Raw genomic sequence first — 288,358 nt, 5'->3', positions numbered from 1 at the left:
TCCCTGAGCCAATCTTGAACAGATGGTTGTTTATGATCTCACTGGTTTCTTGTGATGCCTCTTCTTATACGTGCCCATCAGATACACAAAAATGTGATTTGGTCACTAAAGGAAAACTCAAGTGATAAAAAAGGTATTCTAATCACTCCAACTAATTTAAGGACAGTAAGTTACTTGGCAATTTTTAAAGTGTTTATATATAATAAAAAATAATTTACAATCAATCTGAAGCCCTCTCAACAGTCTGATACTTTACAGGATGACAGAATTTAACTCACATTTGAAAGCGGTCAAAGTATGATTTTCAAATTTGTTATAAATCCTGGAATTCTGGTTTTTTATGGGTTATTTTATCAATTAAATTGTTTACATGGATGAATAGAATTCACATGTGTAAGTCTTTCTGCTAACCTACTACCTAATTTTGTCAGTTTGGGAAAAAAATATTATGCCACTTAAAGTGATATTGTTTGTGTTCAGGCATTTTCAACATACCAGGATTTCCCTCTACAGTCCAGAAAATTGTGGGCATATATAAAATCATTCATACAATTTTTGTGAGGGGAATTCTGCACACAAATGTTAACACAAGCAGAATTTTGCACAAAACCAACAGTATGAACATTCTGTGAGCACAGATGAAGAGGTCACACTTCGAATACTTTACACAGAAAATCTGTATCCAAGATTTTCATAGGCTCACAGTACATCCATGAACAGTTAAATGCAGAGTGGTAATACTAGGAATTGTAATTTAAAAGTGTATTGATGATCAAGTTTACCCATAGGAGGAGAAAAACATTTATAGCCCAGAGTCCAGTAACATGCCTAGACCACTCCCCACAGCTGGAATACTAATTATTATTCTTATGGCTGAAAGCAGGTAGAAAGGCTGTTTGGCCCTCCTCACTTGATTTTTTTTGCCGAAACATGCAGTTTTTCAAGATGGAAAGTTTGACAATAGTTAACTATTGCTATGTGAAATATAGCTGGTTAACTGGTGGAAAAAGTTCCCCACCTGAAAGGCTAGAAAACTCTACGCTTAACTTAGTTTCTGCTCAGCAGCATTTTGATGATCAAGCTTTGTCATACTAACAAATTGAGTATAAAAAGAGGAAGAAATTCGAGCTTCGTGGATACTTGAACACGTCTCAAGTTCCCCTACCGATGAAAGGCTGGCCACTGGACATCTCCACTCAAGTCGTCCTCAAGACGTGGGTAAATCTTAATCTGGAGTTAATTTGGGGTGCTTTACTAACCTGTTGAGGACATATGTAAGTGCTGGAGACTAAAAGTAGAAGCTTTGAATGAGAACACTTTTGCTTCCCTGCTTGCATCAACTATCAGCTGGATGGGCTGTGTCCTCATTGATTTACTTTCTACCACTGGCTAGCAAAGAATAAAGTTGCCAGGAGCTTTGGGTTCAGCAAAACCTCAGGTAACATACCCAAATACCATATCATAGCTGATGTAGCAAGTGAGAGAAACTTTATTGCTAGATAAGCACCATCCTGTCAGTGAATATAAATAAAAGGACAGTATCACTTAACCTCAAGCACTCAAATATGAGTCAGAAAAAAAAAGATTTTTAAAATCATAAATATTAGGTTCTTTTTATTTGCCTTCTTGGTCCACAATATCAAGCTATCTTCCGCAACCACAAAGGCTTACAACTTACATTTTGTAAAGGAAGATGAGGTTCTCTAGTAATCCCAACGTTCTAGGAATTTGGTGTTTTAAGAAAAAACACCAAATGTCAAGAGACTTGGGATGAAATTGCTAGAACTGGCAACACTCAAGAACTGAGTACGGAAAAATAAAAAGCAGAGAAAGTGAGCCAGAAAGAACACATGGCAAGGTCATCAGGAAGAAAAGAGGGGGCAAAAACAAAGTGAAAAGTAAACCAAATTTTAAAAGAAGGTTTTGAAATGGATCTGAAATTTAAGGAACAAATGACATGAGAGAAAACTGTGCCTGAGTCATGACTGCTGAGTTTGATCTTAATAGCATTATCCGAAGAAACAACATAACGGTTTTAGGCTTCAATTCAGCAAAGCACTTAATTATGTGTATAACTTTAAGCACAAGTAGTCTCACTGAAATCAAATCTTTTTTGTCTCATCATCATAGGCATTCATTTTTAATTATATTATTAAATATGGGCCAAAGCCTGGCACACACATTGCATTCTCCAATTAAAGAGGCAATGGATTTTTGCAACTGAGAAGGCAGGGACTGGCCAAAGAGAAACACACTTAAGTCACACACATTGCATGGAAGGTAAAAATGGATGTGGTTAGTAAGTCTATGAATTGTGTGGAACCACTGACCCACAAACACATATATATAGTGAAGTGGCAGCCCACAAACTCAGCAGTAGTAGCTATCTAGTACAAGCACATCAGCTGCTATTGGGTTGTAGCTGAGCACTCTGCTGCTCAGCTCCTGAACATAACCTGCCAACTTAGTTTTTATACTTCTTGCCAGAATTTCACTCCAGTTGTTCACATAATAGAGTAGCCTTACATAAATTTCTCTCTCCATTATAAAATACAATTATTTATCATTGCTTTTTGAATGCAACACACCATGTTCTTGTTGGCTGTGATTTAGGGGGCATAGCGTGTGAGGTAAACTAAATGGACCAGTTTCTCACTATATTTTTTTTTATATTGGTCTTAAGCCTGCTTCAAAAGCAGTTATGTGTGCAGACTCTAAATGTGCCTCCCAGGAGCTTGTTCTTGCCCATCTAGCCACTTAAGTTGTAATGATTCCAGGAAACTGTTTCAGTCAAGCCTTGACCACACCAGCCTTTCCTTTAAATTGTCCCTCCATTGTGTTGGGATGGTGGTGAGGACACTAGTTTAGGCATGCATCCGACGAAGTGGGTATTCACCCACGAAAGCTCATGCTCCAATACATCTGTTAGTCTATAAGGTGCCACAGGACTCTTTGCTGCTAGTTTAGACAAGACACTGTCATTTTTACCATGTCATCTAGATCTGGCCAGGCTGTACACTGAGGATTTCCCAAGGGTCTGAGCAGAAAGGAAACATTTTGAATTACCCTTTCGCCCACCATCAACCCAGCCCATGTATCTGTCATCCACAATGGGAATATTCATGCAGTCATGGATGCTTGGCTCCTTCCAATATCAATCAGGTACACTGAGGCTCAGGGATCTGCCATAGGACATGCATGCTTGGGACTGCATAGGAGATGCAAATAAACAGTGTGGCTTTCCAGCCTCTCTCTTCTTTCCCTTTCATAGAAGAACCACCTAACTTTGTGCAGGGCTTCTATCATTAGCGAATGGTCTGAGCCACATTTGGCTCCCCCTCTAGACTTCCAATCCCCAAAAGTTCCAGGTTGGCTGGATGCAAAGATTTGATTTGGGCTGTTATATATGTGGGCACCAGCTGCAGAACTGAGACCTGGATTAAGGTTCTATACAATTGAAAACTATAAGGAGTTGCCAAATCCATGGCTTTGGCTTGGCACCATCTCTGTTCATCATGTATTTCTTTTCCACACAGGGACTCGTTCTTTTCATACACAAGTTATTTACTATCCACCACAGCACAAGCCTGGTTTTGCTGAAAAAAATATCAAAGTCACTCAGAGCTTCTGAATTCTATTTGGTTTCAGTGTTCTCAGGTTGGTTATAAGTTTGGGTCATGATTCTTTCAATTCAGAATCTATACACAATATTACACAAAGATTCTCTTGGATATCACTCTTCAAGTCCTGTGAAGATTTCCTTCGCTATAAAGTAACAAAGCACTAGTCTATGGGAACCCAATAATTCCTTTGCTGTGTTAATGAATTCTAAGTGACCGCAGGGTCATTTTTCTGTGCCATGGCTAATTGCTGTAATTGTGCTCTTTCTTGTATTATTGATACCCAAACACTGCAGTGCTGTAATTCTAACACCACCTAAATTAGATCTTTATGGGTCATTGGTGAACCTTCTAAACTAAATATATTCAGTCAAAGATTGGAAGCTAAATAGAGAAACTCAAATTTTACTATCAGTTTTAAATTTGGAAATAGAATTATCATTTCATCAGAAGGCTGTTTCTGATATTAAAGTAACTCATTTCTTCTTGTTCTATTAAGATTAAAATGAGCCATCCCCCTCCCTTTTAATACTATTGATTGTTTTCTTTATAGCCTCTTCTGGCTGGCTATTTCTAATTCATTTCCTACAGTGAAAACTCTAACCGTTTTTTTCTCATTTTCTACAATTAGGTTTTCATTAACCCACACCAATTTAAACAATGCATTTCAGTTTCCCTATATGGAGATATAATGGTTCTCTTGGTGTGAAGTTGGATTGCTAAAGTGTCCAATTAGTTAATGATGATGAAGCTTCAGATATTATGCTTTCTGTTTGCATTCACTCACTTGAGTTTCAGAACCTCATAGAACCATAGGACTTGAAGGGATCTTGAGAGGTCATTTAGTCCAGTCTCCTGCTCTCATGGCAGGACAAAGTATTGTCTAGACCATCCCTAACAGGTGTTTGTCTAACCTGCTCTTAAAAATCTCCAGTGATGGAGATTCTACAACCTCCCTAGGCAATTTATTCCAGTGCTTAACTACCCTGACAGTTCAGAAGTTTTTCCAAATGTCCAACATAAACCACACTTGCTGCAATTTCAGTCCATTGCTTCTTGTCTGATCCTCTGAGGTTAAGGAGAACAATTTTTCTCCCTCTTCCTTGTAAAATTTTTTTATGTACATGAAAACTGTTATGTCCCCTCTCAGTCTTCTCTTCTCCAGACTAAACAGACCCATTTTTTTTCACTCTTTCCTCATAGGCCATATTTTCTAGACCTTTAATCATTTTTGTTGTTCGTCCCTGGACTTTCTCCAATTTCTCCACATCTTTCCTGAAATTGTGGCACCCAGAACTGTACACAATACTGCATTTCAGGCCTAATCATCATGGAGTAGAGCAGAAAAATTACTTTTCGTGCCTTGCTTATAACACTCCTACTAATACATGCCAGAATGAGGTTTACTTTTTTGTAACAGTGTTACACTGTTGACTCATATTAGCTTGTGATCCTCTATGACCCCCAGATCCCTTTCTGCAGTGCTCCTTCCTAGGCAATCATTTCCCATTTTGTATGCATGCTACTGATTATTCCTTCCTAAGTGGAGTACTTTGCATTTGTTCTTCTTTGAATTTCATCCTATTTTCTTTAGGCCATTTTTCCACTTTGTCCAGATCATTTTGAATTTTAACCCTATCCTCCAAAGCACTTGCAACCCCCTCAGCTTAGTATCGTCCGTGAACTTTATAAGCATACCCTCTATGCCATTATCTAAATCACTGATGAAGATATTGAACAGAACCAGACCAAGAAGTGATCCCTGAGGGTCCCCAGTTGATGTGTCCTGTGATGTGACTGTGAACCACTGATAACTACTCTCTGGGAGCAGTTTTCCAACCAGTAATGCACCCACCTTATAGTAGCTCCATCTAGGTGTATTTCCCTAGTTTATGAGGTCATGTGAGACACTATCAAAAGCTTTACTATAGCCAAGATTACCACATCTACTGCTTCCTCCCTATCTACAAGACTTGTCATCCTGTCAAAGAAAGCTATTAGGGGAATAGACCTATGCTGCTAACAGATTAGACCAATAATCCACCTAGACCAGTATCCTGTATCCTACCGTAGCTAGTTTCACTTGCTTCAGAGGAAAGTGTAACTTGCCCTAAAATTAAGGAAAAGGTGAGGAGAATTTATCTTCTAGAGATAGGTGTTCCACATACATTTAAGAGTGAGATGAAAAAAATGGCCTCATTCTCAGAAGACTATGGTCTGAAGTAGGGCTGGTCAAAAAAAAATTCCATCAAAATTGCTTTTTGCTGAAAATTTCAGCTTTTGAGTAATTGAAATATTGTACAAAAATGTCTGCTTTCTACAGCAAATTTAGTTTTTTCAGCCAAAATGTTTTGATTTTCAAGTTTTGGGCTGAAAATTTTCTTGGAAATTTGACAAACATGGTTTTTGTTTGTTTTTGTTGCTGTTACTAGTTGTTTCAGCCCCTCCACACACACCTTTTTGTTGAAAACTTTCACCAAAAAAAAAAATATATATATATATATATATTTTCTTCTACAAGCTCTAGCCTGAAGCCAAACCCCTGAAGTCAATGGCATTCTATCTAATTTGATGGGCTTTGGATTAGGCTCTTTGAATACTAGAAGCTAGTTCCTTTGCTGAATTACATCCCATGCAACACCTTTGACATCTGAAGGTTGCACATAACGGAAAATTCAGTCCTTGTTTTTAAATTAGTCTTATGATTTCTGTATGTATAACCCAGGTTCTAGAAAACATGATGAATGCTCAACGCTGTACATATAGAGTGTCAGCTGTGACTCCAAGGATCCTCAAGCTCATCACATTGAAATTGCTTTTTCTGGAAAGTTCAGATCGATTCCCCAAACCCTAATCTGAGTTGTAACAACAGTTTTCATCACTATTGGCTATGAGGATGTGATTAATAATTTTGATGCTAATATATCTAAATCTTACAAACAAGGTGTTAGCCAGGTTTAGATTGGATTTTAGTGATTTTAAATTTTGGTGATCTTCACAGAACATACATTTCATTAAACTGGAGACATGCCACAAGGCTCTAATCTTTACTCTTTATTTTTGGCTCTGTGGAGTGTATGCTGCCTTTTGAGTCCATGTCTTATGGGTTACACCTGGCTGGTTTTCCTAGCTGTACACCGTGGCAGTATAGTTATCTTTTCAATTTGTTTCTAGTCTTGAATCTTTTGCAAAGCTCTTCATTACGCCTGATGTTGGAAAGTCACCTCCATGACTCTACGGCATCTACTACAATAGTATCTAAAGTCACAATCCTGTAAACTGCTCCGGGCAGGCAGCCCAAGTCAGTGGGGCTTAATGCAGACAAAACACTGAAGTGAGGACTGGCACATAGATGGCTTTTTAAGCATCAGGCCACAACCTGTATTGAAGTTTAATAAAAGAGTGGGGTGGTACCCGCCCATCACCCATACTCTTCTATATCAGGCCTTTAATTGGTTCCCATTTACAGGGACTACAGGAAACCTACAGTATAACCCAGACTACTCCCTATGATTCAGCTGTCTCTGAGTTCCAGAACCCTCCCCTCACCAGGAGGACAGAGGGTACCACAGATGGGCCAAGGTCCCCATTCAAAGCTACAAGATCTCATCCTATCCAATGAGACCAAGGCCAATCACCAACATTCCAGGTTGTTGTTTTTTTAACAACTGGGAACCACAGGGCTGCCAGCAACTAGCTTGGTCATCCCCTCCTCTCCTGCCATCTGGTATCATGACTCCTGCCCATTCCATTCCCCCCACATTCTGTAGCCATATGTCAGTGCCTCCATCTGACAAATGTATGCCACCATCCCTGAAAAATTCAGGCTGATTGTAACAGATGTCTCTATGTTGCATCACAGAACCCTCTATCTCAAGGAATACCCTGGTGACTTCTCTATTCACTTTCTTCCTAGCTTTGTCCATGCAGGCTGGGTCTACAGCTCCCTGCCACACCCAGCTCGAGACTATGCTATTTCTGACTACAGTAACCAAACCTCTGGCCACGATTGCCTAATCAAACTAAACATCCCTCTGGAATCTGTTCCTTAAGTTGACTCCATTGCAGCCTGAGGTCATTCTCTCCACAGTGAATAATCAGGACATGAGGCAGGTCTGCACTGTTCATCAATGAGCGCAGAAATAGCATGAGATCCCACTGTGTGCCTCTTCTGCCAGACCACTGGATGCAAACAACTTCAGCCTTGAAGCCCTAGACGGATCAACCAACAAAGAGCAGTTTCATCAAATCAAGACCATAGTGCTGAATCATTAAGTCTTCAAATCCTTTTTCCTGAAAGGCTGCACTATTCACTAGGACCTGAAAAGACATGCAGGGATGAACAGATAACCAGCAAAGTAATAAAGCTGTGCAATGCCTCAAGTTATTATTGCCTTTGTCCAGAATAAATGTTTCATTTTTTGTTACGTGCAGTGATTATTTTTAAAAAATGCATTCCAAGCACTAGTACCCACTAAGACATTGGACTAGCCTTTCAAAACAGCTTTTTATCATCTTACAAAAATAGCAAGGATTAAATGTTGCTTGACTCTGGAGGATTTGGAAAATGTGTGTTACATGCAGACAGGTTTTTGTTATATCCAGATTGGATTAATGTAATTCTTTGTCTTCAGCTTTGCCAGCATCATGTTTACAGATACTGCAATAGGTCCAAAATGCAGCAGCAAAAAAGAAATCACCCACTTGTGGGACTGGGGCCTGTCAACCTCTTCTGAACTAGTTGAATTGTTTCCTGATTTTAGCCTGCATCAATTTGAAAATTGGCTCCAGCACCTACCATATAAAATTCTGACATGTTTGGGATTTGAATGTTGGGAAAGACTTTCCCAAACCTTGTAATCCTAGTCATTTTCTAAATTCAGTCAATATTGGACCTCTGGAAGTCACAAGGTATTAGATGAAATCCTTTGGCCCATGAGTATTATCTGCCATAAAGTTTATTCTTTGGCTTTGCAACTTATTCCTGACAATGTCAAATTTGCCCCACCTTTGAAGATATCATAATGATTCACTTTAATGGAGTTATGCTGATTTACACCAACTGAGAATCAGGCTCAAACTGTTGCATCCCAGATGACTAGAGGAGACAGAGCATTAATAAACTAAGGTGTAATGCTAATATAATGGAAAATACGAATAAGCAGACTCCTATCAGCTGTATTGATTAAACCTTCTCCAGCCAGATTTCTGCTTACTTTGGAATTTTAATTGGCTGTATGTCATTAAAATGCACTTACAACTTGAGTCTAATTCACAAGGGCCCTATGGTTTTAAATCTTAAGGCCTAATTGTCCATTGCCATGCATCTTGTGTAATTGTCTACACCAGTACAAATGGGGTGAAAACCACTACAATTCTGATTTACCAGTATTTTACACGTACTTAGCACTGGTGTAAATGTTAACACAAGGTGAAGGGCAAAATGGGAATTTGGTCCCTAATATCTGATTCTCCTCTCCTTTACATTGGTTTTATGCTAATGTGACCTATTGACTTCAGTGGTATTCCACTTGATATATATTGGTATTAAGTCAGAGCACCATCAGGTCTATTAGTCAGATACATGAAGGCTAAAATTTTCAAAGGTGCCTACATTCCAGGTTCAAAAGTAATGTAGGCATCTAAGTGGCATTGAAAGTTAATGGGGTTGGGGTGAAAAGATCATTCCTATCACTTTTTAATAGGACTAAGACATTGAAATAATTTAGGTGCTTTTGAAAAATTTTACCCTTAGGATTCTGTCCCCCATTGATTTTCAATAATTGTTAGCTACCTAAGTCATTTAGACTCTTGTGAAAATTTTCCCTAGAAGCTTATTTCCAGGAGATCTCTTCCTTTTCATATTTCAAGATTCTGGTTATCTGGCTTCCCTTCAAGATTTGTAATCTGAGATTGCTCCCACTAACATTTCTGTATATTAAATGGAAGGGGATTGATTTTGTACAGTCTGGTTACATTTTGGTATCGCATATATAAAATAATTTACATGGAAAGCTAAAGTATAAGAAAAACATTATTTAAATAGGAATGCTCTATTAATGAGGTTTCCCCTTCACTGGGGTGTGGCATAGAAGAGTGCCAGACTCACATAACTTTATGTATGTGTAGCTAGGGCTGAAGAGCAAGCAGTAAATGCTTCAATAGCAAGTGAACTTTTAAAAGCATATGAGCGGTTTGCAAAAGTGGATCCATGTAGCAATTACCTTGAAAGGAAATTTGCTTAAATAGATCTATTTTAATTGTACCACTACTAAAGATATCTCTGTTGAATCAATAGCAAGGTCTTCTTCCTCCCCTCCCCCGTAATGGATACAGCCTTAGTAACACTACAAATGCTATAGAAATATTCTAATAATTCACCAAGGGTCTAAAACCAGAGTAATTTTGTTTTAGTAGCATACTAATTTTGTCCAGCACCCACTAAGTTTTACTACGGCAGACAGAGTCTTTTCTCCCCTTATAATCAGTGTTGATTTTACATGAAATTCCCTTTAAATTCTGCTGTATGCAACATTCCAGCATTTTATTATTTATTTCTACAGCACCAAAACATGCTTTAGACAAGACAAGATCCCTGAGCCAAACAGCTTATATATTAATTTTAGACATGACTCACAGTAGAATGACAAACAGTGGTATAGGAAGGGATTTGGTAGAAACAGTTTAAAAGCCGCTGTGTTTCTCTAGAGAGGTGGCTGCATTATAGCTGTGTGCCCTGGGCGTAACCTGTAGATCAGAAAGATCCTCGAGATAAAAAGGTGATACATAAATGCAAGAGATTATTTTCCTGTGGCGTCATTTCCATGGGTCATACTTTCACCTTGCTTTCTGTAACCTCGTTTCTGGCCTCTCATATCACCCTCTTCCTGTCTGGCCAAATGCCATAAGAACGGCCAGACTGGATCAGACCAATGATCCATCTAGCCCAGTATCCTGTCTTCTGACAGTGGCCAATGCCAGGTACTTCAGAGGGAATGAACAGAACAGGCAATCACAGAGTGACTAATCCCATCATCCACACCCAGCTTTCAGGCAGTCAGAGGTTAATTCATTACCACATTCATCCTTCTCTTCCCTGACTTCCACCGTATCATCCCTCCTTTCTCTTAACGCAGAAAATGCAAGTTTGCCCTCCTCCCAAAGTATTGCCCAATATACCTCTCTGGTCTCATATCTGCCTTCTCCTGTTTCTGTTTTCCATGCTCTACCTAATCATTTGCCCTTACTTTTCCCTTCATCTCTCTTTCTGGGCTTTGCACCTTGTCTCAGGTTACCTTGTATGTCAGAAGCCATCTCCTTTTTTCAATCATCCTGATGCCAGTTCACCCCTCCTTCAAATCCCTCCTCAAAACTTGCTCCTTCAACCAGTCCTTCGTGCCCTTTTCTCAATAATGTTTGCAACAAGCTTTATTTGACCTGCTGCCCTCTGCCTTGCTTTGCATTTGCTCATCCAGTCTCTCTGATGGTGAAATCTTAGGTTAAGATATCTTTCCTGACCCAATGTTTGCAAAGCATCATTTAAATGGATTGTGTTACATAAATGATTTTTATTGACAATCTCTGCTGAGGCTCAACAAAAGCAAGTCTAGTCACTAATGAATATATAGCAGCCTGTTTCTCTTACTTGCTGAGTTAAAAGACAAGAATATTTTTTCTCCTTTTTTCATTGAATGTGAGTGCCTATCCCCTAGAACAGGCCAGTACCTCCCCAGGAGAGACTCATCTTATCTTTTAAGAAATGTCACTCAGCTGGCAGAATGCAGAGTTCCATCAACAAAGGCAGCTGGCTCCATCAATTGGCAAGAGAAGTTTATTCTTAAGTCTCTCCTCCTTCAAATTTCCATAGTTAATCAATGAAAAGAGAAAACTTACTTATGCATCCTCTGTAGACATGACTTAAGCTGCCTCTGAACTGCAGAATCTCTCAAAGCCATTACTCTTCAAAATACAAGCAGAATTCCTCTACTGTCATAATTGCCTTCTGAGGGTGGAGAATGGGTATAAACACAAAACATTTCATAGATTTTTTTTATTTTTATTTTTTTTATGATGATTGGAAAATCAAATGGAATCAAAGCTAACTCACCCAAACAAAAACCCTAGCGAAAAGAGAATGGTGGGTGTAAGGGGCAGCAGGAGAGATGGAGAAAAATGTGGGATTAGGGTGGTTTATTTTTAAATACTGTGTGTCCTGGCTTGGGAAATGCTGTTGGAAATGGCAATGTATCCACCTGGCAATACCGCGGTCAAATAGTTCTCCCGGTGTTTATCCCTATTATAAATGTCAGGGTGCAATGACATTCTGGTGGGCATGTATATAAGCTGGTGCAAAATGCCAAGCTGACAGCACTGGAGAGTAGAGTCTAAAGCCCCAGTTCTTAGTAGTGACTGAGGGGCACATGGAACAACTGGGGTCTGGGAGTAGGCAGGGATGTCTTAAAGCTCACCAAATTCTTTGCTGGCAATGAATAGGGCTGGTCTCCTGGCATAACTGCCTGAGGATTATTTTAAACTACACCAGTTGCCAGTTGCTGCCTGAGGTTTACTGTGTTGCCAGGAATACCCCCATGTCACTACAGGAAGAGTTAGTTGCATAAAAACCAGTACTTTGACTTTATGGTGATGGAGGATCCTGTACACTAAGGTGATTCTCTCATGTCCATCTAGGATTACTTCAAGGTCTTTTTTCATCAACAGAACCTTGCAAAGCTCTCCTAATTCAGCTCTGGATCAGGGTTCTTCAAGTTCAGCAAGGAAAAACAACAGAAAATCAGCAGCACTGCAAGGTTTTGCACATACTGTTTTACCCAGCAGGCTTCAATCCTCATCTGGGTGAGACTCCTTCAGAAATGAGAGGATAATCCACCCTTTCTGCTAAGATTGCCAGTAAAGGTTCCCAAAGTGTATGGTTACTTAGTAATTCTCTAATGTGACTCCCTTCCAGCTGTTTGCTTTGCAGCACATATTATGCACCTCACGATCTCATGAAAATATCTGAACTCACACACAGTAATAGCTGCATAAATATTCTGTGTCAATTAAGCCTTTAAACTATACTAGGTTAATTACTAGGAGAAGGTTCCTCCCCTTCCCCCCCCCCCGGGTAATCTAAGCATCTATTAAACTCTCTCTTTCTCTCTCTCTCTATATATATACATATATTTACAGTAACTCATGCAAATATGACGCTTTTGAGAAAATATATACTTGCTCCATTTCCCCCCAGTTTGTTTACTGTATGTCTGGAACCACTTTGGAATGAATCCATCCTTTTACTGGTGCTAGAGCCAGTGCAGAGACAGAGAGGAGACAGCTTGGGGCTGCAGCTTCAGGCTCCAGCTCAAGTAACCACAGCTCCCTGGGCTGCCCTATAAGCTCAGACCAGAGAGGAGAGTACACTGCTAAAGGATGGAGAAGCATGCAAGCTCCCTGTGAGAGCGAGCGAGCAAGTGTTTCCTTGCCTGCTTGAGCTTCCTCTGGGGAGGAATGAGTCACACAATGTAGGGCTGTGCTTAGAAAGCACTTGAGTCAGGTTGGAAGTTAATTGAACAACATTTCCTCAGTAATTAGGGATAGTTGCAAAGATTATTATTATTATTATTATTATTTTTTACAGTCTAAATGAACTAAATTATAGAAGTAATCTATTTTGGCAGCAATCTTTGCCTCATTCCTTTTTAAAATACTAGCTTCTATGGGAGTTGGGTGCCTAAATAACTGAGGATCTAGGACCTAGGTGCCTGAATTCCACTGAAATCATCCGGATTTTGGCATCTAGGTGTTTCAAAAACCCAACTGGGCACCTATTTGAATTGTTAGGTGCCTAAATAGCTTTAAAAATCTGCCCCTAAGACCACGATTCTCAAAGATAATTTGGTTCCTGCATTAATTTTAGTGATGTTAGGAGCCTAAATACCTTTAAGGATCTGGGCCTAAATGCTTAACTTTACACAGTGGAGTAATCCCTTCGACTTCAGCAGGACCATAAATCTTTGCAGAATCGGAACTCCAATCTGTAGAAGCCAGAGATCATTAACTTTCATGACATGCTACATAGCTCATCTTTTACCTTGATCCACAAGGTGTTGAAGTGGAGATTTCAGTAAAGGAGAGTCTCCTGCAGATTTAGTTAGTGGGGTTTGTTACATTGTTTTCAGTTATGTTACTGCCAAAGTAGTGCTATCTGTAGGCAACTGTTGGATTCTATTTATTTTATTATATGACAGGTATTTTTAAGAATTCTTCAAGTGGCCCCACCCAGTTTGGAATTGGCTCCTTTTTGTAGTATAAATATAAAGAAATAAAACTAATTAATTTGGGGTGGAAGGGACAATTATAGGCTGATCCCAAGAATAAAGTGGCAAGCTGAATGAACCAATGTAGCTCAAATTACTTAAGCAGAGCCTCAGCTGGTGTATTTCATTGTGAATTGAGCACTACATGGCTAAGTAGTTGATGCTATCTACAGTTCTAAAATGGTAATTGCGTGCAGAAAGCACGCAAACAAGAATGTGTATGTTACTGCAATTCTAAGCTTGGCTGAGAATAGAAGTGACCGCATTTGGGATAAAGGCTGTTTTCACTGAAATGTCCAACCCATCCAGAAACATGAAAGTGCCTAATACTCATTAGAAATCCTATTTCACTGAAATTTCCAACAATTTACCAACATTTACGATATTATGATGACTGAGATTCCTTAGGTCCCTATATTTAGAACAAGGAACTAAGTGCAGTTTCTTACCACCACAGGGCTGGTAACAATTGGTAAATGCTGGACTTCTAATTGTGACCAATATAGTGCTGAGTTTTATCATCTAAGGAAATATGAGCTCAGATTTCACATTTGGTCTCTGAGCTCGATGAAAGTAATGCTCTTAGCAGAGGCATCAGGAATCAAAGCCTGAGGCAGAGCCAGTCTCTAGGCAACCTAACAAGTGCAGTTGGCCTGTGAATGGCTGCCTGAGTGGCTACACCACCTGACTGGCAGGCAGTCTCAAGCCCAGTAGCAGTTGTAGTTCAATGGCTGTGCAAAGGTTTCACCCATGGCTGTAATAGTCTCTGCCTTACCTCACTCCGGGAAACTGGTCTCTAACTCCAGCTCTGTCCTCTGACTCTAGCTCTGTCCCTCGGCTCTGATTTCTGACTACCTACTCCTTCTCCAACCACTAGGCAGGACCACCCAATCCCAGTCTCTGACAAAAGGAAGGTAAAATGTGCATCTTTCATCAGCAACACCTGCCATTCAAGGGCAACATACTGAGAAGCTTTCTGTGACAGTGCTCAGTTCTGGAGGAGTAGAAAAGAAAATAAGGCATCATGAAAGCACAAGTTGACCCTAATGCCTTCTGCATCCCAGGCTGCAAAGGAAGTTGAATCACACAGAATAGAACCAACTGAGGATGTCAGAGAGTAGAAGAGCTGGTAGCAACCAGTATAAATACAATCCATTCCCAACATAGGTCAGTGAGTGTGTCTCTGCCTAACTTTGGGGGCCAGTTCCTCAGATGCTGTAAATCAACATAGCTCCACTGACCTCATAGAATCATAGGATTGGAAGGGATATCAAGAAATTATTTGGTCCAGTTGTTCTCAGCCAGGTGTATGCATTCCCATAGGGGTATGCAGAGGTATTCCAGGGGGTACATCAACTCATCTAGCTATTTGCCTAGTTTTACAACAGACTAAATGAAAAGTACTATCAAAGTCAGTACAAACTAAAATTGCATACAGACAATGACTTGTTTATACAGTTCTATATACTATAAACTGAAATTTAAATGCAATATTTATATTTAAATCTATTTATTTTATAGCGATATGGTAAAAATGAGAAAGTAAGCAATTTTTTTAGTAATAGTGTGCTGTGATACTTTTTAGTAATAGTGTGCTGTGGTACATGCATCTGACGAAGTGGGTATTCACCCACGAAATCTCATGCTCCAAAACGTCTGTTAGTCTATAAGGTGCCACAGGATTCTTTGCTGCTTTTACAGATCCAGACTAACACGGCTACCCCTCTGATATGTGATACTTTTGTATTTTTATGTCTGACTTTATTTGCAAGTCGTTTTAAGTGAGGTTTAACTTGGGGTACACAAGACAAAGAACAAAGAGGAATCCGGTGGCACCTTAAAGACTAACAGATTTATTTGGGCATAATCTTTCATAGGTTAAAAAATCCACTTCTTCAGATGCATGGAGTGAAAATTACAGATACAGGCATTAATATATATTGGCACATGAAAAGAAGGGAGTTACCTTACAGATGGAGAACCAGTGTTGAAGGCCAATTCAGTCAGGCTGGATGTGGTCCATTCCCAATAATTGATGAGGAGGTGTCAATACCAAGAGAGGGAAAACAGCTTTTGTAATGAGCCAGCCTCTCCTAGTCCCTATTCAAATTGATGGTGTTAAGTTTGCAAATGAATTGTAGCTCTGTAGTTTCTCTTTGAAGTCTGTTTTTGAAGTTGTTTTTGTTGAAGAATGGCTACTTTTAAATCTGTTATTGAATGTCCAGGGGGATTGAAATGTTCTTCTATTGGCTTTTGTATGTTACCATTCCTGATGTCTGATTTGTGTCCATTTATCCTTTTATGTAGAAACTGTTCAGTTTGGCCAACGTACATGGCAAAGGGGCATTGCTGGCACATGATGGTATATATCACATTAGTAGATGTGCAGGTGAATGAGCCTCTGATGATGTGGCTCGTGTGGTTGGGTCCTATGCTGGTGTCGCTAGAGTAGATATGGGCACAGAGAAGGCAACGGAGTTTGTTACAGGATTTGGTTCCTGGGTTAGTGTTTTTGTGGTGTGGTGTGTAACTGCTGGTGAGTATTTGCTTCAGGTTGGGGGGCTGTCTGTAAGCAAGTATTGGCTTGCCTCCCAAGGCCTGTGAGAGTGGAGGATCGTTTTCCAGGATAAGATGTAAATAGTTGATGATGTGCTGGAGAGGTTTTAGCTGGGGGCCATACATGATGGCCGGTGGTGTTCTGTTATTTTCCTTATTGGGCCTGTCCTGTAGTAGGTGACTTCTGGGTACATGTCTTGCTCTGTCAATCTGTTTCCTCACTTCCCCAGATGAGTACTGTAGTTTTAAGAATGCTTGATGGCGATCTTGTAGTTGTTTGCTCTAATCCCTCAGACAGAGACAAATGCGGCTGTATCTTAGGCCTTGGCTGTAGACAATGGATCACGTGATGTGTCCTGGATGGAAGCTGGAGACATATAGTTAAGTGTAGTGGTCAGTAGGTCTCCGGTATAGGGTGGTGTTTATGTGACCATCACTTATTTGCACTGTAGTGTCCAGGAAGTGGATCTCTTGTGTGGACTGGTCCAGGCTGAGGTTGATGGTGGGGTGGAAGCTGTTGAAATCCAAGTGAAATTCTTCAAGGACCTCCTTCCTGTGGGTCTATATGATGATGATGTCATCAATGTAGCATAAGTACAGGAGGGGCGCTAGGGGACAAGTTCTGAGGAAGAGTTGTTCTAAGTCAGCCATAAAAAATGGTGACATGCTGTGGGACCATGTGGATACCCATAGCAATGCCACTGACTTAAAGATACAAGTTGTCCCCAAATCTGAAATGGTTGTGAGTGAGGACAAAGTCACAAAGCTCGGCCACCAGGCGTGCAGTGGCCTCATCATGGATACTGTTCCTGACAGCTTGTAGTCCTTCCTGGTGGAATATTGATGTAAAGAGCTTCTACATCCATGGTGGCCAGGATGGTGTTTTCAGGAAGATCACCAATGAACTGTAGTTTCCTCAGGAAGTCAGTGGTGTCTCGAAGATAGCTAGGAGTGCTGGTAGCATAGGGTCTGAGGAGAGAGTCCAAATAGCCAAATAATCTTGCTGTAAGAGTGCCAATTCCTGAGATGATGGGGTGTCCAGGACTTCCAGGTTTATGGATCTTGGGTAGCAGATAGAATACCCCTGGTTGGGGGTCTAGGGGTGTGTCCGTGTAGATTTGTTCCCGTGCTGTAGCAGGGAGTTTCTTGAGCAGATGGTGTAGTTTCTTTTGGTACCCCTCAGTGGGATCGGAGGATAGTGGCCTGTAGAATGTGGTGAGAGAGAGTTGCCTGGCAGCCTCCTGTTCATAATCCGACCTGTTCATGATGACTACAGCACCTACTTTGTCATCCCCTTTGATTATAATTTCAGAGTTGTTTCTGAGGCTGTGGATGGCTTTGTGTTCTGTACAGCTGAGGTTATGGAGCATGTGATGCTGTTTGTTCAAAATTTTCAGTCTTCAAAGAAGACTCTTAAAAGGGGTACGGTAGTCTGGAAAGGTTGAGAACCACTGATCTAGTCCATCTTTCTCCTCTCGCTCCCCACCCTCTGTGCAGAGGCAGGACCAAGTATACCTAGACCACTCCAATAGAGCACATAGATCTGACCTGAAGAAGAGCTTTATGTAAGCTCAAAAGTTTGTCTCTTTCACAACAGAAGTTGGCCCAATGGAAGATATTACCTCACCCACCTTGTCTCTTCAGTAGAGCATGTCAATGTACACCAGTTTAGGATCTGTCCCATGGTATCTATGATAGTAAACATTTTTATAACAATTACAAATAAGGAACTGGACTGGGACTCAAGATATCCAAGTTCAATTTCCTGCTCGCCACAGACTTCCTGTGGGTTATTGGTCATTGAGGACCTGTTTTTTTTTAAGGTATTCAGACACTTTAAAGATGCAGACAGGAACCTTTGAAAATGCCAGCAGGTGCCTAGGTGCCTTCTTCAAATGGCACCTAACTTCTTTCATCTCTGTGCCTTGGCTCCCCATTGTACGATGAGGAAAATATTTTCTTTACAGAACTATTTTTGGGATAAATTCTGTAATGTTTGTGAGATGCTCAGATACCAAGGTGACGATTAATTTTAATCTTTAAAAACCATAAATGATTGGGTCAATTATTTTCCCTTTTGATACTCACTAGCAAAGTTGCCTGCACCTTTTCCTTCTAGACTTCCCTTCTTTCCCCACCTTTTCTTAAGGTATTTTTCCCCCATACAACCCTGCAATCACTAGTGCATCAGACCTTATTTTCTCGTGGTCCCATGGGAACTCCATTAAATGTGGAGCAGAATTTGGACACCATAATCGAAGATATGAATTCAAAATACTGTTTCCCTTAAACATCAGTGAAATAGAAAAGCAACAAAAAAAAGCACTTTACCAAAGAAGCTTCTAGGTGAAATGTCAGTGACATCCCATAAATGATCTAAAGAGCAACGATTTCCCCTAAGCTGCTAAATTCTATTTCAACATACTTCTTAATATTATGTCCCTAAGTTGTGCAGTATAAAATATACATAAACACATGCATTGAGACTGACTTGTGTAACCACTAAGTACAATGCACAGGAATTACATTAGGGCATTCCATTCAGAATATAACTCAGTACATCCCAGGAGGCCATAACCCCTTATTTATGCTTACTCAAGTTATTTTATTCTTGAAAGGGGGTTATAGACTATAAAAATAACATTTACTTTGTTCTGATGACACAAAGTAGTGCACTTGGTAACTAACAGGTGAATTATGAAAAAAATATGGATTAAAATCACAGGTGACTTGCATAGTAGTTCCAAGAGCTATGAGAAAAGAACCCCAAAATTTTTATAATCTTAGGCAATCACCTTCTGGGCAGATGGGAAGACAGTGTAGATTTGCTTCTTTTCTATATAGACCACACAGAGAAATGGTGAAGATGAGAAAGAGCTTGCTCTTATAATACCGAAGCAAGCCTTGTGGAAGTATTGCCCAAACAGATCTGTTACTTTGAGTGATCAGACTGTAAAAAAATATGATAGTACTTCACTGACAATCAGCCCAGTTCTAACCACTCACAGTTGAATGTTCAGGACTTCAAAATAAAATTATCCCTTCTCTTTTGTGTGCTTTGATTAGCCTTGAAATAGTAAACACTGCTGATGTTTACATTGTCATCACAGTATTGACACTCCATGGAGATGTACAATTCATAGACAATCAGGGTTGGAAGGGACCTCAGGAGGTCATCTAGTCCAACTCACTGCTCAAAGCAAGACCAATCTCCAGACAGATTTTTGCCCCAAATCCCTAAATGGTCCCCTCAAGGATTGAACTCACAATCTTGAGTTTAGCAGACCACTGCTCAAACCACTGAGTACTACACATAGGGGCAGTTGACTGTATTCAGAGCAATTGTTTCAGGCTGTCTGAAGACTTAGGCACACATCCCTGGATTGGTTTTCATTTTGAGAGTTTTCTCTGCAACCATGAAGACTACAGACTTCTTTTAAACTAAAAGCTGGGATTCTAGAGAAAAAATGGCAGTCTCCAGAAAATACACTAGTAACTGGCAGCTCTGTGCTAGAACAATTCAACTCTGACATGAGCACACTAAAAATTGGAGAGTTTTTGAAGCACTTTTTCGGGCTGTCCAGAATAGTAACATACTTTCTAGTATTTCAGCAATTTGAATAATCATTTTAAATGATTAGTAAAAGCTAACTAAACTGCACAGAAGTGATGATGCAGCCTTTTAATAAGAATGCAGACACCCAGGTTTCATAACTCAGTCAAGAAATGTGAGAGTTGAGCTTCCTGCACTAAATGACAGCCACATTCCCCTTTACATTATACAAAATTCAGTTTTCACCCCAAATCAATGTTACTATGGGAACCTTAGCTTTCAAATTTCCTCAGTTTTGAGTATTGAGATCCTTGTATTTCCTTGAGTTATGTACCAGGGGTACTTCAATATCATAGTCCAATAATAAATGACTTAATTTAACCTACATGACAATGGTAGAAAATAGCGATCAGTCTTATGGCACTGAAAATCTGTGGTGCTTGCATTTTTTCCCCTTTGGCAAAATAATTTGCTGAAATTAAGTCTATTAATGGTAGATGTGGGCAATACCCCCACAAAATTGTCCATAAACATTCACTCCATAAATTTTGGTTTGAATGGGTTCCTACCCCTTTTCTGTTCTCTCTTTGTTAATGTTCTGGTGAATAATTTTGTTGAGCAGAAACATTGGAGGGAACAGCACATTTTAAATGAGAGTAAATATTCATAGAAAAGAACTGGCTGACTTTTTCTCAACAACAATTTTTCTTGGGGGGTTGGGGAGCGGAATGACAAATTTTCACCATTCGCCAACCAGCTCTAATGGAAAGTGAACGTTGACCATGTAAGCATGACTATTAATGGCAGAAACCTGATTCAAAGAGCCATGCTTATCCACCCAGTAAATCAAAATAGTGTCTGCTTTACATGTCTAATTGAAACTAACCAACACACTTCACATTTCAAAACCCAATTATTGAATATTTGCCAAAAGCTGCCACTGAAGAATCCAGACAACAAGAGCTAGTCCAGATTTAGTGTTAACTTTGTTTTTAGATTCTATCCCTGTTCCAATATTTATGAAAACACTGACTTGTATTAGGTTGAAAAGTTTTCCCCAATTCCATCAAAAGCATTTTGTCTAACGGAAGGCGACAAGCAAGTGGTTTGCATAAAATCACATTACCCTGTGATTGTTTTGGACTTATTTAAAAAAAGAAATGGCTGAAAGCACTGTTAAAAAGAGTCTGCCCCTGTTTTCAGGGTAATGATTGCCATAGAACATAAAATATACAACAGAATATTAAGTTATCCCAGATTTATATGGCAGGCAATGTTGCTTCTAATTTTTTTCTGTGTGCAATGACTCAGCTGAAGTTTAAAACCTATGAGTGCAGAGAATCTCTCCCTCTCATTCCATCCTCCTATTACATCTTCTGCCTGATTCCACTTCCCCTCTGACTCATTCATTCCCTGTTCACAGACTCACTCTTTGTCCTCATTCATTCTGCACTCCACATTTGTTCTCCCCTTGTCGCCACCATTCACTTTCCCTCCTTTTGCCTTTTGTTCCAATCTCAAACACGGTCTTCCTCTCTTTTGCCTCATGCATGTGTGGCGTAGAGGTGAACCCTTCTCCCTGGCCTCCAGGAGCAGCAATGGCTGCTGCAGGAGTAGAGAGAGCACCAAAGGCCCTTCCTACCAGCCAGTAGTCTCTCATCTCCATGGCATAGCAGGCACTGGTTAGAGAGCTGCATCTTTAGTAGGTGGGTATAGTCATTCACGTGCATAGTTTAAGGGGAACTTGGATAGCAAGCACAATTCAAAGCCAATGTCAAGACATCAAGAATCACAGCAGTGGTATTGAGCAATAGGATAGGAAATGTAAACACAAGCTTATGCCCTTTTAAAAAAAATGTCCTTGGAAGTTTTCCACTTCTTAGCTCTTTTGCCCCTGTAAATCCACCATTAGGAAACTGAAGGTAAATTCCTGGGGAGGGGTGCAACTCCAACTACAGGAGCTTAATTATATTCCCAATGTCACCTCCTTTTCCTCAAAAGGCTCACTTGAAAAGCTCTTTTCTCATATGATAAGCAAAAGGTATGCTCAGAAAATGAAAACTCTTGTAAGCATACATGATGTAAGAGCAACTCATACTGCAAAGCAATGCCATTTACAGACCGGTTTATAGAAAGGAGATTATACATGTTCTGCTAGAAACTTTAAAATTTTCTTTCCCAGGGCGTGAGATTTACATTTGGCAAATTTATTTTGAGAGAGGTTACAAGTAAACTATAGGGAAACTGAGGCTGGTTCTTGTGAGGTGCCATGCCTTGAGACAGCTATCGCTTCGGTGGAGCAGGAGAATCAGGCAGGGAGAACTCTGCCTGCTACTGCTTTTCGTTCTTGCTGTCAGTGAAGGTAGCTGGATCGAGTGGCGAGAGTGGTTTTCAAATAGTGAGCTCTCCGTGTCAAGGAGCAGAGAATCGGGGGCCTGGTCTACACTACGCATTTATACCACATTTAGCAGCATTAAACTGATTTAGCCCTGCATGCATCCACACAATGAAGCCCTTTATATCGATATAAAGGGCTCTTAAAACCAATTTCTGTACTCCTCCCCAACGAGGGGAGTAGCGCTGAAATTGGTATTGCCATGTCGGATTAGGGTTAGTGTGGCCACAATTCGACGGTATTGGCCTCTGGGCGGTATCCCACAGTGCACCATTGTAACCACTCTGGAAAGTAATCTGACCTCGGATGCACTGGCCAGGTAGACAGGAAAAGCCCCGCGAACTTTTGAATTTCATTTCCTGTTTGCCCAGCGTGGAGCGCTGATCAGCATGGGTGGCCATGCAGTCCCAAATCCAAAAAGAACTCCAGCATGGACCGTATGGGAGATACTGGATCTGATTGGTGTATGGGGAGACAAATCTGTTCTATCAGAGCTCCGTTCCAGAAGATGAAATGCCAAAGCATTTGAAAAAATCTCCAGGCTATGACAGACAGAGGCCACAGCAGGGACTCAGCACAGTGCTGTGTGACAAGCGTAACGGAAAGCCAAAGAATCAAATGGACGCTTATGGAGGGAGGGAGGGGGGACTGAGGACTCCAGCTATCCCACAGTTCCTGCAGTCTCCGAAAAGTATTTGCATTCTTGGCTGAGCTCCCAATGCCTGAAGGGTCAAAAACATTGTCGCCAGTGGTTCAGGGAATATGTCGTCAATTTTCCCCTCCTCCTCCTCTCAAAGAAAAGGGAAAAAAATCATTTCTCGCCTCTTTTCAATGTCACCCTATGTCTACTGGATGCTGCTGGTAGATGGGATGCTGCAGTGCTAAACAGCAGCATCCTCTCCCCTCCCTTCCCCGGTGCCAGACAGTACGGTACAATATGACTGATAGCCGTCCTCGTCATCATCCTGTGAGTGCTCCTGGCTGGCCTCGGTGAAGTCGGCCGGGGGCGCCTGGGCAAAAATAGGAATGACTTCCGGTCATTTCCTTCTTTAAGCTTTGTGTCCTTGGAGATTCAGTCCTGGCAGATGGTGCAATAGGGCTGGTAACTGTCCTCATCATAGCAGCTGGAGGCTGAGCTCCTCTCCCCACTCCCCTTTCATGTCTAATGGAGATTCTGGACTATCATAGCAGCGGGAGGCTGTGCTCCTCTCCCCACCCCCCGCTTAATGAGTAATGGAGATGTCCTTCCTGGAATATAATAGCAGCTGGAGGCTGCCTCCCCCTCATTTTATCTCACTAAAAAGTCAGTGTTTCTTATTCCTGCATTCTTTATTACTTCATCACACAAATGGGGGGATAACTGCCACGGTAGCCCAGGAGGGGTATAGGAAGAGGGAAGCAATGGGTGGGGTTGTTGCAGGGACACCCCCTAGAATGGCATGCAACTCATCATTTCTGCGGGATATCTGGGGCTCTGACCTCGAGCGCCTGTGCTCTCTGGTTCTCTAGTAGACTTACTCCATATTCTAGGCAGGACTGACTCTATTTTTAGACAAAACATAAAGAAGGGAATGACCTGGGAAGTCATTCCCATTTTTGTCAATGCTCTCCCGGTCGACCTCAGCGAGGCCAGCCAGGAGCACCCATGACAGCAGCAGATGGTACAATATGACTGGTAACCATCATCGCCAATTTCCAAAGCAGCAGACGGTGCAATAGGGCTGGTAACTGTCTCTGCTACGTTGCAAAGGCAAATGAATGCTGCTCTGCAGCACTGCAGTACCGCGTCTGTCAGCAGCATCCAGTACACATACAGTGACAATGAAAAAAGCCCAAACGGACCCAATGGTTACCATGCTATGGTGTCTGCCAGGGCAATCCAGAGAAAAAGGGCGCGAAACGATTGTCTGCCTTTGCTTTCACGGAGGAAGGATTGAGTGACGACTTTACCCAGAATCACCCATGACACTTTTTGCTCCATCATGCATTGTGATCTCAACCCAGAATTCCAATGGGTGGGGGAGACTGCGGGAACTATGGGATAGCTATCCAAAGTGCAATGCTCTGGAAATCGACGCTAGCCTTGGTACATGGACGCACACCGCTGAACTAATGTGCTTAGTGTGGCCGTGTGCACTCGACTTTATACAATCTGTTTTAAAACACCAGTTCCTGTAAAATCGGAATAATCTTGTAGTGTAGACATACCCGGGGTCAGGGGCCATGGAGATATCATCCTGATGCAGAAATTGTTGCTGCTACCTGGGCTGCAGTGCTGCGGAGAATGAGCAGCAGCCTGCAGCGACTTTTGTTTAGTTTTAGCAGGAGCCACGGACCGTTTGTAGGAGCCCTATAGGGGTTCTGCGTCTGCTTCAGGGGTGACGGGCAGGCTCGGTACCGACGTTCTTGTTGGCACCGGGGTGGAATGCACTGCCGGCACCGGGTCCATTATTGCTGCCGACAGGACTAGTGCCAAGGAGAGCTTCCCGCAGTGGGAAGTCGGGTCCCTGCTATTCCATCCCATATGAGCCACAGTTGAGGTGCAGTCGGAGGCACCTGCTTGTGGCGCTGTCAGCACTGAGGGTAAAGATCTTGCAGGAGACCCTTTCCTTTTTGAAACACTCTGCGTGGAGATATTGGGGCTTCCTGCCTCTTCACCTGAGAGGATGAATCCACACTTCCAGTTGGTTCCAACCTAGCAGAGGAGTGTGAGGGAGAGGGTTTACTGCCCATCTCCACCGTCACCTGGAGTGAAGTACCTACAGGGACCGCACTCAAAAGAGAACCAGTGCTTGTAACACCATTAACTGGAACCCTGGTTCACGCTGGTGAAAGTGAGAGGAGAATCAGGTCATGAATTCAACAACAATAGATAAAAGAAGTGGAGGAAGGGAAGTAACAAACGTAATGCTCACTAAATGCTTTAATGAAATCTGTGTGGCTATTTATGGAGTCAGGTGCTATCAACATGAGTAAGGGTTGTAGAATGACCATACAGGTACCATTCACAGCACTGCCAACTGGAGTTCTCTCCAGGATATAAATTCTCCTGTGGCTTCATAATTTCCTTTCACCTCAGGGTCACTAGTTCAACTCTACCCTAGGTTGGTATTGTTGCTTCTTTGCTCAAACCGTAGCAGTTTCCAGTGCTTTGATACAAGTCTGTTTCCCACTAGAAGAGAATTAGGCCACACTGATTTTCTCTTAGATTGTACTTATTAATAAAATGTCTACCAGTCTAGTCTATCTTGAACAGAGATGGGGAAAACAGCAGAAATCCCAGCTAAGATATTTTGTTTAGCCCTACACCATAAAAGCAATTCCCAGCCCTTGGAGGGTGTGCTGCACTCACAAAACAGAGGATACCAGTGCACCCCCTGCACTCTCACCTAGGAAACCCTTAGGTCCAAAGCCACATGGCTCTCAGTACTGAGTATGGACTAGTTCAGGTGGGCCTAGACATAAACCTCCTCTTTGTCCAGCTTGTTTGAAACACAAATGATCTCTTCAGACAGGTTCAGCTATAATCAGTCTACACTGGAGCCAGCCAGTCTCCATTCAAAACCCAAACAAGCTTGTTAATGACAATCCAGGTGCCATTGCTGTAGTCAGTCCTTATGGGGCCCCTTAGGCAAAGCTCTCTGTTTATCACTTCCAATGGAGACATTCATCTTAAGAACTTATATACAGTATCAGTAATTCATAGCAGGCATTTTCTTCTGCAAATCCAAAAGAGGAAAGGTGATCCAAGGGTTAGGAAGCAATGTGGAACTCAGAAGACCTACATTCAATTCCCTGCTCTGCCAGAGACCTCCTTTCTGACCTGGGCAGCTGTGGCAGAGAGACTAAATACCTTGTCTAATTTGCGAAATGAAGATAATAGTATTCCCCAACCTCCCAGAGGCATGGGGAGGATAAACACATTAAAGGATGTAAGATGCTAGGATACTATAATAATGGGGGCCATATAAACATCTCATCTATACAGATTTGTCATCATCTTTGCCATAAAAAACCTGAAACTCATAATCTCTGATGTCTGCTTGACTTATCTGAAATAGATTGCTGCTCTGAGCCCATGACAGAGAGCTCTCCATTATCATTTAAAAAAAAAAATCCCTACACACATACCTCCTAACATCCTTTCTGGTGGTCTCAGCATGGAGGTTAGGACTCTTGATATTTATGCTGAAAAAAATGTATAGTGCTATTCTTCCCACTTAAGGACTTTTAAATTGACAGCAAGGACTCATTGTGTCAGCAAAGTTTCATTAAAACAATAGAAAAATGTTCTCATGGCAGGTATCTGTATGTCCTATTAGCAATATATGCAATTGAAAGGCTGACTTTGGCTGTCTGCTCCCTAACTGGGCCAGCTTTACAGCATCTTATATTTATTATGTCTGGCTCTCAAGAGCAAATTTACAAGGTTTGGAGAATATTAATGGGAAACAAAACCATTTTAATTGTGTCCCCACTTCTTTCCACTGATCTTTATGGAAATGGTATGAAAACAGCATTTACAGTGCTAGACAGCCCATTCTAGATGTAATTTAGCTTACAGAAGTGGAACGGATGATGATACCAGCAATGTGAGAAAGCTTTGAGTGTCTGGCTGGCAAGCAGTTGCTTAGGGAATAATTTTTTTCCGCTGATGGATAGGGGTCAAATTTCACCTCAGCAGCTCCAATGGTGCTTGGGGACCCATGAGTCCAGAGGACCCTAGCAGGAATTGCCACCATGCATGGGGAAAGTCAGGCTCCAGGCATGACTCTTCCCCTGTTTGTGATTAGCCCACAGGAGAGAAGCAGAGTGGAATTTGGAGGAGAGGAGAAAGAACAAGCTGTGGTGAGGAAAAAGTGCCAGGCCTTGTCTGCAATAAGCTCTTGCTGCCTGGGAGAATATAAAGTACCTGGCAGCTTTATTAAAGCTACTCACCTGTCTATCAGATGTCCTCCACTTCCTTTGGTGAAGCAATACATGGAGGAATGCAGTTACCTACTGGGGAGCAGCTAATGATGATGGAAGCTGCCTTTACCAACCATCAGCATGTGTGGGCAGAGGCTGCTAGACAGTGGTGCTGACGGAAGGGCAGTTACCAGGGAGCTGTGAGGCAACTGAAAGGAGAGCCTGAGCCACCTAAGACTAAAGAGTTGTAAAGAGAAGGGAAGAGCTGCCAAGATCTTAGGTAGGAGTTGTAAGGAATGTGGTCTGGGTTAGGTGAGGGGAACAAAAGGGGCAGACACTGAAGTAAATAAGGAGGCAGAATACTAGATTCCTAACTAGGGATTAAGTCTGTGAGAGGCACAGGGTGGGTTCACAAGGGTTCTTCATCTGAAGAAGTGCATTTTACCCAGGAAAGCTTATGCCCAAGTAAATCTTTAAGGTGCCACTGGACTCTTTGTTGTTTTTAAGGGTTCTCTTGGTCCTTTAATTTAGCTGTTCTTTATTTGAATCTCCACCCCATGTATCAAACAGCTCCCCAAATTCAAAGCAAAGCTCATCTGCTAGTTTGAATTCACATTATTCTTTTTCCAATACACCCTATTTTAACAACTTTTTGCAGCTGAAACCAAGTACACATTGACTGTATCTGGGGCCCTAACAAATTCACAGCCATGAAAAACGCATCACAGACCGTGAAATCTGGTCTCCCCCTGTGAAATCAAGTCTTTTGTGTGCTTTTACCCTATACTATACAGATTTCACAGGGGATACCAGAATTTCTCAAATTAGGGGTTCTGACCCAAAAGGGAGTTGCAGGTGGGTCTCAAGGTTATTTTAAAGGGGTCGCACTATTGCTAACCCTACTTCAATGCTGCCTTCAGAGCTGGGCAGCTGGAGAGTGGTGGCTGTTGGCCAGGTGCCCAGCTCTGAAGACAGCGTCCCCCCTACACACACACCCAGCAGCATAGAAGTAAGTGTGGCAATACCACCAGAGCTAGGTTCCTGGCCAGCAGGTACCACTCTCCAGGTGCCCAGCTCTGAAGGCAGCACCACCGCTGTGCAGAAGTAAGGGTGGCAGTACTGCAATCCCCCCATACACTTGTGACCCCCCACAACTTCTTTTTGGGGTCAGAATCCTGACAATTACAATACTGTGAAATTTAAATAGCTAAAATCATGAAGTTTATGATTTTGAAAATCCTATGACTGTGAAATTGACCAAAATGGACCATGAATTTTGTTGGGCCCTAACTATATCACAATGCACACATAGACTCGTGGAGGAAAAATATCTAATAGTATGGACTGAGTAGCATGTTGATGTTTATCCTGAGTCTATAACACAATCATTACAAGGTGTCCCTATAATATAGTGCAGCATTTTGTCCACTCTGTTACTACAGCAAGGTATCAGAAATCAAACAAACAAGATTTCAGAAGAAACCCTCAAACAATCAGTAATGAAAATTTTTTACCACTCAAGTGTAAACCAGGACATACTAAACAGAAAGAATAAACTGAGCTTGGATTTAACATGATGGAAGGCTGCTACTTTACATAGCATACAGAAGAGAACTGCCCTTAACTAGGAGGCATCTCTCTCAGTTTAGACAGTGATCTCACACAAACTCTCCACTTCTACACCACAATTTTGAGATTAAAAAAAGCTGACTCATGAGACTGCTCTAGAAATCTTGGTGCAAGTGAAAGCAACTCATCTCACATTATTAAAAGCTGCTTGCTCGGATTTATGTCCCTTATTATTGATTCCTTGGCTTGCCACCATTTTAAAGGTCACTGTCACACATCTGAGACTGAGGGTTGAGAACTAATGGAAGAAGTAAAAAAGGAGTACTCCGTGATGTGATTTTATGAATGTGAAACATGTAGTGTTTCCTAGGCTTTCTGCAAATCAGGTAGACGTTAGTGTACATGTACATCTGTTGTAATGCAGATGTCCTTGATTCCCTGCTGGCTTTTTAAGAAAGAGTCCTGCCCTGCAGATAATTCTGCTTTTCAGTTATCTGCCTTATAATTCTATCTTTACTTGCAGCATAATATTCAGCCTGTCAATGTCTCTGTGCGACGTATAACATTCCAAATAAGATAAAGTCATTGATAAGCATGGGAAACAAATTTGGACCTTAAGCTGAATAGAAGCTTTTTTATGTCTTGTAATTGTTCTCTTTAAAAAGCTCTTCCTGTTTAAGGAGGACTGTGATATCACGACATGCACTAATTGATGACCACGGTCCCATTAAAGACCAGATCTAGCAAACACCTTCTGAGGTCAATGGGATTACTCAACTGAGTAATGTGAGTCACATACATAAGTCCTAAAAACAACTTTTACATTTAGAATTTTAAGGAGAATCATGGAAACATTTCTACTGCTCGAGGTTGTTATCCATGCAAAATTTAAATCTGGGTCAGAGGTGAATGGACAGAGTTTGTAGATGCACTGAGTGAAACTAAAAAGGAAGAATGGAAAGTGAAGATGAACAATGTGCCTATGGGTGTAGATCAGGCACATGTTCTATATGCCACATTGCATGATCTTATACACCATGGTGTTAATTTTCCTGTAATGGCATACTGCCAGAATTTAATTTTTGCTCTTCATCACGCCTTTCATAACCAGTTCTAGTTATCTATTACTAATATGACCTACTGGGTCAGACCAAAGGTCCATCTAGCTCAGTATCCTGTCTTCCGACAGTGGCCAGTGCCAGGTGCCCCAGAGGGAATGAACAGAACAGGTAATCATCAAGTGATCCATCCCTTTAAAGTATACCTGGGGAAATGATGGGCATGATGTTCAGTGAAGCAGGAGGTTGCTTCAGACTAGTCAAGCTACAAGAGATGTTTTAGATATAGCTACAGGAAAAGGAACTGAAACTAAAAAGCAAAGCAAAGACCCCCCCCCCCACACACACACACAAAGCATAAAGATCTTAACTCAAAATGATAGTAGACTCATTAACAGGCACTTAACTGAACCTCCCTGTCTGGATCCCATCTTCTGCAGTTTCCATTCTTGCATAGTTTCCTGTGCCTAAAGATCCCATTTGCTAACCTGAAGCAACTGTGCTCTCTGCAAGGTTTGGGTAATCTGCTTCTGCCAGTTTGTAGTAGTCCAGCAACCACCAATTCTACTTTTTAATACAGGAGTCTTTAGGCATTTGCCTACTTGACTTTTTCCCATTTTTGTGAATCAGATGGGGAAAGAGAGAGAGCATGTGTACATTTGCACACCCTCTGCAGGAACTCACAGAAATAAATAAAAACAAAAGAATTTAATGGTTTTCATACTTCATTTATATCAGTCCTCCATACTGACTCTCTTTGCATTATTATTCTTGGCCACACCTCTTAACTTCACTCTTTCCATTTGCTCTAATTCATCACTATTTAATTCTGAAAGCATTTGAGCACAGTTAGACCCTTGGCCAAATTATAATTATGCAAACTTTTCTCATTTTACTCATGCTTTGGGGCCAATTCTCCATTGCACTCCCCTTTCAGTAGCCATTTATACCAATGAAAATCATAATAGTAGCATTTTACCTACTCTTTCCTCTGGTGCAAAACAACTCAGAATTGGGCCTATTAATTTAAATATTATGGGATCATGCAACATATTAATTAATGGGATTATTCACAAAAGGCACGTGGGATTTAGCCTTTTACACACACACACACACACACACACACACACACACACACACACACACACAGTAGATCATACACAAAGATTAGAGATCAAACAAGCACTATACAATAAGAGCTACCACAGTTTTTTCATGTTCCTTTGTCACTTTCTTCTGAATTCTGTTTTCATCTTCTCCTATAACTGTGCCAGTCTGCAGACATTCTAAATTACAATCACCTGTTCTTGTGTAATCATTTCTTTCAGTATTTCTTCCTTTCCTATGAAATCCATGTGTTTCTGACATCTGTTCCCCACCATTATCTTTTATGAACTCTCAGGCAAATAACCCATTCAGCGATGCTATCAATGTCAACCTGCTGTGTTAATATATTACTCTATATTTGTGGGGGTTAAAGGCCCCACAAATGCTGACCTTTATATTCTTATGACCTTGAACAATTTCTTCTGATTTCAGCTTCTTGTACATTCTGATGTTAGAAATGATAAGAAAAGCAAACATGAAGAACTAACTACACAGATAGTAGAACAACCCTACAAACATTACCCAATTTATCACCACTCCTGTGTGGTAGGGAAATACTATCCCCATGTTACAGGTGGGGAACCGAGGTACAAACAGAGTAAGGCCTAGACCCAGGCAAGTTAAACCTAATCTTGAGTGCTTTGCTGGACTGAGGTCTACTCGACTTTTCCAAGGTCAGAACAGGCAGTCTGTGACACAGCCCAGAACTGAACCCAGACATCTAAAGTCCCATGACAGTGCCTTAGCCACAAGAACAACTTTCCTCCACTTTCTAGACTTTATTCTTTGTAATTTGTTGAAGTCCAATCCTTGATGATACAGAGACTTCTTTAAGTCCCCTAAAGGTGAATTGGAGCTGAGAGCACTCAACCAAGAAGGGGACCATATTTACCTTACATACAAGATTTAAACAAAATGGGGGGAGTGAAAGGCATAAAATCTGTTACTAATTATGCTGGCATTAAGTAACTAGCTAGTTTCTGCAAAAGAGAGAAAGTTTGGAATATTATTGTAGGCAACTTTAAGAGTTAACAGAGAACCACCGCCACAGAACTACCACGATGCACATTTTACTCTCACTCACGCACACTTCATAAGAATTCAAGAAAATATTGAAAAGCCAGCAATAAAGGGGAAATTGCTACCTGTTTTTTTCATATTTCCCTGAATACTATAACAAATAACAGTCTACAGAAAACAGAGTACACAAAAGTAGATAATAAAACAATAGCCCAAATACATCACTGTGATACCTCTGTCAGCAGAGTTGATGAAAAGCTCATCCAAGCTCACTCAGGAGGGAAACCAAGATTACTAATTAACTTAAGAGCTCTCCCAAAATATTGCTTCATAATAAGAGCTTGTGTCATTTAGGGATACACTGGTGACCACTGAAATAAGAAATGACTGCCCATTTTTGCTGAACTTTCCCTGGTGATAGCCCTGGGAATAAATGATCCATAATCTATAACCACTTCATTTACAACTGTCAAGCTAATCAAAGCTAATTACAGAGAGTTTCTCTAACCACTTGTCTAATTGACTCAGAGCTGAAAAAGTGATTCCATAGAACTTACAACACTTTAATACTGTTGGGACAAATAAATTTTAAAGGTTAATTTTAGCTGTATTCTCTATAGCTTCTGTCCAAATTGGGGCCAGTTTAACAAGTCTTAGATTTCATTTTAAAAACACTGCAACTAAATGTTACTTATGGTGACCAGATGTCCCGATTTTATAGGGACAGTCATGATTTTGGGGGCTTTTTCTTATAGAGGCATCTATTACCCTCCCACACACCCCATCCCAATTTTTCACACTTGCTATCTGGTCACCCTAATGTTAATACTCAACTCATTACTATACTTCGCATACCTTTTAGCAGAGGATCTGAAACTGCTTTTTTAATATTGCTATTTATATAGCACCAGAAATGAGCATTGTACTATGAAAAGATGGGAAAATTTCATTTCCCCTTTTTTAAATATGGGGAAACTGAGCACAAAGCATCCTCCCCTCACCTCCCTGCCCAAGTTATCCCGCAAATCAGTAGATGATACAGGAATACAGCCCAGAGCTCCTGATTTCCAGCCTCCTGCTCTAACCATTGACCATGCTAATGCTAGTTATAAACATCTCAAGTAACATAGAAAGGTACCTCAGTTTCTGAGTGCCCAATATGAAACACTTGGATTTCCATTGGGTGAGTATTTAGCGCTTTCTCAAAATCAGGTCCTTCAAAGTATCTCAAGCTGAGAACCCAAAATCACTTCTCACCTTCAAAAATTCAGACCAAAATATTTATTATAGTTAATCGAACACAAATAAAGTATCATATAACTGTACCCTTTGAAATAACATCGCTGTAGCGTTTCAGTGAGCATATCACACTGCAATACTGAAGAGGTAGTTATATGTTTGAGAAAGAACCTTCCTCTCGTTCTTTGTGTAGTCTACTAAGATTGTACATTGTTCATGGCATGGACCATATCTCCCTCTGTGTCTTCAACAATGCTGATTACATTGCTTGTGCTGGACTACTAATGAATAATAAGAATAGGTATCTGACAAGAATCTTTTGAGTAGTTAAGTTAAAGAGCAGAAGCCTGAGTCTGTTTTGTGTTTAAGACGTACAGCACAGAAAGTGTGTGGGGCTGTGATGGAGTGGGGAATGTAGCTTTATTATGCCGGCTTTGTGTCTCCTACAGTCTGGACTCCTCTGAAGATGGGAATAGTCCTTGGCGTAATATATTTAGAACAACCCCAAGTGCTGATCTAACATTCTACATCCTTACCTAGGGTGCATCTGGTCTGCTCAGCGGTCACTCTCCCTCATTCACCCTCTGGCATACCCCTATTCCAGGAACTGCAAAAGGGAATGGTTTAGGGCTACATACTTCAGCCTTACGCCATAACTGTCCCCAGATCTACAATACTTGTAGAAGGATGAAGGATTTCCTATGTGAAGTTCAAGGGCATGTGTTACGTAGGAGGTTAGACTAGATGCTCATAATTGTCCCTCCTGGCCTTTAAAAAAAATCATTTATGTGTAACCCTTCTGCCCATCTGAGTTGGCAGTAACAAGGGCCGGGTTCAGTATCTAGGGGTTCCGTTTCAATAACACAATGCAAAACCGGCTCAAGTCCCCACCCAGTGACCTGGGACAATTACATACCACCCCCTGGGTGCCTCTAAGAGGCAACACTTCCCCTCTTGCAAGCACGGAGTCTAACTGTAGCAAAATCCTTTCAATAAAGGAAGGAAACAATGCGGCATTATGTTGGGGAAACATCACAAAAAGGATTCATAACATGGACATGAGCAAAAGATCCCCCCCAGTAAGTCTGGCAGTGTCCTTTTCCCCTCAGGATCTTAAGTCCAGCAACCCAAAAAAATCACCCAAAGTCCCAAAAGTCCAACAACCCAAAGTCTCTGTTCCTGGTCAGTGCAGCCCCCAGAATTCAAAAGTTTATCTGCAGAGTTTTACCTCCCAGCCTGGGTGGAAATCCCCCCCACCCCGCAGGGGTGTTAAGGGGCACCATATGTGACTGCCCCGCCTCTCCGTGAGGTTCTGCTGCAGCCTTCACCATGAGCCACTCCACCAGCTGCTCTGCTCCACCAGCCATCCCGTGAGCCGCTCCACCAGACGCTCCGCTCCACCAGCCATGCTGTGAGATGCCCCAGCTGTCCTGCAAACTGCACCACTCTGCCAGCTGCTTTGCTCCACCAGCTGCTCAGTCATATATCTTAGCCCCCCCCCACCACTATTTAACATAGAACTCAGTGATTTCAGCTCTTTAGTGAATTCAGCTTATAGTAGGGGGAGCCCCAGTGCTAGTACACCATTGGCCCAAAGTGAATTCAGCTCAGCAGCCTGTAACTAGCCTCCTAATAGAATCAAGATTAGCTATGATATTCCACAGTGGGGAGAGAGAGGAGGAGGTGCAATTGGTGTCTCAGGCCCTCAAAAGGGGCCCATGCCACCAGGTACAAATACCTGTCCCCAACCTCTCTCCATTCACTGGGTTTTGGAACCCATGTCCCTTGTCTAGCAAATGCTACTTAGTTGATGGCAAGTCCCTCCATCATAAAATGCCAAGTACAGTTCTACTGCCCTTGATTCAAATAATCTGTACACTAAAGATAATCAGGGTAACAACACTTTATTCTTCCTGCCCCAATAACGTAGAAATTGGGGATCCCACAGGAGTCAAAGTGACCATCTGGGCTGCTGTGGGCTCAGTTTAGGCGAGGTGGGTGTACCTATGCAAACAAGATCAGCCCCTGAAGTTCATTTCCACAACTCGCCACAATTCACCACCAGATGTCAGGGTAGAGCGCATCCTGACTCTGCTTACTTCTAAATGCGCTAATACATTCATCCTGTTTTCTTGTACAGAGGCACCTGCCAGCACTTTTTGCCTCTCTCTTCAGGAGCTGCTGATCCCTTTCAGTACAAAGATGTGTAGAGTTAAGGATGCATAAGGACAAGAATGTCACATAGAAATGGGGGAGGGGTCAAAAAACAGTTTAAAGTTGTCATTTCATCCTAAACTAGCCATTTTACCAACATTACAGAATGTTTATACTCATCTAATAGCAGAAAACATCTTCTAATAATCTCTCAGCAGGAACCCTGTTTTATTCCTAATCGCTATACGGTATTAAAAGACCAAATTTACTACAATTATCATTTGTTTATTTTTACAGAGCAAAAAATTCTCAGTGGTATCTATCTACCTTTTTTAAATGGAGTTAAAACGGGAAAACAAATGTCAGCTGTGGAGCATCACTGAATATGAGTTGTAGTTTAACTGTCACATTAAATCTTTTAATTAAAACTTGCACAACAAACTGCAGTATTAGTAGTTCCATAATCAGCTTCAGATTTTCTGCCTGCTTAACATCAGCCTCCTTCACTCTAGGGAAATACAGTCACCAAATATTATCCTATACTGATGATGATTTCATTAACCATCCCCTACATAGTTCTATAGTGTAAGTCTTAATTACCAAACCTTCATTTTCACCATTACTGAAAGATAACATGTTTCTGTTATAAAATAAATAGGTTAATTTCACTCTAGCCCGGTTTGTATGGCTCCTGATGGTTTTTATTATTAAGAACGGTACACAAAATGAATAAATAGAAAGAAAAAAAATGGGGAAACCCAAGAAATTAGAAAAGAATGACTACGAATCCAGTGGAAGAAAAGAATTCAATACTCTTGGTTAAAGGGCATGTATTTGGTCAGTGGTTTCAATGCATATATCAAAATACTGCACTTCTGTACACTAAAGATAATCTTTGCAATCAGTAACATTAACATCTTTTCGTCAGTTAAACCACAGTATTCCAGGCTTGAGCTATAAAAAAAACAAAAAAACCCCACAACCACAGTTACTGGAGTACCACCTGTCTAGATAGAAGATGAAATAAATATGGGCAGCTTTATTCATTTGATCAACATTTGCACCAGCTCTGGCTTATATGAAGCATATATTAATGCAGACATATAGAGAGCCAAAGAAATGGTTCAGATTCTTCACTGGCTTATATCCCATGCAGCCTCACAGAAGTTAGGATCACAGCACAAGTCTGAAGTCTATGTGATTGCAGTGTAACTCAGTGCAGAAACTGGGTCATCAGAAGTTACGGAGATATGTATTGTCTCTTCACAGTGAAAGGTGAGGCTAACTTCCAAGATACACTCAACCTGTCTTTCCATTTCAAGTTTTCCATTTTGGCCTCTCCCTAACTGTGCTCAGGGGTAGGGCTTTTTATTTGGTCCTAAAATTGCCACCTTCCAACAGAACAACATAAAGTTTCCAAACTCTGAACCAAATAACCATGAAGCATCCAAGTTAATAAATGTACACAGACACGTCAGTAAACTCCTCTCTAAAACAAGAGGATGCAAAACAAAGGAAATCTCCAGGGGGATAAAAAGCTTTGTTAAGAAGGTCTTAAGGTTGTAAATATGTCTGAATAACCTACACATCTCTCTAAAGGAATTAGAAGGATCAGTCTCATTGACTTTCATTCGGACTTGTGCTCCTCAATACCTCAGATGCCTTAGAAAATATCCTCTTTAAGTGATGATAAGTTTAATAAAACACAATGAAGTGAAATCCAGTAAGTGCAAGGTTAAAGTTACACACACAGAAAAAAATTCCTGTTGAAAGGATAGTATTATAGAGTTAAGGTACCCTGTCTCAGACAACCTTCACTCTCCCAGCTCCCCCTGCACCCTACAAACATGAAACCAGGCTCAGCCTTTATCTCCATACATCTTCATAATTTATACTGCACTCAACACACAAACGTATTTTCCACCCACTTCCTAAAAACGGCTGCCTGCTCTATCGGAGACCAGCCTCCACCTCTCATTCCACTGACAAGTCAGCAATGCTAAGTGCTTGCCTCACGGAAAAGGGCATGTGGGCTTCAGCTGCCACAGGAGAGGGAATCTAGACACTTTGGTTATCACAGAATCTATAAATAGATTCTCTATATAGTTATTAGTGCTGAGTCTCTGGCAGACATCTTGTGTGGTCATAGGTACATCACTGAATCTCTGTACCTCAGCCGCTGCATCATTGAAATAGGCATCCTAATAACAGTTACATAAGACATTACCTTTTGGATTGAGAGCTTAAATTAACTCACATTTGTAACATTTCAGAGCTTCAGAGGTAAGTTGCATAAAGTCAAGGCATTATTATTATTACATTCCATATATGGACAAAAGGGCTGTCCAGCTCCCATCCATAATATACTTTCCTCATACCAGGCTTTGGATGTTTCACAACTCTTTTGAACTGTGGGTGGGCTCCCTAGGGATGGATATTTTAAATCCAGTGTACTCTTCTGGTAAATATAGATTAACATTGACATGTAAACTACGCAGGGAATCACGTAACTTATTGGCAGCTGCAGGCAAAATACCACAGTACATATGGTTTAACCACTAGGTTCCTGTTTATACCAATAAGGTATAGAAAGTTTAACATGTCAGTGCAATACTTATCTCAGACACATTATCTAACTTGCATGAAAGGTACATGTAATGGCAGGACATTAGGGCAGAGTTAAGGTGTTTGGGTAATCTGAGTTAGTATTTTCATACTTTATAATGGTTGGACTTTTAAAATTATTCATTTAGTTTTCAATTTTCTGGCTTTCAGACATTTGTGGTTTTGTTATTTTTGGTCTGAGAATACACTTTATAAGACTAATGCTATGACGGTATTCTGATAAATCTGTAAATCACAAATTCTGAAAAATTCCTCTCTCTCATTTCAGATCTTTACTTCACATTGTTACAGTGATTTGTGTCTTGGTATGCTGAGCAGAATGATTGCTTTTTCCTGCCTCAGGGCACCCTTGAAAATGAGATGTTCAATAGGAATTTCCTGGTTAACTATTTTGCTTAATAAATCAATAAATGGAGTAGGGCAGCTCAACTGTGCACTGCTTCAATATTTCTCTAAGCTTTGAATTACATTTCATCTAGATGTAATTCTCCCCCCCTCCCCTTTTTTCCCCTGGTTGCAGAACTCAATTTTCAGTTTCCAGTGATTTCATCATGGAAAACAATACAGCTTTGACAATAACATTTTATTAACCTTTATAGTTTTAAAGGCCTACGTCAGAGACGAATTTCCACAGTGTTAACAGTCAAAAGTTAAAAAGTGATTGCTGCATATAATGAATCTCTGAAAGGTATTCAATTGTATTTTCCTTTAATACATTCAATACTTATAAAAGATAAAGGGCTGACAATAACTGGAAGCAGAAGCCATTTTTTCAGAAAACCCACAGTCATTCTTCATCTTCTCTGAAATTGTATCTCAGTGTAAAGAGGAACCTTTCATAGTTAAATAGCTCTTTCCCCCCATTCAATTCTAATTCTAAATGAAGGAGATTAGATCAGCTACTCTAGTTGCTGCAAACTATCTGGCACTACATTGCAGCCTCAAACCACAGCCCTTTGCAGGCATGGAAGGAGGGTATACCTGGAGGCATTATAACTGAGGCCTACCATACTACCAAGAGTGCAGAGGGAGCACAGCTATCTCCCTTTTAAAGAGTATAGCATACCCTGGGGCCAGCTCTGCTGGGAGGTCATGGCACATATCGCAGAAAACAGCTTGACACTTATCTTCATACTTTGCAGAAAATTCTGCAATTAATCCATTACTATAAGCAAGCACAATACTGGATTAACCACAGAGCCCTATCCTGGGCTAGGACCCTGGTCCATAAGCTAGAAAACACCCCACCATCCCATCCCATGTGAGTTAAGGAAGATTGCTTTTTTCTTGCATCTCTGGGAGGATAAGTAGACACCAAAGCCAATGAAGAGAGGTAGGGCCATACCTTCTTCCTGCTCTGGTCACACAGCATGTTGGGCATATTGGAGAGGAGCAGGCCACACCATCCAAACGTGCAGTGTGGAATACATTTGGATGCGAAAGTGACTGCTTATTGCAGTATAATCTCTTCTCCACCATCCACTGTGGCAGTACATCTCACCACCACCACCCCAAATACAGGCCCACGCCTAGTCATTCTAGTTCCAGTCCTGAAGAACCAATCCTCTGGAAAGTCCTGCTTCAGTGTGCTCATAATGCTTCTTCCAGTGATATAGTTGTTGAGCTGTGACTGTCCCCTGAAGCTCAATCTACAGATAATGTCATGATAATGCACACAACAAGCCTGTTTATGGGTGCTAATCTGCCCGTTATTGACACAATGTCAATTAATTATAAAAGAGACAAGGTGGGTGAGGTAATATCTTTTATTGGAAAAACTTCTGTCTTCTTCGGAGCTCTGCATAAGCTCAAAAGCTTGTCCCATTCACCATCAGAAGTTGATCCAATAAAAGATATTGTCTCACCCAGCTTGTCTCTCTAATATCCTAGGACCAGCATGGCTACAACACTGCAAACAATAAATTACAGGGAGTTTTAATCCATGGATTATTGATGCTGTGGGACATCACAGCTGTTATGAAGCAATCATGGCTGTTTGCATCAATGCAAATTTATGCAGCTAGAAGAACAATCTGCACATTAAGTGTTACATGCAAACTGAGCATCAAGGCCCTATTGAAATCAATGTCAAAACATCCATTCACAATGGGCCAGGATTTTACATGAGAATGCTTTATGAACAAATGATACTATCTAGATACAGTACTCTAACAAGTTGGTTTTGAGTTGAAATATTGACTGTAAGACACTGTATCTGGGGATTTTAAAAAAACCCAGCAAGTATTATTCCAGATATAGCCTGCAATATTTATATTTTAAATGGAAGCCATTTCTTTTAATTACCAGACTACAAATAAATGCATCTGAAAGCATAAATATTGCTCTGATTATTTTTTGTCTGTCTCAAAAAAATGTTTATCTTCCTCATTAACTATTTTTTAAAGTCTTCCAACTTTGTGGAATCATTCCTGCAGTTAACAAATCATGCATTAAATGAAATACTCCTGCCCACTTAGTGGGCTCACCAATCAGCCACTGATGCTGTATCAAGACATTTGCCTATTTTGCCAGTGATGGCCGCAAAGTTCCCAAGACAACTTCCCCTTTCTTCACAAGCGCTAATCACAACCACAGCACCTGTAAGCAACGACTGCTTGATTCTTGCTTTCCTGATGAGAAAGTTTCCTGAAAGGGGGTAGGGAAGATGTCAGGCCAAGGTCCGTCATCCCTTTCGGTGGCAAGCAGCTATTGGTACCATTGTAATGGGTGATGTAGACAGCTCACTTCCTGTTACACCAATCAGCCTTGGGAGAGATTATGCCCCAAGAGTGCGCTACCCTGTTCCATTAGTGATAACAGATAGCAATGGAAGTGGGGACAGAGCCTGGAAAAAACAAGTACATTTAGGGTGAAGAAGAAAGGCAAAATATCAAGCAAGGAAGTAACAGGAGTCCTTATAGTTATTTAGAAGAGTTTCACAGGTTCAGGGTAACTGCACTTCTATTCCCCGTCCATGGTCCCTCGAGTGTACCCACATAAAAGTTTCCAGCCATCACCTTTCTTGGGCAGAGACCTGCATCTCTCTCTCTCGACCAGGGGTTTTAAAGGTTGCACAGTTCCTTGCCTGCACTGTGATAGCCCAAGCAAGTCAGACTACCTAAAAGTTGCTTTCCTTCCAAAAGCTATGACCATTGGGTTGCCCACAGATTTTAGCTACCACAAAGCTCTTCCTAGGCAAGCACATATATTCTTAATGTAAAAAGATTGCAGGGAAAACATATTGAAACAATAAAAGATAAAAGCTTGTTCACCCTCAGTCTGATGGGCAGGGGCGGCTCTAGACTTTTCGCCGCCCCAAGCACAGCGGCATGCCATGGGGGGCGCTCTGCCGGTCGCCGGTCCCACTGAAGCCACGGGACCAGCGGACCCTCCACAGGCACGCCTGCAGGAGGTACACCGGAGCCGCAGGACGCCGTCCTCCCTTCGACTGGCAGAATGCCCCCTGCGGCATGTCGCCCCAAGCACGCGCTTGGTGTGCTGGGGCCTGGAGCCGCCCCTGTTGATGGGGCCCTAGTGGGTCAAGTTCTTCCAACCCTTCTGCAAGAATTGGGGTCTGCCTTGGACAGAAAAACCTGTCCATTTGCTGGATCAGAAAGCAGGCCCTGAGACAGTTTAAACTCAGTCTATTTATGTAACATTTCTTTCTTTCTCTGCTGGTCTCTGGAGAATCTAGTTTGAAGTAGTCATATATGAGCCTTCCCAGGAGGTGGTGGCTGATTTAGCACAGTCAAAACCCACTGTTTTTGTTCCTGGAGGCGCTCTCCCACATGCAATGGAATACAGTCATAAACCATTCAGTTAAAACAATGGTTTAACAAACCCCAAAGATTCTGCATGGGGTTATAATATCAGTCACATCTCCTCCTTAGAGAGGTTAGATACAACTCTCTCCCACCCCCCTACACAATAATACCATAAGGTACTTCAAGGATATTGCAGGACATTGCCAAATCTGTCACAGAGCATGACCCAAGTAGGGAAGGAAGTGAAAGCTGCCAGGGAATTTACGGATTGAAACAGGAGACAGCAAGAACGATCAGGGAAGAGTCAGGGAAGAAAGGGAGCACTAGTATAATAGATGATCTACAGTGCATGATTTAAATGATGTTTAGCAAAAGAAACATTTCATTAAATCCACATAAGTCTCCTCTTTCTTATACAAATGCATTGCACACTATTATGGAGAAGCGATTTTAAAAAGTAGGAAATGCAAACTAAGGAAAAAACTTTTTTTCCTTTAAAAGCAAGAGTTTGAATGAGGTATTAGCACTCTTACTCATTTCATAAAACTGTGGAAATTACAAATAAAATCACTCAGAACTAATGCAGGTTAATAACATTTTACTGATATGTTTAGTCTGACGTGCCCTGCACTACAGGATGCGTAAGACTTTTGTGTTCATGAAAACAGTTTTTGGAAAAGAAATTCATTCACAGTAAGAGGCCTTATTCCCCTGATCTGATCACATCATCTATTTGCACTGTCCTCACAAAATCTCCTAAGATTGCTTTACTCTACCACAATTTTATGCTTTTTGATGACCATTTCTCATCTGTTCCTTGATTATACTGTGCTCACAGATACATCTTTTTTTTATTTTTTTCTTAATGACAGTACAGTCTGTGTTCTTTATCTTATTTTAATTATATATGTTTATATTTTCCTTTACTTGCCCTGCATTTATAGGAAGTTTTACCACAAAAACTGGTTCAAAAGATTTAGGACCTGATCTAATTCCCTCTAGAATCAATAGAAAAACTTGACTGGTATTAGTAGGAGTTGGATCCTGCTTAATACTAATTGAAACACTCAGGATTATTACTGTATGCTATAACCCAGATGAGTCCATAGTCTGATCATCCCTAGGAGATTCCACAAAACCTTCTGCCTCAAAAAGGCCCATGCTCTCAACCAGAGTGGACCCCAGTAGGACATAGTGGAAACATGGACTGGATGGGAATTGGAGAACTTTATGTGGGAATGACTTTGTTATTTTAATAAATTCTGCCTAAGAAGGAGTTTGGCTTAACCAGAGAAGAGTTTGTTTTAAGAGTTTGATGGCAAGATCCTAGAGCTGAAGAATGTAAATTAAAGCAGAGCACCAGCAAAGTGACTTCAGACGACTTGGGAGATGGTCAGGCTGCTCTCTCTGACATTCATTTTAATTTAGACCTTCCAGATTTAATTGCTTTTTAAAGATCTCTTGTGATGCAAGCACATCTATGATCAGGACATTCTACCCTCTGAGAACACTGAAGTTTAGACACTGCAACATATATATCGTCACTAATCTTTCTGGAAGAAATGGATTCCACTTTCATATGGTCAGAATAGCCAGGTTCTATCCAAGTGGAGTGCAAAACTGGTTAGGAGGCTGATATTCAGCTCTCTGATCCACAGTCAGCGTGAAAGATGCCATGCCGACTTCCATCTCCATGACTTTCACTCCAACCATATGGAAATCCTAGCTGATAGTCAAGGAGACATTCCACAGTGATAGAAGTCAAATCATTTCAGTAACTTCTTCCAATACAAATACTATCACTTTGTGTCTATCATTAAGTTTCTAAAACTTGCTGCCAAAGGTTCTAATTCTGCAAGCTACTGAACTTCTAATAAAGTCAATGGGAGTACAGGGTGTTCAGCACCATGGACTAGGCCCAACATTTCCAGTTTTAAATTGCATTATTTCTCTATCTCATTGAGCATTCTGATGATAGATTTTCTGTATAGATGGCTAGACATTGTAATATCTTATATCATAACTCCCTTGTCAGTCACTCAGGCAATCATTTGAGTTTCACTATTGGCCCTTTTCCATGACCATTCTCTACTTGTCTCTCAGAATAGAATTGTGATAATTGACTCTCCCATTAATAGTAAATTCTTCTGGAAAATAAATCTACTCTTTCCTCCATAATTTATAAATTAAAGTCTATTTATGCTTTTTTCACTACTTTAGCACTCAAATTTCAAAAAGTTGGTGTCATTTCTTGCCTCTTTTACCAATTCTCTTGAACAATCTTGGTTCTTCATATAATTCCTTCTCTCCCTTGCCGGAATTAGTGAACACTGTAAAGTAAACCCGAAAGAATAGGCAATGTTCACGACTTGGTCTGGCCCGTCTAATGTACTGAATCTGAAGTTCTGCCATGTTTTCTATCTATTCCTTGTCTGATGAATAATATAGCTAGAAATAAGCATTTTATAATTGCATTTTTCTTTACCTCTTCACTTAAGATTTATTGCAGTTGGATTCATTTATCTAGTATATAGTGCTACATTTACAGTTTTAATCTAAATCTTCTCTCTCTCTTAATTTGGAACAACTGACATGGTTGAGAGTATGGGCATGGGTCAAACTAACTTGAGGGAGGACTCCATGCATAGTTAAGAAGTGGGCCAAAAGTGAAGGGAGCCACAGAGGCATAACATGTGTGTGCAAATGTGATGCATTTCCAGCAAGAAGCATCAAAACAACTCTTCTTTCAGAACATCTTCAACAGAGACTTACGGAAAGTTTCTTTCCACATCACCTAACACAGTGGATCCCCGGTCCTGAACACGGTATGTAGGAATCAGTGTATTATAAATCTGAAATAATAATAATAAATAAATAATAATAATAGAATACACACCCCTATAAAAAGGAAAGCTTTTAAGTTACACTGCATCAGAGAGAATGCTATACTATAAAAAAAGTACTGCTGTAAAAACATCACTTTTTTGTCTCTGATGTGGCTCCATCTGCCTCATTGGAACTAATAAAATAATGTATCTGCAGCCATTGATTGTTCATAGAAATAGCTCAAGAAATGCAAAAAATGCCCCAAACACACACACTATCTGAACAGAGCCCATACACACAGAAGCCAGTTAAACAGAGTGCATTGAAATGCAAATATACTTAGTTCTAAGAAGAATTACCACGAAAACCTGTTGAAGGAGTATAAAAAAAAACCCTATGAAATGATACATTATTTCTGTATCAAACTATACATAATAAAACAAAGAGCTGTGTTAAATAAATACATGCAAGACGAATAAAGCTGTTAAAGGCACGACTCTGTGAAACAAGTTTGTGCATTTAATAGTGCATGGATGTTATTATGATTCGCAAAATAACAGCATGTTTCTTGGGAATTAGTGTGGTTAACAGATTCTTTCTTTTATACATCAAACATTTTGCATCTTGGTTTTAATCTCTTTTTATTATTAATCCCATTTGAATGTTTATTTTGAAATTTCCATTTTTTAAAAAAATCTGGCAATCTATTTTCAATAAGTGCAAAAGCTCAAAGATATGAAATAAGATCAAGCAAAATAACAAGGAAAAGTGAAAAGATTGTATGCACTCTAGCATCCTCTAGTGGCAAGATCTTGCCATGACTTTAAAATGGAGGGTCATTCATGAACAATGGAACTCCACATGTGCTTCAGGAGGAAAGATTTGGAAACAACTGGTGCATAAGACATTTGGAATTTCATTTACCCCGTTTGCAAAAATTAAATGTACAGAAACTAATAAGAACAGGAATACCTTCCGAGTATTCCCATTCACCAGAATGGTCTCACTTTTTTCTTATACCAGGCTAAGGCTGAGATGTTGACATTTAGGCCTGGTCTACACTTGGGGAGGTGGGGGAGGAAATTGACCTAAGATATGCAACTTTAGCTAGGAGAATAGCATAGCTGAAGTTGACATATCTTAGGTTGACTTACCTCGTGTCCTCATGGCATGGGGTTGACTGCCGCCATTCCCCCATCAACTCCGCTTCCTCCTCTCACTGCGGTGGAGTACAGAAGTCGACGGCTAAGTGACTCGGGATCAATCTATTGCATCTATGTCTACATTAGACACGATAAATTGATCCCCGACAGATCAATCACTACCCACCAATCCAGCAACTAAATCCTCATGGAACTTAAGATCCTGATGCTGCAGTGAGATCCTGATCCTGCTCAGTAAGATCTTCCACCAGTGCAGAACTCCACAGGCTTCTGTGGGGTTCTGGGAAAGCCCAGAGGCCTCTCTGCACAGATCTTATTAGGTCCTCACTTAGATTTAACTTAGTTCTTGCTATTTTGCTAGTAAGGTGTTCAATCTTTGGCCCTCAGAAAATTGAATTTTTTTCTAGCAAGACAGCATTGCCAGCCCCAAGTATTCAAAAATGAGTCAGGTCCTCAAAAATAATAAAATTGCCTTAAAATCATGAGGGTTTCTTTTTAAATAATACATCTCGGGGTTCTTTTTATTTGTATTTTGAAGATTTTAACCTTCAAGGTTCATAGATGCAAGCATTTCTTTGCAACCATGAGGTCTAGAATTTTTTTTTAATGAAAGCTGCAAGTCTCACATAATCACACGACTCAACAACATGGGACTTTGAGGACAACATCAAATATTGTGAGACATGATGAATTGGCTGTTGTGGTGAAATATGTGTTTTAAAAATCAATATTATAATACACATTAATGTCCAATTCAGTTAGTGGGTAGATGTTCATTTAGGATGAAATCTATCACTGACGTCAGAAGCTGGCACTTAAGCTCTATTTTGAGAATTTAAGCAGAGCACAGGCCTTGTGATAAGCCCTCTCAATAAGACTGAATTTTGCTCATTGTGCAGAAACTACTAATGCCCTCAACAAGCCCCTCTTTGGATTATTTTTTATTATTAATTATTATTATTATTATTATTATTATTTTGGTCTACTAAGATTTCCCCCATCTATCTCACTTCAGTTTGTTTAAATAGAGTTCAGTGTAAAGTCTCAAACCCAAGAGAGAAACCAACAGGACTCCACTGGCCATAACATACAGCCCCCAGCTAAAACCCCTCCAACGCATCATCAAGGATCTACAACCCATCCTGGACAATGATCCCACACTTTCACAGGCCTTGGGTGGCAGGCCAATCCTTGCCCACAGACAACCTGCCAACCTGAAACATATTCTCACCAGTGACTGCACACCACACCATAATAACTCTAGCTCAGGAACCAATCCATGCAACAAACCTCGATGCCAACTCTGCCCACATATCTACACCAGCGACACCATCACAGGACCTAACCAGATCAGCCACACCATCACTGGTTCATTCACCTGCACATCCACCAATGTAATATACGCCATCATATGCCAGCAATGCCCCTCTGCTATGTACATCGGCCAAACTGGACAGTCTCTACGGAAAAGGATAAATGGACACAAATCAGACATTAGGAATGGCAATATACAAAAACCTGTAGGAGAGCACTTCAACCTCCCTGGCCACACTATAGCAGACCTTAAGGTGGCCATCCTGCAGCAAAAAAACTTCAGGACCAGACTTCAAAGAGAAACTGCTGAGCTTCAGTTCATCTGCAAATTTGACACCATCAGCTCAGGATTGAACAAAGACTGTGAATGGCTTGCCAACTACAGAACCAGTTTCTCCTCTCTTGGTTTTCACACCTCAACTGCTAGAACAGGGCCTCATCCTCCCTGATTGAACTGACCTCGTTATCTCTAGCTTGCTTGCTAGCACACATATATATACCTGCCCCTGGATATTTCCATTACGTGCATCTGAGGAAGTGGGTATTCACCCACGAAAGCTCATGCTCCAAAACGTCTGTTAGTCTATAAGGTGCCACAGGATTCTTTGCTGCTTTTACAAGTCTCACTGTGTTTTCTTCCTTTTCAAGTAAGCGTTTTATTGTATTTCTGTCCAATAATAATTTGCATAGCTTTTAATATTTTATAATATACTGGGAAAGTTTATAAAGAACTTTCAAGTCAAATTCTAGATTATTGTGGTCATCTGAGTAAAGAATATTTTTTCTAACATCGGAGCTCATTCATTCCAAATCCATCAGTCCCATGTCGCTTCTGGCTCAACACGACAATCTCACTGTGACCTTTGCAAATTCAGAAAAATAACAAAAATCAAGTAAGATGATGTTAAGATTCCTTCCCCACTCTGAACTTTAGGGTACAGAGGACACTTCTAAGCTTAATTACTAGCTTTTTCAGTGTCTGGATCACTCCCTTTCCCCCCAAAAACTTCCCCTCCTGGGTAGCCTTGAGAAACTCCTTCACCAATTCCCTGGTGAGTCCAGATCCAATCCCCTTGGATCTAAAAACAAGGAAAAATCAATCAGGTATTAAGAAAAAGGCATTTAATTCATAGATTCATAGATTCATAGACTCTAGGACTGGAAGGGACCTCGAGAGGTCACCGAGTCCAGTCCCCTGCCCTCATGGCAGGACCAAATACTGTCTAGACCATCCCTAATAGACATTTATCTAACCTACTCTTAAATATCTCCAGAGATGGAGATTCCACAACTTCCCTAGGCAATCTATTCCAGTGTTTAACTACCCTGACAGTTAGAAACTTTTTCCTAATGTCCAACCTAAATCTCCCTTGCTGCAGTTTAAGCCCATTGCTTCTTGTTCTATCATTGGAGGCTAAGGTGAACAAGTTTTCTCCCTCCTCCTGATGACACCCTTTTAGATACCTGAAAACTGTTATCATGTCCCCTCTCAGTCTTCTCTTTTCCAAACTAAACAAACCCAATTCTTTCAGCCTTCCTTCATAGGTCATGTTCTCAAGACCTTTAATCATTCTTGTTGCTCTTCTCTGGACCCTCTCCAATTTCTCCACATCTTTCTTGAAATGCGGTGCCCAGAACTGGACACAATACTCCAGCTGAGGCCTGACCAGCGCAGAGTAAAGCGGAAGAATGACTTCTCGTGTCTTGTTTACAACACACCTGTTAATGCATCCCAGAATCACGTTTGCTTTTTTTGCAACAGTATCACACTGTTGACTCATATTAAGCTTGTGGTCTACTATGACCCCTAGATCTCTTTCTGCCATACTCCTTCCTAGACAGTCTCTTCTCATTCTGTATGTGTGAAACTGATTGTTCCTTCCTAAGTGGAGCACTTTGCATTTATCTTTATTGAACTTCATCCTGTTTACCTCAGACCATTTCTCCAATTTGTCCAGATCATTTTGAATTTTGACCCTGTCCTCCAAAGCAGTTGCAATCCCTCCCAGTTTGGTATCGTCTGCAAACTTAATAAGCGTACTTTCTATGCCAACATCTAAATCGTTGATGAAGATATTGAACAGAACCGGTCCCAAAACAGAGCCCTGCGGAACCCCACTTGTTATACCTTTCCAGCAGGATTGGGAGCCATTAACAACTACTCTCTGAGTACGGTTATCCAGCCAGTTATGCACCCACCTTATAGTAGCCCCATCTAAATTGTACTTTCCTAGTTTATCTATAAGAATATCATGCGAGACCGTATCAAATGCCTTACTAAAGTCTAGGTATATCACATCCACTGCTTCTCCCTTACCCACAAGGCTCGTTATCCTATCAAAGAAAGCTATCAGATTAGTTTGACACGATTTGTTCTTTACAAATCCATGCTGGCTATTCCCTATCACCTTACCACCTTCCAAGTGTTTGCAGATGATTTCTTTAATTACCTGCTCCATTATCTTCCCTGGCACAGAAGTTAAACTAACTGGTCTGTAGTTTCCTGGGTTGTTTTTATTTCCCTTTTTATAGATGGGCACTATATTTGCCCCCTTCCAGTCTTCTGGAATATCCCCCGTCTCCCATGATTTCCCAAAGATAATAGCTAGAGGCTCAGATATCTTTTCTATTAACTCCTTGAGTAATAGGAGTTTTAAAGATAAGAAAGGTAAAAGAAAACCCTCTGAGAGAGATTAGCATACCAACTACTCTCACAGACAACAGATTCAAACACAGAGGATGATCCCCTGGGCACAAATGTAGTTACACGAAAAAATACCCAAATGCCCAATTTGGTTCTACCTCTAATTGCATAAGACAGGTTACAAAGAAATAAACACAAACCTATTTATTCCTTTCTAAAACTTACTACTCTGATAAGAGGCTGATTCCTTGATCTTTTTCACTCCGGCTGAAACTGAAACTCTCAACAAAGGAAAAACTTCCCTCCTTCCATTTGAAACATTTTGTTCCCCCATTGGTTCCTCTGGTCAGGTGTTAGCTAGGCTAGGTGAACTTTTTAACCCTTTACATATAAAAGAGGCATTAACCCGTAACCATCTGTTTATGACAGATGACCAGAAAAATCAAATATGTTTTTGCAAAAGCTCTTCAAAGGGAAGGAATTTCTTTTTCTCCTTGTTGTTTTTAAGTAATTTACTGCTTGTGAAAAGGGCTGGACAGACCCAGAACATGTTATAAAACAAGAGATAGTGTCAGTGCATGCACCAAGCCAGTATTCCTCTGACCTATCCTGACTGGAGGGACCGTTTATAAGGAGCCCTGTCTGTCCTTAGCTTCCCTAATCAAACTCAACAAAGCTTCCAGTTACTATTTTCACTGTGCTGTGGATGCTGGTACACTATGAATTGTTCTGAAAGCACAAATTACAGTCTGAAAGTTGTTTGATGGCCTACCTGGAATTAATGACATGAGCTGTGTGGAGAACAGAAAATGAATTTCATGAAGGATTTGTGAGATTTTGAAATTTGGTTTCATTTCAATTAGAATAAAACCTGAACATTTTTAAAATTCTCTTTGAAAGAAAGTTCCAAAAAATGTTTTGGATAAATCAAAATGTCTCATTTTTATTTTGACTTTATATTATAAGTAATACAAATTTTAAAACAATCAAAATTAAAAATTGAAAACTTGCATCCCTAAAATGTCAAAATAAGACAGTAATATTCAGCAATGGCAAACTAGGACATTTTGGCATTCTTGGAACTTATTTTTTTTGTTTCCCTCCAAAACAAAATGTTGGTGAAAACATGATTTCTCAAAGTATTTAAATTTTGATGGAACACAGTTTTCTGAGGGAAAACAGTTTTGTCAAAGTTTTTCCAACCAGCTCAAGTAGTGATTTTCTGCCATTCTGACCTGAACTGGATTTGATATGGCATTTTAAGGACAAAAGGCCCATATCCCAGAGCATTTGAGAGGAAGGATGTTCTCTGGCTAAGGCACTGAAATGGGACTTGTGAGATCTGAGTTCAATACGTAGCTTTGTCACAGACTTACTATGTGCCCTTGGGCAAGTCATTTAATATCTCTGTTCTTCGGTTCCCCATCCATAACAACCAGGAGGATAATCCTCTGTTTCTCTGTGTGTGTTTTATCTGTTTAGACTGCAAGCTTTCTGAGACACAGACTGTCTCTTACAATGTACATGTACAGGACTGAACACAATGAGACCTTGATCTCTCTTGAGGCCTTTAGGTGCAACTATAATATAATCATCATCATCCAGTGCCATCTAGTCCCCAAGAAGTGAGATTTGAGCTAGATCTCTCAAATGCAGCATCAGCCTTTAAAAACAAGACTTTTAAGGCAAGAAAAACTTTCCAGTAACAGTTTAAAAGAGATTTACAATGGATACAGAGGAACCTGAGTCCTTGACCTCTGCTTAGTCCCTGAATTATTTATACTACTACATTCTCTGTGATCATGAACCACTCATTATCACTATCTATCTCAAAATGACATCATATCCCTATTCTGATTCAAATTAAATTTCTTGGATTTATATCAAAGCTTTTAACTTGAAACCATTCTGTAGAGTAAGAGGGTGTATTGATTCCTGTAAACCAGAGGATTGGATTTATACCCCTTGAATACTGTCGCAGAGGGAAATGGTAACAGACTCTTGACTCAGAGAGAGGAAACCTTCTAAACACTAAAATACAGATTGTGTTTCAAAATAACAGCAATACAAAATATTAGCTCCTTTCAATTTTAAAGATTAGAAAAGAAAGCTTCTTGCCCTTTAAACTCCAGCTTTCAAAAGACACTACATAGAATCGCTTAATCTCTCTAAGTAGCTATTTTATCTGAGCGGCTTCGTAGTCATTTGTTCTAGTGGCATTAGAACAGTATCACAGTTCTAACTGGAAGCCAGGGCTCAATGCCAAGCTGTGAGCTGCCTCTTTTAAACACACACTGCCAGACAGAGTCTGCCTTCATAACCCAGAAGATCTAGGAAAGGGAACAGTAGAGGAGATGGGCTATGCAAAACAGTCCATGCCTGCCATGTGCTAATCCAATTATGTATGTTGTTTTGAGCACATGGCTCTCATCTGAGCTCATCTTCAGGTTGGAATTATATTTTACTAGCTAGAAAAAATAGATTGTGAGCCCTTCCCCCTTCTATTTAGTTTATCAAACTGTACTATTTACAATAAGGCCATGAAATTCCAGGAAGATTTCTTCTGTTGAGAAATATGAATCACAGAGAGTTAACACTGCTTATATAAAAATGATGATGATGGCTTTTTGGTAAAAGAGAGAAGTTTCAGCAAAATAGAGCAAATGAATCGTTTGGTTTCAGGGGTTGCTGGGACTGATTGTGACAAATGAATACATCACCAATACAGAGATTATGCCTTGGTTCTCATAACATGATCTTGCATACTCCAGGGCACAACATGCTGTTATAACTGTATAGAGGATGGATTTTCCATCTCACAAAAGGATTTGGGGATTTTAAAAACTGGCCTTTTCTGAAATGGAGCAAAACCCAAATGTGACATTTCTCTGCGAAGGAGAAACAATTTTTAAAAAAATTGTTTCAAGTCAACTGAAATGTTTTGTTTCAATTTTGACATCTTAAATATTGTTACACAAATATATTTAAAATTAAATGAAAAGTCATATCAAAATGAAAAGTTTAAACATTGTTTCTAAAATGTTAAAATGGAATGTTGTCAAAACTTTTTCTCCATTTTTTCCAAAACAGAATTCTAGTGAACTCAACCCAATTTTGTGCAGTGTTTCAAATTTAATGACAACTATATATTGCAAGAGAATGCAGTTCCAACAAAGTTTTTCTAATCAGCGCTACTGATTAGAATATTCAGTAATATTCTTCACATGCACCTAGAAGTGATTATTTCTAACAAAATGAAGTTGTGGTTTTACATAATACTTCGATGCTCTCAGTGTAAAGAACACAAATAACTTAATACACTCCATTTCTGAAGTCAGTTGATTAATAAAAGTATATTAACCAGACAAACCAATTCTTACCAACTTGGGGGAAAAAACCCAAAGAACTAGAGTACAACTGAGGCATAGATATAATGAACCTGGGGATCTTACCCACCAAAATATGCTCAGAACAGGACATTTTTTTGTTAAAAAAGGTAAAGTTGGAGTTATGCCATCTTTGTGCTTTATCAATCCTGGCAATATATTTTAGAGCAGCCCCAGGGCTGCTCTAACCTATCTAAGAAGCAACCGTGCCCGCCTCTGAAAATGGCATTCTGTCAATCTAAGACCACCTGGAATATACTGTGCTCTGGCCACTTCCTGCTCAACACAGCCCTTCCTGCCCACAACACATCCCCTCCCCAAGAAGCCAGAAAAAGATGGCAGAGATCTGGCTATGGTGGAATTACATCACCTAGAGATTCCCCTACTCAAAGGAAATCCTCATCTGGTTATTTAAGCCAATTTTCTATCCCTTTGCATCACTAAGTAGGCACAAAGAGGCTGGATTATGGCCAAAGAACTGGTCTATAATGTTCACTGTAAAAACTCAATATTTGCCAACTACACAGTTACAGCAATTATTTATCTCTCTCTCTCTCTCTCTCTTATTGTCCTAGCAATCTAAGCTTAGGGGAAAAACTGTCTTGGACGCTATGATGTATTATGCATTGCAAATGCTGGCTTCTTTGTGCAGACACACCATAATCATAGCTTCCATGCAATTTCATTCTTTCACTACTTGTTATAGGGATTATGGGCTATAAGTAGATTTCATGTGTGTCATATAAAAAGGAAGTTATCACCATAGCCTTGTGTGCTATCATAGCACTAGACAGTATTAGAATACATTAAGACTTCATTTAATAACATGGCTTGTTGAAGTCAATAGCTATATGCATGGAAAAATGTAATTAGCTTTAAAAGTATAAGAGCATAAAAATCATTAGGCTTCTTGGCCTTCAGTATAGAAATAAATGTGTTATTTGTTTTCCTAAAGAGCTATTTACAAGGCTACTGTGTCTACAAATGATACCATTAGTTTGGGTGTCTTTAGATTGCCAAATCAGAAAACAAACCCAAAACAGACTAGAAAGTTATTCTATTTAGTTTGTTTGTTAAAGTGAATAGTGAAGTGAATACAAAAATGCTACATTTCAGGAGCATTAAGGATGCAAAGTGAAAAAAAAAACTCAGAAGTCAGAAAATACTGAATTTAAAGTTGTCAGTGCAATTTTAATGCTAGTGTTGAAGGGCTTCAGTATGACTGTGGGTTCAAGGAAAAGGTGACATGAGTGTTAACCTTACTCAAATGATTCCACTTTTCCCCCCACTAGAAAGAACAATTTTTAAAATGTTTCCACTGTGCTGGACTGGTCACTGGCTCCCACCATCTATCCTCTTCTTTAGAGTCTCTTTGGTTCAGCCTCACTCCACCTGTCCTCTGTGGTCCTCTCCATCTGTCCCTCTCCTTAGTGTCATGTCTCCCTTTCTGCGTTTTCCTGTAGGCTAAACCTTTTTACACACGTGTGCGTGCACCCCCACCCACATAATAAATAAATAAACAAATAAAAAACTAAAACCAGTTTTAAAAAAATTAAATCTCACACACACACACACACACACACAAATATAGTGGGGTTTTGTTTCCCTTGTTTGCATCCTGTGTCTGTCTTGTCTATTTAGATTGTAAGCTCTTTATGGCAGGAATCATCTCATGCATTTGTACAGGTACAGGGCTGGCACAATGGGGAATGGTACTTTAATTAAAACGAAAAACAACAACAGTAGAAATTCTGTTCTGAACTGACAGTCAAATTAGTGTTATTAGGCTTCTTTCTGCCAATACTTAGGGCTTGTCTACACTACTGGCAGGATCAACTGGAAGGCACGATAAATCGACCATCAATTGCTCTAGTGTTGACTCTGGTACCCCACCTCAACCCGTCGACACACTGCAGTGAAGACACTGTGGTAAGCAGATCTAAATATGTTGACTTCAGCTACGTTATTCACACAGCTGAAGTTGTTTAAATTAGATTGAACCCCCTTCCCCTGTTCCCAGTAGTGTAGACCAACCCTTAGGCATGTGAGCAATTTACAACAGTAGTCCTATAGAAGGACTAGTCCTATTAGACATTCAGGCAGAGGCTGATTGTAGCTGCAGCTCCAGCCTGTATAGTGGCTGGAAGACAGACATTTCAAATGAAGATTTTACTTTTTATGGACAGTTCATATACATCAGGCTTATCTGTGATCCAGAAGTAAACATATTTCATTCCAAATTAATTGGCAAATAGCAAAAAGCAAGGATGTGTTGCAAACCCAGCCCTTGTGATCATTTACTCAAGACAGAGATTTTAGAGCTAGAAAGACTGATCTAGCTGCCACACTCACTTTTTCTAATATACTTTAAAGGTTCTTCAATCCAGTGAACCTTCAAGAGACCAGATGACTCTGAGACCAGATAAAATGACTTTTATAAATGGGAGAATGGGGGGAGCATACATCTTAACTTTCTGGAAACCAGAAATGCCTTAGCTCATTTATTGGCCTGGCAAAATGAGGAAGTGCTGCCGTCCTAGGGGATAGGCTTACAGACTTGCTGATTTGGGTGTTTGCCCTGGTAAGACAGTTCCACTGTATAATAGTCTAAAACAAAAATCTCCAAGGGACAAGAAACTTCTCTATTATTATTATTTATTATTATTTGTGCCTAGAAGCTTCAACCAAGATCACAGTCTTTTTCCACTAAGCATTGCACATACTAAGAGACAGTCTCTGCCTAAGGAAATTACAAAAAGAATGGAAGAATGTATGATTGTCCCCATTCTACACATGGGGAACTGAGACACAGAGAGATGCTATGATCACACAACAAGCCTTGGGTAAAGATGAGAATTGAATCCAGCTCTCTTAAGGGTCATTTAAGTGCCTTACCCATGAAAACATCCTTCCTGCTACAGTTTATCACAGAATCATAGGACTGGAAGGGACTGTCGGAGAAAAACATAGTTCTCACTCTCTGGTTGGGTGCAGCAAGTCAGATACTTTATTCTCTAGCAATTGCGTGGAGGGAGAAAGTGCACTAGGACAGAGGGTTTCTCCCACCTAAGCAGGTCTCTCTCCAGGCAAACAATTACAGCAAGCATTTATACCTTTTGTTACAGACAATAATGAGCAACAGCTGCATTTTGTTTATACATAGGTCATCCTGATATCTTATTTTTCTCACTTCTATTTAGACTACAGTTTACATTTCATACTTTATTTAACACAAAGTCACAACAACTTCTCACACAGTTCTTTCCCACTCGCCTCACACAATCCTCACTTCCACAAGTCTCGCGTTACTAGGGTTACAGCTAGCCTGACTCTGGCTCACAGAGGGGACTGTTTGCATTGAAATCCCCTTCAAATCCCTGTCAGTTCTTGTTCTACTTCCACAGGACCTCAAGAGGTCATCTAGGCCAATCTGCTGCACTCATGCCAGAACTAAGTATTATCTAGACCATCCATGGCAGGTATTTGTCTAACCTGCTCTTAAAAATCTTCAATGATAGAGATTCCACAACCTCCTTATGCAATTTATTTCAGTGCTTAATCACCCTGACAGTCAGGATTTTTTTCTTAATGTCCAACATAAACCACCCTTGCTGCAAATTAAGCTCATTGAGTCTTGTTCTATCCTCAGAGGTTAAGGAGAACAATTCTTCTCCCTCTTCCTTGTAACAATCTTTATGTACTTGAAGACTGTTATGTCCCCTCCTCTCTCCCTCCCCCCACCCCCATCTTCTCTTCTCCAGACAAAATAAACCTAAATTTGTCAATCTTCCTATATAGGAACATGTTTTCTAGAACTTTAACCATTTTTGTTGCTCTTCTTTGGACTTTCTCCAATTTCTCCACATCCTTCCAGAAATGTGGCACCCAGAACTGGACACAATACTCAATTTCAGGCCTAATCAGCATGGAGTAGAGTGAAAGAATTACTTCTTGTGTCTTGCTTATAACACTCCTGCTAATACATCCCAGAATGAGGTTGGCTTTTTTTGTAACAGTGTTACACTGTTGACTCATATTTAGCTTGTGATTCTCTATGACCCCCAGATTCCTTTCTGCAGTACTCCTTCCTAGGCAGTCATTTCCCATTTTATATGTGTGGTATTGATTGTTCCTTCCTAAGGGGAGTACTTTGTATTTGTCCTTATTGAATTTCATTCTATTCTCTTCAGGCCATTTCTCCACTTTGTCCAGATCATTTTGAATTTTAATCCTAGTTTCCAAAGCACTTGCAACCCCTCCCAGCTAGGTATAGTCTGTGAACTTTATAGGTGAACTCTCTATGCCATTATCTAAATCACTGATGAAGATACTGAACAGAACTGGAACCAGGACTGATCCCCACTCGATATGCTCCCAGCTTGACCGTGAACCACTGATAACTACTCTGTTATAATGCAGCAAAGAGTCCTGTGGCACCTTATAGACTAACAGACGTATTGGAGCATGAGCTTTCGTGGGTGAATACGCACTTCGTCAGATGCATGTCTCTTTTGGAATGGTTTTCCAATGAGTTATGCACCTACCTTATAGTAGCTTCATCTAGGTTGTATCTCCTTAATTTGTTTACGGTCATCTTCTGTTCACAGGGTCAAGTATTTCTGAGTTTCTTTTTTCTCTATGAACAGTTCTGGTAGATTAAAGGAAACCCATCTCCATTTGAAAAAGAAAGCTAGTCATACTGGCATGTAGAATTCTTTCCTTCCTCTTTTGTCAGCATTGAAGAAGGCAGTGTCCCTTAGTGGTTAAAGCATCCATCAGAAGCAGTTTGGGGCCTTCTGTTATTCTCTACATTTTGATGTATACAGATAAGGAGAAAGTCATTGAGACAGATTGTTGTGATGCTCAGTCCATTCCTCTCTCTTGCTGTCTTTGATAGTTATCCATTCGGCCCAAGCCTCAGCCTTAACGCAAACCTTACCTTCCATTTCAACAGTGCTGCTGGCCCCTATATAGCTCATATCATTAAGTCCTACATCATGAGCATGGGATGCATTCAAGCTTACAGTAAAGGTGAGAAACTTGTTCACTCCAGTGTCTCAGAGTCTACTGCAAATGTAAATGATACCCAAACTCCCCCTTAGGTCATTCATTAAAAGACCTAGAAACAAGTAAGATTTTTCTTTGTCTATCTGTGGATCTTTAATCTCTGACAGTTACAGTCAGGCCAAGAAAAAAAACCCAAAAGATTACAACACGCCCCTATTGAAATGTCAGAAGAGGGCAGATTGACAAAACTAAAGATGAGACAGGCACCTATCAATAGGGACAAGATAGCTGTGATCAAAACCAACATGGGGTAACCCCCTGAGAGATTTAATGAAAGAATAAGATAAAGAATGAGATGGACTTAAGAAAACAAGCACGCATCAAACAATAATTGATTACAGCATGATGGTGCAAAACTCATTGGTTGTATAATGGTCCCTCGCTCTCCTGCTCAAAGGGAGGCCTCTCAGGCTGGTCCTGTCTGGCCAGGACCAGAGTCCATAGGACAGCCAAAAGCCCACAATAGGGCTGAGCAATCATTAGTCACTGTCAGGCTTTAGCCTGGATTTGGGTGGCTCATACTGTCAGTCCTTAAATAGACTCTATCAAGGCTTGCTGTGGCCTGGGTGGAGCTCAGGCACCCAGAAAACAAACAGTCTACAGGTGAGCTGGGCCTGGGTTTGAGTAGGCTCAGGCCGCCAGCAAACAGTCTATGGGTGAGCTGGTAAGGCTAGAGCTTCCCTGCACAGTGCAGGGAGTCAGCCACTCTGGGACGGGGCAGTAGGGGGACGCGGGCTCACCCTACTCCACCACATCCCAGCCCAGGGTCCTGGCAGCGGCAGGATTGGCTGCCTATGCATCAGTGGGGATCCAGCTGCAACATGCCAACCAAGCCACATCTGGCTCTGCAGCTGGCTGCTCCGTGGCTGCCCCTGGGCCACTTCCTGTCTCCTCGGGGTTTGGTACCTGTAGCCTCCAGGTATCCTCCAGCTCCTCAGGGTACACAGCGGCAGGCAGTCTGGGCCAATCCTCGTCGGCATCTGGGGACTGGAAACAGCCAGACATAGGCACCCATCTGGACTGCAGCAGAACAGGCAGAGCATCCTTCTCCTCCCCAGGCTCTGCTCCAACTGTGCTGCATGGCCTGCCTTTTATACTTCCGGCCATGCCCCAATACTTCTGGCAAGAGGGGTGGGGCGATCTAGGCTCCACCCTCCAAGGGGAGTGTAATGGTCCCTCCCTCTCCTGCTTGGAGGGAGGCTACTCGGCATCGCTACAGGCCCCAATGAAGGAAAAATCACTATATAAACTGGGTACTTTGCCGTGAAACTTGGAGTTCGTCCTGCCAAGACATCTCCAGAGCATAGTGTCATGAGTGACAGAACCCAGCTCCTCCCTACTCGTGATCAACCTAGCTGGCCACTAGATTGAGCCGAACTCTGGACTGGTAACTATAACATCAACTGGTGGGACAGAGAGAGAGAGAGAGAGATTGAATGCATATGCTAATTGTTATATCTTCAATAAATGTGGCGTATTGCCTTGTCCCTTGAAAAAGATCTTGTGTGCTTCTTATAAGCACAATACTACAAGGGTCTGTCCTGGGTATGGTCCTATTCAATATTTTCATTAATCACTTGAATAATGGAGTGGGGAGTATTTTATAAAATGTGCTGATAACACAAAGATGAGAGGGGTTGCTAGCACTTTGGAGGACAAGATTAGAATTCAAAGCAACTTTGACAAGTTGGAGAATTGGTCTGAAATCAACAAGATGAAAATCAATAAGGACAAGTGCAAAGCAATACACTTAGGAGGAAAAAATAAAATGCATAACTACAATATGGGTAATAGCTGGTTGGCAGTAGAATTGCTGAAAAGGATGTTTGGGTTTTAATGGGTCTTAAATGGGTTTTAAAGCTGAATATGAGTCAATACAATGGCAAAAAAGGCTAATATACTGAGGAGTCTTGACAAGAGTGTCATATGAAGGCATGGGAAGTATTTGCCGCCATCAACTTAGTACTATGGAAGCCTCAGCTGGAGTACTGTGTCCAGTTCTAGGTACCACACTTTAAGAAATATATGCACAAACTGGAGAGAAGTTAGAAGTGGGCAACAAAAATGATGAAGTGTCCAGAAAACCTGACCTATGAGATGAAAGTGGGTGTTTAGTCCTGAAAAAAGAAGGTACTGGACAGTCTTCACATACGTTAAGAGCTGTTCTAAAGAAGATGGTGGATCCATCGTTCTCCATTCCACCGCATGTAGGGCAAGAAGTAATCAGTTTAATCACAAGATGGGAAATTCAGGTTAAATATTAGGAAAACTTCCTAGCTATAAGGATATTTAAGCACTGGAATTGGCTTTCAAGGAAAGTTGTGGAATCCCCATCACTGGAGATTTTTAAAAAAAAACAACATGCACCACCCGCTTGTCACAGATAGTCTTGGTTTACTTGGTCCTGCTCTCAATACAGGTGGCTGGACTCATCGACCTCTTGGGTCCCTTCCAGCCCTACATTTCTATTATTCTGTGAAAGCTCTGAGAAGTTTTCTAAAGTGTCTATATGATTTAGAAACACAAGTCATACTGATTTTCAATAGAACCTGTGCTTCCAAATCCCTTAGGTACCTTCCAAAATCTCCCCCTCAGTTGTTAGCACAAAATCCTGTGATACAGGACGGCCAGGGAGCAGTGGTACAGTGTTAGAGGGGAAATATATAAGCCCAAATCTAATTAAGGTGTGGTTCCCTGTAGACTAGGGAGGGTGGCTACAGGTTAATTGGAGCAGCTGAAGTCAATTAAGGCCCTGTCAGGAACCTAAACCCTCCCCCCCCGCCCCACTTTGGGCAGATAGGGAGAAAGAGAGCGGACTGGAGCTAGGAGATATGACGGGAAACTTGAGAGATCAGAGAACTGAAATAGAGGAGACCCTGCCCCAGCAGTGGATAGACACTCCCTCCCCCAGCATCTAAGGCAGGGGTACGCAACCTATGGCACAGGTGCCGAAGGCGGCTCGCGAGCTGATTTTCAGTGGCACTCACACTGCTTGAGTCCTGGCCACTGGTCTGAGGGGGCTCTGCATTTTAAATTAATTTTAAATAAAGCTTCTTAAACATTTTAAAAACCTTATTTACTTTACATACATCAATAGTTTAGTTATACATTATAGACTTAAGGAAAGAGACCTGCTAAATACATTAAAATGTATTACTGGCACATGAAACCTTAAATTAGAGCGAATAAATGAAGACTTGGCACATCACTTCTGAAAGATTGCCGACGCCTGATCTAAGGACTGAAGGCACTCCACCCAAGGGGTAAGAGGATAAGAACCCACAGGGATTGAGAGTGGCTGGGGCTCAGAGTAAGGAGCAAATCCAGACTCCTCCTTCCCCCCTTCCCTTCTTTCCCACCTTCTCAGGCCACTAGCAGGGCCCTCGGTGCCACAAGAGCAGAGGCAAGGAGTGGTATTTTAACCCCTCACCAAAAAAAGCACAGGACCCACCATACTAACATCAGCCATCTTGTCACAATCCATATAAGGGAAGATTTTCAGAAGCAAGTAATAATTTGGGGCACCTCCATTTTTGTTGTTGCTCAAGCTGAGACACCTTAAACGGTCCCGATTTTCAGAAAGTACTAAGGTCCCACCCTCTGAAAATCCATCTCTAGTTCAAGATGGGAACCAAATGCCTTTTTTTCATTAGGGTAGGGAGAGACAGAAATAAAGAATCACTATCCGTAACAAGTCTCCACACTAACTCTTACAACACCAGCCAGGACCAGTGCAACCATTTAGGCAACCTGGGCGGTCGCCTAGGGAGCTGGGATTTGGGGGGCGCCATTTTCTTTGGCTGCAACTGCGGCGGCTGGATCTTCAGCCGCCCCAGTCACCGCCGGCATTTAGGCAGAGGACGCTGGGGCAGGGGAGCATGGGGAGGGCCGCCTGCAGCAAGTAAGGGGAGGGGGCGGCACGCAGGGGAACTCCCCACTCCAGCTCAACCCTGGCCCCCCTCCTCCCCAAGCATGACATGGCTGTTTCACTTCTCCCACCTCCCAGGCTTGCGGCGCCAATCAGCTTAGGTGCCACAAGCCTGGGAGGCGGGATACGTGAAGCAGGAACAGCGTGCTCTGGGTGCTTGTGCTCAGAGCAGGGTGACCTGGGGCAGGGAGGTGCCTCAGGGCAGAGGGTGGGGATCTGCCGCAAGAGGGGTGCCTCAGGGAGGAGGGGGGGAGCTGCTGTGAGGGGACACCTCAGGGCAGGGGTGCGGGGGGGGTGCGCAAGGTGGAAGTTTCACCTAGGGCACGAAACATCCTTTCATCGGCCCTGACACTAGCATTTTCTAAAGTACCATAAAAATGAAAACTTTTTAAGGACCCACAGCAGAGGACTTCTCAAAACTGGTGGAAAGTTTTTACAAATTTAATGTGAATGTTTTCACTGTTTTCTTGATTTCATAGGCCTCAATACTGTGATTTTTTCCCCCTAAAATTTCAGTGGAGTTGAAATTTTTTGCATTGAAACCTACAAAAAGCCACCATTGCTTACAGGTTTTGACTTGCAGTGGCATCAGATCGTAGAGGCCACATTATCTGTAGAAAAGATAGGAAGGCTGGGACCCAGGAACTACTGAGCTCTATTTCCCCTACAGCCACTAACTGGTCTTAATAGTACTGTGCATTTCTTTAGTACTTTACACAAACTATTTAGCTATGCCTCACAACACCCCTAGAGAGAGTTACAGAGGATTAGTTCAATTTACAGATGGGGAAACTCACTGAGTTTATGTAACTTGTCCAGACTCTCACAGCAAATCAGGTCTTTTCACTCTCAGGTTCTACAGTCCTTGATCTCATAGCTGCAATATAAGTAACAAAACTTACTTTATATTGATAACCTAATTTAGATTTGTCCACTATGTCTCCATAACTTGTCTGAACAGAAAAGACTTTGTATGACACATCTGAGTTTTTCTGCTATAGATATTTCACTTGTCCATACAATACAAACCTCACATTTAGCAGAAGTTAATAAAATGAGGTATTAAATACACAAGTATTTGAGAATTATTAAAAGCTGTTATCTGCTAAATTGTCAAATGCTAATTTCAGATGCTATTTTACCTCCTGTCTTGTTCTGATGAAATTTTAAATTGGAATTACCATTACACCTTTCCCACACATTTGCAAAAAACATTTCAACATTTCAAAACATATGTACAAAAGATCATATTGGATTACCCAGTCTAGAAAATATAATAGACTACACATACATGTAATTTGAGGTCCCAAAATACAACAAATTTAGTAATCTCAGGATGTTCCTAATGAACCAAACTTCACAGTGCTAACATTTCCACACAATTAACAGCTCTACTCACCAGAAATGAAGGGCAGAACACAGCATATATTTGTTATTCACACCCACTTCCTAGAAACCTACATAATGGTACAGCATGTGCTAATTACTTAGTATCACAGCTACTTCTTGAACTGCTGTACGTTGACATCCTTCCTAGCAATACTTCCAGAAGGCAACATTTCCAAAATTGATATTATGCTAATACTACAGATATTACAATGATGGGCACTTTAGAATGTGTGAAATAGATTACTAAATTTGGTGAGGCCAGCATATCAGCAGTCTACACACACCATTCGCAACTGAAAAATATTCCCAATGCAGTGCTTCTCAGAAAAAAAAATAACAGATTGTGAATCCCTCAAGCAGGTAGGAGTCATCTAATAATTGCCCATACAAGTGAGTTTGGAGGTACCCCAGAAGCATATTCTTTGTGGAAGACTACATGGAACATCTCTGTATTTTGATACTTTACCTATTTTAAATCTTTAATACAATTAGAGCTTAAACATCCATTTCATGAGTTTGTACTTCTGGGGCTCTGGCCAAAACTGGAGCTATAAAAGGCAAAATATTGTAAAATGAAACCTGTTTTTGTAGGTATTCCCAGCTGGAACCAGAACTGGAAGTTCTAAAAGGCTATGAGCCTGTATGTTCTTGTGGTAGTGGAAGTGATGGAAATACCAAATGACAGGCTATTCTTCTGAGCTTTCCGATTTCATTTTGTGGACTCCAGAGATTTGCATAGTTAGTGTAAAGTTCAGAGCATTCATCCATTTGGATGTTATTTAAAACTGAATCAAAAGTCTGGGCACACTGAAGTTAAATCATCATTGGTCCAGATTCTAATCTGCAATGTGTTACATTTCTCATCATGAAAACATCCACTACAAAATTTGGTCATGCAGTCACATCAGCAGGTAATCTGCAATACATGCTGGGCATCCGAAACCCAAATCTTTTCCTCTGTGTAATGTCTAGGGAGAAGCAAATGAATAATCATGCAGGAAAGTGTTGTCTTTATTAACATGCTATCTTAAAATGTGATAAAATAATACAGAACATTGAATGAATAAAGGAAAAAGTCTCCTTTCTTGGACTGACCATGACTAGCTTTGCAAAGCAAAGTAATCTGTGGTGAGAGTGACTCAGGAGAGGTTGAAGGAAATAAATTAATATCCAATCACACCAGTTTCCTAAAGAGAATATCGTCTATTTAATAAAAGCAGATTTTGAATAAACACATAAATAATGTAGGATGATATAGGCCTATTTACATTTCTGCAGTTTCTTTCTTGGGTTTCAGTGAGCAAAATGTCCTCAAAGAGAAATAACAATAGATCCCATTGTTTAGGTCACTCAGTAATACATAAAGTTGATTCTTTCAGTGTCTCTAATGTAAAAATGACAATGATTGAATGACAGTTAATCACTGAAACCTAATCAATTAAGTCCTGTAATGTATTTCCCATTGGCAGAGAAAAAGCAAGAGGGAAAAGCTCTTACTTTCCATAATATACACAATAACTATGGCACTTGAAATGCAACATAGTTTCAAATAATACATGACAATGGACACAAGTACCATATTGTGTTTTGTTTTGGGTTTTTTTGTTAGCTATAGATACACTATGTTTACACCTATATCATATTAACTTAATGTTATGGGCTGAAATCCCTTCTCTTGGGTAAAGTCCAATTTAAAAAGATTTGTTCAGAGGTTGTTGAAGGGAGGAGCAAAATGGTGCCATATAGCTCAAGTGCAGTCATTCAACAGCTGACATAGGGTGGTGGTAGCCTCCATAATCACTGCACACCAGTTAGTCTCCAAATGGAGTACTGCAAAGTACAGCTCCTTGGGGCAAAGGAGAGATCTAAGGCTCTCCCCATTTGTACTCTCTGCCCCCAAAAGACAGGAAATATACTAGTTCTGCTGAGTTTGAGGATGTACGTACCTGCTAGGAGCAAATGCAAGAGGAGAGATGAGATTTCCTGCCAAACATTTGATGTATTGATAATTTTAATTTAGATTGCATTTGTAAAACCATTTTCACTTTCACATCATTTTTCAAAGTATATTAACTAAATGTGCAGAGTTTTTCCCAATTCTGTCCCCTACCTGAAGCACATTACATGTGACTTGGTAATTCGTACTGGACCTCATGCTCATTGTAACTGTACATGCTCAACTATTAAAAATCTTTTCTTTCTCCATCCACATACAAATGTGTCTCAGACAATATCACCTGATGTGAAAAGATAATCTATTTTAGCAACATATTTTATAACTTAAATATGCATTAAAAACTGGCTGTGCTGAATATGTTTCCTTTTTGGAGCATAGATACAGAAAGCCTTCCATCCACTTCCAACATCCCTAACTTCTGCTTCCTGAAAAACCTCAACTCTCCAAACTCCTCCTTGATTTTACTAAACCGCTGCATTGGGTTCCTCAGAGCTTCCATGCTCATATGGTTGTTCCTTGGATGATACATGTTTCAAAAAGCCACTCAATTTCATTCTCCATTTATGGGCTTCCGTGTGCACTGATGGCTTGTCATTAATTATTTTAAACAATAAAATAAGTTGTGAATTTGTTGAGGAGATCAACAAAGATCTTAGAAGAGCTAAATGTTGGATTCCTTTAAAATGATCATTCTATTATTTGTTCACCCAATCATTCTCCAATAGCATCCCTACTATTGCACCAGCACATTGTGGAGGACGCAACTCTGTAGGACTATCTTCCTTTCTCAGGCAAAAATCCAGTTGTAGACAATGCATGTTTTGCTTGGGTAAGGAGGCATACAAGTATTACTGGTATATACAGTATTTTGGTATATACAGTAGGTAAAAAAGACATGGGTTATTTTGGTTCAGATCCCATCTGCCTTAACAATTTCATTGAACTCAATGAGCTTGCTTCTCCTGACTTAAATCAGTGTAAATCAAGAGTTACTCCATTAAAGTCAATGGTGTGATAACAGTATTAAACTGATGCAAGTGGGTGCAGCTTTAGGTCTAGTGGGACTCATCACATGAGCAGGACATGTAGAACTTGGCTCATGCTCTGTATAGCCCACTGAAGTCACAACCCACACTATGCAAACAAACAGTCTTAACTCTGCAGGTAAAATAGGTGTCTTTAAAAATCAGTTTAATCTCATCTGGGACCAAGAACGCTAACTTTCCTTAATCATAACTGGATGAGTATTGCATTGTGTCACTACAGGGCAGAGTTAAGGCTGTTTGGCTGCCTTTTCTGTGCATTTCTTAATTTAACATGTTCAGGTCATTTTTAAGTGTAACCTTAAGTCTAAATTCTCTGGGTGTATAATGCTTGATTTGGAGCAATTACAACAGCCTATAATGTTTTATCATCTTTAAGTTACTAATATGTACTTTCAACCTTAATTCCATTTTATGGTAGTCTTTTGTCGAGGAACACCAAAGAATTTGAATCCACACTTAGTGTCAAATGGAACTCAGTCTTAACTATAGAGTCACAGGCAATTTCTCTGTAAAGTGTCTTGAACTTTTTACATAACTTTTAGCATGGGTGCTTTGTGGTAGAAAGGAAAGCTATATGAATTTAGTGCTTTACAAACATTTACTAGTTGAACCTTTCAATACCCCTACGACATAGGGAAGTATCCACACGTTACAGATGGGAAAACTAGGACACAGAAAGGTTAGGAGACTTGCCCCAGGTCACATGGGAAGTCTATTAGTGAACCAGGAATAGAATCCGGATAGCATAGGACTGGGAATAAGGCAATGTGCACAATAACTCAAACCACCAAATAATTATATATTCATGGCACTTACACTACCTTTTTAGCACTCTAGCTACTTTAGCTTTCAAATCTGTTTACTATAAAGCACTATAAATGCTGAGAGCAAAGGCATTTACATATTTTGGAGTATTGATGCTGTCTGTTCCTTTTAAATGAGGTGCAACATTTTCTTTCTGTCGTTATTCTGGTTGCAAAGACCGACCCTTGCATCTACTGGAATTCAGATATATTTCCTTGTTATCAACACCTATCTCTCACTGTCATAATACTATGCACGTACTGCTCTATGCTTAAATAATCCTCACTTCATTTCTATGGACCGTAGCTGAATTCTGTGACAAATAGCTGTAGAGACTGAAGTCCTCTATTTCCTTACTGTATGTGTATGCTATACACATTGGCAGTATAAGATTTCTCATGTTGTACTGCTAATGTGCCTTCCCTGCTGACTTAGTTTCATCCTGAGCAGTGAGAATGTAGTTCAGCATCCAGGCCCATTCAGTCTTCGGCCTTTACTTACTGTCAAGAAGAGCAACAGTGCCAACAGTGGAGGTGATTCTTGTGATGGGGACACCTGGCCTCTGGGAACAGGGTTGAGATGACCAAAAAATGTTCATGTAGGTCATCAAAGAGACATTAGATGGTAACACTACTTCATTTGCACCATCTGGGATGGTTTCCAGCTGGTGACCTAAAGACTTAAGTTTTATTTCTCATTGCCAGTCCTCTGAGTCAGCCAATCCCTTTGCCTTAAAGCTGTATTGTATTAGTTCCAGGATAAATGCTTTTCTTTACATATTAAATTGGACACAAGGAGAGAATGATTTCCTTTATTACTACTTTCCATTCCCTCTTACCTAACACAAAATTAGTCCCATCAGTGCTCTGACAAAACTGATTACTCTTAGCATTGGTGAGAATTACACCTTTTCACTTCATCTCTATAGCTTGATTTTTCTTGAAGCTCAGAACAATTCTCTCTCTCACTAATTCTCACACTGAAAAGTAAGGGATGACAAAATGTCTCTGCAGGACAAATTAACCTCATCATATTGATGCATCTTTATTCATACTCCCCAAGACAGAGACGTTGTGACACTTCAGGTGAAACGTTGGCCCTATTGAAATCAATGGCAAAACTCCCAATGCCTTCAGCAGGAATAGGATTTCACCCTGGGGGAACATGTTGCCATAGCACAATATCCCAGTCGCCTCATCTTTTCTGTAAAAAGTTGGCCTACCCTACCTTTTCATTATCAAAATGCTCATCTTAACACTTAGCTTGATATCCTGTGCCAAACTGAGGACAAGGGATGTAATAACTAGACTATCTTAATATTATCTCTGAGTAAGACAGTTAGATTAATCTCATATTTTAAAGGAAGATATTTTCATACTTTATCTACATCTAGAGATGGGCCAGGTTTGATATTCCTCAGACTTCTGGATATGGTGATTTCAACACTGATGCCCATGGAGTTGCGCCTGCTGATTCCAGCACTGAATTTGGCCCTAGTGGCTGGAAGAGTGTTGGCTGATATTATTCAATACTAGAACTTAAAGTGGTTGTCAGTAAAGTGTCACCCTTGTCTAATCAGTGATCAAGTGAGCAAATATGTTTGTTTTTCTTTCTCACACACAAACTTTTAATACCATCCCTTAACTGCTATTAAATCCACCTTCACTTCATTTATGCTAACACACCAATCTGCTGTGCTGTTTGTCAACACAAAAATGCAAACCTAGAGAAAGCACAATATATTTTGATAAGATATGTTCCTGACCATTTATTTTATGTATGCTAAAGGAAGCATGCTGTTATAAAGTCCAAGACAGAGCTAACCAGTATATGTATACATGAAGGTCTGGTGCCACATGAACAGCAGGTATCAAACTATAACAAGCACAGAAAACTCGGGGCTTTTGCTGTTCTGCCTTTTCAATATTAATGTGAGGATGTGGAGGGTGCTAATGCAACTTAAAAAAAAGTTAGTCATCCAGAATCTAGGCTATTTGAAAGTCTCCCAATGCCAATGATTACATTTCATTATGTATTTCAGAGTAGCAGCCGTGTTAGTCTGTATCCACAAAAAGAACAGGAGTACTTATGGCACCTTAGAGACTAACACATTTATTTGAGCATAAGCTTCTGTGGGCTACAGCCCACTTCATCGGATGCATGCAGTGGAAAATATAGTAGGAAGATATATATACACAGAGAACATGAAGCAATGGGTGTTACCATACACACTCTAACAAGAGAGATCAGTTAAGGTGAACTATTACCAGCAGGAGAGAGAAAAACCTTTTTGTAATGGTAATCAAAATGGTCCATTTGCAGCAGTTGACAAGAAGTTGTGAGGAACGGTGGGGGTGGGGGGAATAAACATGGGGAAATAGTTTTACATTGTGTAATGACCCATCCACTCCTAGTCTTTATTCAAGCCTAATTTAATGGTGTCCATTTTGCAAATTAATTTCAATTCAGCAGTCTCTTGTTGGAGTCTGTTTTTGAAGGGTTTTTTTGTTGTAATATTGTGACTTTTAGGTCTGTAATTGAGTGTCCAGGGAGGTTGAAGCGTTCTCTGACTGGTTTTTGAATGTTCTAATTCATGACGTCTGATTAGTGTCCATTTATTCTTATACGTAGAGACTGTCCGGTTTGGCCAATGTACATGTCAGAGGGACATTGCTGGTACATGATGGCATTATCACATTTGTAGATGTGCAGGTGAACGAGCCTCTGATAGTGTGGTTGATGTGATTAGGTCCTATGATGGTGTTCCCTGAATAGATATGTGGACAGAGTTGGCAACGGGCTTTGTTGCAAGGATAGGTTCTTGGGTTAGTGTTTTTGTTGTGTGGTCTGTGGTTGCTGATAAGTATTTGCTTCAGGTTGGGGGGCTGTCTGTAAGCAAGGACTGGCGTATCTCCCAAGATTTATGAGAGTGATGGATCATCCTTCAGGATAGGTTGTAGATCCTTGATGCGCTGGAGAGGTTTTAGTTGGGGGCTGTAGGTGATGGCTAGTGGCGTTGTGTTACTTTCTTTGCTGGACCTGTCCTGTAGTAGGTGACTTCTGGGTACTCTTCTGGCTCTGTCAATCTGTTTCTTCACTTCAGCAGGTGGGTATTGAAGTTGTAAGAATGCTTGATAGAGATCTTGTAGGTGTTTGTCTCTGTCTGAGGGGTTGGAGCAAATGGGATTGTATCGTAGAGCTTAGCTGTAGACAATAGATCATGTGATGTGGTCTGGATAAAAGCTGGATGCATGTAGGTAAGTGTAGAAGTCAGTAGGTTTCCAGTATAGGGTGGTGTTTATGTGACCATCGCTCATTAGCATTGTACTGTCCAGGACGTGGATGTCTTGTGTGGTCTGGTTCAGGCTGAGGTTGATGGTGGGATGGAAATAGTTGAAATCATGGTGGAATTCCTCAAGGCTTCTTTTCCATGGGTCCAGATGATGATGATGTCATCAATGTAGCGCAAGTAGAGCAGGGGTGTTAGGGGACGACAGCTGAGGAAGTGTTGTTCTAAGTCAGCCATAAAAACGTTGGCATATTGCGTGGCCATGGGGATACCCATAACAGTGCCGCTGATTTGAAGGTATATGTTGTCCCCAAATGTGAAACAGTTATGGGTGAGGACAAAGTCACAAAGTTCTGCCACCAGGTTTGCCGTGACATTATCGGGGATACTGTTCCTGATGGCTTGTAGTCCATCTTTGTGTTGAATGTTTCATTATATATTATATATAAACACACACAAATGCGTACAAGTTCATATAAATTTAATCACACTACTCACTCAATTATTTAAGAGGAGAATCATTGAAAAACAAAGGAACAAACTCTCAGCTTCTGCTGATACAATTGCTGCACTTGTAGGTATGAAACAGATAGATGGATCACTCATAAATGCAATGTATGAGCCACATACAGCTCTATGAGTCAAGCAGCTTCTGCTGAAGATGGGCTTCCATGGAAACCAGTTTAAAAACTCTGACTTCAGTGAATGTAAGAATGGCCATACTAGGTCAAACCAATTGTCCATCCATACCCATATCCTGTCTTGCAACAGTGACCAACACCAGATACCTCAGAGGGAATGAACAGAACAGGGCAAATATCAGGTGATCCATCCCCTGTCATTCAGTCCTAGCTTCCGGCAGTCTGAGGTTTAGGGACACCTAGAGCAGTGAGTGTTGCATCTGCCAGGCTGCTGCAGGATTCTAAAATTACAGAGTGAAATACAGCAACTTTACAACCCTCTGAACATATTTATTATTTTATGATATTTCACAACAGTAGAATATAAAATTGAAAAGACAGGAAAAAGAAAATGTTAAAACAAAGAATTTAAGGGGAATATAAATATAATTAAGACCCAATCTAATTTAAAACAGTCTTAGTTTTGAGTCGATATTTTTTAAATTAACATTAACACTTTCAATGACAATCTCTTTATATACTAACCACTTTTTGATTACCTGCAACCTCTCTGCCTGACACAGAATAATTCTCCATTCACTCCTCCAAATATTCATATTATATATACCCCAGATCACCTCCCACAAAGCAAAACTTTATTCATGAGGGAACAGACAATAGGCATACTCCTTGAATTCTTTGTAGTTTATGAAACAAGGTAGTTCAGATAAACCAAGTTATTTGTAGCCACTCAGTTTGCCTTGCGGAGTATTTCTCTACAAAATGCTCATGACAATGTAGCTAGAAGCAACTTTATAGTAATCCAGGGTTCTCAAACATTTCCATTTCTTCCATTTACAAATCAGAGGACTACTTTCATTTTCATGCACAATGCTGTAATGCCCATGGCAACCACTGCAATGACTCACATGGGAAAGTAGCAATAGATAAGTCACACAGTGTTGCAGGTCTTGTAATGTCATTTAGCTGATGGAAACAAGGAGAAGGAAACAAGCCCGTTCAATGACTGAGTTCCTTTTTGTCCCACAAGAAAGAATGCAGTTGACCACCACGGGTCTCCAGCCCACAACCTCAGAACCAGTGTAATAACCCATCACTCAGATTTGAGGAAACATTCCCAATAAAAGTGCCCTTATGATGAGAAGGAAAGAGAAATCTTCAAGTTCAATATTATTTTTTCCAAACCCATCATTAATCACATTCCAAACATGATATATTCAGAGACACATCCCCCCAAGATAGGGACAAAGTAATTGTTTTCATGTCCTTTCCAAAATAACCCACCATTTTAGGGGTGGAATGGCATTTTGTAATCCTGACTAAATGAGGAGCAGAACAGAGACCAAATTGTGACTCATTTCCCCCCACCCATTTCTTTCTATTTTTATGTAGATGAACACACAACAAACATTTTTAAAGGGTAGGAATGATCTGTTTATTTTACTTTTGCTAGTTTATTAGCAGTAGTTTTACCCTCCAACATTACCTAGGTTGCAGATGGGTGTAGTTTCAGATGCTGGGAAATAGCATTGCAAAGTAGGATTAGGTATGTCTACAGTTGGAGCTGGGGGCAGCAGCTCACGCTAGCCACTCGAATGCATACCCATGTGGTTGGGACAGGTTTGTATTCGAGGCAGCAAGCCCCTCCTGCTGCTCATCACTGCCTATACTACTGTAGCTACAACACTGTTTTCAGAGCTGGCACAAGTATTTCTGTTTGAGCTGGGAACCACACCCCAGCTCCAAAGAGCAGACATACCCAAAGCATTCTTTTGGTGGGTAGTGCCAGTGACAGGCATCACTAGGGAAGCATATGCTGCTGCACATTAGACATCTGGCTACATTAACAGTTTTGATTAAGATAATGAGGAGAAACTGCACTGTTACAGTATAAAGGAGGTACATTTTTAAAATGATGCTTGGGGGTGTGAATACATAACCTTCCAAATGTATTGTTCCCCCTACCCTCCACAGTTTTCAATGCATGCTTTAAAATATCAATAGGCTATTTTTGTGGGTTTGGAAAAAAACCAACTTTATTAGCCAATTGTCTTTGTTTTATTTCTCCCTCCCATCACTCTCTGCTATAAAGTTCCTAGAGATCTTTCCCCAGGCTGACCCAGATTAGATGTATTTCACACCACAGTGGAGTTCATTTTAAGGTATAGGGTGAGTTACTCTTACCATTCAGCTGGCATCTGATACTTGGTGGGAGAAAACCACCACTTATCACAGACTTTGTTCTTAACTTTCTGTGTTGACTTTCTAGGGGAGCTGATATAATGATGGCTGTGCTGTGTTTTTCTTTTTAATTAGATTAAAATTTATGTTTTATTATTTGGTGCTTCTTTACCTCAGTAATATGGGGAGGTGGGAGAAATCAATGCTATGGTTATTTATGCTGGTCATACAGCAACAAATCACCTTCCTGTTGGCTAGAGGGGTGTTTTGCGGTGTGATAGAAGCATTTTGCATGGGCCTATATTCTACAACAGGGCCCTTGTATTTGTGGGGATTCTGCATAAAGCATAGCTGAAAGAGGGCTTTTCATTTTTCATAGTATTGTAACTGGACAACTACAGGTATATTCATGTATTGCTTATTTTGCTTTAGTTTAGTGCTGGAGAAAGGAAAGGAAAGTTCTCATGGATGCAATAGTGGCTAAAAAACAGGGGCCAGGTTTTTAAAAAGATCTCACATTTAGGCACATAAATGCGGTGGCCAGATTTTCAAACTGCAACGGTCCAGCAGCCCTCATTGTTTCCAATGAGTTACGCTGGAAGCTGAGTCCTTTTAAAAACTTCACCCTAGGTGTTTAAGAGATGTAATGCCATAAGCAAGCATAGGTTTTAGCATTCCTCAAATCCACTCCTTCTGCTTGGAATGTGCTAGGTGCCTGCCAAGTCCTCCAATAAGGATGGTTCCTGACCCAAGAGCTCATCAAAGGGCAGACTAGGCTAAGAGAACGAGAACAGCTGAAGCTTGTGAGAATTGTTGGGTTCTTCACCCTCTTGAAAAAAATCAGGCCCTGTATTTAGGTCTCTAAATACACATGTGGGGGCCAAATTTTAGGCACCTAATTTTGAAAGTCTCGGCTCAATAAATTTATTTATTATTTAAAATGCTTTCCTGAAACATTCTCCAGGGAGATGAACCAACATTTAAAACCTTGAGGGATGTGTCATGAAAAGGTGAGCGTTCATGAAAGGCTACTACATTTCATTCTCATGCTGGCATGTTAAGAAACCTACAGCTGCAATGAACTCCATGCTCATTGTGTCAGAGACACGCCTTTGAGGTTCTGAGCTGTACACAGCTGTTTGTCCTTGAAAATCACCTCTTTCTGACAGCTCTGAACACTCCAATTGGCCCTGTCCTCTTCAGCATGGAAACAGGGCTGAAAATGAAAATACTTACATAGCAGAAGGAATCAGCTTTTAAATGAACTGGGAGAGGTTGCTGTTTCTATTTAACCCAACTTCACAAAAATATTATTGCCCCTTTGCTGACATTAATGTCCCATTCTGACATCACCCCTTGATGTGCAGCGTCAGATGGCTGGAGCCTTTCAGGTCAGTTTCCCAGTGGAGGAAAAATTGAGGCAGAGTCTGAGTATATTTTAAATGTAATTTATACTATTTATGCATATACACTAGTCTTGAAACAGATGTGGTCAGACATCATTCAGGCCAACCTGTTTGTTCAGGAATCACAGACCCAAACCAATGCCTGGTTCCTAAGGAGCAATTATGTCCCAAGAATCAACTCTAATCAGAAGACGAAGCCAGAGCTCAAATACTCCTGATGCTCTCTCACCTCCTACTGTAAGCACCACTTTCTTTACACAGAACCTTATATATCAAAACAACAATACTGCATGTCTTCCAAGACTTACCACTTGCTCGCACAGTAAAAAACCTGAACACAGTGTATAAGCAGCAGTATTAACTGGTGGCACTTACAGAACATTGTTATAGGAGAGATTTTCAAAGATACCTAGAAAATCTAGATGCCCACTTCCATTCATTTTGAAGGAAACTAGGCATCCATATTCCATACGTTTTCTTGAAAATCTCATTTCATATATATATTAAAAATAAAATATTGCCTTTGTGCATACTACAGCATATCATGGCTTAAAACTGGATATCAGGCAAGATTTAACAGCTGTGGAGGAATAGGAAAGAAGAGATTTTATTGAAAATATGTGGTTTAAAATGAGGATAAAGTTGGTATTTTGCATCAGGGAGACAAGAGCATAAAGTTAGCTCTCCCATTCTTATTTTAATTAAAATAAATGTTGTTAATTAGGGTTGAAGGCAAGATTCAGCTGCTACAAAGATTTTGCATCATGGAACAAATTAAATGGTACATTTCATGAGCATTGTGAAACAGTCTCACTGATGAGGAAACTGTCCAAAAATAAACTACTGTTTTCATTAGGGTTTTTTTTTTAAATCTGTTTAAGATCAAATGTAGGTTTGGCTGGCAAACAAAACTTGAAAGCTGCTTGTGTATTTTATCTCTACATAAGTGGCAAAGTTGTAAAAATTTCTACAACCCTCTGCCTCCCCCTATCTCCCCCAAAAAACTAGACACAGACAGTTTTTGCCAGCAAAAGCTTACATTAAATTTGGTATTATCTACAGTGGTGGAATTGTCACCTTAAAAATATGCTTCTCCCTACTTTAAAACTACATCATGAGCTTTGAAAATTTAACAGTGATTTTTTTAAACAATCTGTCTGCTGCTTTCCACAAAGCCCACCTGCTGTTATCTAAGTCACCTGGCTCATGTGTGCCCTAGCTTCCACAAACTATAATCTCCTTGGAGATTAGACTATCCTTTTGTTCTGGGTTTGTGAAGCACCTAACGGTGGGGATCTGATCCATGACTAGGAATCCTAGGCACTACAGTGATAATAACTAAACAGAGCTGCCCAAGTAATTCATAATGAACAATTAAATCAGCAAACTGAACTTTTCCCTCCTAGCCCTCATTTGTGAACAGCCTGTGATTTTTAGTGATTTGGGCCACATGAACTTAATGTTAAGCACATACTTAAGTCATTTGTTGAAGTAGGGTCTTGTTCCCTGTTTCAGAGAATTCAGCAAATGATTTTGCAAACAAAGTTCACTCTTTGAATTGCTTGTGAAGGGTTCACTACACACATTCTCTTGAATCTCTCTGATGATTCCGTTTACCAGATCCATGATTGGCCACCTAAATTCAATGCAAATGTACATGTGATTGGAGCAGAGATTCTCTCTTCATGTGAGAACACAGAGTTGTTTTCACTAATACCATCTGTTCATAGAGTTTGGGAGGAAAAGTGAGGGTATGCAAAACTGGAAGAATGGAAAGAGATTTCTTCTTGAGGTTTGATTTCTTAGCTAGCTAGGTTAATTTGTTTCCTGTATATGATACTGTATACTGCTTAGTGCCTTTATTATTTGACTGTTATCTCAGTTAATTCCAGAGTGCCTATAGCTATATATGAGAGATTTAATTGTGGTTTAAATCCAAATGGATTAAATATTGATGGAAAACTGATCTAAATGGTCATGAATATTAGCAGAATGAATTTGATTTAGAAATTGCCAAAGAAAAAGCTTTTTGCAATATTTACTCAGATGTCTCAAATACAAATCCAGTCCTAATCCAGTCCTAAAGCAGACTTTGACTCCCTCAGGGTGCTGATGGGCAGGATCCCCTGGGAGAATAACATGAAGGGGAAGGAGTCTGGGAGAGATGGCTGTATTTTAATGAATCCTTATTGAGGTTGCAGGAACAAACCATCTGGATGTGTAGAAAGAACAGTAAATATGGCAGGCGACCAGCTTGTCTTAACAGTGAAATCCTTGCTGATCTTAAACACAAAAAAGAAGCTTACAAGGAGTGGAAGGTTGGACAAATGACCAGGGAGGAGTATAGAAATATTGCTCAGGCATGCAGGAGTGAAATCATGAAGGCCAAATCACACTTGGAGTTGCAGCTAGCAAGAGATGTTAAGAGTAACAAGAAAGGTTGCTCAGGTATGTTAGCAACAAGAAGAAGGTCAAGGAAAGAGTGGGCCCCTTACTGAATGAGGGAGGCAACCTAGTGACAGAGGATGTGGAAAAAGCTAATGTACTCAATGCTCTTTTTTGCCTCTGTCGTCACAAACAAGGTCAGCTCCCAAACTGCTGCACTATGCAGCACAGCATGGGGAGGCGTCTGTGGAGAAAAAAGTGGTTCAGGACTATTTAGAAAATCTGGATGAGCACAAGTCCATGGGGCAGGATGTGTTGCATTCGAGGGTGCTAAAGGAGTTGGTGGATGTGACTGCAGAGCCATTGGCCGTTATCTTTGAAAACTCATGGCAATTGGGGAAGGTCCCAGATGACTGGGAAAAGGCTAATGTAGTGCCCATCTTTAAAAAAGGGAAGCAGGATGATCCAAAGAACTACAGGCCAGTCAGCCTCACCTCAGTTCCTGGAAAAATCATGGAGCAGGTCCTCAAGGAATCAATTCTGAAGCACTCAGAAGAGAGGAAAAGTGATCAAGAACAGTCAGCATGGATTCATCAAGGGCAAGTCATGCCTGACTAACCTAATTGCCTTCTATGATGAGACAACTGGCTCTGTGGATGAGAGGAAAGCAGTGGATGTGTTATTCCTTGACTTTAGCAAAGCTTTTGATACGGTCTCCCACAGTATTCTTGCCGGGAAGTTAAAGAAGTATGGGTTGGATGAATGGACTATAAGGTGGATAGAATACTGGCTAGATTGTCAGGCTCAACGAGTAGTGATCAATGGCCTCATGTCTAGTTGGCAGCCAATATTAAGTGGAGTGGCCCAAGGGTTGGTCTTGGGGCCAGTTTTATTCAATGTCTTCATTAATGATATGAAGGATAGCATGGACTGCACCCCTCAGCAAGTTCGCCGATGACACTAAACTGGGAGGAGTGGTAGATACATTGGAGCAGGGCCACCCAGAGGATTCCGGGGGGCTGAGGCTGTCAGCGGCAGGCGGCTCTGGTGGACCTCCCACAGGCTTGCCTGCGGAGGGTCCGCTGGTCCCGCGGCTCAGGTGGAGCATCCGCAGGCGTGCCTGCGGGAAGTCCACCAGAGCCAAGGGACCGGCAAGCGGCAGGGTGCCCCCTGCGCGGCAAAATTTCTAGAGCTGGCCCTGTTTGGCGGCGGGGGGCCCCTGCCGCGGGTCTTTGGGGCACTTCGGCAGTGGGTCCCAGAACGGAAGGGCCCCCTGCCGCCGAATTACCTCCAAAGACCTGGGTGCACTTCAGCGGCAGGTCCCGCTTCAGCGGTAATTCACTGGTGGGGGGTCCTTCCGCCCTGGAGCGGAAGGACCCCCCCGCCGGCAAAGACCGGGAGCGGAAGAAGCTCCAGGGCCCGGCCCTGCAAGAGTTTTCCGGGCCCCCTGGAGCGAGTGCAGGACCCCGCTCCAGGGGCCCCAAAAAACTCGTGGGGGCCCCTGCGGAGCCCAGGGCCTGGGGCAAATTGCCCCTCTTGCCCCCCCCTCTGGGTGGCCCTGCATTGGAGGGTAGGATAGGATAGGATACAGAGGGACCTAGACAAATTAGAGGATTAGGCCAAAAGAAATCTGATGAGGTTCAACAAGGACATGTGCAGAGTCCTGCACTTAGAACAGAAGAATTCCATGCACTGCTACAGACTAGGGACTGAATAGCTAGGCAGCAGTTCTGCAGAAAAGGACATAGGGATTACAGTGGACAAGAAGCTGGATCTGAGTCGACTGTGTGCCCTTGTTGCCAAGAAGTCTAATGGCATTTTGGGCTGTATAAGTAGGAGCATTGCCAGCAGATCAAGGGATGTGATCATTCCACTCTATTTGGCATTGGTGAGGCCTCATCTAGAGTACTGTGTCCAGTTTTGGGCCCCATACTACAAGGAGGATGTGGGAAAATTTGAAAGAGTCCAGTGGAGGACAACAAAAATTATTAGGGGGCTGGAACATGTGACTTATGAGGAGAGGCTGAGGGAACTGGGATTGTTTAGTCTGTAGAAGAGAGGAATGGGGGGTGGGATTTGATAGCTTCTTTCAACTATCTGAAAGGGAGTTCCAAAGAGGATGGATCTAGACTGTTCTCAGTGGTAGTGTATGACAGAACAAGGAGTAATGGTCTCAAGTTGTAGTGGGGGAGGTTTAGATTGGATATTAGGAAAAACTTTTTCACTAGGACAGTGGTGAAACACTGGAATGTTTACCTTGGGAGGTGGTGGAATCTCCTGCCTTGGAGGTTTTTAAGGTCAGGCTTGACAAAGCCCTGGCTAGGATGATTTAGTAGGAGATTGGTCCTGCTTTGAGCAGGGGGTTGGACTAGATGACCTCCTGAGGTCCCTTCCAACCCTGATATTCTATGATTCTATTATTCTAATCCATTCCAAAGGAAGGGCTGTAGCAGGTGCATGAAAAAGGAAAAGAATTAAGCTAATAGATTTAATTAGAAAATTGGATCATATTTATGTGATGGGGCAACTTTGGTAAAAGTTGGCAAGTTTATACTGTAGGCTCTCTCAAAACTAAAAAGGAAAGATCAGGATTAATAATCTCCATAAGTAAGATTAGACTACTAGATTCTGTCTTTAGCCTGTGAAGCAGAAAAGGTATTCCATTCTGCAGTGCCATATTAAGACCAAGAGATGCATTTTGGTCCAAGATCCTGGTTCCAGGAGCACACAGCAGGCTTACAGCTGGTCTGAGTTGCTAGTCTAGTTACATAGGGATGACTTGAAATCCATTGAACACATTGTTCCTGAAGGCTTTCATCTGCAAAAGGTACAAGGAAACAATAAAGACAAGGTGTGATTGTGTAAGTTAGTTGTCAGTCGTTTTGTGCTTGAGAAGACTACCTTTCCACCCGTGTAGTGTTTTGTCATAATTCTTTCCTAAGTGTGTAGGTAGGATAGTGGCAAGATTTGAGTCAAACATAAATTTTGCCACCAGAATTATTACAGCTGGAGACTGACCTAGGTTTTCTTCAAGTGGACATTAAAGGGAAAAATGTCTTCACTTGCAAATACTAGGAAAACAATTCTACTTTCCTGATATATTTACAGTGTAAACATTCTGATAACCTTTCAGAGAAGCCAGTCAGCATCATACATCTTACCTTTTCTTTGCATTGAGTTTATACCTCCATGGCGCCACAATACTTCTTTATTCTGGATAAAGATCTGTTAATTGTATGACCTGATGACTTGTCTGTAAAGGACATGCTATACATTTACTGTATTATATTAGTTCAAAACAATGAAACAAATATCTGAAAAAGTGACCACATTATAAATCAATGTTCTTTAAAGCAGCATTATCTATAGTTATTCTGTCCAAACATTGCGATATTCCAGAAAACGAGATTGGGCACCCAGGGAAAGCAATCACGCTAACAGTGTTTCCAGTATCAAAATAACATAGGTGACAGTTGTAGTTATTCTGCTACTGATAGAAGTAATCTCTTGTTAGCTAACAGCTGCCAGCCTTAATCTGATATCGACAGGTTTTATAAAAGGACTGTTTGAAATTCAGTTTGCCTGATTTGAAAACAAGATTCTGAGATGAAACGTTATCAATGGCATAACAGCACAGCTGGTAAAATATTAAATAAATGCAAGCTGAAGTTACAAACTTATTTCCTGCCTGTGGACTTTTCCTGAGCTATTTTGGTAGTGGAGGGAAATGTGGAGCAGGATGAGGAGGAGTCTTTCGTGAAAGTGGAATGCAATTTGACAGTTGCCACTCACTCTTTTTTGAATAAAGTATGTTGAATAAGCATTTTATTGAAGAACGGTATCTTCATGCTAGCAGAATGGATCCTCATGTACACAATGAATCCAAGCTAAAAGTTACATGCAGATTATGAAGCCACATACAGAACAGAAAAATGGGCGCATCCTAACCAAAGTAATCGTAAGAAATCTGGCCTGTTCCATATTGAATCCTTACTATAAGGCACAACAGGAAACAAGATTTGATTTCTGACATTTTCCGTCTGATATTACAATCTTTGTCTCCTGAGTAAGACATCAGGAGTGTAATGCCCAGGATGATCTTGGAAAGAATATAGGCTTTATTTACACATAAAAATGTCTTCTCCAAACATTTAACAGATTCACAGACAGTCTTTTCCCCATTAAATATTTCAAAGGACGCTGATCAGTAAGGAATTTGCTAGTCTTTCCCCTCTTGAGACCCTGGGTTAAAAATCCTGCCTCAGTAATGTCCCCAAGGAAAGAGAACTTAGAGTTTTCACTCTGGTTCCTACTGGATGTTATTGCATGATACATAGTTTTGTGTCATGAATATGGCAGGGATGGGATGGGATGTATTACAGGATAGAATTGTACAAGTGCCTGTCTACACTCTGCCTGTCAGAGCATTCTCAGTAAAGGACCCTGTTTATGGAATGCTTTACCAGAGGACGTAACACTGATTCCTAGCATGATCGTGTTCAATTCAAACTGCAACAAACATCCTTTTTTGTTCAAGCCTTTCTTCAGGAATGGGGCCCATAATTTTCCTCTTTCTTATACCCAGTGTTTCTGGTTTATGTGTATACACATGTCCGCCAGAGAACCTGGTAAAGGGAGAGAGGTAGATATTTCTTTGGGTTATCAGAATTTTTCCTAAATTTTGATCTCCAGTTAGATACCAAAGTAGGCAGTGCCTTAAGCATACTTAAGATGAGGCAGTGGTCTGGCTTATTTTGAAAATTTACTTATTCATAAATATGAGGAGTATATTTTTCAAAAGCATCTAGCTTTGGTCTAACTCTGCTCCCTCTTAAATCAAAGATAAGTCTCTTATGGATGCCAGTAGGTGTAGAAGTAGGGTAACACTGATTATTTTTGAAAATGCCACCTTAAAAATAATTATGCACATGGGAGTATGTTTTCAAAATATTTATCAGCATAAAATGAAATTGAAGCTGGATCCTTATAATCCATTTGATTATATGAGGATGGAGAGTAAGCTGCAGGCAGTTTTATAGATCTTCTGCAATAGACAAAATGTTTGTCCCGCTAAGCTGCAAATAAATAGAAGTGATCCAATAAGAATGTAGCATTCTCATTCATGTAAATCCAGAATTCTATTTTTAAGACCTATTTCACATAGTATTCTGATCTTGTAGTGCTATATACAAAGATTACATTCCTGGGCACAGATTCCAGAATCTGTAAATTATGGCAGTCATTGGAAAGCAAAAAATGCACTTGATATTGAAGAGTTGTTGGAGAGGTATTTGGAAACTTGACAACACAAAAAGGATGAATGAAGTTTTATTTGGTTCCCTAAAGGCTTTGTTATTAGCTGCTTTTATTCAAACTATGCTTTTCATTCTATACATTTGAATTTGTACAACAATGAATCTGATCAGTTGCAGGCTTTTTAAAAATATATGTAAGTAATTTGATTGACTGGCCACTCAACCTCTTTAATTACATTATCATTAACTTGTACAGTAAAGAGGAAGGAAATGGAATTGGCCAGCCAATCAAATTACAGACTATTGAAAATGTCACAAGTAGCAGCAGAGTTTTATACAATCTTTTGCAGGACAAATACAGGGCATTACAATTTGGATGACATTACTATGGAGTGCACAGACTGGAAAGCGGATGTGAAATAGCACAATGAGAATCCAATATTGTCTCATAGCAAGAAGACAATAAAAAGAAATGAGAAATGATAACAATGTAACAGTCTTACTATGATTATCTGAAGAGTGTAACCCGGTAGTCCTACTGGGATGTTATAACCCCTTTCTCTGACATTCCATAGTTAAGGGGTTCCCTGGATGTGACGTCTCCATTCTTCCTGATTATTGCATGCACAAACTGGAACTACACAACAAAAAAGGAAAGTATACTCAGAAGCAGTCCCTAAAACAAAAACCAGATGACAATGTTTTTGAAGGAGGAAATTGGTTATGTAGGTGTCAGAGTCAAGAGAGTATATAGACTTTGGTATTTCATAGGTAATATAGCAGTAACCCATGTTCATATTGTCAGTCAAATGTAATTGCAGGCAAGCATAATATATTTACCTCTTCCTGGGTCATGAGCTAATGGAACATATGGCATTAATCTTCGATAGTACATCAAATTAAAAAAATCAGTAGACATTAAGTCATTATTGACATTTTACTAGTAGTCATTGAGGACCCTGTATATTTACACAAAAGGATAAATAAGAAAAAAGGAGAAAAGAGAAAAAGAGATGTGTCCCTAGGAATGTAGACAACATCTTTAAGAAGTATATAGATCAGATGGTCAGTCCAGCAATTCTTTGAATGGGTCTATGATGTAAAGAAGCCTGCATCAATATATATTATGGCTGAATAATCTCTAAGGATGGAATAATATGAGAAGTTGCTTAATGCACTAGCTGGCAAAATGCAATCTCTGCATGTAGCATTACACACACTGTTAGGCTTATTCTTTAGGTTTCTAGCTTAGATTCACATAAACATAAATAAGATTGCAAAGGCAGGGAAGAATCTGGAGTGAATGATGACATTTTTGAGGTACAACTGACTAATGATTTTCACCTTCATTTTAGATCTTTAACTTTGAATGCATGCATAAATTGCTGTGCTTCTAACAGCATCATTGCCATTCATGTACATCTATTGGAGGTGAGGACAGCAGTTCCTATAAAGTTTCCGTCTTTGGACTGGTCCAAAGGCCATCATCCTAGGCTAACATTCTCCTATCAACTGTCTTCTTAAATGATACTCTGTTCCTTTCAGAGAAAAAGATATGTTTTACATTGTTTATAAAGATGCTATTAAATCTACTGGAACAATAGGGTAGCAAATGTAGCAAACATCAATATTATGAAGTGTCATAAGGTAAAAGAAGACTGATTATTGAACCAAGGAGACTAATGGACTATTAACCTGTTCCACCCATTTGTAAGCCAGTTTCACTCTTTTACACATGGCAAAGGCTTAGCCAATAGTCAAACAGATATTTTGAACTCAACATGATTATTATCTTAACTGATATATGCTGTGTCAAATCCTGTTTACTTAGGTAACCCTTGAGCACCTAACTAGTAAGGTAAGTGGAAATTAGATCTAGGAGATGATTCAAGGTACCTTTTTCCAGTTCTTTACACTTAGACATTTTTAGGAGCAAATTGGCAACCTGCTCTTCACTCAGCCCCTCTCCCTGTAATTTTACAAAGCCCAATACTAATGCTTTGTTGTTTTGCCTATTCTTCCCAACTGGGAGAGGAGTGAGATCACTTGACTTAATAATGGGTTTTCACCCCTGACATCTTTGAGACAATAATAATGGTTCTGAGATATGAAAAGTGTTCCCATGCAGACTGTGGAATGGAAAAAATGCAAAATGCCATTCCTGCTATTCTTGCATATGATGTAGTCAGAAAGGAAAAGTGAATGATTAAGAATACATTCAATCGTGTAAAGGCAGGATTTTATCTGGTTGAATTAAATTTTAATAATAGTTTTTAAATAATTATTTTAATTAGAAAATGTAAATGAGAGACTGACGCACTAGATTAAAAGGGTTGGAACCACAGCCTTCTTTTCTCCCATTTCCTGTCCAGCTTCACAATTCCTCATGATGGAACTGAAGAAAGCCTTTTGTCAGTCACTTAACACCATCCATATCTTAGCCTTGTGCTTTGACTTGCACTGAATCTATGCTTTATTACCTTTATTTTTCAATCATTGCTTGTCTTAGCATCTCCCATGTTATGCTTGTCTGCACACAGCATCACTAATTCTGCTATTGAATGATGTGCCTAAATAATGTCAGATACAAATGCACATCTTAGAATTAATGAGTTATGGATTCACAAAAATGTGAGTAGCTTGTTAGCAATGAATTTAGGATGGTTTGTATGAAACTGAGGTCCTGATCTATTTTTAAGAAATGTTTGAATTTGAGCATTGTGGCTATTTGATTTTATATTTCTTGAACCTCCAGTCCCACTGCTACTATGCTTTAAAAGCATAGTGTTGGGGTTTGGGGGAGAAAATACCCACTAAAAGGGGAGATTGGAGCATAGGTCACTATGGCATTTCCAATTTCCAGGTGACCCGAATCTGGAAGTGCCTCAGTCTGATCTGAATATTTCTGACTCTTTGAATAGGTTCCATTCACTCTGAGCAAAGACTGAATCGAGGTATGGTATTTTTTGTATCCAGACTGGTTCTCTTACACCTGTTATTGAGGAAAATGAAGCACTCTCCGCTCATAGGTCTAATATACTGTCTATTCGGTGATCCTAACCTGAGCCAACCACAAAAGCCAAAGATCAGGATTTTGCATTAAGTGAGATAGTCAGTAGTTGAGCAGATTTACAGCAATTCAGAGTTTAATCTAATTCTTCCCTTCAATAAGTCCAGTGCTTTTCTTCCCCCATCCCTCTCCTATCCATCCATACTCAAACACAGCCTGTCGTATCAGCTACTTTTATTAAATCTTCCCCCAGACAGTGCTACACCTCTCCGCAGCATCAAATCAAACAGCATGCGCCACTACCAGTCACCCAGGTGTACCTCAAACACTTCAGAGGTAAAAACTCTCCAACGTGCTGTGAAGAAAAGCAGCCTGTAAATCCACCAGATCTCTCCTATTACTGAGTAAGATGCCTACCCTTCACTTGTAAGGTGATAATAAAAATAAACCAGCCACACTGCAGATTGTTTAGGAGAAAATGCATAAGTAACTAGATTAAGTTGCCCATTGTGAGTAGCTACACCTGGGACTTCAAATTAACATCTCATCTTTCATTCCAAAGTAAACCTACAATTGCAAGATGGCTGTGCATTGATGGATGATGGAAACAAAGAATTTCCATGTGACCATAGTGCACAAACTATGCAGGCTGAGGAGGATTGCTAGGCATGCCAGGTCACTTGCAGGAAGTGCCAGAATAAGGGTCACATCACCGTGCCTATCACACATTTCTCCATCCAAGAAGACACCTATGAAGAGTGAACCTAAGAAAGGATGGAAGTTGGGAATTTGTAATGTGGAAAAAGACGAGACCAAGACCTAGCACTGAACTGGTTATTGGAAGCTGGATGGCTTCTGGTTCATACCCTTAATCAAGGGAGTTCCTACAAGAATGGAGCTTGATACTGGAGCTGCTATCTCACTAATTTCTGCATCTACCTGTCACCAGACTTAGTCACAAGTTGTCCTGGTTTTGAAGATTTACAGCATAAGAACATAAGAATGGCCATACTGGGTCAGACCAAAGGTCCATCTAGTCCAGTATCCTGTCTACCAACAGTGGCCAATGCCAGGTGCCCCAGAGCGAATGAACCTAATAGGTAATGATCAAGTGATCTCTCTTCTGCCATCCATCTCCACCCTCTGACAAACAGGCTAGGGACACCATTCCTTACCCATCCTGGCTAATAACCATTAATGGACAACTTCCATGAATTTATCCAGTTCTCTTTTAAACGCTGTTATAGTCCTAGCCTTCACAACCTCCTCAGGTAAGGAGTTCCACAAGTTGACTGTGCACTGTGTGAAGAACTTCCTTTTATTTGTTTTAAACTTGCTGTCCAATGGGAATAAGTAAATAACTTTTCCTTATCTACTTTCTCTACATCACTCATGATTTTATATACCACTATCATATCCCCCCTTATTCTCCTCTTTTCCAAGCTGAAAATTCCTAGCCTCTTTAATCTCTCCTCATATGGGACCCGTTCCAAACCCCTAATCATTTTAGTTGCCCTTCTCTAAACCTTTTCTAGTGCCAGTACAAAAAAAAATTAGCAGCAGAAAATCTTTGTCGCCAAAGTGATACTACAGGTGAAATGTCCAACTAGTTGAACAATCAGTCATTTTCACTTCTACATAATTAAAGGAAAACATCTCCCATTATTTGGCAGAACTTGGACCGAGATAAAGGTGATCATGAAAACACCTTAAAATCTTCAAGAAATACTAAAAGGTTTTGCAAGAGAAGAGTTGATCAACATGTCAGTGAAACTCATTGTAAATTCTGATAGCCAGCCAAAGTATTGCAAGCCCAGAGTTATGCCATATGCTTTGAAGTCTAGGGTAGAAGCTGATTTAGTAAACACTGGAGTCTTATCATTGGTTTCACACAATAAGTTGGCTACCACCCATCATAGTAGTGGAGTTGCTTGAAACTTTGGAGCCAGGTTATGTTAGCCTCACTCAGTTTGAGTAATACTTCACTCCATTTATTTTAATGGCTCTACTTGCAGAATATTTTGCTATTCAGTCTGGATAAGGGTGCAAGATTGTGGACCTTTGACTTTAGAAAGAAATTGTCTAATTTTCCACACAATTAATCTACAAATAATTAACATGGGCCAGCACCCTACTTAGGGCCTCATCTTGCTTGAACAGCCTTCTTCTGCTGGCTTCAATGAGAGCAGAATCGCTCTCTGTGCACTATAAAATAAGGCAAGAGTGTTAAGGAAGAGGCACTGAAGTTTGAGAATAGCACCATTTCCATACTGTATTACAAAGAAAAGAGAAGGAGCTAGCAAGTGATTAAATTGTCATGCATAAGAGTTTTGGCCACTTAGCTCAATTGTAAATGGCAGAGGGCAAGACTTTTCAGTGCCTTGTAGTAGACTGAGATTTTAATTTTCTGTGATTAGAGTTATTTTAACTCTTAAACAATTGCAGGATGGGAAAGGAATCATTCTGGACTAATCTATATGAAGCTAACTGACAGCAGGCAACTAACCAAAACAGCAGTTAGCAAGTAGAAGCCAGCCTTTAATAACATCACTTGTTTCAGAGTAGGAAAATCTACATGGTTTCTTTGCTTCTACTATATTGAATTACCCATAAATCTGGCAGCAGTGATAAATCAAATGAGAGCTGTTTGACAAGCTGGGCTTCCTGCACATACTCAAGGTAGTTGGCTTATCCTCATAGTTTACAGTATCATTTGGTGAATGCACAAAAACTCCTGCAGTCAATGGAATCAAATAGTTAATATGCAACGTTGCCAACTTGACTAAATCCTCCTGTAATTGCTCTAAGCTGCACACTTGGACAACTCTTTGAAACTGCTCCAGTTACCAGCAGATAAGTCTGCTAGGCAAATACTCTCCATGTTTCACATGTGATACACCAAACTGGATCATTGACTTTACATAACCTTGGAAAAATCATTTACTTTCTCTGCCTCAGTTTACTCATCTATTTAATAGACAGAATCTTGCCTTCTCAGAATGCAATGGTGTATTCCTAATACAAGTTCTTTGAGGACCATGGCTGAGAGATGCTTTACACATTCTAAATATATTTTAAGGCCAAATCGTTACTTTCTGGTTGGCAAGAAAGGATATGTAAGCCCCATTCAACCATATGTGTCAGCTGCAAACTGGCTGCATCCCAGGATTCTGATCAGGGGTGGCTCTAGGCATTTTGCTGCCCCAAGCACAGGAGGTCCGCCGAAGCCGCGGGACCAGCGGACCTTCCTCAGGCAAGCCGCCGAAAGCAGCCTGCCTGCCGCCCTCACGGTGACCGGCAGAGCACCCCCAACAGCTTGCCACCCCAAGCACGCGCTTGGCGTGCTGATGCCTGGAGCTGCCCCTGATTCTGATCCACTTCACATTCAGGCTGGCCATGATGAGGGAGGGTCCCAGAGCTTCAGCCCAAGTCCAAACATCTACACTGCAATTTTATAGCCCCACAGCCTTATCCTAGTCAGTTGCCACAGCATAGATATACCCTCAATATCTGTGAAGCTACTTTCTTGGATGAGCTTCCTCATCCATATGAGTTTCCTACCTCCATCCTTATGAAAGTATTACTCAAAATCAGTAGGGATACACAAGGGTCTGTCCACACAGAGCTCATTGAAGAAAAACATCTATCTCTATAGGGACTGAACACCGCAACCTGAGACACTCCCAGTGTTTTGAACTGATCAGAATCTGCATATGGGACCTGAATTCTTGCCTCATTTTGAATTACTGTTCAGGTCTGTTTGTTAATGTGAAGTGTAGTGTTGCTTCATTTGTGCACAAGTGGTGATCTGGTTTATTGCCACGTAGAGGTTATAGCAGGTAAGGTGTAATCCCCTGTCATAAACAGATGGTTAAGGGTTAATGTCTCTTTTACCTGTAAAGGGTTAAGTAGCTCAGTAAAGCGGCTGACACCTGACCAGAGGACCAATAGGAGGACAAGATACTTTCAAATCTTGGTGGAGGGAAGTCTTTGTTTGTGCTTTTTGTTTGTTCATTGTTCGCTCTTGGGACTAAGAGGGACCAGATGTACATCCAGGCTCTCCAAATCTTTCTGAATCAGTCTCATGTTTCAAACTTGTAAGTAATGAGCCAGGCAAGGTGTGTTAGTCTTATGTTTGTTTTCTCAATTTGTAAATGTTTCTTTTTGCTGGAAGGATTTTACCTCTGTTTGCTGTAACTTTGAACCTAAGGCTAGGGGGCTTCCCTCTGGTCTATAGGAATCTGATTACCCTGTAAAGCCTTTTCCATCCTGATTTTACAAACATAATTTTTACCTTTTCTTTCTTTAATTAAAAGCTTTCTTTTTAAGAACCTGATTGACTTTTCCTTGTTTAAGATCCAAGGGGATTGGATCTGGAATCACCAGGGATTGGTGGGGGGAAAGGAGGGGGATGGTAAATTTCTCCTTGTTTTAAGATCCAAGGGGTTTGGATCTGGGTTCGCTAGGGAATTGGTGAAGTCCCTCAAGGCAACCCAGGGAGGGGACAAAATTTGGGGGAACAGAGAGTGCCCCAGACACTGGAATTCTGGGTGGTGGCAGTATACCAGAGCTAAGCTAGTAATTAGGCTTAGAAGTGTCCATGCAGGTCCCCACATCTGTACCCTAAACTTCAGAGTGGGGAAAGAAACCTTGACATGGTGAGCAGCGGTTTGGGATTCTTTTTTGGAACCAAAAGCCAGTAGGAAGTTTTTTTCTCTCCTTTCTAGCTGCTTGGAAAGCAGCCTGAAGGCAGAGGTGTTAAGTTTTTAACAAGGGTCTTTGTTAAGAGGAGGCTTCAAGTTGTGAGCAAGCAACCAGCAAAAGGAATTTACAAGCTGAATTGTTTTCTTTCTTTCTAGCTCTCGAGTATAGCTAGTTAGAAAGTCTCTGTTAACAAAGCAGCCCTGAGCTGAGTGCATCCCAGTTTCAGTGAGCTGCAGAGGGGTGTGGCCAGCACAAAAAAGCACAAAAATGAGTACCAAGGAAGCAGTTAAACAGGAACTGGTTAGGCTGGATGCAGAAGAGAAAGCCAAAGAGGCTGACCACAGGAGAGCTATGGAGATGAAAGAAAAAGAGATGGAGATGAAAGAAAGAGAGAGAGAAAGCCAAAGAGGCTGACCACAGGAGAGCTATGGAGATGAGAGAAAAAGAGATGGAGATAAAACAAAAAGAGATGGAAGAGGGGGAAAGAGAGAGAAAGCATGAACTGGACTTAGCAAAGGCTAAGCAGGATGGACCAGCCAAGACTAACAACCCTTCTCCAAGTACTGTTTCCCATCCCAGAAAATTTCCCACCTACAAGGCAGGTGATGATACTGACACCTTCTTAGAAAATTTTGAAAGGGCCTGGCTTGGGTACAACATCTCTGCAGACCAGTACATGATAGAGCTGAGGCCACAGCTCAGTGGACCCTTAGCAGAGGTGGAGGCTGAAATGCCTAAGGAACACATGAACGATTATAATCTTTTTCAAACCAAGGCCAGAATCAGAATGGGGCTAACACCTGAGCATGCCCATCGGCCGTTCAGAGCCCTAAGGTGGAAACCAGATGTGTCATTTACCCAACACACCTACCACATTGGAAAGAATTGGGATGCCTGGATATCAGCAGCAAATGCTAAATCTCTGGAAGAGCTGGCCTTCCTAATGCAAATGGAGCAGTTCTTAGAGGGTGTTCCTGAGGAAATAGAAAGGTACATCCTAGATGGGAAACCCCAAACTGTAACCGAGGTGGGAGAGATTGGAGCCAGATGGGTGGAAGTGGCAGAAAAGAAAAAAACTACTACCAAGGGAGGAAATATCAGAAGGGGCAAACTGAAACCAAACCCTATCACCGGGGGCAACCCAAGACCCCACCTACAACCCAAGGAAAGCCCCAGACACCCTATTGTCCCACCTCACCAGTCTCCAGCAACCCATCTCAGCCCAGTGACCAGTCAGCTGGGCGATGTTTTAAATGTACTGAACTGGGACATATAAAGGCCAACTGCCCCAAGAACCCCAACCAAATACAGTTCATTACACCACCATTACACCAAAGATCCCCAGGCACAGATGCCTCTCAAATACCCTCAGAGCGAAGGGTAACCTTGAGAGTGGGTGGAAAGAAGGTTATCGCGTGGAGAGACACCGGGGCACAAGTGTCAGCTTTCCACCAATACTTAGTGAACCCCAAATTCATCAACCCAAAGGCCCAAGTGACAATTCACCCATTCATGTCAAAATCTTTAAACTTGCCTACAGCTGAATTGCCTGTCCAGTACAAGGGCTGGTCAGGAATGTGGACTTTTGCAGTCTATGACAATTATCTCATCCCCATGCTACTGGGGGAAGACTTGGCCAACCATGTAAAGCTGGCCAAGAGGGTGGGGATGGTCACATGTAGCCAAGCCAGGCAAGCTTCCATACCCATCCCTGTTCCTGAGCCATCCACAAGAGCCCCATCTGTGTTACCAGAGACCTAGACACAAGTGGTGGAACCGGATCCCCTGCCAAAGACTGCAACAGCCACAGTGCATTCAGTCCCAGAACCGGAACTGGAAAAGCAACCAGCACCAGAACCATTGCCAGCACTGATGCCAGTGCTTGCAAACCCATCTACAACTCCAACTCCAGAAAGCACCAGCGGGCCTGGACTGGCAGAAGCAGCAGACAACACTACCCAAGATGCTCAGCCAGAGCCTGAAATATCACATAGTACACCAGCGGAAAGCGGTTCACAATCAACGAAAACAACCCCATCACCTACATCGCTTCCAGAGGGACCAAGCCCAAGTCCACAGTCTAAGGAGGAACTGACGTCTCCAGCATCAAGGGAACAGTTCCAGGCTGAGCAGGAAGCAGATGACAGCCTTCAGAAAGCTTGGGCAGCGGCACAGAGCACCCCCACTGCCTCTCAGCTCTTCTAACCGATCCAGGTTTGTTGTAGAACAAGGACCTTTATACAAGCAGACTCTTTCTGGTGGACACCAGGAAGACTGGCATCCTCAAAGACAGTTGGCAGTTCCAACTAAGTACCGGGTAAAGCTCTTGAGCTTAGCTCATGATCATCCCAGTGGCCATTCTGGGGTGAAAAGAACCAAAGACAGTTTGGGGAAGTCTTTCCACTGGGAGGGAATGGGCAAGGACGTTGCTAATTATGTCCGGTCTTGTGAGGTGTGCCAACGGGTGGGGAAGCCCGAAGACCAGGTCAAAGCCCCACTCCAGCCACTTCCCATAATTGAGGTCCCATTTCAGCAAGTAGCTGTGGATATTCTGGGTCCTTTCCCAAAAAAGACCCCCAGAAGAAAGCGGTACATACTGACTTTCATGGACTTTGCTACCCGATGGCCGGAAGCAGTAACTCTAAGCAACACCAGGGCTAAAACTGTGTGCCGGGCCTTAGCAGACATTTGTGCCAGGGTAGGTTGACCCTCCGACATCCTTACAGATTTGGGAACTAATTTCCTGGCAGGGACCATGAAAAATCTGTGGGAAGCTCATGGGGTGAATCACTTGGTTGCCACCCCTTACCACCATCAAACCAATGGCCTGGTGGAGAGGTTTAAAGGAACTTTGCGGGCCATGGTACATAAATTCGTAAATGAACACTCCAATGATTGGAACCTAGTGTTGCAGCAGTTGCTTTTTGCTACAGGGCTGTACCACATCCCAGTTTGGGGTTTTCACCATTTGAACTTGTGTATGGCCACGAAGTTAAGGGGCCATTACAGTTGGTGAAGCAACAATGGGAGGGGTTTAGGCCTTCTCCAGGAACTAACATTCTAGACTTTGTAAGCAACCTACAAAGCACCCTCCGACACTCTTTAGCCCTTGCTAAAGAAAACCTAAAGGATGCTCAGGAAGAGCAAAAGGCCTGGTATGATAAACATACCAGAAAGTGTTCCTTCAAAGTAGGAGACCAGGTTATGGTCTTGAAGGCACAGCAGGCCCATAAGATGGAAGCATTATGGGAAGGGACATTCACTGTTCAAGAGTGCCTAGGAGCTGTTAACTATCTCATAGCATTCCCCACCTCAACCCTAAAGCCTAAAGTATACCATGTTAATTCTCTAAAGCTCTTTTATTCCAGAGACTTAAAGGTTTGTCAGTTTACAGCCCAGGGAGGAGATGACGCTGAGTGGCCTGAAGGTGTCTACTACGAAGGAAAAAGTGATGGTGGCGTGGAAGAGGTGAACCTCTCTGCGACCCTTGGATGTCTGCAGTGACAGCAGATCAAGGAGCTGTGCACTAGCTTTGCCCCAATATTCTCAGCCACCCCAGGACGGACTGAACTGGCATACCACTCCATTGACACAGGTAATGCTCACCCAATTAGAACCCCACCCTACAGGGTGTCTCCTCATGCCCAAGCTGCTATAGAACGGGAGATCCAAAACATGCTACAGATATGTAAAATCCGCCCCTCTAACAGTGCATGGGCATCTCTAGTGGTTCTAGTTCCCAAACCAGATGGGGAAATACGCTTTTGCGTGGACTACCGTAAGCTAAATGCTGTAACTAGTCCCGACAACTATCCAATGCCACGCATCGATGAGCTATTGGAGAAATTGGGACATGACCAGTTCATCACATTAGACTTAACCAAGGGGTACTGGCAAGTACTGCTAGATGAACCCGCCAAAGAAAGGTCAGCCTTCATCACCCATGCAGGGGTGTATGAATTTCATGTGCTTCCCTTCAGGGTGCGAAATGCACTCACCACCTTCCAAAGACTTGTAGATGGTCTCCTAGCAGGATTGAGAGACTCTGCAGTTGCCTACCTCGATGATGTGGCCATTTTTTCTGATTCATGGGCAGAACACCTGGAACACTTTGAAAAAGGCTTTGAGCGCATCAGGCAGACAGGACTAACTGTTAAGGCTAAAAAGTGTTAAATAGGCCAAAACAGAGTGACTAACCTTGGACACCAGGTGGGTCAAGGAACGATAACTCCCCTACAGGCCAAGGTGGATGCTATCCAAAAGTGGCCTGTCCCAAAGTCAAAGAAACAGGTCCAATCCTTCTTAGGTTTGGCCAGATATTACAAGCGATTTGTACCACACTACAGCCAAATCGCTGCCCCACTAACAGACCTGACCAGAAGACACAGCCAAATGCAGTTAAGTGGACTGATGAGTGTCAGAAGGCCTTTAACCAGCTTAAGGCAACACTCATGTCTGACCCTGTGCTAAGGGCCCCAGACTTTAACAAACCATTCCTAGTAACCACAGATGCATCTGAGCATGGTGTAGGAGCAGTTTTAATGCAGGAAGGACCGGATCAAGAATTTCATCCTGCCGTGTTTCTCAGCAAAAAACTGTCTGAGAGGGAAAGCCACTGGTCAATCAGTGAAAAAGAATGCTAAGCCATTATGTATGCCCTGGAAAAGCTAAGCTCATATGTTTGGGGACGGCGGTTCCAGCTACGAACCAACCATGCTGCGCTAAAGTGGCTTCATACTGCCAAGGGAAACAACAACGAACTGCTTCGATGGAGTTTAGCTCTCCAAGATTTTGATTTTGAAATTCAACACATTTCAGGAGCTTCTAACAAAGTAGCTGATGCACTCTCCCGTGAAAGTTTCCCAGAATCAACTGGTTAAAAATTGTCCTTGAAATGTGGAAAATCTTGTAGTTTTACATAATTAGTAGTATATGTAAAGGTGCATGTGTTTTATTAATCTGTTTATTCTAAAGTTCTAGGAAGAAATCACCGCCAGTGTAGTTCCACACTGTCTGAGATCTGGGGGGCGTGCCATAAACAGATAGTTAAGGGTTAATGTCTCTTTTACCTGTAAAGGGTTAAGAAGCTCAGTAAACCTGGCTGACACTGACCAGAGGACCATTCCGCTGGAGCAGATCTAAGAATTTAAAATGTCCATTTTGAAAAGTCTATTAATTACTCAGGAGTATAACAATGATGCTTTCAAAGCCATCCTCCCCTATCTAGTAAATAACACCTGGTTTGAATAGCCTGTAATTCTGTTATAAATTAAAGTCACACGTACTGAATAAATAATGTGAACCGTTACAAGTCCATAATTATATATTTTCACATTAGAAGATAATGGATCAAATGAGCTGATAGTCAACTACGTCAATTCTCCCATGTCATAAAATGGACCATTTGTTCTGTTCTTTGGGTTTTTAATTTTTAAAGAAAGGTTTAATGATACAAATTAAACTATAAAAAGTCACTGATCTCAGTCTTGATTTAAATTCAGAAAAACAAGGTAACTCAGAGTCAAGAACAAAAACTAAAATAATAAAATAGTTTTGTTTTTTTGCCAACAATAGGCTAAGTTGAAGTTGGACCATCACCCTCGATTTCCAGCCTGGGTTCTAAGTTTTCCTAGGTTTGTGGATTTAAAAACTTAGGCCTATCATGTTACTTACGCATAGGCTGGGTTATTTCTATAGAGCTGAACCATGGTTGGCCTGACCAGCAGATGCAGTATTGTCAGAATGGTATATTAGCTATATTAGTGAGGAGCACCCCTACTACTTTTCCTGACAGATTATTTTGCTGTCAAATAATGAAATTTAATATTCTTGTTGCTATATTCAACCACAGCCAATCCAGTGGCTAAATGCTGGCACTGAATGCATTTGTCTTTTTCCCTGGTAAGTTTTTGTGCAAAAGATATTTTGCAGATTACTTGCAAACTACCACATTTTGGGCAGATTTTTAGACAGCTCTCTGAAAAAACAGATTTCTAATACTGTTTATTTTTGCTATTGCTGCCTTTGTATGTCATGTACATATTAGTCTGGTAAGGAAATGTCAGGCCATGCATTTTTTAATACAACCTGGATTTTTTTTCACGTAAGAAAAATTAAATGGTCACTGTGTTACAAGCTGAATGTGTTCTTAAGAAATCCATCAGTTCACTATCCAATATTCTTAAAAGGGACACTCTAAAGGTTATTAGTCCCAAAACTGCATCAGCTTGTGTTCTTTGTAAAATCCATTTAATTGTCTCCCTCTTTCTGTTCATTGAAATCAGTGCTTCACAGGGTTTAAAGGTGAATGTGGTGCTGCTGAAAAGTGCCAGATTAGAAGTCCTAGAAATTTGAAGCCCTGTACCCATAGCACGGGTACAGGAAAGACAGTGGGAATGCAAGCTTCCCCAGCATGCTCCATCACAGTGTTTCAACCTTAACCATGGAAAGGATCAAGGCTAAGAGTTTAATTATCCCTTGCCCTTTATCTTCATTTACACTAATGTAAAAATGATTGCTAACCCCCTACTGCTGATATTGTAGGAGTTTACACCTACTTTCCACAAGTGTTAAGGGGTAATTGTGAATAGCACTTTCATATGTCAACTTGAACAGCAACACTGGAGGACAATGTTCATGTTTGTCATCCACGTTCTGAGTTTAGGTGGCATGGAATGAATGGGGTTATACCTTCTGAGAAGGATCTTGAAGGGCAACAGTTCACTAGATGTTCCATGGTTTTAAAGTGGTGCTCACACCACCTTCCCTCTGCCATCTTCAGGCAATGCCTCAATATGCACAGAGTCACATGAGCCCTTGGCACTGTAAGATTTAGGAGGTTCCAGATCCTGGAGTAACCTCACACACTTAGCTAGCTCCCCAGAGAGAATACCACACATGTACAATTTAAGAACCACTTCCTTTACAATTCCTTTATGCTTACTCAGGATGCGATCTCAACTACATTTTCAATTAACTATCATTAAAAAGATTGGTTTCAGAGTGGTAGTCATGGTAGCCTGTATCAGCAAAAACAACGAGGAGTCTTTGTGGCGCCTTAGAAACTAACAAATTTGTTTGGGCATAAGATTTCATGGGCTAGAACCCACTTCATCGGATGCATGAAGTGAAAAATACAGGAGCAGGCATAAATACATGAAAGGATGGGGGTTGCTTTACCAAGTGTGAGGTCAGTCTAACGAGATAAATTAATAGCAGGATACCAAGGAGGGAAAAATAACTTTTGAAGTGGTAAGAGAGTGGCCCATTACAGACAGTTGACAAGAAGGTGTGAGTAATAGTAGGGAGAAATTAGTATTGGGGAAATGACCCAACCACTCCCAGTCATTATTCAGGCCTAATCTGATTGTATCCAGTTTGCAAATTAATTCCAGCTCTGCAGCTTCACGTTGAAATCTGTTTTTGAAGTTTTTTTGTTGAAGAATTGTCACTTTGAGGTCTATTATTGAGTGACCAGAGAGATTGAAATGTTCTCCTACTGGGTTTTGAAAGTGATGATGTCAGATTTGTGTCCATTTATTCTCTTGCATAGAGACTGTCTGGTTTGGTCAATGTACATGGCAGAGGGGCATTGCTGGCACATGATGGAATATATCATATTGGTAGATGTGCAGATGAACAAGCCCTGGATGGTGTGGCTGATGTGGTTAGGTCCTTGATGGTGTCCCTTGAATAGATATATGGACAGAGTTGGCACCGGGTTTGTAGCAGCATTTGGTTCCTGGGTTGGTGTTTTTGTTGTGTGGTTGGTAGTTGGTGGTGAGTATTTGCTTCAGGTTGGGGGGCTGTCTGTAAGCGAGGACTGGCCTGTCTCCCAAGGTCTGTGAGAGTGAGGGATCGTCCTTCAGGATAGGTTGTAGATCCTTGATGATGTGCTGGAGAGGTCCATCAAAGAAAGTAACAGAACACCACCAGCCATCACCTATATCCCCCAACTGAAACCTCTCCAGCACAGGATCTACAACCTATCCTGAATGACGATCCCTCACTCTCACAGATCTTGGGAGACAGGCCTCACATGAGAGGCTAGAAAACAGATCTCTTCATATCACTATCACAATCTCTGCCACACAACAAAGTAATTCACAGATTTCGCTGACACACCTCCACCCACCAGAGCTACGTATTGCCTCCACCATTCAGAACAGTACCTAACACTAACCACTGTTGCTTCACCTGGAGCACATGTAGATAATAAATGCTTAAACTGTTTTCATATCCCAGCTTGCTCCTGACAATACCCTCTGTAGTAAGACTTCTGTGCTTTGCTGATTATATAACATGCACAATTCTGCCCTGAAACGATGCACACTGGACACTGAAGGTACATATGCTGCTCTTCTCTTTGCTCACACACATTGGAGATCTCCTCAGATTGTCATAACCACAGCTCTGCCACACACTTCAAAGTAATCCGCGCAGGTCCTCATATCACAGACACACTTTTACCAAGCAGGTCCAACTAGTGCCTCCACCAGTGTCAGTACACCTAACACACTGACTGCAACTGGAGTGTATCCAGGAAATTGCTACTGCCAGCTCTGGGGAACAGAGGGAAAGTAGAGTGGACAACACATCTCCTTTCCTTTTTGTCCTTCAATAGCATTTGATAGAATCCTGTGGGTGAGAGTGAAAGGGTTGTAAGAAAGGTGAAGACCTTGCACATTTCAACTATGGGGTTGGTAGAGTAAATGGTCTGTGTCTTAACGAGGCAAACTGGGGCATTACTGAAAGAGGACAGAGTTAAGCTTCTTTGGGCAATCTAGACTCTGCATTTCCTGGTTTTTAAACATCTGAGTTTTGCTCAGCTCAGCATTCTGAGAAGGGATGACATGCCACCAAGCAACCTGAACTCTGCATTAGTATAGTTTCTTGCCATTGAATTTCCTAGTTTAAAAAAAAAACACTCACAAATAGGAGAAGACATGTTATTAGGAGTTAGGCAGTTGAACTGATGCCCTGCAATTAGCATACTCAGTCAGCTGCCATTGTCCCCCGCCCTTTCCCACCATCACATTAGCTTCACCCCACAAGACCTGCTTGGGCACCTCCCCAGCCATGCCCCTGACCGGCTCAGTGTGATCCCCCTCTAATCTGGCCACTCCCCACTGCAAGCCTAACTGGTTTCAAGACTCAGCTTGATAAGTTTATGGAGGGGACCGTACAATTAGGTTGTCTACAACAGTATATTACCTTGTTACAAGAGAACTGGATTTGACACAACCCAAGCCATCTCGTGCACTTAGCCACCATAAGCTGGAATTGAGGACACCACATAGTAAGAAAGAACTTGGCCTTGCTTAGGCAGACAAAAACAATTGCATATCTGCAATGTTACAGATTCATGAGAATGAAAAGGAAGGGTATATAGCTGACCTTGGTCTGGGTGCCTCTGTAATTTTTTTGCTAAAATTGCTTTATTGACAAGTAGAAATTATGAGTGTTGCTGTTGTTAAGGAAACAGTCAGCCTATTAGAAGTTATTGTCAAAACAAAGCGCAACTCAGTTACTTGTAAAAAGATTAGAGTGTGTACCATGGAGAAGTTTGGATTTTGTACTTGCAAAAGGACACAATCTCCCCAGCAGCTAGGAGGAAGGCTGGTCACCTGAAGCCTGCTGCTGTCGCGACTTGACACCACCTCAGACTTTGGGTCACTATATTTTGGGGTGCACTGGACTATCGGTATTTTAGATGTGTGCTTTTACTCAATAAAAAAGGTATTTGGGTAGAAGCACTCGTGCCTACCAATCATTTATCAGACAGAGGTGCTGTATCCCCCACTGATTTACTTCCTGACACCACCTGGAAAACAGATTAGTTACCATAGCTCTGTGTTCAGCTAACTCCAGATAGCAGTCCATCTGCAACTGCTGTTAGTAAGTATCTTCAACAGCCAGCGATGGGGAGGGATCCAAGTTACTCCAAAGAATTATTTCCCAGCTGTCTTTCGGTCTTGCCCACATGCTCAGGGTCTAACTGATCACCACATTTGGGGTCAGGAAGGAATTTTCCCCTAGGTCAGACTGGCAGAGACCCTCAGGTGAGGGGCAGGGGGATGCCTTCCTTTGCAGCATGGGGCATGACGCACTTGCTGGTTTGAACTAGAGTAAATGCCAGTGGAACTTGAACTCTTTAAATCAAGATCTGATGACTTCAGTAACTCAGTCAGAGGTTATTGGCCTATTATAGGCATGGGTGATGAGGTTCCTTGGCCTGTGAGGTGCAGGAGGTCAAACTACATGATCATGATGGTCATGCTGGCCGTAAAAATCTGAGTCAGAGCAGGGACAAGGGCAGAGCTGAGGGTGCAGGGGGTTGGAACACATTGGCACAGTTGTGGGGTTGAGGGTGGTTGGGGTACAGGTTTGGGTGCACAGACAGAGCCATGGGGTGCACTGGCAGATTTGGGGGAGTGCCATGCACCACTCACCTGAGCCCCCAACCTCTCACTTCCCCCATCCATCCATCCCCATTTATTCCTCTCCTCTTCTGAAGCCTGAAACACCTCTCACTATGTTCACCCACTCCTGAGCTCCCGAATATCTTTCCACGCCCAGGAAGCATGCACATTTCTAATTCCCTCTGACCCACCCCAGGGACTTGAATTACATTCCCCTGATACTATTCCCCTTAACAAAATTGTGAAGCTGTCTGGAGTGGCTCAAAGGCATGCATACCACCTCAGTGCAGATTGTTACAAACCAGGGCACAAACCCCAAACTAGTTGCGAGTTCTATACTTAGATTGCACCAACCAAGATCAAGAGCGAACTGCTCAAGCACCATAGACAGCCTTATCATAGTGTCAGACAGTCTGCTTCAGTACTCCAGTCTATCTTGCCACCTTGCCTTTGTGATTGATGGTCCCTTTTACACACACACACACACACACACACACACACACACGTTACTCCCAGTCCCAAAAGGCTAGACACTTACCTCAAGTCAATTGCACGTTAGCTCTTACACCAAAGACAAACACTTGTAGCCAATCCTATCAAACTATTTAAAGATTTATTAAGAAACAGAAATGAAAGTTATTTACAAGGTTAAAGCAGGTAAACATACACAGCTAAGTTTCAGTCTTAAATTTCAAAGGCGGTGGAAGCTTCTATACTAAACAAGCTCTATATGCCCTTTAAGGCTAACCTAGGGCAAGCACTGGGGATCTTTTGCTTATGTTTAGTAATCCTTCCCCCTCAGAGTCCAAGCTGTAGAAAGATAAAAATCCCTAACAAGAAGAAACTATTCCCTTCCCCCAAGTTCAAGTGATGGGATAAGTCCACATGTACATCTCTTCTTTGTGAGTGTGGCAGGGAGCAATTAGTGAAGGCTTCTGTCCTCTTGCACAGTGATTTATCTTTTGCTGGGCAGGAGGTGGTGCCTCCTGTGGCAAATTACTATGTTACACTTAATAATGCTTCTTTCCTGGCTGGTGATGTACAGTTACAGAGCAAACACTTAAATACTACAATATGGGATACACACAAGTGAAATTAAGGCATACTGTAATTTACGAGCATTTCATAAAGCCTAAACACTAAAAACATTTTTATAAACCTGTAGTGGGGCGGACTGCCCCACTCTCTGTGAGAATGGGCTGTGGCAGGCCAGGGCGCCTGCGCAGCCCAGGAGCCAATTAGAAAAAGGCTTATGGGGAGCCAATCAGGGCCAGGCTCACCCATATATAAAGGCTGCCCAGAGCAGGAGCAGACAGTCTGTCCCAGGCCTTCCTTTGACAGGGGAAGGTCAGTCTCCAAGGGGGAGACTAGCACCGTGGACAGTGCAGTGCTGGGCAGGCTCAGAGAGGCTAGAGGGCTCTAGCCCATAGCCGCCAGGCTGCAGGCCCTGAAGGGAAGGACCTAGCTGGTGCAAGGGGCCATAGGGGAAGCAGCCCAGGGGAACAGACAGAGGAGGGGAAAGAAAGAGGACAGCGAGGCTGATGCCAGAGGGTCCCTGGGCTGGGACCCAGAGTAGAGGGCAGACCTGGGTCCCCCCTTCCTCCTTGCAGTACATCCAGCCGTTGGCCGTAAGGAGCGGTCATTATAGACTATGCCTGATCCCTGACAAGAGGGATTAGACTTTGGGGTGTGTGGTTGCACATGGTGGCTGGAATGGAGGACTGCTGATCACTGGTCCCTGGAAGGGGGTCCAGATGGACTAAGGGACACTGCTGGAGGGCAGTGGCCTAGAAGAGGATGCAGCTGAGCAGGGAGCAACGCGGGTCCAGCGAGAGCAGCGGAGAGCAGAGGGCAGAACAACGGACGGGACACCACCAGGAGGGGGCGCTCCACTGGAATCGAGCTAATTCCCAGAGTCACCAGCAGGATGTGCCGTGGGTGGTGAGTCCCAACCCGTTTACAAAACCTACTACCTATTTAACAATACTAACAGGTGAGCTAGATTGTTTTTCACTTATGCATTTGTCAGTGTTCAGTTGAGGCCCAGGGGCTGGCATCTGGTCTCCCAGCATCACAAAAATTGCCACTCACAAGTTGTAGGAGCCTCTAGTCACTAAGTCCAAGACTTTGGTCTTAGGTGAGGGATGATTAACTTATCCTTAGTTGCGTTAATAGGAAGGCAAGTTCACAGCCATCGAGCAGAAGAGAGTCTCAGATCCCAGCCCAGGTTGACTGACTTGGGATCCCACAGTGGTGCTAAAAATGGTTGTGTAGACATTTGTTGTAGCACTGATTGCAAGCAGATATATGGATCCAGACAGCAAAAGCAATTGGAGGCTCACCTGGGCTTTGCGGAAAGGGTGCAGAGGCAGACAATCCCACCCTCATTGCCAGAATGTTGTATCACTGATTACAAGCAGATAAGTCTCAAAAACCAGGGGAGACTATAATGCAGTATATTGCTTCCCTGAGGAGTTTGATTGTAACTTGTGATTTTGGGAATATGGCAGATGAGATGACTAGAGACCAGCTCATTGAGAAACCAACCGTGCTTTGTGTAAGAGAACGCTTACTTTTAGAACCACAACTTACACTAGAAAAAGCAATAACCATTGCTACTCTGATTGAGTCAGCTACAGCTGAAGCCAAAATAATGAGCAAAGATACAGTCCACGCTGTGACTCCTTTGCAGAAAAGTTCACTATCGCTGCAAACAATTGCAAGAGGAAAACTAATAAAAAGCCACTGAATCAGCAAATGCAAAAACATTGTGGCCACATCATCTATAGCTATTTTAGCACCATGACAACTCCATGAACCTTACTCTGTTAACCCAGGCTCTAAGCCTAACAGCCACATGCTGCAACTCAATATGTAGGTGTACCCCAAGAGGTACATGATTCATCCAGTCACTAGTACCTCTCAGTTTAAGTGGTACAAGGCAACAGACTCTTTTGGGAGTGTAAGTCAGGAACCTCGGTTAAATTACCTCAGATTTGAATCACTAATGCTACCCTACACACCAAATTTCAAAGCAATTTAACTATTCATATTGTAGGTCATTTGCATGATTCAAGTTTTAAAGCATATAAAATGGTGGTAATGGAAACCCACACCCCATTTTTCTGTATTGACATTTTTACGCTATGCATGTACATGTTTTCTTAAACATCATTCTCAGTTGGGTCCCCTAGAGATTTGGCAGGTACTGTGCACTACATAGGGTAAAACTCAACAGATTGAGACCATTTTGACCCACATCAACCGTTTGATCTCTAGCTCAAGACAAAATCATCCCCCTTTTTCTTTCTTTTTAAATGGCTTTTTTTCAGGTCTTGTGTCTCCAGAACCTCTGGCTCAAGTGACTCCAACTTTGGGTCACTAGCCTTACCGTGCACCCTTCTGAGATTTACCAAGTCTCAAAGAACTGTAAGCAAGTAGAGTTTAGAAGACTTAGAAATATAAACTTCTAAACAGATGTGACAGAAACTTAACTTTAGAAGTGCTGCCGTGCCACTATTATTCCCAGTGGCCACAGTACAGTAAGCTTCTCACAGAACACCCAGGTGGGCACATGCTTTGTCTTGATGAGCTTGAGTCAAATTAAGACATGACAACAAATGATGTCTACAAATAGTAGGTGGGAGAATACTTAATCTACATTCTGGGTTGATTACGCTATATGTTGACCATACTTTTTTTTAATTAAAGAATTCTCATAGAAAAATTGCACTTCAATAATAAGGTTGGGTCACCATGCTCCAAAAGCAAAAGGTGTTCACCCAGGAAGTATCAAGAATGTCCTCTAGTATAGAGCTGTAGTTGTGCATAGCTTCTTCTGCAGATGGCTTGGGCATTCCTTATCTTTGTTGGGCTTACTTTATTTGTATGGGATGGTGCATACTACACTGAACTGAGTAGTCAATAGTATCTTTCAATAGCAGTAGGAGCCTGATTCTCCACTGCCTTGAATACTGTGCGACTATTGTCAGTGGTGCAAAATGTTGCAGCTGCTGTAAGTGCATGGAGAAATCTGGTTGGATGATGAACCACAGACATTTTACAAAGGAGTAAACAACTACACAAGATGAAAGGGAGTGGAGAATGTGGGAGTGATCACTGTGTCCAACTCCAATATAGAGAGTGAGGGAGTGATCAATTCTTGTCCAATTTAACCATTTATTCCTGGAAATTTGAAGCTATACAGAATACATTGTGGAACTGCACACCTCCAGAAAGCCTCACAGGAGACAAGGCCTCTAGTTCTGCAGGATCAAAGGCTGCTTCCATAATGAAAAAGCAAACACAGAGTAATTTTACTGGCTGTCAGTCTTCTTAGATTATTTTGTGCATTGCTTGAAGCTCCACATAACTCTGTTTAGACTGACATGGCAACTTGTGATTAGATAGTAAATTTACAGTTTGAATAGGATGAGCATCAGAAAAAGCCATCAACAGCAGTGTTCCAAATTCCAATATAGTCTGGCACGCTCCACTGCTCATAAGCATCTCTGAAGTAAAGTACTGTAGTTAAGCTTTAACCTTGTATGCGGATCTAGAATTCATAGGAAAAATAGGAAGGGAATTATCACTAGAAACTCTAGCTATTCTGTAAATTATTACAGCTTTATCCTTGATACAACACACTTTGGTGCTTCCTGGTATTCACTCCCCACGCCCCCCAAACATTTTAAAAGCATTGAACACACACAATTCAGGGTGAAATTTTACCTAAGTAAGAAGATTGGTGTCTTCAGGTGAACTTGGAACATATTATAAAGCAACAGCAATTAGTGTCATAAAACTCATTTGATACTACTTGGTGATTACTCTAAGCCCTTAGGTGGTATTTAGAGATGCAGGACATTTGACTTCAACCATCCAAAATGAAATTGGAACCCATGCTAAAATAGCATGGCATTTAAGTGCAGATGCATAATTTGTTATATACACTTCTACCCCGATATAACGTGACCAATATAACACAGGTTCAGATATAGCACGGTAAGCCCAGGGCTCAGGCAATGCTTTAAAGGGCCCAGGGCTCCCCCCAGCAGACAAAGCCCGGAGTTCTCTAAATCACTGCAGGAGCCCTGCCGCTACTACCCTGATATAACGGGGTTTCACTTATAATGCAGTAGGGATTTTTGGCTCCTGAGGACTACGTTATAGCAGAGTAGAAATGTATTTTCAAGTCATAGAATTTAATACCAACAGGGACCATTAGATCATCTAGTTGGCCCTCCTGTATATTACAGGCCATTAAATTTCAGCCAGTTATCCCTGCACTGGGCCTCAATAACTTGTATTTGGCTAAAACATCTCCTCCAGTCTTGCTCTTGATGTCTTCAGAGATGGAGAATCCACCACTTATTTTGGTAGGTCATTCCAATGGTTAATCACCCACACTGTTAATTTTCTGGCTTCAGCTTCCAGCCACTGGTTCTTTTGCTGCTTTCTCCACTAGATTAAAGAGCCCTTTTAGTATCCAGTGTCCCCCTCCCTGCCCCGAAGAGAAAACTCTGCAATCAAGTCACCTCTCAAATCTTGTTTCTAAGGGTATGTCTACACTATGAAATTAGGTTGATTTTTTAGGAAGCAATTTTATACAGTCAATTGTGTGTGTCCCCACTAAATTCATTAAGTCAGTGGAGTGCCTCCACAGTACCGGAACTAGTATAGACTTTTAGAGCATTGTACTGTGGGTAGCTATCCCACAGTTTCCGCAGTCTCCACCAATCATTGGAATTCTGGGTTGAGCTCCCAATGCCTGATGGGGCAAAAACATTGTTGTGGGTTTTGTGTACATGTTGTCAGTCATCCCTCCCTCTATGAAAGCAATGACAATCATTTTATGCCTTTTTTCCATGTGGGCACTGTACTGCTTTCAGCAGATGGTGAAGTAGGACTGCGAACCATCATCGTCGAATGACTGCTTCTGCTGCAGCTCTACTCTCCTGCTCTGGCCGCAGATAGTGCAATAGGTCGGAAAAACTAGTCTTCCAACCACCGCTTCTGCTGCCACTCTGCTCTCTTGCTCAATAGTGCATTTCCCCATGTTGGCTGTCATGGGCTCCCACTGCAACTCTGCTCTCATGAATCCACCTCACAGGTCCTCTTGTCAGTCTCTATAACTATCTATTCTCATGGCATCTGTCATCAGCCACCACTTCCACTGCAACTCTGCTCTCCTGCCAGGGGCGGCTCTATGTATTTTGCCACCCCAAGCACAGCAGTGAGGTGGCTTTCGGCAGCATGCCTACGGGAGGTCTGCCAGTCCCATGCCTTTGGCGTACTCACCTCCAAAACCGTGGAACTAGCAGACCTTCCACAGGCACGCCAACAAAGACCTCATGGAGACCAGCAGGCCACTCCCTGCGGCTTGGTGCCCCATGCATATGCTTGGTGCGCTGGTGCCTGGAGCCACCTGTCTCCTGCAGACGCCATACCACAGCAAGCATGGAGCCCACTCAGATCACTGCAGCGGTTATGAGCATTGTAAACACCTCGCGCATTATCCTGCTGTATGTTCAGAACCAGAACCATGGTTGAAGTCAAAAGCAGGTGAGGAGGCGACAGCAGCATACTGACGAGAGTTATGAGGACATGGACACAGATTTCTCTCAGAGTATGGGCCCTGGCAATTTGGACATCCTGACAGCAATGAGGCAGGTTCATGCCATAGAATGCCAGTTCTGGGGCTGGGAAACAAGCACAGACCGGTGGGACTGCATAGTGTTGTAGGTCTGGGATGATTCCCAGTGACTGTGAAACTTTCCCATGCATAAGGGCACTTCCATGGAACGTGTGCTTCAGGGCAGGGGAAAGCAAGTCAAAGAATACCAAGGTGAGAGTAGCCCTCACAGCTCACAAGTGAGTGGCAATAGCCCTCTGGAAGCTTTCAATGCCAGACAGCTGGGAATCAATTTGGAGTGGTCAAATCTACTGTGGGGGCTGCTATCATCCAAGTAGCCAATGCAATCACTGAGCTGCTGCTATCAAGGGTAGTGACTCTGGGAAAATGTGCAGGTCATAGTGAATCCCATTGCAGCAAAGCCATCCACTAACTGGTGGGGCAATAAACAGAATGCATATCCCTATCTTGGGACCGGACCACCATGACAGCCAGTACATAAACTGTAAGGGGTACTTTTCAATGGTGCCGCAGGCACTGGTGGATCACAAGGGACGTTTCACTGACTTCAGCGTGGGATGGCCCAGAAAAGTGTATGATGCTCACATCTTCAGGAACTCTGGTCTGTTTCAACAGATGCAGGAAGGGACTTTCTTCCCAGACCAGAAAATAACTGTTGGGGGGGGGGAATGCTGAAATGCCTGTAGTTTTCCTTGGGGACCCAGCCTACCCTTTAATACCATGGTTCATGAAGCCATACACAGGCAGCCTGGACAGTAGTAAGGAGCTGTTCAACTATAGGCTGAGCAAGTGCAAACTGGTGGTAGAATGTGTATTTGGATGTTTAAAAGCATACTGGCACAGTATGCTGACTTGGTTAGACCTCAGCGAAACCTATAGTCCCATTGTTATTGCTGCTTGCTGTGTGCTCCACAATCTCTGTGAGAGTAAGGGGGAAGATGCTTACAGTGAGGTGGAAGGTTGAGGCAAATTATCTGGCCACTGATTACACACAGCCGGACACCAAAGCGGTTAGGAGAGCACAGCAGGGTGTGTTGCACATCAGAGAAGCTTTGAAAACCAGTTTCCTGACTGGCCAGGCTATGGTGTGAAAGTTCTGTTTGTTTCTCCTTGATAACCCACCCCCTTGGTTCACTCCACTTCCCTGTAAGCCAACCAACCTCCCTCCTTCGATCACTGCTTGGATCACTCCTTCGATCACAGGCAATAAAGTCATTGTTGTTTCAAAGTCATGCATTCTTTATTTATTCATCACACAAACAGGGGGATAGCTGCCAAGGTAGCCCAGGATGGGTGAAGGAGGAGGGAAGTACTAGGTGGGGTGGTGGAGAAGGGAAGGACAAGGCCACACTACACTTTACAAAACTTATTGAATGCCAGCCTTCTGTTGCTTGGGCAGTCTTCTGGGGTGGAGTAGTTGGGTGCCCAAAGCCCTCCCCACCACCACCACATTTGTGGGCATCTGGGTGAGAAGGCTATAGAACTTGGGGAGGGTGGGTGGTTACAAAGGGGCTTCAGTGACAGTCTTTGCTCCTGCAGCATTTCCTGCAGTTCAACCATATACCTGAGCATATCAGTTTGATCCTCCAGTAGCCTCAGCATTGTATCCTGCCTCTTCTCATCACCCTGCCACCATCTCTCCTCTTGTTCGTCTCTGCTGTCCTTGCATTCCTTTTCTGCTTTCCTGGACTTTGCTATTGTTTGCCTCCACACATTCTGCTGAGCTCTTTCAGTGCGGGAGGACTGCCTGAGCTCTGAGACCATTCAATCGCGGGTGGTTTTTTCGCCTTATCTGCGCTAGCCTCTGGGACAGAGATAATAGGGGGAGCGTTGAAACATTTGCAGCTGTGGGAGGGGAAAAAAGGTAACCTATTCTTTAAAAAGACATTTTAGAGAACAATGGGTAGACTCTTTCATGGTGAACCAAGCTGTTAACACTACATAGCACATGTGCTTTCGGTACAAGTTCACATTTTGTCTCGTATTGAGGGCCTGCTGGTTTGGTGTGAGATCACACACGCAGGGCCAGCAGGCAACAGAATTTGGCTTGCAGGCAGACATGGTAAGCCACAGTCTTTTGGCTTCTTTAATCTTCATAACATGTGTGAATAGTTTCAAACAGCAGCGCCTTCATGTCCCATACCAAGCACCCGTTCGGTTGGCCATTTAAAAAGAGGGACTGTGGTTTTCAGGTTAACGTGCAGCACAAATCCAACTAAACCCTTCCACCCCATCCTATTTTCTGAGATGATTGCTTCTCCCCTCCCCCCACCGCATGGCACACAGCAGGGATGATTTTATTTTAGCCACAGGCACACAGCCCAGCAAGAACGGCCACCTCTGAATGTGTCTTAATAGGGGAATTTTATTTCAACCAGGGGACCATGAATGATATCGCTGTCCTGAGGATAACACAGCGAGATAAAGAACAGATGTTGCTTGAATGCATTCCAGTAGCTGTATGGGCCACAAATGCATCTCAAGTGTTCCGGGCAAATAAATCATTAAACATGCTTGCTTTTAAACCAAGTATTATGTTTACAAAAGGTACACTCACCAGAGGTGCCTTCTCTGCCTTCAAGGCCCAGGAGCCTGCCTTGGGAAGGTATTGGCTCCAGGGTAAACAAACAGTTCCTGGCTGTCAGGGAGAACGGTTTCTCCACTAGCCTGCTGTGCGCTACCCTCCTCATCTTCCTCATCCCAAAATCATCCCTGTTGTGTGAGACTCCCCACCCCCCTTGCAGGAGTCCATGAACAGGGGTGGGGTAGTGGTGGGGGGCCCCCACTAGAACTGCATGCAGCTCATCATAGAAGCTGCATGTCTGGGGGTCTGACCCGGAGCGGCCATTTGCCTCTTTGATAGACTTGCCTGAGTTCTTTAAGTTTCACATGGCACTGCTGCGGGTCCCTGTTACAGCCCCTGTCCTTCATACCCTTGGAGATTCTCAAATATTTTGGCATTTTGTCTTTTGGAACAGAGTATTGATAGCATGGATTCATCTCCCCATACAGCGATCAGATCCAGTACCTCCCATTTAGTCCATGCTGGAGCTCTGTTGGGATTCTGGGACTCCATGATCACCTTTGCTGATGAGCTCTGCATGGTCACCTGCGCTGATCAGCTTGCCATGCTAGCCAAACAGGAAATGAAATTCAGAAGTTCGTGGGGCTTTTCCTGTCTCTACTCAGATGCACTGGCCAGGTAGAGTGCTGTCCAGACCCATCACAATGGAGCACTCTGGGATAGCTCCTGGAGGCCAATACCATCGAATTGCGTCCATACTACCCCAAATTCAACCCAATGTCTATGTCAGCACTTATCCCCTCATCAGGGAGGAGTACAGAAATTGATTTTAAGAGCCCTTTAAGTCAACAAAAATGGCTTTGTCGTGTGGATGGGTGCAGGGTTAAATTGATCTAACACTGCTAAATTCGACCTAAACTCATAGTGTAGACCAGGGCTAAGAAACTAAACAGATTGGGGTTTGTTTCTCACTGTAGAGGCATTTTCTCCATCTCTTGAATCATTTTGTTGCTCTTTCTGCACCCTCTCCAATTTTACAACATCCTTTAAGTAAAGTCGACACCAGAATTGTACATGGTAAAAATCACCTCCCCACTGCTATTCTCAAACTCTCAGGTTTATACATTCACGAATAACACCCTTGTTACCAGAGCATTGCACTGGGAGCTCATGTTGAATTGTTTATCCAGTATAAACCCCTGGATCCTTTTCAGAGACACTGCTTTCCAGGAGACAGTCCCCCAAAGATGTTAAGATTATATTCAGTTTTAATATTCACCATTCACACCATACTGATTAGTTACATAAGTTGTCCAACCAGGGAAAAAAGCCAGTTTAGCTTACACAACTAAAAAAAGTAGCAATTGTGAATTTTGTAATCAAAATTCTAGATCTGCTTTCAGATAACATTCAAGTGAAAATTTTGCATTGATCTGCACTACTAAATATCAAACACTCATATGTAGGGGGTGAACCCTGACAGGACAAACATGGAAGGACTGAAGTTTGCTTTCAGATGAAAAGATAATGGAAAAATATTTCCACTCATAGCCCAGCCCCAGACTTGTCTTCAGCTCTGTTCCTGCAAACAATGGGCCATGTGCCCAACTTTACTCTTGAGTAATACTACTGAAATCTGTGGGACTAGTCACATGTCTAAAGCATGTGTGTTTGCAGGATCAGACTATGATGGCTCTTTTAGTCTATACTCCTTCCGGGGCTGGATCGTTCTCTACTGTATATCTTAATGCTGTCGTGAAATGGATAATGTTAAAAAGGAAGAGAGAAGGAGGGAGGTGTTAGATTTATGCATATAAAGCCCAGTCCATCAAAGCACTTACATATGTTCTTAACTTTAAGCATGTGAATAGTCCCATTGAAATCAAGGGGACTACAGATATGCTTATAGATAAGCACATGCTCAAGTGCTTCACTGAATCAGCCTTAGTATTTCATCCTGCAAGATTCAGAGTGTCTTCAAAACACACACTGAGATGGATGGGAATTGAGAGCACTCAGGACCATGCTCAAACTTTGGCATCTTTAGAAACTACTGGAAGTCCTTCCTTCTCAAACCTAGCTTGGTGATGAGTTGGTAAGCAGACCTTATCTCAGAGATAGAAAATGCTAATATGGGGCTTGCTTCTAACCTTGGGGTAAGGAGTTCCTCTCTCCCTTGCATGGGATATCTACAGACACTGGAGGAGGCAGAAAGACAAGCCAACACTGGACTGCTACAAAGACAGGTGAGGAGTGGACATGCAGAAGCAGGGATTGGGTAGAGCAGGACAGCAGCTGAGCCACAGTGGAGACTAACAGAGATGCACCAGGCAAAGGGGTTGTGCTAGTTACTTCCTTCATGGAGCAAGGGAGCAGCATGGACCACATTGCAATACATTGCATGTTGACCCTTAGCAGGGCTTGATTGCAATGTGCCAATCCAGCCTGTAATTGGAAACTCATCCCAAATTAATTTCAATAAAAAGAGACAAGGCTACAAGGATGATTGGAATTTCTATTAGCTCCCCTTGACTTTGGTTCTTTATTTCAGCCCTGGTCTGTGTGTAGGGGGGGGGGGGTGGTCGATCTAAGTTATGTAACTTCAGCTACGTGAATAATGTAGCTGAAGTCAACGTACTTAGATTTACTTACCGTGGTGTCTTCACTGCAGTAGGTTGACTCGCTGACACTCTCCCCGTCAACTCCACCTATGCTTCTTGCTCTGGTGGAGTACCAGAGTCGACAGAAGAGTGCTTGGCGGTCAATTTATCATGTCTTCACTAGACGCGATAAATCGACACCCCTCCTTGCTGGGTCGATCGCTCCAGAGGTAAGTATAGACATGCCCTAAGAGACAACAGCAGCATTTCTTGGCATAAACGGTCCTCTAGAAACCCCGTTATATTACTCTGAAAATTGGAGTGGCAAGGGAGAAAAACTATCAGCCTTCTTCTGGTAGGAATTTCTTGTTCTGGGTTATTTTCTGACATTTATAGCAGCAATAAAGCCTTAGTATTCCTTTATCTGCCACAAAAGGGTCCTTCCAGTCCCAGGGATTCATCACCCCTGCAAGTAAATATCTGCTAGATAAAAGGCCACTGAATTGACCCTTAGTTTATAGCTATTGACCTAGGTGCTGCATAGTGGCGTCAGAGTTCTAATAATCCATGCCTTCATTTGAGCTCATTAGCTGGGTAATATTTTAAATGCCTATCTAGTCCTCAGCAGTTAACTAGTAAGCAGTGAAGGGGGAGGGAAATGTATCCAGTGCATGGTGCTCTTCCGTTGCTATGGTAACAGCTAAAAATGACTGTAGCTCACCAGCAAGTTGAAATGTACTATGCTTTATTCTCTTCTTTTCATAAGACTGTTCTAAAAATGAAAAAAAACTTACTGGAACTTACCACTGGACTGTTAATGCTGACGCTGCTGCTACTGAGAATTCCATAAACTGCCACAGCTCTAGCACTTCTGAGGCTGATATGGAGGGCCAGGTTTTCAAAGGTCCAGTCTGCATACCCCCCACATCCCTTATCACATTACCTGACCTGTTTTGCAATCAAGACAGTTTTGCGGCTGCTAGGTGGAGTAAAGAGCATTCTTCTCTGGGACAGAGCCAAAAAACCACCCGCACATTTGAACTTGCTGTTTATTTTCCATTCTAACTTCCATTCTAACTTGGGCAACAAGTCCAATCAATAGAGTCTGTAATGGCAGCAGTCTTCAATATTTGAAGAGTTTTTTTGTCATAAAGAGTCAAAATATTCAACTTTATTTATAAAGCAGAGAAAATCGGATGGGATATTTCTGGCATTTTCAGGGTAAAAAGCAAGCAACCCACACATAAAGAATGGACATTTTGTACTTCAGAAAAGGAAATAAACCCTAATTTTCTCCCTTTGCAGCTCAGGTTTAACTGTAAGGAGAAAGTGTTTGAAGAACATACAAGACAGGCCTCTTTTCCCAGGGGCAGTGCCACCCACTGGGACTCAATCACATTGGTGGTAGTAGCAGCAGTTTCTGTACCTGTGGGTTGGAGGGTGGTAGAAGGTTGTGGTCCAGTGAGGTCTTCACAGCTTCTGCACCCCTGTGATCTCCTGAAACCTGTAACTACTTAATGGAGATCACACAGAAGAGGGACCAGGAGTGTCACAGTACCTTATAGGTATGTGTTCCCCTGCTTGTAAGCTGGCTTTATCTGAGAGTCATTACAAGCTCAGCTTGGCAGTGGGCAGTCTGGGCTAGGTGTGATTGTTAGTGGTTTGGTGAATGACTGGTACATGTTGTGGCACAGAGTTTGGATTGCGTGCATACCAACTAAGTTACAGCCTAACTATTTTTGTAACCCTCAGCCACCTACCCTCCTCTTTCCTCATCTATTGTTCATAGATCATTTGCTGTGTCATGTCTGTCATATATAAGCTCACCATGACATTAGGAGCCAACCTCTGTTCTGCAGAGGGCCCACCATAACGTAGGCATTATAAATATTAATGATCTAGTGGTCTAGTTACTGGAGTGGGAACCTGGCCCTTTGACATTCCACCCCAGGGCTCACATTGCCTTGCTGCATGACCTCATACAAGTTACTTCTCTCCATAGGAGAGATTCTGCTCCTATTTATACCACTGTACATTACCGCAGCCAAGATTCACAAGGCCTACAGAAAGACAGCATGGCCCTACAATGAATGAGCTCATGGTTTCTCCTGACCTTGCTCTTTTTCCTTTCCATTCTCACGCCCACTGACACCCCACTCAACTCCAACGCAGATTCCTCATCCTCAACACATTCTACCATAGAGAAAGGCAAAAGACTTGCCAACCTAGGTCACCTGCATTTACCTGGGCTTTCAGAAGGTGTGTGAAGGTAATTTGGAGGTAAGGAACCACAGGACAGACAAGGGAATTTTTCACTTCTCTTCCTTCCTGTTGGGAACACATTCCCTTGAGATGGGAGTTATATGCATGCTGAAGAGAAGCAAGTGTCCAGCCCTGGAAAAGCACTCTTCCATCCATCTTGCAGCCTCTGTTTCTGGTCTCATGTTAGTCTGTAGTGCTTATTTCCCAGTCCTTCATGTACCTACAGCAACAGCTCCAACAGAAGCACCAACCTCATGGCCCACTCCCAAGACTGGGTCCAGAACTACCATGGCCCAGTTGAAGCCTGCTGGTATATTCCATTGACTTTAAGTGGAGTTACTCCAAGTTTACACTAGCACAACAGAGCAGAGTTTGGCCTGTTTCCATCTCAGCTTCTCCATGCATAAAATAGGGGTTAACTGCAACATAGCTAATGAGTGTAAAGGGCTTTGACAATGTCTGCTGAGATTTTTCAAAGGGAATTGGAAACTGCAGCCTGTAAATGTCAGACCATTGCTAAGTATCAGTATTAGTTTTCACCTACTCGAAAAAGGCCTTTGGTCAAAATGGCCTTGCCAGGACTGAATGTGACTAATGTCACATGCTTATTGATCCTTACTAATAATCATGACAATCCATACTACTATTATTTCTGAAGCCGGTGCATGTGCACACATGAATTACTTAGGCGCTTTGCAACATAACACTTCCTAAAACATTACTGTTTTAGGGGCAGGCTGATATTCAAAGGAACAAGGGGAAACATTTAGAATACGTGCAACATATAACTCCTCTTTACTTGTTGTATTCAATCTATCAATTTACCGGCAACCAATGTAAAGAATGCACAATGGGTGCACTATGCTCTGGATTACTCAAACCACTGAGCAAAGGTGCTGCTGAGTTCTGAACAAGCTGTAAGTAGTACAGCTGGAAGCCTTACTGAAAGGGAATTGCAATATATCTAGTGTCCCACGTTATGGGGAAGACATCTCGCTGTTGCAAGGTCATCATGGAATAAGAAAAAGGTGTATAATGTGCAAATTGTACAACTGGACACATTTTCACACCACATCCATTTTACTGGTCATTCTAGAGAATGCACATGGTCAAGAGGGTGACTAACTCCCTATGACAAGTAGTGTGACAAAGAAGAGGCCTTCTCATACTGATGACCTCTAGAGTCAGAAGAGCAGGAATTCACACATGGAAGACTTCTACCAGTGAAGTCTATTCTTCCACGCCTCTAGATTTATGTATTCATACTGCCACCTACTGTTTGTAGCACTTGCATATGTCCTATCATTAGATTGTAAGCTTCTCAGGGCAGGGAACACATGTCTACCTACATGTTCTGGAAGGCACCTAGGCTACCATGGGCACTCTATTATCTCTACCCGCAGCAAGGCTAATGTTATTGGCCTGAGAACAAGATTGCCATTTGGATGCATCAGAGCTATGCAATGTAAGCAATTATCCAGCGTAGAGACTGAACTCCACAGGGTAGGAAATGTGAGATGTATATTATGAAAGTACCCACATTGATCATTTCTGAACGTGGCACAGACTCTCTCTAGAGCAATGTTTCCCAAACTTGGGATGCTGCTTGTGTAGGGAAAACCTCTGGCACGCCAGGCCGGTTTGTTTACCTGCCGTGTCCACAGATTCGGCTGATTGCGGCTCCCAGTGGCCGCAGTTCGCTGCTCCAGGTCAATGGGAACTGCTAGAAGCAGCAGCCAGTACGTCCCTTGGCCCACGTTGCTTCCAGCGGCTCCCATTGGCCTGGAGCAGCAAACTGTGGCCAGTGAGAGCCGCAATCGGCTGAACCTGCAGACATGGCAGGTAAACCAACCGGCCCGGTGCGCCAGGGGCTTTCCCTACACAAGTGGCATCCCAAGTTTGGGAAACATTGCTCTAGAGGTTTTCTGTGTATTCAATACTGTGAAACTGAACTGCCATGTTTTACTTCCCTAGGTAACGAGATTCAATTGTCTATCATCACCTGACTGCTTCCTTTTAGGTCTAAATGGAGGGCAGTCTCAGTTCTCAAGTATGTCTGGGACCCAGACTGGAATGTACCCAGGATACTATTGAGGTCTACAGGCATGTGAAAGTGAACAGGAAAAAAACCACACAACACACACCCACCACACATACACACAGAGCTCTATCATCTTTCCCAAAAGGGAGAAATCTGAAACATGGCTGTAACTGTCAGGCAGTCCAGCGTCAAGAGATGGTTTCTTGCAGAGATGGTAGACCTCTATATTTAAGAATGGTCTGCATCCAGCCCTCAACAATGCATTGATAATACAGCACAGCGAAATCATTTAGCAACCAAGGTGAGGGAGGGTAACAGAAACAAGTGGTGCATCTTCTCTTCCTCACCTGCAGATTCAGCCACAGTCAAGCCCTTAATGTACAATTTACTTCTGCTCCAGGTTATTAGCAATTTTAGGAGAGTGCATGAAATGCTGCAGAGATATTTGTGTAAAATAATGACTAGGACAGCAAAATATATGTACGGGTATAGTTCAGACACGGCTACTTTGCAAGCTACCACAAACACAGGTACCAGGATTACAGAAGGGAAAGAGTCTGTATACCAATCAGCCAAGCTGAATCTTGGAATAGAAAACTGTGCACATAGGGCACCCTTAGCTGCTTTGTAGGAGTTCCATTTTATTTGGATGTGAAGTGCTGTGCATACTCTAAAGGGAATATATGAAAGACACACTGATGAACCTTGGCTAAGGCTGCTAACATTCCAGACCAAAAGCAATTTTGAAAGGATGACTTTACTTTTTCCAAATATTTCCAGCCCCCTGCAAACTGCACCAACCTGGGATCAGGACAGGCAATGCTCAGTTCTGAACCAGTGACAAACAGAAGGCCAGATAGCTTGTCACCCAGCTGGGTTAGAAACATGAGCTTGAGACTACTGACTACTAGCTCAACCAGCTCAAGGCTGTGAAGAAAAGCCATCAGTAAGGCCCCAATCCTGCAAGCACTTACATGACCCAGTAGTCTCTTGCTTTCAGTGGCACTATGCAGGGCTACAAAAATACTTGTGTGTAAGAATTTGTGGGATCAGGGCCAACATTTGTAAACATTTCTAAAATAGTATTTCCTTCCCCCTCATAAAATGTGTCATGTGTACAGCACATGATAGGGTGAGCTGTGTGCACTACAGCCATCCCAAACCCATGCCTATAAAGCCTGTTCATCATGTCATTACGTGCTTTGCCTAAATAGGAAACACTAATCTTAGGAAATACAAGCAAAATAGATTTCACTGGGAAACAGCTCTGTCCTAGTAACAAAAAGAAATGGACTTTCAGCCGGAGTGATGAAAATAACCTTGCTCCCTTTTAATGTTTCTTTTGCCCTCTATTCTTAAAGTGGTACTGCCGCCTCCAGTAACGACTCAAGCTTGAGAAATATGTAGAATGCGTCATTGTGATATTAAGAAAAAAGGGCATCCCTTGTGGTAAAACAGCTTTACCTGGATGATTAGCTCAATAGTGCCACCTGCTGAGCAAAATGACAAGTCACTGAGTGCAGAAAAGTCAGACTGGTTCATTCATACAGTGTCTCATTTTACAGAGTCTGCATTGTTCGTTGTTGTAGCTCTGCTCCTAGTCCTGCTTTGCATAATATACTGCAGTAAGTATATTGTCTTCCTTTGATCAGCTTTTTCCTTTGCATAAGTGCAAAGAGGAAGAACACAAACTCGAAATGAATGTGACTAAGTTGCCTAGAAGTTATTATTGGGGACTGAGGAGGAGCAAGGTTCTTTTAGATTTAGAAGACTGTGTGTTGGCCATCTGCTCCTTCCTCAGATTACAATGGAGGGTTCAAGTGATCTGTACATCATTATTTATTTATTGTTAATATGGGATCCTCTCTTAGTTTATTCAGGCTCCTGTCATCTTGTATTAGTACATGCCAGTGGCTCCAGGAATAATCTCTCTTCCTTCACCAGAGCTAATGCAACCAACTTCCAAGCTGAGGGAGACTGCAGTAAGCACAAAGGCAGAAAGAGGAAGGGAAGCAGACAAAGCCCAGAGTTTCCTGTCAAGCTCAGAAAATTGAAAAGATTGAAGTCTGTGCTGAATAAAAGATCTCTCTCACTAGGCCAAAGTTTCTGTTTTTAATATTAGAAAAGCTCATTGCTCAAAACTCCATTCAGCTTCCAGACTGGGTAACAAACCTTTCTAATCTTCAGGACAATTTTTAGATTCAAGGTCAGATGCGGGGGGAGAGAGGGAATACAGAGCTAAATCCTGCCTTGAGTTGGGTGGGTGCACTAGGGGCAATGTGAAAGAAAGACTACAGAGCTTTATCCACCTTCATAGCAATACAAGAGCAAGTAAGAATGCCTTCCCATCCCAGTACTCTTCTGAGCACCAGGAAGGGCCCAGCTATCAATCCTTGCACATCACAAGGAGACATGGTGTGTTACTTATAGGGTGTGGTCAGCCCCCACACCATTTGTGTATATACTGCACTTTGTGGCACATTAAGGAGTAGGATGCAACCCTGCTAATGTGTGCTGCCCTGGGACAGCAGGCTAGTTCAGGGACCCACTGCATGGTCGTCATTGCTTTTCTCCTCACAGAACCTCCTCCTTGTGGAGGAGAGTTTCAAAGCGGTACAGGGGAATTAGCCACACTTCTTATTTTAAATGAAGATGGTCTGTGACCAAAATGTTCTGCACTGCTTTGAAAACCATAACCCAAGAAAGGAAGAGCAGGGCTATATACAAAACCATATTATGTGTTTTCACAGTATGTACCAGAGTGGGAACAATATCCTCTGAATAAGCCTCTCTATCCTGAATTAGACTATTTAATAACCTGAAGAGAAGCTCAAGGGCAAATGCAGCCCACAGCATTCTGCAACATCCAGACTTATTCTTATTTGGACATGCAGCTGGTAGTGATCTTGATCCATAGATTCAGAGATTTCAAGTCCAGAAGGGACCATTATATCATCTAGTCCCACCTCCTGTACACCACAAACCATAGAATTTCATCCAGTTACCACTCTATTGAGCTCATAACTCAAACCCAAGTTGCCTCCATGTAGTCTTATTTTCAGATGAGTAAAGAGGAGTGAATTCCTGATCCAACTGCAGCCTAGCAGGGCTAAATTCATCCCTCATCCAATTCTGTAACACCAGAGATTAGTTTAGTCCAGGACAAGATGTCCATCAAGATTTAAAACTGCCCAATTACAAGATCAGTCAATACAGTAATTGCTTTGATCCATTCTACTACATATTAGTTGGATTTCCCAATACAACCCACATTCTCACTAGGAAAATGAAAACTGCTATTGACACTTGTGATGTCTTGATCTTTTTCCAAGTGGTATGATGCGACATCCTGAAATCACAATCATCAGAAAGGAAATTTTCCCTCATGGCATTTTAAATTTACATTTTTAATGTCTTCCCACTATTCTTCTAGGAGTGTGTCAACACATCAAAAAGTCAGCTCTCCCCTCCAAAAAAAAAAAAAAAAAAAAAGGGATACATGGAAACAATGGCTATTACGGTGACTGCATTCCCTCCATGACACATTCATAGATAGTGGGGTGGATTTAAATCACCAGCCTGATCTAATAACCATGTTTTTTCTTCTGAAACAAAAACAGATTAATCAATTTTTGTACGATGGAGGATGAATCACAGTGCTAGCAGGTCCTGCGGAATCTAGTATGCTAACTGATGGTATTCAGTGACTAGTAGATTGTATTGGAACATCCCAATCTTCTACTTGCCAAATTTCTGCAGTACTACATCTCTGATCATAAATGCCAAGTGACAGAGGACAGGGTATATGGAAATATTACACATGTCGGAGGATTAGGGTGTTTTTGTAGATATTCCAAATTTTTCTTTTGGGGACATTTACAGAAGACTTAAAAATGCAGTTGTTCCCTGCTGTTGCAAGCACATTCTTCTAATGAAGAAAGAACATGCAGGGCCTCTTCTATCCTGTCTCGTAGTCTTTTTCCATCTCTCAAACATACACAGAACTGTGATGATATATTGAAAACAAGTATCTTTTCTGGCACATCAACTGAAATACCCAATACCAAAGATGTTCCCCTCTGTACAAGTTTCATTGAGTAGTATTTACCTTCTGCCTACCCATAATTCCCCCATTAATTTCCAGTGCAGAGGGTAGTGGTTTGTAGTTCTTCTCCATGTGACCTTGCTAGCACAGATGCTCAAATTTAACTTTGCATGTGCAAGTGTGTGCACAACTGAATGTGAATTGTGCACGGGTGAGACCAGTTAAACATGTCAACCCTAATCTCTATACAGAATAAGCAGTTTACTTAACTATTAAACCAGAATAACTATCATATTCCACACTAGATATGACTGCAGCAGGTTGGTGAATTCGACTTATGCCTTGTGCCAATTGCTCACTGAAGTGGAGTTAGGTTCCCTCCCGGCGTGCTCACACGTTCTAATACATAATTTAAGTGGGGTTGTCCGTGCAGAGGTCATCTGAACATTTTCAAATTAAAAAAATAAAAATAAGCTAAAGCTGTGTGCCGATTTTGCCAAAACTATTTTGACTTTCCTTATAAAAACAGAGTTGTGGGCTAGGACACATTCCAAGAGAGAGTGGCTTTCATAACCTAATCAGGCTTCCCTAGTTGGTTGGTCTCCAGCTTGTAAGTATCACAGAGATTACAGCCAAGGTACTCAGAAGCAGAAAGAAAACGATTGTCCAAAATAGGAAAACAGAGTTATCATGAGCAGATCATTATGGAAAGGAATTCTCTCACCACTAGTTTTTTAATGTCTTTATTTTTGTTATACAGGCAGTCCTCTGACTTAAGACACAATTAGTTCCTGAAAATTGCATCACAAGTCAAAATGTCATAACTCAGAACTACAATCTACTCCCTTGCGGGATAGAGCATCAAAAAGTCAAAGCCAATTGTCGTAAGTTGAATCAGGGTGTCAATTCAGAAACATCTTAAGTGCCACTTGTCAGAAAGTCAAGGACTGCCTGTAATTGTTCAGTGTATAATGTGAAGGTGATTAGAGTTAAACTTTGTTTCAATTTAAGGCCTTGTTAATTGGCAAAAATAATGGCAGCGTCAATGCCCTGAGTCGTCTTGTTATTGGAAAGGTTTCACTACTGATAGGTCAAGTGACATTGTGGGGATAGCCTCATGCAGTTTTCCAAGATAACCTTTTTTGCCTCTGGATGCAGGCACAAGGAATAAAATGTTCCCCTCCAAGGAATTTTAGCTGTGCATTTTAGTGAAATGTGAGCTATTTGAGCAAAGTCCTGGACGTTTGTTTTTTAGCTACTTTAACATTAGTTTTGAGGAAACAGAGGGAGAAAGAAAGGAAATGCATACGGTATCATTGCCTTGACAATACAAAATCTGACAAATGCTCTATCATCCATTTCCACAACAATCATCCAGAAAAAAATCAAAGTACGACTAGCCATAGGTGATCCTGGTTGCGTTCAGAACACTTGAAAAATATCAAGTAATTAATCCTTACCCCACCCTATTGGGTGCTCAGTAAGTATTAGTACTTTTCCCACTTTTCAGGTGGGGAATTGAAGCATAAAGCATAACTGATATGGCAGAGGAATCAATATTAGAGCTGGGATTAGAAATCATAAGATTGCTATGCACTCCTGAAAATTAGACTCAAAATGTCTCAAGGTTGGCACCTAAACTCTTTGGTGAGAATCTTTAGAATCTTGGCCAATTACATTTATTGTTCTCAGCACTATACAAACACAGGAGTCTAAATGGAGCCAAATTCAATGGAATTGCACCAGAGATAAATTTGGCCCATCATCCCTGCTCACCTCCGTACAAGTCTAGATCGGACTCAGATAATGCAATTCAAATTTTTAGGTGCTAATCCAATTGTGAATCAAACCTCCAAACTTGTTAAAGATGTACCTACCACTACTTTCTTACCATTGAGAATGCATTGTGTTGCCTTTGGAGTGTCATTGAGTGCTGCGCCTGATCAGATAGCAGTTTAGTAGCCAAGAAGCTTTCCTTTGACACAGCTACTAATGATTGCAAGAAGGAAGGAGCTCGAAGAAAATCAAACTAAAACTATTAGAGGCCCTGAAAACAGCAAGTCAAGACTTTCCTTCTACTTTGTCTGCAAAGCCAGACCTATAGTATATGCTGTTCAGATACATTCTGACACTCTTTATAAAAAGGAAGAATAACCTCTTAAATCTGATAAAGAATTTATCAGGCTGAGGAGCATGTGTACACTAAATCTGCATTAAAATCAGCAAAGCTCAGTCCAAATAGAGAGAACCAAATAGAGTTCCAGAGATAGCAGGAACTCATTTTCTTCTGCTAATAAGAAATCTATAAGGGAGTGCTATTTAAACAAAAGAATCCTATCAAATTTACTAGAGAATGGCTTCCTTTCAATAGGCAGTTTGAATCATCCTGTGAATTTGAGAGAATTTTAGAGGATGGTCAAAAAAATTTAGTAAGTTTTCTGAATGGCAAAACTCCCAGTGACTTCAATGGCATTAAATGTCACTCTAGGTTTTAAGAAAATTTCTTTAGAACCCTATTGATTCAATCCTTAGGAAATTCTATAGGCCTTCCCCATGAGTGCTATTACAAGTGATTTTAATAAAATGGATTAAAATTAAGATTTCAACATTACACTGGATAGGTAAAATTCAATTGTAATGTGGAAGACAGAGCAAGGGTGTCAGCGCCACTTAAACACATGGCGGGGCAGGGGAGAAGCAGTAGCAGCCACTTTGCCAGCTTACAAGTTGTACTAATCATCCTGCAGCCTGTCCAGAAGTTGGAAATATCATCCATCCCCTCTGTAGTTCAATTGCTTTGTCTTTATGTAGCAAGGGTGCACAACGTCTTATTTGTATTAGTTGCCAATACCGTTTATTCAGAAGATTGCTTCTGAATACTGTCAGAATCTTAGAATTTTCAGTGAGGGGTTATAAATTACATCTACAAGCTTCCACTGCATAAGAAGTTAATCAATGCAAAGTAAAAGGGAACATGTTATCAGTCAAATTATTCTTAGCACATATATAGATAACAAAAAGCTACTAAGTCAAAGTTGCTAAAGATGGATTTCTCCCTTCAAGCCATTGTGTTTAGGGTTTGTTGGAGAGGAGAGGAGAGGGTATGTACACATTCATGTTCTAAAGCACGTCTATTTTATTTTGTTTGCCCTACACTGAGCATGTGTCTCTCTCTTTCAATGTGCGTGTTTGATTTTTAGCAAGTGTTGCGAAATCAAAATAATGTGCAACTTTTCTCTGAATCAGGAATTGACACTTGCTAATTGCTTGCTCATTCATTTCTGCATTACTAAAAGGACACTGACTTTGTTTCACTGGAAAAAAATAAACTGAAATGCCCAACTAACCCTCCAGTTTGCTTCTTTGGCATGCCCGCAAAGTAAAGTATATAACAAATTATTAACTTCATCAATGAGCAAGAGGTTTCCTAATCTGCCTTCAATGCTGGTGACCTCATTTTGTCAGATGCCAAAAGAGATTCCTGTTGGCAAGAGCAAGTTGTGGAGAAATACTATAATATAGAAAAAGACTGAGTTGTGTGGGAAATCAGACGTGCAGGGACCCTAGAAAGTTAGTTAAGGATCCTGACCTTCCAAGCATCAGTGATAGGACAAGATGGAAGGGTGGCTTGCAATGGAGCTGAAACTTGAAAGTAAATAGGGAAGAAGCTTTCACACTTTTGGGGGTGGTATCCCTGGAATGGAGATGCCTTCACAACAAGAGCTGCTACTGGGCATGTGCTGCAAGAACATGGGATCCCAGAAGTCTGTGGTTCCATGTACCTCTGCATGTGGTACATGGATCCAGTTGGCCCTACTCCAAACACCTACACAGTGCTAGGAAGGAAGAACCAAGGCTATGTCAGTGTTTAACTTTCAAAAATTATACTTGTATAAGAAAAATAGGTTAAATTCCTTAAGGTGTCCTTTGAGTAATAGATGCTCTTTCCAGTGCTTTCACATCAGCTGAGCCCAGCATAATATACACCATGAAAATATTTAAAATGAGCATCTCCACAATTTCCCAATTCACTAACCACAACATTAACCAGAGGGCTGTTGAGTGTTAGTAGTCTATAGGCATCATTCCGGATGATTACACATTTGCTTCAAACTGATGCTCAGCAAGGTGTAAGAAACAGTCTGTGGAACTAAAGTATGCTAAAGAACAGATCTGCCACTTTTTATATTAATCCAATAGTGGGGACATCACACACACCTCATTTCCTTTCTGTATTAAACACTAATACTGTCCTCCAGGTTATACATTTCCCTCTCCTCCAGTTAATGTTATGAACAACATCCCAGTTTCAGTTTCATTCTCAGGAAACATGCTCATTCTCATAACAGGAAAGTTGAGAGACTATGCATGAGTGTTTGCAATTTGCACATGCATCTGTTGTGCTTGCTCATACACACACCATGGAAGGTTGAGTGGACATGCATATCTTAGTACTGGCAACACTGGCATCCACCCTTAAACCTAGCTTGTCACCAAATTGCTTGGAGTTGGGGACACTCTGGTCTCATTCTTAAAAACACTGTCCCTTGAGTAGTAAGCTGTTTGTCGCAGCAATACCTCATCTTTGTTCACTGTTGAAACGCTAGTTCTATTAAAGCTACTTCTTTTGGAGGCTTCTTTGTTCAAAACACTACAAAAATGGAGCTGAATTACACTTATATTAAATTCTATAGGAATTTTTCATGCAGTGGTAGCTATTCTATAGGCTTTTTTTGAACATGTAGAATTTAATGGAAAGTTATGCCTGCTATAGAATTCTGTAGAATAGATCAAAACAGCTGTAGGATATTATATAAAGTTTAAGTGTAAATTCTATAGCATTTTTTAAAGTTTCCATTGAGCCCTTTTAGTTTCAACATTATTAAATCCTAGCATACTTTTCCAGATGTGGATACCAGAAATGATTAAGCAGAATTCCTAGCTGAAGCCTACGGAGAACCCAGCTTTAAAAAGTCAATACACTGGCCCAGATCCTCAAAAGGTACTTGGTGCCTCAATCCTATTGATTTCAATGGGAGTTAGGCACCTAAATACTATTTTTGGAGCACCAGCTTCAATAAGAGTACAGTTATCTGGTTACAGCCCATAGTAGAAATAACACTTTCCACTTTATACTCACACTCCTCTAGTTGGAATTGGCTTCTACGATCAGATTCTATTCATGTTTGATAGTAAATTGCTCTTTGTATAAGAAAATGAAATATAAATGGTCCGGCGAGTTAGCTAGACTTCCCAGCATTACTTCATTTTTTGGAATTGATGAGCCTCAGCTATTAGCATACACAAATACATACACTTTACCAAAAATTACTATTTGAATGAAGTTGTCTAATTGCAATTAGACATGACAGAGTGAATTTGGTGTGATAACTTCCTTCCCCTTCAGGCTTGTGATTAACAGCTTGATTTGTCTGAATTAAGAAAAAATACCTGACGGACTGTGCAGCAGTGAGCATTGAATAATCCCTTCCAGCTGCATTAAAAGAGCCACCTTGAAATCAATGGGAGTTGAGGGCACCCAGTGTCAAACAACAGGGTACATATATGCTGCTTTCCCACATTGCATCCAGGGATGTTTCTACCTTGGAAGTGCTAACATTCCTTTACCATCGACACTTCCAGGCACCAAGCCTGGTACTGTACATGGATCACATCGGACAGCTTCTTTTCTCCATATTCGGGGCATTTAGCAACACAAATGGTTAATGCATTCCCTGGCTAGGTTGGTAATAGAATCAAGTGAATACTGTGCACCTAAGATGTACACTAGTCGGCACTACGTAATAATGTGCCGAAATGTCTTATTTTCATTATAAACCGTGTGTTTGAGTGGTTTCAGAGTAGCAGCCTTATTAGTCTGTATCCACAAAAAGAACAGGAGTACATGTGGCACCTTAAAGAATAACAAATGTATTTGAGCATAAGCTTTTGTGGGCTACAGCCCACTTTATCGGATGCATGGAGTGGAAAATATAGTAGGAAGATGTGTGTGTGTGTGTGTGTGTGTGTGTGTGTGTGTGTGTGTGTGTGTGTATATATATATATATATATACACACACATACACACCATGAAACAATGAGTGTTACCATACACACTCTAACAAAAGTGATCAGTTAAGGTGAGCTATTACCAGCAGGAGAGAGAAAAAAATATAGTGGTAATCAAAATGGTCCATTTGCAGCAGTTGTCAAGAAGTTGTGAGGAACAGTGTGTGTAGGGGGGAAATAAACATGGAGAAATAGCTTTACTTTGTGTTTGAGTGTTATTCTGGAGGTCCTGGCTATTTCATGGGTTCCCGCATTAGGAAGTGTTTCTCCATTATAAAATAAACCAAAGTCGAGTGTATTAAACAGTTTCTGATCATTCACCCAGAATGAAATTAATCCATTGATCAGGACTACGTATTTGAAGGGGGGTGATGTGGAAATGGCAGTATAGAATTTCAAAGCACTGTCATTTCTTTACTTCTCACTGAGCAGAGTACTAACAGGGCCTTGATCAGTGTGTTACTAGCTCACTGTCAGGGCTGCCAACAAATCTGGCAGGTCCTGGAGGAAGGTTATTTTGACTGTCAGCTTTCCCTAAACATGGACTGTAAATATGATGGCCATTTCAAACTACTGAAACAAATTGAGACCAGCAGTTTCACTGAAGATTGTTTTCCTTGAAGGCAGCTATGCACAGTGAGGTGCATTCCTCCTCCAATACTATAGCTTCAGCTAGAATCTCATTGTTATCTATGATGTCTTTTAAGGTCATCTAATTATAGATGTTTATTGATTACACCATAAATATTGCAGGCCAGATTTACTTAAATGCTCCAGCTTCTTTGTGTAAAGCAGTCAGATCATACTGGTAAAACTGGCTGTACATCTGTAGAGATTCCTGTGCAAAATCCAGGAAGATACAATTCTACAGTGGCAAATGAAGAGAACATGCAAAGGGAAAGCTTGGCGCACAGCAGCAGCTCTCTGCAGGATTGGGGCAATGGAGAAGTCAGGTGAGTGGTGGAGAGATGCACACATACAGACACACAGGGGTTGTCTGTAAGGATTGAGCCCAGGACCACCACATGTAAAAGCATAAGCCTCTACTGTTTGCTCAATCTACCTAGCTTAAAGGCAATAGTGGACTCAAAGCTCTTTACCTGGTCCAGCCATGAGAGGGGGTGAATGTACCACACGCTTGCTGTATGGGTTACACACAGTACAAGTTCTTAGTGGAAGCAAGGATGACTAATCAAGTTCCCACAGTTCTGTGCTCAGCTTCAAGTTGCTCAAAGTCTCTCTGAGCAATTATACCCAGCCACTAAAAGATCTATCAAATTCCCAGGGGACAAAGAAACAAAGTCTCACGCAATATTTAGAACAGAAATATCTAATTAAAACATCCATTAAAAAAACTACCTAGCAAAGCTAAGAAACCAATTGAAGCCTTTAGTTTTATCTTTTTTTAAGTCACCATATGATCTTTTCTAGATATAGGGCAATTGTTATATGGGTATTGGGATGCTCCTCTCACTTATACAGGCTATACACTGGTGTAATTCAATTGACTAATTGTTATTCCTGATTTACAGTAAAGTACTTATTCCAGTAGAAAAGGTCAGATTTAAGCACCTCATACTAATATATTTACCCTTACCCTGTGAGGTAGAAAAAGTGACATTATGCTATCTTACAGATGGGAAACTGAGGCACAGTGCAAGTCCTTTAGTCTCTCTCAGGGTCACAAACGAAGTATGAATTCTCTGCTCTGCCACACATAGGGTCTCCTGAGTCCCAGGCTAGCATCCTGACCATCCTCTCACTGGTGTAACTGAAGAAAAATCAGGCCTATATTCCTAATGAAGTTGGCATTAGTATGAACTAAAAATGAAGCTTGATGCATGTATTATGCACTATAGTAGGCAATCAGCAAAGTTCTCAAGTTAATGTTTTGTGATTGAATACTAAGTATTAACAGTGTCCATCTGAAGAAAAAATTGATAATCAGCTTAGATACAATTCTGAGAATGAGCCTCCTACTTATTTAGATTAATAAAAATTGCCTATGTGAAATTCTAGAAGCTATTACAATCACCTAAAACCACATCAAAATAAAATGCTACCCTTCAATTCACAACGCACCCTCGCCAATTAATCCCCCTTATTCTTCACCAGGGAAGATCAGGTGAAAGACTATACTTTCAGCATTACTCTGTGGTCAACAAATCTGTGATCTGTCAGGCCTTCTCACTAATCACCACACACACGGCTTCAAGTAGCCTCCCATTCCATTCCAGCCACTGTGGATAAAAGAGTAAGCAGCTCCCTTCATCAGAACAGCCACAGTAGTATGAGAATCATAAAGTCTAAAGTTTTCACCACTAAAGTCCTAAATGATTTTAGAAGTCAAGGCTAGCTTCTTAAACTGCACTATTTGGAAGCTGATGCTGATCACAGGTATAGATTAGGCCTTCTGCTAGAGATACTATTTAACATGACATTCTACAACAAATGGTCCTCAAGAACGGCTCATTACTGAGAATCATCTCTTAGAGCTAATTGATGCTTATTAAAAAGGACCAAGAGAAACTATTCTATCTACAATCTCATATGATTTCTCTCCAAAAAATAATTCCGCCTCAAGCAGATATTCAGCATAGAAAATTTCAGCCCAAACAGTTAAAAGTTGGCAAAGTTAAAAGCAACTGAAAACACCAACTTACAAAAGGGGAAGAATAATAATCAAGGTAGTAAGGATTTTTTTGATGAACCATTTCCCCCTTTACATATACACAAAAGAAAATACTGATTCAGCCAAACCAAAATTGTTTTTGAAACTGGGTCAGTTTGACAAATCTCTTGACCCAAAAGAACTTCGGAAAAAAGTTTCAAAATTGTCAAAGTGTCCCATTTACTTTTTTTAGTTGGAAAAATTGAGCTGAAATGACTTTTCATTTTGAAAATGGACAAGCTTTAAATTAAAATATTTAAAAAAGAATAAAGGTTGAAATCAAAAGGAAAAATATTTCAATTGACCTGATCCAATAAAAAACTCAGATTCAATTCATGAATGTTTTTCGGATTTTTATTTCTCATTCTAATTTAAGAAGTTTTTTTTTTTTTTATCATCTCAAAAATCAGACCGGGGTGGGATATGGGAAAACTGTTTCCCCACCAAGCTCTCCTTTAAAATAGATGGTGGCACATGCCTTGCCTATTATATTTACTGCCTCCTTTCTTAGTAAGAAACAAATAGATAAGCATCAATAATTCATTCTTAGATATTCTAAATCTTGATTCAATGCTAAAGATTAAGATGTGCCTATTATAAAGATGGGCATTGAAGGCTGGATCCAAAGCTCATTGAAGTTAATGGCAGGCCTCCAACTGGTTTTGAACAATGCCCTTTGGGTGCACTTCATCCGCATTGTGGAGGGCTGACTCAAGGCCCTCCATAACACTTCTCCTTTACATTGATACTGTGCAGTGGGACCCCCTCACTATGTGAAATCCTAGCTCCACTGAAGCCAGTGAGAGTTTTGCCAGGAGCCAGCTTGCGTGCATAGGAAGGCCTCTGCTCACCTTTGCACCTGGAGAAGAATAGGTTTAGAAAGGTTGATATGTACAGGGATTTTGGGGCTGACCTGGCAGTTATGGCTCTCCTATGTAAATCCAGTGTCCTTAACATCTGCACAGGGGTTATAGAACAGCAACAGCTATTGATCTATTGTCCATGATGTAGAACAAATGGAGAAGTATGAGCTGCAGCCCCATTGCCCATCTTTATAATAAGATGTGCCTATTATAAAGATGGGCATTGAAGGCTGGATCCAAAGCTCATTGAAGTTAATGGCAGGCCTCCAACTGGTTTTGAACAATGCCCTTTGGGTGCACTTCATCCGCATTGTGGAGGGCTGACTCAAGGCCCTCCATAACACTTCTCCTTTACATTGATACTGTGCAGTGGGACCCCCTCACTATGTGAAATCCTAGCTCCACTGAAGCCAGTGAGAGTTTTGCCAGGAGCCAGCTTGCGTGCATAGGAAGGCCTCTGCTCACCTTTGCACCTGGAGAAGAATAGGTTTAGAAAGGTTGATATGTACAGGGATTTTGGGGCTGACCTGGCAGTTATGGCTCTCCTATGTAAATCCAGTGTCCTTAACATCTGCACAGGGGTTATAGAACAGCAACAGCTATTGATCTATTGTCCATGATGTAGAACAAATGGAGAAGTATGAGCTGCAGCCCCATTGCATGGCCATGCAATGGGAGAGGCTACATGCCTGTTTAAGTGCACTTTTTCCTCAAGACACCTGTAGATTTATCTGTGATTAGTTAAACTGTGCTAGAAGTCACTTCTATAGGAAACTTTAATTTCAAGGTTTGATAAACATGGAGTTTCAGGCAGCAAAATGTATCAACTTGAATGCATCATACTCCTCTTTCAACATTATGATGATGTTTGCCACTCAGCCAAGTAAATAAACCCCCACCGGCTGTAAGAATCAGTTACTGTTTGATATTTTGGAAATTGGAGCTCTTCCAATTATACTGTTAGAATAACTTTTCTTAAAGTTAACAGCCAGATGAAAGACCACATGTTGAGTTCTGCCGCCCACCCCAAAAAAGGCAACAAACAAACTTCTCAGAATGTCCTCTGCCTAGTACTAAAAGCAGGAATGGAGTTTTTATCTTGCTTTCTTTTTTAAATTAATTTGTTTGACTGACTATTCTGAAATGAAAATGTGTTGTTTCCCAACTAGTTGCGAGTTACATGACTACACACTTTACTTTTAAGCAACAATTACTTAATTTTCTTGCTTAAAGGCTTTTTTAAAATAAAAACACAAGTGATCAATTTCCAGATAAACAGGATCCCCACAGCTTACAAAAAAGGAAAATATGGCGTGTGTATTCTGTTTAGCTTAGTATGCACATTGGTGTTGGTGAAAGTTCATGGGGCCAGATGCTGAGCTGGTTGTAAATGATCATAGCTCTGTTGACTTCAAAGTGAAATGACAATTCACACCAGCTCAGAATCTGCTTCCATGTATTTTGTTGTAAGAATCTCACCCAATACTTGGCGTAGCAGGTTTTTCACATCAAAACACTGGTTAGTTCCAGATGCCTGTTTTGGATTCTACAGAGTTTGCCTTCGTTAGTTATTACAAAATAAATCATGTTAGAGGGCTGGTCCAGCTCCCTTATATTGGGACTGTCCAGTCCTACCTGCCCCATCTCCACCCCTCAGGGCCTTCCAATAAAAAAGGACTTTTCCCAGATGGAGATCTCCTTTGTGCTGCTCTCACCCCTGTAGCCAAGGACTTCTACAAAGTTAAAAGACTAATACTTTTAGTAAAAGGGTCAATCCTTATCCCATAGTCACAGTGGGCTACATTTTCACCCTTGCCTGAAGCCCAAGTGGCCCTGTGTGGCTGCTAGGGGGATTTACTGAGACAGGAGGGAAAAGGAAGCCTTCTCTCCTGAGCCACAGAGCTGAAGGAGCAGAACCACTCCATGAGCTGCTTCTGCACCACACTGAGCAGCATCTGTGCCCCCCATTCCATGCAGGGTAATGGCTGGTGGACCCACATAGCAGAAGATCCACTGGCCTCACCCTGCTTTTCATCCAGTCCATCCAGGCCAGGCTGTTTCCTTAACTTCACTGAGTGAAGACTTGGAAGGAGTCACCATGTGATGATTCTTTGTGGCATAACTAGATGGGTCCCAGAAATCCTATTTCCCTGTGCAGCTAAAGCACCATAGTCCTGTTACATCTGGATTCCACTGTGACCAAGTTGGTGGGGGCAGGATTTTACACACTGCACATGTTTTTGTCTCAGAGGCACGCATGTGTACTGGGGGCAGATGAAGGAACGGATTGTCCAATGAGCCTAGTAACATTTTTATCCCCACTTTGCACAGGGGTATGTGACTACACAAGGCAGTGGAGAATCAGGCCCCTGTATTTTAATTCAAGGCATAACCAAAATGAATTGCTTGTCACTTAGGTAGAACAAAAGATAAAGGTGATTAATAACTGAGTGGACATGTACCAGGGTTGAGAGTATGCTGCTAGAATAATGAACAGCATTGTATACACTAGCTATACTGCCCTTTAAGCACAAGACCCTATTTCCATCTTAGACATTTTGAAGCATGAGCTTTCGTGGGTGAATACCCACTTCGTCAGATGCATGTAGTGGAAATTTCCAGGGGCAGGTATATATATGCAGGCAAGCTAGAGATAATGAGGTTAGTTCAATCAGGGAGGATGAGGCTCAGGATTAAACAAAGACTGTCAATGGCTTGCCAACTACAAAACCAGTTTCTCCTCCCTTGGTTTTCACACCTCAACCGCTAGAACAGGGCCTCATCCTCCCTGATTGAACTAACCTCATTATCTCTAGCTTGCCCGCATATATATACCTGCCCCTGGAAATTTCCACTACATGCATCTGACAAAGTGGGTATTCACCCACGAAAGCTCATGCTCCAAAACGTCTGTTAGTCTATAAGGTGCCACAGGATTCTTTGTTGCTTTTACAGATCCAGACTAACACGGCTACCCCTCTGATACTTGACACTATTTCGATCTTGAGATTAGTTACCTTTCCAAGCAACGCCTCTTCATTTTCTGACATGAGTGAAGGAAAAATTATGAAGAAAATCCCATAAAGTCATGTAAATGTAATTACATGCAGGCTAATATGATTTCAACAGTCAACTATCAAGTAAGTTCCACAACCTGTAATAATGTTCCCTTTCCCATATTAAAAAGTGAGTTATTCTCCAAGAGTAGTATTGTTGTTCTGTGGTCTGTATCACCTTTCACTGAGGCCAAAAGGTAAAACTCTTTGATAGATCTGCATAGGTGTTTACACACACATGCAGGCCAGTGACACTTACGTTGTAAGAAATGTGATTTTGCAATGAAAACCCCTCTACAAATTGTATTATTTGTTATCACAGTTTGCTGCCTTCTGATCCTGAAAAGCCAACTCCTTGCACCTTATAAAAAGTTTTCTAAAATTTCATTTAGATTCCTATTCCATGAAGCATTCAAGTTATAGTGGTCATAACCTACTCTGTGTGCATTTATTTTGTCTTGTACTGGATTGTTATCACTTGGGCCTTTACGCTGTGAGTGCTCTGAGACAGGGAGCTGTTACATTGTCAGCATCAACTGCTTAGTGCTGTGTCCATTTATGGTGCTTTGCAGTATGAATGATAGAGAATAGTTGATCAATTTTCCATAAATACCACGCTTGAAGTTTGATATTGCAAATTAAGAGCTGATCTATTTTATGTTTTGCTTGTTGGTTTGTTTTAAAAATAATCCCATTAGAAGAGCTGTCAAGTAACAGCCCAGCTCTTATTTGCTATATGAAAGAAGCAGTTCAAATGCAGTGCAATATTTCCAGATAGACCTTGTAAAAGGCATTATAATCATTGCTGCTCAAGGTTAAATCTACATTAAATCAACTGGGCTACAATGCAAGTTGCTGTTAGGCTTCTGAAGCGGATGAAATCCAAGACTGATTCTGGATTCTTCCCCATTTAGTTACCTGCATTATATGACAAACAGTTTTTAATGTTGAATTTCCATAGAAATGCCAATGCTGTATAATTTGTCTCTAATGATATTTTGAAAAAAATACAATTTTCTTAATTAGTAAATGTGATTAATAAAGCAGTGTTACTCAAGCCATTATCTCTAAAAGTTAGCTTTGGCAACATTGCAATGTTTTATGAAAAAATACACTCCAAAGATTTTGCTTCACTTAGCAATCACACTGCTCCCTGAAGTAAATGACTAAGGCCAACAGACATGCATTCACAAACACTCTCTTATCCTCCCTTGAGCATCTGATGAGTCTTCTCCATCATAATGCAGGTCAGAGGAGCTTTCTTCCTCCTCTGTGCTACATTGCTAATCAGCCCTCCAATTACTCCCTTGATTGAGACTTAACGAGTACACTCTTTCTCAGTTAGAGACCTCTGGCTCAGCCAGGGCTACAAGTTAAAAAAACCCTAAACAAGGAGGCTTGTTTTTAGCAAATTCTTAAGATAAATTTCCCACATTGCTGACATAGCATCAAGTGGGCAGAGGATGGTAGGAATGGGCAGATCTCTGGAGCAATAAATTATATTTGTGACTCAGTATTTCCGAGTGCCAGTAAGTTTCCAAGAGCCATAACTGAATTCTGCATGGCACTACAGAATCTTCTTGCATAGTTTTTAAAAGGAGCAATTGTTTGGTGCCCCATTAATAATTACAGTATTCTCTTTGGACTAAGGATAAGTCAGTTAAAGTTGTTTTAGGAGAGAAGAGAAAACTATCTACCAAGCCTCTAAAGTACAGCTTCCCTTAATAATAAAAGAACTGAAAGCTCTCTCTCAAACAGGAATTCAGCCTGTCATGGGATGCTCCACTCACCACTGGTCTGGCATGGCACTTCCTCCTGCTCACCCTGGGGAGTGGCTCTCAAGGCTGACACCCCTGACCACAATTTGCATGCCATCATTCTTCCTTGGACTGCTTCCTACTCTCTGGTGGTGCTGGTGCTGCTGGTGCTGCCGCTGCCTTCTCTCTCTCTCTCGGAGGTGTACCAGCTCCAAGAACCCATCTCCCTCTTTCCAGAGGATGACTATAACCTACCTTCCTGTAGCCTTTCCCAGCAGCCCCCTGTCTGTTACACCTGTCCCCCTGCTGCATTCCTTTTCCCCTCTCCTTTCTGTTTGTCCTGTGTGGCCACCCCTCCGGGACGTTGTGCTAACTAAAGTCACAGCCCTATTCATAGGAATGGCTTGTACAGACTAACTGAAGCCATTGCTCTGCCTAAGGAGGGGGCTTCTTGCTTCTCTGTTTGGTTCCTTTGTTCAGATCCGGGCTTGGTGTGGGGGGCACTGCCCAGAAATGCAAGACCTGAAGTGGCCAGCTAATTAAGCATATGAGTCATACCTGTGGCTCAGAACATGCCCAGGCATGCCTATGCTTACCTGCAGCCTTTTCCTGCCTTCTCTCCTCCCCTGTATCAAGAGGAGCCAATCAAAAGTACTGGTGGAAAACTGCCTGAGTTTGCCTTTAAAGCCGGACATTTTCTGATCAGACCTCAGAGAAGGTCCCTGCTTTTCCACCTGGTCTGATCAGCTAGGGGTCTTTAGGGGGCCCTCTCTCCACTCTTGTTTGTTTTTGAGCATACCCCCATTTTTAAACTCCCCTCCCATGAACAATGAATTTGTGCCTGGAGATCTCCTGATTATTGTAAGCGAATCGAGTCCTCTCTCCATCCTCCGATGCTACTGCTGTTCCTGCCTCTGTGCTTGCTGCTGTCCTGGGGATTGGTAAGAACTCCCTCTTGCAGACTCCTCCTGTCCTAGCTGCTGGCCTTGTTTCCTCAGCAGACAGACCCAAGCTAACTCCTTGGTCTGTATCTGTAATCTGTTTCTTGCTCCGCAGCGCCTTTGCTGCTAAAAATAAGCCTGTGCTGCTGCTAAGCTGTGCCTTCCTGGACTGTATCCTGGGCCGCCGGCTTGCAGCTTGCCCCACGGCTGCAGCCACCCCCCACCCACTGGGGGCTGTACCCTGGGCACACACCACTCTGCCCTCTGGAACTGCTCCCCCTCCCGATCAAAGAATCAGCATAGTGTGAGGTGCACCAGTTAGAATCAGGTTCTTAGTCTAGATAAGTTGTAATTTCATTTTGCATAGCTGTGGTTAAGTTAGGTTTAAAGAATTGTTTGTATTGTGCTCTGTAAGTTAGGTTTAAAAAAATTGTTGCATTGTATTCTGTTACTTGCTAATTTGTGTAGTCTTGGTTAAGTTAGATCATGAATAAGATTTTGCTGTGTTCTGTATAATTGTGGTTAAGTCTATCTTCCCGCTGCCCTAACTGGCCCCCCCCGCCCAAGCTTGCCCGTGTCTCCCCCCGAGCTCCCCAGTCACTCGTTGCAGTCTCTCTGCTGTTTAAACTTGCAGCCTGTCTGCTCTCTGTGTCTCCCTGAGTTTAAATCTCCCTCTGCAGCACCTCTGCCATTGGTCTCTGCTCCACCCTGTGCTCCTCCTCCCCCATCCCCCAACCTCATTCCTCTACCACGGCCCCTCTCTCTCTCTTTTTCTTTTAATCCCTTCCCCCACGTGTTCACCCGGTCCTACTGCTGCCAAACCTCAATTGTATTACTGAAGTCTAGCATAAAACCCCATTGGTTACCCTTTTTCTCTCCGACACACCTCACATTTTACATTTACACCACTGTGACACATTTTTACCTAGAGTTGTTGGTTATTTAACACATTTTACCCATAACTGTTAGTTGGTTATATGCTGCTGTGACACACCCTTTACACAGAAATTGTTAGCTACTTGTTACATTTATACTTCAGTGTTAATTGGTTACCAACTGTATTGTACCCCACTATTGAAACTCCCTGTATTATTTACTAAAAGAAACCCCTCCCCAATTGTCTACCTTAACAAACCCCCATACCCCATATTACTGAATGTTCCCTGTTTTTGCATTTTCTTAATAAAGTTTATTTTGCACCCCACCAGTGCAGTAGTTGTCCCCCAAGATCCTCTACCTGCTGGCAGGATCACCCCCAACCACTCCTGCCACTCCCCCAGGAAATGACTGGCCTTTCCCAGCAACCAACCACTCTGTGGTCTGCTACTTAGCTTTATAGGCCCTGCCTGTTTCTGCACAGGTGAGTCTGTTCCTAATCAGTCTCCTGCACCCTGGCTCCTGCTCCAGGTGCAGCCTGTGAAGATAGTTGGCCTACTCAGCCACCTTAACTCACCTCAGTCCTGTGTGGGGTCAGAATATGTTTATATGCAGTGGCTTGTACATCAGATCATACAGTGAGATACAAATATATGACCACAAATAAGCATTGGAGGGTGAGATCTCTTAAGAAGAAGATTGCCCCTTATGTTTTTATTTAGCTGTCCTTTGTTTCCTTAAAATGTATGTGGTTGTCCTAATCCATGAATGGCTCTGAAACAAGTCCATTCTGTTCTGCTGCCTGGCTTCAGTCCTAAGAGGCTCACCACGTACAAACCAAGACAGCTGGAAATTATTAAAATGTCATGTTTCAAGCTGACTAACTGCCTGCTTGTCTACTTATTAGAAAGGAATGATAGAGCAAAATTACTGGCATTTCAATACTCAGGCCTCTGTCAAGAGGTTTCTAAAACAGACTGGAAGAAACTACTGCATGGGTTAGAGACTTTAATTTTCATTCAATAAAAATAATTTCCTTTCTAAAGTGAGGAATTCCTAGTTCCCAGATTAGCATCTAAGTGTTTTCTCGGAGGATTTGTTCATTATACCTTAGAATGGGGTCACCAAGACTTCAGCAGTGACACAATTAGCTAAGAAGAATTCTATGCCTGCTCAAGTTTCAGTATATGCTGAAAGGAAATACATTTTACTTAATATATATCTGCCAAGCCCTGAGGAGGGTCAAATAGTGAGTGTCCAGATGAACTGAAAATGCAACCTGCTTTACTCTGTATTTCAAAAAATATTCATTAGCTATTTACAGATAGTCATGCACACTTGTCAAATCTTGGCAAGATGTTGCAGCATTTTGGAGTGGTGTTTGGTGTTCCTTCTCCTTCTGTAGGAAGAAAAGATGAGTGCTGAAACTGCATTTTATAAAATTGAATCAGCTGCAAGGAATTCTGGGTGCTAAGACCACTGAACAATGTCTTATTACACGAAGGATAATTGGGAAAATGTGAACTTTTAATCTGGTTTCTACAAATTGTTTTATGGTCTGTGGCAGCTAGCTAATGCGCAGGCCAAGTGTGAGCAGAATCCCCTCTTGCAGCAGACCCTGTTCTGCAAACCTCTTAAAACACACGCTTAAACCCTGCTTAATTTTATGCATGTGCTTTGCTGAATAGGGATGGACTTAAGCATGTGCTTAAATGCTTCGTTGAATTGGAGCTAATAAGAAACAAAATAAGAGAGAATTGCAGTTTATTATCACTCTTGCGCTAAATTTAGGTACCCTATACATAAAGAAGTGTTAGTGTGTTTTGGACAAGGTGAAGACACTTTAACAATGAGATGATTCTGATCAGCATGATCACTGTCCCAGTACCTCCTCTTTTCTTGGTCTGGATTTGGAGCTTCCTGCCTCTAGTCCTGTCAGCTCCATGTGTTCAGCAAGCCAGGCTCCCAAAAAGCATGCAAATGGCTTAAGAGTGAGTTTTAAAAAATGAGTTCTTTTATTTGTCTTCTGCCTTTTAAGTTTTATGAGTGATCTCAGATCAATCTTTTCTCTACAACCATGAAGGATAGAATTTTCTTAAATAAAAGCTGAGTTAATATTCCTTATCACCTGGCTGTAGGAGCTGCAGCTTTCAGAGAAATACCATCAAGTGAATTAGGATAAACTCTCAGGGGCTGGTAACAGTGCTACTCAAACTTGAAAGGAAGATGGTAAAGCCTGCTCTTCCCCTTCAGGAACTCTCCCCTTTGCCTTTCATTGTCTCTTCTTTATATTCCAGTTCTCATGAGCCTCTACTTACCCCCACATTAAGGTAGGAAGAGAAGGGTTTATATGTGCACCCTGTCACAAGTTTCATAGTGTATATATATTTTAATGCCCCAACTAAATCATCCCAAAACACTAAAAAGCATCTCTCCTCAGCAAGGCAAAAAAATCAGAGCTTACCCTTAAACACCAAATATTATGGTTACACTGCACTTGAATACCTGTGGCTGCTGACTCAGACTGCAGGACTGTAAATTCATGGTGTAGACATTCAGGTCAGGCTGGAACCCACACTCTAGCTCGAGCCTGAATGTCTGAACTACAATTTGACATCGCTGGAGCTCAAACCTGAGTCAGTTGATACAGGCCATCCGTGGGTGTTTAACTGCAGTATAGACATACCCTTAATGTATAATTTTAAATTGTTATGATGCTAATGCATTGTTTGCTTTATTGGAATGTGTTCAAAGGTGGTGAAATAGGTTCTTCACTCTGTATATGTCACAACTCTAAGTCTTTGATTCTATCACAAAACCAAATGCTTAGCTGGGATGAACGTCTGTTTATCCTTCTCCCAGGGTTATGCTGTAGAGGAAGTGCACAGCCTGGAAAGAGTATGAAGGGAAATTCAAGTCTCCCAGGTGCCCCAGAACCAAGTTTTGACACAATCTGTTCCCTAAGGGTTTCAAAATAGGACTTAAATGGTTGCATAGGCCTGGTGCTGGCCTTCTGAACAGGGATGAATTCCCTTTTCTCCCTCCCCCTGAAGCATATCTGTATGTTGAGGAGGAGGGCAGGTCAAGGACATGGACAGCAGCTCCACAACATGTTACTCCTTCTATACCCTGCAGTAGGAAGCCACCTACAGCAGTTGGGAGCTAAGGATTGTTTCCTTTAGCTCCAGGCGTGTTTGAGTCCACAGCCTATACATTTGACTGCATGTGCCTATATAGGCTTCCACCCTTGATGTGAGGATTTCTGAGCTCTAGCGCCTCACCTTCTGTTCATATGAGCCTATGAATCTACATTTCTATACCTTGAAGTATATTACTAAGTTCTCTTCTGCAGCTTGCTCTTTGGGGGTTGGGTGGGCATTATTCACTCAAGTCTAGTCTTAGCCGCTTCCAACAATGGTAAAAATCTAAGTGCCAAAGAAGGCCAAATACTGCTATAAAAGGCTTCAGATTTTGATTAACCTCCACCTAGCCCTACTGATGTGATGACAATTGTAGAGGCAGCGAAGCCAAGCAAATCCACAAACTGTCCAGCTGCTTAGTGCTGGACAGTGAGTGGCAGCCTGGAGGTGGGAAGGGGGAATAAAGGGTAGAAAGATGGAAATAGTATTAGAAAACAGTTTTTGGAGCCGCAAGTTTGACTTTGAACAGAGATTGCAGGTGAAATCCAGGCATCATTGAAGTCACTGGGAATGTTACCATTAAGAGGGCCAGAAATTCATTCTGCAAGTTGGATCATGAACATTAAAGTAGCATGAGATTTGTAAACAAATGCAAGAGGGACTCCATGTTCTAAGTTTTTTTTTCTTTTTTGTCAGGAACATGAAAATGGGCCCATTCTCACTTAAATGTAGCTCATCTTCAATTGCTATTTGAGGAAAAAGCCATTTCCCATGGAAAATGAGCCACTTTCCAATGAATGTTGGGTCCTTATTTTTGGAATGAAAAGATTTTTGAATCAGAAAACATTTGAAAATCTTTGTGTGTGTTTTAGAATGACAATCACCTTGCTGAAATTACAGATGAAATATATTATGAGGCACTGTGGCATGATGCAAAAGGCAGTCACAATTTCTGAATATGAACAAAAAAAAGGTAAGCTTTCACAGGGGGTCATTAAACCTTAAAAGTCTGAGGGGGCTAGGGTTCTATCAAATTAAGGGATTTAAAGGCCCAGATCACCAGAGTATCTAAGATCCTCACAACATCTCTCAGGTAGGGAAGTGTTATTATCCCATTTTACAGATTGGGGAAAAGGAGGCACAGAGAGATTAAGTGACTTGGCCAGAGTCACACAGGAAATAGGAGGCAGAGCAGGAAGTGGACCTAGGTCTCCCATGGACCAGACTGGGACCAGAACCATTAGCTCTACCTCTCAAGGATGTGATGCTCAGTTCAAGTCTCTCCAAGGTCTTGTAGCAATAAGGTCTTGGTAGCATGTCAATGCAATTCAGTAACTAAGTACAGTGCCCTGCAAGATGATTAAGGAGGGTCCAAAGGAAATCTCATCAAATGCTTCCCAGTTGGAAGGATGGTAGCTGGGACAGTATGTTGGAAAGCAGAGGCAATTTAGGGGTCTCTCTGGCATCTGTCTTAGAAAATGTAAAGGTATCATAACCTTAGTCCCAGATTTGGACCTTAGCGTCCAAAATATGGGGGTTAGCATGAAAAACCTCCAAGCTTAGTTACCAGCTTGGACCTGATACCTGCTGCCACCACCCAAAAAATTAGAGTGTTTTGGGGCACTCTGGTCCCCCTGAAAAAACCTTCCCTGGGACCCCAAGACCCAAATCCCTTGAGTCTCACAACAAAGGGAAATAATCCTTTTTCCCTTCCCCCCTCCAGGTGCTCCTGAAGAGATACACAGACACAAGCTCTGTGAAACTACACAGAGTGACTCTCCCTCTCCGTTCCCAATCCTGGAACAAAAAGTACTTTCCTATTCCCCCAGAGGGAATGCAAAATCAGGCTAGCAAATCCAACACACAGATCTCCCCGATTTCTTCCTCCCACCAATTCCCTGGTGAGTACAGACTCAATTTCCCTGAAGTAAAGAAAAACTCCAACCGGTCTTAAAAGAAAGCTTTATATAAAAAGAAAGAAAAATACATACAAATGGGCTCTCTGTATTAAGATGATACAATACAGGGTCGATTGCTTAAAAGAATATTGAATAAACAGCCTTATTCAAAAAGAATACAAATCAAAGCACTCCAGCACTTATATTCATGCAAATACCAAAGAAAAGAAACCATATAACTTACTATCTGATCTCTTTGTCCTTACACTTAGAAACAGAAGACTAGAAAGTAGAAATTGCTTCTCCAAAGCTCAGAGAAAGCAGGCAGACAGACAAAAGACTCAGACACTCAATTCCCTCCACCCAAAGTTGAAAAAATCCGGTTTCCTGATTGGTCCTCTGGTCAGGTGCTTCAGGTGAAAGAGACATTAACCCTTAGCTATCTGTTTATGACAAAAGGCCATCCCAATTATCATGGTATCCAGAACCCAAATAGCCTTTGAGCTCCATTCAGGAACATAGAGAACCCAGCAAAAACCTCTAGGCAAAAAGAAGAAAAAAAAATCCCAAGTTTGGGAAGATCCTGATGCCACAAGACAAGTGGGCCACACACAAGTGACTGCAAATATATATTTTCCATTTTTTCAACTAATAAAAAATGAATTTATTGATGATTCCTTTTCATTCAGGCTCACAGAGGTTAACTTACTGCATAATCATAAATCATAACTGGTGGTAGGAGATGTGGTGACTCTCAGTCAAAATTTGAGCTGGGTTCTCAGTCAAAATTTGAGCTGGGTACTCTATAACCTCTTCTCTCACTATACATTCATTCAGGATCCAATTCAGGAAAACATCCCTGTTTAGGACAGCACTTAAGCATATGCTTAAATTTAGGGATATGCAGTCTGAAATAGAGGTGGACTTTAAAACTTGTTTAGAAGTTTCCTTGAAAACAGCAAGTCACAAGTACTTTTCAAAGGTCCCTTTGTCCTCTGCTGTGGCTGCAGAGTGTTAAATGGATTAGGGGCACCTCCTCCTGTTTTAAAGGCCTTTGATGGAATGTAGGCTACACATCTGGGCTAGTGCAGCCACTCATCCCTGTGTGGATCGCCCATGAAAGAATGATATATTGGGAGGAAAAGTACATTTATTTTACTTTGATTTATTTGACCACCACTACAGCCCTGATAGGAAGCCCAAGCCGTGAAATGACAGAAACACCTCAAAATGTGAGAGATGGTCAGTTCTTTACCAGTTTCATGACCAGTTTAGGGCCAGATTCTGCTACCCTTAATCTCATGCTAATCCATTGATAGCAGTGGGACTACTTTTGGAGTAAGGCACTACCCAGCTAAGGCTAACGTCATCTGACCCTAAGAATGTACAGCCTTCAGGAGAAGTACCTTGTCTTTGCATCTCACACAGCACGCCATTGGTACTTAAAGCATAATAATGATAGCAACGTTTAGTCTTTTGTGGGATATTACAGCTGAAATCAGAAAATTGCAGAGGAGCACCAATGAACAAGAATACATTTTTAAAAGTTAACCAAATGTTAATGAACTTCAGGGGAAAACAAAATGTGTTTTGGGATTAGTTCAAAGGATTGGCAAATTGTCAGGACAGTTTATTTTATTTCAACTACTTATTGTCTTTGTCTCCGCCTGTGAGAAAGAGTGGACTCACCGCTGGTGTGCCCCTTTATGACTCGATGTGCCATAGGAGGCTTTCCCCACCTGATACTCCCTGCTAACAGCCACTCCAGTTGCAACATGGTCACTCATCCTGTAACTTACTTGGCCCTCTGGCCACATCACAGTTTAGTGCCATCCTTTTTGGGGTAACAAAGCCCAACACGTAGAAGTCCAAGTATCCTCACAAAAGGTCTTCAGTCATAATTTTGGGATTCATGGTCTTTACACCCTTCTCTCAGGGCTCTGTCATCCTTATTCCCTTCTCAGGGGCTTCATGCCACCATGCCAGTGGCTTGTAGGGGAACCCAGGCCCTCCCACTACTCTGGGTTCCAGTCCAAGAGCCCTATAACTGACAACCAAGGCCTGCTTTTTCAGACTCCTTGCTGCTCTCTCCCTGGACTTCTTCCTATCATGGCTTCTTTTTGAGGCCCTTGCTCCATCACCTCTCCAGGTTCACCCTTCTCTCAGGTCCAGGACTCACAGGGCCTCCACTGGAATCCATCAGAAAATAACACACTAACAAATACAAATATAAACTCAATTTCCACCCTCTTCAGGCTTAACTTTTCATCGCTCTTAAATTTTCTCTGTTCTGTTCCATGGTTGAACACCTTCCAGGGCCTTCTCCCAAGAAGTCCAATCTCTGTCTTTCTTTCAGAGTGTACTACCAGAGCCTTTTCCAGCCCAGAAGCTGCTCTGTGTCTCTCCTGACTACTTACCAGCCTTCTTTAACAAGAATGCCAGTGTTTACGCTCCTCCTAGGCTTCCTAGTTCACCCATCCAGTCTCCCTACTCTGTAATCCCAGAGACTGATTGTAGACTCCTTCTGCTTCAGACTTTCTTCTTTTATACTAATCACCCACAGGGACTCATCTTTAATTGGGCCAAGTGTAACCAGTTGGATTGATTGGACTCTCAGGCACACATTAACCCTTTCAGAGCCTGTGTGGGAGAAACACGCCATCACAGCACAATTTCTTATTTGGAAGCCAAGTTCAGCCAGGCTTTTATTCAGAAGTATTTGGTTTCAAAATCTTTCACATTTAGTCCTAGGTATCGTATGTTACTGAAATAAAAGGAATGTTTCTCTCCCAGAAGTACCTAAAGGTGGAGCAAGTGTCTTTCATACAACTATGTTTTGTGGGCAAGAGGGACTAGAGAAATTTACGACAACACCAGATTATTATATTATTTCTTATGAGTGGTATTTTTTTTAAAAGGCTCCCCTGACACTTCACATGTGAATGGCTGGTTAGCAACTGGCATCTGGCGACTCAGACTTGTCCTTCTAGGTCACTGGTTCAAATGCAGCTCCACTCAGTTTGAGGGCTCTCAGGAGCTAATGTAAAATGTGCTGGCAGTCATAATGTGATTCCTAGCACACAGCTATCCACTTCATAGTTAAACCTAATACCTTTCTTTTACTGGCAGCCTCAACAGAGAGGCCCAGAGCATAGCGCCTTAACTGTCTTCTCTGCCCTTAAAGTGAGCCCTACTGATCAGGGAAGATGTGGGTGGGTGACAATGTATGGAACATCTTTCAGTGGTGCTGCAGTTGCTTTACCTGTCCTGGGAATAAATGAGGGATGTCAGCTTTTTTCACTGTCTGTTCGGCGCCATCAGAAGTTTACGCTTGTCTTGACCCTCATGACTGTGTTCTTTCTGGAGGCACAGCACATTCATTATATTTGCTCCACTTACTTACCTCTCTGCTGTGCCACTCATATGTGATCTAATTCCACTACCAATGAAGTCAATGGGAATTTCACCATTGGCTTCAAGGGAAACACTATCAGTCTTTGGGAGTATAGAGTTACTGTCTTGGAAATTGTAACAGTAGAGTTCTGTTGCTTTTAATTCACACAAGATGAATATCTTTAAAGGAACAGGTATGAATGAATGAGGTAACTTAACACAAGTAAATGATATGATCCAAACCCTCAGCAAGATTAATTCAGTGACATTCAAGCAATAACTCTTGACTGTCCTTTAGTATTCAAAGGAAGGGAACGGTACCATAAACATTAATGGACCTCTTTTTCATAAAATGGATGGTATTTCAGCATATACCAAAAGGTTTTATAATGTTTCCTTCAAAGATTAGGGAGGAAAACAGCTCCAAAATGTTTCATTTAAACACAATTAAAATCAAACCCCATTGTACAAAAGGTTTTCCCAAAATCTTTATGCAAGTTTGCCAGCCATTCAAATCAAAGATCTCTTTTGTACTAGATTATGTTTTGGTGGGTTCAGAGGGGATGCAATAAAAAGGCACATGATGATATGGATTTGAAAGCATCATAAGTAACTTTTGACTATACATCAGTGCCATTTTATTGATTTGCTGACTATTTGCCACTGGTATTTGGAAAAGCAGTTATGTGATGTGAAACGATCTCCTTCTGTATAGCATTCATATTGATCAGCTACAATCCCGGGGTAAAAAAGTAGGTGTACTGCACAACATGACATTTTGATATATTCTCAAGAGTTAGTAAAGGATTTAGCATCAAAAGCAGCACTTCTGCCAGGGAAGATTAAAAAATATGGATGACATTTTTATTAGTGACTGGTCACTCTCAGAAAGATGCACAGTTCAGATATGAACACAACAGTTCACATATTTATCTGAAACACTGAAAAAATTACATGCACTTGGGTCTAGCAAAATTACTCTGGAGATCTTATGAAAAAGGTTTGTTGTGAGACTTCTAGTACTTCACATTTGCTGTTGTATTAGAAATAGCATGAGAAAAGTTAGGGCACAGTCCAAAACCCAGTGAAATTAACAGGAGACTTTCCATTGACTTCAATTATCTTTGGATCTGGGCCTTTTATTACAGTATTTCTGTACTTCCAGTTCAGGGCTTAGTGAGAACCAGGAACTGAAATGACATAAAATGGGAAGCTGGGTGAGCGGCTAACCAAAAATCTTCAAACGTCAAAAAGGTTCTGGGTTGGCAAACTGAACTGAACCTCCATTTACTGGTCATCTAGCCAGGTTTCTTCTTACCTCCTTTTTATAACTAACTTCTTTATCTGGTCACTTTTTTCCTGGCTTTAACATGATAAACAATTTAAATCCATTTTGTACCAAACAGAAAACATCTTTTAATGTTATTGACTGAATTTTCAAACCTGTGTGCCTAAAGTTAGGCTCCAACAGCTGCATTTAGTCACCCAAATGTAAGGCTCTTACCTCCTCCCCCCCAAAAAAAGTGTCAAGCACCTTCATTTTGGGTTAACTTCTATGGGATATGTAGAAATCAGGCCACTTTCATTTATATGCCTAAATATGGATTTAGGAGCCTAACTTTAGGCACGCCGGTTTGAATTTTTGATATAATCCAATGTGAGAGAAAGTGCATACCCCCCAAGGAATATGTAACAACAATAATTTTACATCAGAAGTTCATTGACCCTGAAAAGAATGATATCCGTCAAGAAAGCTAATAGAACTGCTCTACTGGTCTTCCTGAGAGAAGTCATCACTCAGATGCTAATATAAATACATTGAGTTGAAGGATATATATGTGTTATCTGTAACAATATTTATTCATTTTCTTCCAGTCAATAATGACTGATCGTTTCCTTTGTATGCTGTAGTTAGAATTGGACTGCATCATTTTTTCTTATATACTTCCCAGCACTCAAGGCATAGTTTTTCAGTTATACCAGCAAAGCTTTTACAGAATTCATAGTACTAATGCTTCTATAAGACATGAGACAGCAGAAGCCATATCAGGCTTTTTTTTTTTTTTTTTTTTTTTTTTAACGCCAGCAATAGGATTCATATCCGAGGGACTTTCCTGGACTAAAATTAAACATCTAACAAATACTCTGGCTCCATTAAATAGTTCAAAGGAAAGTTTCCATGGCTTTATTATATACATATTAAGAAGTTTAATATTGTGGATAGGAGAAGACAGACAAGTTTCCCCCATTAGTCTGCCTGAAATTGCACTTTTGGGCCACTTTAAGCAGAACCTTTACCTATACTCATATATATCAAGTTCCAGCATTCTCGTTTCCTATGCAATGATGCTAGAGTCTCAGTAAAATGTTTTGAGCACAACAAAAACTTTATTGACAGATTAACAGTCCCACAGCCCCTGGGAGAAGCAGAACTTTTACATAGAGGGGAAGGGAGGCCTGCTAGTTGGTTTGATGAGTCAGTCAGTTTATCCTGCTATGGTGACCATTCTTCTCACTGGCTGTGCTGTTATCCACCATTAACAGCCTATTAACATAACTGAATGTCAAGCTTGACTGCTATGTTCAACAGTAAAATTATCGTTATCAGTAGATCTGTTGCAGAAATAACCAGAAGTCCCAGTAAATGTTAAACCTTCTCTATATTATATATTATATTATATTATATTATATTATTACTCTCAGCCATACAGGTCCCAATTACTTAAGCTGGTCAGGAATTTTCCCGTGAACTCCCCCCACCCCCACCCCCGCTGCCCTCCCAGTGCTCCTTTGGAAAACGTTGGTTAATCAAACCCAAAACTATTTGCAGGAAAGGGTTGGTTTCAACAAAGCTAACAATTAGAAAATATACAAATAATGACTTTTTCAATACAAATTTTCACTTTTCAGCTTATAGTTATTTAGATTAAAAGTAAAAACAAAGTCAAAATCAAGATTTAGGCACTCATTCCTGTAGTCCTGAATTGGGCTGAGAAAAATTTTGATATCTTGAAAATTCTCATGGGACAGGTAAACCTGTGAAGAGGGAACAGACGTGTGTCATGTTCTGTTCTCAGTGGTTTCTTCTGTAGATTTTTCCCCATAGTTTGAAAGTTTTATTTCTGATTAAGGGAAAACATAAAGAAGTAAAATCTCCATGAGACATCACAGTGTGAGCCTTCTCTGTAACGCACTGCATCTTATCTGCCTCTCAAAATGGCAGCTGATCCCCTGCAGCCAGATAGACTTCTTACAAATGTAAAGATATGCTTAATGGTTGTATTTGCTTCCCATTCCATATTGGCAATCCCACCATTTGAAGAGGTCAAAGGCAGTAGAGACTACTGAGGACAGTGCAGAACCTGATCTCTCATAATTCCTAGGGAATGCACAGTGCCTGAGGGCTGGCCTTACAGCCTGTTCCATGGGGGAAGCCAACAACCTCTGCCCTCCTCTCATGCAAAGTTCAGATATAAAACTACACTATGAAAACCTCATGGAGATTTCCTACTCCTGAGCCACTACCTACAGGAAAATTGGGCCTATTGTTGTTATCTACCTAAGAAAGTCATTACAAGACTATCTTGCCTATTGAGAGACTATCCTAAAATGATTAATACTGCAGGTCACATTGCAGGAAATATCTATACATGACTAAATACCGTTCAATAGCCCATTAAATCTAGTCTTCAATGAAAGATGGAGAAGGAGAATTAGACATCAGTTTCTCTCTCAAGAGAAATGGGAAAAGTTATAGCAAAATATTAAAGACATGTGTCAGTCTCTTTTCTTACCTTTCTTTCAGAACAAGATCATGAACAGGTTTTATTAGACCCCTGAAGTCTATTCAAGGCTGCGCTAATGAATCAAAGCAAATGCTGGAGAGGGCAGCAGCAGCATGTCAACCTCTCTCCCATTCTGTTCTCCTGTCATAAATTAGAAAGTCATTGGAATTCGGTATGCAAATTTCCAAGGCTGTATGTCTTGGGTCAGCATGGTTCTGAAATGGTCCTCAATAGCCAGAACTCACAGCAAAGCAGCTTATTTTAGCCTCTCACTCAGGCTGATTAAATGGCTCATGCAGTTCAAATTGACTCTAGCTGGTAGACACAGTTTGATAAAATATAATTCTGGCTGGGGCTATCTGAAAGAAATACATGAGACCCACATTTTGCTCATGTTGAAATCAATGGAAGATTTGCCACTGACTTTAGTGGGAGTGTTTTCACTTTAAATCTCACTATAGACCACATTAGTTATACTCCCTGATAGAATATTAGTGTGTGGAAAGTTCTATGGGTCTTTCCCATGCCAACAATGCCATGCATGTAAGTTTCTGTATGCTAGATGAGGTACTATGATTTGTTAATATTTTTATTAACTACTATGTAAAGTATATTTTTAAATTTCAGCATGTGCTCAAATTTATCCTTATTCAGCTAAGTGTCTAAGCCTGTGTCTAAAATTAAGAGCATGCTTAAATCCTGTGGAAGTCAATGGGTTTTGCAGGTAGTAGAGCCCTGATTCATTTAGGGATCTCGAATAAAACTTTGGCCAATTAAAATTAATGGGAGGGTTTCCTTCAATAAGGCTGCAAAACTTCAGGGCCCTCAAGCTCTGTATCTTCATTTAATGCTGAAGAAAGAGTACAAGCGGATAAAATATATTCTAGTTATGTTTTTCCCCGCAAAACACACTTTGATATATGGTTAAGTGCTCTTAACAAGAGCTTTTCTGGCAGCTTTTATTCCATCCACAGCCTTCCCACTGAGAATTCCCTGATACATACACACACGGATGTGCTTATGCATGCGCACACATTCATTTCTAAGTGATTTTGTATATTTTTCTCAAAAGATGGAAGAGGGGGAGAGAGAGAGAGACTTTCTATGTGGATATTTGCATTCTATTGAACCATTCATCCAATTATCAGCCTCAACTCCCATTTCTTTCTATTGTACTGAAAAGACATTGCCACAGTTTAAACCAATTTCATTAACACAGGTAATTTTACTACACCTGATTACAAGGATGTCACCATTGTGTGGAGACAAATGGGATGGTTCTAAAGGCAAAAAAATTGCTCTTCTAGACTTTGAAACTTCATTGATATTGAAATAGATACGTCAATATTAATTCAGTTTGAAGTTAAGCTCTAGATAAGTCAACATAAGCACTCTGTTCTATTAAAATGGCATTGATTTGCTGCTGATATAAAATGAACCACCAAAGACATTGATTAAAAATAAAAGCTTTACAAAGGGATATACAACTGATCATCAATTACAGCAAAAGAATTGAAGTGTAACTTGAAAGGAGTTTTAGAACTGTGGGTAGTGGACTGTATTACATTTAGAATATTAGCTATCAGTCAGGTTTCTCCTTGATTATTGTGAATAGGTCTGGGGACAAGGGAAGGAAGGATGGATGTCTCCATTTATCTGCAGAATGTGGCCCAAAGAAAGTGTAACTAAGTCTTTCCAGCTTGACTGTCTCCTTGGCAGAGGGAATATTTTTAGTCCATTGGATTTTGAACAACTTCAGAGACCAAATGGATAACACTTTAGAACTGATGTAGAGTTCAGGAGAACTGAGTGAAAATCCAAGGCCCAGATTGTAAAATCCTTATTCCCAAGATTGCCTTCAATAAGTCTACATGTGTAACTACTCACCAAAGGGAGTAAAGTGGCTGCAGTGATGGCCCAGATGTTGCCTTGATCTCTGCGAATGGTCTCCTAACAAGACAATATTTTTCAAATTTATTTTTATATAGAATTCTTGAAATAATGTTTGCTTATATTTATAGGTCAGGGATCTCATTTTCAAGCAGTTTATTGCAAATATTTTCTATTTAGTATTTGAAAATTGACCTGTGTTAACTAAATACCTTGGTTACGTGGTATGTTTCTGTTCCCTGATTGGACCATCTTAGCTCAGAATCAGGTTTCCATTTTGATTACAAGTTGGAAATTTAGACCCTGATCCTGCAAATGTTTATGCCCCTGCTTATCTTTCCTCGTGAGACCAATCATATTGAAATCAATTATTTTGCAGGGAAATTGAAATCGAGGCCTTAACTTCCCTGTATATTTTACAGTATTTGCTTTAATTTAGTTGTTTCTGTGAACACATCTGCCACAAAACTTGTTTACTATAATATGGAAATCAAACACAAATGCTGCAAACACTCAAAGAAAATTCATAACAATTGTAACTAATATTCACTGACTTTTTCCAGAATTTTCCAATTTTTAGAGTTTGATTTTTGCTGAAAAAACACTATCTAAGAGATTATTTAAATCTTCTTCATTTTATTTCAGTTACCAATCCAGATATTTAACGGTTTTGACATTTTGAATAATTATTCCACCAGGTATCTACCTTCTCCCTGAAACAGCAAACGAGTGTTAAGGGAGAGAGAGTATACCTAATGAAATAATTACATTCAGAATGTCAAAATGATTGAACATCTGTACTGTCTTGAGAGTTTAGAGAAAAGGGTGGTACACTTTAACAAATCGTTTCTTTCCTGAAAAAAAAATTAGTTTTTCAGTTAATATTTTTCAGTTTTCCATTTCTAAAATCGGGGGAGGAGGGGAGAATAATTTTAATTTAAAAAATGGAAGATCTCAAATGGAACAGTTTTTCAGCAAAACTTTAGTACAGTACATGATTTCCTTGAGTTTGTAACTATTGAATCTTTAGTAGGCTGTGAGTGTCATCTACAAATCAAACATTTTATTTGTCTAGTCAGCCCAGTTAGATACTTTTATCATTTCAGGGAATCCCTAGGAGAAAGGAAGGTTTATGTACGGTGAAAGTACATTTGCAGGTACAATACCACCTTTTCCAGCACTGATGACCTCAGTGATCTGAGTACTCAGCATGAGAACTTACAGTGGCTTGTGATAGCCAAGAGCCAATAAGAAACAATGGCTTGCAGTCCCAGTGAGGCATGCAAACACACTCTAAGGGCAATGGGGGTGTTTTGTGTTCACAGTATCACCAATGGGTCTCCAGGCTATACTTCTTTTAATTAACTTGGTATAACCTTAGAGTTCTCTATTAAGCTTGAGTTTTTATATGACTTCCAAAAGAAGTTCAGGAAGTTTCTTTGGAAGCCTCATTGGCACCTCTGCTGAAAGAGCAGACTACACAACCATGGCTGTGTCCTTTGTTTATTTTTGATATAAGAGCTCTGTTGTAAGTTTGAATCATGGTGCAGGTGGTCAGCAAGGTTCACTTCCTTTATTTATATCATGCTACTGGTGGGCATGACTCTTTACACACGATAGGTTTTCTGCCCCAAATAAGTTTTACGATCTAGTATTTTAATTATCTCTCTTTTTTTTAAATGTGAAAGTTGTTTGAAGAAAACCTTTTTCAGATGGGTTTGTAATAGAGGAAACACTAGCCAATGAATTGATCAATAAGGCAATTTAAAAAAAAAATGCAAGGAGCATACTGGGTTTCCAAAATACCAGCTGGCTTGAGTTACTGAGAATGCATTGAAGCAAAGTCTTTATGCAACTAGAAGAAGGAAACAGCACCTGCACCATTTCTGGGATCAGAAAAATGGAGATTTAAAAATTACCTCCATGCATTTTCAACAAACCATATTACCTTCAGGGTATATGAAAACATGCTTCTAAATTCTTACATGTGGCACTTAAGGAATATTCAAAATATATGTCCATATATTACTCAGGGCCAACTCCTTCATGCTGATAATTTTGGCTACTCCTCAGGTATTCTTCGTAGAAGTCCACTTTTGTGCCATTCCTGAGGTACTGGTAGACTAACCAGTCATCTCCACAGGACTACACATGTCCTGCACACACTTTAGTCATCCTGATGCACCCTCGGCCTGCTACTGGTTAATGAGCAACACAATGAGTATGTTAGCACTCAGCCCCAAACACTTTACTTGCTGGATGGGCAACTCCATAGGACTAGATGTGTCTGTTCGCCCTCCCCCTCTGCCCTCAATGTCACTGAACGTTCCTTTCTCACATGCACACCTGTGGAGTCTGAGAACAGGGTGGGTAAATGCTGCCACAGAGGCAGCTAAGACCCTTGCATTCAAGAAGGGCAAGAGATCTGCAAACGGAGAGCTTCCACCATGCACAGATCAAAGGGACACAGTCGGAGTCGAAACAGAGCCATCTCTTATGAAGCTGTTTCGCCACCATAGAGAAATTGCTTATAATCCATGTTTAGTATATAATTAAACCTATAATACAAGGATGTAACCTTAACTTAAGACTACTGGAAGAACTTCCAAGAGAGCACAACGCCACAAGCAACTAGTTCCAGCCTAGTAGAAAATTTGCATTGGCACACGCCATAAGGTAAATACACAAACTGCAGGGGTAATCACTAGCACTAAACAAATATTTGTAGAGGCAGTTTCAGAGTACTTGCACTGCAATAAATTAGCTACAGAAATCAATTATGCACCATTATCATCAAGCAATCTAAAATATATCCAAGGAACAAGGATCAGTCCAGGAAATACAAACCACAACTCAAATGCAAATACCTCCTGCAATTGACAGCCCAGCCAGGGGCATATTAGTACTTCAGTTCACTAACATGAGCCTCTGGGAATCTTAAAGAAGAGACATAACAAAAACAAAATGTAAATCTTTAGAAACTTGTGAAAAAATAAGCTACAGCTTGTAAATGATGCAGATTTTATATGTATATAAGAGAGAGAGAAAATTGCTCCCAGGATAAGAGATATCACTTTTCACCTTAGAGCAAATTTGTGCTGTGGCTTTATAAAAACTGGAAGACAAGAATTCATGAATTAGACTTCAAACCACTGTGGTACACACAGACGTCACTGTAAGATAATATAAATAGCCTTGAGCGTATTTAAAGCAAATTGTGAAAGACAAGGAGGATTGTGCGTACTCATGGAGGTGGACCCTCAGCCAGTGGAAATCTGGGTAGATTCACTGTAGTCAATGGAGCTATCTTGCTTCACACCAGTGGAGGTTCTGATTCATACAGCTCAGCAAAATCAGTTGAAATTAATGCAGTCTCACATGGTCTCAATGGTCTCTGGGTCCAGCCCAGATTCAGTAAATATGAACACCATATATAGTCCATCTGTTTTACCAAACACCTTTAAATAGACATCTCTCTGAGGCAGGGATAGTCTTTTAGTCAGTGCTTGTTCAGTACGATGCGGTCCTGATACTAAATGGGGTTTTGAGGTGCTTCTCTAACGCAAAGATTCAATAAATTTAAATACTCAAACTGTATATTAATTCCATTGCAATATCTAAAGCAGAGATAATACACTGGAAGTGAGCATCCAAATACATTAGGTGGGTTTCAAAATCATATCCCTGTAGTAGAGTTTGTTTGAGGTGTTTTTGCTTTTCCATATAATAGCCAATGCCATTAAACTGACAAAATCTGTACACAGCCCTAGTATTCAGACAAAAATAAAAAATTCCAGATGTAACAGGGATCCCAGAATGCCAAGGTAATGAATGCATTGGAGATTCTGTCTAAAAAATATGTATAAATACTTGTGAACCTATAAAGTGCATTTTTATTGGTATGATAGGGATATAAAAGAAAGTCAGATTCATTTAAGAATGTAAAAGTTTTCCTTATTACTGAAGTCTGTGTCCCTATCAAAGTGGACTTACCATCAATTCCAGAGGCCACAGTGACAGGAAATATTGACAGGAAGCCTTAAAATGGAATTCTGCACATGCAGCTCCCTTGACTCAACACTAGCTACCCCAGGAAAAATAAATCACAACCAAGATTTGGGAGTCACTGCTATAATACCAGCAACCTGGACAAACAGGAAATTGAAACCTCTACCATCTCAAAAGACTGTAGAGAAAGGGACAGAACCAAACAGCACTGAATGTAAAGGAAGCGAGGCAGGGCTTGGAGTCTGAATGCAGATCCTGGGAAGAATCCACAGCTTGTAATCTCTGTTGGGCTAAGCCAAAGTCTCCAGACTTTGGGAATTTGAAACGCAGTTCTGAATGTTGTGGCTCAGTCTCCACTTGCATTTTAAGCATTGTGATTTGGGGAAGAAAGCAACCTTCAGAGTTTCCTCCAAGGACTTCAAAAATATAGTAAAATTTTTAAAAACAGTGGGATAAACACATTTGTCTCATTGTTTTAATTTTCTCTTCATTTTCTAAATTGCTTTCCCCTTTCTATGCCTCCCACTCACTAGTTACCTTTTCATAGTCCATTTGTTTTCTGGAAGGCAGCAACAAGCATTTGTTAGCTCAAAAAATGTCTCTACTCTTGTATTTCCCTCACTACCTTCCAGTATACTAGCAGCTGCTGCACATCTTTACCTAGGAAAGCTTCTGTTCTTTTTAATTTTTGTCTACTACGATGTCCTTTTGTTTTCTTTGAATTTTATCTTCAGTTAAGTTGCATTATATTTTATTTCCAATATATCTGGTTATATATTGTAAAGTTTTATGCAGCAGTTCTCTATGAGTTGGCTAGATGTTCTTCATTATTTCTGTGGGGCTCTGGAAAAAAAGCAATTCCTTTATTTGAGAATCCTGACATTTATTAACATAATAAAACTCTCAAGATAAAATTGCGGTTTTCCAGACAGTAATTTCATTTGCAGGAGAACTTACAAGGGATTTATTTTAAAGCCAGGTAAAACCTAAAATATGAGACATGCATGGAATGCAGACCCAAAAAAGTAGGAAATATATCATGAATTGAAAACTCTGTGGTTGTCTCATACATGTTAATTAGGACAGAACAGGTAAGCTAAAGATCCAAACTTTCAAGTTTTCTTGTCCTATATCCAAAAATGTAGACAGTTCCTGGGAAATGTATCATTTAGAAAAGAATAATTATGTTATTGCCAACGTCTTATGAATATGAATTCTTTATACAGAACAAGGCTGCTTCAACTTTATGTACACAACCATTCCCATAATTGTAGATGCTGAATCCTGCAGGGAGGTAAACCTCAAAAGAATCGGAAAGCAATGTGTCCTACTTTAAGCATACATAATAACCTTTTATGTGATGATCTGAAAACAGTTTACAAAAGTGGGGGCATCCATATTATTATCACCTTTTTCCAGGATGGTAAATCGAAGATCAAAGACTGAGTGACTTGCAAGAGTTCAACTGTTGAGCCATTGGCCAAGTTCTGAAGACAGCACAGATCTCTCGACTCCCAGTCACCCACTCAAACTACTAAGTCACATTGCTTCCCAAGATATCAGCCACAGAAAAGAGTATCCTAATTTTCCAAACATATTTGGTGAAAAAATCTTAGCTGCATTCACATCAGAGTACCCTATGATGAGAATGGCTGATCCAGAAAGTGAACAATACACTAGTGAGCCCTGATTACAATTTAGACTGAACCCTAACTTCTTAGACAACCTTTTGTTATGAAGTTTTACAGAAACCTGGGCCAATGTGGCCAGTGCGTATCACATAGAAACTGTCCAACTAAATTTCCCTCTGTGGAAAGCTAATTGAAATTCTCCCTCACAGCTCACAAACACGGATGGATTTAATCTCACAAAAAGCTAACATTAACAAAAGAAAAATGTCCTATGTGATATTGCAAGACATGTCTGAATTTTCTGATTTCAGCAAGGACTGGAAGAGGCAATAATGAGAAAAGCCATTGTCATTATGAAGAGCATTTATTATGTGTGTAACACCATATGTGTACATGATGCTTAACAAACATGTAAGGACAAGGTCCCTTCCCCTGAAGATCACCTTACAGTCTAATTCTGACAGATACAATACACAGGATACCCATTTAAGGGTACAAGCAAATGGAGTACCCTCTGAGGAGGAAGAGGTTCAACAATAAGAAAAAGGTTTTAAGGAGATGTGGGAGAGTGGCACATATGAATTGTGAGGCTGTTCCAAGCATAGGAATATTATGGAAGTAAGGCACAAAGCTGAAAGTGAGAGAGAGGCACAAAGGTTGGAGTTAAGAGAGTACTGGAAAGAATTTCAAGCAGCAGGCAGAGGAAATGAGATGTGAGATGTAGCTGTGAGCAAGGTCTCTCATTATTCAAAAGGGTCTTAAGTATCTGAAAAGGATGGAGAAACTACCCACTTAAGGAGTCACATGGCCATTTCAGTTACGTCCCTACACTGTGAATGACTCAGATCAACTACATTATGCTATATATTGTAAACAAACCTAGTGAGTGGTCAGACAATTCTGAAATGATGCCCTCTTGGAGAAGGGAGGAATACGATCTGAGGAACTGAAAGGGGAAACAACTGAGTCCAACTGCCAGCTCCTTGCAAAGGGGCCTGGGAGCAAACCAGAAGGCTAGTGAGAGTTCTTTAAAAATCTTCTAAATACTTCATAACTTGTCTAATGGAATGATCTCCAACTTATCAGTCAAGTAAGTCTAAGCAGCTAGCCTATGTTACTCACTTTAGTATACCTGTTTCTTTAGATATGTTCTGATATTTAATATGTGGCTGTAACAAATGCTTTAAGAATTCTCTGCCTCATATGTAAAGGTGAGCAGGCACGATATCTAATAAATATGTCACACCTTATACATGGATCTGTTTAACTCCCTTGCAAGCAGAACTGGTAAGGGAGTGTCTGGAACTATAAAAAAAGTGAAGCCAGGAAACTGCATGATGCGGATTGGGCATCATTGAAAGTAGAGAAATGTCAGGGATTGGCTAGAGTTTTGGGTGAGGATTCAAGTCACTTCATATTTTATCCAGAGTGATTTCCCCATCCTTAATTAATTCACTACTTCAAGTTTCAAAATTACATTCCCAACATAAAGTGATTTGTGTCTTTTAAATCTTGTAGTTTTTTTTTTCCTGTTGGAAATAGTGATTAGCTACATGGTGCAGAATAATTGACCATCTTCTACAGAACAGTTGAAAATCTTTCCAATGCTGCTGTACCCATAAAGTCTTTAATAGTGCACAGGCTCATATGGAGAATGTCTACTCTGAGGGAAACTTCACTTTATAGGCCTGAATTTGAAAGTAAACAATAAGATATCACAAATTACACAAGTTTTTAAAGTCCATTTGCAAAACTGCAAGATTGACTGATGAGCTTGTAATTGGAAACTAGCAAATCTGATGTCAGAGGAAAGAACCTAATTCAACATACACCTCTACCCTGATATAACGCTGTCCTTGGGAGCCAATAAAATCTTACCGCATTATAGGTGAAACTGCGTTATATTGAACTTGCTTTGACCCACCGGAGCGCGCAGCCCTGCCCTCCCAGAGCACTGCTTTACCACGTTATATCCAAATTCATGTTATATTTGATCGTATTATATCGGCGTAGAGGTGTATTAGTATTTCATACAATGCCTTATGAAGATATAAGTAGTTTAAGAAGGAAGTGGAAGACTTCCTTCTTAAAGTCATGTCAGTTAGCATTTTCAACCCTGGACATCAGCTGAAAAATTAAAATGACCTTGAGTGCCAGTGCCAGTTGACCACATCTCTTAGAAGCACTACTGGGAATTGTCTTCATCTGTAGTCAGTCAATATTCTCCCATCTTTACACTCTTGGTGATATAAATAATTACCACAAATCAGGTATCAAATGGTTGCTTCTAGGACCTGTTAGTGGTGGTAGTTTGTTGGCCAAACAGCTAGTGACTGAAGATTTGATAATTAACATACTATTTTAGGGTTTTCATTCTAGTCCTAAAGACAGAAAACAGTCATTCAAATAAGGAACTGTAGTCAGGTGGATTCTTCCTCTGTCCACATGGTTCCAGTAGTAACTCCCCACCTGAGGATGTGATAATTTCCTCCTGAAAAGATAAAAGGACATACAGAGTATCATTCAAAGGTGCTTCCGCCTTCTCCTGTCCCCTCAAGAAACAAAACCATGGCAAAAAAGAAGACCCTCACTCAATTCCAGGAAGGACCAACCCTTTGGTGAGATGAGAAACTGGCTGCTATTGTCCAACTACACATCTTAAAAAATGATTATCTGCAATTCTAATATGATACACAAATGTGCATCTGATAAAATGTACACTGGGATACCAGCAGCTCCTATTCTCTCTCCCAGGGGTGGAGCTGCCCATACAAAAACCAGCTCATTCTTCACCTCTGCTTTGTACAGGGACTGATATTCCATCTTCCACACAGTCAGTGGAAAGGATCATTCTAGTTCCACATCCTTCTTAGTGCTCTGCATAATCTATGCCACCCTCTGCACATGAACAGTTGATAACTGTATGCCAATATAAAAAGTATGGAATAAAAGATTAAACCATTTTCCATAGTTAGCATAGAGACTGTTATTCATTATTTAAAGTGGCACTTTAGAATACAATAAAAATTGAGTGGGAAAATAAGAGTTACATAAATCAAGGGAATTCTGTTCTGTTATTCATTAAAAATGACTGAAACAATTTTAACAAGTCCATTAAAAATGACTTGGGGGTTAGATATGGGGCAAAACCATAGATCAGAACATCCCAAAGTTAGGAATGCAGCTGAATCCAAATTTAGATCTGAGTTATTGGGCTTGGATTTTCAAAGATGTTCATTTCTCAGTGAAACTCAATGGGAATTTGAGTGCCTAACTCCTTTAGGCTCCATTGAAAATCCCAATCTTGGTCCATGCCCAATCACTATGTTGGGTTGAAAATAAGTATGGAAATTTCCTATCCAAACAGAAACATTGTGGGAAAGTTATGAGCAAGCAGAGACAGGGGTTTAGTAGGGAAAGCCACTCTCAACTTAATTATAATGTTTGCTGCTTTCAACACTATATTTATATGCAAAAATAAATCCTAGTGGTTGTAAAAACTCATATAAACATTAGACTGGCTAGTGCCACATGGTCTTTTGTGGCTGTAAAGCTGGGTAGTAGTTACTTGACCTGACAATCTCCCAAAACCCACATTAACCAGTTTCTCCAAATGAAGACTAGAATGAGGCAAAGAAGAGGAAAGAGGGTCAAGCTCTGTATTATTGTTATTTCCTAGCCCCTTTAGTTTTGGTGGCTGGGTCTGAATTCTTACAGCTTTTGCTGTGGTCTTTGGGATCACAGTAAACTCTGAGCTCTGAAGATAAATGGAATCCACCTACAGTTCATCTTAACCATGACAAAAGACCAGGAACCTTCCTGAAAGAGTTTCATCAAAAACAGAACTTGGGTAGGATCTGGAAGAGAATATGTTAATTTCCATTGTGCTACTTTCACATCCTCTGGCATTGTGTACCTGGCCATTAAAAGGCTGTGGAGGGCTTGAGAGCACACTTCAGAGGTAAGGAAAGACAGAAAAGTTTCAGAGACAATGATATGGAAGACAGGAACTGACACTCAGGAGAAAACTGACCAGTTTTACATATGTCCAGTAAGCCAGACAATTAAAAAAGAACTGGATGGTCACTTCAGAAGAAGAGCAGCTTCTCTAATGAGACTGTCATAATCACACCTGTCAATTTTATCTGTGAAGCTCTCCCCCCACACAAATATTTTTTTCCTTATTGTCTGGGCTTAATAGACATTTTGCTTCTGATAGGTGCCCTTGTTCTCTTTGCAGATGGATGGGGTGTCTTGTGTGGTTATTGCCTATGATAGGCAAGGAGAAAACAAGGGAAATACATGAAATTTGGTCAGTCTTGATTGCCCCCAAAAAGAGGAGGAGACACATGGCTGCCAGAACACCTGCCTCAGGGACTGAGTTCCACTACAGTTTCAGCTTGCAGTGTTCAAGTGCCAGCTGTGCAACTGTAGATGCACTCTTCTATTCCCAGCCAGAAGGATCCTGAAAGTCCCTCTTCTAATATACCAATCTGCTTGTTTCTGTAGGAGGCAGTACAAAGAGATGCGCTGACTTTCAAAAGACAGCCAGAATGAAGGCTTCTTCAAATATATAAAATAAAATGGAGGTGCCTAGGTTCAGCTTTCCTCTTGCTTATCATGTGGGGTTTGTGTTTTATGTATAACAGGCTAGATCCACAGCATAGGGAGTACTGTGCCACCTTTATAAACCTCCCCGCCATCCCTTCCTCGTTCCCCTCTCCCCTGTGACACAAACTGAAGTCAGAGCCAGCTTAGGGCTTCTCTACCTTGTGCCAGGGGATAATGGTCTTGAGTTGTTCCTCTAGCCAGGATCACTGTACCACATTGCACTCTGGCCCCACCCCTCCTTGGAGTGTGCAAATAGAGATTATGTGCCAGGCTCACATCTCTCCTATGCTAGTTAGAGTCTCAGCTTCTGCATTAAGGCAGTTTTAGGACCTCTTCTTGTGCCATTTCTTGAGAGAGGCCAGGAATCTGTCCCAACCTATTTATGTAGAATATTACACTCTGCTCTGACTGCATGGTCTGTTTCTTCTTGCAATGTAAATTCCTTGAGGCAGGGACTGTCATGTTTTGCGGTGACCTCACTCATGGGTGCAACTTCTCATCTTCATTAAACTGATATAAATCTAGTGAATTATTCCAGATTTACCACAGTGTCACAGAGCAGAATTTCCCTCTGTTGCTCAGTATTATAAGTACTAACAAGAGGTTCACTGGGGGAAGGAATAGAATGTGTGTAGGTGTGAAGAGAGCATGCAGAGATGCTTCAAACTGAAGTTCATGGCACCTTAAGAAAGGCTTAGAGGAGAGGGAAGGGAAATTGGGAGCAGAAGGGAAATTAGGGGAAGAAAAGGAAAACTCCTTACATGTTGTCTAAGGAGAAATGGGATATGGAAATAGTCATAGAGGAGAAAAAATCCACTGGAATGAGAGTGAAACAAAGAAAAGAAAAGAGGAGAGGGAACAATACAGGTGAGGGGAAAGAGAAAAACAGAAGAAAAATTGATGGAGAGACATACATGAGAAGAACAGGAGCACTTGTGGCACCTTAGAGACTAACAAATTTATTTCAGCATAGGCTTTCGTGGGCTACAGCTCACTTCTGCGGATGCATAGAATGGAACACACAGACAGAAGATATTTATACATACAGAGAACATGAAAAGGTGGAAGTCCGCATACCAACTGGAAGAGGCCAATCAACTGAGATGAAACACTTGAGAAGGTAAAAATAACCTGTTCCACCAGAAATCATGCTGCTTTTTAGTCATAGACTGGACCATAAGAAGCACAACTTCCCAGAGAGCCAATTCCTGGTGACATAGAGTTGTCAAAGGCTCATGGTAAACTATTCTGGGAAGAGAGATTTGGATAACATAAGAAATTAGCCTTAGTCCATTCCTAAAACTGAACCCAGACTATTCTTCAATTTGTTTGACCCTCACTCTCCTAATTGTGTGTGCTTTTGCATTTTGTGGCTTCAGGATAGAGGCTACAGTGCTGAAATACCATCAAAAGCCCTTTTCTTGTAATATTTCCAATCCAATTTTGCAGACCAAAGAAGCTCAGAAAGTGTTAGCTCTGTCAGTCCCTATTAGTGCATCTTTTGGTCCTTCAAAGCAGGCACTGCATACAAAGCTGGTTAGAAAGGGACACAAATGGATACTGAAGATTTTGAAAGTGGAAAAAAATTCACTGGGTCACTTCAGCAGAGAAACAAAACTTCAGGTGTATGAAGTTTAATTTGTATATTCTGACTAGAGCCACTGTACAGTAGTTTAGCTTTTCTCGATGGTTATTTCCACTTTCTAGGTTGGTTTCAAATTACATGGTTCCTCTTTAATTTATTAATCTGCTGAGTTCAGTGATTGATCTTTCCACAATAAATGATACCTTGTGAAAATCAATAAGATCCGTGAGTGTCTCATGCCGGTTGGGATCCACGCCCAAGAAGCTGTAGAAATCCCCCGAAGCATCCACCAAAAAGTGTTTGAACCCACTCTGTTGGCGATAAGACAAAGCATAGCCCCAGATTTTCTCACTGACCCGCACCAGGAATGCTCCTTCAGACTTGTTCATTAGCAGCTCTTCTGCCTCCTGGCGGCTAATAATACCTTCCAAGAAGAAAGAGGCCACAGTCATCACATAACGGGCCCTGAGGAACGTAGTAATTAAAATGAAATAGACATGGATTAAAGGGTGGAGGTGAAGCTGAAATGTGCAAGGCCTCTCAAGTGTTCAAGCACTTATAGTGGAATGTGATTGTGCTAAGAGGTTACAGCTCTGGGGACTTAGTAATTATTACTTGTCTTTGATGGAATTCTGCATGGTTAATTTGTTACTTATGTGATTATTAATAATTATTTCCACTTGTTTTACCACATCCCCACTGTCCTCACAGTTCTCCTAAAGATGTACATAAAATAAAACTCATAGAGAAATGAATTAAATAGAAAAGGTCATTTAGTCTCTGGATTCAGTATCCACACTCTAAGTCACTGAAAGAAAGGAGATATCAGAATAGATAGAGCACTGGAACATTCAGGGGTTGCAGTTTCTGTATCATGGGTACTCAGGGGCTATTGGCAATTATAATTATACTTTTCATCAGGTAATATAGTACTTCTGATCTGATCATCTCCAAATTTTTTGCAGTTAATAATTAAGGCAATCTTCAATCTAGCAGAGAAAGGTATAATGCGATCCAGTGGCTGGAAGTTGAAGCTAGACTAATTCAGTCTGGAAATAAGGCATACATTTTTAACAGTGAGAGTAATTAACCATTGGAACAATTTACCTAGGGTCATGGTGAAGTGTCCACCACTGCCCATTTTTAAATCAAGATGGGAGGTTCTTCTAAAAAATCTGCTTTAGAAATTATTTGGGGGAAGTTCTATGGCCTGTGTTATATAGGAGGTCAGATTGAATGATCACAATGGCCCCTTCTTGTCCTGGAATCTCTGACTGTACAAACACCACTTCCAGACTCCAGAAGGGTTGCAGTGCCCTTCAGAAGACAGGGGAAAAGATTGTGTCCCAGGATATGCAATCTCCCTGGAGCTGCTTGGTATGCAGGAGGGTTACATGCTGCACCATTCAGTAGCATTATGCAATCTGCTGTCCTCTGTGGCCTGGCTCATTCCAAAGGCCAATATGGAAGGGAATGAGGTTATATTTTTGTCTTCTCCACCTCCCTTATTGAGTAATTGGCTCACAGCTAGTAGAAGTCTCTTTGGTAGCTAATGACTGCTAACTTATTCAGAAGATTCAAGAAAGATCAAGGCCTAGATTTTCAAAGCCACTTGGGGGATCAGCTCTAAGTTAATGGAAAATAAGTGTCCAGTTCTCCCTGGTAACTTTGAAAATCTCACCCCCAATGGGGAAGTTCTGGAAATACTTAGTTTCTTTTAGTTTAGAAAGACCTTAACTTTCTTTAGAGGACAAGGGCCATATGTTATCTCAATCAGGGACTCAAAACTAACATTGTTGAGAGTTCTGAATGTAGACAGAGAATAATATAGGACCCTAACATACCCAATGAAAGGTACAGTCAGAAATGTCCACATAACTGGGCTAAGCCCTGTCATAATAATTTACTCTAATTGTGAGCTCAACTATGAAAAGTTGAATGAAGGCTCATAAAGTATCATAATAACCTATAATAAATGCTGATGAGAAAAGGTGCAAAAAGGAGACAGAAAGACTGAGTTAGTCCAATCAAAAGGGACTGCTGATATAACTCAAGGACTGTGTTAAGATCATGCCTGGTAAACAAAACAAGTGTGGGATCAGAAATCAATGAACCAAAATTGATGTGTTGGCAATCAGGCCTAACTGGTGCACAAAATAATGAGGGGATGGGCTATTCCACCCTTCACTCCCTTTGAGGTACCTCAGAGAGAGACTTTTTTGGGAAAATCTAATGGAGTGTGATACTGACTGACTGAAAAGTGAGAGAAGGGGAAAAAGCAAGCTTCACCATCATGACTTCCAACCCTACTGCCTCCTGGGACTCTAGACCTTCTTCATCCTAATCCTGAAAGATTTTCTGACTAGAGAGAGAGAGGCAGACAAATGACATTGGTGCCTCCAGCAGCTTTGGTTAAATCCCAAATGCCACTTGGGATGTGAGACTTCATCCCCACACTTCACCCCAGGCATCTTTTTCCTTCCCTGCCTTATTTCTCTTTCCTATCTCTCTTCTTTTTCCTTCTGTCTTACAAGTCTGTCTTAGCAGATCAAGACTGCATATTTTGTAACACTGCTTGAGCATGGGATCAGAGAGAGCAACTAAATGAAATGCCCTAAACTGCCTGATGGTGGCATGAATTTGCCAGGTCTCAGAGTGGCTAATAAGACCAAGTGTCATGCCTGTGTGTTTTCCAGCAGTGAGGTTGCAAGTAAGAGTCAACACCAGAGAGAGAAGCTGCATTTTTTATCTTTGCTGTTCTTTTCTTTCCTCTTTTGTGTACATATGTCTGGTTTTGTCTTCTAGGAAACAGGATAGGATTTTAACAACATCCAGCCCATCTCTACTAATGTCTTCTCTTTTTTTTTACATCAGTTCTGGATAAGCACATGACAAAAGTAGTAAATTAATGTACGTGGATCATGCAACTCTCTTCTTTGCATATAATATTCTAAACTTGCTCTAATCAATGTATGATAAGTCTAATGAATTATAGTCTATAGCTATAGCTACATTATGAGCTATGGGCATGATGCCTGCTCATATAGACATATTTGTGCTAGTTTTCATCAACCTATAATGTACTTGGGGTAGAACAGAGAATAGCAGCACAGGCCAGCCATGCCGAATACATGCCCACCGGATTCAGCCACATTTTTACCTGGCAGAGCTAACCCATGCTACCACTTTTGGCACACTATTGTAAGACAGTTAAATCTAGTGGTCAAAGCCTGAGTAGGGATTCCAGCCAAGAGTTGAAGTCCACGTCAGGAATCAAGCCAGAGGTCAAGTTGGAGTCAGAGGTAGGGTGGAAGATCAGAAGTGTCTCATGGTAGATTCCCTATATACACAGGCCCAGATTCGGCACTTAAAGAGAGGCAGTGCATATAGAACCCTGAACTAAAAAAAGGTGGTTAGAGGCAAAAAGGTATCCTTTAAAAATTGGAAGACAAATCCTACTGAGGAAAATAGAAAGGAGCATAAACTCTGGCAAGTTAAGTATAAAGGTATAATTAGGCAGGCCAAAACAGAATGTGATGAGCAAGTAGCAAGATACACAAAAACTAACAGCAAAAAAAATGTAAGAACCTCAGAAGCAGGAAGTCTGCCAGACAGCTACTGGATGACTGAGGTGCTAAAGGAGCACTCGAGGAAGATGAGGCTTTTGCAGAGAAGCTAAATGAATTATTTGCATCCATCTTCACTGCAGAGGATCTGAGGGAGATTCCCAAACCTGAGCCATTCTTTTTTGGTGAGAAACGTGAGGAACTGTCTCAGATTGAGGTGTCATTAGAGAAGGTTTTGGAACAAATTGATAAACTAAACAGTAATAAGTCACCAGGACCAGATGGTATTCACCCAAGAGTTCTGAAGGAACTCAGATGTGAAATTGCAGAACTACTAACTATGCTAAGTAACCTAGTTCTTAAATCAGCCTCTGTACCAAATGACTGGAGAATAATTAATGCAACACTGATTTTTAAAAAAGGCTCCAGAGGCAACCCTGGTAAATACAGGCCGGTAAGCCTAACTTCAGTACCAGGCAAACTGGTTGAAACTATAGTAAAGAACAGAATTATCAGACACCTTGATGAATACCATTTGTTTGGGAAGAGTTACTATAGCTTATGTAAAGGGAAAATCATGCCTCACCAATCATTTAAAATTCTTTGAGGGGGGTCCACAAATATGTAGACAAGGGTCATCCAGTGGATATAGTCTAAGTGTATAGTTGGACTTTCAGGAAACCTTTGACAAGGTCCCTCACCAAAGGCTCTTAAGCAAAGTAAACAGTGATGTTATAAGAGGACCTCCTCTCATGGATCAGTAACTGGTTAAAAGATAGGAAACAAAGGGAAGGAATACATGGTCAGCTTTCACAGTGAAGAGAGGTGAATAGCAGCGTCCCCTAAGGATCTGTATAGGCACCAGTGTATTCAATGTATTCAAAAATGATCTGGAAAAAGGGGTAAATAGTGAGGTGTTTGCAAATGACACAAAACTACAAGATAGTTAAGTCCAAAGCAGACTGTGAAGAGTTACAAAGAGATCTCACTAAACTGGGTGACTGGGCAACAAAATGGCAGATGAAATTCAATGTTGATAAATGTGAAGTAAGGCACATTGGAAAACATAATCCAAACTCTATGTACAAAGTGATGAGGTCTAAATTAGCTGCCATTCAAAAGATTTTAGTGTCATTCTGGATAGTTCTCTGAAAACATCCACTCAAAGTGCAGTGTCAGTCAAAAAAGCAAACAAACAGAATGTTAGGAACCATTAGGAAGGGATAGATAATAAGACAGAAAATAACAAAATGCTACTATATAAATCCATGGTATGTCTACACCTTAAATTCTGCATGCAGTTCTGGTTGCTCAATCTCAAAAAGATACATTAGAATTGGAAAATGTACAGAGAAAGGTATGGACCAGATGCTATATGAGAAAATATTAAAAAGATTGAGATTGTTCAGCTGGCAAAGCGACAACTAAGGGGGGGACATGATAAAGGTCTACAAAATCATGAAGGGTGTGAAGAAAGTGAATAAGGAAGTGTTTATGCCTTTACATGACACAAGAATCAAGGGTCACCCAATGAAATTAATATGCATCAGGTTTAAAACAAATAAAAGGGAGTACTTCTGCACACAATGCACAGTCAACCTGTGGAACTCATCCAGGGGTTGTTGTAAAGGACAAAAGTATAAGTGGGTTCAAAAAGGAATTAGATGAATTCATGGAGCATAGGTCTATCAAGGGCTATTAGCCAAGATGGTCAGGGATGCAACCCCACACTCTGGGTGTCCCTAATGCTCTGACTGCCAGATGCTGGGACTCGATGACAGGGGGTAGATCACTCAGTAATTGCCCTTTTCTGTTCATTCCGTCTGAAGCATCTGGCATCGACCACTGTCAGAAGATAGGATATGGGGCTAGACAGTCCATTGGTCTGACCCAGCACTGCCATTTTTATGTTCGTATGACTAAGACTCAGAAAACCCGGGCTCTATTCCCAGCTCTGCCACTGACCTGCTGTGTAGCCTTAGACAAGCCATTTCACCCCTTTTTTTCCTTCACCTTTTGCTTATTTAGACTGCATGCTCTTTGGGGCAGGGATAATCTCTTATTGTGTTGGTACTTTGCCTAACCAATAGAGCCCCATTCTAAGAGGGCCTGGTAGATTTTACTCTAGTATGTTGTAATAGTAAGAACATGCTTAAGTGCTTGGCTAAATGAGGGCTACAATATGAGAGCACTAGCCTCCTTTCTGGAGAGCACTGTATTCTCCTATCACTAAACATGCAAACCAGGTAGACATATGCATCTGTTTAGAAATGACATGCAAATGATCAGCCTAACAAGTCAATTAATCCATTTCACAAAAATCAAAAGAATGTTGTCAGGGAGGAAAAGAGAAGTGTTCGGATCTGAATTGTTAATAATTAATCTTGTTGAACAGTTCAAAGAAAGAATAGTGCCACTGTGGATCGATGTGACATATATTACATGAAGCTACATCATTAGATCCTAGTGTGCCAAGAATGACACAGAAATTAGTTCTGTTTTGTTGAGGCAAAGATCCAATCCTCGATCATATTGCCCTAATTTGAATATAGAAAGAAAAGGATTTAAAAGTGATTAGAGCCTGTTTCTCTTATAAACAACAGTTACCTCTACTAGAAAAAACGCAGATAAGGTACTCTTATAACAATCTCATATTGTGTATGTTGCATCTCCTTCCAAAGGCTGGCCAACTGATGGACAAAAGCCTACTTCTGCTACCAGTTAATGGAGTTCCTCCATTAATTCAGATGGTCAAGGTCTGTGCTGTGATGCTGTAATTCTCAGGTTTAAATCCTGCTGATGACACAAGTGTGTGGCAGGGGAGGTTGTGATTACACTCTTTTTTCTTATAGTAACAGAACTGTCCTGGGCTCCTGCTTGGGAGTGACAGGAAGTGTGCAGCCCAACAGCTTTACGGCAGGGGAATAAAAGAAGAGAGAGACATACATAATTTGGAGAACACTGAGCTGAGGATATTTCAGGGTCTGAACGACCATCACTATCAGGCATACACCACCAAACATGTTTAATCTCAGTTCATTTAATTCAAAATAATCTGTTCACCTGCTCCCAACTCCCACAGTTAAAACACTGCAGGCTTTCACACAACATTATCTTCCTTGTCAGAGATTGCTTTTGTTCTCAGGCATCAGTGCTAGTTGGTAGGTGAGAAATGCTACATTGCTTACAGCCAAGTTCTTTTTGTTTTAATTCTCTTTTTTCCTAAAGATGGTGTAATAAATTATCAGCCAGCTGCATTCTTCGCTTTCTCTCTCCTGATACTGTTAATGGCTCCTGGGACATCATCTCTTTTTTTCCCCCATCCCCAATTTTATTTTATTTTTCTACAGTTCAGTTCTTCAGCGGGTAGTAATTAAAGCAATGAAAATTTCCCTCCATGCTTTCAAAATGTTATATTATTCTCATGGCAACAAGAAAAAGAGTGGCACCACTTGCTCTTGAGACGGCTGTTGAGAAATAAACAACATCTGTGAAAACCCTACATGAACATTTAAAATTCTTGCAACTAAAGTCAAGAAACTTTGGTTTCCCAAGGCTCTGGTAAGAGGTGTAGAATCACCAAAGCTTTTCTTTGTGCTGATTACAATATTAATTAGAACATTATCTGGAAAAGAAACCTCTGATGCTTTGAAAATTATTTTCTCTCTCTCTCTCTCTCTCTCTAATTCCTGTTAATCTCTTTAAAAAAAATAGGACCAGATCCTCAACAGCACAGCTCCATTGACAGCAAGCTACTGCAAAGCTATGCTGATTTTATGCCAGGGGAGGATGTAGCCTCTAGTATCAAAATCAGCAAGAATTTCAAATAAGATCAGCTTTTCCAATTAGATCATTTAAAATAATGACATTGCTAGACTCGGGACTAGTTCATTCATTTTAACTCTTCAGGATATCAGCTCCTTACCAAACAGTCTAGAGCAAACTCACTTAATCATCTCCATACATCTGCCACCTGCTATGTCAATTATGACAATAAGTGTCAGTGAATATATACTGCTGCTGTCTGCTGTGGTTCAGGCTGTATCAGAACTATTGGCCATGGCCTTCAGTCCTACTAAAGGTTATTAATGTGAGAGTTGCTGAGAAATGACTGCATAATTTTATCTAATACTTCTTGAATATGAAAAAACCCTATGAAGTGCAATGTGGACAAATGGCTTGATTTTCACCCCCCCAAGGTCAACTTGTTCATATACAATTTTACACACACATACATGCACCCATAATTTATAGGTGCAAATATCTGCATGGGCACTTTAAACATTCCAGCACCTGAGTACACAGAAGAGTTAAATATTTTTGTGTACCTGTCTATGGATGTAGGCTGAAAATATGGATTGAAAACTCTAGCTATTTCTAATGGTAGAAAAGCTAGTGATACATCATCATTTGATCCATTATTGATTAAGGATTGACTTTTCAAATGCAGTGGTCTATGTTGGTGTGATACTTCCAGTAATTTACAGACGATAGGAGTATCTTAAAGATTTTCCTTGTAATTTTGTTGTTTTGAATGTTGCATGTCATTTGAAAAGAAGAGAATTGTAATATTTAGAGTACAATGGAATCGTGTAACAGAAGGACCCATTACATATTTAGTGGGTACGGCTCAAAACCTTGACACAGCCACTGAGTTTATAATGGCTCCCACTTGATGGTAATGAGAGAAGTTCTTTGAAATACTATGGAGTAGAATTCCAATTGCATGCTGGAGATTTTCCTTCCTTTTTTGCACAATTGTTTTAAATTGATCATATGTAATATATAAAGACATGTTAATATAATAGTATAAAAGATATGAATTTAAACTAGAAAGCCAAGAAATTTAAGTGGTAAAGCAAGAGGATAAAGCAGTAATGCAAGACTGGATGGTATAAAACAACTGTTCTATCTTTAATTCTATGACTTCATCATCAAGTTGACTACATTGCTGTGATCTGCAAACAGTGTGCATCTAATACACCACATGAACCACAATATAGGCACAATGGCAACACATAAAAGACAGAGTGAGACTTATGAATATATTGGCTGTAGTGTATTTGTAAACCACAGAGTTATTGTAATTTTTTTTTAACGTATAGCAAAAATTTGACTGGAATTAGAGGCACACTATCGCAGGGAGTTCACAAGCATTATTTTGCTTTTCAATGGTGTAATTTACAAGGAAATATTAGACAGATTTGTGTGAGATCAGGCTGAACACAGCCAAAAAGTATTCAGGTGCTTACTTGCTTTGCTGATGTTTGCCACCCCTTTTTCATTAGCTTATCCACAAAGCTGTATTTGCAGAGAGTAAAAATAAAAGCATCATGAATACTAGTATGAATAAATATTATTAAGAATATTCATGCTGGAAGTGTTCTCATGGCCACTATGAAAAGCATTCTATTACTTGCACAATTGATTGGTTGAACAATTATGAATGTTCACAGATAATGAACAGAAAAGAGACTTTTCATAGAATCATAGAACTGGAAGGGACCTTGAGAGGTCATCTATTCCAGGCCCCTGCACTCAAGGCAGGACTAAATATTATCTAGACCATCCCTGACAGGTGTTTGTCCAACCTGATCTTAAAAATCCCCAATGATGGAGATTCTACAACCTCTCTAGGCAATTTCTTCCAGTGCTTAACCACTCTGACAGTTAGGAACTTTTTCCTAAAGTCCAACCTAAACTGCCCTTGCTGCAATTTAAGCCCATTGTCTTTCCCCTCTCATTGAGTTACAAGCCTACTCTGTTCTTGGTCTTCCTCTTGCTTCTAATGTATTTGTAAAATGTTTTCTTGTTTCCTTTTATGTCCCTAGCTAGTTTGATCTTGTTTTGTGCCTTGGCTTTTCTAATTTTGTCCTGCTTATAAAACTTAGACCATTTAACCAGGGCCAATAACTTGTGATGTGTATAACCAATCAAACTTACGGGCTAGATCCAAAACATGGAGAAATGAACAAGAGTCTTTCCTTGGACTTAGGATCAGAACCTGGACAAATAAAATAATACTCCAATTTAGCAACCATTGTGTGAACAATTCACAGGATAAAATGTGTTTATACAAATTATCCTGTGAATAATCGTGAATAGTAACACATGTACAGATCCTCAAATTTCTCATCATAATTCCAAAACAGTGTAAAGGACATGTTTGTCAAATTAGCCCCTGTGTGAACAGGTTCACCCGGCTCAAATTTCTAGTCTATTGAAAAATAGTGATAGGAGCAGCTCAGGCGTTTGCCTGATTCAGTTTGCTAAGCACCTAATGGCAATCCATACCTTTTGGAGGTTAGACAACTGGGCTGTATATTGTTTACCACAAGAACCTCAGAAGAGATTGGGAAATAATCAGGCAATTAAACTATATAATGATTAATACATGTTTTCAAACCTTTCCAAACCAGTTAAAAGGTTCACATGGCTTTAGTTTGCATTTGGAAGAAAGGTTTCCATCACTTCTTATTTTATAAGAACTGACACAACTTTAGTTTAAAGGGCTATAAAAACCTAAAAAGAAACGTAACGAACAGACATTCAAACAAACATCCCTCATGAAGTCCTGAATTGAGAAGAAAGAGGAAGTTAGCTACTAAACAATTCTAGCAAGATCTTTTCATTATTATATATTATTTTACCAAATTGATGGTTGGATTACCCATGAGAAGAAAGATAGGTAGAAACAAGTATTCATGAAAGAATTCAGGAGGGGAGTATGCAAAAATTCTGGAGAAGGGTTAAGTCAGATACTGTAGCCAATAGTGTTTAAAATGGGAATATAAGGGTTAATTAGCTCTATTCTTTTGGGGGAGAAGAAGAAAAACAATAATGTACATAAACATAAAATATAAGTTTGAATGGGACAGATGCTTGAAGAACAAAACAGTTTCCTCGCTCCTGTAGTCTTATGTTCCTATTCGATGAAAAAATGAAAAGTTTATCAGTAAAATTATTGTACATGAATTTCAGATGATTTTCAATGCCCCTGAGGTCAAAGATTCTCTCTTATTGCTTTATTGTTATTGTGAAGGTTTTTGTGTTTAACACATTATATAATCATGATTTCACAGTGAAAAGGCTCACTTCAATGGTAAAATCATCAGAACATTGTCTTGATCCAATTTTTGAACATTGTGACTGAAAGTTGATATTTTAGCTAAAGATCAGGCTTTTCACATAACTCAAAGAAACACAGCATCAAACATACTTTACCAATATCTATAATAAAAATATCAGAGTAGTAGGCTGGGACTTTCAAAAGCAATTTAGGTAGCCAACTCCCCTTTACTTTTCTTTCATTACATTCAATGTAAAATATACTTTATCTGAATCTAGGCCTCAGTTTAGCCAGGCTTTTAAGCAGATTGTTTAGTTCTCATCCATATCTGTGTGCAATTAAAATGGAACATGTGGTCAAGTGCTTTGCTGAATCAAGGACCTAATTTCAAAGTATAAATCACATGCCATGAAATTAATGGTCTTAATAAACAAAAGCTTGGCACTCTGATTTAAAAAGGACTCAAAAGTGCAGCTCTTTGAATTTGAGAAAAAACTGGAACTTTCAGTGTTGTTAATAAAAACTAAATTATTGTTATGAACAGGGTTGCCAGGCATCCAGTTTTCAACTGGAACACCTGGTCGAAAAGGGACCTTGGCAACTCTGGTCAGCGCTGCTGACTGGGCCATTAAAAGTCCAGTTGGCTGCCTGTAGCAGGGCAGGCAGGGTACCTGCCCAGCTCCACGCAGCTCTTGAGAAGTGGTCGGCATGTCTTTCTGAGTCCTAGGTTGAGGAATGGCCAGGGGGGTGGGGATCTGTGTGCTGCCTCTGCCCTGAGTGCCAGCTCCGCAGCTCCCATTGGCCAGGAACCTTGGCCAATGAGCGTTGCCGGGGTGGCGCATGCAGGCAGGGGCAGTGCACAGAGCCACATGGCCGTGTCTCCACCTAGGAGCCAGAGGGAGATTTTGCCACCTTTGGGAGCTGCCTGAGGTAAGCCTGCACCTCTCACCTCCAGTCCCAGCCCAGAGCCTCCTTCCACACCTGAAACTCCCTCCCAGAGGCCACACCTCCTCCTACATCCCAACCCTCTGCCCCAGCTCAGAGCCCTCTCCCACACCCTGAACCCTTCATTTCTGGCCCCACCCCAGAGCCTGCACCCATATCCCAGAGCCCATACATCCTCCCACGCCCCAATCCCAGCCTGAAGCCTCCTCCCACACTCCGAATCCCTTGGCACCAACTCCCAGCCTGAAGTCCCTTACTGCACCCCAAACTCTCATCTACAGCCCCATCCAAGAGCCCACACTCCCAGACAGAGCTCTCCCCTCTCCTTGCAACACTCTGCCCCAACCCAGTGAAAATGAGGGTGAGAGAAGGTGGGGGAGAGCAAGCTACAGAGGGAGAGGTGATGAAGTGAGCAGGGGCGCAGCCTCAGAGAAGGGTTAGGGCAGGGGCATGGCCTCAGGGAAAGGGCAAGGTGGGGTTGTTCAGTTTTTTGCAAATAGAAAGTTGTCAACCTTAGTTATGAACCATTTTTATCACAGAAGTGCCCATAGGAGTCCATTGTGCTAGGCACTGTACAAACACACAGTGGTAGACACAGAACTTAACGTACTCGGGTTGGGAAAGTACCTGCTTTCCCATGTATTCAAATGGTAGCTACATGTTCTGAGGCCCATACTACACCATCTGACTGGTAGGAAGCACCAATAAGATGGCAACTTCCATTGAGAAACCATTCGATGTTCAGGAGGTAGATATACACTGACAAATATTTTTAAAAATAGTTCTGAAAATCTATTTTCCAAGCTACACATACTTTGGGCTACCCAAAGCAAATGAAACCACTGGGGACTGGTCCAGAGGCATTTGTAAGAACTAGCCTTTATTTAGCAAGTATTCATGTTTTTCTCTAAAGCATTATAAAAAACTGCAGCAGTTTTTCTTTAATGTGAGTGTTGGAGAGGCATCCCCACCAGGAAACAGCACAACACAACAGGCAAAGATAAAGGGGAAAGTATCCTAATACTCAGAGCAACAGACTAATAGCCCTTTCCCTTTCATGAAGCTAAAAATGATAAGAGTGATCAAATGCCAAAAAAATATAACCCTAATACATGGGAATATCATAAAAATCACCAATGTACTTTAATATGCAATAGTAAAAGGGAAATATGATCCAGTACTTGAGTCTGCAGTGAGTGTTAAAAGGGAATACAAAATCATAAAGCAAACTGTCATTGTATCAAAGTTAAAGCACTAAATTCTACCACCAGGTTAAAATGTAGCAATGGAAGAATGTAGTCATCACATCACAAAGTGTAAAGATTAAAAAATAACTCAATAAAACCTTTAGCTGCTTAAACTCCCTTCTTTCAGTTCTTGGACACTGTCAGCATGTGAGCACCACATATAGTTTAATCCAAAGAGGAAACCAAAAGGTCTTCACAAAAATGGCACAGATATTCCATCTCCCCAGGTTACCTGGAACCTATGTTGGAATTATGCTATTCATGCCTCCCAGATTTGAACCTTAGGTGTTCAAGGAGCTCCATACCTCCCAAGAGGAGAGGTCAGACTGGATGAAGTTCCCTGTCTCACTACTTAGAATGGCTGAATAGCAATACTACATGCATTTGTAGTCATATGCAATGCAATGTCAGACAGAAAATGCAAGGGCAGACAGATGTGGAGGAGTTCAAAACCACGTAATGAAATGAAAAAAAAATCAATACCTAGCTAGTACAATGAATAGCAGAAGTTGGGAAATCCTAGTGGATTTTTTGACCCCAGAATGAGGGAGAGTGCACATTTTGGAGTAAAAAACAAATGGATAAACCTGGATAAACCAGGATAAACCTGAACCTGCTGAGCAAGCATCTGCAAGCAATGCTCACAATTTGTCCACCTCACAGCAAGGCAGAAGGGAATGGTGAAACAAATAGTGGCAACAATTTGAGGACTTCAATAACTCAGACATAGGTTAGGGGTTTGTTACAGAAGTGGATGGGTGCGATTCTGTGGCCTGCAATGTGCAGGAGGTCAGACTAGATGATCATAATGGTCCCTTCTGACCTTAAAGTCTATGAGTCTATGAACATCAATCTCCAGGGTAACAAATATTTGGAGGCAATGTGGTTAGTAGCCAGCTCCCCCAGCCAGAAATGTAAGAAATATGAAGGGAGAGGGAAGTGAAAATTGCTGGATGACTGCTCTCTCTAGTGTGAGAATCATACCAATTGCCATTCTATGTTCCTATGAAGAAAAGCTTCCACAATACGAGACATTAAGGCCACACCAGAAGGCGCAGTGCTCCTCAATTTCATATATCATGACACTATGTTGCTAAGCAGGCCCCTGGTTAGCTGATCAGAACTGTGTCCCCTCTCTGAGCAGAACGGTCTAGGAAGTGTTTATAGGATCACAGCTTTAGAGTCTGCCATCCTATTATAATGGCAATATTTTTAATTTTTTTTTTTACAGTGCACTACTTTTCTTGAATAGGCGGAAGAACAAATAGTGAAAGAAGAGATCAATACCACAGCATAGTCATGGCTGGGAGATAACAATAGTTCTGTCTCTGCCATTGCAAAATGGAAGCAATACAGAATGAAAAGCAAAGCAAAAGTAAATCAAAGACAGATGGTAATGGAAACAAAACTGTTGCAGCAATTAACCATCAGTGGGTAATGCAAGCTGAACTCACATTGGACTAGATTTTCCACAGATCTCTGCATGCCTAATCAGGCACCAAAATAAGTGGGAAGATGTTAAAAAATGCTCAGTAGCCAGCATGCTGAACTCTTTTCAAAATCTGGCCATAACTGTAAAAATGGAAGCTATGAGCAGCTGAGTTCCTTTGAAAAATCTGGTCCCCTCAGGTTGAGACTGCTGACCCCTTGAAAGCCTAGTCCTAAGGCCAGCTTTAGGTCAATTTGCCCAATTCCCCAGAATCGGGCCCTGCGCCTAAGAGGATCCCACGCCTTAGGCGCCTTTTTAATTTTTTTTACTCACCCCAGCGGCAGTCAGCTCTGCCAGGGTCTTCAGCAGCGCTGCTCTCCTGGCCAGAGCTCCAGCTGGAGCACGGCAGCCCTGCGGCCCTGCTCTCCTGGCCGGAGCACGGCAGCCCCGCGACCCCGGCTGAAGCTTTGGCAGAAGCGCGGCAGCCCCATGGCCCCATTCTCCCCGCCGGCAATCCGAAATGTGCTGCTGAAGACTAGGAGCGCCCCCTGATGAGTACAAGCCTCGCCCTCCCTCCCCAGGAATCGGGCCCCACACTTGCTAAAGCCGGCTCTGCCTAGTCTTGGGGGCTTTTGAAAACCTGTCCCAGAGTCACTAATAAGTAGCAGTTCCAGAAACTCTCCTATTGCTGGAACAAAGGAAGAACTTGTAGTTGGTAATAGGCTGCCAAAAGGAGTTACTGAAATGGAAATGGCAACAAAGTAAAAACTCCCAGTTGTACTAAACAGCAATAAGAGAAACAAGTTTGAACATAGGTATTACTGGTGTACACCTATGGGAATAGCATGTGTCTATAGAACAATGACCCTTTCATATTCTGCCACTCTTGTCTGAATATGCAATGCTCATTAACAACAATTCTTCAGTTTACAGAGTTCATTTCGGGCAGCATTAGTACTGCAAAGTGGACTTAACACTGGCCAAACAGCCTCCTGGAGAACTCTCTCCTGCTCCAGTTCCATTACCCACTACTGCTGTCTTATTTGCCAAAGATCAGCATCAAGGGAAGATGGGGAGCAGGTGTGGTGGAGCAAAGCTTCATTTGTGCCCCATTCCAGGCTGAAGAAAGATAGAGCTGCCACCCTGTAAACTATCCACCTGAAATTTTAACTTAAACTTTGGCTGGACAGCCCAGAATCAGGGTTTCATTATCAGCTCCCTGGCAGTCCTCTCTTTGCACTGCACCTGGGCTCTGTACATCACTGTATGGAGAACTAAGCCCATATATAATTATAGGTTTCAGAGTAGCAGCCGTGTTAGTCTGTATCCGCAAAAAGAACAAGAGTACTTGTGGCACCTTAGAGACTAACAAATCTATTTCAGCATGAGCTTTCGTCAGCTACAGCTCACTTCTTCAGATGCACAGAATGGAACACACAGACAGGAGATATTTATACATACAGAGAACATGAAAAGATGGAAGTACGCATACCAACAGGAAGAGTCTAATCAATTGAGATGAGCTATCGTCAGCAGGGGAAAAAAAACTTTTGAAGTGATAATTAAGATGACCCATAGAAAGTGTGAGGAGAACTTAACATAGGGAGATAGATTCAATTAGTGTAATGAACCAGCCATTCCCAGTCTCTGTTAAGGCCTGAGTTAATTGTGTCTAATTTGCATATTAATTCGAGTTCAGCAGTCTCTGTTTGGAGTCTGTTTTTGAAGTTTTTTTGTTGCAAAACTGGCACCTTCAAGTCTGTCACTGAGTGGTTAGAGAGGTTGAAGTGTTCTCCCACTGGTTTTTGAATGTTATGATTCCTGATGTCAGATTTGTGTCCATTTATTCTTTTGCGAAGAGACTGTCCGGTTTGGCCAATGTACATGGCAGAGGGGCATTGCTGGCACATGATGGCATATATCACGTTGGTAGATGTGCAGGTGAATGAACCCCTGATGGCGTGGCTGATGTGATTAGGTCCTATAATGATGTCACTTGAATCAATTTGCGGACAGAGCTGGCATCAGGCTTTGTTGCAAGGATAGGTTCCTGGGTTAGTGTTTATGTTGTATGGTGTGTGGCTGCTGGTGAGTATTTGTTTCAGGTTGGGAGGCTGTCTATAAGCGAGGACTGGCCTGTCTCCCAGGATCTGTGAGAGTGAGTGATCATCTTTAAGGATAGGTTGTAGATCTTTGATGATGCACTGGAGAGGTTTTAGTTGGGGGCTGTAGGTGATGGCTAGTGGTGTTTTGTTATTTTCTTTGTTGGGCCTGTCCTGTAGTAGGTGGCTTCTGGGTACTCTTCTGGCTCTGTCAATCTGTTTTTTTTACTTCAGCAGGTGGGTATTGTACTTTTAAGAATGCTTGATAGAGATCTTGTAGGTGTTTATCTCTGTCTGAGGGATTGGAGCAAATACGGTTGTATCTTAGAGCTTGGCTGTAGACAATGGATCGTGTGGTGTGTCCTGGATGGAAGCTGGAGGCATGTAGGTAAGTATAGCGGTCAGTGAGTTTCCGGTATAGGGTGGTGTTTATGGGACCATCGCTTATTAGTACAGTAGTGTCTAGGAAATGGACCGCTTGTGTGGATTGATCTAGGCTGAGGTTGATGGTGGGATGGAAATTGTTAAAATCACGGTGGAATTCCTCGAGGGCTTCTTTTTCATGGGTCCAGATGATGAAGATGTCATCAATGTAGTGCAAGTAGAATAGGGGCGTTAGGGAACGAGAGCTAAGGAAGCGTTGTTCTAAGTCAGCCATAAAGATGTTGGCATACTGTGGGGCCATGCGGGTACCCATAGCAGTGCCACTGACTTGAAGGTATATATTGTCCCCAAATGTGAAATAGTTGTGGGTGAGGACAAAGTCACAGAGTTCAGTCACTACGTTAGCTGTGATGTTATCGGGGATACTATTCTTGATGGCTTGTAATCCATCTTTGTGTGGAATATTGGTGTAGAGGGCTTCCACATCCATAGTGGCCAGGATGGTGTTTTCTGGAAGATCACTGATGGATTGTAGTTTCCTCAGGAAGTCAGTGGTGTCTCGAAGATAGCTGGAAGTGCTGGTAGCATAGGGCCTGAGGAGAGAGTCCACATAGCCAGACAATCCTGCTGTTAAGGTACCAATGCTTGAGATGATGGGGCGTCCAGGATTTCCAGGTTTATGGATCTTGGGTAGCAAATAGAATACACCTGGTCGGGGTTCTAGGCATGTGTCTGCACAGATCTGTTCCTGTGCTTTCTCAGGGAGTTTTTTGAGCAGATGATGTAGTTTCTTTTGGTAATCCTCAGTGGGATCAGAGGGTAATGACTTGTAGAATGTGGAGTTAGAGAGCTGCCTAGCAGCCTCTTGTTCATATTCCGACCTATTCATGATGACGGTAGCACCTCCTTTGTCAGCCTGTTTGATTACGATGTCAGAGTTGTTCCTGAGGCTGTTGATGGCATTGTGTTCAGCACGGCTTAGGTTATGGGGCAAGTGATGCTGCTTTTCCACAATTTCAGCCCGTGCACGTTGACGGAAGCAATCTATGTAGAAGTCCAGTCTGTTGTTTCGACCCTCAGGAGGAATCCATGCAGAACTAGATACTCTCATGAAAAACCAACTTTCTACACAAACTTCCTCATGGATGGACTTTACAAAAACTAGACAAGCCATTTATAACACACACTTTGCTTCTCTACAAAAGAATCAATTGAGATGAGCTGTCTAAACTGCTACATGGCACAAGGAGCCACAACAGTAGCTCTCTTAACCCACCCAACAATATTTTTAATCTTTCCAGCTATTCTCTTAGCTCAGCAGAAGAATCTGTCCTATCTCGGGGCCTCTCCTTTTGTCCTTCCAGACCCACAAACATGATACAGTTCTGCGGTGACCTAGAATCCTACTTTTGCCGTCTCCGACTCAAAGAATACTTCCAACACACCTCTGAACAACATACTAACCCACAGAATCCTTCCTACCAACACTATAATAAAAAGGATTCTGCATGGACTCCTCCTGAGGGTCGAAATAGCAGACTGGACTTCTACATAGATTGCTTCCGTCAACGTGCACGGGCTGAAATTGTGGAAAAGCAGCATCACTTGCCCCATAACATAACCTGTGTGTTCCATTCTGTGCATCTGAAGAAGTGAGCTGTAGCTCACGAAAGCTCATGCTCAAATGGATTTGTTAGTCTCTAAGGTGCCACAAGTACTCTTGTTCTTTAAGCCCATATAGTTTATGTCCAACGCTGAGTATCCTCCAGGCCAAGGTGGTACAGCAATGGGAGCTTACATGGTGCATAGACCCTGTACTGGGCCTTTCTAGAGGGGAAAATATCACCCAAGATAAGCAAAAGGTATACAAATAGTACAAACCTGATTCTTATTTACAGTAGGGTTCCTTTAGACCATTCAGGCAGTGTGAAGGGACTTTACTGTGAGAGAGAATCAGGCTCTGAAAAGACATTTTATTCTGAATGCCCAAAGATTGAAATTTCTTAAAAATTGTCCAAATCCCATTAAAATTCATTGGGCACCTAACTCCCTTAGGCATCTTTGGAAATCCCTGCCTAAATGAGGACTGCAGCTAAATAATATATTTTCTATCAGATTTAATGAGAATTAGGTGTGCTATACCCCATATTGCTAGCATGGTGCATAGTTAATTCCCTAGGCACATTACTGGAAACATACCTCTTAACTGTCTCTTCAAAGTTCATTCTTTACCTCGACTACCAAATACTGTAAACCTCTTTATATTCACTGTCAAAATATTTAGACTGTATTCACTAACAAGCAGTGCAGCACATAAAAGCACTTGCATTACTTGTCTAAACACACTGCTGGTATAATGGAGCTATACGTTTGTCTGTTAAGGTCTTCTCAAAGTATACTGTAGGTTCCCCCACTACCTCCCCCTTCAGTTCGGCGTACAGACAGCGTTAAGCCACGATAGAAGGAAAGATCTCTAACTATTTCTACTTTATTACTCATTGCCTAAAAGTGAAATACAGGCAGCACAGACAAGATCTTTTGCTTTTTATATCTCTTGATTTATCCCACATACATATTTCTCAAGTCTTCCACTGGTGATGGGCCTCTTTGGTCTGAAATTTCTTCATCATGTCTTTGCTGTTTCTCATTCATTTTTGTGTCCTTTCTCTTCTTATCTCAACAGCTTTTCAAAACTAGTTCCTTAAAGTAATTATTAAAGGAATTGTTAGCCTTCCCATTTTCAGTAATTTCTCAAATCTTTCAGAACTTACCCAGATTTAGTATTGCATGCCCATTCCTTTTATTTACAATCAGATATGAGACATTACCAATGCTAAGCACAGAAGAATGCATGGTTGAATATTAGGCTGGTCAAATGATTTGTAGAAAATAATGTACCCAGTGAACTTTGGCCTTCTTTAGGTCTGTGGATCATTCAAGAACTAATCCCAATTTGTAAATAAATTAGTTAATAAGTAAATATGTAATTTAGTAAATAAGTAAATATTCACTGAATAGTTTATGAACACAGATTCCAGCTTATGAGATGTTTGCAAACTGTACGTTTGCTATTAGAGGTGTGTGATTGGTCATCTATGATAGATGGTTAGTTTGTTTTTTCTGCCCTCTGGGATGACTGAAACTTTATAAATGAGAGTAAAACAAATAATGAACAGTGAATACTCTTGTTTATGTATGCATACTCTTGATCCTATGCAAATATGGGCATCTGTATGAATAACCACCATTTGCAAAAATTTATGCAGATAGAAACACATTCACAGCTATGGCTACAAATGGCATTAGAAAAAGGAACAAACATGCTTTGAAAAAAACAGCTGTTCCATAGTCCAATAAAGAGGCTGCAAACACTATTTTTTCAGGATATGAACAGTTCTCAATGTATACATAAAGAGTGGATTTTTGTTTGTATTATGTGTGGACAAGGTATTCAAGTTATGGAATAACTGCATATCTAACAGCATGTGATATATACATAAACTAGATAGTAAATCCTTACTGTGTCTCCTGTGGCACTGAAATATGCTTAAGGGATAAAGAATGCAACCATGAATAAAACATTAGATCTGGATCATCAGGTGGTGTAAATCAGCATAGCCCAACTGAAATCAGCTGTGCTATACTAACTGAGGATCTGGTCTTTAATCTTTTTCCTCCGTGGGCTTCATTAAAATGTAGCTAAAAATGACACAGAATTGTAGTTAGGAGGTGAGAGAAAGAAAAATGAGTGTCAGTATAACAACAACAATTAGTAGTCACTGTGCTCCAATACTCAGTCAGAGAGTTCCCTTTATGCCAGCCCAGACCGCTGACCACCAACCAACATGGGTAAAGTCAACTTTCATTGTCTCTTCAACAGCAAAGTCTAGCAATTTGTTCCTTCCACAGCTACCTCCCTGTGATGATGTCTTCATGTATTATCTTCAGTATACATCTGTGGGACATGACTGAATTTGTTTCTTCCGTTCTTCTCCTTGGGAAACGTATAGTGTCTCTCTAATGCAGCTTTAGAAGCAGTCATAGTAACGCCTCTTTAACGTGGAAACAGGACAGGAGCTACTTGTGACAGAAAAAAGCATGGGCCTCCAACACTTAAGTCATTACTGGGAGTGAGTAGTGACAATGGGGTGTAAAAATATTAATTTGCCTCCAAGTTTTGAGACATTTCTGATGTTTAAATAGTAAAATGTAATAAATAAAGGTTGACAATGTGTTAATACATAAGGGGTCCAATCTTCAGAAGGGCTGAGTACCCATACTTCCCAGTGCCTTCAACAGGAGTTTGGGATGGTCAGCACATCTACAAACCAGATGCTAAATGACACCCCAATGAATGTCCACTATTTTGCAACCTGAGATGGATAAGAACACACCAGAGGATAAATACAAATATATGAAGAATCAGGAAGCTTTTCTAAGGATCAATCCTGGTCCACTAATTGGAAAGAAATATACTAGTTCTTGCATAGTGATTTTTGGATACTCCTTTCAGTCTGAAAATGGTCTTTCAAGTAAGAGTTTAGTGGCCAAACCTTGCCCATTTCTTTTTAAGTTTAGTAGTCAGTATCCTCAGTCCATTCTTCAAACTAAATCATTTGTGTCCTTTACTGAGGGTTTTGCAGACATCTCAGGAAAAGGGAAAAGAAATTCTCTCTCTTAATCATCTCACTTATATCAATTTCTCAACTTATTATCTTGCATTTAAGTCCTCTTAATTTTGCTATTTTGGAAACTAGAGAGAAAAGCTGTTGATATGTAAATGAAATCTAAATTGAGGAGAAAGAAGAGAAATCTGATCTCTGAGAGAGGCAAGAATGAGAAAGCAAAATCCCTCCTGGTAATTGTTTACTTTCTCATAACTCCAGCCATCATAAATCCTTTTCAGTCCTCCTGCATATGTTAGGCATGGCATGTTCTGTGAGAAATCTCTTGGCAGGCTGAGTTTTCACTGAACCAATTTCAAAAATCTTTTTTCCTCCTCTCTGGTTTTGTATAAAAAGGTTCAGTAGGGCTCAGAATTAGTTAGACTTAATCTGTATGTGGCCCTCTCTACTAGCCCCTCAGCACTGCATCTCCTAATGCTTGGCAGAGGGGAACTCCTCTGAGTCCAAAAACAACAATGTACAGAGCAGCTCTGAGGGCAGGCTGGTGTTGAGACCACTGAATCTGCAGATATGGGGCTCCAGTGGACCTGACAACAAATAGCACAAGGAGCCACTTCTGCTAGACCAATCCCTAGGCTGAGATAGATGCTGAAGGCTTATGGAGAGACACTGTTCTACAGCCACTCCCCACAGTCCCCTAGTCAAAGGGATACATTTTCTCCTTCACCTGTTGGGCATATCATTCACATAGGGTCTCGATCCAGCAAAGTTAAGCACATGCTTAACTTTAAGCACGTGAAGTCCTATTGATTTAAAATTAAGCATCTACTTAAGTGCTTTGCAAGATTGGAACCATAGAATGCAATGTTCAAAGTCTGAGGGGGTTCAGATAAACTGTTTCAGCTCTTAATACATCTACATTAGATAAAGTAGACAAACAACTATTGCTTCGTCAAATACAGGTTCTGTAAGAGCATAGCATGGTGAACAGTTTGTGCATAACAGATTAATGCTACAACAGTAAATACTGAGGACTTATATTGTAGGATAAAAGATCTGTTAAGCACAGACAAACTAAGACACCAAAATTATAAAGTTCTCTTGCATTTTATCTATGAGCCAGCTCTTTCCACCTTGAGTAAGAAAAGTGTCCCACAATGAAAGCTACCAACCACGGTGAAGATCACATTTAAAAATAAAAGTCAAATCAGGTTGGGATTCAAAATTAGAATTTATGGAAGGTACAGTCTGTCTAACCCATTAGGGTTCTCTCAAAATCTGAGAAGAAAAAATATTACTGTTATTTTAAAACCTATTTAGGCATCCAAGTGTAAACACAGAAAATTTAGAACAATTATTCTTCAATTAAGTGAATTCTTTTTTTGTATCTAATCTACCATTAATGTAAAGGTGTTTTCACTTTTTGAAATGATTAATGATTCTACACTTCCCACTGGAGAGACTTTGCATATATGAAGTCTTATTTTCAAAGGACTTTTTTCACTTCCCCAAACTGGGACAAAGAGTCAATCTCCAAATTTTTCATGAATTGATAATCCCCAAAATTTTTGGATTAGGTCAATTGAAACATTTTGTTTCAGTCATTTCAGTAGTTTTAATAATGTTCATAGTTTCCATTTTGACATTTTACTCCTCATTTAGTATAAATTTATTAAAATTACTAAATGAATGTCAGTTTGATCCAGAAAATGAAACTTTTCAAACATTTCAAAATCGCAAAATATGAGTCTTTAACCACTTTAAAATCTGGTTTTGTTTAAACACTTTTTGATTTAGGAGCTTAGTCAAAACTGACCCTCCCCTGTGAAGTTTTAGTTTGGATTAATCAGCATTTTCCAATAAAATGTTTCATTGGAAAACTCTCTCTCACCTCAAACAATCAGCCAACAGGAAACAAAAACACATCATGGAACCTGTGAGTCTAGTTAAAATTAGCCAACATAGGTCATATTTTAAATAACTAGTATCTGCAATAAACTGCAATCAGAATTCAGAGAAATCATTCAGGACATAAATCTAAATAGGGTAAAATTATCTCCATGGAGATGGCTAGCACAAGGCCCATGGATCATAGTCCCCCTTAAGAATTTAAGATTGTACCCACAATGATGAACTTTACAAAATTATCTCGTCATGGATAATTCACAAATAGAAAAAATAGGGAATCTTGTCAAATTATTCATTATGAATTATTCATTCAGCTCTGTCAATTAATGCTTACTCTAGTGATGAATTTTTGGTTTGTTCTTATTTTATTATTATTAATTATTATTAATTATTATTATTGCATAGCATTATCCAGTAGGAAATCAACTAAGATCACTAAACAGCCATCAGATGCTGGCAACTTTTGATCTTAGATTAAAAGGGGAAAAAACAATAATAAATATACATAGGACCAGATTCTCAACTAGTGCAACTTTGCATAGTTTTATATATATATATGCTAATGGAGTGATGCTGATTTACACCAGTTAAGGATCTGGCCTCTAGCAGTCACACAGTGCTCTTCCTCTTCAAAGCATTTTGCAAATATTGACTAATAATTTGTATTCTATATTTTTGATCATACAAACACATCAGGAGTTTATAGATCAGTGCATAAAATACAATAATCCTCCTGACAGTCCTATGAAGTATTATTACCCTCATTTTACAAGGTTCTGCAGAGAGACCCACACCATTTAGCAGTGACATGGGCTAAATCCTACTTCCTTATTCACGCAATTACTCTAATTTACCCCAATGAGACTGTGCATGATTGTAAAGTAAGCAGGAATAGTGAAATAGCAAGTGTCAAAGCTGGGTTTCTGATTTATGAGTTCCTGGTTCTTTTAGTCCTCAGTTTAAATCACACCTCTCTATATCATAAGTAGATTGGTGTGAATGTCTAATATTTTGGTTCACCGGCCAATATGAAAAACAATAACAATCATTTTGGATCGGCATCAAATGATTTTTTTCTATTTTTTTGGTGAACCAAAATGTTAAAAAAAAAACTTTTGGGGTTGGACAAAACAATGTGATCCAAAACAAAACATGTAATTTCATTTTTGATGGTTTAGATATATTTTAAAGTAAATTTTGAAACCAACAGTAATTTTGAATAAAAATGGAAATGTTTCTTTTTGAAAACATCAGAATGAAACATTTAGATTTTTCAATTTTTTTCCCCAAACAAAACCATTTTGCAAACTCTACACAAATTCATAAAATGTTTCAGATGACCCAAATCTGCATTTTTCAGTGAAAAATAGTTTCATTTGAAAATTCTGGCCTAACTCTAATTGTAAGCTGTATCTGAAGGATAGGGTACTCTGTTTCAGTATGTGTTTATTTCACTCCCAGTATGGTGCACTCCCAAACCCTACTGGGACAACTGAGACCCGCTGGAACATATCAAGGGAGACTATGCCAGGTTGAGGAAGACACTCAAGGAAATCAAGGCTCAGGTGATCTTCAGTGGGATTCTTCCTGTTCCTAGAGAAGGGCAACAAAGGTGTGACAAGATTATGATGATCAACAGATAACTCAGTCATTGGCGCTATAAGAAGGGCTTTGGGATGTATGGCCACTGGGAGGCATTCATGGACAGAGGACTGGTCTCTCGGGATGGACTTCACCTGAGTACGGAGGGAAATAGCCTTCTAGGATGGAGGCTGGCACAACTGATTAAGAGAGCTTTAAACTAGGAATTTGGGGGAGATGGTTGGGAGATGTCCAGGTAATCTCCACTCTGGATTTTAACATTGAGAGGGAAGAAAACAAAGCAAGAAGGGATACAGATGTGAGTAGGAGAATGGGCATAAGGAGGAAGGGTAGTGTAGATACCAGTCTAATAAGTGATACTGATGGTAGAATGTCTATGCCTAACCGGGTAAAGAATGTCAGTGAAGCCAAACAGCAAAAATTAAGATGTTTGTACACCAATGCGAGGAGCCTAGGTAACAAAATGGAGGAACTGGAGTTACTGGTGCAGGAAATGAAACCAGATATTATAGGGATAACAGAAACATGATGGAATAGTAGTCATGACTGGCGTACAGGTATTGAAGGGTATCTGCTGTTTAGGAAAGACAGAAATAAAGGCAAAGGCAGTGGAGTAGCATTGTATATCAATGATGAGGTAGACTGTAAAGAAATAAGAAGGGATAGAATGGATAAGACAGAGTCTGTCTGGGCAAAAATCACATTGGGGAAGAAAGCTACTAGAGCCTCCCCTGGGATATTGCCTGGGGTGTGATATAAACCACCGGGATCTGATTTGGATATAGAGACCTCTTTAATGTTTTTAATGAAGTAAATACTAATGGGAATTGTGTGATCATGGGAGACTTTAACTTTCCAGATATAGACTGGAGGACAAGTGCTAGTAATAATAACAGGGCTCAGATTTTCCTGGATGCAATAGCTGATGGACTCCTTCACCAAGTAGTTGCTGAACCAACAAGAGGGGATTCCACTTTAGATTTGGTTTTGGTGAGTAGTGAAGACCTCATAGAAGAAATAGTTGTAAGGGACAACCTTGCTTTAAGCAATCATGAGCTAGTTCAGTTCAAACTAAATGGAAGGATAAACAAAAATAGATCTGTGACTAGGATTTTTTATTTCAAAAGAGCTAACTTTAAAAAATTAAGGAAATTAATTAGGGAAGTGGATTGGACTGAAGAACTTGTGGATATAAAGGTGGAGCAGGCCTGGAATTACTTCAAGTCAAAGTTGCAGAAACTATCAGAAAGAGGAAAAAAATGAATGAGCAAGCATCTCAGAGAGGTGATTAAGAAAAAGCAGAAAGCCTACAAGGAATGGAAGATGGGAGGGCTCAGCAAGGAAAGCTACCTTATTGAGGTTAGAATGTAAGGGATAAAGTGAGAAAGGCCAAAAGCCATGTAGAGTTGACCTTGCAAAGAGAATTAAAACCAATAGTAAAAGGTTCTATAGCCATATAAATAAGAAGAAAACAAAGAAATAAGAAGTGGGACAGCTAAACACTGAGGATGGAGTGGAGATTAAGGATAATCTAGGCATGGCCCAATATCTAAACAAATACTTTGCCTCAGTCTTTAATGAGGAGCTTAGGGATAATGGCAGGATGATGTGATATGGCTGTGAAAAAAGCTAACGCGGTCTTGGGATGCATCAGGTGAGGTATTTCCAGTAGAGATAAGGAGGTGTTAGTACCGTTATACAAGGCACTGGTGAGACCTCATCTGGAATACTGTGTGCAGTTCTGGTCTCCCATGTTTAAAAAGGATGAATTCAAACTGGAACAGGTTCAGAGAAGGGTTACTAGGATGATCCAAGGAATGGAAAACCTGTCTTATAAAAGGAGACTCAAAGAGCTTGGCTTGTTTAGCTTAACCAAAAGAAGGCTGAGGGGAGATATGATTGCTCTCTATAAATATATCAGAGGGATAAATACTAGGGAGGGTGAGGAATTATTTAAGCTCAGTACCAATGTGGACACAAGAACAAATGGATATAAACTGGCCATCAGGAAGTTTAGACTTGGAGTTAGATGAAGGTTTCTAACCATCAGAGGAGCGAAGTTCTTGAACAGCCTTCCAAGGGGAGCAGTGGGGGCAAAAGACATATCTGGCTTCAAGACTAAGCTTGATAAGTTTATGGAGGGAATGGTATCATGGGATAGCCTAATTTTGGCAAGTAATTGATCTTTGACTATTAGCGGTAAATATGCCCAATGGTCTGTGATGGGATGTTAGATGGGGTGGGATATGACTTACTACAGATAATTGTTTCCTGGGTATCTGGCTGGTGAGTCTTGCCCACATGCTCAGGGTTTAGTTGATCACCATATTTGGGGTCAGGAAACAACTGCAGCTGTAGTGGCACCATTAAACTATGCTAAAGTCTTTCATATCTGATACTGAATACACATCTATGTGTACATATTAGAAAGAGAAAATATCCTGAAATCAAGAAAAAGGAAAATGGAGATCTTTGTAAAATTGTAACAAAAACAATTGGCTTTTACTCATTTCTGAGCTACCTGCTATCAGAAAGTAATGGTGATAATTTCAGATGTTCTTTATTTATAGAAAATTGGCACATCGTGTGAGTCAATTTACACAGAATCTTATTAGCATAATACAGCACAAGTTCAGAGCAGCATCTTATTGAGGTAAATATGGTTGTCACATTGGCTCCAAAGAAGTAGATGTATAAAAAAGCCTTTATGTGCTAAATGAAAAATAAACACGGGTTGTTAGGAACCAAAATACCACCACTTATATTTTTGTTTCAATGCTGTGTTTGCTGAACACTGTGTTTGCGCAGTGCTTACTGTTTCACCCACCATGAAATGAAAACCGCAAGCAATAATCAACAATCATATGCTGGTTATAAGAAATATAGAATTGCAACATGGATATGAATATAGGCAAGTCTAAAGGTTATAGCATGATCGACATAGTGAACCGCAGAAGGAAACCAGAACAGGAAATATATACACTAATCTCGGTTTAATTCACTACCTAAGGGAAAATCCTATGCTGATACCAGGAAAGATCAAAATAACTTCTCTGTCCCCCTTCTCTTTATTGAAGCTTAGGCTCCATGTGAGGATACTGTTTCATAAACTCTATAGTTACATTGGAACCTTACTGGAATGATTCACAACTTTTTACTAAGGCAACCCTCCAATTGCATTTTGTCTTTTGGAGGATGTGACCCAGGGTGCAAACTGGCAGAGGGCAGAAGGGATACATACAATTTTTTAGGGAACCCCTAGGTCAGATATCTACATAATAGTTCACCAAAAGGTGCTTTGTCAGCTCTCTACTGAGAGCCAAAAGCCGACCAGTCATTATAAACATTGCAAAAAATATGTACAGACACAGGTGCCAACTTTCCAATTTGCCTGGGGGTATTCAGCCCCAGTCTCTGCCCTCTGGCAGAGCTGTGCTGCTAGACCAGTCTCTCTTCCCTGCTCTGGGTGCCTCCTAGCAGAGCTCAGAAGTGCTCGTGCCTTTCCCATGCACATCCCCCACAGCCACACTCAGCCTGACTCCCACCCTCACAGAAATCTGGGGGGGCCACATAATCCTGCATGCCTCTTCCCCCCACACATTGCCCCTTAGAGGGGCCATAGCCAGCCTGGCTGTAAAACGCTGCACAGATTTTGGTTGAGCAATACTTGGTTAGACATGAGAGTATCTTGTTAATTAAGTCGAGTATCTAGAATGCATGCACTGATTTTATATGTAACCTTTTGTTTCCAGTTCTTCTTGCTACGACTTGAATCTCTATGCTCTAATTAAACACATCATTGATTTAACTATACACAAATCTAAGCGCTGTGAGTTAAGCAGAGCAATTAGTTGAGGTGTAACTTGTAAGCAGTGGTGTACTGTTTCTTGGGAAGCAGTGAATACTGCAAGTATCCGGTGGACCAGAGGGTGGGCACTTCAAGGAGATACTCAGACAGCTCACAGGTTGCTGTGTGCCTATCGCTAACCTGACAAGTCTGTGTTGAACTGGAGGGGAGTGCGTTTCCTGAGGCAAGTGGTGCTGGGGAGCTGACCCATGGCAGGCACAGACAAGGTTTTCTCACGCTAAGGGCAGATGGTAACTAGGTGCCTTCCAGGCCTGGTACCCTTAGGAAGTATCCCAGTGGGACCAACCATTACCTCTATTCCACCTGTCCAATGTCCCTGTGTCATAAACAGATAGCTAAGGGTTAATGCCTCTTTCACCTGAAGCACCTGACCAGAGGACGAATCAGGAAACCAGATTTTTTCAACTCTGGGTGGAGGGAAGTTTGTGTCTGAGGTCTTTGTTTTCTGTCTGCCTGCTTTTCTCTGAGCTTTGGAGAAGTAGTTTCTACTTTCTAGTCTTCTGTTTCTAAGTGTAAGGACAAAGAGATCAGATAGTAAGTTATATGGTTTCTTTTCTTCGGTATTTGCATGAATATAAGTGCTGGAGTGCTTTGATTTGTATTCTTTTTGAATAAGGCTGTTTATTCAATATTCTTTTAAGCAATTGACCCTGTATTTCGTCACCTTAATACAGAGAGACCATTTGTATGTATTTTTCTTTCTTTTTATATAAAGCTTTCTTTTAAGACCTGTTGGAGTTTTTCTTTACTTCAGGGAAATTGAGTCTGTACTCACCAGGGAATTGGTGGGAGGAAGAAATCAGGGGGAAATCTGTGTGTGTTGAATTTGCTAGCCTGATTTTGCATTCCCTCTGGGTGAAGAGGAAAGTGCTTTTTGTTTCCAGGACTGGGAACGGAGAGGGGGAGTCACTCTGTTTGGATTCACAGAGCTTGTGTCTGTGTATCTCTCCAGGAGCACCTGGAGGGGGGAAGGGAAAAAGGAGTATTTCCCTTTGTTGTGAGACTCAAGGGATTTGGGTCTTGGGGTCCCCAGGGAAGGTTTTTCAGGGGGACCAGAGTGCCCCAAAACACTCTAATTTTTTGGGTGGTGGCAGCAAGTACCAGGTCCAAGCTGGTAACTAAGCTTGGAGGTTTTCATGCTAACCCCCATATTTTGGACGCTAAGGTCCAAATCTGGGACTAAGGTTATGATATGAGTAGCAGCGGTTGGGATATAGACAGAATCCAGAAGCCAGTAGGAATATTATATTTTTCTTTTCTCTGCTAAGGGCTTTTTAGCAGAGAGAAACAGTTGGTTTTAAAAGGGAACCAGAGAGAATTTTTTTTTCTGCTCTCTCTGGCAGTTTGTGGCTTGCATCTTAAGCAAGAAACCATTAAGGTGCTATTAAGAGTCTTTTGTCACACAATAGCACTCCCATTGAGAGTCATTACCAGCACTATATAAATGCAAATAAAGTGGTTTTTCAGGTTTACTTAACATTGAAGATTAGCTAAAGGCACTGTTGCTAGGCAGACTTCAGGAGGCAACAGAGAACCTGCAGTTCAGAAGATAAACACCGGAGGGCACCCCAACACAAGAAAACAGGAATCATGACTTCTAAGGCAAAAATTGAGGCCGAAGAGCAATTCAAAGAAGCTGAACACAGGCGACAAATGGAGATGAAAGAAAAGGAAGAAAGCATCAAACTGGCAGCCTTCCAAAGAGAACAGGCAGCCAAAGAGGCAGCACACAAAAGAAAACTAGAAGAAGAAGAGGTGGCCTACCAAAGGAAACAAGCAGAAGAAGAGGCGGCCCACCGCCGAGACATGGAAAAACACCAAAAAGAAATGGAAAAACAACAAAAAGAAAATGAAGAGAAGGAAAAACAGAGAAAACATGAACTGGACTTGGCAAAAGCTGGGCTGCATGTGCCAGCCAACCCTAACAACCCGGCGCCAATTATTGCTCCACAGCACAGGAAATTTCCCACCTACAAGGCAGGTGATGACACCGAGGCCTTCTTGGAAAATTTTGAAAGAGCCTGTCTTGGGTACAGCATCCCCGAAGACCAGTACATGGTAGAATTAAGGTCACAGCTCAGTGGACCTTTAGCAGAGGTGGCAGCTGAAATGCCTAAGCAGCAAATTAATGACTATAAACTTTTTCAAACCAAGGCCAGATACAGAATGGGGATAACCCCAGATCATGCCCGTCGGCGCTTCAGAACCCAAAAGTGGAAACCAGAGGTGTCATTTCCCAAACACGCCTACTACGTTGCAAAAAACTATGAGGCCTGGATAACAGGAAACAACGTTCAAACCTTGGAAGAACTGCACCTCCTCATACAAATGGAGCAGTTCTTGAATGGTGTTCCTGAAGACATCACACGGTACATACAAGATGGAAAACCCAAAGATCTCGCTGAGGCGGGGGAGATTGGAGCCAAATGTATGGAACTGGCAGAAAGCAAGAAAGCTACTGTCAAGGGGAACGATTACCCCAGGGGGCACACAGACCATAAACCCTACAACCGAGGACAGCCAAAGACCCCACATACCACCCAAGTAAAGCCACAGACACCCTACCCTTCCACCTCACCAGTCTCCAGTAACTCACCTCGGCCCAGTGACCCATCAGATGGAAGATGCTTTAAGTGTAATGAACTGGGACATATCAAGGCCAACTGTCCAAAGAACACCATGCGAGTGCAATTCATTACACCACCATCACCCCAAAGATCCCCAGGCCCGGATGCCTCTCAAATACCCTTGGAGCGAAGGGAAAATTTGAGAGTGGGCGGAAAGAAGGTTACTGCGTGGAAAGACATGGGGGCACAAGTGTCAGCTATCCACCAATCCTTCCTTGACCCCAAATTCATCAACCCAAAGGCCAAAGTTACAATTTACCCCTTCATGTCACAAGCTGTAGACTTGCCTACAGCTCAACTGCCTGTCCAGTACAAAGGCTGGTCAGGAATGTGGACTTTTGCAGTCTATGACAATTATCCTATCCCCATGCTACTGGGGGAAGACTTGGCCAACCAGGTGAGGCGGGCCAAGAGAGTGGGAATGGTTACACGTAGCCAAACCAGGCAAGCTTCCAGACCCATTCCTGTTCCTGAACCGTCCACAGACGCCCCGTCTGGGTTACCAGAGACCCAGACAGAGGTAGTGGACCCAGATTCCATGCCAACCACTGAAACAGCCACAGCACCTCCAGTCCCGGGCCCGGAACTGGAACAGCAACCAGCACCAGCGATTGCAACCCCATCTTCAAACTCAACGCCAGAGGGCGCCAGCGAGCCACAACTGGCAGAACCAACAGACAGCCATACCCAAAAGGCTCAGCCAGAGCCTGAAATACCCTCAGGTGCACCAGCGGAGAGCGGTTCACCAGCAACGGAAACAACCCCATCACCTACATCGCTTCCAGAGGGACCAAGCCCAAGTCCACAGTCTGAGGAAGAACTGGTGACCCCAGCCTCAAGGGAACAGTTCCAGGCTGAGCAGGAAGCGGATGACAGCCTTCAGAAAGCTTGGGCGGCGGCACGGAGCACCCCACCGCCTCTCAGCTCTTCTAATCGATCCCGGTTTGTTATAGACCAAGGACTTTTATACAAGGAATTTCTTTCTGGTGGACACCGGGAAGAATGGCAGCCGCAAAAACAGTTGGTGGTTCCAACTAAGTACCGGGGGAAGCTCTTAAGCTTAGCCCATGATCATCCCAGTGGCCATGCTGGGGTGAACAGAACCAAGGACCGGTTGGGGAAGTCCTTCCACTGGGAGGGGATGGGCAAGGATGTTGCCAAGTATGTCCGGTCTTGTGAGGTATGCCAAAGAGTGGGAAAGCCTCAAGACCAGGTCAAGGCCCCTCTCCAGCCACTCCCCATAATTGAGGTCCCATTTCAGCGAGTAGCTGTGGATATTCTGGGTCCTTTCCCAAAAAAGACACCCAGAGGAAAGCAGTACGTACTGACTTTAGTGGACTTTGCTACCCGATGGCCAGAAGCAGTAGCTCTAGGCAACACCAGGGCTAACACTGTGTGCCTGGCCCTAACAGACATCTTTGCCAGGGTAGGTTGGCCCTCCGACATCCTTACAGATTCAGGGTCTAATTTCCTGGCAGGGACCATGGAAAAACTGTGGGAAACTCATGGGGTGAATCACTTGGTTGCCACCCCGTACCACCATCAAACCAATGGCCTGGTGGAAAGGTTCAATGGAACTTTGGGGGCCATGATACGAAAATTCATCAACGAATTCTCCAATAATTGGGACCTAGTGTTGCAGCAGTTGCTGTTTGCCTACAGGGCTGTACCACATCCCAGTTTAGGGTTTTCACCGTTTGAACTTGTGTATGGTCACGAGATTAAGGGGCCATTACAGTTGGTGAAGCAGCAATGGGAGGGGTTTACGCCTTCTCCAGGAACTAACATTCTGGACTTTGTAAGCAATCTGCAAAGCACCCTCCGACACTCTTTAGCCCTTGCTAGAGAGAATCTAAAGGATGCTCAGGAAGAGCAAAAGGCCTGGTATGACAGACATGCCAGAGAACGTTCCTTCAAGGTAGGAGACCAGGTTATGGTCTTGAAGGCGCAACAGGCCCATAAGATGGAAGCATCATGGGAAGGGCCATTCACGGTCCAAGAGCGCCTGGGAACTGTAAATTACCTCATAGCATTTCCCAATTCCTCACTAAAGCCTAAAGTGTACCATGTTAATTCTCTCAAGCCTTTCTATTCCAGAGACTTACAGGTTTGTCAGTTTACAGTCCAGGGAAATGATGCTGAGTGGCCTGACGGTGTCTACTACAACGGGAAAAAAGATGGTGGCGTGGAAGAGGTGAACCTCTCAACCACCCTGGAACATCTGCAGCGGCAACAAATCAAGGAGCTGTGCACTAGCTTCACCCCATTGTTGTCAGCCACCCCAGGACGGACTGAACGGGCATACCACTCCATTGATACAGGTAATGCTCACCCAATCAGAACCCCACCCTACCAGGTGTCTCCTCATGCCCAAGCTGCTATAGAACGGGAGATCCAGAACATGCTACAGATGGGTATAATCCGCTCATCTACCAGTGCATGGGCATCTCCAGTGGTTCTGGTACCCAAACCAGATGGGGAAATACGCTTTTGCGTGGACTACCGTAAGCTAAATGCTGTAACTCGTCCGGACAACTATCCAATGCCACGCACCGATGAGCTATTGGAGAAGTTGGGATGTGCCCAGTTCATCTCTACAATAGACTTAACCAAGGGGTACTGGCAAGTACCGCTAGATGAACCTGCCAAGGAGAGGTCAGCATTCGTCACCCATGCGGGGGTGTATGAATTCAATGTCCTTCCTTTCGGCCTTCGAAATGCACCCGCCACCTTCCAGAGGCTGGTAGACGGTCTACTAGCTGGACTGGGAGAATTTGCAGTTGCCTACCTCGATGATGTGGCCATTTTTTCAGACTCCTGGCCCGAACACCTACTACACCTGGAAAAGGTCTTTGAGCGCATCAGGCAGGCAGGACTAACTGTTAAGGCCAAAAAGTGTCAAATAGGCCAAAACAGAGTGACTTACTTGGGGCACCAGGTGGGTCGAGGAACCATAAACCCCCTACAGGCCAAGGTGGATGCTATCCAAAAGTGGCCTGTCCCAAGGTCAAAGAAACAGGTCCAATCCTTCTTAGGCTTGGCCGGATACTACAGGCGATTTGTACCACACTACAGCCAAATCGCTGCCCCACTGACCGACCTGACCAAAAAGACCCAGCCAAATGCAGTTAAGTGGACTGATGAGTGTCAAAAGGCCTTTACCCAACTTAAGGCAACGCTCATGTCTGACCCTGTGCTCAGGGCCCCGGATTTTGACAAACCATTCCTAGTAACCACAGATGCATCTGAGCATGGTATAGGAGCAGTGCTCATGCAGGAAGCAACAGATCACAACTTCCATCCTGTCGTGTTTCTCAGCAAGAAACTGTCTGAAAGGGAAAGTCACTGGTCAGTCAGTGAAAAGGAATGCTATGCCATTGTGTACGCCCTGGAAAAGCTACGCCCATATGTTTGGGGACGGCGGTTCCAACTACAAACTGACCATGCTGCACTAAAGTGGCTTCATACTGCCAAGGGGAACAACAAGAAACTTCTTCGTTGGAGTTTAGCTCTCCAAGATTTTGATTTTGAAATTCAACACATCACAGGAGCTTCTAACAAAGTTGTTGATGCACTCTCCCGTGAGAGTTTCCCAGAATTCAGTAGTTAAAAAGTGTTCTTAAAATGTAGAAGTCTGTTAGTTATATACTTAGTGGTATATGTAAAGGTGCATGTGTTGTATTAATCTGTTTATTTTCAAGTTCTAGAAGGAAATCGCCGCCAGTGAGCTTCCCCACTGTCTGCAATTTGGGGGCGTGTCATAAACAGATAGCTAAGGGTTAATGTCTCTTTCACCTGAAGCACCTGACCAGAGGACGAATCAGGAAACCGGATTTTTTCAACTCTGGGTGGAGGGAAGTTTGTGTCTGAGGTCTTTGTTTTCTGTCTGCCTGCTTTTCTCTGAGCTTTGGAGAAGTAGTTTCTACTTTCTAGTCTTCTGTTTCTAAGTGTAAGGACAAAGAGATCAGATAGTAAGTTATATGGTTTCTTTTCTTTGGTATTTGCATGAATATAAGTGCTGGAGTGCTTTGATTTGTATTCTTTTTGAATAAGGCTGTTTATTCAATATTCTTTTAAGCAATTGACCCTGTATTTTGTCACCTTAATACAGAGAGACCATTTGTATGTATTTTTCTTTCTTTTAAGACCTGTTGGAGTTTTTCTTTACTTCAGGGAAATTGAGTCTGTACTCACCAGGGAATTGGTGGGAGGAAGAAATCAGGGGGAAATCTGTGTGTGTTGAATTTGCTAGCCTGATTTTGCATTCCCTCTGGGTGAAGAGGAAAGTGCTTTTTGTTTCCAGGACTGGGAACGGAGAGGGGGAGTCACTCTGTTTGGATTCACAGAGCTTGTGTCTGTGTATCTCTCCAGGAGCACCTGGAGGGGGGAAGGGAAAAAGGAGTATTTCCCTTTGTTGTGAGACTCAAGGGATTTGGGTCTTGGGGTCCCCAGGGAAGGTTTTTCAGGGGGACCAGAGTGCCCCAAAACACTCTAATTTTTTGGGTGGTGGCAGCAAGTACCAGGTCCAAGCTGGTAACTAAGCTTGGAGGTTTTCATGCTAACCCCCATATTTTGGACGCTAAGGTCCAAATCTGGGACTAAGGTTATGATATGGCCTGGTACCCTTAGGAAGTATCCCAGTGGGACCAACCATTACCTCTATTCCACCTGTCCAATGTCCCTGATCCTTCCTCTCATCCCCTGCCCTCCAGCCCCAATTCCCACATTACCAGTCCTCTGCTGCCTTCTTCCCCTCCCCAGCTTGGCCCAGCCCCTGAACCTCCTCCTTAGCTCCCCGCAGCCCTGCACCCTCCTGAAGCCCCCTCTTTCCCCAGGGCCAGGCCATGATTGCTACTAGGCTGCTGACTGTCTGCTTGCTGGATCCAGACACTTGCTCCATACTGCTGCTGGCCAGATCCCACGCCCCATGCCAATTCCTGCTGCCACGGGGAGTGAGAACACCTTACTGCACACCTCTATGGCTTGAGTCATTGTGTAATGAACTGGTTATTTTAAGGGGAAAAAATTCAAAAGTGCCTAAGTGATTTAAGAGCCTAAAGTCTCTTAAAAAATGCCTTAGGAACTCCTGTCCTACTGACTGTCAATGACACTTCTGTGCTATTGGAAGTGGGACTTGGGCTCCTTTGGCACTTATGAAATATGTACCCACATATCCTTACGATTTGATGTTAGTGCTGCTCCACAGAATGCAATCTGGCTGCCTGAGTGGGTGTTTAAAACTACTAGTGCATTATGGGTGCTACTGTTGTTATAATAATAATTTTTAGTGGATTTCTCAAATATTTTCTCCACAGTCAATAGAAAGGGGAATTTTGTACAACGAATTCCACATAAGGTTGTCTAATTTCACTGAATTAACTGTATATACCTTTTGCTAAAATATTGTTTGCAATAGCTCACTTCTGAAAGCACTTTGCAGTGAATCACAGCTAGTATGTCTATGCTTCCTAAAGCAATAACACCACAAAAGAAACTATCTTGCCTCTTTCCACAGCTATTAACATGCCACTGTCACAGAGATGTGCTAAATCACAGTACTGCCAGCACAGGATAACTTTAAGACACACCACACAGTGTCACAGTCACTGGATCCCACTGTTTTCCTCAGAAAGAGAGGGGATGAGCAAATAATTAATAAAACATAATTAACTGAATTTAACTTTTTTTTCCTGCTTGTGGAATATCTGTGAGCAGGCTGAAGTTCTTGAATGCATTCATTATGCAAAATTATTCATGAATTTCTTCACAATATTTTATATACATATCACAGTGAACTATTTGTGAAACTATTCACACTTTTAAACTTGGATTGTTTTTAGTTTTTTACGTAAGTCACTTGATATAAATTCGTTTATCTGATTAGATGTCATATGTAACTAACCAATCAAGAAGTATCCATCAGTGTTCTGCCTTCACTTAATGCAAGTCCCATTGACTTGATTCCACTTAAATCAATGGTGTTACATAAATATAAAACTGGGAAAAAATTGGGCTCACTTAACCTTTTACAATAGGAGATATACCAATCTCCTAGAACTGGAAGGGACCTTGAAAGGTCATTGAGTCCAGCCCCCTGCCTTCACTAGCAGGACCAAATACTGATTTTTGCCCCAGATCCCTAAGTGGCCCCCTCAAGGACTGAATTCACAACCCTGGGTTTAGCAGGCCAATGCTCAAACCATCCCTCCCCCCATTTCTGTCAAAACAGAAAAACCTATTGTAAAAACGTTTGCATACCCATATATATAATTAGGTGTCGAGGTATCTCAGAAGCAGAAGGTAAGTACTTTTGAAAGACTCTCTTAATATTCAGAGCTTACGATATTTTATCTTTCTGAAGTATTGAAGCAAACAGGTATTTAAAGTGTGAGGACATTTTGTATGTAAGAACAGGTCTGAAATACTTCTTAAGAGTAAGAAAATCTCTGGAAAGGAGCCTGGCAGCCTCTTCAACATATTCTGCAGGGGCAGAAACATGCTTGTGCTCACTATACATAAGAGTTGTATAATTGCAATCCATGCTCCAACTAAGTAACATCAAGCACCCAGGGCGGCAGTGGAGGAGGAGATAAGCAAAGGTTGGAAACATTAAAGCATACAGAGCTGAGCATGAAATTTAGGGGATAGCCTAACCAAAACTAATTAAAGGAAATGAATGCTACACAACAGAAAGATTCGTTTGCTGACATATTTAGAGCAATATGTAAAACTAGCCACCAATGTTGTGCTTCATTTCAGAGCTCTTTCTTAAGTGTGAAAATAGCTATTGACCTAAAACATTTGTGCCCTGTTGTGTACCCTGTGTTATTATATATGCCAATAAAGATAATATCTCATTTGTGATGCTGCCTCATTACATTTTGTGTTCAGATGTCGAAGGCCTTATTCACATTAATTAAGCCGTACAGTGGAATATCTGCCATTTTATTTCCAGATATTCTTATGCCTCAATCTTCCTGAAGAGATTTCTGCTAGTTTGCCACACACTGATTTTTATCCGCTTGCTATTTTTCCCTTTAGTAATCTACATACATACATCTAAACATCAAACTTGCCTTTGAAAATCAGTCCCAAAAGAAATACTTGCAAAACAACAGGCGCTTCAACTTGGCAAGAAACACAAGTCAAACAAAAATTCTGACTAGGAAGAGAAACTAAATAAAGCAATATATTCTACTAGCTCTAAAATGCTGACAAGGCTTGACAAATACTTTAAAAATTACATAATCCTTAAATATCAGAGGGGTAGCCGTGTTAGTCTGGATCTGTAAAAGCAGCAAAGAGTCCTGTGGCACCTTATAGACTAGCAGACGTATTGGAGCATGAGCTTTCGTGGGTGAATATCCACTTCATTGGATGCATGTCATCCGACGAAGTGGGTATTCACCCACAAAAACTCATGCTCCAAAACATCTGTTAGTCTATAAGGTGACACAGTAATCCTTGAAGTACACTGGTTTAAAAATAAAACACTGATGTCTGAAAATGTCCATGATACAATTGTTTAATTTAAGTGTCAGATTTTGCCACACAGTCACACTGAATCATTCATTGAATTCATTACACTTGAGGAGTAAGACACTACTCAAGCATGAGTAAGAGTGGCAAAGCCTGCTCTTAAATCATTTTGATGTAATAAAAATGAAATATGCAGAAACATGTGATGTATTGGTTCAATATTGGCCTGTAAAGTATTAATCATGACATTTTTGGATACTTGTGTGAGTACACAGGTAGTTAGGTAACTAATTCATCTGTTTGGATGGCTGCAAACAATTGCAATACAAACTCAGTCCCTTACATAAACAATGTGCCCTGTAAAACTGGGAGATACACCATAGGCACTGTTGGAGGGTACTGGTGCAAAAGCACCTAATTAGCCCCTGCTCAGGCAGCCTCAATCAGGAGAAATAGATTGGGGCTGGGGAGAAGTCTGGTGCCTGGCCTTTAGAACTGGCTGCACCTGCGGGCCAGCGGGTTCAAGGGCTATAAAGGCTGGCTGGCAGCCAGAAGAATAGGGGAATGGCTAGGGGAAGGTCAGTCTCCAGGCTGAGGGCAGACTCTGTGAAGGAGAGGAGATTGTTAAGGCCTGCAAGCTGTATATAGTATATCACTGGTGGTGGGAGAACCTGGTGTAAATAAAGCCACGGGTGCTGAAGAACTAGAAGCCTTTCTCAGATTTACTGGGGCAGCCAGTGGGTCCCAGGAAGAAGGGCGGGCAGAGGACATGTTACAGGTGCCAACAATGCAAGCTTACTGTGGCAAACTCAGGACAATTAGCTACCAGGAGAGGGGTAGTAATTAGTCCCAGAGGGGTTAAAAGGCCTCTCCCTATCCATTGAGGGGAGATAGCCATGGAGAAACAAGGTTCAGCTGGAACAGGGGTTACCAGGAAACTAATTAGCTTCAGCTGGCCCCAATTGCTGGGGACCTTTTTAAACCCTCCCTAGCAGAGAAGTGGATGGAGGAGAGAAGTAGAGTAGCTGCCAGTGAGTAGGTGCAGCAGGACTCTGAAACTCTTCCTGCAAGGCAGATTGTACTCTCCCCAGAAGGAGAGAGAAACTGAGCAAGGGACTGACTGAGAAGGGATTGGTCAGACCCTGTGCCACTAGGAAGGGCTTTTGCTTTGCCCAAGCCTGTGGCTCCAAGGCAGCAAGGGACTGAGCCAGCAGAGGAGAAGCAGGTACTTTGCTACATTACCTTATGCTACACCTTATCCCACCACCATTATGCCTCAGCTCTGATATGAAGGAATCACTTCTAGAAATGAACATGGGTTTAATTTCCAAAGAAATCCTTGATCTCTGAGCTGAGATTGCAATCAATGGCCTGAACTTTGGTAGAGGTAGCTTTTGTGATGTTGATAGTCAGAGCCTGATTCTCTGTTGCTCTGTGCCTTGTGTAGTCATTTATCCCAGTGCAAAATGGGCGTAACACACTGCCATTCGGATTGTTTATTATATGCATGTTGCACAAGGGGCAGGGCAATGGAGAATCAGGCCCATGGTTTATAAGACTGGATTGAGACCACCACCTCATACAGGATATTAAACCACTTTCAAGTGGAAAGGATAACTTTTGAGACTTGCGATGTGGTCTGGATCTAACCTAGAAATGAACAGCTAAGATGTTCCAATAGTAATCCTTAGCTCAGTTTCCCCACCACCAATATTGCTTTAAATATTTGAGACCCACCACCACCACCAGACTTATTAAATAAAGAGAAAATAATCACACTAATCTATATAATAGGAAGCCACTGGCAGATTTTGTCAAGCCAGATGATAAGAGCAAAATGAACGATAAAAAGAAACATTAATGATCATTGGGCTGACTGATGCAGATCTTAACTATTCAAAAAAAAAAATCAAGAAAAAACAAACTGGATTTACTTATACAATATATTTTATAATGAGCTCCTGCCTTTATCATGGAGCATTTCCAGGAATCATTCAATAAAATCAGGAAGAAAAAACAGCCCACTCAGTCAAGCCTGTGGGAGAAGTAGCATTGCACCTTCCAATATTCATCTGTTGGGACAGAAAAGCATTATGATTCTGTGTTGTAAGTCTATTTCGCCAAACTGACACTGCATTAAAACTTGATGGTGCTACATCCACATTTACTGACCCAAGATCACTGAGTATTGATACCACCACATCGCATATCAATACAACCTTCATCATAAAAAGGCCCTGTCAGGGGGTAGCTAGCCTTCTGACAGTGTCAGGGACCCACCCTACCTCTGACAGGCTCTATAAAGGGGAATTTATTGGATAACAGCATATCTAAGAACATTTGATTGGGATTAAATTGACCCTTGATAGAGATGCGACACACACCTTTTGCTTCTGCCAAAATTAGGTAGTGTTGGGATAGGTTAGGAGATGTCATTGATAAAGTTTGGAATTTAAAATACCTTTCAGGCCCCAAATTCTTCATAATAAGCTCTGCAACAGACATAACACTGTATAAATTCCTGTAACTAATAAAAGTTCTTACCATAAAGGCAATAATAATAATAATTTGAAGTTCTATATGAGACTCCGAAAGCACTTCACACACACTAAGCCTCACTTCACTGTGAAACAGAGAAGTAAGGTTTTGCTCAATTTAGGGCCCATAAGGGATATGAATCAAGGTCTGCTTATACATGAAACCAGAAATTTATTTCTTAGACATAACCTGTAATTAGTGACTAGCATACAGATATGTCAGAAACCAGGTACCTCTCTGAAGTACCATTTTGTACAAATTATACGGGATGGGTTTATCAAAAGGCAATGTCATGCAGGAAAGGTTTTGCAGTTTTACTAACTGAACTGCAGTACGTTCAGTGTTTTTTGTTTTCTCTTCTCTTCCTGTCCCCCGGTATATTATTTAGAATTGCTTTGTTTTCACCTCAATATGATTTGCCAGTCAAAACAAAGAAAATGCTTGAGAGATAAATTCACTAGTGCAATGATCTAAACAGTAATATTGTTGGTCCAATGTTGGACACTGAAATGTCTGAAGGTTAATTGGATAGTATGGTAGTAGGCAAAATATTTTATTACAGTCATTGACAAGTCATTAATTTACTAGAGTGGCTGATGTTATCCATTTTGTCTCCTTATTGCTTTGTGTTTATGTTGATTTGTACTGAATTGTACCCAAGTTGTTTTAAAAGAAAGTTACAATTACTTGAAAATAATGAAATATAGGTCCAAATATAGATCCAAAATTGGAGCTGGGCTCAGCAGCTAGGGGGAAGCCTCAGGGAACCAGTGGTGGCTTTCTGATTCTGTAATCACTGCTATGCCAGAGCTGGCTAAAATCAGAGCAGCCTGGGGGCTTACTTTAATCTATCCCAGTTAGATAATAAGGGGAGTTCAATCACCAGGGGGCAAAAGACGGTTACTCACCTTTGTAACTGTTGTTCTTCGAGATGTGTTGCTCATATCCATTCCAGTTAGGTGTGTGCGCTGCGCGTGCACGTTCGTCAGAAACTTTTTACCCTAGCAACTCCAGTGGGCTGGCAGGTCGCCCCCTAGAGTGGCATCGCCATGGCGCTTGATATATACCCCTGCCGGTCCACCCGCTCCTCAGTTCCTTCTTGCCGGCTACTCCGAGAGTGGGGAAGGAGGGTGGGTGTGGAATGGATATGAGCAACACATCTCGAAGAACAACAGTTACAACGGTGAGTAACCGTCTTTTCTTCTTCAAGTGATTGCTCATATCCATTCCAGTTAGGTGAATCCCAAGCCTTACCTAGGCGGTGGGGTCGGAGTGAGAAGTCGCGGCATGGAGCACTGCCGAGCCGAAGGCCGCGTCATCTCTGGACTGCTGGGCGTAATGGGAAGCAAAGGTGTGGACCGATGACCACGTCGCTGCCCGACAGATCTCCTGGATGGGCACACGGGCGAGGAAAGCCAGCGACGACGCCTGCGCCCTGGTAGAGTGCGCAGTCACATGGCCCGTAGGAACGTGAGCCAAGTCATAGCAGGTTCTGATACAGGACGTTACCCACAAGGATAACCTCTGCGAGGAAATGGGAAGCCCCTTAATGCGGTCCGCTACTGCCACGAAAAGCTGGGGGGATTTGCGGAACGGTTTGGTCCTCTCCACATAAAACGTGAGAGCCTGACGGACATCAAGCGAGCGGAGCCGTTGCTCCCTGCGTGAGGAATGAGGCTTCGGGAAAAAAACGGGGAGGAAGATCTCCTGGTTGATGTGAAAGGCTGAGACCACCTTGGGGAGAAAGGCAGGGTGCAGTCTCAGCTGCACCTTATCTTTATGGAAGACCGTATAAGAGGGATCTACCGTGAGAGCCCTGAGTTCCGACACCTGTCTAGCTGAGGTAATGGCTACTAGAAAGGCAGTCTTCCAAGAAAGATAGAGCAGGGAGCAAGTCGCTAACGGCTCAAAGGGGGGCTCCCATGAGCCGAGCCAGAACCAGGTTGAGATCCCAGGTAGGGGCAGGGGGACGGACGTTGGGGTATAGACGTTCCAGCCTCTTCAGGAATCTAGTCACCGTAGAGTGAGAGAAAACCGAGCGGCCATCCCCACCCGGATGGAAGGTGGAGATAGCCGCCAGGTGAACCTGAAGGGACGATATTGCCAGGCCCTGTTGCTTGAGGGACCAAATATAGTCCAAAATATTGGCGACTGAAACTTCCATAGGGAGGAAACCCTTCTCCATGCACCAACAGGAGAACCGCTTCCACTTGGCCGAGTACGTCGCTCTGGTGGAAGGCTTCCTGCTGCCCAAGAGTACCTCACGTACCGGGGTAGAGCAGTGTAATTCGGATCTGGTCAGCCACGCAGGAGCCACGCTGCTAGGTGCAGCGACTGGAGGTCCGGGTGACAGAGAGTACCGTGGTCCTGGGTGATCAGGTCCGGGTGAAGGGGCAGGGGGACTGGGTTGGCTATGGCCAGGTCCAGCAACATGGGGTATCAATGTTGCCTGGGCCACGCTGGAGCTACCATAATCACGCGGGCCCTGTCCCTGCGCACCTTCAGAAGGACCTTGTGGACCAGTGGGAACGGAGGGAACGCGTAGAACAAGTGGGTCATCCACGGGATAAGGAAGGCGTCTGCTATAGACCCGGATTCCCGGCCCCGAAAGGAGCAGAACGCCTGGCATTTCCTGTTCCCCCTGGACGCGAAGAGGTCCACGGGGGGACCACCCCACCTCTGGAAGAGCGAGAGGGCGACGTCCGGGCGAAGGGACCATTCATGCGTAAGGAAGGATCTGCTCAGGCGGTCCGCCAGCGTGTTCCGTACTCCGGGGAAGAAGGAAGCCGTGAGGTGAATGGAGTGGGGTATACAAAAGTCCCAGAGTTGCATCGCCTCGTGACATAGGGGAGAGGATCTGGTGCCGCCCTGCTTGTTGATATAGTACATGGTCGTCGTGTTGTCGGTGAACACCGCAACACAACGACCTCGGAGCTGATGAGAGAATGTTTGACAAGCAAGGCGGACCGCTCTCAACTCCCGCATGTTGATGTGTAAATCCACCTCCTGCGGGGACCACAGGCCCTGTGTCCTCAGGGTTCCCAGGTGGGCCCCCCAGCCAAGATCTGAGGCATCCGTTGTTAGGGACACCGAGGGTTGGGGCGGATGAAACGGGAGCCCCGCACATACGACGGACTGGTCTAGCCACCACCGGAGGGAATCCAACACCCCCTGGGGAATGGTGACAACTGTGTCCAGCGAATGTCTGGTCGGCCAGTACTGCGCGATGAGCCAAGATTGGAGGGGCCTCATGCGGAGTCGCGCATAACCTGTCACGAATGTGCAGGCCGCCATGTGGCCTAAGAGGGTTAGGCATGTCCTTATAGAGGTCAGGGGGGCCGCCTGCAAGCGTTGAATGATGGCCAACAGTGACTGGAACCTGGGCAATGGCAGAAGGGCCCTGGCCAAGGTGGAGTCCAGAACGGCCCCAATGAACTCTATCCTCTGCGTGGGTAGCAGAGTGGACTTGTCCACGTTGATAATGAGGTCCAAGGTAGTAAAGAGGCCACTGATCCTGCGGACATGGTTGCAGACCTGCAGCTCTGATGTGCCTCGGATCAGCCAGTCGTCGAGGTAAGGGAACATGTGAATGCGACTGCGCCGAAGATATGCGACGACGACAGCCATGCATTTGGTGAATACCCTCGGGGCCATAGAGAGGCCAAACGGGAGGACCGCGAATTGGTAATGATGGCGGTCGACCACGAACCGAAGGAAACGTCTGTGATGTGGCAATATGGCGATATGAAAGTAAGCGTCCTGCATGTCGTGGGCGGCGTACCAGTCTCCTGGATCGAGGGATGGGATAATGGTCCCCAGGGATACCATGCGGAACTTCAACTTCACCAGATGTTTGTTGAGTTCCCGCAGGTCGAGGATAGGTCTGAGGCCTCCCTTGGCCTTGAGGATGAGGAAGTAGCGGGAATAAAACCCCTTGCCCTTCTCGTTCTCCGGAACCGCCTCTATGGCTCCTTTGTCAAGGAGCGTCTGCACCTCCTGGCGGAGGACTTGCTCGTGAGAGGGGTCCCTGAAGAGGGACGAGGGTGGAGGGCGGGAGGGAGGGAAAGACGTAAACTGCAGACGGTATCCTGTCTGCACAGTGCGTAAGACCCAGCGGTTGGATGTTATTTGGGTCCACGCCTGGAGGAAAAACGAAAGGCGGTTGGAAAACGGGGGGGGAAGGATCTGTGGGGGAAACTGGTACTGCGCCCTCGGGCGCACCTTCAAAACGAAGGTTTGGGTCCAGGCAGGGCTTTAGAGGAGCTCTGATTCTGCCCCCCTTGGTTCCCCGACTGTCTGCGCCTGCCATTTCTGCCACGGCGCCTATTGAGGTCCTGCCGCTGGCGGAACTGGGGGAACGGCCGGCGCTGCTGCTGTTGCTGCGGCCAGAAGGGTCTGCGTTGTGTCCCGGGCGTATGCATCCCAAGGGAGCGCATGATGACCCGATTGTCCTTCAGACTTTTTAGTCTGGGGTCTGTCTTCTCCGAGAACAGGCCCTGGCCTTCGAACGGGAGGTCCTGGATGGTATATTGGAGCTCCGGTGGAAAGCCAGAAACCTGAAGCCAGGAGATGCGGCGCATTGTAACCCCTGAGGCAAGGGTATGAGCGGCCAAGTCTGCTGCATCCAAGGAGGCCTGCAACGAGGTTCTTGCGACCTTCTTGCCCTCGTCAAGAATAGCCGCAAATTCTTGACGCGCCTCCTGTGGCAACAGCTCCTTAAACTTATCCGCTGCCACCCAAGAGTTAAAGGCGTAGCGGCTAAGGAGGGCTTGCTGGTTGGAAACCCTGAGCTGAAGGGCCCCCGCCGAATAGACCTTACGGCCGAGGAGGTCCATACGCCTGGCCTCCTTGGATTTGGGAGCTGGGGCCTCTTGTCCATGACGCTCCCTCTTGTTCACCAACTGCACTACGAGGCAGCACGGTGTCGGGTGAACATGGAGGTACTCATAGCCCTTGGAGGGGGCCATGTACTTCCGCTCCACGCCTCGTGCAGCAGGGGGGATGGAGGCCGGCGATTGCCAGATCGTATTGGCGTTGGCCTGGATAGTCCGAATAAAGGGCAGGGCGACCCTGGTGGGAGCATCTGAGGAGAGGATGCTCACCACGGGATCTTCGATCTCAGAGACCTCCTCAGCTTGTAGGTTTAAGTTCTGCGCTACGCGCCTGAGGAGGTCCTGGTGTGCCCTGAGGTCGAGTGGGGGAGGGCTGGTGGAAGAAGTGCCTGCCACAGCCTCATCGGGAGAAGACGATGAGGAGACCCCTGGCAAAAGAGTGTCCATAGGGGGGTCTGTCTGAGCCCGTGCCTCTGACTCCAGAGGGAGCTCAGGGTCCTGCTGTTTGGACCTGTCCTCTGCGTCCGGAGAGGGAAGGGGGCGAGACAGCGATGCCTCTGGCGCCCTGTGCTCAGTCGTCGCAGGCCTAGGAGGAAGCTGTTGGGTGCCCTGGGCTTGGTGGTACGCCCAGGGCGTCCAGAACCCCCACTGCTGCGGTCCCTGATCCTGTTGAGGAGGGTCTTGAAAAAGGGCCGCGTGTCTGTCTGTGTCCAGTGCATAAACACTGTCCGCCTGTGACGATACAGACGGCTGTCTGGAGGGCCATGGAGGAGCCGAACGCGGCTGGTAGGAATCCCTTCGTCCTGACGCCGAAGATGTTCTCGGTGCAGGGGACCGGTACCGGGAGTCATACCGGTGCCGGGAGCGGGACCGGTACCTGCCGCCGACTCGGTGCCGGGATCGGGACCGGGACCTGCCGCCGACTCGGTGCCGGGATCGGGACCGGGACCTGCCGCCGACTCGGTGCCGGGAGGTCGACCAGGGAGTTGATCGACGGCGGGAACGGCTCCTAGAGTCCCGGTATCGGTGACTGGAACCAGACCGGGACTGTTTGGAGGATGACCGGTGCCGCGAGTGCGACCGGTACCGCTGAGGGGAGCGGTGCCGGGACTGCGAGCGGCACCGGGATCGGAAGCGTCCACGGTAACGGGACCTCGACAGCGAACGTGAGTCCCGAGATGGCGCTCTCATCGTCGGCTTGCCTCTGGACACAACCCGCACTGGAGGTACCGGGGGTGGAGGCTGAGATGGCTCTGTTAGAGCGATTAGGTCCCGTGCCGAGGCAAAGGTCTCCGGCGTCGATGGGACCAATAGCTCAACCCCAGATCTTATGGGGGAGCTAGGAGGGACCGGACTCGATGGACCCTCCGGGCCCGGAGTCGACGGGATCCCTGTCGGTGGTGCCGCGGCCAAGGTAGGTGCCGGGCGCTCCACTCGAGTCTGCCTGGATGGAGTTGCAGACTTCGAGGGCCTTGCTTCGGGACCCGGTGCCGGGGAGTTTTTCCGGTGTCGGCGCGGTCCGGTGCCGCTGTAGAGGCGACGGTCTGTGAAGCTGCCGGGTTGAGTGCCGCTTCCATAAGGAGAGTCCTCAATCTCTGGTCTCTCTCCTTTTTTGTCCTAGGCTTAAAAGCCTTACAAATGCGGCACTTGTCCGAGATGTGCGATTCCCCCAGGCACTTTAGGCACGCGTCATGGGGATCGCTGGTCGGCATCGGCTTCTTACAGGCCGTGCATTGTTTGAAGCCCGGTGAACCAGGCATGGGCCCGGTGCTGGGAAGGGCTACGGCCCAAACCAGCTAACAAATATTTACAACTATTTACAATATACTACTTAACTAACTATACTTAACAACTATTTACTACTAACTACAACTATGAACTGTACAATGAAGGACAGCTAGGGACGTGGAAGACAGCAAAGCCGTGCTCCACAGTTCCAACAACCGACACGGCGGTAAGAAGGAACTGAGGAGCAGGTGAGCCGGCAGGGGTATATATCAAGCGCCATGGCGGCGCCACTCTAGGGGGCGACCTGCCGGCCCACTGGAGTTGCTAGGGTAAAAAGTTTCCGACGAACCTGCACGCACGGCGCGCACACTTAACTGGAATGGATATGAGCAATCACTCGAAGAAGAACAGGACGTTCTACCTGCTCCCTGCCCCTGCCATTCTCCTATACACCCCATGCCATAGCAGACACCCTATGCTTACCAGGGAGAACCGGCTGCTGCAGGCAGTCTAAAGGATATGTCTATAATGCGATTAAAAAGCTATGGCACTGACTCCAAGAGCTAGGGTCAGCTGGCTTGGACTCATGGGGCTCAGGCACAGCGATATAAAATTGCAGTGTAGACATATGGGCTAAGGCTTGAGTCTGGACTCTGGGACACTTGGGCTCTAGCCAAGCCTGAACATCTTATACTACAATTTTAGAGCCCTGGGAGCCCGAAAGAGCTGATCCAGGCACTGAGACTTGGTGCTGTGGGGTTTTATCACAGTGCGGACATACCCAAAGTGGCTAGGTTGCAGCAGAGGATCCAGCCCATAATTTATAGCTAAACTGGCACATGAAACCAGTGAGAATCTGTTGAATAAGACACACAGCACAATGACAGCTGGATGGCCAGCACAACTTGCACTGCAAACATCACAACTACTTGTGATTAAGTTGGCAGAAAACTCTACGTGTCAGCCTGTCAAGGTTTTTTCCCCACTTTGAACTTTAGTGTCCAAAAAGTGGGGACCTGCATGGACCCTTTTAAGCTTAATTCCTAGCTTAGATCCAATAACACTGCCACCATCCAAAAATATAGTGTTTGGAACACTTCCTGTTCCCCCAAAACCTTCCCTCGGGAACCCAAGACCCAAACCTCTTGGGTCTTAAAACAAGGAGAAATAAACCATCCCCCCTCCTTTCCCCTCCCGCCAGACTTTCCCCTCCCTGGGTTGCTTTGGGAAGCTATACAGATCCAAACATCTTGGATCTTAAAACAAAGAGGAATTTACCATCCCCTTCCTCCTTTTCACCCCACCAATCCCTGGTGAGTTCAGACCCAATCTCCTTGGGTCTTAAAACAAGGAAAAAAATTACTCAGGTTCTTAAAAAAGAAAGCTTTTAATAAAAGAAAGAAAAGGTAAAAATTATCTCTGTAAAATCAGGATGTAAAATGCTTTACAGGGTATTCAGATTCATATAGCCTAGAGGGACTCCCCCGCCTTAACCTGAGATTTAAAGTTACAGCAAACAGAGGTAAAAATCCTTCCAGCAAAAGACACATTTACAAGTTAAGAAAACAAACATAAGACTAATCCGCCTTTCCTGGCTACTACTTGCTATTTTGAAACATGAGAGACTGATTCAGAAAGATTGGGAGAAAACCTGGGTGTATGTCTGGTCCCTCTTAGCCCCAAGAGTGAACAACGAACAAAACAAACAGCACAAACAAAGACTTCCCTCCACCAAGATTTGAAAGTATCTTGTCCCTCCATTGGTCCTCTGGTCAGGTGTCAGCCAGGTTCACTGAGCTGCTTAACTCTTTATAGGTAAAAGAAACATTAACCCTTAACCATCTGTTTATGACACAGCCATTAAAGGCAAAAAAAAATTTCTAGCCACATCCTAGCTTGTCAAAAAGTGATGGCTTGGCAATGGCTGATGCACATATTTCCAAATGTTAGAAATGAAATATCCTAACTGTGCTTTGCTGTAGTGAATTATGATACAAGAGATTGTTTTAAACAATCTAAAAGGTAAGCCATTTAGCAGTAAAGATCTTCAAAGAAAAAAATGCACCCTCCCACCAAAAATATACACTTTATAAAGAAATGAATGTTTCCAGAAAGACAACAGACTTTACAATTACATAGACAGGTCCATGGTGGACTTCAAAAACTGCCTAGGCTAACAACTTGCACTGAACATCATGTCTTATAGATCATCAAGAAGCTGTCAGGATACCATCCCTTCTGCAAACCCAGTGATGATTGTCACTGTAAATCAGTGCCTGGAGAGCTCACTGAGTGTAAGGAGACAGATAAATGCCACAGTTAACCTGGACCCCAGAATTCTAATTGTATAACTGGACTCATAATAATTAACTAAGAAGAAAACATACTGTGATTTTATTTGTCCATATATTTCCACAGGTGAAAAATGTTTGCTTTGTCTGTACCGCCCACTTAAAATATGGATGCACACATTTACCATATACAATACTAGCCTGATCTAAAGCCCGTGGGAGACTTTTCATTGTCTTTGCTGGCTTTGGATCAGACTTTATATGCATAGTATAAAATATATATACATTTGTCATATTGTACATGGATTTTTTCCCCTCTATTCAAACTAACAGAAATTCCAAATAGATTTTTAAAAAACACTTTGAGGGTGGGGTTTTTGGTAAATACTTTAGAACCTGTATAAGGAATTTGAGCTACTAATTTTGCTTCTAAAGCACTTGGCAAGACTGAGAAGTTTGTAATTAACAAAGATATTGTTTGTCTACTTGCATAAAACATATTTATGATTTTTGTTTCTGGAGTCCTAGACCAAGGTTTGACTTTAAGCGCTCATGAAAGTGACAGTGGGATACAGTAGCACTAGCATAAGTCAAGCAAGAGTGCTGGTAGGTACTGTAAAAGCTGCTCAGACCTCTGAAGGTAACTCTAAAGTACATTGTTTATGGTATTCCAGGGTTGGGGCTTGATCCAAAGCTCATGAAGTCGGTGGAATCACTAGAGATGAGGAACAATGAACTAGGAGCTAGAATGAAGCTCACTGCAGTATGATCTACGGCTATGGCTACACTGCCCCACAGTTCGGACTTCAGGGGTGTGAACAGCACTGCTCACCAAAGTTCTCCACTGTCACTCCCCTGTGTGGAGACTGCAGGCAGGGGCAGCTCTAGCTTTTTTGCTGCCCCAAGCACGGCAGTCAGGCTGCCTTCGGCGGCTTGCCTGCGGGAGGTCCGCTGGTCCCATGGATTTGGCGTACCCACCGCTGAATTGCTGCCGAATCTGTGGGACTGGGGACCTCCCGCAGGCAAGCCACTGAAGGCTGCCTGACTGCCACCCTTGCAGGGTCCGGCAGGGCGCCCCCCGTGACTTGCCGCCCCAGGCACATGCTTGGAGTGCTGGTGCCTGGAGCCGCCGCTGACAGCAGGCATGAATTAAAAGGTGTCTAAATTTGTATTAATGTAATCTGTTAGCCCTTCAGTGCGTGCTATTATTCACACAGCTTTAATCCTAATCCTAAAACGAACCCAGATTTCAGTAGGTGGAAATGACTTCAATGGAGCTACTTCAGATTACAGCCACTAAGGATCTGGCAAACTACAAATATCAGCTAAAACAAATGAGAATTCTTATAGGGCTGAGCTGCTAACACAGGTTCAAGAATTAAGGACCCCTGTGCCTAAAATTAAGTCAATGGATCTATGACAGATTACAGGAGATGAAGATCCAGGCCCTTGAATGTGAGAATGGAGATACATTTGGTTACATAATCATGTATAGACTCTGCTGCAGATGCAATTCTCACTTTGCAAAGAAGTTCTTAGCATGGTTGCTGGGAAAACTGAGGCAAAAGATGTACTCTGTCTCATGAGTTATTGCTACCTTTCAGTTTGAACTTAAATGCTCAGATGTGTCTACAGCATCATTTTAACCCAAAGGAAATCTTCAAGGAGGCAGATACACAATTGCATACTGCTCCATTTATAATCAAATATTCTGGGCCTGTTTTACAATAGTAGTGTATAGTCCCAGAAAGATGCATGCAAATTTTAGTGGGCAAAAGGGTGGTTAACCTCAGGGCCAGAATGTTCAGTAAAGTTACAGACTGATTCACAAAGATACATGCTGATTCTGAAATAAGATATGGAGGATACAGTGGGCCAGGTCCTCAGCTGCTGGATGGTAATCTGTATAGCCCATTGATTCAAATGAAGTTATGCTGATTTGTACCAGCTGTAGATCTGGCCCTCTGTTTTCCTGAAATTCTAAAAAAATTATGATCGCACTAGTCCTAGAAGAGGCAGGAGGAAGGGAACTGATCTCTCCCAAGGCTCCATCAGGGAAAGGAAGGGGAACACCCCCTTTGCTCTTAATAGAGGAGGGAATGGTGTGCTCCCCTCCACACACACACACAATCCCCTTTCTCTAACTCCTGGCCATCACAAACATACACACCGAAAGAAGCTGCATATCCAGGTTAGCAGTCAGCAAACTCACTGAAGTATCTGCCCTTTGTTTTCAAATCATCTCCCAGCATCTAGCTCTTGTGGTGACTACAGGTTAAGGGTCACAACCAACTGCTACCTGAGCAAACTATAGCTGGAAAGCCAAATCACGGTCCTATTTCTGCCCAGTCATATGCCTTTCCTCTGAGTGTCACAGAGCACAAGTGACCGGACTGAGAGCCTGTCTGAGAGAGTAATTTTGGCTTAGCAAGATTCAAAAGCCATCATTCCACAGGAGCTGTCAGATGGATAACTGCACAGCTTTTGCTTGGAGGCTGGATCAATAGGGCTATCATCACAATGCTTTGTGGAGTAAGGGGAAAGGGCCAGTCAGCAGACCACCTGCAAGAAAGCTGACTGTAATCTCTGGGCTTTGATTTTACTACGTTTGCTGTGCTTTAAATGGGAAATAGGCAAAGAAGTGTAACTATTTTGGGGTTAAATATTGATTGTTCAGTCACATTTTATATTAAGTCAATTTGTAAATAGCTTATAAAGAATTAGTAAATGATTAGTGTGATACAGATGGAATAGATGGGTATGTGCATATCAAGAGAAGGCATTCTAGATGTTTATAAGCAACTATTTTTGTATCAGTTTGTTTTAGTGTAAAAATGGCACCCTTGTCATACTACATATCCAATGGTTGGAAGAAACTTCTATCCAGTTTTCTTCTCCTGGAGTATGTGTTAGAACTTTGTCCTTGCTTATTATCTTTTTTACTTTCTCAAAAATGAATGAATGAAGTCCTTATTTTGATTTACTCTAAATAAATGACCCTCTTGTAATGTACTGATTAGTTTGCACACATTATTTCCAAACATGACAGCAGAACATATATAGTCAGTTTCAAATTACTTTTGTTCTTTCTTCTTTTTGCTTTGCTTCATGTTAAAAAAAAAATGGTCCAGAGCAGGATACCCACCATTACCAAGTGAAAAAAAAAAAATAGTTTGATGCCACCTAAACCTTGGAATGACACAGATTAGTTTAAAAAAAAAAAAAACCCTTTCCTATACTAAGGCAGTTTCTACTTAGTGCACCTAACCTGTTTGTCTCCTAAACTTTGAACACGCCCCACCAGGCAAACATCTCTCTACATCTGTGGTTATATTTATGTAATCACTTATTTTTAGCATCCAACATCTGTCCAGTAAAGTAATCTCTTTCTAACCACCATCTACTTCTTTGGTAGATAGCACGGGAGTCTCAGTGAAACAGAAAGCAAGGATGATTACCTATTGTTAAAGGACAGGGAAGCCTATTTTCACATTAGCAATTAGCCTATTCACATGAATTATTCAGTTACCTCACTCTCTCATTTCAGAGAAATAGCTCAGCTGCTCTTTGTGTTTCCTCTCTCCCTGCTGCATGCCACAGCTCCTGTTACCTCACTTTGAAACTCAGCTCTCCTGTAAGGGGGACCATGAGTCTAAAACATTTCTTATGTTTGCCAAGAACTTCTCTATGCTGACACTTTTGAATCATAACGGCACTAGAAAAAACAATCTCAAAGCCTTCCAAAGGACTGATAGACTAAAACTATTACTGAGAGCTAAGTGGAGTGACATACTGCCAGAAGTTCTCATTTCTGAGAGCCAATCAAAAACACCTCTGGTTTCCAGAGTGAAAAGTTGAGAACTGAATCAGAGTTGATGAAGTTGTCAGGTTTTCTTGTCATATGTTACTGGAGACTAACCAGGCTTGAAACATTCATCATCAGCTACTGGTAGCCCGCAAAGAATCCAAAGATTTAGCACATATTCACCACACACTGTGCTGTCCTTGAAAAATAGTCTGTATGAGCTAGTACCTCATATTTTAGTTAGACGGCTGGGATTGATATGGTGATGCCAAAACTGTAGGCCATCTCCCAGTGAATACAGAGCTGGAATCACATCACTATCATTATATAGTGAATCCACTCATGGTCCACAAATACATAACTTTCCAGGGGCATAGCATCTCTTTTAAAGATACTCAACATAATAGTCTCATGCTTGGGGATTACCATTTCAAGGGTTTGATACAAAAATGTAGTGGTCCCCAGGAATTCCCCATCAATATCTCCACCAAACACTAGTCACATAAATTCTCCCAACCTGACATGTCCCATTTCTGTGTACAGCAGTCTGTTTATAATATATGGGCAGGGGGAGTTATTCACCCTGCCCTAGCATGGCAAAATGTACATTCATTCCTCTATTCTGGATTCAGCAATGATGAAAAGTGCTGAATTGTCAGTCCTGAAGTGCCATGTTTATCTACGGAAAATGGACAATATAAGGCAACAGCAATACATTCTTCCCCATCCGTCCATGACAATACACCTCAACCCTGTTCAAGAGGGAGCCCCCGGAGGGACAAGAGAGAGATTCAGTCTCCAGACTGATTCAATCTGTGGTCTGTGTGCTAAGATTGCCAGCAAGGGTGCCATTTAGTACTAATTGCAGTAATGATTTTTGGGACACTTGGAACCGGATTTTGACACTGAACAACCATCCTCCCAAGTAGAGTGTGTCCCATTCACAGAGGCCTGACCCAACAAGTCCCTGGGAAAGATGCCTATTGACTTCAATAGGCTTTGGATAAGGCCGTATTCTCTCTTTTTTTGTCACGTGCTCCTTAACTTCATTTCTATGTAAACAAGCTGAGGATCCATCTGTGACGGGTTTGGCCACGGAAACCCCCTTGGGAGTGACACCTGATGTGCTGGAATTACCTCTGAGCCCATTTTCCCTGCCAGCTTGGGACTACCAGAACCTGTCTTGTTGAGCTAGACATACTAGCCTGCTGCAACACAGACCCAGGGTCTAGTCATGCCCCCAAAGCTGCAGGTTTTAAGTGAAAACAGCTCTGCAGGTTTCCTGATTCCAGCACCCAGACACCAGCTCCCAATGGGATCTAAACCCCAAATAAATCCGTTTTATTCTGTATAAAGCTTATAGAGGGTAAATTCATAAATAATTCGCCCTCTATAACACTCATAGAGAGATATGCACAGCTGTTTGCTCCCCCAGGTATTAATAACTTACTCTGGGTTTACTAATAAACAAAAGTGATTTTATTAAGTCTAAAAAGTAGAATTTAAGTGGTTCCAAGTAATAACAGATAGAACAAAGTAAGTTACTGAGCAAAATAAAGCAAAAACACACAAGTCTAATACATTAAGAAACTGATTACAGGTAATCTCTCACCCTCAGAGATGTTCCAATAAGTTTCTTTCACAGACTAGACTCCTTCCAAGTCTGGGTCCAATCCTTTCTCCTGGTATAGTCCTTGCTAGTTCCAGCAGACATCTCAAGTGGAACTAGGGGTTTTCTCATGACTGGCCTTCCTTGTCCTGCTCCACCCCCTTTTATCACTTTGGCACAAGGCAGGAATCTTTTGTCTCTCTGGGTCCCCATCCCTCCTTCTAAAATGGAAAAGTACCAGATTTAAGATAGATTTCAGTATCATGTGACATGGTCACATGTCCTGTGAGACCCCAGCCTCCATTCTTCCTGGGCTGGCCCACACATACACAGGAAGGTTTACAAATAAAGAGAGCCGTTTACAGTTCATTGATTCTGAAGCACCCTTAATGGCTTCCACTGAATATGTTTACATTAGTAATACAATGCAATCTTATTCTCCTAACTCCAGACATAGACATAAAACACGCAAACAAATAGGATGAACACACTCAGTAGATTACAAGTTTTGTAATAATACCTTACAAGAGACCTTTTGCATAAAGCATATTCCAGTTACATCATATTCACACTCATAAGCATATTTTCATAAAGCATATGGAGTGCAACGTCACACCATCCCTCCATATTCTCAAAATAGTAAATCAAACAGGCAAAAAGCAGGTGAAGTAACAGATAGGAAAATAGATAATTCACATAAAAAAATGCCATATCTCCACTGGGGTTTACTTCATCTCATTCTAACATGTTCTATTACTTAAGTTTCCCTCCCTTAGAGAATCAGAAAGTGTGTTTTATGAACAAATGAGCATACTGTATTTATTGATGCATAAGGTCTTGATCAAATCAAACAGCTATAATACTTGTGTGTCTCAGAAAAAGCTCATTTCAATAGAAGCTACAAGAAATCTTGCTGTTGCATCCTATCCGTGTGGCAGTGCTATTCTCAAAAGAAAACACAAATGCTCAAAAATGTTAGACATCCCATACTGAAGAAATCCAGTCTGCAGAACCATCCTGTCTACTGACATCTGTCAGTGTTTCTTCCCACAAACAACATGGGAGATGAAAGCCATTAGAGAAGGAATTCTTGATTTGAAATCAGAGGGAACACCATACTTTTGGGTCTCTTCACCAACTCTCACAACCTAAAGAAGATTCCCTTTCAAACACTGATTGACTGGACAGCTCCTTCAACTTAGCTCCTTCACTAATGGCATGTAATAGATATAAGACGATAATGTGTTGATAATAGTGATGACTAGGACATGTCCTTTCTACACTTGCAAGAGCGTCCATTGACATAAGGTAGGTAGATCTGAACAAGCTGTCAAGAACTTCCAAATCTTAACTAAGGATGGGATCATTTTAGAGTCTGGTTCTTGTTTGCTAAGTGACACTTGAATGATTTGAGAAAATCTTCTATATTCAGGAGTCAAACTCTGCATGAGCCAAAATGTTGCGTCTGAGAGTTTGCTACATCTTAACTTTCCCAGAAATAACAAGTGAAAAGCCAATTTTCATAGGAAAAGCTGAATGCCTAAATGGAGTTTAAACAGAAGGAAGGAAAAAACAAGACAATACTTCAGACAAAGGGCAAAGTATTAGTATATTTTCAGCAATCAGAATCCCTCATTACAGCACAGGACAGTTAAGTGTTAGGAAGGTAGAGGCCCATGTTTTTGTTGCCCAAAAGAATTATATTCCTGGCCTATACCATATATTTGCAGCTAACTGACAACAAACGTAGATATATGAGAGAGAGTTTGATAATACTCAGCAATAGATGGGAAAAGGCTGATAAACTTTTTCATTTTACTTTGGCATGGGTTGCACTGAGGTTTGAAAACCCCCAAATCAAAGCAAAACTCAGACAAAACAGCCCAGTTTTACTTGTCTCCAGCTGTAAGCCATATAAAAGAGCTTTCCATCTGAAATCATAAATCCCATTCAAATCTTCTCTAAAAACCAAGATTCACTGATATTGGCAAAGTTCAGCCAGAATTGCAAATTCATAACAAGTTTCTTGAATCTCTAGAATTGAACCCAAGAAGGGATCATTATATTGTGTCTTCGGAGCCCACATTCACTGATTAGTTGGTATGTAATCAGTTGCTAATTATGAAACCCAGAACCTTTAATTTTCTGGGTTTAAGTATTCAAATAATTTAAGTAATTTTTACAGCTACTTTAAGACTATTGTACATGGTTTTGTACAAATGAGAGTTAGCCCAGATTATCACTTGAACCAAGATATGGTCAGGATAGCCAAGAAATTGATTCTGGCTCCTTGATATTAAAGCAGCTCCAGCTAGCTGAGGGCCCTGAGAAATCATATGCCAGTTGATAGCTTCACTTCCATTGGGAAGTACTTGTTAAGTGGCTTTATATGCTGTCAAGAGGCAGGGAGGAGCAAGTGAATGGAGGCAATGACCATCTTTACTCAAGTCAGGCCATGGCTTCAGTCTATTGATAACAATGGGAGGCGGCAGCAATTTTGAAAGAGGGCAGTTCTTGTGATATTCTCTGGAGATCAATATTTTTCTGCCTCTCCTGAAGGAAAATAATAGTGTGGAGGGGCCCTGAATCCTAAATATTTCTTTACAACACAAATGTGCACAGCACCATATCTACTCAAGATTCATTTCCCTGCCAATTTCTGTAGTCAGATAATGTCTGAGCTGAGGTTTTTTAAAGAGACTTTTTACCACTAATTTTAACTCACACTAAATAACAGATTTCTTTCTAAAATGTTACAAAATTCATTCTGTTTCCAAGGAGGAAGTGCTGTAATTTTGGGAAAGGACCGAATGTATTCTACAGACAAAGAAAAGCTGAATCCCTGCTTTCAGTACAAAACACAACACAACCTGAACTATGGATCCACACCTGGCACCTCCATGTTAAAAATAATTTTGCAAGAACTCACTGCAACTTCTTGAACACAAACTGGAAAGATTAATGTTACCATGATCAATGTTACTTAAATAAATTTCCCATGTGTTGTGGGGATTAGATTAATGATATTTCTACTCTATGGAAAAGGAGACTCTTGGAGCTGAAATTGATGTTTGCTCACAGTTACTTTTGGGAGTGAGGAAAGAAAGACTGGCTAGAGACCTTAGAAAAGGTTTTTCCCATTTACTCCAGATGTTGCCCTATGGTAAATCTAACTAATAACCCTTTGCATATTTATAGCTTTTTTTATCTGAAGAGTGTACAGAACATGCAAAGTGTTTACTGTATCTATTTTAGAGGAGGATGAAAAGTGAGATGGAGAGAAACATAGGATGACTTGCCTAAGGTCAGCGAGCTAGTTAGTGGCTGATCTGGGAATACAACATGTGACTGCTTAGCCCTGAGCTCCATCCAGTAGACTATAGTTCCCCCTGCCGCAGTATTTTATCACCTTTATCTCCCTCCTTCTGTGCTGGAATGGCAAAAAGGTGATTTACCCAGCACCAAGGATCTGGCCCAACTTTCAAATGAAACTGGTGGGGGAATTTTAGATAGACAGAAAGCCTCATTATGCTGCACCGCTTCACACCCCATGAAAACCCACTGGAGGAATTAGAATTTGCATGAGCACTCGGCTCAGCATAATTACAAAAGGTGGTATATGTGCAGGATTCCAGTGTGAAGACCGCTGATCTTTATAAGATTTGGATTTGTGATTTTATTTTTAGTTTGAAGGAGCCTTCATTTTCTAGTATCAGAGAGGTAGCCGTGTTAGTCTGGATCTGTAAAAGCAGCAAAGAATCCTGTGGCACCTTATAGACTCTGCCCACATATCTACACCAGCGACACCATCACAGGACCTAACCAGATCAGCCACACCATCACCAGTTCATTCACCTGCACGTCCACCAATGTAATATATGCCATCATATGCCAGCAATGCCCCTCTGCCATGTACATCGGCCAAACTGGACAGTCGCTACGCAAAAGGATAAACGGACACAAATCAGATATTAGGAATGGCAATATACAAAAACCTGTAGGAGAACACTTCAACCTCCCTGGCCACACTATAGCAGACCTTAAGGTGGCCATCCTGCAGCAAAAAAACTTCAGGACCAGACTTCAAAGAGAAGCTGCTGAGCTTCAGTTCATCTGCAAATTTGACACCATCAGCTCAGGATTAAACAAAGACTGTGAATGGTTTGCCAATTACAAAACCAGTTTCTCCTCCCTTGGTTTTCACACCTCAACTGCTAGAACAGGGCCTCATCCTCCCTGATTGAACTACCTCATTATCTCTAGCTTGCCTGCATATATATACCTGCCCCTGGAAATTTCCACTACATGCATCTGACGAAGTGAGTATTCACCCACGAAAGCTCATGCTCCAAAACGTCTGTTAGTCTATAAGGTGCCACAGGATTCTTTCCTTCATTTTCTAGTTAGCACCAATAAAAAAAATGTTACCTTTAATTTAAACTTTAAAGATACTGACTGGACTGAAGTTTTATCTTGGCTAAGAGACTAAGGGTGACTTCCTCAGCTGATGTAGATCAGGATAGCTCCATTTACTTGAGTGGAATTATATCATTTTACACTATCTGAGCATCTACTTTCAGCACTGATCTACCAGATGATCATACTCCATGACATTTTACCCTTCTTTAGCCCACTTCATCCAAGGATCTCAAAGCACTTCAGATCTTTTACTGAAGCTTCACATTACCCTTGCAAAATATTGTCCCATTTTACAGATAGGGAAAATGAGGAATGGGAAGTTCAGAGACTCACTCAAGGTTGTCAAGGATCTGATCCTACAAGTTCTAGGGACCCTCCGCTGTCACTGTAGTCAGTGCTAGCACTCTCAAGAGCACTTGGCAGGTTCCAGCCCTGATTCAGTAATAGAACCCAAAATGCAATGCAAGAGTTATGCCTTCTAACCTCTGGCCTAAATACTTGACAACAATGCTTTCCATGACCTCATCCATTTAAGCAGATGATGAACAAGTTGTTGCTCTATGGCCAGAGCCATTAGACAAATTTCAGGGCCTTGCATGATTGTTTCCATTTAAATGAGACATCAGTAATATGACTCAGGTACACGCTTTGGTGTACTTTCATTTACACACGAAAAATGTGCACAATGTCCTGTATCCCAGAACACAATGGAAACAAACAGCAAAGAATTTCCTTGCTTCAGAATTGCAAAGTGTGACTCCACAGTGGGCTCTGTGCCAAAGTAGCGCTCTCTCTCTGCTTCGTTTCAGAGTCACACTCAAAATTCCTTTAGACCTTTTACCATAACATGTTGATGTTTAGCTTCCACCATTCCAAGATAATGCCATTGAACTCTTCACTCTGATGAGGTGTGTTGTGGGAGCCAGCTGGACCTGGACACAATGTTCACAATGTGACCCAGCAACAGAGTACTCGTTTGGTTCCCAAAGTTTGTTACAAAATTTGGAACTCAAACGAAGTTTGCTAAAAGATTCACAAAACATCTGAGCACACCAGGCCCCATTTTAGCTTTTGCATCACAATCACATGAAATAGGGTGGGGATTTTCATGTGAAACTAAATGAAACTTGAGAATTTTGACTGAGTTTCACTTAGGACAATATGAGCTTGTTCACATTCAAATGAAAAGGTACCAAAACAATATCTGCATGAACCCCAGCAAATTATTGTTTATATTATCATAGCACCTAGGAGTCTCAATCATAGATCAGGACTCTATTGTGCTATAGAAACACAGAACAAAAAGACAAGCACAAAATTGCTGTGCTTTGCACAGCTCTAAATATAACTTCATTATCTTTGTTGGGTGGAGAAGCAAGAAGAAACTTATTCTCATGATGAGTTTTGTGAGCTTTCAGTGCATAAAGTCACACTCCCATTAATGGACTCTTTGTTGCTTTTTACAGATCCAGACTAACACAGCTACCCCTCTGATACTTGACTCCCATTGACTTCACTGGGCTTTACATCAAGACCTAGATGACTTGCACAAATACATGTTTGCATCTGCACATGCATATTCATGTGAATGAGCTTCCCTCAAATACTGGGGGAAAAACCTTGCCCATTAGATTATTTGCAAATAGCAAATAAGTGGGGGTCATGAATTCAGTTGAACTGACCTCAAATAACTTTATTCCTATGAATGTTCACAGATGCTTTCTTGCAGAGTTCAACCAGCTCTACAAATCAGGAAATAAACCATTGAGTTGAATGTTTGCTCCTTTTCCATACACTGTAAGCTACAAAAAATACAACTATTACGTTAACTAACTCTTAGAGAGATCCCATGTCAAACATGTGTATATACAGGCCTATCTTTCATCTGCATCACTGCTCATAAAAAATAGAAATGTATAATATTTACAAGCTATCTACTTCTTTCTTTTTGTTTGATGCACTAAGCCAGTAGCTAGCTGATGTGTTCTAAAATATTTAAGCAAAAACTTATGTATAGTGAGAAGGATTTCAAATCACAACCTGGAGAGAGACAAGAGCTGTCCATAATTGTATTTCTTCATTTCTTGCTTGTAACAGATGATTAGTTGAGATATGATTCTCCATATGCACATTTAACTTATTTATGCCTTGATAGGCAGGGAGTGAGGGAGGCTCACGTGTCAAAGAGCTCTCAAGGAAAGCGAGGGATTCTCTAAAAACACAACCCCATAATAAGAAATGACAGTTGGGGTCAGAAAAAGATCAGGCCCACCACACCTACTATAATGCTCTAATTCCTAACATTCAGAGGAAAAGAGTGTTGTGACTTGGATCTAAAATACATTCAGGCTCATAAATAAAAGTCTTTGTCTCAGCTATGATTTATACTAATGGCCAGAATGCTTGGTTCCTACCTATATAGTTACAGCCAATATCAACGATGTTTGTAATGCAGGATAAAAATGAGATCTGCATGTGCACACGTGTAATCCACACACCTTTGGGGTGTAGTGTTCTGTCCCAGCTACCAGTACCAAGATCACTTACAGAGAGAGAGAGATTAACAAGTTTGCTCTACAGCCTTCACTAACAGCCAGTTGGCTTTTAGCTCATGCTGTAGAGGCTCATGTACTAAGCTCCAGAAATCCCAGGTTCAATCCTGCCCATCAATGACAGGGGGCTGTCGGCATTACACACACGCTCACACACACACGCCTCTCCCAAATGTTATTCCAGACATTCATTTGTGCAGTTCAGGCTCTGATAATACTAAGAAATAGGAGGACATCTGGTATGTGTCACAAATTGGACTACAAAACAGAGGGAAAAAAATGGGAAGAATAGTCTCTCTATGATAAAAATAATGGATAGACATTACTGGTCAGACAGCAACCCATTTTATACCAACCTTTGTGAGGAAAGTGAACAAGATTACTCCCAACTAGAGGCGCAATTGAAAGTGCCTATTGTGTTCCTTGCAAAAAAACAAAGATATTTTGTAACCCACTGCTTCAACCCAGAACATCCTTTAGGCTCAATTATATGAAAAAATAAAGATAACTGAATTACCATGAAACCAGGGCGCTACAGCACAGGTGTTTCTCTCAAACCCAGCATGTCGTGGAAGCTGCTCCTCCTTGAACCAGCGAATGAGGATTTCTCTGGAAATGGGTCTAGAAGGACGCTCCCAAGCTTTCCTACATTTAAAATACAAACAATGGGAGATAGATGTCATGCAGCTGTAGGACAAAAAATAACTTGCACCATGTTCATAGAGTAGGGGGAACAGGGGATAATCACTACAGTCCACTGGGAATTTTTTTATTTCATTGAATAACCAGATATCTTGTGGGTAGGGGAGGTGGGGATTTGTTTTCCCATAAAAATCCAAACATTTTTGACAAAAGAAATTCCATCATTAAAACGTCAGTTTTGTCCAAAAGCCATTTTCTGACAATAAGATTTAATGGAAAATATTCAACCTGCTCTATTATTCACTCTGATTTCTTTTAATTTTTCATAAACAAAAGATTATTATTTGCAGGCAAAAAGCTACTTTTTACCTTTTGTGTGAATCCCCTGCATGTTAAGCAAGATTCAGCCACTGTGGCTAGCATGCCTTGACCACAGGAAAACATGGAGAGAAAACATTTCTCTGGAGTGTCTCTCTGAGGTGCCTTGCCTTCCCCCTACTTCTACTATTGCTCCACAGGTCCTATGTCCCTACTTATACATCTTGTAAGTCCTCAGTTTCTGTTTGGCTCACTGCATTTTTCTAGCTCTCGCATCTTCTGCTCTGCCTACAATGGAGCTATCATTTAATGATCCATATTTGCAGGCATCCTGAGTAAATGCTGAAACTAGTATTGTTTGGAATTACAACTCTTTCAAAATCAGGATAGCAACCGGGCAGTCACAGAGAAGCACTACTATAACCTACCAGACAACCAAGAACCAACAAAGCAAACTAGATCCTATAATACTCAATAATGATGAGCTTGCCCTCTAGTGATTGGAGACTGTGCAAGAGAGTACTGGGTGCTCTTGAGATCTGATGGATATCCTCCTCGGGGTCTGGGTCCTGCTTCCACTGAAGTCAATGGCTGTTTGGCTGCTGCTTTCAACAGAAGCAGAATTAGGCCTTTAGAGTAAATGGCAGAACACCTAGGATTGACCTCAAGGAGTCTCAGTTCAAGTGGCAAGACAGAGACCTAAGTCAGAATATCAGTTGGATATGCCCTAAGGCTTGGTCTACGCCACAAGGTTTTACCAGTAAAACTTGCCTTCTGTTGGCACATCCTTGCACGCATCCATTCTCAGTTTTGAGTCCTGCCAACAAAACGCATTCAAGCTAAACCACCTCCCGAAATGGCAAAAATCCTGTATCAGTGCCGTTCCACCACTACAATACCCATGAGGATGTTGCATAACTTGTACCGGTACAAACTGTCCTCCAACAAAAGAACCACAAGGCCCTTGGCCCCACAGCAGTGACTGCTTTTGTCATATTTTTGAACTCTGCTGCTTAGGGGAAGCTTCCCCACCCCTTAAAATACCCAATATGTTTGGAAATCCCTCTCATCCTGCTAGCCCGCTTTTGGTATACTAGAATATAGGTATTCTTCCAGGTAAAGCTGTAGCTAAAAAAAGCTCAGGTAAACCTCATGATGCTGCCTGGTCCAGGAAAGAATTCCTGGATTTCATCAATCTGTGAGAGTAGAGGGGTAGTGCAAGCCCAGATGTGGAACTGCTGCAGAAATAAAGATGTTTATCTGGATATTGCAAAGGCCAGAGGTACAACAGGAACAATTAACACTGTCTAGCAAAGAGAGAGGAACTGCATCAGTCCTACCAAAAGACAGGAGGGGACAAAATATCTGGTGCTGTCCTCAAGAACTGCAACTAATATGTAGAGCTAGACACCGTACTGAGTGGTGACCCCATCACCACCCCACAAATGACAGTGGACACCTCACAACATCTGGAGAAAGGCACCACAGAACTGCAACATGACAGTCAGCTTGTTTAGGAGGGGGATGTGGATGTTGCAGAGCCCACAGAGGGTTAAGAGCTCTTCCACACCCAACTGAGCCTGACCCACCTGAACCAAAAGATGGAACACAGTGAGGAAGATGAAGGATACCTTCTGACCTTAAAGTCTATGATTCTATGAAAGAGAACTCCGGTAGATGAAATATACTGATGCCCATTTATGCATGCTTTCTTCTCAGGGTCCCAGAACTTCCTCCTTCTGGATCCCTCTTCCCCGCTTTTAGAGTGGCCTCTAAACATCTTTTGTAACATCTGGTTTGTTTTAAGAGCATGCAACTTGCACAACTAGATAAATCTTTGCTAAAAGAACACAATAAGCAACCAAAATTATTTCCAAATACCTATTTTTGTAGGCAGAAAAAAAGTAAAATAAAAACAGTGCAAACACAGAAATATATGCAAACCAATACCAGAGTGTTCAAATTAAGTACACGGAAAAGCTGCTCTGATATTATGATAACAGAGAGAATGCATGCTATCCACACAGAGAAGAAAGCAAACTACACATGGAGGCACAGTTAATTCCCCCAGATATTTCTGCTTTTAAAGATTTTATATGGGTGTCCTAGACAGCTTACTCACTCCTGGATTCTAAAGTCCAGAGCTCACTTCTCTCTGATTCTGTTTAAGAGTGGAAGATAAACAGGACTCCAAACAGCCTTGTGGGAACTGTTTGAGCATGAATTAAGAGGGCTGGTTTTATAGCAATTTTCTGCCTAGGGCCAAATCATGAAATTGCTCCCAGTTGATTTCTACACAACTACAGTAGACAAAGTGAGCATGGTAAGGGCAGGAAGAAAAAAATTAAACACAACCACACAGATAGAGACAAACTATGATGAGTAAAAGAAACAAAATGCTTCAACATACAGAGAAAATCAGCAGGGAAAAATAGACAGGAAAGACGGATGAAGGGAGGAAATGAAAATCCAGACAAGCTTTCCAAAGAACATAGAAGGTGAAAGAAATAGGAATCTCACACAGAAATAACATCATTTTACTGTGACTTTAGACAGCCCTGAACTGAAAGAGCAGTGCACAAATTTGCACCCATCCAGGATTACCCTCAGGAAGCCCTGTGACCCACACTCACCCCTCTAGAGAAACTGTGCTAACTCCCTTTCCCTTGCTCCAGGGAGCAGTAATCTGGTGATGTCCACACCAGTAGCAGATTACAACACACCCCATACCTGCTTAGTTGCCCTGGCCACCTCACTGGAGGAACAATACTTTGACTTTGCCCGTTCTCTCTCTCTGTTCACCCACCTGCCCCGCCCCCATATGGAAGTACACACATACAAAGTAGTTGTTATTCCTATGCATGCAGATCCAAGATCCGGGTAGCCTGTACATGGGTTTAAAGAGAGTTCTTACTCCTCTGATTCCCTTCAGCAGGTACGTAGTCTGAGTCACAATCTAGTCATACACAATGACAAAAAGATGCCTTAAGAGATAAGAAAAACAAACAATATCAAATTTTAAACACGGATGTGACTTGGAAATGAATAAACAGCTTTGGACAAGGACTGGATAAGGATCCAAACTTTTTCTCAGCCCTACTTGTAAGTAATTCACACCAAACAATGCCCAATTCTGTAATAAATAACTCCATTTAGAAAGAGGAGAACTACAGGCTGAATTATAACCACTAGTTTTCTAAATTTACTATCTTTATTAGTGTGTTTATTACTTTATTTCAGAGAAGACTCTTTGATGTAAGTGGTTTGGGAAAATAAAAATAATGAGAAGATTGTTTTGACAAGTGACTTGATGGCGAGTGTAGAGATCCCACTGCATTTCAGACAGAGCAATTTTGATTCCTCAGACTGGGAATTTAAACAACTCATCTGCAGTGAGTTTCCGTATCTCATATAAGATAAAGAGATTGCTTGTTAAAACAGAACACAAATCCCAAACAGGAAGGGACTGAAGTCCTTTTGGTGCTGCCAGGCTGTCAGATATCACAAGCACATTGACTGGTAATCGCAAGACTTGGCAATAAAAGGGAAAATAAAAGTTGAATTTCTCTTTTTTCCCCTGAATATGCATTTTTTTTACTTTGCCACCTTGCCCAGTTCACGTTATCTTTTTCATCTTATCAAGCCTAATTAATAATGTCAGATGGCAACATATAAACCCGTAAGGAGTGACTGATAAATTTCACAGCAGATGGGGTGCTGTGTTGGACTGTTTTTCACTTCTGGAATCCATGTGGTTTATGAAAGAGACAGACGATGGATCAATAGGTTTAAAAAAAAACAAAACAAAACTCAGAAGACCCTTGATTTTGCCAGCAGAAAACTCAACTAAAAGTTAGGAGGTGGCCCTCTCTGTAAAATATGTCAAAGAACACTTGAGCAGCAGTTATTTCTAGGCTGCGAGGCTAAGGTTTGCTTGAGAATTTGTTTGATTCTCTCTCTATCCCAGCCTTGCATTCTTATCAAATCATTGATTTTTTTAAAGACCCATCTTTTTGTAGATGTTAAAAGGTGCTTTTTAAAAACAAACATCATTTAATTGACATTATGCACTCAGTGCATTTTGATCTTTTTAAAACATTCCCTTTCTATTCAGGGTGAAGAGCAACATTGTGGAGAATCTCAAATAAAACAAAATTAATTTAAAAATAAAAAATAAAATAAAAGAAGCACTTGTTAAAATGGGGGTAAAAGCCCATGAATGGAGGATCAATTTTTTGAATCACCTATAATACGAACAAACCTGACTGGTGTAGTGAGCGTCATTAGTGGGCTAGGATTGTTGCTGTTCAGCTTTATCTCTGGTTCATTACTCAGGCTGGTCCCCTTGAACAGGTTACTCAAGCCAGCCACTTTTCCTTTCTGGATGGCTCGTAAGGATTGCCGTCGATATTCATCCCGGGCCTTGCGTGCTTTGTGGCTCCTTTCCTCATCTGCAGCCTTTGAGCGGCGCACTGGGTGGGGAAGAAAGTCATTTGTGTTTTAGAAATATAGACATGACTCTTTACCCTTTTCTTTATAGAACAATGATCTACATTCATTCCTCTCTGTTACCTGATTTTAAAAATATTCAGATTCCAACACACAAAATACCACCAAAGGATTGAATAATGGTTTGGCTAATGTCCTTTGCATTTGTGTAAAATAAAGGAAATCTAAACTCTTATTTCAGGTCATAAATTCACCATGGCCGGGGCTGAGTAGGAATTAATGCTCTAAATTCCAACACTACATAGTATATTAGGCAGGTATCATGGAGTCACTGGGCCAATGCTCTGGAACTACTCCATACAAAGCCAGTCAGGACTCTGGTGTAGCATGCCTCCTCTCTCTGAGCATACTGACTCCAAAGCAATAACCTTACACAGCTTTGACCTCCCTGGGTCTGACCTCAGAGCATTCAGCATTCCCTTCCACACCGTGCACTTCCCGCAGCGAGTCTGCCCAGGTGGAGCTCCTGGAGAAGCCAGAGGACCCTGCACCCCAACTCCTCAGTCAGCAGTCACTCCCAGCCAGTGTGTAGAAGAGAAGGGTTTATTAGTTGACAGGAACATAGCGTAGAACAGAGCTTGCTATCACAGAAATCAGTACTTTCATCCAAGTCCATCTTGGGGACTCCTGGGCCAGACAACCTGGACTCCCCCTCTTCCAGTCCCGCCAAGCAGACTACTACCAGTGATCCGACCTCCGACACCCCACCAGTGGCACCTCTTCAGGGATGGCTTCAGGTACCAGCCCAGCCAGCAGGTGCTTGGGGCGGCCAAGGGGAAGAGGCGGCATGTTGGGCTCTTCAGTGGCAATTTGGCGGGTGGTCCCTCAGTCCCTCTCGGAGGGAAGGACCTGCCGCCAAATTGCCACGGAAGAAGAAAGTGGCGTGGTGGAGCTGCTGCTGATCGCTTTTTTTTTTTTTTTTGGCTTTTTTTCCCCCACCACTTGGGACAGCAAAAACCCTGGAGCCAGCCCTGCTCCTCCTCCTTCTCTTTGTACTGCTTCCCAGGCAAAAGGTATCACCTGGTCGCACCTCCATCCTGGATCTCAGGTTACATATGTTCAGACAGCTGGGCAGCCTCACCTGCCCTGAAAGCCTCAGCAAAAATCAGACACCCAATTCCCACCACAAAAATATTGGTGCCGTACACAGGGAAATGGAGGTACACACAGTATCAATATAGGACAGTAAGACTCACATGCAACATAACAAGATGAATAAAACCCCACTTTGTCACAGCATGTCATAGGGATGCATGCCTCTGAGGCATCAGGTGTGGACCCACATTTGGGGAAAGCATACCAGGCTTGGACACAAAGACACAAGTGGTCCAATCTCAATGGTCAATCTTTTGAGAATGGGTCGAGTAAAGGTTAATAGCAATAAACCATTACGAGGTGTGCATTCGATGCCTGCTTGGGCGGCATTATGAGAAACTCAGTCTTTGGCTTCGTTACTTCAGCCACCAGTGCCCTATTCAAGCAAAACACTGAAGCACATGCTTAATTTCAGCACATGAGTAGCTGAATTCAATGGGATTATTCACCTGATTAAACACATGATTAAGTGTTTCGTTGGATCAGAGCACAGCAGGATACCACGGTGAAACTTAATGCTCTTAGATTACAGCTCCTTAAATTGAAATATTCTTTAGAATAATATAAAAATAATTTGTGGAATACATGCAGGGTATCTTTCCACTATTGAAAGCAGTTCCTAGGAGAAGGATCACAGAATACTAGGCTAAAGTTTACGAACACTCTTTCCCTACTGTTTTGAGTATATTAATGTTTTTCTTTTTAAAAAATAAGTTCCCTGGCTACTTTGATCCCTTCTCCAGTCCCAAGTGCTATGCAGCCCTTTCACATCTGTGTGAGTCCCAGCTGCCAGTCACTTTCAACACACTTGGGGATAACTAAATTTGGAATAAAGAACTCTTCCAATTGTGGGGTTTTGTTTGGCTGTTTTTCCTCTTTCTCACTCCTCCCGCCACCACCACCACTTTTTAAAAGTAGAAAATGGGTTAAAAGCGACAGAAGGGACAAAGGACACTTAATGCTTTGGTAAGCCAGTGTAAAATTTGAGTCTCATCAACTCAAGAACCAAGCTCTGTAGTAGGGGTTGTAAGGGTATGTCTACACTGCATTGTACAACCGGATTTGTGGCACCTGGGCTTGCAGACTTGGTATTTCCAAGCCCACGCCTGAGCATCCACTCAGCATAGTAAAACTTGATTTACAATTGCTGGACCCAGGTCTCAGCCATGCTATTGCATCCATATTACACTATGCAGACCTTCTGACCTGGGTCTAGTAGCTTGATCTTCACCCACACTGCAAAATGACAGGGCTGCTATCCTTGACTGAGGCCACCAGAGGCAAGACATCCATGACTGAGGCCTCCTGAGCACTCTTCATTTTGAACTTATGTGTTCAAAAGGTCAGAGTTAATAATTTCACAGCTGTTTCATCACCGTTTTACAACTGGGATAGTCCCATAAAGCAGAAGCTATTACCACCATCATTAGTGTGAGGTTAAATCAGTTACCTGCCCAAAATGAGAATGTTTCCTAACATTATGAAAGCCTAGAAACAAAAGGCCATAATGAAAATGGTTTTGTTACCTTAACAATAGAGGATATTAACTGTGTCCACTGTAAGTCTAAATATTTTTATTCTTATCACGCCTTTCCCTATAGTACTTTCCAATGGCTGCTAGCCATATTGTCCACAATACGTTGTTCACTTGCTCCTCTATTTGTTGGTGAGGGAACACTTTTTCTTAAGAGTAATACCCTTTCAGCCACTGCAATGCACAGTATATGCATATTCGTTTTAACTCCAAGAGCCCTCTTCTAAGCCAGGATACTCACGGCAGGCTTGACAATTGCTACTGGAGGCAATAGCTTGATTCTTTAATATTTGCTTCGCTGGATGTTAAGGATTTGTTCTGTACTGGAATAATTTGTCTGCCTAAAGATATTTATGTCTCAAAAACCAGCAAAATGGGGCTCAAGGCACTAAAAAAAAAAGTGAGTTGATAAATGAACACTCACTGTGCAGTTCTTAATGCATACAAGATTTTTTAAAAGCAAGGAAGGCTCTGCATGTGTAGTACATAGTTGTGTATGCAGCACATACACTACTTCTCTCCCTCCGCAGTGATACCTGTGATGGGCAATGCATGCATGCAGGTATTCTGCTAGACAGCCACATTTCATGAGGCTGCTTGCCTGCTTCTGGTTTTCACTCTTGAGGTGAAATAAGCATAAGTATATATTGATTTATGTGAATTATGGAAACACTCAATGGAGCCAGGAAATAATAAAAGAAAGAGCAGACCTTACAAGAAAATCTATAAACAAACAAGGGACCAACGAATGTCCACAAACTTTGGAGGTTTAGTAACATCAAAAGCTAAGGGGTGATCTGGAGTGGAAGCAAATAAAGAGATTGGATTTAATAAGTGATCCAAGAAAAGTTATCCAGTTTCAGTCTGATGCTTTCATCTGTACACTTGGTAGAGTTACAATTTGGGTAAATACTTTGGGTCTATCTAAAAATTCACCCTGAATTTTCAGCTGGGTGGAGTACTGAACTACTGCATAATATGGAAAACAGAGAAACAGTTTTCACTGTTCACCCTACAGGTGAAGTGATTCCTATATGTAATTTGAGTGGGGCAACAGTATTACTTGGAAAGCTTTTCTGTTTCATCTTTAAGAATATGAGGCACAAAACACTGGTTGTTTTAAATATCGTCATTGTCTTTGTAATAATGCCACCAATAGCAATGAAGATAAGTCTTAAGTGCAATGCAGCATGGTAAGTAAATAATGGAAGAGAGCAGTCATCATTTGTCACAGCTGTATCACAGCTAGAACCAGAGTTCTGAATACAGTATAAAGAATCTTGAGTTCTCTAGGGTCCACTGGTATAGATATATTGGACTTCCCTGGATAGCCTGCCTATATCTAAGAAGGAGGGAGAATGGCAAGAAAAAAAGCAAAAGCATCTACATGCTCCATTTCACTCAGCCATAGACAAGTACTTCAACAGAGACATGGCCAGGTGTCTACAATCCTTACTTTGGCTAATGCTTGTATATCGGTAGGGGCCAGTAACCTATACTACATTTTCCTGTTCATATAAAGATATTGTGACACTTTTACCATCTAGGGAGTTGCCCTTTCTATGAAGAGTGGCATTGTTTGGAATGGTTTAACACTAATGTTCACACATCTTTTCCAGAGAAACTTTGGTCTCCTACTGACAGCCCTTCCTCCCTCTTATATTTTATCACATATATTCATAGTGACACCTGGGCTGAATTCTGTCTTTTTGTGTTTTACAATTGTCCTCACTACAGATTTCTTAACAGAAGTAACAGAAAAACTATATAACAATACTTACGGATTTGCAGGGCCTCCTACTACTGAACATTCTGTCAGTAAGAAAAAGGCACAGTTTTCTCTGTCTCACTTCTCAGAGCAAGACAGGATTTAAGCCTCCCAACACCCACAGATCCCTGAAAAAGCTGACAGAGGCTCTATGTCTTTATAATTGTTCCAGGAGCTGTGCTGTCATGTTGTGCCCAGCTTCCACTGACCTTCTTCTAGGGAATCCACCGAGTGGGAGAGGGAACTCACAGGAGCTAATGATCCAAGGTCAGTGGCATTAAATTTATTCCTGGAATACCCAGGGCCAGTAAGGGGAAATGAAAGGGTGGGGAAGAGGCCATCTGTGGTCCCACCATCCCCATAGCTAGCTGACTCAAGGCAGTCATGCAAATCATGGGGTTGGTCCTCACCTTGCTGTGCCTTTCTGTGCACTCAGAATGCCACTCGTGGAAGCATAAGGGTGCATTTAGCCCTGTATCTCTAATACTTCTTGTTTCCTCGTCCTTTGCATACCGCTGGGTAACTACATCCTTATTCTCAGTGCCCTACCTGATTCTGTCTCTTCTCCAGCTCTTTATGCTGGGGTCAAGACCAGTGCAGATATTGTCATGCTGAATGTCTATACATGCAGCAGCTACAATCTCTGCACCACTTGTTATCTTTCAGAACACATTGTAGCCTTCCATCTCCCACCCTGTCAATAGGAAGGCAAAAGGAGCTTGGACATCTAGTATTATTCATTGTATGAATGAATTATTTTTCCTGTTTGACTGCCCGAAGATACTCTGTGCTACAGGTTGTGTATTTTTAACACCACTCTGCCACTGAGCATAAAATCATCCAAGGTCAGACTAAAGAGTCTAATAGTCTCTTCTGGCCTTAAAGTCTCTGAATCATCATCAGAAAAGGTTGGCCTCTCTCTAAGTACACCCCTAGCCCTGTGAAGATGCGCACACATCATCAGTGCACCCCCTTGTGTTATGGTGCAATTGTGCAGGGCTTTTCTCCTCCAGTACCCCTGCAGGCGATCTGTCTTCGTACATCACTCAGCCTTCCAGCTGAGAAGGAGGTAGCGCAAATCCCTTCCTGGGTAACAAAATGCTCAACTGTACATCCAAATAAATATCTAAACCAAAAATTCTTCTACCCTTCTTGGACTGCATGAAGCCTTCTGCTTCTTAGCACCTACTCCTGAGCCCTACAGAGCTTCTCTGATGCAGCTTTCTCCCAGCAGGTTTTCCCAACTGTCTCCCTTCCTTAGGGACTCTGGCGGCTTCCTTTAGGGATCTTCCTGCTACTTCCAGGCCCTCTCTCAGCTCCCCTGCCATAGCCAGCTGGCTCCATCTGCATCTCTTCCAGCCTACTTTCCATAGACCCTTCCCAGAGGGAGAACTCCTCTTGCTTGTCTCTCCTGGGTCTCCTCCTAGCCTGAGCTCTGTTTAAATAATCCTCTGTCTGATCTCCTGCAGCTGGGGTTAGACATTATAATTATATCTCCATCACACACAGCTGGAGGATAGCTGTCTGGCTACAGGCAAGGCTGAGCATGGCTTGCTTTAAAGGGCTAGTCAGCCTGTGACAGACCCTCATCACCATAGTACCTAGTCCCTCTCCATAATTAAATGGATGGTATCCTCATATCTTCCCTGTGAAGCAGGGAAATATTATCCCTATTTTACAAACTGGGAACTGAGGCAACAGGGTAGATTTCCTACGGTCATACACGAACCTGTGGCTGAGCCAAGAATTGAACCCTGGTCTCTAGAGTCTGAGTCCAAGTTCACCATCCTATCCTTGTCCTTCCTTTTAGCTTACAGTATTGCCAGAAGCAAGGGAGGGCACATTATCCTTCAACCCAGGTGTGATGGACAAAAGAGAAGAATCTGCTCTAGGGTTACCATATTTCAAGTTACCAAATAGAGGACACTGCCGGGGAATGGTGGGGAAGGAGTTGGGGAGTTGGAGGAGAGCGTGTGTCCTGGGAAGGGGTATTTGGAGGGGATACAGTTGGGAGATACTGGAGGGGATATTTGGAAGGTGCTGTGGGTATCTATTGGGTGCAGATTTGGGGGGGCTAGAGGGGTTACCTCACACTCAAGGTGGGGAGCAGTATCGTGCTCCCTATCACAGTGGCAGGGAAGCTGGCACAGTCCAGGGACACAGTGCCAGCCCATCAGTCTGTCCTTCCTGCAGGCCTCTCCACCACCACAGGGTGAGGAGTTGAGACTTGGCCCTGTCACCCCTCCTAGCCGGGCTTTGAGGCCCTGTGGCGGGACAGGCTGCCTGGCCAAGAGGTGCTTACCTGGCAGGCCAAGCCAGGGTGGATGGGATCTGGCAGTCAGGGGCATCCCTGGGGTGGCAGGATATAGGCTCCAAGTTTCTATTCTGCTGGGAGGGCTCCCCCCCAGCTTCACCCAGGACCTGCCCCCACTCCTCCCTTTCCTCCAAGGCCCCACCACCACCCTGCCTCTTCCCACCCCTGCCCCACTTCTTCCCCGCCCAGTTCCGCAACTCCCTCCAAGCACGTTTCGCCCTCTCTCCTCTCCCCTTCCCATCAGCATCTCCTGACACCACAAAACATCTGATCTGTGACAGGTACTGCGTGTAGGAGGAGGGCACTGATCGGTACGACCCGCCACAGGGCGGGAGGTGCTAGTGGGAGGGGGAGGTTCTGGTAGGGGAGCTCCTCCTTGCCCCCGTCCATCTGCCGCTTGTCTCCCCATCCGGCTCCTCACCCCACTCACCCGTCTGCATCCCACTTCACCTGCGAGGCCCCCCAAAGCGGGTGGCCCGGGCGGTCGCGCAATTTGTCATACCCAAGGGATGGCTCTGTCGGCAGTTGTGGATGCAGGGGAAGGACCAATTGAGATGTGGAGATGGCTCTTTCTGAACTGCACCATCTGCTTCACAAAAATCCCCAACATTTCCTCTTATTTGAAAAATCCACCCGGATGGAGGTCAGAGGATCAAAGAAAAAGAGGTTATGTCCAGGAAAACCCAGGCGTATGGTAACCCTAATCTGCGCAGTTTGTAAGAGTGAGACCAACTAGCTTGGAACCTTGGAACAGTGGAGCTTTTGAATCTGGGCTGAGATTTGATTTGATTTGGCCCTCATTATTCCAGATTACGTTATAATTTTCCCTACAATTTTCTAAACATACCAAAGTTGTCTTTTTACTGAAAATAGAGCACTGACTTCTATATTTCCATGTAGACTAGGGAAAACCCCTCTTTGCAGTTCTGACAGGACTCTAACAGTAGATGTTTTAATACAGATGTGAATTAATTCATGCAGTGTTGGGACTGAACTCGCGTGAGTCACATCATTTGCGAAAGATTAGGAACTCTCCATTTTTATGGTCTATTTTGTGCCTTTGAGGCACTATGAGTCACAGCTGGAGCAGGGTGAGTTCTGCAAAAAAAATGTGTCATGAATATGCATCCCAATTTTAAAAGCTTTTGCTTCAGCTGTGCCCTTATTAATAATTCTTAGTCTGTAGCTTGTTTATGAGTAGTTCATAATGACTATATAATATTCAAATTCAAAATTCAACATTTTGAGTATACGTATATATCACGTGGTGTGTTTCTGTTCCCCTGTGGGAAATTGGCTTCCTATAAATATTCTGCAGTATGGCTCCTGGTCAACAATCTGCTTATGTTAAAGCTGTAAAGCTATTCAACAAAACACTCTGAGGCCCATTGAAAGCAATGAGCCTCAAGCATATACTTAAAATTAAGCATGTGCTTAAATGCATTGCTGAATAAGGAGCCTATTTGCTTAAAAATCATTCTTTTAGCAAACATCCTTGCCAGTATACATGTTCACTTGAATTTTTATGGAAAGCAAACACAAAGAAGTTGTGTTCACAAGATCTAAGCAAATTCCCTTAAAAATTCAAACAAAAACATACAGACTTTTTTGCAGTAGTCACTCTGCTCCCATTAATAATACTGCAATACTGTTCATATTGGAGATTAATAGAACTGGTCAAACAGTGTTTGATTAACATAGTAGTCAGTAAATTTTGCTGTTTTCCATCAAACAAATTATTCTACAAATAGCATTTTTCTAAGTATTAAACAATTTTTCCAGTGGTATTTTACAAGTCCTTTGTTTGCAGTTGTGCAACAAGGACAGATCACTTCAGAGACTGGAACATAATACTACTCATGAACGCTCTGAGAATCCATGACATGGATTTTATTATGGTTAGGAACAAAGTTGAGCAGTATCTATACATGGCCTATCTCCCAAACTAACTCTACTTCTTCTTAGTCTCATGCTATTATTAGTCATTACAAGCACACTGAAATATGGACTTCTTGGTTCACTCTTTTTCACTAATCTTATTCATATTATTCCATTAATACACTACTCTGCTAATACACTTATACCCCTCTATACTTGTATCAACTCACAACTGCTCTCCAAGACATTCCTATCATATGTCCAGCATGTGAAATCTAAATGCATAATTACATTTATAACATCAATTGTTTTTTATAGTGGCAATTACTCAAGATATTCCACACTAGACATTTAGTCTATTAAAAAGCACTAAAAATATGTATTTCAATTAACTATAGCAAAGTGACACTACAGCAGTTCTAAGGGCTTTTATTGTTATTTGGCACAATCAAGTGAACTGAAGTGAACAACAGAAACTAAAATTAGCAACACTTCGTCTATGCCTATTGCTTTGGCAATAAACAGCTGAGAAATAATCTGATGATGAGCGATGAATCCTCATTCCTTTCTAAATTCCATCTACTAAATAAATTAGTAGTGTCATCAATATCATTGCTACATTTGCCCTCCACAACAGATGCACTAGCAGTGCTGCGCCTCTTCAGCTGTGACCCCTGCTGCTGCTGAGTGCGGGGGCTGACTTCAAGAAGAACCTGGCCCAGCTCCTAATGGGTAATGTGCCTTCAACAGCAGGTGCAGAATGGCAAAGATGCTAATGCTGCATCTGACAGTGCCTCCTTTGCGTAGGCATGTGCTTACTTATTTATTTATTTAGTATTTAGGACAAAGACCAAACAGAGTTACTGCAAGCCTAACAGTACTGTAAACTTTTGCCACAATGGTGCAATGGGGAGCCTAAAGCCTGAACAGAAAGAACCACCTCAAAAGTGGAGAGAGGCATTCAGGAACAAATTTTGAATTTGAATGCACGGTGGCATTACACTCCTTTAGATTTCCTTAAACCTACTTTCACATATGCATTCTAAATGCTTCTATTAGTTACTTTTCTTGCTACGCTCCCCTCTTCCAGCCCTCCCCACGTGAGTTACACTAACTTAGACTTGTTTCGACTCAGTGGACGTGATTTTCCTATCAATAACACCAGTGTAAAAAAGGAGTAACCTCATTGACTTTAATGGATTTACACCAACATGAAACTGGTGTGTGAGGTAAATCAAGCCCAGAGGGACAAACTTAGAACTTAAATGACAGGTATGGGTGTAAGTTACTCACTGGCATGTGGCCGTGATGCTAAGTAAATTGAAGAGAGTCTATGGAGGACTAGATGGCATCCAAATTTGTGAGCATACAGTTTCAGGATAAGAGAAGACAATGCAAGTTACACTAATTTAGACTCCCTCCAAAGACTCGCCTGTGCTACAGAAATAAACTCTTGCAAACAATGTGCATCAGAAAATGATGCAATCAGGGCCGGCGCTTCCATTTAGGCAGCCTAGGCAATCGCCTAGGGCGCCAGGATTATTGGTGGGCAGCGTTTTGCCGGAGGGCACTATTCGTGTGGCTCCGGTGGACCAGCTGCTGCAGTAGCCGATCGTCCACAGCCACGACTGTGGCAGCTCCGCCAGAGCCACGGGAGCAGCCAACCATCCGCAGCCACGACTGTGGCAGCTCCACTGGAGCCGCAGGACGAGCGCGTGGGGCAGCGAAATTGCCGTGTGCCTAGGGCGCTAAAACCCCTAGCGCCAGTCCTGGATGCAATCAAAGCAGTGTTGATTGGCCACAATCTAAGTGCAGACTAGGAAAAACTGTGTTCAGAACCATTTTGGAAACCCTGGCTGAAAACTGCTTCCTCTTTTCCCCATTCCTCATTTTCCCTCTTCTCCTACCACAGTCCCTATACTGCAGCATTCATTTCAAAAAACTATCCAGTTTTTTGTTTATTATTTTTAAAACAGAACAAATTAAACACAGTAAAATTTGTAGTATTTTGTTATGTTGCCAATTTCCATATGCAATATTTTTCTTTTGACATGAATCTTACAAATTTCCTCTGTTTCTGTATTCACCATCTGAGTGGGCTGCTGAAATACCATCCTCTAGGCCAGACTGTCATAGAGTTGCCAGGCATCCGGTTTTCTACCAAAACCCCCAGTCGAAAAGGGACCCTGGCGACTCCAGTTAGCCCCATTGACAGGCCACTAAAAATGTCATTGGCCACAGCACCAACAGGGCAGGCACGCTCCAAGCCCGGCTCCATGCAGCTCCCAGAAAGCTGTGGGCATGTCCCTCCAGCTACTAGGGGGAGGGGTGGCTGGGGTGGCTCCGCAGCTCCCATTGGCTGGGAATCATAGCCAATTGAAGCTGCAGGGGTGGTGGCACCTGCAGGCAGGGGTGGGGGGTGTGGAGTCCCCTGGCCATCCTTCCACATAGGAGCCAGAGGGACATGTTGCTGCTTCCTGGGAGCTGCCTAAGATCAGTGTCGCCCGGAGCCCGCGCCCCCTTCCGTGTACCAACCCTCTGCCCCAACTCAGAACCCCCTCCCACACTCCGAACCCCTTGACTCCAGCCCAAAGCCCCCTCCTGCACGCAAAACCCCTTATCCCTGGCCCCACCCCAGAGCCCACACACCTCCAGCCAGAGCCCTCCCCCACCCCACACACCTGCCCCAGCCCAGAGCCCACTCCCACACTCTGAACCTCTGGGCTCCAGCCTGGAGCCCTCTCCTGCACCCGCAACCCCCTGCCCCAGCCCAGTGAAAATGAGCAAGTGGGCAAGGGTGGGGGACAGCAAGGAAGGGAGTGTAGGCGGGACCTTGGAGGAGGGGTAGGGCAAGGGTGTTCGGTTTTCTGAAGTTAGAAAGTTGACAACGCTAGACTGTCAGCTGGTGTAACCTGGAATAGTCCTGTTCATTTCAAAAGTGAAATGCTCTCTCCCCGCTCCTCACCAAATACCTCAGAGGCCTGGAGTACAAAAGGACAACTTTTACCTTTTTAAATGAACAGAATCCTGGATTTAAATAATTTCACAGAGAATTATTTTTTCATTGAAAATTTAATCTATAGAGTATTTATTCTGTCAAAATAGATGGCAGCCAGCTACCATATTGGATAATGCCAGAAGTGTATCTTAAATATAAAATCAATTTTGTACTTAATAACGTCATCTCATATGAATAGCAGGAAACAGAACTTTGGTAATCAGTATCCAAGAACTCCAGCAATGAATAAATAAAACTACAAAACAAAAAAACAAACAAAAAAACCAGAAACATTCTTCACATATTTTGAGATTTTTTTTTACTGTTGTTGGTTTTCCTTTACTGTTAACATATATAAATTAGCAATATTACAGCACACTACCTCTGTAGCTTTGCTTTCCCTACTTCATAAGTTACCGAATTATCTCATACAACACACGCTTATCTTTGACCCAGATAAATGTCACTTTAAGTGCTTACTTTATTAATCTTTGTGTTGTACACAATTAGCTCAATGTCGCTGTTCAAGTTAAAACCTTCCAAATATTTCTTCCTCTTTTTCTGTTAAGTAATCAAATCAATGTAGGTCAGCAGATATAAAGCACATTCTTTGCTTGATACAAATGTGTAATTTTTCTCATTAACAGGAAGGTCGCACATTTAATATCTCAGAGTTATTACTATATAAAAGTGACAGCTAACCATATTTTATTCCCTGAAACCTGTTAAGACCACCCTTATACAAAACTACTGGGAACCTTATATACAGTATACACAGTCACATATGGGATGTGCCCTCTACATGGCTATAGCTGAACACAAGCTACTCCTGTGTTTCTAAATTTTTGTCAGTCACACTGATGATATTTATAAAAGACTTCAGTGTGGCTAGGAACCACAATGAAAAATGCTGCTACGAATGCAACGTCATAAAGATCTATTCTAGATCATGCTCAAAACTGCCATTTAGAACAATCCTTTGAAGTCAATGGAAATTTGCCAGAGTAAGGACATAAGCATTTTGCCCTACCAGCTTGTAAGGAATTCTTAAAATAGCCATATTAGAATAAATATGCATACAACAACTTTTGTCTATTCAAAGCTGAATCCTCTAGTATAAGATGTTCAAATACAGATGGTCAGAATTTTTTTTCATCAGACTTTACAAAAAAAATCAAATTGCTTTCTATGGTGTTGTCTGCACAAGGTAGCTTCCACTGCAGAAAATGAATGATGATGCAACTTTATGCAGAAAGAAATATGAAATTGGCAAAGTGACTGAAATTTGCAACATAAGGACAAATTGGCTGCTTGCAGCAAAATTGTGTGCAATCTTGTACTGCACAAGGTAAAAAAATCACATGCATTTTTTTTACTTGAGGCATTTTGGAACACTGGATGTAGAATCTACCTCATAAAAGATGAATTTGTCTAGAAAGAAATGCTGCTTTCCATGGTTGTGTAAAGAGCAGCTTCCCCACTCGTATGACTGTTTCTTGTGGGTTCTATGGTTCCCCATGGTACTTTGCACAAGCTTAGGTAAGATCTGTGCATATTTCATATTCATTCATCGATTAAGTTTACTCACACTGTTCTTTCCACTCCTGATCCTCGTGTTCACTGTGTTGGCTGTGCTGTTGAGCTTGCTTGAGGCTCAAGTACAACTCTTTTGCTCTAAGTTCTTCTTGCTGTCGTATCTGTTCTTCACCTCTCTGCCTCTCTTCTTCCTCTCTTTTCTTAAAAAAAAAGAAACAGGAAAAGGAAAAAAATCATTAGAGAGTAAGCATAGTCCAGTCATTAGAACATTGGTTCAATTTCTTCTTCCTTCACAAACTTCCTATGTGACCTTTGGCAAGTGATTTAGTCTCTTTGTGACTCACTTCCCCAACTATATAATGGGAATAACAGCACTTTCTTACCTACCAGGGGTTATCAAGAGGATAAATACATGAAAAATTGTGAGTGCTCTGATACTACAGTAATGGGGAACACAGAAGCACCTACAATAGCTAGATCTTGATGTTTATACTGAACACTTGCTGTGTCATGTGACTCCTCTACCAACGGCCCGCTACAAATGGTATATCTGCAAATTGTGCTATTGTTTCCATACCACGTGTATCCCCACTGGTGGCACAGCTTTAATCCCAAAGATAAGTCATTTGTTCTCTTGTAGGATCAGCAGAATGCATTAAACCTGCTCTAATCACTTCACTGCTTTTATTGGTTTTGCAGCCTGAAAAAATACAATACTAGTATGCCATGACTGACAAAGAGACCATGTTTTCTAGTCTTCATTTTCCTGATGGCACTCTCCCCTCCATTGTGCAGAGCAAGCTTTGATGCAGAAGAGAATTGAGCCCACAGACATCAATACAATTGCTCACTCATATAATAGGAGACCATTCCAATAGGAAAAGCAGACAAGGAACATCCCAGCAATCGGGGCTGCTCTATGTATTTTGCCGCCCCAAGCACAGCAGTCAGGCGGCTTTTGGCAGCGTGCCTGCGAGAGGTCTGCTGGTCTCATGTCTTTGGTGTACCTGCTGCCGAATTGCTGCCAAAACCACAGGACCTGCCGATCCTCCTGCGGCTTGCCGCCCCAGGCACGCGCTTGCTGCACTGGTGCCTGGAGCTGCCCTGCCAGCAATTTGTGTTGTAATGAAACAAATGATATTTCCTTTGGGGGCAATATAAACATTTCAACAACTTTGTCACAATTCATTCAGCAGTGCATCCTACATCACTAAAATGGACCCATACCAAATATGGGTTATTCTAGAATTTTAATACTAGCAAATGTGCATGGGTAATAGCATATCAGGGTGAATAAAATCCAGTGATTTCTTTTTAAGTGTTTATATTGGATTTTTCCATTTAAATTAGGCTTTTCTTAATTTCCTTTAATGGACTGTGCTTTGTCCAAGACTTAAGGATGTTTGGAGTGGGGTGGAATGGAGAACGGAAGTGATTTTTGGATAAGATTGTGTGTTTTTAGGAAATATTCGTACACTCCGAACTTTGTAGAAAGATATAGCTTATAAATCTGAAAATAAAAGCAATTCATTGTATATCACAGCAGGACACATGACATAACCAGAACAATCCACAGACTATTAATTAAAAACTATACATATATACAAATGAATGGAGAGATGTTAGAGTTGGGACGATAAACAGAGCGATGGTGTTCTCTAAAAACTCAGAGCTTCCATGTCCACACTCTGCTCATCCCCACTGTAAATGCAGAGTTCCCATTCTGGGACATTAGTTTAGCAACTTGGAGGTCTCTCATCCAACCCAACTTGGGCCTACCATAGTTTGTGTGAGAAATCGAACAGGATCCCAGAACAATTCAGACGGACTGCCCTCATGCTAAGTATTTGTTACTAGTCATGATCATCTTCTGATGCCTGTTACTTTTAGCAGTTAGTTTTAAATACCTTTCCTGCCAGCAAATTTCAGTGTTTGCAGTTTGCTATTGTCCGTTCATGTGCTAAAACCTGAAGGAGATGGCTAAGGGAGAAAACACTGCAAGGTTCCCTTTGTGGGGTTATGTGCAAATCTTTTCATCAGGTGAGTGGAAGGGAGAGGTTGCCTAAGAGAATGAACCATACATATTGTCAGAACACATGCTGAGAAATCTTAAGACAGCGCTGCTATGCTTCTGTATCTCAGAGCTATCTTGAGTAGGCCAGCTGGCACCACAAAAAGGGGACCATTTTCATCATTTATTTGTATTTTGGCAGTGCAATGGAGTTTTAGTATTTATTGGCTCCACTAATTTCTTCAAAGCATTGCATTGAAATAACCACTTTTCTTTTCAATGGAAATTCAGATACTGTCCACTGAGTCACAAATGATGCAGTAATAAATTGCTTTAGATCACAGGGCTCATTACATGTTAAGCCTTTTCTGCTTTGAGCACACTATATTAGATGAAGGAAAAGGTGAAGTTATTTGTTTTGCATAGGAGTGTCAGAAACCAAAGCCATCCTCCAGACCAGCCTCATAGTGCTGGAGTCCTAGAGACTAAGTATGTGCTGCATGTTTGGCCCCAGTTCAAACCAACAGTAAAATACAGTGCATTGCCTGATATTATACTGCCACAAGAAGAAAAATTTTTTTGATGATTTGTTTAAATGGATTTAGCTAGATAAACTAGAAGAGCTCAATATGCGATGTGAAATGCCCTTCAGATTATCCTATTATGGTATCAGCTAGAGGCCTCAGTCGGGTTTAGAGCTCCCTTGAGCCACACATAGTACTACCATACAGGTAGCGGTGGTCCCTGCCATTAAAAGTTTATTATGTTGAGAGTAGGGAACATGTAGAAAGGCAGAAAAGCCAGATTCTGATCTTAGTCACACTGGTGAAATTTGATAGTAACTCCATCTAAATAAATGGATTTACTCAATGTATATCAATTTCACTGTGATTCCTGGTTAGAATGTGAGATTGGGATACTGGACTTCCTGCTTCAGCTCCTGAGTTTAGCACTGATTTGCTGTGTGGGCTTTGATAAGCATCCAATCCTACAAACACAAACATGCTTAATTTTATACCTGAGAGCAGGCCCAGTCAATGCTCAATGGTACTACTCACATGGATAAAAAGTAAGCAGAAATGTCTGCAAGATATGGACTGAAGTTGTCTTACTCATAGTTTTGTCACTTCTGTCATAATTTAACCATCTGATCCTTGGTTGAAAAGTGATATACAAGTACCAGGTGTTATTTATTCATTCATACACTGTTCCATAAATACAACTGAAAAAAAGACCAGCTATTCACACATCTAATCTGATTCCTAAGATTCCTATCTTTTCTCCTTTCAGGCAGGAGAAAGTCAGGCAAACAGCTGCTGTAGCCATTCCATAAGTGTTGGTCTCACAGCGACAGGTCATTGCATGGCTTGCCACCCATAAGAGGAGAGTAACTGACTGGAGGGGGCTTCCTTTGAGGCATGTAAAACAACCTGGTTTCCAGGGATTACATTGCTTTCCCACCTCAGAGCAACTTTTCTTATTCCCTTCCTTTGCCACCTTATAAACTGTTTGTGAGCAGGGGAGTATTTTTGCCACTAAGATCTGAGGAACTGATTTTTTTTTTCCCCCAAAGGAGACTCTTCAAAGCAAGCAGTATTAGTGTGTCATTTGTGACCTTTCAGATCTCAGTGAGGGTCAGAAGAAGTCACAGAGAGCAGGCTGCTTGTTGTTCTGAGCTATGGAACACACTAAAAGGTATACTTAAGGAAAAATGACGCTTTTATTAGAAAGGATGGAGAAACACAGTATTAGCTTGCCAAGTGTGAATAAACAAGGCCAGGTGTCTTGGGTTTCTCAGGAATGGTTTACTTAGTGGTAGAGCTCTGTCAGCTGGCTGAATAAGGGTTTATGTCCATTGACATTTCAAAGTGATTGAAAAAAGTAAGCAATTTACTAATTGAAAGCAATTATCCTCAGGGGATGGAAGGGTGGAGCAAATACAAGTCTCTACCTTCTGCAACAACTCAGGCACTTTTGCAGGTGGTCTGAAAACTTTTAATGGGTCAGATTCTCAGGTGGTGTAAGTCAAGGCATCCCCATTACTGTCTGTAGTAGAAAGAGAGCCTGAAATATAAAGGCCTTGTATCAGAGGCCTGTTGTGAGATGTAAGCCTGAACTAAAGTAGTGATCAAGCTTTGCTGATATAAAGCAAAGAAGCAAAGTGAGCAGAAGTCAGACTCTGCCAGTTTGCAAGCTCACAAAGTCTGGCAAGAACAGGGCTGATATTGCAGAATCACACATTCCTAAGAGGTGCTAGGCACAGAGCACTCTTGCAAACACACTCCAGTAGGGAGGCACTAGAACACCTTAATACCAACACATTCCCTAAAAATAACAGGAGCACACTGACCCATCCTAAAAATAAGGTCAGAATGACAGCGTGATGGATAGAGATGTACCAGGTGATGGTGGTAACTGGCTACGTCAGAGGGTGTCAAATAACTGCATCAGAGGAGCAGTACATAACTTGTTTCCATAGATGTATAAAATGGAGTCTCAGAGGGAGTGTCTTTGGCTGACCTGGGGTTGGAGGAGAATGGAAAGTCCCGCCATTCACTGACCTGTGTCCACTGTAATGGACATACAGGTGTTAGTGGTCCTGTAGAGTCTGTGGGATACTAGGACCGTGCCCTCATTGACAATAAACCTAGCTAGGTGCCTTTGTACCTTAACGGATCTTGCGGTCATTGGGCAGTTTGCTAGAGGTCTGCTGTGCCAACTGTCTGCGCAGAGCTGGGACAGCACACAGGGAGAACACAGACATGCAGCAGAACATCTAGCAACATCTGACAGCACTGTCAATGGAGTCATACCGAGGATCTAGCCTTTTATTTTTAAAGGCTTGTTGTTCATAATGAACCAAAACTGAAGTCCTTCCCGCTGAAATCATGGATGTTAATAATGATGTGCCTATGAAGCACATAACAGCACCAAAACCACCACATATAGGAACAACAAATAGACCGCTCCTAGAACTCCTTAAAAAAGGAAAGTTCTATACTACAGGTAACACTATTAAGCTTACCATAGGTATTAATCTTACTTATAATATCTTCATCCCATGTTATAAGATAGAGCTACAAATACTGTCTACACTACAAATTACATCGGTATACCTTTTATCACTTAGAGGTGTGAATAATCCATACATCTGAGCAACATACATTATATTTACCTAAGTGCTTGTGTAGACAGAAACACAGCTACTGCCTCTCATGGAGGCAGTAGATATTAAACAGATGGGAAAGCTCTCTTTTGTAGGCTTAGAGCACCTTCACCAGAAGCATAAATGATGTAGGGTACACATAGCCTAAGTGTTTTCTCTGTAACTATAAAAGTGTTTGCTAAAACTGTAAACCCGCACAATGAGGAGAGAAGCATTACCAAGTATGAAATACTACTTTACCACAAGAGGAATCAGCTTATCCCCAACAAAAGAAGACCCATACACACCAGACAATCCATTATGGAACATCAGTGAACAAAAGACTTAGCTGATTGCTTCCCTCATGCCCACAAAGAGGGGACATGCACAAGCACTCATCCCATCACAGCTTGAAGGCAATAAAAATCCCCATTGAGAAGACATTGTTATCACTATGCTGCTTGGAATTTGGAGAAGGCAATATTAGCGAGCGTAAGCAAGGTATCCCCAATCTGCTTAGCTCTAAAGGGCACAGAAATATTGCATATTGCAGCAATTTTTATTACATTTTGGAACCTAAGATTGTAACTCATTTTTCTGAGTATGTTTACCAGTTTTAACCTGATAAATAATTCATTTCTATTTTTAGTTAATAAATCTTTAGTTAGTTTATTACAGGATTGGCTACAAACCTTGCCTTTGGTGTGAGATATGAGGTGCAATTGACCTGGGGTAAGTGACTGGTCCTTTGGAACAGGGAGTAACTTGAATATGGTTGTGATTCTTGAGGTATGGGACCATCTATCACAAAGGCAAATTTGCCTGGGTAAAAAGATAGATGGGAGTACCCAAAAGGACTGTCTATGAGTCCATGGTTAGGCTGCTATAGTGCTAGAGAAGTTCACACTCATTATTTGGTTGGTGAACTCTAACTGCCAACTTGGGGTTTATGTCCTGCTTCTTGACAAGCTGCCCTGAGGTTGGCACTCACACTCATGAGCTACTGCAGCCAAATTGGCACTACACTTTTGTAATACTCTATTATTAACATAATAAATGTATCTCTTCATTTCTAAACCTCCCCCCACACACTGCAGTCTCTGCAATGAACTGTCTTTCTCTCTCACCTACTCTGTCAGACACAATGTTCTTGGGTTTTCCTTGAGTGGGTCCACCCCTCACCGCAGGCCTTCTGGACCTTTTCACTGGGACCCTGTTCTGTGAACCTCCCAGACCCTTCCCTTTCATAACCTGAGCCGGTTGTGTCTCCTGCAGCCAGTTCGCTGTCAAACCGCGCCAAGGGAACAACTTTACAAGCTCATGCTCCATACGCTTCACTTCCTCATCCTTGTGTCCTGCCCTGCTAACAAGTGGTAGGACTATCTACCATCTGTAGAGGGTGAGGAACCCCGGTGGGCCAGCCTCTATTCCACCTTGGTCCTGTAGCCTGCTGAGATATCGGTTAGCGGCTCCTTCATGGAGCCATGAGCGCAGGTATGTACGTGACTTGATTCACTCCTATCCCTGATGCCTGCTCCTTTTGTGGGGTGAGAGAGAAACTGGTGCATGCCTATCTCAAATGCACCAGGTTTCAGCCCTTTTTTCTGCTCCTCCAGAACCTCCTGTTGAGGTTCTGGCTGCACTTTTCCCACACCTCTTCATATATTCATACCCTGTCTGTGGCCCCACAAAGTCGTGAGACCTCCTCGTCAACCTCCTCCTGGCCCTGGCCCAAGTGGCCATCTACAATACAGGAGGAGGATGCGTGGGGGGGCTCTGTGACTGTGGGGCCTATTTCTGTTTCCTGGTCTCATGCATCTGGGAAAAGTTCCTCTGGTCAGTATCCGCTGGCTCCCTAGACAGTTTTGAGGAGCAGTGAGTGCTGTACGGGGTTCTCTGCTTGGTGTCCCGCTCTGGATACCTAGTTCTGAACCTGTGACCTCCATTTCTTGGCCTGTTATTTTTTAGTTGTACCCCATGTTTAGTTGGAACCAGGTCCAGTGGTACCTCCTGCAAGCCTGGGGGAGGGGCCTTTAGCCACAGGCAGACTTGTGCCCACCTGGCTCCCAGACATTCAATAAGGCCAATAAATACACTGCCAGCCTTCCACTGAGCAAGGTAGCCATGGGATGTAAGTATTATCCCCGTTTAACACCCCAAACAGCTCCATGTGCAAAGGACAAACAGATCCCCCAAACAGCCCTCTTGTATCCCCAGGGAATTTTCGGGAGGGGATTTGCTTGTTGTTGATGCTGTTTGGAAAGAGATCAAAGTAGCTAAGAAAAAAGAGTAGAATCCAGGGCAGAACTTTGAGTGCTGGGGAAAATCTTGCCTGGTGATAAAGTTACTTTAAAAAACAAATCAACAAACAAAGATCACCCTTTTCAAGCATGAAAGAAACTTTGTTTTGTTTGTCAGAGGTGGAAGTTACAAGCAGCTGTAATAATCCACATTACCCATATGTCACTGGCTGATGGATGGTAAAAACAGCACCTTCTGCAGTTATCCCTCCATAACTTAAAAGCTAACCAGGAAGGTGCTGAGTCAATATTTGAGTAGTACTTGGTTGCAAAATAGCCAAGAAACACTCATGTGCTGCAACAAATTAGGCTGGTAATTCAGTAGGTAGCTATATTTGACCTGGCCTCCTCTCTACTGGAAAATGTGTGTACTAAATAATGTTAGCAACCAAGAGGCAAACTTGCTCTACTGTAAAACTGTTTTGCAATGATGATGTTAGCCCTGCTGCAACCAAGTCTAAATAATATTCATTCTTAGCTTAGGTCAGTTTCTAATGTTATAGTGCTAATGCAGATGAGAAGCACTTGCAAAGTAGCTCAAGTTACCATTGCTCCTCCCACCATAGTCACAAAGGGAGCAGTGTGCTTTCATTATTGTATTATCCTGTGGTGTGTGTATGAGGGGATAAAAGCAAGGATTTTTTATGCAGATGTGCCAGTTACACATGGTCTATTGTTTTAATTACACGTGGTATAAATTCTCTAGTGCAGACAGTCTCTGTGTCAACAAAGTTGGTGCTCCGGCATGGTGTTATGGTGCACTGAAGTCCTGCCCTACTCTAAAGAGGATCTCAAGTTTCACTGGAGACAGTAGTTTGCTTCATGTTCTAAATGGTGGGGTAACGTTCCTATGAACTGTTTACAATTGCTAGAATCACAGGGTTGGAAGGGACCACAAGGACCAAGATGCAGGATTTGTTGTGCATAAACTATCCGAGACAGATGGCTGTCCAACCTCCTTTTGAAAACCTCCAGTGAAGGGGCTTCTACAAGCTCCTGAGGCAGTCTGTTCCGTATTATAAGGTTGATCATGATCTTTAAATCCTCAGATTTACAGCAGCTGAGAAGCTAGTCTGCTGTGTTTCACCCAAGAAGTGGCTACATATCACTGGTGATAGTTATCCTTGTATACTGGGATTCTTTCAGCATGTAAGAAGCTATATGAAATGCAAGTTATTCTTTTCATTAGTGGCTCAAATGTGTCCTGCAAATCTACTTGCCTGTGGAAAATATCAGACTGAGATGCTACGTCTTGGCAAATATCCTAAATAAAGATAAGCAGTTAGCACAAACATTATTGGGCTAAATAAGGAAAATATTACTTTCTAATGATGAAATATCAAAAACTTTCTCAAATACAGGATAGGGATACCCTCAGGTTGCTCAGCAGAAAATAGACAGCTCACTAACTTTTGTCACAGCTAAAAAGGCAGTTGGATGAAAAAGGTCTTCCTTAAAGAACAAAAAAAGCACTAAGATTTTCCTCTCTTTGTGCTCAGAGTTATTGATCAGAACTATTTGGTAGGTATTACTATATTACTGTGATTAAGAGATAGTGGGTTCACCAAGGATGAATTTGGTGTGCTGAGTTCAACAGAGTTACATAATGGATAAATTTGACCCCTGGCCCCAACAAGTTACTTGTCATATGCCAGAATCCTACTGTCACACTGTCTGGAGTGGCTTATGACTCAGAGTGCCAACCTCAGGGCAGACAGTCAAAAAATAGGGAAGACACCCCAAACTGGCTGTATGTTTCACCAACCCAGTAATAAATGCAGTACTTTGAAAGTCACAATTTAGTCTTGTAATGGAGTCATAAACCATCCCCTTAGATGGTTTAACTCCAGTTTATCTTGCTGCCCAGGCAAACTAGACTTAGTGATAAATGGTCACGTACTCCAAAAATCACAAAATATTCAGATTGCTCCCAGTCCCAAGAGACCAGGCACTTACCACAGATCAATGTGTACCTTAGATCTCACACCAAAGACAACTCTGGTAGCCAATCCTGTAATAAAACTACTAAAGATTTATTAGGAAAAAGGAATGAGAGTTATTTACAGATTAAAGCAAGCAACATAACAAGTGAGTTCAGTCTGTGAACATAAGAATGGCCATACTGGGTCAGACCAAAGGTCCATCAAGCCTAGTATCCTGTCCTCTGACAGTGACCAATGGAAGGTGCCCCAAAGGGAATGAACATACAGGTTATCATCAAGTAATTCATGCCCTGTAACCCAATCCCAGCATCTAGCAAACTAGGGACACCATTCCTGCCCATCCTGACTAATAGCCATTGATAGATCTATCTTCCATGAATCTATCTAGCTACCTTTTGAACCCCGTTATATTCTTGGCCTTCACAACACCCTCTGGCAAGGAGTTCCAGAGGCTGACAGAGAGTTGCGTGAAAAAATACTTTGTGTTTGTTTTAAACCTGCTACCTATTAATTTCATTTGGTGGCCCCTTGTTCTTATATTATGAGAAGGAGTAAATAACACTTCCTTGTTTACTTTCTCTATACCACTCATGATTTTATAGCCCTGTATCATATCCCCCTGTAGTTGCCTCTTTTCCAAGCTGAAAAGTCCCAGTCTTATTAATCGCTCCTCATACGGAAGCCGTTCTATACCCCTAATCATTTTTTTTCCCTTTTCTGAATCTTTTCCAATTCTAATATCTCTTTTTTGAGATGAGGTGACCACATATGAACGCAGTATTCAAGGTGTGGGCATACCATGGATTTATAGAGGCAATATGATATTTTCTGTCTTATTATTTATCCAGAAACTCTCTAGTATGCTTTGATCTACTCCTGTTTCAAAGTGGAGTAAATCAAAGCGCATTAGGGAACTTTTAGCACCCAGCCCCAGACTTGTATGGACTTATACAGACAAGCACCTGAGTTGTTCAGCAGATCCAAGTATGACAATCTCACAGAATACCTAGCTCTTCAGCATCAAACTCATCCCACAAATTTTAAAGTCCCACCACCCACCTGTTTTTAAAATGCTTTTTAAAAAACGTTGACATTTTTGGTTAATATGCATTTCATTTTGCAAACATTTCATAACAAAAAAACCAATCTAGGTTTGCAGTCAGCTGTGTTGATATTCTTCCTGGCAGGCACCTCAATGGGAATGAACTGGCTGCATGACAACTTAAGATTTCCTTGTGGAATGGGAAGCAGATGACATCATTAAAAGAATCATACCTCTATTATTTTTAAAGTGTAGCTGAAGAATTCTGCTCTCATCTGGATGGCTGAAACTCACATCTTTCATTTGGGCCAATGCGCTTGTTATGCAACATTCTTCAACAACAAAAAAACAGCAGCAGCAACTGATCACAGTAAAAAAAAAAAAAAAAAAAAAAAAAAAAAAAAAAATGGTGCCCATGCTCTCATAGCTTTGTAAATTAGCATAAGATCAATGCCAGTAATTGGCCCGCTTATTTATCCATTGCAAAAGGTGCATAAAAGAATAGCTGTTGTTAAGTTGCAAAAAAAAGAAAAGAAGTCAACACTTAGATTCTGACATCATAAATTAAGTGCATCTCTGCTTAAGCAGCACCAAGAAAGGCAAGATTAGTATCGGCAAAAGGAAAACAGGGATATCATTCACTGTGATAAGAGAAAATCTAATTTATCTAGTCCAGCCAACTTTAGAGTCCCATGATATGCCAAGAGGAATAAAAGCTAACTGAAAAGGGGCAATTGTGATGCAAGATGGTTTGAAATTAAACACATCAGCAAAACAGACTGCAAGCTTTAATTTCCCAAATCAAAATGCTTCACGATGATGGAACTTTAATAGCATTCAGGTTTTTATTCTTCTTTTCAGAGACTGTTTTAAATATGGTCTGGTGGTCATCACAAAAGGATGATTAAGGAGGTGTTAAATATTTTAAACTTGTTAAAGTGGGCTTGTTAACCAATCTGCATCTCATTCCATCCCCTGAATCATTCATGAAAGGCACATATTTTCAGGATTTCACTGATTACAGTCAAACATGAATAGATTTATTAATGATCTGGATGATGGGATGAATTGCACTCTCAGCAAGTTCACAGATGACACTAAACTGGGCGGGGAAGGGGGGAGAGGTAGATAAGCTGGGGGTGGGGGGTAGGGATAGGGTCCACAGTGACCTAGACAAATTGGAGGATTAGGCCAGAATAAATCTCATGAGGTTCAACAAGGACAAGTACAGAGTCCTGCCCTTAGGAAGGAAGAATCCCATGCCCTGCTGCAGGCTGGGGACCAAATGGCTAAGCAGCAGTTCTGCAGAAAAGGACCTGGGGATTACAGTGGATGAGAAGCTGGATATGAGTCAGAAGTGTGCCCTTGTTGCCAAGAAGGCCAATGGCATATTGGGCTGTATTAGTAGGAGCAGTGCCAGCAGATCGAGGGAAGTGATTATTCCCCTCTATCTGGCATTGGTGAAGCCACACCTGGACTACTGCGTCCAGTTTTGGTCCCCCCACTACAGAAGGGATGTGGACAAATTGGAGAGACTCCAGCAGAGGGCAACAAAAATGATTAGGGGGCTGTGGCACATGACTTATGAGGAGAGGCTGAGGGAACTGGGGTTATTTAATCTGCAGAAGACAAGAGTGAGGGGGAATTTGATAGCAGCCTTCAACTACCTAAAGGAAGGTTCCAAAGAGGACGGAGCTCGGCTGTCCTCAGTGGTGGAAGATGACAGAACAAGAAGCAATGGTCTCAAGTTGCAGTGAGGGAGGTCTAGGTTGGATATTAGGCAACAGTATTTCACTAGGAGGGTGGTGAAGCACTGGAATGGGTTACCAAGGGAGGTGGTGGACTCTGCATCCTTAGAGGTTTTTAAGGCCTGGCTGAGATGATTTAGTTGGTGTTGGTCGTGGCTTGAGCAGGGGATTGGACTAGATGACCTCCTGAGGTCTCTTCCTACCCTAATATTCTATGATTATTAACCAATTCACCTTTTTCTCTACAGCCTGTTTTTTTTTATTATTATTAGCTTAATTTAGTTAGAGGCAAGTAAAGCAATATTTAATGCTAAGTGCCACTTTCCTACTTTTCAGTTTTATTATTGCTAAATGGACTTCATGTAAATATTGAATTTGGTGGTTGCAAAAGGAATAAATGGAGTGGAAGTTAAGATCTGGACATGCCAGAGAATATAAAGCTTAACAACTGACCAGGATTGCCATCTGGTGAGGCAGTAGAGTCATTTAAGTGTCTTTATTGTTTTTAATCAAATCTACAAAACTAGACATAAGTGTTACTCTTAGAAGAAAATCAGATTAGGGATTGATGAGATGCTTTATAAACGTCTAGGGAGCAACAATTTGTTATATTACAGGTTGCCAATCCTGCAATCAGATCCATGCAGGCTGAACACTATGCCAATGCAGAGCCCACCGAAGTTAATTCACCTGCCAATGTTAGCAAGGTACACATCTGACTGCAAGATTGGGGCCTCAAGTTAATAGAACAACATGCTGTAACTTATAGTTGGTGCTAGTAGCACCTCCAATAAGCTACTATTGCAAAAGCGTTTTCTTCCATAACCTCATGTCTTCACAAACTGAAGTATTCACCTTTGGGGCTGAACATTTTCTTTTGAAGTAGGTTTCTGGTCTGACAAAGTGGGTGTTCACCCACGAAAGCTCATGCTCCAAAACGTCTGTTAGTCTATAAGGTGCCACAGGATTCTTTGCTGCTTTTACAGATCCAGACTAACACGGCTACCCCTCTGATACTTCGCTTTGTTTAATTTTCAACAAAATCCCTTCAGATGTTTGAGTTATGGGACAGTAAATAAAAGCAAAAACACTTTCCCCACTGTAAGTTAAAGGCAAGAGGGGCAAGTTCTGGCCCTAGTTACTCCAGTGTAAGTCTTGCAGTGCTTCCAGCCTCATAGCATGCTGCACAATTGTTGCTACGGAGTGTGGGATACCCCGCAGCTCCAAGAAGAATTGTGGGAGCAAGGGCCAATCACCTCACTGCCTTCAGATTTATATCAATTTAAGTGAGGGCAGAATCTGGCACTATTACTTTAAAATTGTACCAAAAGCTTCTAATAGAATAATTAATTTTCCCTAAATGCATGTAGCTATGTTGGCTGACCAGTGAAGCTATAATGAGGCTACTTGCTACCCTGCTTTGCAATGGGCCTCTGATAAGAGCAGCGCTAAGTTTGAAGAGCTTCATTCGAATATATTTGAGCAAAGTGCAATACTATTCTAGAAGCTGCCAGAGTAGCTTGAGTGGCAACTTATGACATGAGCAAGGCCACATTGGTCTTAGTTCAATAGGGCTTTGCTTTCTGAGATGCAGAGGTGGAGCTGCACAAAGAGTTATTCTGCTTACAGTACATGCTTTAATAAAGCCACCTGAAAGTTATAGTTTCATTATTAAACACTGACATAAGATCCAATGTCTCTCCTCTTTCAAGGTAAGTACAGGTGTAAATTCAAGATAATTGCACCAAAATTATCAGTGACCTTGTGCAAAAGAGGCTACAGGATACACTCCACATACCCTCTAGTGGCTCCCCCACCCAACACTGACCAGCTGAAATTAGTGATCTGGCCTGGCAATGAGTAGAGGAGTCTTGGTACCATCAATTTACATCAAACGTTCCTCTATGGAAAGGACCATAACTGATGAGAAAAATCGCTGCATGAGTTAAAGCTGAATGTTTCGGCCCTAGGACCAGCATTGAGTAGCATAGTGAGGAGCACTAACTCTTTCAGTGGTTTCTACACACTAGAGGAGATGGGGACTTGTGGGCAGTCCCAGGGAGGGGGAGAGCATAACCAAGGTGTCAATGCTAACAGGAGATGAGAGCCATGTGTCAGGCAGCTGCTGTATGCAGATCTCCTGAGATCCAAAGGGTTTTCTTGTGGATCCTCAAGCAGACCATACTACCTGCCACTCCTGCACTCTCACAATACACACATTAGCCCTATCTCCTTTTCTTTTAAAGTAGGTTTATGGTTTAAAGTAATTTTGCTTTGTTTAATTTTCAACAAAATCCCTTCAGATGGAATGAATGTGCTGAATTTATCTGCAGGCAAAAGCCAGGTATATTTTCAACGAAGTCTTTCTCTACCATGTTTACTTATGAATGAGTGAGGATGTAACTTTTTTTTGTGAGAAATGGGATCAGAGAAAAAACTACATTAAATAAATACAAAATAGGAGATAAAGACTAAAACCTCATGTATGCTTAAAAATTAGAACCACCTAGCTATGTTGCTCAGGGCTATGAAAAATTTCATGTCCCAACCACAGTAGTTAGGATAATCCAGTAGTTCCCAAACTTTAACAACCTGTGAACCCCTTTCACTAAAATGTCAAGTCTCGCAAACCCCCTCCTAAAAATGAATATTTCCAGGGATTTTCTCATTTACCTGAGTATATATTATAAAAGCAGTGATCTTGGAAATATAAACTTTGTTTTTATGACATGCTTATTACACATTAATTATTATTAAGTGTCCCTGGCCTCTGTTTGCCAGAAGCTGGGAATGAGCGAAAGGAGATGGATCACTTGATGATTACCTGTTCTGTTCATTCCCTCTGGGGCACCTGGCACTGGCCACTGTCAGAAGACAGGATACTGGGCTAGATGGACCCTTGGTCTGACCAAGTAGGGCCATTCTTATGTTCTTATTTATCATTACAGTATTTTTATTACATTATGAAAATGGCAACAGTCTTCCAAGATCTAAATTTTGTAGGTTGTATCACTTTGAATAAGCCTGTTATAAGACAATGCTCCTACGTTTCATCAAAGGATATCAGATTTGAAACAGCATGAAGGTATTTAAGAAGCCAACTCAAAGAGTTCCTCCTACACAAGCATTCGAGTCTTGAGCAGTCCACACAAACAACGAATGTTACAACAAAGTTTAACCTTGTTCATCATAATAATTTTAAAAGCAATACTAGCTGCCTATTTAATTTTAAAAACAGCAAAAAATATCCACCTTCCTTTCCATCTCTTATAAGGAGTCTTGAAGTTTAAATCTCCTCAGTGTGATAGATATGCTTGCTTTGATCCTCTTAGCTCTTGGAAGTCGAGGGGCTCCAGGCTGCTGGCCTTATGCTGCCCAGAGTTCCTAGGAACAGCTCTGTTCGCCATTAGGGAACTTTTTTCCAAGACCCCCCCTGTAACATTTTGTGAACCCCCAGGGGTTCTCAAACCCCAGTTTGGGAACCACTGGGATAATCTAATTTTCAGTGTAGACACAGCTACATCTTCTCTTGACCTGACTTACATCTCTCAGAGAGATGAATTAACTTGATCAACAGAACCCCCCCTGCATTGATGAATCTATACTATAGCATTGTAGTCGCATAGCTGCAGCACAGATGTGCCCTAAGAGTTAAACGACTATTAAGAACTGACCATGTGGAAGATGTTATAGAAAAAATACAACTAAAATTAGTCAAACAGCCTTCTCTAATCAGAATCAATTGCAGTTTTCCCCATTAATTTAATTGAAGCAGGATTAGCTCATCACAATATTAAAGAAAAAATAGCAAAAGCATTTTTAGATTAAATACATACATCAATTACTTATCAAATATTCACAGAATGTTTAACAAATTTTAACATCTTCAAAAAAAGTTATGCAAGTATGTTTTCCCCCCTCCTATTATTATTATTCATGCAACATTTATAACCAATTCCGTAAATGTGTTAGTTGAATACACTATGCAATCACTGTTGTGACATTTGTGAAAGTGATATGTAACACGTTTAAAGTTATTCACCCATCTGTTCTAATGAATACAATGGTTCTACTTATACATTCCAGTAGAAAAGATTGTAATGCTTATAGGTGATAGGAGTTGTGAATCTATATGGGAAAAGTGAATATGAAGGCTAAAGATGATTGCATGCAAACCTTTAATTCCTCCTGAATTTTTTCCTCCATCAGTTTGGCTGCTTTTCGATCTTCTGTTTCTAATTTCCATTTTTCTGCCACTATTTTGGCTTTCTCCTTAGCCATAGCATCCCGGAACTTCTTTGTAATTTCAGCCTCTTTTTGCTTCCTTCAGAAAAGAATTTGAAAAAAACAAAAAAAAAGTTAAAGACTGGTCTCTAGGAAGTGAGAAAAAATTATTGAGTAAACAAGCCTAGATTCTTAGTACTATCCGTGATAATAACTGGTTCATGTAAGAGTCTAGGAAAATATACATGGAAAAATAATTTAAAATGTATTTAACAAGTAAGGTACAATAAGCCTAATTCCAAGCATTCCAAGGGACAGACATTTTCAGTCTTGGAAAGTGACTTAAAATAGCACCTTCTAAAATCTGAAATTTGTTCATTGGCTGTCTTTGGTTCAGACCATAGCTATTTCCTTTTCTGATGAAAACCAGATATTTCTTGTCAGCAATGCAAAGCCAAAGCAGCAATGAGACAGTGATCTGAAATCTATTCTGCCTCACACATCAACAAAGCTATCTGCTAAATTCCAATGGCAAAAATCTTTATTACTGGTGACAATGCAACAGGCCGAGCACAGATTGATGTTTGAATCCCAAGTTAAATATGCAACATCCACATTCAGAAGCAGCATATTTTGACTTTAACTAAGAAAATCTAATAAAAAGAATAAATATGAAACAACACTACATTGTTCCAATCCCTGTTCAGGGTATTACCATAGAGCAAGATCTGCATGGAGCCGCATCTCTCAATGCCATTGGGCATCAACACACCCTCTGACCAATTCCAAAGCTGTCATAGGCATCATTGGAAATACAGTTAATGGCACTTTCCTGAGTCAATTATGCTAACATGCAAATAAGCCACTCAGTAATAGGCTTTATGTGCCAAACTTCAGTCAGAAATTTGTATGCCTGACTACAGCTGCTGTTTCTGATTTGTCATCCAAAAGCAGATTGCAAACAAATAAAACAAGCCAACTGAGCAGGTAAATAGTTTAGATCATGATTAGACCCAGCCTAATCTCAACATCATTCCTATCACCAGAAGTAGTTGACATTGATTTGAAAGGGGCATTTTTCACTAAAGAATTCTAAATGAATGAAAAAAATATGGATTTTTTTAATTTGGTTTTTCCAATAGTTGTGTCATTGTGTCAAATGGGCCATCAATTCAGAGTCATAAAATCTCACCGTAGTTCTTCTGCCTCCTTCTGTGCTTGTTGCCTGGCTCGTTCTGCCATTAGTTCCTCAGAAATCTGTTCATATGGCTTGTCACCTGGGGAGTCTCCCATAATCCAGACCCAGATCTCACCATCACTCCCATGCAGCCACTGCACACGTCTGTCATTACCTGTAATAGCCACCAAAACAAATATGGAAAGGGCTTATTAAGCAACTTGCTCAGGTTCAGAAACAAATATAGATGAAACTGTGCTAGAAAGTTAAACCCACAAAGTAAAGGAGAGCTAAAAGGTAGGACTGAGCCCTCATTCTTGGCATGCTCTACTGTACGTATTATGCGGCAGGGATAGCATTTTCTATAGTGCTCAGTTTGTGCCTCTAGATGCTAATGTAATAGAAATAATCCCAGAATCACTGTGTGATTTGTTGTAGCATGTTGCAGAGCATGATGGAGGCTTTCCTGACAGAGCTGTGATAATAAATAGGGGTAGGCTGCGGGCATTATACTTGGCTTTCAACAGTGCTATCAATCTCATACATCTGTGAGAGCAAATAAAAGGTAACCCCATTTAAAAAAAATGTTGTAAACTGGCACCATCCTGATTAGTATCCTAGCACCTAATTAGTGTGGTAGCTGGGAGAACTCAAATCTCACTGCTGTTCTGAGACTCCTGCTGCTTATTTGTGAATTTAGCAGGTTCACAGCACAAAATAGACCCCTTTGGAGTGTGCACACTCTTCCTGCGTCTCTGGCCTATTGATATATTTCTCATAGGCACAACTTTAATACACAGCCATATGAATCAAAATCTTCATCTCTAGAGGATGTCTTTAAAAATTACTCTTTTTTCAAAGCTGTAGGTCTCTTCCAGCCCCACAGGCACCAGATATTTAAACTCTCTCTAACAGATCAGTATAATTTATCAGTTGGTACAGCACTAATAATGATACACACATCCATCTATCAGGCTGAAAGATTATAGCATAATCTACCAATTTCACAATTTTATGCATCAGCAATAGCTGGACAGCCCCTCCACAGCATGTCCAATTTTAAGCCAATTCAGCTTGAACACCATATGCCTTTAGTTTATTTTTTCTTTAGAACAAGCAAAACAGCTTTTTCACTTCTAGAGGTAAAATTTAGACTGTAGGTAGAAGTGCCTCCCCTGCAAATCTGCCCCAAACCAACATCAGTAATACTCTTCATAAAGCTGGAGATGGGTTTCACCGTGCAATCTGATCAGAAAGCTTTGTAGTTTCTCCAAGAGCAGCATCCAAAAAGACAATGTGATGAGTGGGCAGCAAAAGAAATAAGTAACTCAGAAAGTCTGTCACTATGAAAATGAAATTCTTGCCTCAAAGTACTTGCAGCCTGCAAGCCAAGTTAAGAGAAGGCTCTAGTCTTTTAGACCCAAAAATAAGATCAATTCTAAGACCAAAAGAGGAAAGCTTGGCCAATGGTGAGGCTCTCAGGACTGGGTTCAATTCTTTGGTCCACTCTCCTGTGTGACCCTGGCCAAGTCACTTTACCTCCTATTTAACAGATGGGGAACAGAGTCAGATAAATTAAGTTCTTCCTAATTTCACAACACTCTTGTGACGTAAACTACATTAGAGACTGTGAGGAGGTGCTCAGATACTACAGAGGGGCCATGTAAGTACTTAAGAGCTGAACAGGGATTCTAGAAGTGAAATGTCCTTCACTACTTTACCTGCACAGGCTGAGTTTGCCTGCTTTGGCAATCAAGAAATAGTTGCCTGTAAGGTCTGGTTATAGTTCAAAAAAAAATAAAATGATTTTTTTTTAATTTTTGTTTTGAGATTTCTCATCAGTAAGGACACTTTTCCTGCCCCTCGCCAAAAAATTGTTTTCAACAAATCCCCTTTTTTTCACATGAGGATTTTTCAGTTGAAAATTCTCAACCAGCAAAAGAGAGTCCCTATGTAAAAGAGCTTAAAATCTAAACCAACACAATAGAGAATGACTGAAAGGGGGAGTATTGCTATTCTTATTTTACAGCTGTGGATCTAAGGCACAGAGACATTAAAGAACTAGCCCAAATTCATACAGGAATTCTGAGGAAGAATCAGGAATTCAACTCAAGTCCGAGTCCCAGTCTACTACCTTAACAACAAAGTAAACCCACTCTTCATCTGCCACAGGAGGAGGTGGGGAAACCCTATTGCTTAACACATATAAATTAGTCTCAACAGAACACTTGAAACAAATATACTATTAGAAACAAACCTGCATGAGAAGGGAAGAGGACTGGATAACTTATAGGTTTATTCCATCTCTGGCTTTTAGACGCTTTGATTTAAACAAAGTTAGTCTTCTACTGGTTGTTCATTTAAGGCAACCATTCTTATCATAGCACCCCAAAAACAGCTGTAAAGCAAAATTGTGTCTACTGATGTATAGTTCTCTACTTGCAGCAGATCTGTGAAGGAGTATCCTTCATGGAGTTCAGCTCTCCACCTACTGCAAGATCTAAACTGCTTACAGGGCAGTGAAATTTTTTCCTAGCAGCTCTTGACATAGCACACCAGCATCCAAAATTTGCAACACCACGGTAACTTTCCAGGAGATACAAAACTACACTTAATATGCAAGGAAAATATATATATACACATTGATCACAAACATTCAGAACCATGTCATTTTGAATGATAGTGTTTGCTTGTGCTTATACAGTAGTTTGTGTGATAGATTAACAGAGTCTGTTTCTGGGTTGAGTTCACAGCAAGGAAAACACAAAACAAGGCCCTACAGAACAAGGCTCTTGTGTATAAAAGTCAATCTCCACTGACCATGCTGCCATATATATGTGTGTGTGTGTGTGTGTGCGCTTTTTTGACTACTATAGGCTGCACTTGGCCTTCAAACTCTTATTTGGGTATCCCTATGGTAGATGAGAGACAATATTATGGCTGAGTAGTGATAGAGGTTTCCATATTTCCTATCAGCTTCCTTACAAGAAAAACATATGCACCATTTGAAAAGTGTTGGGAGGGAGGCAACCTGATTTGCAAAGAAAGAGATATCTGTCTTAAATTTTAAGACAACTATAACATTCACACTGCAAATAAGATTTAGCATGCACTGAAATATATGAAAAATAATAGTCTTACACTGTCTCTAGTAAGTAGGACAGGTGGGCAGAAGCTTAGTTTTCTTTTTATAGAAGTTCTGGTTTATAATCTGGATTCATTTGCATGTGTGCTGCTAATTAAAAGCAGTTTAAAACAGAGGCAGCAGTTGATGGAATATTGCTGGAGTCAGCTTCCTTTATGCAGGCTCATTTATCATTGTTCTAACAATTATGGCATCCCTGACAATTCCCATTTGTTATCTATCTCCAGTTTTTGTGAGGGACCTAAGCCAAAGTTCATTCAAAGCCCGCTTTGGAGTCAAGTCTCCCAGCTACGCTGTTACTCATGAGCCACAAGCCACTTGCTTCGCCTAGCAAAAAAAGCAGGAGCATGCAGGTAACCCTGCTGCCATTGTATTACATGGAGTGCAACAGACTAATTAAAATTATAGTTTTAAAATGTTAGAGCACCGCTGATTTAGAATCCCAGACACATGAAATGAAATTTAAACTCTCCTTAATAACCTTTTAAAACAAAGCCCTGTGTTTCCACTGATAAAGTCTAACTTCATTGTGGTTTGCCTTCCTACCGCCATTCCTACCCTGGATGGCTGCAGATGTCACACAAGAGCAAAATAACTCCCCCTCTTTTGCCATTGGGAAGCCTTGTTTTCATAAAACCACTCTATGGCCCTCATCTCTGCATAAAGTATTTCTTTTCTTTTCCCCCCCATCAAGGTTCCTTCCCCACTCTGAACTTTAGGGTACAGATGTGGGGACCTGCATGGACACTTCTAAGCTTAATTACCAGTTAAGATTTGGGATCGCTGCCACCATCCAGTATTTTCAGTGTCTGGATCACTCTCTTTCCTCCCAAAACCTTCCCCTCCCTGGGTAGCCTTGAGAGACTCCTTCACCAGTTCCCTGGTGAGTCCAGATCCAATCCCTTGGATCTTAAAACAAGGAGAAATTAACCAACCCCCTTCCTTTCTCCCACCAATCCCTGGTGAGTCCAGAACCAATCCCCTTGGATCTAAAAACAAGGAAAAATCAATCAGGTATTAAGAAAAAGGCTTTTAATTAAAGAAAAGAAAGGTAAAAGAAAACCCTCTGGGAGAGATTAGCATACCAGCTACTCTCACAGACAACAGATTCAAAACACAGACGATGTTCCCCTGGGCACAAATTTAGTTACACAAAAAAATACCCAATTTGATTCTACCTCTAATTGCATAATGCAGGTTACAAAGAAATAAACATAAACCTATTTCTTTCTTTCTAAAACTTACTACTCTGTTAAGAGGCTGGTTCTTTGATCTTTTTCACTCTGGCTGAAACTGAAACTCTCAACAAAAGAAAAACTTCCCTCCTTCCTTTTGAAACATCTTGTTTCCCCATTGGTTCCTCTGGTCAGGTGTTAGCTAGACTAGGTGAACTTTTTAATCCTTGAAGGGTAAAAGAGGCATTAACCCTTAACCATCTGTTTATAACACCCCCTCTCGTCTATAATTACTGTGAGGAAGTTGAATTCTCCTGAAACCTATTCAGCATTTGAAACAGACTGTAGCAGCATTCAGCTCTCTAGCATAGGGTCAATCAGCCTGATTTCCCTTTGTAGTTTCAAGACATACTGTAGCTTCTGGGGGATTGTTTTTGTTCCTTCTGAATTTAGATACCTGATATATTTTAAAGCACAGTCTGCATTTTGAATAAGATTTAATCACCACACTCTGTTCAGAACTAATGACTTTTACATCTTCTTCAAAGGTTTCTGCTTGGATTTCAAAAATATGCTGGGTAAATGGTATTCCATTCCAAAGTTCACTGGTTGCAGTCCCACCCAGCACACACATGGAATAAGGTTTTAGGACAGAAATAAAGATGCAGGGAATTGTGGGTTGGACTCATTCCCTTATATACTCACCCTCCAAGTTCATTGCACAAGCTATTAACTGAAGTGTACTTAAGCAGGACAATAAAGATCCTCTAAGGTAGTTTATTTACATGGTGAGAAGGTGGTGGGATGGCACTAATAAAGCTTGGGTGTTCCAGCCTTGAGGACTTCTTCATCTCTGGGGCCAGGATGGCAGCTCTGCTCCTTCCTTCCCTTTCCTGGCTTCCCCCTTTTACTTCCTCCCTCTGGGCCTGTGTATAGCCCCAAGCTAATCAGGCTGGCAACTGTTTCCCCTCTGCCAATCAGCCACAGGATCCCCAAACCAGCCACTATTTATCTCCTTTAATTGGAGCTGGAGTGACAGAGGGCTGGTTCAGCTGTTCCTGCTGAGCACCTCGTCACACCCATTCTTACTTCTATTTTTAGCAAACTAGCTAGAGTACAACTAGCACTGTTACACCTACATGAGCTGCAACGCACACCCCAGGATAAATGCTTCTTTTGGCAGCATGTACATACATGCATAGCACCCCCTTGCATGAATATAAATAGCAATGTAGATAGCGGGCCATGGCTTAGGCAAGTAAAGTCGCCCCTGAAGGGTGTGTACACGAGATTACATACCCTATGTAGGCACCCTTTGCTAGAGGGGCCTCTGAACTTTATTGGGAGAGTTCCAGTTGGGAAGATCCTGTGTGCAGCAATCTAGCCTTAGAGACTACAACTCCCATGATGCCTTGGGGAAGAGTGAGAGACTTGCTTTCCAGGCAGTGCAGGGAGAGCAGGCAGTGGACTCCATTTTGGGAAAAGAAGTGAGATGGAGGTCTGCCCATAGCAGGAGCTGCTGCTAGGAAGCCAGAAGCTGCTGCTGAGAGCCACTGGAACCAAGGCAGAGACTGGGCCTGCAGTGAAAGCACTGCAAGTAACCCCCCACTGTTGTTTGGGAAAGTACTTGCAAGGGAAGAGGCAGCAGAGAGTCTGAGGAATGTGTACACTATAAAATTAAGTTGACTTTAATTTGACCTTGAGCCCCCAAATTAACAAAGTTGATTGTGCATGGCCACAGCATTCTCATTGTCTTGATGAAGTGCGTCCTCACTAGCAGCACCTGCTTCGATGCACAAAGTAGTGCATTGTGGGTAGCTGTCCCAAAGTGCAACTTGCTGCAGTGTGTTTTGGGAAGTTTGTGCAATGTCTCATAGGACCAAAAAAATTGTCGCAGGAGAGAATGGGAACATTGTCTCAGCATCCCATGATGCACTATGCTCCCTCCTCACATCAATGGCAAACCACCTAGTGGTTTTCACACCTTAAAATCACCGTGCGTACGACCTAACCCCAGAAGCATGGAGCCTGCTCAGCTGTGCACTCTTGCTGTGAGCGTCTCAAACACCTCATGCCTTCTCCTGCAGTATTTCCAGAGCCATAGTAGGGACTGCCACATGGAACAGAGAGATATCCTGCAAGCAGTCCTGCTGCAAGCCATTGGGGAGTGGGGGGAATTTCACAGTTACTGATGGCAGTCACAGAGCAGCCGCATTCTGTTGAGCACCATTTCTGGTTCCATGAAACAAAGACTGCTGGTGGGACTGCATTGGTTTGTAGGTATGGGATGATGATCAGTGGCTGCAGAACTTTTGAATGCAGAAGGCCACCTTCCAGGAACTTTGTGCAGAGCTCTCCCCTCCCCTGCAGTTGAGCAACACAAAAATGAGAGCTGCTCTGAAAATGGAGAAGCGAGTGTCAATCACTGTTTGGAAGCTTGCAACACCAGACAGTTACCGGTCAGTGGGGAATCAATTTAGAGTACATAAATTAACTGTGGGAACTGCTGTGCTCCAAGTGTTCAGGGTCATTAATCAACTTCTGCTCCGAAGGGTAGTGAGTCTGGGAAATGTGCAGGACATACTGGATGGCTTTGATGTGATGTGGTTCCCTAATTGTGGTGGGGAGATAGATGGCACACATATCCCCTTCTTGGCACCAGATCACCTTGCCAAAGAGTATATAAACTAAAATGGATACTTTTCAATAGTGTTGCAAGCACTGGTGGATCACAGGGGACGTTTCACTGACATCAGCGTAGGATGGTTGGAAAAAGTTCATGACACGCATCTTTAGGAACTAGGGTCTGTTCAAACTGCTTCAATCTGAGACTTTCTTTCCAGATCACAAAATTAACATTGACAATGTTTAGATGCCTATATTTATCCTGGGAGACCCAGCCTACCCCTTGCTTCCATGGCTCATGAGGCCATACACTGGCCATCTGGACAGCAGTTAGGAACCGTTCAACTATAGGCTCATCAAGTGTAGAATGGTGGTTGAATGTGCCTTTGATTATTTGAAAGGGCACTGGAGAAGTCTACTAAGAAAGTTGGACTTTAGTGAGGAGAACATCTCCATGGTTATAACTGCCTGTTGTGTGCTCCATAATATCTGTGGAAAAAAGGGAGAAAATTTTCTGCAGGGATGGGCAGTTGTGACAGATCCTATGGCAGCCATTTTTGAGTAGCCAGACACCAGGGCAATAAGAAGTGCACAGCAAGGGGCACTGCATATCCACGAGGTTTCCAAAAGCCATTTCAATAATGAGTCACAGTAATGTGAGCAGCTTGTCTGCATTGTGCTTTCCCAAACCTTCACCTGGCTTGTACCACTGTCCGTGTAAAGCCAGCCCCCTGCCCAAGTCCACCGCTTCTACTCAAAGAACATTTATTTCTCGAATCCATTTACTTTATTTAAAAAACATAAGTAAAGAGGGAGAACAGAGAAAAGGTAACCTTGAGGAAAAGGGGTTATACAGTTGGAACGGGAGAAACATTTTCAGCTATGTAACATAACACCGCATTCCAGCCCATTAAAGGTCGGGGAACGGGCGCCTTCTGTTCCTTGTATCCTCCCCCTCGAGTTAAGTGAAAGGGATAACGGACTTTTCACCCACACCTCATGGAACACTTTGGGGAGGATGATTCTGCATGGCTGGCTGTCCACCAGGGTCTGCAGAGAGACTCTACCTTCCTGCTTCTGTTCCTGCAGTTCAAGCAGCCTCAATATGTCTGGTCCCTCATAATCCAAAGCATCTCATCCTGCACCGTACGCTCTAGGACAGTGGAAATCCTCCTTGCTCTCAGCTCTGTGTCAGCTGTCCCAGAGACATCCATTATCTCAGTGAACATGTCCTCCCACATTCTCTCTTTCTCCTGTTCCTAATCACCCGCCGCAGGACACATTTCCAGCTGTCAGTCAGGGGAAAAAATAAAAAATAAAGGAGCCATTGTACATGAATAAAATGTTTACACTAGGTGCAAGCCATAACATAATCAGAATCCATAACCATTTACTGTGTTGTTTTGCTGCTCCAGCTATGATGAGTAGGCCCTCCCAGATCATGGTTGACAGCACCTTTAATAAAGCTTATGGCAGGCTTTTGTCAGGAACACAGGTAGCTAGTTGAACAATGGCCCTTCACCATAGCTGTTTATGAACGGGACCGGGTTGTGGGGGGGTGGAGTTTTCACTCCCAAATTGCGAACTCTCTCGTGGGTCCCAGTCCCCTATCAGCCACTTTAAAACTACTTGCCCACCTATGCTGAGCACTGTAAAGGCACCTTAGAGGCTGCATAGTTTGGCAATCTGGAATGTGAGGGGCTAGGGGGGGTCTACATGCCCTTCCCCCCATTCTTTTAATGAAAACTTCCCCTGTTTCCCCTAGGTAGCCCTATCTGATATCAGTCTCCTGAGGGTAATAGAGTCGGAAAGGAAGGAGATGCTGAAAGGGTCTGGGTATAGGCCTTGTCCTTGTGCTGCTATGCCGTGTACCGCAATGAATTAATTCTGAATTAATTCAGGAGTTGTATGGGAAAGTGTCCTGCCATGGTGGAACAAATAAGACTGCCCTGCCCAGAAACCTTCTGCAAAGAATTGCAGAGTACATACATGAAAGTTTTCTACTGATATCCATGGAGGATTCCCAGGCTATCCTAGTTCATATAAACAGTTTTTCCACAGGCCACCCTCTGCATAGCTGGAGCAGCCTCTTGTAAGCAGAGAGTCACAGCATCTGGCTTTTTCTCACAGTAAACATGCAATATCACCAAACGTGTGTGCCCACTAAAGTTTAACTGGACGTTCATTTTAACTGTATCCTCACCAGAGGTGCCTTCCCCAGCATCACAGTTGGCCACAATGATGTCCTGTGATCCACAGGGCTCCAGGGTTAAAAATATTTCCTGGTTCTTGGGGAGAATGGGATCCACCACTCACCTGTTTCCCATTATCCTCCTCATCATCCACCATATAATCCTCCTTGTTGTCCCTGGACTCACACACCTGTGAGGTGTCCACATTGCTTGTGGGGGTGCTGGTAGGGTCACCCCTGAGAGTCACATGCATCTTGTTGTCATGCTGGCATGTGTGGGGTTCAACATCAGAATGACTATTCACCTCCCTTGCCTTCTGGTATGCTTTGCCAAGTTCTTTTATTTTTATATGGCACTGCTGTGTGTCCTTCGTGTAGCCCTTCTCCTGCATTCCATGAGCGATTTTTGCACAGATGTTAGAGTTTCTTCTGCTGGATCAGAACTCTGCCTGCACAGATGTTTCTCCCCACAAAACGAGAACCACCACTTCCAGGCTGGAGCGCATTTGGAGTGTGTAGTCTCCATGATCAGCTGTGCTCAAGCTAGCACGCTCCCCATGGTGATCAAACAGAAAATGGGAATTCAAAAGTTCCCAGGGCTTTAGCAGGGAAGGGGCTATTTCCTGTGTACCTGGATGCAGTGCAGCAGAGTTGAGAATGATCTCCAGAGTGGTCACAGATGAGCATTGTGGGACACCACCTGGAGGCCAATTAAGTCGAATTACACAAAGCTGCATCTGTACTACCTCACAGTCAGCCCATGAAAATCAAATTAAGCACTATGCCTCTCGCAGAGGTGAATTACAGAAGTCGACATCGGAGGCAGCTTAGGTCAACATAAAGGACCCAGTAGTGTAGACATATACATTAACAGGTTGACTTAAGGCAGCTTCCATCGATCTAACTCTGTAGTGTAGACCAGGCCTTGTCTGAGGAGAGGCAGAGTGATCTTCCCATTGAACTAGGACCCAGAGTTGCTGACATTTGGTGGGGTCAGCACCAATCGCCAAGGGTTGTGCAGCTTGTTGCCTTGGCTGGACTGATACACAGAACCAACAGAGTACTCTCTCCAGCTTCACATCTTCGAGCGCACCCATGCAAGCAAGTACCTAGGACTAAGAAATCCAGAGAAGTGTACTTTCTAGGCTGGAGTAAATGATGACAGTGTAAACGCCAGTTAGATACGTTTCATTTATTACTGTATACTATATTTGTTAATTGATTTTATTCAGCTGCCCCTGTGGAATTAGATTAGCAGTGACAATTAATCTTAGTCTGTTATACCTGTTTCTTTAAGTTGTTAAGTAAAGGTATGTTAACTAATTTAATTTAAGCATATCGGATGTATATTATCTATAACTGGTATTTTTGAGTTAGACCCCCTGCCACAGATTATTATTAGAATAAGTGTATTCCTGGAGGTTCCCAAGGCATGCCATTGAATGTGTACAGGGGCCAGCCAGGTGGAGGCACCACCAATTTTAAATTTCTTTAGGAGTAAAGGGACAGCATCAGAGGGGTATTCCCACCTATCCAACATCATCACTGGGATCCCCAGGATCTCCTTTCATGTCAACAACATCAGGTGCCCACACAAACAGGTAAGTGTTGCCTGCTCCCAAGTAACCCAGGAAGGAAAGGGGGTTATATCTACATGGCTCTCTACTCACCTAAGGCATGCCTCCCCACCTACACTGCTATTTTTAGCAGTGTAGTGTCCTGCTACTGGAGTCCTTCCCCCACGCAAGGGAAAGGCTCCTGCTACAGGAAAAGTCTCTGCCAGCTCCCTGCTGTTGAAGACTTTCCCCACTACCAGACCCTGTCACAGACACATATAGCTACATGCCACAACATGGCTGCAGCCTGCTCTTCATTTAGCCATGTAGCTACACGTATTCTACCTGCCACCATTGGTGGTGTGTAGCACAGATGTAGCCTAAAGTGCTCTAATTTATTGGCACCATGTAATGTTTTGTTTAATAGCATGGGTTTAACCTATAGGCCACAACTCAAAGTAATTATTCCAGTTGGTGGGGCGGGGGGGAAAGAAAGAAAGAAAGAAAGAAAGAAAGAAAGAAAGAAAGAAAGAAAGAAAGAAAGAAAGAAAGAAAGAAAGAAGCTCAGCTTCCACAAAGAACTGCAACACAGCTGATTATAAGCATTTTTCTTAACTGCTTATACATTCAGATTAACAGACAACTTCCAATAACACTATAAACACAAGCAAATAGGCATGGTTTGTCCACAAAGGTTGAGAGGATGTAAGTGGAACACAGAGAAGGCGTAAAGAGAATTTTCTTGCTTTTCATTTCCTCACTTATTTTAATCAAGTAGATATAGGGCTCCTATATTTTTACAAATCTTTCCAAGAGTGAAAATATTTTTGCTAGCCAGGTTGTTTTGCATTCTCTTAGTCCCGTGCCATACTAGGGCTTATAACTAGACCTGAGCAGGTATACATTATTAGACTTTGGGTTTTTGGTTATGAAAAAGGGACTTCAGTGAATATTATTCACCCACCTCTACCTATAAGTGTCTCAAAGTGTTTTTAATATGGTTATAGCTTATCATGTTTCTAATATGGAGTGGGGGGGAAATAGCGCATGCATCTCAAGTAAGGCAACAAAATATGTGATCTATAATTGAAGGCTTTATTACAAAACCTGTGCACACGGGGGTAGAATTGAAGTGGTACATACAACTGAATTAAATTCAGTGTGAACCAGTTTGGCCTTTTACTACTGGAAGGCACCATGCACCTTAGTGACTCCAGAGCTCTTTTTATAGCCAATAAATATCAGTACTTTTTGAAGGACACAACTAAGTTTGCCCCTGAGACACATGCAACATCATCTTAATATAACATAACGGCCATACTGCATCAGACCAACAGTTCATCTAGCCCAGTGGCCAATGCCAGACACTCCAAAGGGAATGAAAATAACAGAGCAACTATCAAGTGATCCATCCCGCTCACATATGTTGGGTCCTGGGTTGTGACGCCCAGTGCCTCCACCTAAGGTGACTCTTCCCTGTGTTTGGGACACAACGGGTGCTGTCCCTTGTTAAAATTAGTGGTATTAGCTATTTTCCCCGAGGAGTATAACCCGGTACTCAAGAAATGAAATACAATAATAAAGCCCAGCCAATGAAATGCCACACCCAATATCAATAGTATACAAAGGGGGACTTTACTGGGGACAGGAGAAGGAAAAGGCTCCAGAGAAGGAAAGGGTGAAGCGTAACTAAAAAGCTAACACATCAACAATATAACAAATTCCCCACCTCCCAATAGTCAAAAGTATACCCCAGCACCCAGCTTGTTCCCCGGCACCTTCCCAGGAAGATGGATTGCCTAGGATGAGTCTGGAGAATGGTATAGCAACACTGCAAACATTCATTGGCTTGAAAAAAAAACATAAGGGGACTCCCTTAGTGTGTTTTCATCCATGGGTAGGACAGGGTCCTTTCCCGTCCCCCTGATCCAGAGTCCTGTGGAGGTACTGGCTGGCTTTAGGTAGCTAGCAGCAGGTTGGTTTTCTGCCTTTCCAACCACTGGTGTTTGCAGAACTGGAGCTACCTGACCCAGGTATTAGATCCCACAGCAGTTCTAAAAGTCTCTTTTTGTGGAAATTGGGAGCTAAACAGAAACTCCCTGGGCTGTTCACCTATGCTCTCGCCTCCCAAACTCAGAAGCTGCAAAAGTGAAACTAAACCTAGCCGCTTTGTAAATGGGTCAGGTTGTCCCCTCCCACTAGTGTTTGTGTGTAAATGAGAAAGCAGGTGAACAGTTCTGGTTCATCACTGGGCCAGCAAACTGTCTGTATAAATCACTCCATCAGAAGCCTCCCTATTGGCTTTTGCAGGAGTTTCCTTCTAGTCTGTCCCAGCCCAGGCTCTAAGCAGGCTGGGAAATGATATCCAGAGACTCTGGAGCCATTACTGTTTTAGCTCTTGTAGGCTCAGACCAGCCTCTCAGGAGCTGGCAAACTCTAAAGGGGAAATACACCTAGAAAACATTGTAAGCAACGTTCACTTTTAGATAGACAGTTCTGAGTGACTGAGGGAGTAATATGGAAACACTTTTACAACATGAATTCCAGCAGTTGCTTCTGTTAAAATGTACAGCCTAATTATCTGATTGCAATATTCTTGTGAAAAAACATAGCCATGCAATAAATTATGGAGCCACTGGGATAAATTCCATTTGTCTTCCACCCTGCACGCTGACCATTAATCCATCTCTACCAAGATTACATTCTAAAGCTTGGAGCAGCTTCAAACACATGCTTTTTAAAAATCAACTTAACAGAGGAAAAAAATTCTAACTCCCATTCAGTGCTGTGCAGTTTTGCTTCCTTTTTGAAAAAGGAGGGAATTTAAATGTGTCATATTAATACATCAGTGGAATTATTGTCTCTCAGCACTTCTGAGCATCAGATCTTTATAGCTCAGATTCTTCTGTTGTGTCCTGATCATGTAATGAACTCATAATCCTTTATTTATGGAATTACTGCCTGTTACCATGGAAATAATTATGCTGTGGTATATCCCTGCAGGATCAAATGAGATGAGTTAGAGTGTTTGCTACTTTACTGTAAAGTAGGTATATAATGCACACAAAAAGGCAAAAAGGGGGTGGGAAATGTTGTTCACATGATACATTTTCATGTTTTCTACACTACAAATATACTCCCTTAAGGAAACACAGAAAGTGCATAGTATTTTTAATTTGGTCTCCAATGTGACTCAGACATCTTACTCGCACTCTGGCTGTGGTTCATTGTAATATCATTTTCACATTTAGATACTTTCAACTGGGAGATTATATCCAGAACTTAATGCCTGTGCTTTAGAAAGAAATTAGTGGCCCATCCACTATGCTTGGACCTGTCAGTAGAAGTCATTTAAGAATATTTGAAAGTACAAAGTGGATTGTTGTGAATTCATCCATAACAAGTATTATCCAGTTGATCCTTCACTTTCATCTTCTTAAAAATAAATAAATAAATACAAATGTGGTTTCTGGACCCAATTCTGCCCCTCTTTGAAGGTGAGCAGAAGTTGCCCCTATGGAAAATGAATGACAGAATGAGGCAGTTTGTGACTTGGAGCCATCAGAAGGTATCAAAGATCTTACCTATCCGATTTGATGCTGGATAATTTACACTAATGAACACAGCTTCTCCATACCTACCAACCCCTAGAATACTTTTGTAACTAAATGCAGTCCCTTTCAGGCCATAAATAGTCATTTATATAAGAAAAGGAAAAAATCAGGGAGAAATACCAAATTTGCTTTGGTAAATTCTGTGCTTAGTTGCAGTACTGTTCTCTTTCCACATCAAGTATTCATGAGCTCAGACAGTTACAGCCTCATCTTGTTTCCAGAGAGTTAATAGCCAGATTGTTCACATTTATAAGAAAGCCTGCCTGAACATTGCAGTGTCCAGTTAGTCCTAGCAACAGACTGCAGCAAACAGAGACATGGGTACATACCAATTTCCATAAACATAACCATGTTTCATCTAGTGCAAAATCCTGTTTCTGACAGCAGCCAATGTCAGATGCTTCAGAGAAAGGGACGACTAAGGATTCCCCAGATGTACGAGAATTCTCTGGAGGAATAAAGGCAGCGTAGCTGGCACTAGGTCACTCCCACTCTGTGCTGCGGACATGTTGGAAGGGAAGGGTTGAGACCGAGGAGCACAGTATTTTGACTGATCCTTGGCTGCCAGAGCAGTCCCTGTGGAACTGCTCGAGCTGACACATATCTAGGTTCTATTGTAGGCTACTATAGATCCTAGTGATCACAGGATCAGAGAAGTCAAAAGATGTTTTTAAAAGCCTCTGTTTAATCCCTTCCCAACTCACAGCTGCACTGAGATTATGTCTCCAAAGTATAAAAATCCATAATATCGCATGCTGGTAAATATCTGAGGATACATTTATTCCATGAATGGCAGCCAACCTTTTGGGGTTAAAGGCTAAATTAAAACCCAGCTCTAGAAATGTCTTATGTTAAATGCATGACAAATACCCAACAATCACTGAACATCAATTAGCAACCAAATAATTCAGTAGTACTGTGAAATCGGATGGGCTTATTTCTTATTAAAGCAAGCCTGACCTCAGCAAGTTCTTTGTTTTTGACATTGCTGAAGAGATCTGAATTTAATTTCTTATATATTTAATGAGTTATGTGTTTTGCAACAAGTTAGTATCTATGGCATGCATGTATGAAATACATGCTAAGACATAACGGTTCAGTTCAGGATAGGAGTTAGGTTCAGATAAGGGTTTGAATTCAAGGGTGAATAAGTGTTCAGGATAAAATCTGACTGCATCAAAATCTCAAACTAGTCTCATGAGATTTCAACCTCTTATGATGGAAATCTAAGGGCTGATCCAACTTCCATTGAAGCCAAAGGAAATCTTGCCATTGACTTCAATGTGGGTTGGATCTGGTTCCTATTGAGAAATGTGGTGAAATTTCTGTTGTATCTCAACTGGAAATTGAAATCATTCTCGGCTGATTTTGGTTCTGAGTGCTGCTAAAAAATTTGAAGGGGCTCAAGTCTGATGTTTAATTGAAAGCAGTTGCCTTACTGGTAGATCTGATCTTGGATCATTACATGTATCACACTTTCAAGCCCCTTTACCCTTCCATAGTAGCCTAAGTAGTTTATACAAAGCAGCCTTAGTAAAATGAAAATCAGGCTCTTCAGCTAGGATCCTCAAAGATGGGAGTTAGATGCATACAGATAAACAAGAGTTCAGTGCATAATGTAGTGTCCGAGGTATTTTCTATAGCAATCATTGGGAAGTAGAAGGGAGTACTGCTAACACTCTCTCTCTTACACACACACACACACACACACACACACACACACACACACACACACACACACACACACACCAGTTACGATGTTGTGTCCTCCAACTACCAGCTTGCAATACTAGGGATTTTTGTTTACCGTGAAGTGCTTTCATCCATATCCAATGACTTTCTAACATGAATAGCTTTTAGATAAAGGAGTTATTTTCCAGCCATACTGTAATAAGCCCAGCTAATCTATTCCCAGCTATACTGGTTAAGGATAGGAGAATAGAAATGCAGCTGTTACAAACCGTTCTTGACTGAGCCTCATGAATTGCAGCTCACAACAAATAAATGTCAGAATAAAGTAGCAGCAAACCAATATTCTCTCCTCTCCAACAAGCTTGTCCTTCAGCTGCTTAATTCAAGAGTTTTTGAAATCTCATTGCTGGTATTCAGACAGCTCCAAGCCACCTTGACTCTGGATACTGCAGAGAAGTCTACATCAAAAGTGGCAGGGTCCTTCACTTAGTCCCAATTCAGACAAGATGGTTAAAGGACTGCTGCCTAATCAAATAAATATGTTTCTGTGCAAATGTCACAGCTGTCAGTCAAACTGAGCAAATCCCAAAGGGATCTTGAAGTTGCAAGGTGACTTCCTTTAGTGCTATTAACTCTCAGCAACAAGGAAACCTGGCACTGTACACTTTGTATATTGCAATGGAAGGAAATATGCCCCTGCAGGAACCACCCAAGGAGTAGTTTGTAAATAAATTGGATCCAGAACATTAACCTCTCAGAAATTGCCTACATTCTTATTAGAAGAGCTCTCACTAGAAGTCCGTGCCATCCATCACTCACCTAATAAAATACATATTATACAGAATTATACTTAAAATAAATATCAGCTAGTTCATGAATGTAGTGCCCATGAAAGGAAAGTGCCTGATGCTGGCCTGCATCAGGCACAATTGTGACTGGCATAGTGCAAGCTTCAGTCACACAGCTAGAACATTGCAATGCTGCGCTGTAACATGTACCCTGCTATTGCAGTCTTGGGACTTCCTTGAGCAAAGACTGCTAAGACGGAAGCCATCAGAGTATTAGAGTAGTCAGGTTACAGCTACTAAAGATGACTCATATAATCTCCTCCAGCCCTACAGAAAATCCTATCACATTCGTTAGAAAGCATATAAGACTATTAAGCCAGTCAGTCAGGTTGCTTGGTGGCCTAAGCATTGTACCTCTTTTTTTACCTTTAAAAACGTCATTTAACAGACCATCCAGTTGCTTTGTCCATTGTACCAAGTGGAGATCAGATGGTCCAAACTGCATTCAACACTACACTAAAACTTCAAGAAAAAGCCACTCTGGTTCTCTAACAAATTCAACATTTTTTGTTGTGGAAAAGCTGTAACTCAGCCATTTTCCATATACCAGTGGATGTTTTTAGAGAAAAATCATTTCCTATTCCTTGATATATGAATGTATTTTTCTTTTGTAATTCTGTAATTATGGCTCCTAGAAGTGGACACAATTTCTTTCAAGCTTTGAGGGAACTGCATAAAACCTGGGTTTCTTAGTTGGTGATTTGACATCACACAAGAAAATCTGGACAATCTTGAGAAGTAGAGCTACAGAAATGGGATGAAATCTAATAGTGCAAAAGTCATGAACTTCAGGACTAACCACAAGAATATTTGCTAGAAGCTGGGGACATATCAGTTGGAAGCAACAGAAGAGGAGAAGGACCAATACAGTCAGGTCTATCACAGGATGACGATGAGTTGCCAAAGTGATGCTATCATGAAAAAGTCTAATGCAATCCTGGATGCATCAGATGAGGTATTTCCAGTACAGGTAGTGAAGCATTATTACCATTATTCAAGGTACTGGCGAGACCTTATCAGGAACACTGCATGCAATTCTGATCTCCCATGGTTAAGAAAGATTAATTCAAACTGGAACAGGTGCAGAGAAGAGCTACCAGGATGATCAGAGGAACAGAGAACCTACCTTATGAGAGGAGACTTAAAGAGCTTGGCTTGTTTCACCTAATCAAATTAAGGCTGTGGGGAGATAGTATTGTGCTCTGTAAATAGGTCAGAAGGATAAACATCAGAGAGGGAGTGGAGTTATTTAAGTTAAGTGCCAATGTTGGCACAAGAACAAATGGCTATAAACTTCAATAAGTTTAGATTTGAAATTACACTAAGATTTTTAACCACAGGGGAGCAAAGCTCTGGAACAGCTTTCCAGAGGAGCAGTAGGGGCAAAAAAAAAACAACACACAACCCATCACCTTATCTTATTTTAGGACTGCGCATGATAAGTTTATGGGGGGGATGGTATGAAGAAGTTGCCTACAATGGCATATGGCCCATCTGCAACTGCTATTAGCAAATATCTCCAATGGTGAGAGAAGGGACACTAGATGGAGAGGGCTCTGAATTACTACGGTGAACTATTTCCCAAGTGTCTGGTTGCTTAGCTTAGAAGGTACAAGCCCACAAGTCACCAAGAGCACCTCCTGGAGTGCTGCTTTCAGTACAGGCACTGATTAATAGGCCCAAGCTTGTTTGTCCTACAATCTCTTACAACATTCCAGCCCAAAGATGTAATGCCACTAGCTAAGGCTAGCTTGTGTTTATATATTTCATCTTTCCCTCCCTTCCCCCACCATTAGACAGTTATCAAGAAACTGATTTCCGAAATAACAATCCAAATTGTTAAAAAAATGCCAGGATTAGCTTCTGTATTGGTAATACAGCTAAAAATACTTACAGAAAGCATAGAAATGAAGGCTTGGAAGGGATCTTGATAAGTCATCTAGGCCAGTTCTCCACACTGAGATGAACCTAAATGTTATCTAGACCAGGCCTGCACAACTCGTAAAGCGGCAAGGGCCACATTACTCCAAAGAAAACAGCTGAAGGCGGAAATCCCCCGGCCCCGCAGAAGCATCCCCCCAGCACCTCCTGGCCTTGCGAAAACAAACCCTCCTTCCCCAGCACCACCCCACCAAAACAGCTGTGGGCCAAAAAGGAAGGTTGGGGGTGGGGAGGTGATATTTGATTTTAAATCAACCAGGAGCTTCCAGCTGAAGAGGTTGGGGGCAGCCCAGAGCCCTTTGATTCCTAGCCACGGCTGAGATTTAAAGGGCTCTGGGCTCCCCATGGGCTCCCCTTTGAATCCCGGCCACTGCTGAGATTTAAAGGGCTCTCGGCTCCTCGCCACGGCGGGCAGACCAGAGCCTTTTGAATCCCGGCCGCGGCTGAGATTTAAAAGGGCTCTAGGCTGCCGGCAGAGCGCCATGTGTGCGGGATTTAGAATCCCCCCGTGGGCCGCACAGTGAGGCTTCGCGGGCTGCATGCGGGCCGCGGGCTGTATGTTGTGCAGGCCTGATCTAGACCATCCCTGACAAGAGTTTGTCTAGCTAACTGTTCTTAAAAATCTTGAATAATGGAGATTCCACAACTTCCTGGGGTATTTATTTCAGACCATTTCTCCAGTTGGTCAAGACCATTTTGAATTCTAATTCAAAGAAGGATGTTAGGTTGGTTTGATATGATTTATTCTTGACAAATTGGTGTCGATTTACTAACCCCTTGTTATCCTCTATGTGCTTTCAAATTGATGCTTTGATTATATGCTCCATTATCTTTTTAGGTGCCAAAATTAAACTGACTAGTCTATAATTCCCTGGGTTGTCCTTATTCCCCATTTTATAGGCAGGTACCATATTTGCCCTTTTCTAGTCCTCTGTGATCTCTCCTGTGTTTTATGAGATCTCAGAGAGAATCACTAATGGCTCACAGATCTCTTCAGCCAGCTCCTTAAGTATTCTAGGCTGTACTTAGGTCAGGCTCTGCCAACTTGAAAACATCTAACTTGTCTAAGTAATTATTAAGTTGTTCTTTCCCTATTTTTGTCTCTGATCCTACCCCATTTACACTGATGTTCACTAGGTTTGTCCTCCAATCACTGCTAACCTTTTTGGTGAAAACAAATGAAAAACTGAAACAAAAACACTTCATCTGTTTCTATATTTTCTGTTATTGTCTTTCCCTCCTCATTGAGGTATGGATCAGCCTTGTTGTTAGTCTTCCTCTTGCTTCTAATGTATCTAAAATGTTTTCCTGTTACCCTTTAGGTCCCTAGCTAGTTTAATCTTGTTTCTGCCTTGGCCTTTCTAATTTTGTTCCTACATGCTTTTAATGTGTGTACAGTGTAAACCTTTGTAATCCTGACTCATGTCAGGCCAAAAGGCAAGGGAATTCAAGACCCATTTCTCACAGCTCTTCTAGGTGTCAAACTAACTACATGGCATCTGAGAAAAGATAGGGCTTGATTCTCAACTCTGTTACACTGGCTTTATACCAGTATAGTGCCACTGACATCAACAGATTAACACCAGCATAAAACCAGTGTCATAGGATAGAGAATCAGACTTTTGGCAAAGGAAGCAGATGAAGCCACCCAGGAGGTGGTTTGGCACTTCCAAGTTTCCTAGAAGCTATTCAAAGAGGGAGAAATCCCTCATACTACTATATGGAGCACGTCCCAAGCATAGGAAACCTCCTTTACATTCCATCGGGAGCATGAAGAGGACTTCAAATTGCTACACAATGTGTTCCAAAGAGTTCAATATGTTCCAGAATGCATGTTGGGAAAGATTCATACACTCATAGATTTTAAGGCAAGAAAGGACCACTAGTCTGAGCTCCTGCATAAACACAGACTATAGAATTCCACCCAGTAATTCCTGCATCAGGCCCATCGTTTCTGATTGAGCTGCAACACATTTTCCTTTCAAGAAGCCAGCTTCTAGGAGAGACCACTGACATTATATTACAGATCTGCATAATACTACTACTTAGCACCTTTTAATCCAAAGACCTCCAAGCAGGTCTGTATTATTATCCCCATTTTACAGATGGGGAAAATAAGGCTCAGAGAAAATGACCTGCCCAAGGTCAACCAGCAGCAGAGCCAGGAATAAAACCCAGGTCTCCAGAGCCCTAGACTCTAGTTTGCACTGCCTCCTAATAAACCCAATTCATGTGAGGTTGAACAGTTAACAGAGAGACTAGCATATTCAAGGATTACAAACCTTTTGTAACCCTTACCTATGTCAACTGACTGAGGAAAAAAAAACAAAAACAACCCCCCCACACACATTTTCAGAGGAATTTAAGGGAGTTAAGCACCTACCTCCCATTCAGTCCCATTCCCCTTCCTTCCTTCCTTTTGAAAGTCCAGCACTCCTGCATGCCAGACATTTATTACTATACTCAAGGAACTAGCAAAACTGGTTGCCCAGTGGAATAAGAGTTGAACGAAAGGTGAAAGAACATTTTCTGGAAAACCATCAGGATATCTTATAGGGGTAATTTGGGACAAGGAGTGTAAAATGGAGCTGGGTCACTGTGTTGCTTTACTCTGTATGTGCATGTGCACACTTATGTACAGACATGATCTATAGGTTCCTTTGTTGCTTTTCTCCCTCTTTATTTGTAAATAAGAAAATTAGTTACATAGAAAATAGTCTCCTGCACTATAATGCTGAATAGGATTAATATATAATTTATATATGAAAATTTAGATGTCAGCATGACAAATTGTCACATAAATAGTTTTGCCGTTAGATTTTTCTCCATCTGTGTTCCTCAGAGAATGAGTGTAATGCAGATTATCTTGACACTATAATATTGTTTTGGTCTGTGGGTCTGAATTGCATTTCTAATTTTTTCCTCAGCTACAAAATCAAAGTAAACAAGCTTTGTTTACCATATGAAAGAAGCAGTATAGAGGTGATCTTTTGTAGGAGAAGTCCCTTTACAGTGTGTTTAAGAATGTGTTCAGGAGGCAAATAGAAAATTAACTGGCCATGGCTACACTGGCACTTTACAGCGCTGCAACTTTCGCGCTCAGGGGTGTGAAAAAACACCCCCCTGAGCGCTGCAAGATACAGCGCTGTAAAGCCTCAGTGTAATCAGTGCTGCAGCGCTGGGAGTGCGGCTCCCAGCTCTGCAAGCTACACCTGTAAGGGATGTGGTTTACGTGCAGCGCTGGGAGAGCTCTCTCCCAGCGCTGGCGCTCTGACTACACTCATGCTTCAAAGCGCTGCCGCGGCAGCGCTTTGAAATTTCAAGTGTAGCCAATAGGATCCTCCGGGCCTTCATGTTGATAACAGTATAGGGACAATTTTAACCCATTTGCTGCTAATCCATAGGATATTCATGTATCTGAACTCCCCACTGGATTTTGCTTTAAGAATACCTTTGTACATTAACATCCTGTCATTTTTAGAGGGCCTGATCCTGCAATTGTTCCAACGAGTCTACAGGATCAGTTATGAGTGAAGCATACAATCAGGGTAAAGACCCAGCCTGAAAGGTGTAAAACATCCATAGGGATGTACTCAACACCGTGCAAGAACAGGCCATACACTACTTAAAGCACAAACACGCTCAGTTAAGCCCTGAAACCTACACTTATATCTAGTACCCAGAACCAAGACTTGTACCCCAGTTGCGTCTTAATGTAAGCAGCACATATATGCTCATCTTGGAATTCTGCAATAGCAAAGCACAGAGCTGGCTAATTAGTGACTGAAGAAAAGACTTATTCTGAGCTTTGGCTTTGTCCAATTAATTGTGAGCCTTAACATATTTTCTGAATCCCTGAAATGATGGATAAACCTGCCGTACTAGCAAGGGGTTGTGGAGAAAAAGATTGAGCTCAGCAAATGATCATTGTTCATGCACATTGAAAAAATTACATGTAACCCACAATCATACCTTTGCACAGAAATGACAACGCTGTATCCTTTGTCTCCACATACAAGAACTTTTGGGGGTAAGTCCAGGATTCTGCAATCCTATAACATTTTCCATCTAAGTTTACAAACATGAATTCTCTCAACATCCATCAGTTTCTGGAAACCAGACACCCAATCATCATTGGGAACTTTTGGAAAATTTTGGGCAGACATTAAAGGCTAGGTTATGACCATAGGCACCCCACAGCGGGCAGTGCTTAAACTGCCCTGCCATGGCAATAGCACTGGGAGGCTTTGTGCTTCAGGGCAGCATCTAAATGGAAATTTCCTCTTGGTTCTGCCAAATTACTGTTGGTTTATAGCAGCAATAGGACTACCCACCCTAGGGTAGTGCTGGTTCTCTGGTCAGTGAACGGAGGGCAGAGCGTTGGAGCCAAGCTTCCACCCATTCCACTGCTTTAGCCACTTGGCAACACTACCCCAAGTGGTCTCGTCCATCTACAGAGTGCCTTACCGCCCATCTTGTTCCTCTATATCACATAGGCCCGTCTCAGCCCACATCCACAAAAGCTTACTTTGCTTGAATCTCGCTGTCCTTTTCAGCGCAGCTTCCTCTCTTTGTTCTTTTTCCTCCTTTTCCCTCCAACGCCTCAGCTGCTCTTCCCTCATTTTGTAGAACAGGATGTGCTTCTGCTCGTCATTCAGTTCTGCCAGGAGCTCAGGGTCAATGTACATATCATGCAAAATTTGTTGCAGCATGGCGATTCACAAAACCTACCACAGCACTCGCGACAGCCCCCAAAAATCACACCTGCAGCACTCCACAAAGTAACTCAAACCAAGAGAACTCTCCCAACAGCTGCCTTCCCTGGGGGAGACTCCAATTCTTCTTCTGTCCCTCTTTCATACACATGCGCTCCTCCCCTTCCCTGAATGATGACAGAATTCCCTGGGCATCTCACCCACTGAAGACAGCAACACGTGTCAAGTGAAGAAAGGTGGGGGGAATGAGAAGTCCAGGTGAACAATGAGAGGCCACTTGTGTGAACTTTACTGCAAAAAGATAAAAAAAAAAAACACAACAGCAAATTCCAGAATGGGCATGAATAAGCAGAGAAACTTCAGTGCAAAGGGAGGCACAGGTTACAGCACTATTTCTGCTGAACCGATTCCCATTCTGCAGCAGTGGTGTAGTGTTGTTGGGTTCAGACTGATGTCATGGGTAAAAGTAACAGTTACACTGGCACTATCTATGTCATTCCAGCTGCCTTGGGGAATTGATCTCTGATAAGAGAGGAAACTAGTTTGCACTATATTTCCTAGTATAATCTCCCTAACCAGTCTCAGTAGGGTGTGCCACCCCTATCATCATCATCATCATCATCGCCTCTCACGTTTACTTAGAGACAACAGACATGGGGATTCAGCAAACTGACTACAGAGGATTTAAAGGGAAAATAGAGGCAACAGAAGCCATGAGATTCTTATCACTTTATAAGTAGTGAATTAATATTAATTAGACAAGAGGCAGTTCTCCACAGTTCATGTAGCCTATGCAACACTCTTGTGTTAATTCATTTGTCCACTTTGACTGAAGAAAGATATGTTTACTGATCAAGCAAGTTATGCTATTACATAGTAAAAAGTCACTTCACTGATCTCAGTAAAACACTAGTATTTTAGCAATCAGTCCAACAGCAGTTTAATGTTTTTATTTTTTTATTTTTAAATCCAATCAAATTCCAAAGCCAATTTTCCTTTAAGTGTGCCTATTTTCTCTGGGGAACTAGCTCATTTTTAGTAGAAAAGAGGCCTTTTTTGAGCAAAACCAAAATACGGCCATTTCTGCATTTGTAGCAAAAGGCAAATAAACTCACATTTTGCGCTGTTTCCCCTCACTTTGCATGTATTTCACAGACCTCTATTTTAGCACTCATCAGTCTAAAAATAGGGCTGAATGCACACAGGCCATTGGAGAAGCAGAAACTCAGCCTGACTGATTTGAGTCAGGCTCCCCAGCAGACTCTAGCAGCTACAAGAGGAAGTGCAGCTGAGCGAGACACGACATACAGGCCAAACTGCGGGAATACATGTCAGGCAAGATTCCTCATATTTGGCAGGACTGTCCCTAATATCCCTGGACTTCAGCACCTGGTTCCAACAACCCACTTCTTCCTTCCCCAGTTTGGGGCCACCACATGGGACTGAAGCTCCCCCTACTTATTGTGTCTCTCCTTCCCCTCTAACATTCCTCCCTACCGCCCCCTCCCCCCCCGCTCCCCCAATGAGCTGGGCTGCATTGATAGTCCTCCTCCCCTCCCAGGACCGTGTGGTCCTTCCACTTTCTGGGAGAAATAGAGGGAGCACCAGGCCATGCTCCCTAATCACACAAACTTGGCTCCAGAGGCTCTGTCCCACCGCTGGGATAACCATTTTCTCCTAGTGCCTGCTGATTTAGTTAGCTCTGTATCATGGACTGCTAACATTGAGCTATAATTCTCAAGGTTCAGACCCGGCTGGTGATGCATGATTGGGAAGGGGGAGGCTGTTACTGCACCTGATAGAATTTTCTTCACTTTTTTCCTTTAAAAAAGGATCTAAGGAATTAAATACAAAAAACTTTGTTAAAAGAACATTCATTAGATTGCAAAGTCAAGCACTTGAAAGTTAGAAAATTCCAGATTTATAATTGCTTGTGCAATGTTAATTCTGCCCCCTTGGTGTGTTGGTATTATGATGATGTCTTTAATTACATAGCCACCTACTATTTTTTCCACAGGATTCTGGCCTTGAAGGACATAGCGTAGGTACTGATATGGCTCACCATTACCATAGTAGCTGAACATTTTAAGGTATATTTACCATCAAAAAACCCGTCTGAAGTAGCAAAGTGTTATTATCCCCATTTTACAGACAGGAAATTGAGGTATGAGGAACTGAGGCCTAGAGACAGACTAAGGGTATGTCTACATCTACAATTTTGCAGCGCTGGTTGTTACAGCTGTATTAGTACAGCTGTATAGGGCCAGCGCTGCAGAGTGGCCACACTTACAGCAACCAGCGCTGCAAGTGGTGTTAGATGTGGCCACACTGCAGCGCTGGTGGGCGGCTTCAAGGGGGGTTCGGGGAACGAGAGAGCAAACCGCAGGGAAGGAGACCTGCTTGCACGGGGGTTCGGGGAACGCGAGAGCAAACCAGGGAAGGAGACCAGCTTCCCCGCGGTTTGCTCTCGCGTTCCCTGAACCCCCCTGCAAACCGCAGGGAAGGAGACCTGCTTGCACGGGGGTTCAGGGAACGCGAGAGCAAACCGGGGAAGGAGACCAGCTTCCCCGCGGTTTGCTCTCGCGTTCCCCGAACCCCCCTGCAAACCGCAGGGAAGGAGACCTGCTTGCTCGGGGGTTCGGGGAACGCGAGAGCAAACCGCAGGGAAGGAGACCTGTTTGCACGGGGGTTCGGGGAACGTGAGAGCAAACCGGGGAAGGAGACCAGCTTCCCCGCAGTTTGCTCTCGCGTTCCCCGAACCCCCCTGCAAACCGCAGGGAAGGAGACCTGCTTGCACGGGGGTTCGGGGAACGCGAGAGCAAACCGGGGAAGGAGACCAGCTTCCCCGCAGTTTGCTCTCGCGTTCCCCGAAACCCCCTGCAAACCGCAGGGAAGGAGACCTGCTTGCACGGGGGTTCGGGGAACGCGAGAGCAAACCGGGGAAGGAGACCTGCTTGATTACCAGAGAGGCTTCCTCAGGTATGCTGGGATACCTGCTTATTCCACGTAGGTCAAGAAAAGCGCTGGTAAGTGTCTACACTTGATTAC

General features: G+C 41.9%; 1 protein-coding gene across 2 annotated transcripts; it reads right to left on the bottom strand.

Moving 5' to 3' along the window:
• Nucleotides 1–159,203: 159,203 nt before the first annotated feature.
• On the bottom strand, nucleotides 159,204–285,307 carry SH2D4B (SH2 domain containing 4B). Of its 2 annotated transcripts, XM_050959104.1 has the most exons (9): nucleotides 285,124–285,307; nucleotides 261,824–261,983; nucleotides 260,584–260,731; nucleotides 244,271–244,418; nucleotides 230,848–231,058; nucleotides 230,325–230,326; nucleotides 226,144–226,266; nucleotides 163,205–163,425; nucleotides 159,204–159,296 (listed from the first exon to the last, which is right to left on the bottom strand). In XM_050959104.1, exons 1-9 carry the CDS (start codon nucleotides 285,305–285,307, stop codon nucleotides 159,204–159,206), a joined length of 1,290 nt encoding a protein of 429 aa, XP_050815061.1. The 2 variants fall into 2 exon arrangements, with proteins under 2 accessions (XP_050815061.1, XP_050815060.1); XM_050959103.1 differs by lacking the exon at nucleotides 230,325–230,326 and having other exon boundaries at nucleotides 226,144–226,271.
• Between the last annotated feature and the right edge of the window lie 3,051 nt (nucleotides 285,308–288,358).

This window comes from Gopherus flavomarginatus, chromosome 6, assembly GCF_025201925.1.
Source record: "Gopherus flavomarginatus isolate rGopFla2 chromosome 6, rGopFla2.mat.asm, whole genome shotgun sequence".
Taxonomy (NCBI): Eukaryota; Metazoa; Chordata; order Testudines; family Testudinidae; genus Gopherus; species Gopherus flavomarginatus.
This window is presented reverse-complemented; position numbering and strand designations above follow the sequence as displayed.

Coding starts and splice junctions, on each gene's coding strand:
- SH2D4B (XM_050959103.1), bottom strand. CDS start 285,307: ATGCTGCAACAAATTTTGCATGATATGTACATTGACCCTGAGCTCCTG. Junction 260,732..261,823: donor AAGGAGGCAGAAGAACTACG/GTGAGATTTTAT, acceptor TCTTTTCTGAAG/GAAGCAAAAAGAGGCTGAAA. Junction 244,419..260,583: donor AAATTCAGGAGGAATTAAAG/GTTTGCATGCAA, acceptor TTTTTTTTTAAG/AAAAGAGAGGAAGAAGAGAG.